This window comes from Lissotriton helveticus, chromosome 4_1 (genome assembly GCF_964261635.1).
Source record: "Lissotriton helveticus chromosome 4_1, aLisHel1.1, whole genome shotgun sequence".
Classification (NCBI taxonomy): domain Eukaryota; kingdom Metazoa; phylum Chordata; class Amphibia; order Caudata; family Salamandridae; genus Lissotriton; species Lissotriton helveticus.
The window spans coordinates 508,472,345-508,760,702 of record NC_136063.1 but is presented as its reverse complement, the minus strand read 5'-3'; the positions used below and the strand labels follow the sequence as shown (position 1 = coordinate 508,760,702).

Below are 288,358 nucleotides of genomic sequence, written 5' to 3'. Positions count from 1 at the left end.
ACGAAACCCTTCTTCAAAACTCTCCAACAGGACCTGCTCTGCTTCCAAACCCTTTTCTTCCCCAGACCCTGATGCCAAAGCTGTTAGTCTGACTGGTGTAGAAGCTTTTGGGCCCATGACCCAGAAATTCCTTACCGCCCCTACCACCCGGGGATTGTGGTGGAGGCCCAGATGTGCAAGCACCTGTCTGGTGCCCCTGCTGGTTTCCTTGCGCCCTGCCTCCCCAACACCTAACCAAGCGGTGTTTCCTTCCGCACTGAGAGAACTCGGGTATGAACTTACCATACTCCCTTGTGCCCATGCCTACATAAAAACTCCCCTCACGCTCCTGATCCTGACTGTGTAGCTATTGTCCTACCCACCCCTCCCCGGGTAGGCCTTCCCTGGAAGGGCCGGCACCTAAAGGTAACCACTTACGGTAAGTATAGGCCTTCCAGTTTACATTTGTCAACGGCACCGTAAGCCGCTCGGCCAGCTCATACCTCTCTTCCTTAGACCCTTCTTTGGACCGTATCTCCTTGTGAAGAAGCTTCAACATTTCAACGTATTCCCCCCCTTCAAACGTGCTCTTTCGTGGCCAACATCAAATGTGCACCTGGGTGCTTTGCTACATCCATGTACAGGAGGTTTTCATTAAACTTTAGCTCATTACTCTGTAAGGCTCTTTACCTGGCCACTCCGTCCAGTATTCATGCCACTCTCCACTTTAGTGCCTGATGCCACCACTTTACCAGTCCCCACACCTCGGACTCTAATATATTTACCCATATGGAGCTTACCACCCGGCTCCTCCCATACATTGTCACCCTTTGTCTCCACCGACATCATTTTTGGTTTGGCCCGTGGAACAACTTTCTCACTCCGCTCGGTCTCTAATATATTTACCCATGTGGAGCTTACCACCCGGCTCCTCCCAAACATCGTCACCCTTTGTCTCCACCGACACCATTTTTGGGTTGGCCCGTGGAACAACCTTCTCACTCTGCTATTTAACCGATTCACCTACGGAGCTTACCACCCAGCTCCTCCCAAAAATATCCATGCCATTTGCTCGACCGGGTCCACCGTCTGAGGAACCCTCACCGAGGGCCGCGCTCTCTTCCGGGTCCCAACGCCACTGCCCTCCTGGGCTGCACCGCCTCCGGTGCCTGTAAAAATCTAGGAGACACATGAGAAGGCACCCCCCTTCCTCATTGTCCCTCCACTCCCCTTCCTCAGGGAAGTCATCATAATACAGTACAAATGATTCCTCTACCTGTATAGGATCCATCATAAAACCCACACTGCGGGCCTCAGCCTACCCAACATTGCCTACACCAGCCCTAGCGGCCTGTGAAAATACTCCTGGCGGGGGAGCCGCTGTACTCGCCGGTACTCCCCCCTGCGGTGACTGCAGCATCTGTTTTACGTTGGGGTCAGCGAGGTCACGCCTGACCTTTGTTTGCTGGCCGTGCCGCCGCCGGTACGGAATGTGCCGCACAAGGCTCCACCCCCCTTCTCCTCATTGCTTTAGGGCCGCACTTCGCCCTGCTGACTGAGTCCTGTTTTTCGTTGGGGCCAGCGAGGTCGCGCCTGACCTTCGTGTGCTGGCCGCGCCGGGCTCCCCCGCCGGTACGGAATGTGCCGCGCAAGGCTCCACCCTCCCTTCTCCTCAGTGCATTGGGGCCGCACTTCGCCCTGCTGACTGAGTCCTGTTTTACGTTGGGGCCCGCCAGGTCGCGCCTGACCTTCGTGTGCTGGCCGCGCCGGGCTCCCCCGCCGGTACGGAATGTGCCGCGCAAGGCTCCACCCTCCCTTCTCCTTGATGCATTGGGGCTGCACTTCACCCTACCGAGTCTGCTGACCTACGGCGCTCCTCAACCTATGAAAAACAAATTTGTACTGGAGTGCTGGGAGCGCCCAAAAACTAACTGGCCTGCAATCTCCCCTGGCCCAAGGACCACCCTCGAAAAAACCGATCAGCACCCTGCCCCCCAGAGCCATAACTCACCGTACTTACCCGGGAGGGTGGCAGAGGGGGAGGGGTCCCCCTCCGCCACATCCCCACTCCACACAAACATCCTGAAAGAACCAGGCGCGGGGGCGCCCCCTCGTGACGAACTCCCCTCTTACCCTAACCAACCCAAAAAGAACCCAACCTTACTTCCTCATCACAATGACTGAAATGCTGAACAGCGCCCCTTAAGGAGGCCTCACTTCGGTGGGGGGTACTAAGGTACCTGTAGCCCCCCAAACCCAGAGCCCCTAAGCCCCTTTCACCCAAGAAGAAAAGAGGATCTATGCTCTCCCAAGTGTGCACCCCTGCCACCGGAACCAATTCCCCCTCTGAAAATCCAAAAGACCTCACCTCACCCCCTTCAGGACCTGCTAAGGAGACACCCCCGAGGCTGAAAATCCCCCCACCCCCCAAACTGGGCCCATTCCCCCTCCCCTACAAAACTGCCACCCAATGACACCACCCCACCCCCCGCTTACCTCGCCCCCGCTGCCTTAGTCACCGGACATGATATGCCAAACTGGGGCCGCTTTTCCAGACTGCAGGCGGTCCTGTCCCAAAACCGGGTTCATTGTTAGGTGTTTACGACGTGCAAGCAGCCACCGCCGCTGCTATGTCGCCAATTAATAAATCCCTGTGACCTGCTCCGTCCAGAAGCCGAAGCGCTTAGAGCCCCTAAAATCTCCTGATGCCATCGAAAGACACTTGAAAACTCTACCATAACAAGCCAAAAATAACTAAACTTCAGCGCAAAAACTTCCCTGACTAAAACAAAAAATTCCCTGACTAAATGCTCCCAGCCACCAGGTCACCAAAGAAAAAATTCTAGAAAGCTGGGGACCAGCTACCGGGAATACTCAAAATTGTGAGAGGAAAACACAAAATGGAGGAATAAATATCCCATGGGCTACAAAATAGCCCAGACAGCCCAAAAAGCCCAACCAGCCCAACCAGCCCAAAAGGGGGCGGAGCAGAGTCCCGTGCCACTCCCATTCCCCAAACATGGGGGGGGGGGGGACAGACCTCCCTACGCTCGGCTGCCCCCCAAGTCCCCCTTGTGGTCAATCTCCATGGTTAGCTTGAGACTTGTTCTGTTGAACTCCTTATTTTGGGTAGGAATGTTATGTTGCACCTGTGATACGCTAAATAGGGTGCCCCGACCTTGAATATGCTGAGCCCCACTAGGTAATTTGGACAATCAGCGCTTAGAGACCCCGGTGGTTATAACGCGCTATACAAATTAAATAAATAAATAAATAAATAAATAAATGTAAGGGAGGGGTACTTGTGGCTTTGCCCATTTGGGACCTGGCCAGATAGTATGGCCCAGCTCACATGATGGCAGTTTAATAAAGGGACTGTCGCGGATGTGACGTCAGTGACACGTGTACGCGGCAGCCAGAAGTAAACGCACCACAGGCTCTGTGTCTCCCCACCGCGCCCCGGGCCTAATTAGCAGAGGTGCCTTTCCTCAAGACACAACACTTGCCTACGCCGATGGCGAGAAACACGTATGGTTTTGATGCACCTGCGATCTCCTGAACAAGTAAAATAAACACTCGAAGGAGTTAGCTACTGGGTAACGTGTGCAAGTTTATTTCTTTTGACTGAGGCACAAAAACAGAGTGTGGAGTGCTAGGAACATGGGCCCTTGTCGGTGTGAGGAGGGGCTTTAAAGTGCCTGGGATAATAATTAGGGCAATTTGGTTACTGCTGAGGGGCTCAAGCCAGAAATATATCTTCATCAAGATAAACACTGCAGATCTATGCAGGACACTAATCAAAACATGCAAACTCGGCGCAAGAAACAATCATCAAAAGCACAATTAAGAGAGCACCGGGATGCATTGGACGAGCTTGGGGAAGAGGGAGTACGCGGGGAAGGAGGGAGTAATACAGAGCACGGGTTGGGTGGCATTTGGGGAGTGAGCAGCACACACAGGAGAGACATGAAAAACCCATGCACTCTATGGTGTTATTAAAAAAGAAAAAACGTGCTCCTTGAATGTGAGCAGTGGAAGGATACGAGTAAGCTAATCAAAAGAAGGCCATGCTCCAAGGGTGGGAGAGCACAGGGAGAGGGCCGCAAGCTATCAAATAAGAGGCAAGTATGAGAGTGACAATAAAGCCAACCAATGGTAAGCTCTTAGTCCCATGTCAGCTCACAATAGGTATTTTGCAGAAAAACAGCTTGAAATGTCAGGTAGGCGAGAGCTGAAAAATTCCCGACCTTCAAGGATGCGAGTCAACAGTACCTCTGAAATAAACTTCTCTCGCAGGTGTATATTTTACAAATATGTGTGGTCATTATCAAGTACTGGTCTTGCCAAACTTTATGATGGTGAAGGGTAAAAAAATAACATCTAGTGATTAAGTTGTGGTAAGGCAACAGTTATAATACTAAACTAACATGAGATGGTAGTCTAAAACTTGCAGTAGGCGGCGTTCGGACAAAAAGTGATTTTAGCAAGGTTCCTGCGCTTAAATATAACATTTTATTCGAAATAAGTGCGGCATCTAGAGATGGGGAAGATCACAGCAACACTGCTGTGTTCTTTGTTTCCTTACAATTTGGTAGATATTCTGTGTTACGCGTCTTGTGTAACAAAATCTGTGTAGTTGTCTCGCTTCTCTCCATTGTACTACATTAACACCTTGACTTTTTGGCCTTCATTAACAAATGTATAAAATATTCTACATGCACAGGTCTCACTTATTCTTAAAATACGCAGAACATCTGCCTTGGCACGTGCATGTGTAGAAGTAGGTGTTCCCAGGGAAGTGGTCAGGAAAATAAAATGCAAAAGATGCGCACCCAAATGCATACACGTAGTCAGTCGCTAACGTTCGCAAAGCTTCCCTCACACTAGCCAGCTCCACGCACTGTAACTCTGACTGCACCGGTTGTAAGTGGGGCAGATAGTGTGGCGTTGTGCACCATCACACTTCTCTTTCACAAGGAAGTCTAGAAAGAGTAGACACATCACAGAGGATGTTGTCACTGATGAAACAAAGAAACAAGAATTTACAATGCAATGGTCTCGGCATTATTAAAGGTAGAGCTATTGGCATTGCTCGTGACATTTCTTTTTAGTTTTTAAATAATAAAAAAATGGCATTGTCATTTATATTATTAAAGGTAGAGCTATTGGCATTGCTCATGACATTTTTTGTTTGTTTTTAAATCATAAATAAATGACATTGTCATTTATAATGCCAATAGCTTAATAGCTCGCAAATGCGAGACCTATTGCATTTGCACCCACACACAGAGTAAGTAGTAGAGTAGTAGAGTGAGTAGTTGATAGTGAGTAGGAGAGAATGATTAGTAAAGAGAGTATTAGAGAGCGAGTAGTAAAAAGAGAAAGAGTGAGTAATAAAGAGTGAAAGAGTGAGTAGTAAAGTATTGGCATTGCTCATGACATTATTTTTATTTATGTTTTTGTTTTTGAAACATAAATAAATGGCATTGTCATTTACAATGCCAATAGCTTAATCGCTCGCAAATGCGAGACCTATTGCATTTGCACCCACACAGAGCCACACATACAAAGCTACCCACACACACATACAGAGCCACCCACACAGAGCCACCCACACAGAGCCACCCCCACACAGCCACCCACACACAGAGCCACCCACACACAGAGCCACCCACACACAGAGCCACCCACACCTACCAAAAAAGCTACACACACAGAGCCACCCACACAGAGCCACCTACCAAAAAAGCTACACACAGAGCGACAGAGCCCAACACACACACACACACAGAGCCACACACAACCACACACACACAGAGCCACACACATGCACAGAGCCAACATACGCACAGAGCCACACACACACACAGAGCCCCCCCACACACAGAGAGCCCCCCACAACCAGGGGTCAGGAGAGCAAGCACAACCAGGGGTCAGGAGAGCAAGCACAACCAGGGGGGGGCCGGAAAGCAAGCACAACCGTGGGTGGGGGGGGGCGGAAAGCAAGCACAATGAGGGAGCAGGAGAGCAAGCACAACGAGGGGGCAGGAGAGCAAGCACAACCAGGGGGCAGGAGAAAGCACAACCAGGGGGCAGGAGAGCAAGCACAACCAGGGGTCAGGAGAGCAAGCACAACCAGGGGGGGGGCGGAAAGCAAGCACAATGAGCAAGCTGACGTCCCTCCAGCCCTGGTGATGGAAGGGTTTCTGCTGGCGAAATGATGCTGCAATACCCAACAGGACCCAGAAAGGGGCTATTTGCTGGAGTTTTTACTTTTCTAGCAGTAAATGCAGTTTACTTGAAAGTGAAAGGCTTTTTATGAACATGTAAATGGAGGTGGGGGAGAAGATAAAATTAACTTAGGAACACTCCCATAATTATTTTGGAGGTCCTTGTTAATGAATAAAAACCTAAGTGTAATATAAAGGTAGGTAACATTCCTTCTTATTCCCTACCACTTGTCAACATGTTTCTTGCCCTTTATTTAGTCAGATGATTGATGGTGAACATGGTGCTGTTCCAATACTACAGGTTTGCTTGCCTATCATCATTCTTTAGCTCACTCCACCACCCCAGTTTAGACATGGCCATATGCAAATCAGTCTGACCATGTGCCTCATGGGAGCAGTCCAGCCCGAACTGCCAAACCATGTCTTCCCTGGACCGGAAACAAGCATCCTGGGACCAGTTTCTGGCTCATCAGCCAGGTTAGCTTGAATCCAGTGGCAAAGTGAGCAAGGGACCCACGTCTGGGCATACCCTGCCAACTTAGGGTGAACAAAGCAAAACCCTAAGTTGCCAGGTCATCTGCTGACTTATACGCGAGCTTTAACCATCCCTGCTCCAGTCCAACCTCAACTTGAAGCGCTCTCACCTACGTTCCTATGCACGTGAAAGTACCTTTGGAGGCACCTCATCTACTACCCACAGTTAGGACAAGGGTTGGTTATATTATATGTTTAAGAGAATGGCCCTTCTCCGACAGACACATGACAGTCTTTGCAGAGACCAGAATCACATGATACGGAGCCAGAGAATTTGAGAGCGCGAGGCTGTTCTGCTTCCAGCATTTATACACATGACTCAGACACGCGCTAACTGCCTAGCACTCCAAACAACCAAAGAAGCCCCTGTGCATTGAATCATCATCCAAATACCGGTCAGTTTCACGTCGATACATTACCCTTCGCAGTGGGTATCACTGTTTCTCCCCTCCACAGAATTATGTCACCACCAAAGTACCACAAAAAGACCTCAGACACGCATCACCACCGTACAGCAACGAACAACGACATCGCGCGCGCTACTACTCACCTCCTTCAGACACAATGATTCGAACCACAGTCCGCAGCAGCTTACAAGACCTTGTTCAAGTCCGGCGCGCAGGAAACTGAGCAACGGTCCCAGCACAACGATGAGGAAGGGAGGCACAGCCAACCGAAAATAGAGCGCACAAAATGTCCAATTAGATTGTCTTACTAAAAAACATGCCAGCCAATTAGAGTGGCGGCTTGTGGTGCAAACCAATCACGATCTCCATCTGAACGTCCCTTAATTGAAGACTTTCATGAAGGAGGCAGACATCATTTCCTGTTCCTGCCTACCTAAACACCGGTATTTCACCTAAATGGTCAGCGTTCTAGTTTATATAAGAAGCCTCTCTAATAATTCATGGTCCCGGACTATCTGTAAAATGGTGGCTTATTTAGTCCTGAGATGGTGGTCCTGACGCCACACCCGAGCTCTTACTCATATAAAAGCATTGGCAAAACAAAACAGTTCGGTTTTATATGATAACAATATTTTAATCGGGGGCTAGGGTCCATTGCTTGACATGGAAACGCGGTGTACGCTATTCCAAACTGTATGTTAGCTACTAAGAATCTCTGGTACCTTCCCATTCCAAAGTATGTTCTCCAGATTTGACTTATTTGTAAAACTCCCCTTGACAGAAGTGCCAAAATACTCACTGCGTATCCCAATGTCCTAACCGAAGTTTAATTGCCTGCAAAGAAGGTCTCCAGGTGCAGGGTGACATGACCCCTCGTTGCCGACGTGCAAACAATGAGTCTGACCCTCACAAAAGAACCAGCATGAAACCTGCCTTGGCCTCTGGATGCAAGGGCAGAAATGGCTGCCGCAAAGCTCCGAAATTTTCGGAATCGGGGGAGTGTTTTTTGCTGAGTGACGGATGACGTCACAGATAGAAAGAACGCAAAAACCACGCCCCGAATCCCAAAAAGACGGGGCTTAAAGGGAGTGACGCCCCTCTCCTCCAATGGCTGGCCAGCATTTACGAGGCCAGCCAATGAGAAGAGGGGCGGATTCCAAGCCCCCTCTAAGAAACATTAAATCTTCGGGCTCTGCCCACACTGCTACGCAGTGCGACGCAGTCCTCGACCTAAAAAAGGGTTCAAAAGTAGTGTGTGGAGTCCGTACAGGTAGGGTTAGGCTAAACAGGTATACACCAGGAGAGTTACACTAATAGTACACTTCCCTTGTATACTCCTAAAGCGTAAAGCTGCACCATGTCAGCAGTTATGATTCCTTTGTGAGGTTTTCAGGGAGCAACCATAGTAGCTAAAATTATTCTTGTAGTCTCGAACCTGATGGGGTCTGTACACTAACCACATTGATGAACAGTTTAATTAATTGTGTGCCACCTGAACTTACTGTTTTTTTTTACCTTTACGTTTTTACGTAAGCCCGTACTTACGTAGGCTGTTTGATCCAGTATACATTTGCTGTTTCAGTTGACATGCTTGTATATGCACTCGCAAGTAATTCCCACACCGTTTGTGACTAACTTTTTTTCCTCGCTCTGTATTTATGTCTCAATTTCGCTAATTTTATTGCTTAGGGTCTTATATAGAAGTTTGTGGTAATAAGATGTCAGTCAAAAAATCACTAAACTCTTGACTGCCCCATACGCATTGTACGCCCGAGGAGGGCAAGGGTAGGTAGCTTCTCTGATGATGGACACAACTGTCTTTCTGCCATCTGATTTAAAATCGGGTTGGCTGCCCCCCTTTAGGCACGCTGGACCACCATCAATATCAGATACCACCTCACCAAAGATGATGGGTCCAATATGTTGAAATAAGGTGTATGGAATGATTAGTTGTTGACTAGTTAAGCAGATTATTCTCTAAAGAGGACGGTGACCTTGACCCACAAACATGATAAGCTTCATCATTGGGTCCCTCATCATTGTGGTTCTCATTAAAATAGCACTGCAGGAGGTTTTGTTAATGTTTTTTAAAGCTGTTGCATAGCAGCACAAGCTGTTGTACAACAAGACTCAAAGTAAATAAGAACAAAGTGTTATTGAGCGGCCAGCGTTGCCTGCATCATAGTGTTTTTTTTTTCTACTTTGTCATATTACACAGCAGCCCAAACTTGTGTGCAACATCTTTAAAAAACATTAACAAAGCCAAATAGCTCTGCACAAGCTATTGTAAAGGGTATGTAATGTTACAGTCAGAACAGCCGCCTGTGGACCTGGGGAACAGGTTCAAGTTTCAGTATAGGCACAACTTAGTGAGATTTTGGACATATTCCTTAATCTCCCCTTGCCCCAACAAAACAAGCATTTGCAATGGAATAGGTCTCACATTTAAGCGAGTTTGAGCTATTGACATTGCAAATGATAATGCCTTTTATTTTTGTTTTATTTTTAAAACAAAAAATAAAAGGCATTGTCATTTACAATGCCAATAGCTTAAACTCATGTAAATGTGAGACCTATTTGATTTGCAAATGCTTATTCTAAATATGTACAAACTGATAAACCCCGGGGAAGTGGAATTGTCAAAAGCCATTAGATAGGCTATGCTACCAGGGCAATGGTGTGGGGCCGCCGAGTAGGATGTCCCCAGGGGACTGACTTCTAGTTAACATAAGTCAGTACATTGTCAGAGTGACGGACTGCCCCATCCCTCTGTGCCCCTCCTCTGTGGCATGTAGTTAGCCACACACCATCTCTGAGTGTAACTGACTCTGCTCCGGCCCATTTCAGTATTCAGAGGCAAGTACAGTCAAATTATACTCCCTCCCACAGGAGGTGACTCTGCTCAGGTCCAACTATCCTTACAGGGTCACCGGCCTCTCTGGAAGTGACCCGCCTCCCACTAGGCCAGTCCACCTTTAAACCTCGCACATAAAGACATGCTGCCCTCAGATGAACATATCTGCACCTCCTTCTGCACCGGGCTGCAGAGATGGCTGCAGCCCCCAGGAGGATAAACCCAGCTGGAGCTGTCCCTTCCCTCTCTGCCCCAGCCTGGTACTCACCCCTCCTGGCGGTCCCTTGGGTGTCGTCCCTCCGGGCTACTCCGTCCCCCTCAGGCAGGGCTGCTTGCCTCCTCTGCGCCCGGCTCCTCTCGCATGTCACTCCAGTCTGCCAGCCCGGCTGAAGCCCTTCCCGTCTACTCTGCGCTCTGCAGCTGTCAGGGCGGCCGGAGATTGGAGCAGAGTGGCCCGGAGGCGAAGAGTTAAAGGCGACCATCCACCCCGGCCTCTGTCTTGCAGCGCGCGCCTCTCTCAAGCAGAGGGTCGATGAAGGGGGAGGTGTATTTTCCCAGATGTTATGTTATGTTATTATGTGACTTTTATAGCGCGCGGCTACTCAAAAGAGTGTCCCGGCGCTTTATTGACATCCTAAAGAACAAACACAACACAGTAAAAAGAAGCAGGGTTCGGGGAACATAAAATCTAAGAGGCAAAGAGCCAAGTTTTCAGGCCCTTCCTAAAAGACAGCAGGTTTGAGTTGCTGCGTAACGTGAGGGGCAAAGAATTCCAAAGCTGAGGGGCCCGGAGCATAAAATCAGCTCAGCTGCCCCCTCCCCCTGTGCTGCTCCTGGACGCTAGATGCAGAAAGTCATCTCTGCTGGGCTTCCCCTGTTTGCGCGCCAGGCAGTGGTGGGATTCAGCCGAGCAGTGCAAGCATCTCAGGCGGTGCAGGCAAGCCTGGGAGAACAAGGAGAGGGGTGGGGGATGCACATAAACTACAGCAAGAACACCAACCCCCGGAACTAATCTCCCAGCCCACAAGCTGAGCACCGTCATCCTGTGAGGCAGCAGGGCTGCGGGGGGCATCTGCTGCCTCTGAGGGGGAGGGAGAGAGGGAGCACGCTGCTTCCTCCAGGGTCTGTCAGTGGGGTCCTCATCTATCACCCTGTCTGGCTGAAATGTGGCATACGGATAACCTGTGTCATTGTAACATATTAAAAGCGAGCAGAGGCAGCTGCTCAAATGGCGCAGCGCTTTAAGTACACCTCCTCAGGAACTAGTAAATTGATAAAACACGGTGTTTATCGCTGTTTTCATTCAAGTGAGAAAAATTTCTTTTGCATTTATTTATGTAGGTTGTTACTAAAGTGACAATTTGAACTGCCTTGAAGCACTTTGCAGAATGGGATTTTGGCGCACACGAGTACAAAAGTGGTGGTACCATTTCTTTGCCCAAAGACATGAGTACACAACAAGCGCTCGCCATTGCAGGAAGGCAGCCGCTTGTTTATATTTGTGAAAACAGATGGCCCCCTAAAGATAAGAAATTGCTTTGCGATGGCCGCAAAGCAGACGATCCTGTCCTGATGGGCCGGAGGAAAAGGGGAAAGTGCGGCAACAATAAAACCTCATTTCCAATGGCAGGCCACCGTTTACATTAAACGGTGACACCAGCCAATGAAAAAGAGGGGAGGGGCTTCAAGTCTCCTTCTGAAATTGTATCCATTACAAGAAGCCCTCGTATAGCGAGCACCGCTTTGCGCTGTGTAATAACGTTGTCCACGCTAGTATGTAGTTCTCAAATGGCTTTATTAGATAGTTGAGTAAAGTCCATAATAAGCCCAGTTGGAGATCATAGGGAGACCCCACCAGGAGCATCCATCTAGGTGCTCAGCCCATCTAACTGTCACTGTCTAGGCAGAACACCAACATTCTGATAGCTGCTCCAAGGAACATTCCATTGGTGGTGGAAAGTCATCACATTGAGAATAGTAGGATACTACATATCCCCCTTTCTTATACAGAAAGACAAAAGCAAGAAACCACAAAAGAGCTAGAGAAATAAAACAAGGAAAGTAAGCAAAGAAAGAAAGAAACAGCAAAAGGGAAATAACTTGTCACAAGTAAAGCAACAAGAAAATTAAAGAAAAGGAAATCCAGAAATAGGAATTGGAAGAATAGAACCAAATATACAAACCATCCTCCCTTCTCACACAACGGCAGAAAAGAAAAGAAAAGAGAAGAAGAAAATAGAAATACAACTCCAACGCACACCTACTGGCCAGAACAGGAATGAATGGAGAATGAAGAATAGAAATTGTAAAGCACAGAAAAACAGAATGAATAAACAGAAAAGAAAATGAGGAACAAATTGGGAGAACCTCATCAAAGCACTATTAACCATAAACAAGGTACAAATCAGTAATGCAATGGAAATAGTGCAAGAAAAGTTAATAATTTTACAATAAAACAGAAAATATTTAGCTAAATATGCTTGATAACAGTTGAATAAACATAAAACTAAAGCTAAATATGATAATAAGACCAAATCTCTAAAGAAAAAAATTTTGTGCACTATTTTAGAAACAGAACTTACTGGCGTTGTAAGAATAAAGACAAAACTGTGTGAGAAAACCACGTTGTGCACTTAATAAAATACTATATAACTAGCAAAATGAGTAAATACTCGAAAAGAGATATGAGACTTTAAACTTTTCACAAATCCCTTCAAATCGGATCGAAAAGACAGAGTATGGGTGGGAACCCATGTCACAAAAAGGGAATTACTCCCTAAACAACTCCTAAACAGGAAGAGAAATCTAAGAATAAGTATGAGTAGGAACTCTATACAATAACGTTAAGGGACGGTATCTCTATCATAACTAAATGCACCTACAAATTTGATGGGGTCCTTGTGAGGACAACTATTGTGGTGCTGTGAGAAACCAAAAAAAAACTTTTACCCTTAGCAAAACACAGAAAAACAAATTTAATAAGAACTGTGTATCGACACTGAGTGTGCACTATTATGAAAACCAGACGTGTACAAATGCAAATACTAGCAAGGTCTGTAAGTATAAATGGAACCTTAAGGGACGAATAGGGACCTATAGCAAAAAACACAACTTGCTATTTCAAAATGACATAAAATAAACTGTAAGTACATGAGAGCGAGTAAAATAATGCATGGCAAGCATGTGAGTTAGGCAAAAAGGTATAGGCAACTAAAACAAGGCACATAAAGGAGGGACCAGTGAAGGAGTGTGCGCACCACCCAACACTGTGAATAGACCAAGAAAAGGAGACCAGCTCCTATACATAACTACCCACATCATAAATGTGCCCATATAACACTAAAACATGACACCTCACCTAACTACCACATACTGAGGTAAATAAAATAGCAGTGAACATAATAGTAATAGACACATCACCAACTAGAAAGTAATAAATCAACGTTAAAAGGATGTTATAATTGTGCACACGAAAACTAAGACATGTCTGTAATGTAACTGTAACACAAAGATGTAAATAAATAACATTGGCTCCGGTGAGCGATATCTCACCCGAGATTCTATGTATACTGTTCCTCGTCGACTCGACATGGACCTTGGTCAACAGAGTATAAAGTAATTGGTACCATGAGTGAAGACATCTTTATTCCATCCTTCCTCGAATAATTTATGTGAAAATCCATAGTTAGTAGTTATGACGAAAATTTTTGAATTAAATATACACTGGTGTGTATATCACCGAATGAAAAGCAAATGTTTTTAGATTCACGCGTAGACTGTAAATGTTATGAGTGTGTTGTTGCTATGACGACTTGAATTTACACAAGATGGCTGCCACGTTGGTCGTAGCAGCATGGGATGCGTGAAAGACGTGTTTCAGAAGAATACGTCACAGACGTCACAGGATACGAAGAGAACCGCGTTTCACCAACTCCTCACAGTGTTCTATGGACGTCATCAGATGGGCGGCAGATAGTGAGGAGAGAAGATCGGAGCCGTCCAACCGTCAACTAACGGATATCCTGGAATGTGAGTAAACAAGCTTCGAGCGGCGGTGGAAATTGAGACCAATTAGAGTGTAAATTTGGCTATAACAGCACAGTGCTTCGCTGAGTGTGTTAGTAGACACCAGAATGCTGAGAGATGAGGCTCCACAGACCAAAATCTTGCCACATTAGCGCAGCGCTTTCTTATCTCCCTTCTTCTTGCGTTATGGGCCACTCCCCCAAGTAGCAGTAGACAGTAACACACCTCACAATGGAAGAGTAGGAACTGCGCCGATCTCTAAATTTATAACTGTGGTGCAAGTAAAGTGCCGATTTCACAAAGTGTTTACCACATATACCAAACAACGAAGAAGTCGTACATCACTATTGTTTGCCGAGTATACCAAACTAACCAGGACAGTAGGCAGAAGTCGAAGTAACGAGTTGCTCGGTATGCAAAACTCAGCTAGCAGACTGTTTGTAAGTAGAAAGTCATGTCGTGTATACATTTAGTAGAAAGATGAAATACAAGCCCTCACGTGACGGTTGATTGAATAACAGCATAGGCTTGTAGAGAATAATTTCTGTCAGAAACTTGACTCACCAGATGCTTGTTCAACTGGCAGGTTACTGTGGGCGACCGGTGTCGGGTCACTGGTGGGGTCACGATGCCAGTTGAGGTGTCTTGAATAAATTTCATGAAATCTTGTTCCAGTAAGTTGCTTGTATTTTGCTTGAAGCGCTTGAAGAGGTGACAGAAGAGGGTTCTTTTAAATCTCGTCGCCAATATAAATGTAATAACGTTGTCCACGCTAGTATGTAGTTCTCAAATGGCTTTATTAGATAGTTGAGTAAAGTCCATAATAAGCCCAGTTGGAGATCATAGGGAGACCCCACCAGGAGCATCCATCTAGGTGCTCAGCCCATCTAACTGTCACTGTCTAGGCAGAACACCAACATTCTGATAGCTGCTCCAAGGAACATTCCATTGGTGGTGGAAAGTCATCACATTGAGAATAGTAGGATACTACACGCTGCAACACCAGGCGAGACCTAAAAAATTAATGTGTCCATGTGTAAAGTCAGTGGTGCTCAAATAAAGCACTCCAGTACTTTTGGGTCAAGTTTGTGCTATATAAACCTTTCAAAAATATATATTTTTTTAAATTAACAAGAGGGAGGAGGGCAAAGGGTGGGAAACAATGGCAGCAGGTTGAGTGGGTTAAAAAGAAAGACTGGGCGACAAAAAGTAAATAAAAAAAGATTACCTCAAGGGGCCTGTGGCCAGTGAAAGGACACTGGCCATAGGAAACAACATGGCCTATGCTCTATACAGGGACAAAGCGATGGAGATCAAAGCTGAAGTCGCCGGCCAATAGGAAGCAATGAAATGAGAGGGATGTTGGACCCAACCAATGGTAAGTAAAAGTAAGTAATGGGCAAGCTCTAAGCCCCTTTTAGTTTTTAGTTTTTTAAAGAACAATAGCTATTGTTGACAGTGCCTGTGCGTTGCAGGCAAAACCTAAAAATGAAGCAACCACACCTGGTCTGCAATGGTATAGCATCTTGTGCTGTGAACAATGCACAGATTAATACTAATACTCTCCTTTGGAGGTAAGAAAGTAAATCACTCACCGATTGTTTATACCTAATGCAATAAAGGCAGCTATTTTTCCAGTTGCTGCTATAAATTCTTAATTGCCTTATGAGGCTTTTTTTCTTTTCAGTGAAGTCACTCATAAACAATCTCCTAGCACTGGGACGCTTCCTCTGGAACTAGGCGTTTGCACTTTATAAATGCTTTTTCACGTCAGTGAAATGAAACTTGTTTTATTGTAAAGTGCTCTAGCACCTTTGGTTAATGTCCACCCTATACAATAAAAATAAATAAACTTATGAACATGGCATAAACAAAATAGGTGCACCACCGCACACACAGTTGCCCACAACAAAGTGACCTTAATTTATCAGGAAAGGAAGTATGCTCTGTCTCACTGGTAGTAAAGTATGTTCTAGCCACCAAGCACATACCGATGTCTTGGAGCATTGCTGCTATTGATAACAAGCATTTACAATGCAATACATTTCGCCTTTGGGAAATTATACGTTTTTAGCTATGCACAGGGCCGGACTGGGAACCAAAACTGGCCCTGGCAAAGTGCCCGGCGCCCCCCCCAAACCCCCCCCCCCCCATTCCGGGAGATTGGGGCGCGGCTGAGTTGTTTGCCAGCGCCGGCTTCAGCCGATTTTGTTACAGGGGCTGATATTGCAGCCAAGCTGCAAAAACAGCCCTGTAACAAAAACAGCTCCTCAGTGGCCCAAAACAGGTCTCCACCCTAAGGGCCCACCGGGGAAATGCCTGGTGCCCGCTATGGCCCGTCCGGCCCTGGCTATGCAGCACATTATTCTGGGTGCTACAACATCTAGCGTTTTTTAACATGGAAGTTTTTTTTTCTTTTTTTGCAGGTTTATATAGGGCGAACTAGACTTGAAGGTTTTGGAGCACTTAAGGTTAGCCCCAGTTACATTACACAAGGAGTTGGGGAATAGTGCTCTGTCTGAGGTCCAATCTCATGAGCAGGGGAGCCTTGCCTTACCAAATTCTCTGCTCTTGAATGTAAGGGGGAGGTTGAATGACAGTAATGCTCCCCTGTCTTTTATATAGGTTTTTCAGAAGCTTTGCAGGTTCATGAAACAGCTGTCTCAGTGGATCTCATTTTTTTTAATTCAGAAGGATAACAGGCTGAAGAAGTCTAACGTGTTGGCAAAACTATTGTGCTATACATGGAGCACTGCAGAAGGGCCTTGAACCCACTAAGCTGCATGGTCAGCTTACCAAGATGTAGCCTACTGCCTGATGCTTCCCTTTTGAAGGGGAAGAGGGAGCAGTTGAAGTGACCCATAGAATGGGCAGGGGTGCAGGCAGTGCACACGATGACAGCACTCTTCTTCTCACTAATGTAAGATCTCAGAAGCAAACTCTCCCTCTGCCTGTCTCCCATCTGCTTGACAGCATCAGAGGCTCCACTGGGGTGATTGGGAATTGTGTGGCCTCTCCAGCAGCGACAGATGGGAGATGAGGTATACAGCCTTTACAACGAAACTTTTACAACGCACTACCATTACAACGCAACTTTTACAACGCAAACCATTACAACGCATAGCGCTGGGGGTCGCTCTAGGATAGGGAATAGGTTTAATGTACTATCCAACACCTTCCCTACTATCCACGGGGACTGGAGTTGGAATAGTAAATTAAACTATTCACTATCCAGCGCCCAAAAGCATTATGCGTTGTAATGGTATGTGTTGTAAAACTTGCGATGTAAAGGTAGGCGTTGTAAAAGTATGCATTGTAATGTCATACATCCGGGAGATGATGCAGTGAATGTGTGTGTCTAAATGAATAAATGTCCTTCACTCACCCTACCAATATTGATCCTCAAACCATTCAAATAAATTTAGCTTAAACATTCTAACTAGACTTATCACCCATCATACATATAATCTTATCTAGCAATTGCAGTCTCTTGGATAACAAACTACACAGGCTGGCATGGACAATCTACCACGCAGTTCAATGAAAAACCGCCATGTCATTTGGCACACACATTCGTCCACGAATCACTTTTCAATTCTTATCTGGATCGACCTAATTTCCTTTTCATGTTAAACATCAGGAGCCAATATGAAATAAGCTTTATGCTAACAAATCTGGTGTTTGACACACACAACATAACAGCAACACAGAACCAGAATGCCTTATGCATAATTGCCCAATTAACCGTAGTCAGGGCGGATATATCTTAAAGCCACTGCATGCAGCAGCCTTTCGATGCCACCAAAATAAACTGAAGAGGATGCCAGGTTGCAACAAAGGTCTCAAAATGACTTGTTTGCACAGCAAAAGGGAGTGCCCATGTAGCAAAATATAATTTAGGCCAGGACACTTAAATCCATCTCTGGAGCTGACTTGGTTGTACTGTGAAACTTGCCCCGTACATGTAGAGATTCCAGAACATAATGCCACTCCTTCAAAGTGACCACCTGGTACCCCTGACTAGAACACTGGTGAAGGTGCACTGCTATTGCCATAGTATAATCTACACCAGCCTCTCCAAGTAACTCATTTATGGAGTGCACAGTGTACCCAATCAAGCAAGCATGTTGTGCCTGAACCTTTGGAAATACAATACTTTTAGGATATATTTGACAGTGAGAGGCTGTGGTGTAACCTCCAGAGCTGCTGATATCAGAGCTGGGGAACTGAGTTTGAGTCTCTGCGACAGTAATTTTGCCGTTAAAAAAAGAAGAAAGAAAGTCGCTAAAACAATGCAATTAAACATAATGAGGATGAGGAATGCCCATTAAAAAATATTAATCAATGCCGGTAAAATTTAAAAAATATGCAGATGCAGCATAGCGATGGCCAACCAGAAGGAACCATGAAAGCTAGCCAATCAGAACAAATAATGAGTGAAATTGCTTGGTTGAAAATTAAGCACCCACAGACAGAGCAAAAAAGAAACATTATCCAATAGAAAGCAGAGCTTTCTAAAGGACAGTGTAAGTAACCAATTGAAAGCTAATAGGAGGGATGAAAGCTCATAGAGTGATTACTCTGTGTCTTGCAGACAGTGCATGCCGGCTGCCTAGGCTTGACCTAAAAAGGAAAACTATTCTGCATGTTCGCAGATCTTGCGATATAATGATAGCAGAGAGGTTCTAAATTTGTGATCGGCCCCCTCACATTTTGGCACAAGTACCCTTTGATGATGGTTCCTTACTCAATATTGTAGGTTTCTCTGCTCTTGTGACATCTGTCCACCAAAGGATAGAGCATTCTTTTCATTGCCCTGTTTAAAGGAGAGCCAGACACCGAATGGAAACTCTTCCATCACAGTGAACAAAAGGAAAATGTACTCAAACGTTTTGTGCTACTTAATTAACTTTACTTTTCATTATACTTACTTTGGACAGTCTCCTTGTTCCTTTAACTGTATTGTATTGCAGCATTCATATAATGCTTACTACCCTCATTTGGGGCACCACAGTGCTTATCTACTACATGGGTTGCAAGTTACGCCATGTGGGCTGTATTATTGGACGTGTGTTGTCTTTATTTTGTGATCCTAAGTGGGAAGTGTTTCCATGTTGTGCGTGATGAGCACCGAGGTGCGGATATCGTGTATGGGATGCAGCTCACAGCAGTGTGGTCGATGATGAGGTGTGAGAGACAGACGCACAGGTTGATTGTTTTCAGTGTGCTGGTAGCTTTGAGCACGTCTGCAGGCCCCTGTATGTTATTTCATGTGATATAATATGTTGTATTGGTTTTTGAATTGTCCATCCTTGCACCACTGCAGCATCTACTTTGAAGTAGTGCCCTGATTTACCGTAATTTAATCAAATGGTGCATTTACCGTTCGCCCCTCTGGCTGTATATCCAACCTAATTCATGTTTGTAATTTAGTGGAAGTCCCACCATCAGCGGCACCTGTTGCTTCACCCAGCTCCAACATTCCCTAAAAGTAGTGGTGCTAACATGAGTCACATGCACTACCTAGAGATAATCCGGGAGCATCATACCATCACGTTATCCGTTTTACAATGTTATCTTTTTATTGTGGATGAAGGTTTACCACTTGAACACCCAGTGGTAGACTGCTTGGATAGGCTTCTCATACACACCTTACAATGCGCCCACTGTGTGTGCACCATTGACTTGCAGAGCATGTCATATTCTCTGTGCCCACCGTCGCCATGTTGGAATGGAAGACTTCTTAGGAAGTACGACATGTAAACCTAATTAAAAAAATTACTGAAAGATATGGGAAACATTTTTATCTCAACCACCTCCTCCAGCATTTGTCTGGCAATGGGCAGAAGAGAACCATCTTGATCTACAGGCTATTTTGGGAAGAATGCATAATAAAACATGCCTGGCATCCTCCAAAAAATGATCTGTGAAGGCTTTCTATAAGCACATGGAGGAGAAATGAAACAATGCTATCACAATTTAGAAATCCAGTGGAAGCCATCTTGTAAGAATAATGTAGTAAAAGGAGGAAAGCTGTTCATTTATGTGAAAATGTATTGTGTTGGCAATGGGCAGACTGTCCAATATACAGCCCTGCCACTCCACAAACACTACCACATGCTTCTATTCTCTCATCACATAAACTCACTCCCCTCTTCATCCCATTCTCATGAACGTAAATCTAATGTCGATCTGTGTTTAGCATGCCTTCATATACAAGTAATCTGAATATGGAACTTGGAAGGTTTCCATGTGGCGATCCAGAGGAAAGCACCCAAAATCTCGAAGGAACCTTAGCCAATATTTTGCAGAAGAAGAGAGATAAAATATCTAGCAGCCCGGGCAGTGTTCAAGGGAGAACCTATGCTCTCACTATTGGTCCATGATGAAGTGATATTCTGCCCAATTTAATGTCTTTACCCTTGATAGGCCCTTTTACCTCCTACTTTCTTTTCTCCGATGAAATTAAACTCAGCTCCCTTTAGACTCTTCCCATAATGCAAGACTTAATTTATTTAAATTTATTACAATGAACACAGACTTTACAAACATTCTTAAGCAATATTACATAAATACAAACACATCAAGACAATTGTACATCTATACAATTTAACAGAAGGTAATGACATTTATATCATCCCTTTACTTGAGTTTGTGTGCATCTTCAGTACTTTTTTCCATTCCCTAATCTCCTTTTCCAGACATGGCATTGGTAGCCAAAATGAATGGTGGTATTCAGACCCTGTTCCCACTAGGGCTTGCACAGTAGGGCAATTATTATACATTCTCTTTATTCGGCTTGCCTTTTAACGCAAGATAGCACATAGCCAGTAGTACGATGAAACTGCGGACTCATTGCCAACGAGCAGTCAGTATCCTTTTTCCAGCTAGCAGTGGCCGGTATGGCCTTCTTACTCGCTACTGTGCCTGTGCATTCATACAACCTCAGCATGTCACTAGTTGTGTCAACATTACACTGCAGGATCATTTACCTTTCACCTCTAGGAAGGGTATCCATAGGATTCTGAACATTTCACACCTTATGTTTTGAGGAATCTGAACAATATGTATGTGCAAAAACTCCAACATGACAATATCAGGCATTGACAATAATAGAGTTCCTAATCTTTAAATGTTACCCTTTTAAGTTAATTTTACAATGTAATATATTGTATTCCTTATTCATGTTCACAGACATTGCTGGTGCATATTCTGTGTGATTTCTTACCATTGTGAAGAACACACTGTACAACAAGGTGAACTTTGTTTGGCAGACAAGTGATTAAATCTTTTTCCAAAACATTTACACCACCAAATAATACTCTGCCACGTATACAGAACATGAAGGGTCTTATACCATTGGCAAAGTCTGCACGGAATGTCTTTGGAAGTTTTCTCAGATAAAGCTTGTTTTTTATGCTTTGGAAATTCCCTACTGTGTCTTCAGTGCACACTGGCAGTCATATAGCAAGTATGATGTTATAGAAATCTACAGCAATGTAAGTTTCCTATGCCCCTGTATTGCACATTCCAATCTAATTTTGAGAGCTACTTTCCCCAATGTTTAATACACAAATTTTTCCAAGAACTCTGTAAACTAAAATGGGACATGAGAACCCCCCAAACTCATCGAAGTGTGTCTGTTTCATTCTTTGGCAGGCTTGCATTCTGGACCAAGGCTATTCTAGGGTTTATATTCAAGTGCACAGTCCAAAAAAGCCTGAACGTTGAATGACCACTCAGTAGGCCTTCAAGTTTAGAAAGTGCTCTCTCTGGGCCGAGCTATGCAGCCGATTCCAGTTTGCTGTATTCACCACCGGGCTGAACAGTTAGTTGAGCAGAGTCTTCCTGATCATCATTTTGAGGTTTTCGAAAACTAGCTTGAAACCTTAATTTACGTTCTGGATCCGGGCAAAACAAGTACTCGTAAACAAAGGCAGCAAGGACACCGCCCATGAAGGGGCCTATCCAATAGATCTGTTGGAGAAAAGAGACAGCGTTGAAAATTAGTTACAAGGATTCCAGATCAGTAGAATGCGTCCCTATAATTGCTACTACAGAATTGTTAATGGAGGCACTCAAAATGTATTTTTTGTTGCAAGCTACCACTAGCCATATTTGAAGTCATGGAACCGTATTCATGGCCTGGAACCGTAGTCATTGTCCACTGGAGGGGGAAAATGCTCCTGGACCATGGGCAAATGGCGAAGCCGTTCATGACATCAAGCTCTTAGAGACGCCTCCTGCCATCTAGACATTGTGTATGATCTTAAAAATCTCTTCAATAAGGTTGACTCGAATAATTTACCAGACCCCATGAAAATACTTGTTGGAAGGCCATCAAAGACTCTTCCTGATGGTAAACTTCTAAGTGTGAGAAATGTGCATAATATGATGAAACACAATTATGCGAAATTACACAAGAATTATGTGAAATTACAAGAAATTCCTAAAACTAGCATTTAACCCTATATTTTATAAATGGATTCTAGGACGCATTTTGGCTAAAACAATAGCACAAAAAAGTGACACTAACAACAGCCGCTCGCATTCTGATTGTTCGTACTGTTCTTGTGCTTCTACGCTTAATTGTTCTGTGATCGCAACATAATTACGCCACGTGGCACAATAGCATATTTTCGGGTATTTGGTGTACCAAGCATAAGAAAAAATGTATGAAATTATGAAATATTACGCAGGCATAATGGAAATTTCGCCCAGGCCTACTTGTAAACTGGACGGAAACTTTATCCTTGATGTAAAATTTCCCAGCCCTTTCTATCAAGTAAGTAAAAAATAAATTAAAGGTATAAAGAGTAATAGTTACCCAGTGGCTGTGCCAGTCATTAAAGACCAGACTTGTACCGAAGGACCTTGCAGGATTCATACTTGCACCTGTGTATGGTATCTGCGGAGGAACAATTGAAATATATTAATAAACAGATAAAAATATTCAAAAAGCAGAAATCATATCTGAGAAATATTTTAACATACATATGTTAAAAAAATATTATAATAACCATACAAGAGCCAGAATTCTCGGGTATGAGCTGGAGTCTATGCCTCTCTTCTCTTTTGAGCTTTCTAACCAGTGGACGTGACAATACTCCTGCCTTTAACTAACGCTTATTAAAGGTGGACAAAAAATAAAAAAAGAAGTTCTGTTTCTTCTGACATGTCTATGCTACGTATATTTAATATGTGCTATGAAAATTAAAATAGCTATCCTTATGTCATGTACTATAGAGCAGATGATCGACCCCTAGATGCATATTGTGTTCCAAACTTTAAAGTACAAGAACCTTGATATCCAAGAAGTGCCTTCTGTTGCACACAGTGGTGGACTAATTAGTCTCATTAGTGATATATTAGTAAGCCTGATTTGGAGGTACAAGAGATTAATTAGTGAGTGGAAACTTCATGAACAAGGTTGCTCTATAAGTGTATTTACACACACCAAACTGTAGCGTGCAAAAAATCTAGTGGCTTCAGAAAAATTGGAGAAATGTAGGAGGTAAACCTGAAGCTTATTCAGCAACAGTGACTACGATAATAGTGCGATGCACCGAATGGCAAATGCAATAGCAAACACCTCCCGCAGATATGTGAGAACTGGAATTACAACAGCATTTAACCCATTCCTACAGTAGGGGCGAACTGTGTTTGACCTGATTTTGGAACTATTGACGAAGTTGTAGGTAGATATTTTTTGCCTGCTCGGTATTTTTGATTCTGGATGTTTGCCAGGTTCTTCTCGTTGCAAGCACATTCCTCTTGCAGAGTTTGACTGAGGTGTTTGTTTGTGCTACTGAAAGGCAACAACCGGTCCAGTTGTCTTCCGTCGTTTAACATCATTCTTTCATCATGGGAGAAATCCGTGTCAGTTTTGGCACCCGAAGAAGCAGTATCTTGCAGAAAATGTGAGTCGCTACAGAGCACTCTTTAGACTTTTCACTGGGTTTACCTCAAAGTGCCTTGGAATTTGAGTCAGTGCTGGCGCTTCTGTAAGGCAAAGTAAAGCAGCAGCCTTGGGGCCCCAACTAGTCATGATGTCAATTTACGACAAAAGGCCCGAAAATAAAGTAATACATGTCATTCTTCGCATCCTGTAGCTAGAGAGAGTTGCAGAAGGCCGACTACCTCGATACTGGCAAGAGGACATTTTGCAAACACCTTTGAGAGCCTCTAACTAGGGGAGCCCTAGTGTAGGTCTCACAACGGGGATCGTCTCTGTATGACCCATTATCAGAAGTGAACGGCCCTTGAATCCCAATGAAATGCTTCTGGAGCTCCCAATTGGGGTCGTTGGACAGCTTGGTGGAATACCTACCTGCTTGACGGCACTCAGAAGATGTGAGACCTACTCTTTACATTTATTTGTTTCACCTGAAACAGGATTTATTACCTACATGAATAGCACTGCTAATTAGGTAGATTAGGGCTCTCTTAGTAGGTCCTGAGGATTTGCCATTGACTCTTTGTGTGCATGCTTAGCCAAGAAACATGTTGACCTCTCTTAGAACCTGGGTTCATTGGTATCCTTCTAGGTTCTAGATCTGCTCTTAATTTTGGCTTGAGTTCTCAGCATCAATGTATTAAAAGGTATTGAAAATCCATAGCCATTTTTAACCACACTTATCCCAAATCTACCATTTTACCCTCTATCCCTCCTCCAAACTAGGTGCAGGACATTACCCAACTGCCATCTCCTGTCAATTTTGGGTAAGGAACATACCTGCGGCAAAGAGTCCCCTAGTTGGGACCCGCTGGGCATTGCAGCACCCACCCAGCGAGGAGCATGGCCCGATGATGAAGCATGCCACTTCGGCAGCTTGTGTATCCGATAAGGGATGCTTCCCCCGTCTGGCCCAACCAATTAAAATACAAAATAAGTATCAACCCCTCTCTGGACCAGCACACCTTTTAGTATGTTTATTTTTCGTCTGATGCCTGAACATGTACACAGCACACGGACACAGTAAAGGGATGCTGCATGTTCATTCCTGCACCATGGTGTTCTTTACAACACCTGGGGCTAGAACATGGCCGCACACCTCAACCTTGATCTCCAGAATCCAAGAAACACTGTGCTTCCACACAAGCTGTACCAATGCATTCTGACAGCTCTTCTGGAATCTAAATCAAAGGCAGCTCTGTGGAACACAGATCTCTGCCAAAGCTCCTCTACCGACCTGTTGCACATAAAACCAGCTGCTACCACAACAGACATGAAGGGGCTAGATCACAGAACATTTTAAACTGGTGCTGTTTCATATGCTTTGCAGTAAGGTAAGGCAGTGCTTGCTGCAAATACCTTTACCACAGTATTATGAAAAGAGATTTTTGGAGGTAATGCTATTTGATAAGAATGTTTGCGCACATTTGCTGTGTGTTGTGGTGGTGATGTGTTATGTTATTGTTGGTGCTGCATTTTTTTAAAAAGATTTTTTATTGATTTTCAATACGGCAAAGCAAGAAACCATTCTTGTATAAAACAATGCAGTATAGCACAACACATTATCACCATGGATATCATTTTGCATTACAAAGTCACCAATTTGCCCATCCTCAATATCTGTAACTAGGCCCTATCCAACAACCCCATAATCATCACAGTTCATCCGAGTCTGAGTCATCATCTTCTCTGTCCGGAGGTGGTTCGCAAATTTCCCCCCTATATTTATTCCATGCCCCCCAGAGTTTATTCCACTTTTTAGGGCACCCTCTACTTCTGAACAAGGTGCTGCATTTTTTTAAAGTGCTTTCGTTATGTTGTACTAATGTTGTTGCAGTTTCTTTTTTAATTACGTTGGTGTGTTATTCCATGTTATATTTTAATTTTGGTGTTAAGTTCCTTTGCGTATGTTATTGTGTTATGTTCTTTTGCTTACTTTTTATGGAGCAACACATACTACTATATATCCGGCCAAAAGCAGCACATGCCTTGAAAGTTCCTGTGACATGCAACCATTTACCACTTTCTAAGGTGGTAAAACAGTGCTGCTCAAGGTCTTTATCTACTAAAGACAACTTTCCAGTGCAAAATACATTTTGTGATGGAAAGTAAATAATAGTTTTTCAGAACTTTGTGTTGCTTGATCACCTTTTATGACTTTGCACCGTGAAAAACTTAGCTACATCTTGTACATTTGCAATATTTCCTGTTTGTATCTTTTATGTAACGCATGTAATCCAAAATCCTTATGTTTTGCAACTGGTTCTTATGTAAAGCGCTCTGACTCCTTCGGGTAAAGTTCGCGCTATAGAAAATCGTAATAAATAAAAAAAAAAAATAATAAGTACCCATTTGTCATTAATTCCTGGTGAATGAGATTAGAGCATTGGTGGCAGGCAGGCGCCTCATGAATGCTCAGTTTGTTTTGAACTTTCTGGTCCAATAGGGTCTCGAGCTGAGGCGGAGTGAAGTGTCTGACTCAAGCTGTAAGTGGCTTGCCACCTCTAGTTTCTGGTTTGAGAGACTTAACTCAGCAACACTTTCCTGAGGGGGCTGAGCTGCGTGAGAGTTGGAAGTGTCCTCTGTGCGAGGTACAAAGTGCCATTCTACACCTGTTAGTGTGAGCAACTGCACCAAAACATGATCTACACCGAGGCAGGGCCTATAGATCTCTGGGGGACACTGTACAGGTGATGTGGAAGGGAGTAGTGGCAGGATTGAAAGTACCAACAAAGATGAAAGCACTTCACGTATATTGTTGGGCACGCTTTGCCCTGTCTGATGTCTGCTCATGGAACTTGTGGACAAACATTCATGTGTGAATGTGACCTGGGTGCTTTTCATGAAAGACTTTAACCTGATCTGTGTTCTGTAGAAAACGGTAGCTATGTCTTCTCGCAGCGATTCCCCTCTAATCTTTTTTTAGATGTTTACCGGACATAGCCCAAGGAGTGTGGACATGGAAATGCGCCATCCAGCGAAGTCCTTCTTCAGGCTACTCGGAGACTATGGGCGCTGCTGGGTACACTGATGTGGTGTAGAGGGCACTATCATTTGCCCAGAGGAAAATCCACCTGGTACCAACTTCCTGTAAATTATCTCACTTATGAGGCCCCTTCTGAAGTCACCAGGACAGGGTAGGAGCCTGGTTGATTATACTATGTGTGTTGATTTTAAGGCTGATGAGAATTATGTATGCTAACGTCAAATACTGTGCCTTGGTTTTGAAAGGGGTCACCTTCTAGTAAAGAAAAGGTCTGACCTTGTTCACTCAGCTGAGAATCACAACGCTTAGCCGAAGTACATCCTCAGATACCTGTTAGCTGAGGAACTTCTCAATTAACACCCGTCCTTGAATTTAAAAGACCATCAGTATAGAAGGGAGTACCAAATAGTTCTCCCTCAGTGCTTACAGAGTAGTTTTTATAATTACTCCGATCATCAGTCCTCTTAATATGAACCTTGGCAGGATGAAAGACAGACTCAGCTCCATAGTCATTCAAACTTGTGACCACGCCTCTCTCCTTGAGTAATGTGCGTTCTTAGATGAGGTGGCCAGCTGTAGACACCGCTTTCTATTTTTAGGAACTCCTAATAGGACCCCGTGCATTAAGTCAGGGCCTTGTGTAAATGTAGACTCACTCTTGACTGGCGGCTTAGCAGTTCCTTCAGAATACATTCTAATTCATGTGCAGAGCTGAGACAATCGTGGTCCGCCAGACTCACCGCCCTTGATCTCTCCTTCGCTAACCTTGACATAACAGTCCAGTTGCTGGCTTTCCTGCCAACGCTATCAGGCATGGCTCGGTTATGTGTTATTGTTAAGGACTTTGTCCAGCTAGCTCAATTGGTCTATTTAATGTCATGAATCAACGTGTGAATCCGCTGTACTATTTTGTACGGTCCCCACTACTAGTGGTGGCACTTGATATCAGGGTCTAGTACTTCTTTTATTTTCACATAAATGGCATTTGGGTTCCCCCAAAGCTGCAAGTTGGCTATGAGTATCAGCCCAATCCAGCAGTCACCTTGTACAAGCAGGCTGGATGGGTGCAGGGACATTTTTTCTGTCTCAGCTACCAAACAGTGAACGTATGAGCGTAGGCGTGGTAGCCTCTATGCCCTATTCTGTACGATATGGCCCGCTTAGATGTACATGTACTGGCCACAGCGTCTGTTGTGATTTTTTTTTACTTCAAGACATTAATTTGCCTCTTGGTCAAATCACACTCAAAATGGATCAAGCTTCATATTTACTTCTTTTGTACAGTTTGGCTTTGCTTTTCACCTAAGAAAATAATCTGCATTATTCAAACTACTTTTATGCAGCGAACAGACTTGGTAACATATCTACAGATCCAACAGAACAATCTATCTACAGATGGGAGATGGTCCGGAATCCATCCATCTGTTTTGTAATCAGCTTGAGTTGCTACAATTCTCATTCGACAGCAGCTCTCGATGACAAGTCTTTACATGCAATGGTATCCCTGGCTCAAAAACTGCCTCACCCGTATCTAAGTCTAGATGCAGAGGCCCAACTGGGAATGAGAAAGCTCCTCTTCATAACGGAAAGCTCCAAACACTTCTTGGTCGACAAATGGCTTTTGGAAATAAACGTAGCCAAAATCGTCGCTGGTTGCAAATGTGAAGTCACTCCAATTCACAATAAAATAGAAGAGTTAAGCCACAATGCACCAACAAGGCACCTTAATGCTACACAGCAACACCCGCCAGACTTACAGCAACATAACAGATTAATTAAAGGAATGTATGGGTCTTCGGAACTTTCCTAAAGAAGCAGGACAAATGATAGATATGAACCTAAGGGAAGATCATTCAGTAGATTTTATTTGAGCAGGGAAAGAACTTTGCCCCTGAAGCTAGCTTTCCTGTTAAGCAGTATCGTAAAATGTAAGTAAGCATTAAGAGGAAGACCACATGAGTAACAGAAATCTCTCCTTGCTTCAGAATCCTGATATCCGGGTACCGGCTATCGCTAGCTAGAGCAGACTAGAGACCTCCACATCCCCAACTCCCCTATGTCTCCTCCGTGGAAGAAACACTCTACTAGTAGGCATCCCCTGCTCCCCCGTTGTGGAGGAAACACTCTACTAGCAGGCATCCCCTGCTCCCCCGTGTCTCCTACATGGAGGAAACACTCTACTAGCAGGCATCCCCTGCTTCCCCATGTCTCCTGCATGGAGGAAACACTCGTCAAGCAGGCATCCCCTACTCCCCCATGTCTCTTGTATGGAGAAACACTCTACTAGCAGGATTCCCTTGCTTCCCCATGTTTCCTGCATGGAGGAAAGACTCGTGTAGCAGCCATCTCCAACTCCCCTATGTATCTTGCATGGAGGAAACACTCTACTAGCAGGCATCCCCTGCTCCCCTCGGTCTCCTCCATGGAGGAAACACTCTACTAGCAGGCATCTGCTGCTCCCCCGTGTCTCCTACATGGAGGAAACACTCTACTAGCAGGCATCCCCTGCTCCCCCGTGTCTCCTACATGGAGGAAACACTCTACTAGCTGGCATCCCCTGCTCCCCCGTGTCTCCTACATGGAGGAAACACTCTACTAGCTGGCATCCCCTGCTCCCCCGTGTCTCCTACATGGAGGAAACCCTCTACTAGCTGGCATCCCCTGCTTACCCATGTCTCCTGCATGGAGGAAACACTCTTCTAGCAGCCATCCCCAACTCCCCAATGTCTCCTACATTGAGGAAACACTCTACTAGCAGACATCCCCTGCTTCCCTGTGTCTCCTGCATGGAGGAAACACTCTTCTAGCAGGAATCCCCTACTCACCCATGTCTCTTGTATGGAGAAACACTCTACTAGCAGGCATCCCGTGCTGCCCCGTGTCTCCTACATGGAGGAAACACTCTACTAGCAGGCATCCCCTGCTTCCCCATGTCTCCTGCATGGAGGAAACATGTGTCTAGCAGCCATCCCCAACTCACCCATGTCTCCTCCAGGGAGGAAACACTCGACTAGGAGGCATCTCCTGCTCCCCGTGTCTTCTACATGGAGGAAGCACTCTATTAGCAAGCATCCCTGCTTCCTGTGTCTTGCAGGCATCCCCTGCTCCCCTCGGTCTCCTCCATGGAGGAAACACTCTTAAAGCAGGTATCCCCTGATCCCCCATGTCTAGCAGGCATCCCCTGCTCCCCCATGTCTTGCGGGCATCCCCTACTCTCCAGTGTCACCTCCATGGAGGAAACACTCTACTAGCAGGCTTACCCCTGTTTCCTTGTGTCTCCTGCATTGAGGAAACTCTCTTCTAGCATGCATCCCTGCTTCCTGTGTCTAGCAGGTATCCCTTTTTCCCCTGTGTCTCCTCCCTGGAGGAAACACTACTCTAGCAGGCATCCCTACTCTCCAGTGTCACCTCAATGGAGGAAACACACTACTATCAGGCATCCCCTGCTTCCCTGTGCCTCCTGCATGGAGGAAACACTCTTCTAGCAGGCATCTCCATGGAGGAAACACTCTACTAGCAGGCATTCCCTCCTCCCCTCGGTCTCCTCCATGGAGTAAACACTCTACTAGCAGGCATCCGCTACTACCCCATGTCTCCTGTATGGAGGAACACTCTACTAGCAGGCATCCCCTGCTCCCCCGTGTCTCCTACATGGAAGAAACACTCTACTAGCTGGCATCCCCTACTTCCCCATGTCTCCTGCATGGAGGAAACACTCTTCTAGCAGCCATCCCCAACTCCCCTATGTCTCCTACATGGAGGAAACACTCTACTAGCAGGCATCCCCTGCTTCCCTGTGTCTCCTGCATGGAGGAAACATTCTTCTAGCAGACATCCCCTACTACCCCATGTCTCCTGTATGGAGAAAAACTCTACTAGCAGGTATCCCCTGCTCCCCGTGTCTCCTACATGGAGGAAACACTCTACTAGCTAGCATCCCCTGCTTCCCCATGTCTCCTGCATTGAGGAAACACTCTTCTAGCAGCCATCCCCAACTCCCCTATGCCTCCTACATGGAGGAAACACTCTAGTAGCAGACATCCCCTGCTTCCCTGTGTCTCCTGCATGGAGGAAACATTCTTCTAGCAGGCATCCCCTACTACCACATGTCTCTTGTATGGAGAAACACTCTACTAGCAGGCATCCCCTGCTCCCCCAAGTCTCCTACATGGAGGAAACACTCTACTAGCAGACATCTCCTGCTTCCCCATATCTCCTGCATGGAGGAAACACTTGTCTAGCAGCCATCCCCAACTCCTCCATGACTCCTCCAGTGAGAAAACACTCTACTAGCAGGCATCTCCTGCTCCCCCGTGTCTTCTACATGGAGGAAGCACTCTACTATCAAGCATCCCTGCTTCCCGTGTCTAGCAGGCATTCCCTGCTCCCCAGTGTCTCCTCCATGGAGGAAACACTCTTAACCCCTTTGCTGCTGCTGTCGGCCGTTGGACGTCGCGCGCACTACCTCCCTGGTGCTTCGCACGTCCAACGGCCGACGCGGCCGCACCCGTTTCTTCGAACGTTCAGCACTGGCGCTGAACGTTCGAAGCAGCAAACGGGTTAAAGCAGGCATCCCCTGATCCCCCATGTCTATGAGGCATCCCCTGCTCCCCCATGTCTTGCGGGCATACCCTACTCTCCAGTGTCACCTCCATGGAGGAAACACTCTACTGGCAGGCATCCCCTGTTTCCCCGTGTCTCCTGCTTTGAGGAAACTCTCTTCTAGCAGGCATCCCTGCTTCCTGTGTCTAGCAGGTATCCCTTTTTCCCCTGTGTCTCCTCCATGGAGGAAACACTAGTCTAGCAGGCATCCCCTACTCTCCAGTGTCACCTCCATGGAGGAAACACACTACTAGCAGGTACCCCCTGCTTCCCTGTGTCTCCTGCATGGAGGAAACACTCTTCTAGCAGGCATCTCCATGGAGGAAACACTCTACTAGCAGGCATCCCCTGCTTCCCTGTTTCTCCTGCATGGAGGAAACACTCTTATAGCAGGCATCCCCTGCTCCCCGTGTCGTCTGCAGGGAGGAAACTCTCTACTAGCAGGCATCTCCAAGAAGGAAACACTCTTCTAGCAGGCATCCCCTACTCTCCCGTGTCTCCTGTATGGAGAAACACTCTACTAGCAGGCATCTCCTGTTCCCTGTGTCTTCTACATGGAGGAAACACTCTACTAGCAGGCATCCCCTGCTTCCCCATGTCTCCTCCATGGATGAAAAACTCTACTAGCAGGCATTCCGTGATCCCCGTATCTAGCAGCCATCCCCTGCTCCCCCATGTCTAGCAGGCATCCCCTACTCTCCGGTGTCACCTGCATGGAGGAAACACTCTACAAGCAGGCTTCCCCTGCTTCCCCGTGTCTCCGCTGAAAAGAGCTCTAGTGCTCGAATGATCAACAGACTTAAGAAATATGAGCGATAACGCCACCCTAGGTGGAAGCATATTTTCTGTAGAGAAGTGTGGCTCAATGGTTAGAGCAGGCAGACCCTGATGCAGTAGTCTGGCCGGGACCAGGGTTCAATTCCCGCCTCGGCGGGTCTCGGGCTCAATTTCCTCGGACCTGATAATTATCGCCTCGGTGCCTATTCTAATCATGAGTCCCACTCTGCACCTCTGGGCAATAGCTTGCTTAATCTCTACAACGGCCCCAACAACGCTGAGGATGCCTGACTTCACCATGGGGGTGCCCAGGAGTGGGCTCCTCACAGGGAAAGGCCAGGAAGGGTTCCTCTGCGGTATTTGTACAAGCGCCGAGATGCCTACGGGTAGTCGTGCGCTATACAAGTGCGTAATCATTTCATTTCATCATTTTCTCTCTCTGCAGGCCAACATCATTCTCAACCCTTTCTGTGTCACCTCCTGGGCGGTAACAGTCACCACAGCACCCTACCTGACAAAAAAATCCATTGCAGCACACAGTGCCATGTCAGCGTCAGACTGTCAACAACATGCCAGAGGACTTAATTTGTGCCGGTGCTTAGCACCGGCAATTAATTATCAGGTCCGGGTCTACACGCAATGCAGCACTTCATTGATTTTGATAGCGCCTTGCACAGAGTGTTACTATTACGGTTGCTTTTGTCATTGACTCATTTAATTTGAAGTAACGTAACACTGACTGGCTACATAAACGTTTGGGATGCGGAAGTGTACGAAATAGGTTGCCGGTGGTGAACCGCTGAGGCGCAAATAACCCTCGACGTGAAGATATCCCCTGCCGCTGAGCCCAGGAAGTCCAGTAATTTAACTTTAGAATGTTGTAGTCCTTGGAAATACCGAGAGCGCCTACACTGGGTAGAACCGTGAGTTTTGCCAATATATACACACACATCCCCAAGGTTAGGGTATGCCTTAGGGTGCGTATACCGCCTGGGGAGGTTTTATCTTGGTCCTGATAAAAGCTTTGCTGAGCTAGCACCTAAAAGCAGAAACATGTCGACCTTTTCACTTCTTTAGGATACATTTGGTTCAAATTTATAACCATTAGTGTCCGATCCACTTAGTTTTAACGATCGTGGGCTGACCCTTTATTAAAGTTATTTTGGGGATCAGTCTGCTATCTTTTAATTCACTATTCACCTTTTTGGCCACCACTTCACACGTCCAATAATAAGTAGCTCCACTGCAATTCGGTCTCCTTGGTGGAACCCTATGATGAAGCATGTCATCAACCATGTTGGTGAGTGAGGGTTCCCTTTTAACGAAGGTTTCTTCCCACTTTTCACACACCCTTGTATTGTGTAGCTTCTTGCTTTAGAGTTGGTATTAGGTTGCACATTTTGGAAACACTATCTTTTTCATTTATTTTGCACCCTTAGTCACTCTTTCGTTGTTTAAGAGTGACTACACAAACTGCCAGGAAGGGTGTGACAGTCCGACTTGGAAACTAGCCCTGCTATCGTCATCATCATGACTCGGGAAAACTTAAAGTCAGTGTGCTGCTGAGCTCCTTGAGTTGAACAGACCGAACGTGAAAGTGAAACAGTCACAGAATGGACTACGGATCGTCGTGTACTGCTGAGGGCGTTTGAGGGGGGCGGGGAGGGGTGGTACTGTGAAGTAGTGTCAGGAAAAGGGTTCTACTGACTGATTCACTGTACATCACTGGCAGAGGCTGTCCTACCTACTGCCTAGGACGGTGCTAGAGCAGTGTTCTTCTGGCGTGCTGCGCGGAAATTTTAAAAACGTCTGTTACAAATAACACAGCAACTGGGTAGTACAAGCAGGGTGAAAATATTTGATTTGTGTGTCACAGCAGTTATATTATTCATTGGTGAAATTGCGTTGGTTGAATTTGTTTCCAATGCTAAATACTGGGATATCTTCTACTCACACACTCACAAGATAAATCACTTACATCCGAGGCCGAGTCAGTGAATGAGTCAGTGTCAGTCCCTACACAAGGCCAGTCGGCTACGGCTGCCGCGGTGTCCAGTGCAGTAAGTGACTGTCTGACTCTCTCCTCCTCTCCTAGTCCCAGCGTGTTGCTGGCAGGGCAGTGGCCCAGCGGCAGCTGTGAGCCTGGCCACATCATGGGCTGGGCTGGGGTTGGCTGAGCCAAGAGGAGAAAATGGAGATTCATGAATCTCAATCTTCTTCTCAATCCCAATAATGAATGAGCGACTCAAATTCGGCAGCCAGCGTCTGTCTCTCGACTCGATAGTCATATGTTGATGGCGGGCGTCGGGTGGGCATGAAGGCCGCGGCACCCTGCCCAGTTTACTAGCACAGTGCCAGTGTTCCCTCCCGGCGGGCGGAATTGGGCTGTATTTTAGTTGTGGGAGGTGGAGCTGTGTGGCAGGAGGCAACGTGCGCAGATTTCAGATTGCATATTTGCCACACCCCAGAATACCCGCACCCGCATGGCCGCCCGCAACCCACAACCACTGTGTCTGAGTCATTGTGGTGGTTCAATCAATGGACCACAGCCTTTCAACTCGGTCCCTGAGTGTGTGCCAGCCATCGCGACCCGACGACGATGTCACGTTGGTGGACTGGAAGGGCCAGCAGAGCAGTAACTGGTACCACAGTACTGAGTACCGCCCCAGCGTCCAAGCACCCAGGTGAGGCAGGCACTGGCAAGATGGCACCTGACTGGCACTAGCCCCCACCGTGGCACCCAATCAGTTGATAAAGCTAGCTACAGCGCAGCAGCAGGCAGCCTAAGGCAGTGGCAGTGCTTTGCACTGACTGACTGACTGTCTGGAGTCAGTGTGTGTGTCTCGGGCCGGCCTGAAGAACTTTGTCTTGACTTTAATAGTTAACTATAGCGGGCGGCATAGTAGTAGAAGCTGCCATGCGCCTGCCGCCAGACCCACCTCACCCCATAATGATCATTATTCAATCATGATGCCAAGAGCAAGGAGAATGGAGATTCACGCTGAATGAATCTCATGCTGGTTCCGATGGTTCTTCTCAATTTGTTATGGCGGTCGCAGCATTTAGTTTAGTGTGTTGATGGGCCGGTGGGTGGGATTGGTGGAGGGGCACTGGTTTGGCATGGGTTTTGGTTCTTTCTAGCCTAGGGTTGCGGCTGTGTGCGCAGTAGGCAGCGTGAGCCAAGTGTGCGCAGTTTCATTTTTTCAGATTGCGCATTTACCACGCCCACCCCCAGCATACCCTCACGGGCCGGTTGGCCGCACCCCACCACACTGAGTCATCGACCCGTTCGCAACAACTTTAACGCCAGTCGCCAGCTGACTAGCCGAGCCAAGCCATAGTACTAGTAGTAGTACTGACACTGCACCAGGTCAAGCAGGCAGGAAGGCTAGCAGTGGCAGGCCTAATGCTGCCCTAAGCTGAGCAGCTGCCTAACTGTCAGTGCAGTGAGTGAGAGCGTGTGCACTATCTGCACTGCAGACAGTCAGTGTGTGTGTCCCGGCCCAGCACGAACGCAAAGTCGCAAACCACTAAGTTTACTTTAATTTAACAACTGGCAGTGGTGTTAAGCAGTGTAAGCAGTGAACTTAGTTAAGTACCTTAACTAGTAGCTAGGTAGCCGCCATGCGCCCACGTCCCACCCACCCACCATCCCATGAATGATCATCATGATTAGGGCTCCCGGTTTTATGGTATTTATTTTTTTGCCATTTCCGTCTGTATTTATCCATATTTATTTTTTTAGCATTTTTTCTGTATTTATCCTCATTTATTTTTGCCACAAGCAAAAGACGACGCTACAGCTAGTATTTTTCCACATTTATTTAAATTGACAATTTTATTCGTTTTCTAGTACAATATAGTCTATATTGTACTAGAAAACAAACATTGACAAATAACAAACATTGGCATAGCCAATAGGTCTTGCCTTTGGGACCTTATAAGTATTTAGTTATGGAGCACAATATCCTCGGTGCAACAACATCAACTGTTGCATGGATAAACCATGGGACCTTATAAGGTCGCAAAGGCGAGACCTATTGGCTATGCCAATGCTTGTTAAGGTTTATGGTTCGATAATGGGGCCACTTTCATGTTGGTGCCAAGATAGGAAGGAAGTGCACGTGAAAGCGGCTGATACATGAATAAATGGGACTGTGCCAGCGCTGGCATCAGGCTATCGTGCTGTGCCAGGCCTCGCTACAACTTACTAGTTGTAACTGCTACAGCCTGTGATGCCCACAATGCTACAGACCTAGAGTACCAGCAGGCTAAGGGGTCCCTGGTCTCAGCAGCAGCGGTCCCTCCATTTAGTTAGTGCCGGCTGTGATGCCAACTTAAAAGGGGCTCCAAATCCAAGACAAAAATAAAATGAAACAAATACAAAGTGGTCGGGGTACCTATTGCATGGACTGCACGTGGCGCCCACTGCTGGAGACAGTGAAGAAGGGGGAGCCGGACTCTAAGCCCCAGGGTGCTTCATGGCAGGAAGCTGCAGCCCCAGTCAGGGCCCAGAGGCGCACATTTACTCTCACAGGGGCTCCCGCAGCATGGGCCAGCAAAGAAGGGGACCATACACTAAACCCCAGTGTGCTTCCTGGCAGGAAGCCGCCACCGCAGTCAGCTCCCAGAGGCAGCTATTTACTCTTGTGGGGGTCCCCCAGGAAGAGCCAGCAAAGGAGGGGGCCCTTCTCTAAACCCCAGTGTTCTTCCTGGAAGGAATCCGCCGATGCAGTCAGGGCCAGGAGGCGCACATTTACTCTCACGGGAGTTTCTTGCTGCGCGAGATAACACAGCTGACAAGCCTCACCCGAGTACTTCACAGGTCTTTAAAAAGACCATTCACATGTTAACGAGGCTTTGTTGTTTCTTTCACCCCTTCTTACCAAACAGCAGATAGTGTCTACCCCCTGTGAGAGCTGCCTTTTACACGGGACACGGGTGGGAGCTACGTGCCCATATATATATTTTTTTAAACGGAAACAGGTGTGGTGCTGTTTGCAAAAGAAAATAAACACAGCCCTGAGATGCCTGGTCTGAAAGGAAACGGGATGGGTGCTGTGAAGCCGGAGGACAGCAATCTAAACAACAACATCGTCAGGGCACCTGACACCTGTAGATAATGTAAATGTGGCAAATGGCTAATGATGAAAGGTGCGTGGGAGTCATTTAGGCTTTAATTGACAGAGTGACCTTAATTTTCACAATGCAGCGAGCGCAGCTAGGAGCGCAAGTATGGGAAGCATACTACCTCCCCGCAAGTGTGGGAAGCCTCTACTACAGCAGGCATCCCAAGTCCATTAGCCACACTTTGCTTCCGTCTGTCAGTGTCCATTTGTTTCTACTCAGTGCCCTGCTCTCCAAAGCCCTTGCCTTATCTTATCTTATCGTGCCTTATCTTCTATTCCAAGTGCCCCGTTGGTAGCAAAATACCCGACGGCAGCGTGGCAAAATTTGCTAGTATTTTGCCGTTTATAAATATAAATACAGAGAAAGGAAATATAGATTTCCGTCTGTATTTATAAGTATAAATCCGTAAAAACGGAAAACCGGGAGCCCTAATCATGATTCATAATGCCAATAACGTGCTGCCCCAGCCCATGCCAAGCCAAACCAACGCTGCTTTTTTTTTGGGGGGGGGGGGGGCGACGGTCGTCAGCAGGGTCACTCCCACGTCACCGTGTGTGGTGGTAGTGCTGTCTGTCTGTCTATCAGTGTAGTGTATCATGCTGCATGAATGATGAGATCATCAGTGCTGGTTGTACACAGGCACACAGGTTTTTTTAACTGTGCTGGCCTCAGTATGGAAGTGGACCCCCAGCTTGCAATTTATGTGCCTGCTGAGACTGCTGATGCTTACTAATGATAGCTCGGGGTCTAAATCCAGGCTGCGCAGATAGATCATCATCTGATGGTCAGTGAGGGTCATAGAGGTTCAGGTTCAGCCTAGGGCAGGTCCATGAGAGGATTGCAAGACCCCCATGTCATCTACAGTAATCCAGACTGCAGTATTCTATAGCACTACGACAGTAGCTGAGGCTATAAAGACGCTATAGACAGCGCATGGTGATGGCATGGAATGGATCATGCAGAAACAAAAACAAGTTGATGGACAGAATGTAGAACAATGTCGTACATTCACCCATGAATGGATCATGGCACCCATGTGGATTGCTGTTGATTCTACGTAAGGGCAGGCTCAGCCAGGCAGATATTACTGTATGCAATGGCATGCCATCATAATTCCCAACGCAGCACTACCATTGATTGGGGCGGCAACTGCAAGAGATTCTCCACTCTGTGCTATGTACACCATGTAGTTCTGATGATGAGAACCTGTGCCACTAACATACAACCACAAGTGTCTCTTTGGGACTTTTTATTGTCCTTTTTTTTTTTTAGATCATGCCCTACCCCAGTATTGTCCTTTCCCCAAATCAGCACATGGAGCACTAAGAGTGACCCTATTTAATGCTTTAGTGATGTTAGCTAATTTATTCCAAAATAGTGCTTCAAGTACACTTATGATCTTTTTCAAAATGTTCACAGGGCAGGGGAACCTCCTGTCAAAACCTTACTATGAGGAAGGCTCCCTTTCGGAAATTCAGATCAGGTATTACATCTGACTTTTAGCAGTGCCTGTTGAAGATGTGGGTGGACTCTAGAGCTAATAGAGTAAGTGGGTGGAGCCAGAGAAAAGTAGGTGTGGCCTGACAAACATTTCAGCACCTACACTTCATATTTTACAAATTAAGCGCTAAAATAAACCTTCTTCTGCTGTGCACCAAGGAGAAACATATAACAAGAAACCAGGCTAACTTACTTTTCCGTCCAGTTCCAAAATGAGCTGAAAAACCATTCTTTGAAGGAAGAAACCATCTGCCATTAAGGAACCTGCCAACTGCTCTTGTTGCCTGAAGCTGCACTTGAATCGAGCCTCCTCCAGCACCGCATTGTTATGTATAGGATTTTGAAGCTCTGTATTTCCCCAGACTTTGTGTATACGTCGCTTGCCTGATAGCTTCGTGAATTCTCAGTTCCAATACACATATATAACCAGCTTTGTATGAAGAATCCCACCATGACCATTACCAGACCACACGAGCCACCTGCTGTTTGTGCTACACTGACATAAGTATACTAAAAATGTAAACAAAATTACGTTTCTCCGTTTCCTCTGTCTGTTTCAAATATACAGCGGTTTAGCTTGGTCGACATCTTATTCATTTTGAATTGCCTCACTTATTTTTTTAGCACCATGTTTTGTGTATCCTTGCGCTGATTATGGATTTTTTACAACACTTGGGACCAGTTTCCTGCAATACTTACTGCAAAAAGATGCCCGATGGTGACCGAAAATCCAATAATCATCGGCACTGGAACTTTAATATCTTTTCTTTTTTTGTCGCAGGAAGCAAAGATTGTGAACACCAGCTGGAAGGTGATGAGAGTTTCAATCAGCAGGGCCTGCCCGTGCGAGATGCTCTTATTCACCTGTGAGACAAGAAATTGAAAAAAAAACAGAAGTGACATCAACTTTTTTTTTTTACTTAAACATCAATCCGATTTTAGAAAGACGATAGATGGATCGTACATCTATGAAAATTTTATATAAAAAAAAATTGCTGCACCCTTCCCTGCCAAAGGGCAAGCCTCGACAGCAAAACACCTCAGGAAACAAAGACAGCTAACATAACTAAGGGAATAAAGACAGCTAACACAAATCAGGAAATAGAGACAGCTGACACAACTCAGGAAATAAAGACAGCTGACACAACTCAGGAAATAAAAACAGCTGACACAACTCAGGGCAAGATTGAAAAATATGATCCCAACGAGCGGGCTCCAAAAAACAAAATGAACTAATGCCCGTCGTGAAACATGATCTTAAGGTATCAAGTGTATATGCCCATTCAGTGATAGTCTAAATTACACTGGAAAAAACGAGTTCACAATGAGCTACGTAGCTGTACCTACCACAGCAGACTCAATCAATGTTCACCAGGATGTGAACAAAAATAATGACAAACTAAGATAAAGACTTTTCAATCAATTTGATTTACACATTCGGGAGAGATATGTGTAATGTAAAAGTCCCTGGAGAGTGAAACCTCCAAAGCGCCATCTATCCCATACTTACTGTGGTAATTCCAACGGGGTGGTTGTCCGTGGGAGTGACGAGAAAGACCACCCCGGTGGCGGCGACGGCCCCGAGGCACTGGATGATGATGTAAAAGAAGCCTTTGGCGAAGGAGATCTTCCTGGTGCACACCATAGCCAGTGCTACCGCGGGGTTCAAGAAGGCTTCACAGATGTGTCCGAAGCAGTGCACCAAGATGGCGATGCTGAGGCCAAAGCAGAAGGCGATGTGGGTATTGCTGGGTCCGGGGGAGGGGGGAAAGGTCACCGTAGACCCCAAACTCACAATAAGGAACAAAAAGACAGCCAAAAATTCTCCTCCCATAGATGTCCAAAACTGCCGGGTCCACACTCCTTTGAAGGCCGTCATCTCAGAATCCCGCGGTTCGCGCGCGCCGGGTGCTGAGGGCCTGCGCTGGTTCTGCACAAGAGTGCTCCTGGCTGAGCGTGACTCGCAGCACAGATATGGGGTGGGGGAGAAGGTATTTATACCGCTCAGCCAAAGAACACGTTTAGCAAGTGGCGACGTGTAGTCGAAACACTGCCTTACCTGGAAACCAGAAACACCCACCCACTGTGGATTCTTTGTCCAGCGCCCCGGGGTGTTTTTCTACATAACAGCTTCCTGTCAGAGAAAAGACTTTTACAGGGTCAAGCAGCTCTATGTGAGCAAGTAATGCAAACCGCAGTGTATTCACCACTGTGCTTATGGGATCTCCATGTGCCTATCAAGCCTGGTTTACCAACACACCAGCCTTAAAGTGGTGCCAGGCATTACAGTGACTTTCTGGATGCAAACACCCACACCTCTTGCCAAAATCAACACTCCGATGTCGTTATCAGACGGGCTACCGTTGCCCGAACATGCTCTGGCGTTACCGCAGGAGGCCACCGAAAGTTCTTTGATGTCACAAGTCAGCGCCCACAAAGCAGAACAGCACACAGAAGCGAGGCTCTTTGTAAAATGTGTCGGTACAGCTGCGGTTTTTACAGGGTAGGTAAACTCAGTGAGAAAAGTTGTTTTCATTTCCGGGGACTGAAAGAGGAAGAATTTCGGAAAACTTCCAGAATGCTTTCGCAATGTGTAGGTAATGTTTTTAAAATATGCTTTAGAGGGGAACGTGTTCTGTTTGTCGTTTTCGTCTATACACAGTCAACCTAATTATTAACAGAGTGATACAGTGATTTACTCAGCGGTTACATTGTGTGTCTGCATGGAGCAGGTGACTGAGGCATGGCCGGACAGGCCATACAGCACACAGGGAAAACCCCGAGTAGGCCAGACAGCAGGATTATGCTCTTGGGGAGGAGGGTGGGCTAAGAGATCCTCATATCATGCACCAGTGAAAGGGGTCCTGAGGGTCATGTAGGCTGCTCCCTGATTGGCTGCTGGAGAAATAATGCTCTTGGATTTGGTAAAAGAGGGCTGGGTATTAGAATATTATATGACAGTCTGTGGCTCATCCTCATCACCATTGTTGAAAAAGGAAGACGCATCAACTGCAGGTAAGATCTTCAGATATAATTTAATTATGGTTCATAGAAAAAGAAGCCACGCCAACTCACAGCCGCCTCTCAGATTCCTTCCTCCAACTACTGCCCATCTAATCTTCTCCTCTGTTGTGACTCCATCCCCAGCATTCTAGGCACGCAATAGGTTAAAGTTACTTATAGAGCTTACTGCAACCCAAAAAGGTATCCTGGCACTCAGGTAAAGAAATATGAAAATATACAAGGGCACTTTCCATGTGAAAAGTCAGGTCTTTAATGCTTTTCAAAATGTTAGTAATCGGAGGACCATTCGCAAGAATGGGGAGTAACAAATTCCAGAGTTGAGCAGCATTAACCAAAAAAGACCATCCTTCCAATCTTGCCTGGTGGAACATAGGCACTGCAACCAACTGGGCAACAGAGGATCGAATCTTGCGACATGGTGAGTGATGGGAAAATTTGCCTTGTAGATAATGACACCCCTTGCCATATAAGGCACGATGGAACAGACAAAGATTTGGGGGCACATTAGTATGGCAGGCGGACAAAGTCCGCCCGCCCTACCAGTGGGAAATGGGACTGCCCGCTAAGGTTGCGGCAGTCCCGTACATCCCATTAGGATGCGCCCGCCACACTGGCGGGCGTCTCCCGCATTTTTAACAATGCGGCAGGCGGTGCTAAAAGCACCGCCTGTCGCAATGCCAAAAAAGCATGTTGTGCTTTTCAATGCACAACGTGACAGGCACCGCACGGTGCCTGCCATGTTGTACATTGAAATGCAGGGGGGTACCATAGGTACCCCATGTGCACCCCCCACTCCCCCGGAGTCTCTGGGGGCCCGCAACGGGCCCCCCAAGCAGACTCCGCATGCCTTTCCTTGGCTGCAATGCCACCACGGAAAGGCATTTCAAAACCAACATTTTAATATGGCTGGCAGTGTCTTTCAGACACCGCCACCATATTGAACCCTTTTTTTCCTGGTCGACCGGGCGGAAAGACCGTCCGCCGCAGACTCCCCAGCCATTGTAATATGGCAGGGGATCATTTCTGCAAGGATGGCGGGCAGATCCCCAGCCGGGCCGGTGTTGACTACCGCCGGCCCGGCGGTGCGATCCGCCCGCCGTCCTAATAGGGCTCTTGGTGTGAAAAATTGGGAGCTATTGCATGGTATTCAAAGCTGCAGATGCAGAAGATAGCTGAGGCCACTCTTAAGGCCTGCACCGCAGTTCTGAAGACACTGAAACAATTTTAAAACCCGGAAGGTGAACCGAGAAATGGGGAGTTACAGTAATCCAAAGGACTAAAAATTGTTGCCTGCACTACTAAAGGCCATACATGGGGTAGTAAAAAAGGAAGCATTTTGTGCAGCAGGCTACGAAAAAAGGAAACAGTTGGTGAGCAGATGGTTGACCTAGCTAGTCAGCAACAACATATAAAATAAAAACCTAAATTTCATACAGTGCAGACGGAGGTGGTGCAGATCACAAGAAGGTTGGTCAAAAGCTATTGGGTAGGTCTGATGGATAAGCATAGCCAGGGTCGAAGAGGACCTCTGTCTTGCCCGCATTACATTTTAAGGAGTTGTCTCCTGAGGAAGCAGAACCAAGAACCCCAATTTTCAGGACACTCCCAAAATATAGATCACCCTAATTCTACCTCTGAAGGCTCTGCTCCAGGTTGATCCTGCATTAATAGGCACCCTCCCCAACATCAATTTCGCAGAGTAATGATCATTAATAACTGGGACCACTCATGAACAGAGTTCTAGATCAGGAGAAATTTTCAAGGGTATTATGACAAAATCTCAAAATCAAGCGATATAGAATTAATGTAATGATGGTTAAAATGCAAAGTCATACAGAGCAGTCATGAATCAAAGACGCAGCAAAATCATAAAGAAATTGGGCAGCATCACTATTAGAAAAGGAATGTCTTCTGGCTCACCCCCAAAACCAAGGGGTTATTATACAAAATTCTTGCATTCCAAACAAAGGAAAACCCAGTCTCATGGTGGCATGATTACACGTGAATTATTCGGCAAAACAGAGTTTTCTATGTCCCTAGTATGTTCATAAGCACTATGGAGAAGTGTGGCACAATGGTTAGAGCGGCAGACCCTGATGCAGAGGTCTAGCCCGGGACTAGGGTTCAATTCCCCGCCTCGGCGGGTCTTGGGCTCAAAATTCCACGGACCGGATAATTTTCGCCTCGGTGCCTATTCCAATCATGGAGTCCCACTCTGCAACTCTGGGCAATAGCTTGCTTAATCTCCACAACGGCCCCCACAACGCTAAGGATGCCTGGCCTCCACCTTGGGGGTGCCCAGGAGTGGACACCTCACAGGGAAAGCCAGGATGGGTTCCACAGCGGTATTCGTACAAGCGCCTTGAGACCCTTGCGGGTGAGTAGTGCGCTATACAAGTATCAATTTACAATTTTAACCGATTCTAAGAGAACACCCAGCATTTTCTGTGTTATTGCTATCTGTTATATCTTTGAGCATTCTAGTAGCTGGGCGTGGGTGGAGTCATGGGGTGGAGGAAGAGGAGGGGCACGAGCAGGAAAGGGTTAGTTAGAGCAGGGACAGGGACGAGGAAGGAGTGTGTTAATAAAGCTCCTTGAACATCAAGTAGTGTCTGTCATTATTGCATGCACGACACTACAGCTGGCGACAAGGGTGGGATGAAGTAACCTGCCATCCCCACATTGAGGAAACGAGTGTCCTGTCCCTGGGCAGCACCGAGAAGTAGTCACCGTCGCGACACGTGTGCCCCCAGAGAAGATCGCCGCCTGAGGACCCAGGCCAGCGACAGCTGTGACGGCTCCACGATCCGTCGATCGTGTGGAGCGCTGCCGAGTGAGTGCTGAAATAAGTTTGCTGCCGAGAAGTCATTTCACGCCAAAACGGGAGCTCACCCCAGATGCGTGCAACTTGGCAAGGCGTCGGAAGTGGCAGCGAGCGAAGCAACAGAATCGCGAGCCTACCGTGACCCCTTCGTGAAGAAGTTCCAGAGAAAGCAAGTGGAGTGCGGCTGCTACAGTGCTGCTGACAAGATCGGCGATCCGATGAGTCTCAGTAACTGGATCGGAGTGCAGAGAAAGAATGAAGTTGAAATCTCGCGAGAGCCGCAATTTCACTAGCGGCGGCCATCTTGAAGTCAGGCAGCCCGCAGGACAATCCCTATGTGCAAATTGGAAGCGGCCATTTTGAAGTCAGGCGGCTCACGGCTCCAGCAAACAAGCATTGGTGAATGCGAAACAAGCACTGGTAAATGCAAAACAAGCACTGGCAAATGCAAACAAGCATTGGTGAATGCGAAACAAGCACTGGTAAATGCGAAACAAGCACTGGCAAATGCAAACACGCATTGGTGATTGCAAAACAAACACTGGTAAATGCAAAGACAAGCACTGGCAAATGCAAAATAAGCTTTGGTAACTACGAAACAAGCACTGGTAAATGCAAAAGCAAGCAGTGGCAAATGAAATAAAACAAGCACTGGTGAAAGAAAACAAGCATTGGCAAATGCAAACAAGCATTGGTAAATGCGAAACAAGCAGTGATACCTTAAAAAGGGTTTCGACAAAATGACTGGCACCAGTAAAATAAAAGGTGACGTAGCCAATCACGCTCAAGGATGTCGAATCCACCGCAAGAGAATGGCCATGTTGCCGTGGCTACCTCGACTGAACTTCGAATATCACACTTGCGTCCCCCTGAACCACTAATGTTGGTGGCTGGCGGAAGCATGGGCCCTCGATGGCAGGAGTGGCTAGAAGATTTCGAGGACCATCTTGAAGGTTCAAAGGTCACTGTAGATAGAGAGAAACTCATTGCACTGCGTAATTTAGTTGGCAAAGAAGTCAGCAAAGTGATTAAAGAGCTGCCAGAAGATGACAAAGGGACTTTTCCAAAGCAAAAGAAGCGCTGAATAAGAAATTCATACACAAGAGAAACGTGGACTATGAGAGATATGTTTTTCATCAAGCTCGTCAAGACAAAGAAGAAATGATGAGCACCTTCACCTCCCGGTTACGACGGCTGTCTCAGTACTGCAATTTTGATGCGTTCTCAACGGAAGATGCTATCCGACTGCGAGTGATCGAGGGCTGTCACTCCGAAACACTCCGGAGGAGGTTGCTAAGAAAAGGCCATAACCTTGATGATATAGAAGAAATGACAAGGGTACATGATCAGGCGGAGGAACACGCCAAGTGCATGGAAACAGGAAGAAGCGAGAGAAAAGAACAAGCCTTCTGGACGCACAGCACCAAGACTCGCAGGAGGTCAGGTGAACAGCAGAGAAGGTCCAGACCGGCCTCTCGTCATCAACACACACTATCCAGGACTATCCAAATGAATTTGCAACATTTCAGCAATTAATCTTTACACCAATAAATAAGATGAACCCAACAACGGAACTACACGGAAGGACCTTGAGAAATGCTACAGTTAGGAACACTACAAAGTTCATTCACAATACATGCACTCTGTAAAATTCCATGACATCAACTTGTTTTCGCTCTGCAGAGCCTGTGGAGAAAAGAAGATGCGCAGGGGGACGAGATGGGACGAGATGGGAGGGGGAAGATCAGAAGTGAATGTCAGAACTGCATTCATATTAACCAACATGGTGTTTTAGAAAAAGATGGAACAAATAAATCACATTAACAAACACACTTCTATACATCATTTTAAATTCATTTCTACTGTAATCATATTAATTCAGCATTTGAGTATTGGATCCACCTAAAAGTCATTATTCATCCTCATTTATGTATTCATGAAATATAAACCCAGAGAAACGCATCCATACTGTTAATGTATCTATTTGAAAAGCTGTGCTATGTTTTGTAAACTGTTCTTTATAGAATCCACTCATCCCCAGATCATCCTAGAGATGGTCAGTCTTGCATGGTGCAACATAGGGCAGGCATTAAACCATTTTCCTGGGAAGCATTTAGCTCCCCCGGGCCTTGTGATTTGAACGGCATTGACGTAACCACTTGACCAAATACACTCCCTCTCCCTATATGTTGGATAATGCTGTAACTGAGCAATCCAATTTCAATATTACTAAGTTTGATAAGGCTTACTGTTGAGGGATCTGGCTCCAGCAGTTCAAATACACATGATATTCATACATTGAGGGGTTCTGGGTCAATTGTCTTCAACTGTTCATCTATCATTCACATTTTGGTTCCACCCACCACTGCCTTCAGCATGGGAAAATGGGTCAGCCTACTTCAGCCACTGGACCTCTTTCCCTCTGGATGATGGCCTGATCACGTGCACATCTATCTAAAATATGCTTTATTACAGGATTTGTGGGCAATACTTTGCATGTGCTTTTAAACATTCATGTTTGGTTTTTATTTTATTAATCATCCTTGCGTGTTCAAAATATGCCTTCACGTTACAGTAATTCAAAGCCAAATACCTTTTGTTTGTATTAATACAAATCATTTTTTCCTGTGATTAAAACTAAAAAGGGTTCCCATACCGGTCCTGTGTACATCTAGTTGTTACTAATCACCCATAATGTTTACTAAAAATGATATGTGAAGGTTATTTGAATTTTTTTATTTTACATTTTCTTTGCAAGCATATGGCTGTCACATTTAGGCAGAAGCATGTTTTATTTTTTCTTGGTTTTACTCTTGTATCACATTCTTGCAATAAAAAAAATTGAAAATTGGCCTTTGCATCAGCTTGCCAATACAAGAACTATTGGCTTTGCTAATGCTTGTTTTTATATTGTTTCAAACGGAACCATACATGTTTTAATGTATTTGCTTGTGTTACATTTTTTAAAAAATTGGCAATAAAACAAAAATAGTTTCAAAACATTTCCTGGTAGAGCAGAACCATGGTTCCATGAAAGATCAAGGGAGATGTTTTGTTGTACAGTGCTTTGCCATGTCTTTATGACTTTCATCATTCTTTGTTCATTGTATTGTAATTTCTAAACAAGCCTTGTGTAACAGGATAGAATCCGGACAAATGAAGGTAGAGTTTCCAGATAAGAAGTATTTATTATTAAATCCAATTCTTCAGCCACAGCGCAGAGCAGTACGTTCCCAAGAACCAGGATCATCCAACTGACACAGCAGAGGGAATCCTCGGGAAAGTACGCTCCAAAAGAATACAGAGCCAGCATTCCTAACATGGAACAAACTAAACAATCCCCAACCAATTCAGACCCACTACAACACCTCCCCCTTTAATATGACAAAAAAAAAAAATTAGTAAGTAACAAAATTCTCATATCTAGCAGGCAATCTAATAGTGCGACCACTCCTAACCGAACTACCCACAGAAACACCCCCTTCCTGTGAAACAGCAACATTAGGAGCGGAAACACCACCAGCCGCGGGAATAACACCAACACATTTATCACCCTGATCTTGCAACCAAAATGACCAATCCAAATCATTAGGACAACCACTCCCCTTCCTTTTCCTAATTAAGTCAGCTTGATCCTCCCTCAATTTAACCACCTGTCTCTTATTCCACCAGCCCCTACCATTAAGAAAAACAGAGCCTTTAGCAACCTTACAAACCTTAACAGGATCATAGAAATGAGACTCACCTTTCCTGACCGCGAAAGGTTTCTTACACAACACCCAGTCACCAATAGAAATATCCATGTCGTCAACAGAACCTTTTTTGTCAAAATTCTTTTTCATGCAAAATTGACTACGCTTCACAGTCTCAGCCAATTGAACAGAATGCAACTTCCCATCAGATTTACTTGCAAGTCAAGAAGGTAGAAGTAAATAATTAACTTTCCTACCCCTAAGTAATTCAAAAGGAGTAACTCCTGTGGAACAATGTGGCGAAACATTATAATTCCAAATTTTCTGCTCAACAAATGATTTAACATCTAAGCCAGCAGCGATGGCAGTCTGGATTCCTTCCTTAAGGATTTTATTGCCGCGCTCAACCAAACCGTTGGAAGCAGGAGAATACTTAGCAACCTTCAGATGCTTTTTATCCAGAGAACCCAAAAACAAACACATTTTCTCAGAAACAAAATGCGTTCCGTTATCTGTGACCAGACATCTGGGAGAACCCTCCACCAAAAACAACCTACTTAGAAACAAAATGGTGTTTTCAGAATTAGGAGCATCAACAAACTTATAATACATCCACTTAGAGTGATAATCAACTGCAAGAATCAAATATCGGAACTCTTCAGAAAGAACTAAATAGGGCCCTGAAAAATCGAGACCCACCTTGATCCAAGCTTCTTCAGGAAATTCAGTGGAATGTAACGAAAGATTAGGTAACTTCCAGTGTTTATCGGAAAGTAAACACTCCTCACAACTATCAATCAAAGTTCTAACCTGTGCTTCCAAGCCCGGCCACCAATAGTGTTGTCTAATATTCATACAAGTTTTAGTTACACCTAAGTGACCCTCATGACCTTTTTTAATAAGAATCTTCCTCAAACTGGATGGGGGAACAAACTTGTCACCTCTAAGAATAATTCCATCCTTCACTGAAATTTCATCTGCAACCAATGCGAAGTTCCTAAGATCACCAGAAGGATTTCTAATCTCAGGCCAACAACCTTTGCAAAAAGACAAAACCCTAGACAGCACCAAATCATCTAAACAAGCCTTCTTCCAGTCTTCCTCAGAGACAAACGAACTACAATTCTCGACTGCATCCAAAACAGCTACACACTCAACCTCATCCTCCTCAAAATTTTCCTCAACATCCTCCTCCATCAACATCCTTGATAAACAATCAGCACGAAAATTCCTACTACCTTGAATGTGCTTGATGTCAAAATTGAACTCCTGCAATTTGGAAACTAACCTCGTTAACCTAGCAGACATTGAATTGCTAGAAGAAACCTTGTTAAAAATGAAAGCAAGTGGCTTATGGTCCGTCAAAATCTGAAACTTCCGCCCCCAAATATACATTTTAAATTTTTGGACCGCCCAAACACAGGTCAGTGTCTTGCGCTCAATAGTGCTATAGTTTTTTTCAAAAGATTTGAGCGACCTGGAAGCAAAAGCTACCGTCTGTTCATGACCATTTACTTGTTGGCTAAGAACTGCACCCAGTCCATTCATACTGGCATCCACAGTGATTATTGAAACACAATCATCGCTAAAAGCATGCAAAGCTTTCGCGGAAATAACCAAGTCCTTGACTTTTTCAAACACACCATTCAATTCCTCCGACCAAATAAACTTTTGACCCTTTTTAAGGAGACAGCGAAGAGGATCAACCATTTGGGCGTAATTACATACAAATCTTGCGTAGTATTCTGCTAAACCCAGAAAAGAGCGCAGGGCATCTTTATCAGTCGGAGGTTTAGCCTCCTTAAGAGCTCTAATGACTGAAAATTTAGGTCTAATACCATTATCAGAAATCGTATGACCTAGGTAATCCAGCTCATTAACACAAAACTTACACTTGTCTGCTCTTACAGTCATACCGCTATTTTCCAAAGTTCCCAATACTTTTTTAAGCAAAACCACATGCTCATAAGAAGTTTTTGAAAAAACCAGGATATCATCAAGGTAGGCCTGAACTCCCACCAACCCCTTGAACAAGGAATCCATTACTCTCTGAAAAATACTGGCAGCCGAGGCCAGCCCAAAAGGGAGTCTCAGGAACTTATACGCACCAAAAGGTGTAACAAACGTAGTAAGTTCCTGAGACTCCTCACTCAGAGGAATCTGGTGGTATGCGGATTTCAGGTCGATAAGGGGAAACCACTTAGCTCCCCCCAAATTTGCCAGAAGTTTGTGAATCTTTGGAAGGGGATGGCATTCCACCATGATATTCCTGTTTAAACCCCTCAAATCCGCACAGAGCCTAATCTCCCCAGTTTTTTTCCTTGCGACAACAATCGGGGCGACCCATTGGGAGGACTCAGTGGGCTGAATCATTTTCTGATCAGTCAAATCCTTCAACATTTTCTTTAACTCTTCTCTAGCACTCAACGGAACAGGTCTGACCTTATGCATGACAGGTTGAGCATTAGGAATCAATCTGATATTATGTACAACATTTTTAATACAGCCCACCCGATCTTTAAAAACCTCCTTAAAGCCTTCAAGTAAGGGTCTGTAGTTGAAGTCAGAAACCCCAACACTCATGACTTCCATACATCTCACCTTAATGGGATTAATGTCCCCCGGTACCAAATACAACCCCATTTTGGCAAGATCTTTCCAGCCCACAATGTTTTTCCCCTTAACAGCCACATAAACTTTAGTCATTATACAACGACCAAGTACTTCCACCTTAGACATAAAGAACCCCAACATGTCAATGTCTTTCTCCCCAAAAGCCTTCGGGTTAATATCTGAAGAAGTTAAAGGAAGATCTTTACTCCAATTTTCATAGAAATAAGAGTCACGCAGGATAGTCACTGGAGAACCTGAATCAGCCATAACCCGGGTATGGATTCCATCAATCAAGGAATCACAAAAAGGACCTTTAATTTCCAACAAATCATCTTTATAATCCAGAGTCAGAAGCAAATTGTCAAACGAATCTGAACATGACTCTAAATCACAACTTACGTTGTTGACTTGGACAGACTTTTTTTGATCCTTACAAAATTTTTGAAAGTGTCCAAACCTCTTGCAGTTTGAGCAGCGCTTATTTAACGCAGGACAATTAGGAAAATTACCAATGTGGAACTTTGAGCCACACCTGTAACAGAACATTTGAAGCTTCTTCTGTACTGAAAATGGTTTTTTAACAGCAATTTTCTCCCCAATAGCCATAACCCCTTCATCAGCTGAATCCTCTTGATTATAGACCACATTGACTTTGGAAGAAGAGCTAGCTTGCAAGGCTTTAGTAGAAATAGCAGATCTTTCAATACCAAGAGCCAAGTCAATCACTTCAGAAAGGGGAGGTTTTTTGCAGCTTAGAATCCTTTCCTGGATTTTGTGAGAAGAACAATTAAAAATAAATTGGTCCCTAATCATGTCATCCACAGTAGACCAGATTCGCAAGTTGTAGCTAATACTCTCAATGCTGAAATGTACTCTTCGACCTTTTCCTCCTCTCCTTGTTTCCGTTTATAACACTTATGTCGTTCCAACATAATATTAGGAGATTCAGAAAATTGTTTCTTGAGCCTTTCAATAGCCTCCAAATAGATATTCCAGCGTCTATCCCCAGATTGACTAGCAGGCGGAGGAATAGGAGGAATACTCTGAAAGATGCGCTGAGCAGCTAAACCCAAACTGCCAAAAAGAAGAGCACATTTTCTTTCCGGGGAATATTCTGTAGCATCTATCGCGACGATATGATTTTCAAAGAGGCCAAACCATTCTGTCCAAATAAGATTGGATTTACTAGGTTTGGCCAAAAATGGAGGAGGTTGGGTAAGTTGGTTAATTTGTTGGTTCACAGACATTGTTAAATGTCAGAATAATAAAATTAAATATTGAGAAAAAAAAATTAAGAGCCAACTCCCACTTGAAAACCAGTATTAAAATATTACCCAAGGAGAATAACAGGTGTGCGCATCACCGTGGTACGCAAATCTTCCAAAGTGAAGTCAAAAACGATATGTGTATAATCGCTATACACAGATCAACAGGTCTGCCGCAGGACGATCCGCTCCGAAGAGTGTTACTAGGCAACAAGGCTTCAATCAAGCAAAAGATGGCCGTTCCGAAACGTGAACGACGTCAGTACCCAGAATACTTTGCGGCAAGACGCTACGTCACAGAGTCTCGTACTGCATTCAAACGTTGGGCTCAGCGCGCGCCATCCGCTCGAGCCGACAACGAATGCCGGATCCCAGGATCCCCTAAAAACAACAGAGGTGGATCCTACCCGACTCTCCTATGAAACGAAAGTCAGGAATTTAAGTGCTGCGCTTGAATATCACCAGCGGAGGAAGCAGGAAGATGACGGGTGGCTTTCTCAGCGAGGTTCCAGCAAGATGTCTTGCAGGTGGCTGAAGACTCCCAGCGTCGCCAAATGTAACAGGATAGAATCCGGACAAAGGAAGGTAGAGTTTCCAGATAAGAAGTATTTATTATTAAATCCAATTCTTCAGCCACAGCGCAGAGCAGTACGTTCCCAAGAACCAGGATCATCCAACTGACACAGCAGAGGGAATCCTCGGGAACGTACGCTCCAAAAGAATACAGAGCCAGCATTCCTAACATGGAACAAACTAAACAATCCCCAACCAATTCAGACCCACTACACCTTGACAAAGCCAATAGTATATATTTTTGTATCACGAAGAGTATTTTAATAAGCTTCACTAAAACACGAAACAGCTACATTACAGGCTGAATCACTTCGAACTTACATAACTCAAATATTGATATTTGGCAGGTAGCATCAGCAGCAGAGCAATGTTCGCTCCAACACACAGAAAAAATATTAGACAAGTATCAGTCATGCCCATGTATGCATATATGCACATGCACGGTACATACAACATATGCATCAGCACTAGAGATACAAGCGTCCCTCAAAAACATAAATACATGTCACAAGCAGTCACACTCGCACATGAAAATGAAATGAAAATGCGTCTTATATAGCGCGAAGTAGCTGCCCGGAGGCGTCCAAGCGCTGGATTGCATAAAAAATTGTGGGTAGTGAGACTCATTAGGCACAGAGAAGGAAAAAACTATTTATTGAATAAAAAAGTTTTCAGATGTTTTCTGAATGAGGTTAGGTCTGAGTTAGACCTTAGTTGGAGTGGTAAGCTGTTCCACAGCTTGGCAGCGTTCACAGTGAAAGAACGACCGCCTGACCTAGCCCGGTTGACTTTGGGCACCGTTGCAAGATAAGCACTGGATGAACGTAGTTGTCTACTGGGAAGGTATGGGGTTATTAAGGAACGGTTAATCAAAGGGCCAGTAGCCCAGAATGACTGGTGGGCAATACAAAGGGATTTGAAAGTAATCCGGTCTCTCACAGGGAGCCAATGTAATTTTGCCAATCCAGGTTTGGCAGAGGACCTACGGGGGATTTGGAGTAGAGTCCGGGCTGCACAGTTCTGGATTATCTGTAACTTCCGCAAAGTGAAGTCAGGAGCTCCCAGATAAAGTGCATTTCCAAAGTCCAACCTGGAGTGGATCAATCCCTGCACTACAGTCTGTCGAGCTTGGAAAGGTAACAGGGGGAGAATCTTCCTCAGCATTCTAATAATGCCAAAGCAAGTGGCAGACAGCTTAACCGCTTGATGGTCCAGCGTTAGGGTTCTGTCCAGCCAAATGCCCAAGCTCTTAATGGCATCCTTTGGTATTGGGGGGGGACCCAGACAGGCCGGCCTGATGGAGTTCAGGGAGCATGGGGCCGAACGTCCTAACATCATAACCTCTGTCTTGTCCCCATTGAGTTTGAGACAAGACAGGGTCATCCAGTTGTTCACTTTGCTCAGACATTCAGCCAGATCGACTATGGCCGTAGGGTCCTCAGCCCGCGTCAATGAGACGAACATACACAGCTTGTACAGCAGCATTTCTTGTGTTGTCCCCATGTCCAGTGCAGTGGCGGGCTCCAGGACATGGTCACATGGAAATGCGGTAACCTCAGGGGTGGTTCCTTGCATAGAGCGCTGGGGCTATGCCCAACCCCTCTCATCCCTTTCTTATCATTAAACAGCGCTGAGGATTGGGCAAGCGTTTTGAGCCTCTGGAGATGTTTAATAGGAAACCGTATAAACAATGAAGAGTTGGCTCCTAATCAGTTAGGCTGAGCACTTATACACAATAGACCAAAAAGACATGCCAGAACTGATATGAAAATTCAACAATAAATTTTACTCATAAGGTAGAAAAACTTATTTCAACCTGAGATGTTTGCTAACAAATAGCGATTTATTCATTCAATTTGGGAGTAATTATTTCAAGACAAATTTTTACATTTTATATACAATACTACACCATTATTTCATACAACACTCATTCAATTGGTCATCCATATCACAATCATGCAAAATCAGACATCCATATGTACACAAAATTAAAGAATTACCACAAGGGAAAAAAGAACGTGATAGTAGAGAGAAGAGGACAAAGGCTGCTCAAACAATAAACATCTGTAATATACCATCTATCTATATACATATATACACTAGGAAATTAATCATAATCAGCTTAAATGATGTAACACACTGTATATACACAGATTAAAGGATTCAAGTTGGCACTTGTTTGGATTTTAAATTCAGTGAGAGCAGCACTTTGCGAAGAGGCCTACGCGTTTCGAGTCCTATACAATGAGGGGACTCTCATCAGGGCCAAAGGAAATATCTGGAAAGAAAAATATATCTCCATGTCAGAATTTTGCTCGAGACCTTTTGAGGAGCTCTAAAGCATAAAAAAACAATTTTCTCACACAGCTTACCCTACTGGTCTGCAAGGCCACTTAACGGGTGTAGGATGTATGGGCGCAGCCGGTAGCGCTCAATTTTGAAATTTGCGTGGTCACACTAGAAGGTAAAGGGCAGACATTAGCCTCCAGTGTTCCCACTAGACAGGAGCACATTAAAAAGTTCTATGGAGGACTGGTTCTTACCTCGCTCAATCTAAGCGGACCCCCAGGGTCAGAGACGGAGTTGTTCTCTACTGTCAGGTTCAACAAGTGGACACGGACGAGGTCTGGGAGGGTGGCCTAAGGGGAAACCAAGGGTTGGTCAGGGACAGTGTGTAAGAGTCTAAAACACACACACAGGTATACTGGCGCCCCCATGAGAAAGAACAGGGTCAGCTAGTATGGCATTCAAAACAATGAGAAAAATCACCTGTGCAAAGTCGGCCTCGGGGTTCAGTTGGAAGACGTCCCAAACATGTTTTGAAGAATTCTCGGATTTGTATACTTGGCTCCTGCAATTGAGTCCAAGGCATTAGTAACCGAGTTATCACAAAAAATATAACGAAAGAGTGGATAAATGAAGCGTTTTGGTGGCAATGTTAAAACACACCTAATAGTAGAAGTATCCTCGTCTCGTTCGGCGTCTCCTAAGCGCTGATCCTTCGCGCATGCGCTGTGGATAACGGGTCCGGTATGGGTAGTCTGCTATAATAGCGGTGTCCGCGGAAGAAGCTAATCTCTAGCGCATGCGCACTAGGGTCTGTCTAAGACTAGTGACACAAGGACTAGAAGCAAGTCACCGGCGCATGCGCCCTGCATTCTATGAACAGTAAACTGGTTGGATACCAGGTACTAGTGTGAGAACCTACTTTCAACAGAGATTAGAGACAGACATATAGGATTACCCCACCATATGCAGGACAGGGTGGTTGGAGCCCAGATCATTCAGAGTTTATAAATCTCTGAGAGTTCATTCAGGCCAGTAGTGGCCGTGTTAAACTTTACAATGAGGAGTGCTTCCCTTTTGGAGAGTCTGGCATCCCAGTCTCCTCCTCTGGGGTCGCGCTCCACCTTGGAAATTATGGTCCATTGGAGGTCCTTAATTTGATGGGACATTCTGTTCCAATGGTTTACCAACGGTGCTGTTTCAACCCGATTTTTGAGTCTGGATTTATGCTGGGAAATTCTTTGTCGGGCCTCCTGATTCGTTTTCCCGATATACAGGAGTCCACACGGGCACAAGATTCCGTACACCACATATTTTGATTTGCAATTGCTGTGGGTGTCGTGTTTCCACGAAATACCTCTGTGTTGAAACAGAGATCCCTCTATTGTAGACTCACAGCAGACACAGGTGCCGCATTTGTGGTGCCCTGTGATCGGATTTAACCCCATCATTTGTCTGATGGTAGGAGGTGCTTGTCTCGGGGTGGCTGCTCTTACTACAAAATTGGCGATGCTCTTATCTTTTTTGAACGCAAAAAGAGGTGGTTCCTTTAGGCATTCTTCAAGGTTCTTCACAAGGTGGCAATTTTGATTTATCACTTTTTTTTAGCTGATTGGCATTGGGACAGAACGTTGTGACGCACACCTGACGTTTTAGCTGTGGTTTATTGCGTCGTTCCAGGAGGGTTTCCCTTGGAGTCCAACGTGCCCTTTTCATACAGTTAGAAACAAGTTTCTTAGGGTATCCACGATCACATAGCTTTGTTACTAGGTTGCTAGCATGATACTTATAATCGTTGTTCATAGCACAATTTCTTCGAATACGAAGAAATTGACCCAGCGGTAAATTCTCTCGCAGACTCCTCGGGTGATTGCTTGAAAACAAAAGGGCTTTGTTCCTGTCCGTTGGCTTAACATAAAGCGATGTTGATAATTTTCCTTCATTTGGGAAGACTTCCACATCCAAAAAGGATATTTTTTCTCTTGAGGATGATATGCTGAATTTGATATCCACTATCCGTGCGTTCAACCAGTTGTAAAAACATTCCAGTTCGTCCTCATTGCCCTTCCACACCATAAAAACATCATCAATGAAGCGTAGCCACGCTCCAATGTGATCTTTAAAGGGGTTATTGTTATGAACAAAAGTGTCCTCGTAAAGAGCCATAAAAAGAACAGCCAATTCTGGGGCGAAGGGACACCCCATCGCTACTCCTTTTATCTGGAAATAGAAATCCCTCCCAAAGCAAAAATAATTCTTTTTTAGGGCAAAGGATGCCAGATCAATCAAAAATTTGGTTGGTACCTGTACTGGTCGTGTTCTTAGCTCCAAAAAATATGTAAGTACTGCTATGGCTTCATCCTGTGGTATCTGGGTGTAAAGGGCATTGACATCCAAGGTGACCAAGATGTCCCTGCCCTTACTGAATTCTATGGTATCCAGTTTATTAATGAAGTCCGTAGTGTCCTGCAGGTACGATTTCACTAGGCTCATGAATTCCTTCAGGAACACGTCGACATATTTAGCAACGGGCTCGAGTAATGAATCACAGCCCGCTACAATCGGTCTCCCGGGGGGTTTGTTGGCGTCTTTGTGTACCTTTGGCAAGATGTAAAATAAAGGTATCTTAGGGTGTTTTTTCTGTAAAAATTCCAGTTCTTTGGGGCCTACAAAACCTTGGTCATAGCCTTCCCTGATAATCGAGAAAAGTTGATTCTGTAATTCAGATGTTGGATCTTTCTGAATTTTCTTATAGCATTCCTGATCGTTTAGTTGCCTTAGGACTTCCTCATTATAGTTAGTAGTGTCCCACACCACTATAGCCCCGCCCTTATCGGCTTGCTTTATGGTGATAGTGGGATCATTCCGTAAATCTATAAGAGCTTTCGTCTGTTCTTTTGAGGTGTTAAATTTGATATATGTTTTCTGCGATTCCATGGCAGAAATTGCAGACAATACAGTTTTTTCAAAAACTAATATCTCCTTTGGTATTTTATGCCCAGGCGGGCAAAAAGCAGATTTATTCCGGAGCCCTGTGACTTCAGGAGTCGCAACAGTGGGATTATCCGCAAAGAAAGTTGCAAGTCTTAATTTGCGGCAGAACTCGATAAACTCAGTTTTCATTCGAGTAAAGTCAGTCCGCTTCGATGGTACAAAAGAGAGTCCCTTAGAAAGGACACTCTCTTCTGCTACAGTGAGTAGTTTAGGTGAGAGGTTAAAAATGGGTGACACTACTGATTTTGATAGTGTTGACGTCGGGTTTTCATTTCCCATCTTACTTTCGCCCTTGGGCGTGTTTGGCCTCTCCCTAAAAAAGAATTCTGAGCATTGGTCTGTTGTTGCTGGTTCTGATTCCATTGTCGGTTCCTGTTCGGTCCACTACTACTGGTGTTCCCACTATTGTCACTTTCACCACCTGAAGAAGAGGTGTCTGAGAAAGTGATAAACTGATTTCGTGATCTGCCGCGGTTCCCTGATAGGAAGCGCCTTGAATCCGGTTTGGTGTAAAAATCAGTTTGTAAAAAGGGGTACACGTTTTCGAGGGAAAAGTTCTTTTTGTCCTTCTCAAACTGATTGGTTTTCTACCTTATGAGTAAAATTTATTGTTGAATTTTCATATCAGTTCTGGCATGTCTTTTTGGTCTATTGTGTAATAGGAAACCGGACATGTTGCCGAGTCAGGTCCATTGCACACCTGTAGGGAAAGCTAGAGCTAATTCTTGTTCAGCCCTCCGGTCCCTAGGGAAATGCATCAGGCCCTGCAGATGACTCAGGCCCAGCAGATGACTCAGGACCTGCTGTTTAAAAGCAAAGAAAGCCTGTCTGGGCGCAGAGCGTAGCATTTCTAGTCACCGGAGGCTTGCCTTTCATGCCATTCTTTCTAAGACGTCATAAGCTGGGGTGAGGCCACCTGTAGTATTTCCACCACCAGCCTTTTACAAGATACAAAAGGGTGGAGTCAGACGAGGAGCATCCTTCTCCCATCTTGTCAACGGCTAAAGGTGGGAGAGTGGATCTGAGCCCACCCCAACCTCGTACATATGCAAAAGGGTGGAGTGAAAGGCACTTTCAGTGTTATTACTGGCCAACTCCTCCTGCTAATGAAAATGACCAATAATGACACTGCATAGGCAGGCTGACTAAAGCATCAACCTGCTTCTTGATTTAGCAGCTACGCTCCTGTCTAACGTGCAAGATTTGTGTGGTGCACAGTCGCACTAAAGACTCAAGAACTACAAGTTGGTATCCTCAAGAACTGGAGCATCTTACAGTGAAGTTACTAACACAGCGGTCGATAAAGGTTTTGACACATCTTTGCACTGAGAAAGGACAATGAAACGTAAACAGGTGAGTTCTTGCAGCATGTTGTGTCTTTTGGTTAAGTTCAAATTTGTAGTTGTGACGTAGGCTCACTGAAATCACAACCGCTCTAGGAGGCATAGCCATTGACCTCATCCTCTGCACCCAAAGAAGGGATATCTGTAAGTCCGCTAACAGAAAAAGAAACAGTTGCCACTAATGAAATGTTGTTTTATTAAAAGGCCTTCTCATAGGATTGCCTCCAAGCCAGCACAGGCTTTTTAGGTCGAGCCTAGTGGCAGCGCGCATGCTCCGATTGCTCTACAAGACTGCTGTAGTAGAGTATGGGAGAGAAGCCGCGCCCACTCTCCAACCATATTCTCCATTGGCTTGTGTCATTGTCTTTCGTAAATGCTGCCTTCAGATTCGATAATAGGCTTGTTAGTCCCTCCTTAGTATGGCCTTGTCTTCATTTGTACCCTCCCATGACGACTGGACCTTTAACTTCAGTTGCTACACAGGACTAAGGGTGGGCGGCCAGCTACGCTCTGTGCACGGAGTGCCGTCTCCTACGCATTTTGCGTAGCGGGCGTAGCCAGGCGGCACTACGCGCGCTCCGCAGACGGAGTGTAGCCGGCCGCCACCCGCCTCCCTCCCGCCCTCCCTAAATACATGAATAAAAGTATGAAAAGCTATTAAAAACACTTACCTTGTCTGCCGCGTCCCCGGGGCTCCCTCTCGCCGTCCTGCGATTCTCGCCGCCATTTCGGGTCCTAATGCGCATGCGCGGGCGGCCGCGCATGCGCATTTCTCATGAGGAATGCGCATGCGCGGCCGCCCGCGCATGCGCATTAGTATCCGGGTCGGTGGCAGCGCAAATCGCGGGACGGCGAGAGGGAGCCCCGGGGACGCGGCAGACAAGGTAAGTGTTTTTAATAGCTTCTTATACTTTTATTGATGTATTTAGGGAGGGGGGGAGGGAGGCGGGCGGCGCGGAGTGGGGCTACGCGGAGTGCGCGGGTGGGCGTAGTTATGTGCCCACTTCGCGTAGCTCCGCGGAGCCCCACTCCGCACACTACGCCCAGGGTGACACAGGACCTGCTATTTAGTCTGTAAGCACTATTTACTTTATTGAGTTTCTCATACTGCATGCTGGACGTGAGCTGCTTCAGCTGAAACCGCTAGCGTTTTTTAAGCAGCGCGGCCGCCCCCGTAACACAGGCACCCACTTTAAATCACTTTAACTCACATTATCTTGTGTCTGTTTTCAACCCTCCATCCCCCCAAGTAAAATGGATTTAGAAATGATTAGAAAATTAAGTCATGTGAATTCCAGGCACAACATAATCCTGTGCTAATGTGCTTGAGTTGAGAACAGTACATCTGTGTTACATGTCATCTGTACTAAAGCCTCCTGACAGGTTGTTTTCAAAAGCCTGTTTTATTAACAACAATACCACCAAGACCACCACCATGCCAATACCACCACCACCACTGCACTACCACTACACTACCGCTAATACCACCAAAACCACTACCACCTCCACCAAAACCACTACTGCTACCACCACCACCAATTCCACTAATACCTCCACCAATACCATCATCCATACCACCACCACCATCAATACCCCCAATACAACCACCACCAATACCACAACCACCAATACCACCATCACCAAAACCACCACCACCAACACCACCAATGCCACCAGCAATAACCCCACTACCAATACCACCACCACTACCAATACCACCACCAATACCACCACCACCATTAACCACCACCAATACCACTTCCACCACCACCACCAATACCACCATCAGTACCACCACCACCAATAACACCACCATCAATACCACCACAACCACCACCAATCCAATACCACCACCACCAATCCAATACCACCACCAATACCACCGCCAATACCAATACCACCACCACCACCAATTCCAATACCAAAATCACCACCACCAATACCACCACTTATACCACCACCAATACCACCACCAATGCTGCCGCCACCACCACCAATAACACCACCACCAATACCACTACCAATACTACCACCAATACCACTACCAATACTACCACCACACCCAATACCACCACCATCAACACCACCAATAACACCACCACCAATACCACCCCCACCAATATCACCACCACCAATACCACCACAACCCCCACCAACACCACTGCCACCAATCCCACCACCAATCCAATACTACCACCAATACCAATACCACCACCACCATCACCACCAATACCTTCACCAATACTACCACTAATACCACCACCAACACCACCAATGCCGCCACCACCACCAAGACCACTACCAATACTACCACCACCACCACGAATACCAATACCACCACAAATACCACCTCCACCAGTGCCAATACCACCATGAATACCAATACCACCACCACCACCAAAGCCATCACCACCAATACCACAACCACTACCAGTACCAACACCACCAATACCACCACCACCAATACCAATTCTACCACCTCAGCGCCTCTCGCTCTCTAGTAATAGCAGGGGCACTGTACGAGGCCGGAGCTGCAGCTGAGACCATCCCTCCCTCCCTTCATGCCTGCCATAAAGCACAGCCTGCCCAGCACCAGGAGGTAAAGCCAGAGCCCTACTACAGCTGGAGTGTTTTTTATTAGGCCAAAGATAGCAATGACATTACACAATGCCACACTCCACACTCCAATCACGAAAAGGGCAGGAAATATCCCCCCGCTCTTCCTCGTGAGCCACAACAGTGTAATCACAGAGCACTCTGTTAGTGTTTATAGCTTGGATCATATGTAACTTTCACTTCACACTTAATGTCTGAGTAATATGTAGCACTTACACATCTTCTTCATTGCACTATTTATCACTACTTTGAAGACATTGCAGGCCGGTCTCTTCCTCTGTTATTTACAATCTAACAAGCGGTTGAGAAGGTCCTTTATTGCAATGCAATAGGTCTTGCATTTGAAAGAGTTCAAGGTATTAGTATTGTAAATGACAATGCCTTTTATTTATGTTTTAAAACCCAAAACTTAAAAAAAGGCATTTTCATTTACAATGCCAATAGCTCAAACTCGAGTGAATGCAAGACCTATTGCATTGCAAATGCTTGTTTACTGAAGGCCCCAAGAAAGTTGAAGAACCCCTCTTATTTCATATGTTTAATATGTGCCTTGTTATTGTAAATAAACAATTCTCAAAGCAATCTCATTTTAAAAGTCAACAGAGATCGCGGAAGCTGTAAGAAAACAGTATTTTGGTATTTGTGTAAAAGGCACCTGCTTCACAAAATCTTTACATGAATAATGAATTCCATACAAGGGTTTTCAGGATAAAACATAGGAACGTAAATGAAAGTCACCTAGCATCATATATACATTTAACCTGGAAAATGTGTCACGGATCCACTTTTGATCCAGCCTCATGTAACTACGTTGGACATCCTTGTTTTACAGAACCAATTGTGCACTTGTTTCTTTGCAGGTAGGTCACAGTCACATTCTCTGCATTTACCTCCATTTCACGCAGGACAATAGTTCCGATTCACAGCATCCTTTCAAGTCTATCAGCAGTCCCTACAAGGATGTCGTGCAAAAAATGTATTTCAACTGGAGACTTGGATGTGGCTCGTGCCACTACACAGCCCGAAGCCTCTACTTTATGAGGGTAAGGATGACAATGAGCAGTTAAATAGCAGATATCCAAAGCATGCCTCAGCGACCACTGTGTTCAATAAATTCACTCATTAATAAACATGTATCCCTCATCATTTTGCCATTATGTATGACATTTGAGTGGAAATGCTTAAAACACAACTGGATCATTGCCACTGCTCTTTCTAAAAGCAATCCATTTGACACTGGCAAACGTTCCACACATTAAACCTGCAGAATTGAGTGAAACACATGGAAAGTGTCTTGTTGAAAACACCTACTGAGACATTTCTACCAACATAGGAAATGTTACTTCAGACTAGCCCTAAAATGTTATTTTGCTGACAAAGGCCTCGGCAATAAATATCTCTTTGCATAAAAGTAATCCACATCTAAATGAATTGCAGGATTACAATTGTGAATTCAGTCATTTGCTTATCAGATATATGCTAAGTCCTTTTTAGGGCTCGGCCTCCGCCCACGAAAGTGGGAGGAGTTTCGAGCTCCTAATGTTAAAGAGAAAAAAAAAGTATCTCCTAGGGCTTTGGCGAGACACATTCCACACATTTCTTAGTGTGTTATGTCATCTGGCCAGTGATTCGTCTTTGCTGTGGTGTCTTTTTAATAGCCTTGAAGTGATAGGCTAAATGTCGTTTTGGTCGGCCATGTTTGGCATTTTTCGTTCGTGTGCGCGCAAAGAAGTACATTAATTATAATTAGGAGCTGTCAGGGTGCCTCCGTAAGTGAATCCAGATGGCCGGGCGCGTTCACCATTCAGCAGCGCTCAGCACGGGCAAGATTACCAAAATGAAACTCTTTGCAGGGCGCGTGGAATTGACATTCCTTTCTGAGAGAAATCAGAGCGCTTTCGTTGGGAGGGGCAGTTCAGCCGTGCAGGGGAGGCTTGCAGCCCCCACGCTGGCGGTAGCCACTGCTAAACAAAACTTCTCTGGTTCTTCACCAGCCTTTTCCCAATAAAGAGCAGTTCTGTCCGATAGCTTTGTTTCGCACTCCAAGTACTAAATGTGTTTCCCCATTACTGTCCCCATTAATGTGTGTTTTGTCGCTCGTTTGTTTAGCACTTAATACCATTAGACCGTTTCGAAGCACTAGATCTGCCAAGAGAGATGGACGAGCGAAACACTCATTTGTGAAAAAGTGATATATGCGCTCTGTTACCCAGTCTGCGAGGCGCTCTGATGCCAGTCAGGGCCTTGTCCGCTCTATTGAAAACACACAAATACATGAGTCATTTGGATGCCTGTGGGCGCGCGTACCCTGCACACATCAACATTGCATCCACACATCGCAGACCAGCGGTCACCTCGCCTGACCCCAGCATGCGTGCTCCCAGGGGCCGGGTGCTAAGGCGCTTTCCCTCGAGACATTCGAAATTGCAGATAGACCAGCGCTGCACAGGGAGACACATTCCAGACACGACAAAGCGCTAAGAGGCCACGGCAGCGGTAGATGTTTTCTCTATACATACCCCACTAACGTATTGTGGCACAGAGTTCTATAGATTGAGTGGAAATACAGCCCCCCCCTTCCCCTCAGTTTTCCGTAACTGCCTGAGTCAGTTGTATTCTTGTTCGACAGAGTTTATAACGTAGCAGTGCAAGGATTTTTTCCGTTATAAACCTTTATACAAAGTTGAAATAACTCCCTTCTGTCCCCAATTATTAAATACAATCACCTGACCTTGAGACTAGACGTTGTATAGTGGTAAAGTACACGTTTTCTTTGGGGCTAGTGAGAAAATTCAAAGATAAAGCAGTAGGCGCAGGCGCGCCGCCTGGGCTACAGGGGACGAGGTTGAATCTGGCAGGGAATAATCAGCATCTCATCTTTACAGAATCGGTAAAATGAGAACCAAAGAGTTAGGTAAGATCAACACTTGTTATTCAGGCGCTGAGAGAAAATGCCTTGCGTGTATTGTGCAATGTGTACGTAGAGCTGTTGAAACGATGCTGCCTATAGTAACTAACATATTTTATAGGAATAGTGTTTTTTATTTTTTGCTGAGAGTGTCAGGTTTCCCAAATACACGTTCGCCGATGTATTCATCCAATCGCATCCATTTTCATTTTCTGCCCAGGGGAACAGATTCTTAAGAAAGTGGTGGATTTGTTCTGGCCCAGTGAAGTTTCTCTTCGGTGGATCTGGAGTGTCTCACTCTCCTCTGGAATGTTTTACCCACACTAGCTGACGTAGTGTTCATACGTGTGCAGTTCTTTGATCAGGCTACCTCGCTGTGCCCAGTAGTATGCACACGTGTGGCGCTGTGCAAACAAACACGTTCCAGCGCACGAGACGCCGTCTTGGTTCAGAAACCTCCCCCCTCAGATCAATAGTTACTAGACTGGGCCTGGATGACCCTCAGCGCCTCGTACAACTCACAAATCAACACTCTAGTGGCACCTTGGGAATGGGGACACACTTGGTACATGTCGGCGGGCTCGGGCCCTCTGAGAACGGAGTTCACTTCCTGCTCCTCTCCAAGGGGCACCTTGCGCCGAGGAGGTCACAGCCCCGGTCTTTCCCCCTCTAAATCTTTTTAATGGGAAACGTTTGGTGGTAATAACAGCCATTCTATACATTAAGGGCATTGATGCAGTTTAACTGTAAAGATCACCTTCACTGTGTGGGCAATCATTTACACCCCCCTTTTTTTATCAATATTTAACGACAGCTTTAAGATTGATTTGTGGAGCATCGGGCCACTTGGGAGAGGTGAAGGGGGGGCGGGGGCAGGGGGCGGGTAGCGGTTACCTTCCCACCCCTAAGCTTCTGAAAAAACATTGGTTAGTGGTCTGTTGACGATTTTATGGACAGTGGTCTGTGTAAAGGAGGCGCGCTATCTCTTTATTAATTGAATGTAACAAGTGTATGTTTTTATCTGCTTTTTTGATCATATATATATATATATTCACTGAAAAAACCATAGGTTATAGACCATATATAGTTAGGAATTAGCATTTACAAAACCTTGAAAATTCACTGAAAAAACCATAGGTTATAGACCATATATAGTTAGGAATTAGGATTTAGAAAACCTTATTTTACTCACACAAAACCATTGAAATTCCATATATAGTTAGTTGCACTAACTATATATCGCGCACCCGCAATCCACTGCTGATGATGTCACATATTACATCATTCATGACATGGTCAGTGACATCACTGATGACATCACTGATGACATCTCAAATGACATCACTGATGACATCATCTAGTGTCTGTGTGTTTTTGTAAAGTTTAAATACGTTTTACATATTGAAGAATGACTGGATGTATGGAAGACTGAGTGTGTGTGTGGCTGGCTGGGAGGTGTGTGACTCTGTGCATATCAATGTGTACTTGTATCAGTGATTGTATAAGAGAGTAAGTATGTGTTAGTATATGTGTGAAAAGTATGGTGTTCTGTGTTTAAGTATAGATGAGGAAATCGAAGTGTGATTGATTCTTCACAGGACTGACTAGGTGTATGAGTGCATATGATAGTGTTCTAATAATAAGTGACTGTATGTATGAGTAATTGTATGGGTGAATGAGTGAATGTGTGTGTAGACGTACGAATCAGTGAGTGTGTATGTAGTAACTGGTATTGGTGTGTCATGATGTCATCAGTGATGTCATTTGAGATGTCATCAGTGATGTCATTTCAGATGTCATTAGTGATGTCATCAGTGATTTCACTGAAGTATGGTGTTCTGTGTTTAACTGTATAGATGAAGAAATGGAAGTGTGATTGATTCTTTACAGGACTGGCTTGGTGTGTGAGTAACTCCATGGATGAGTGGCAGTGTGTGACTGTCTGCATAGGTGTATGAGTGCATATGATAGTGTTGTAATAATAAGTGACTGTATGTATGAGTGATTGTATGGGTGAATGAGTGAATGTGTGTGTAGACGTAGTAATCAGTGAGTGCTTATGTAGTAACTGGTATTGGTGTGTCATGATGTCATCAGTGATGTCATTTGAGATGTCATCAGTGATGTCATCAGTGATGTCATTTGAGATGTCATCAGTGATGTCATCAGTGATGTCACTGACCATGTCATGAATGATGTAATATGTGACATCATCAGCAGTGGATTGCGGGTGCGCGATATATAGTTAGTGCAACTAACTATATATGGAATTTCAATGGTTTTGTGTGAGTAAAATAAGGTTTTCTAAATCCTAATTCCTAACTATATATGGTCTATAACCTATGGTTTTTTCAGTGAATTTTCAAGGTTTTGTAAATGCTAATTCCTAACTATATATGGTCTATAACCTATGGTTTTTTCAGTGAATTTCATTGGTTTTTTAACAGCTAATATCTGTAGCTGTAAAATGTAGTATAAGGGAAGGAAACAGACACTTATGTTAAAAGAAAGACAGCTATAGGGGAGTAAACTAGAGATACTATTACCCGTAATCCACTGCTGATGATGTCACATATTACATCATTCATGACATGCTCAGTGACATCATCAGCAGAGGATTGCGGGTTTTTTGGCAACGTGCCTTATCCACGGTTTAATAACGCTGCCTTTTGCTTTATATAAGTTTTCAAATTGTATGAAATATATACCAATAGGTCGTTATGAACCTTTAGGTAGTGCTTTTCTTCATGAGGTCTGGTCGCTTCCATACACATACAGATGTTTCAAAGATGATCAAGAAGTTTATCTGAATGGAGAGGAATGCACTGAGACGCCAGATCATTCACTAATGTGTAGGCACATACAGTTACACGGTTCATGCAACAAACACCGACCAAATATGGCTTGCGTGTTGCAAGGCACGCCAGTTCCTGCTATCATCCCCACGTTCAAGTTGTTGGAAAATGGTAGTTATTTGATGCTCAATAATGAAGATTGTTCTGAGTTAATTAAAAGTATTCCTTTTATCGTAACAGTAAGTGAACGGGTTATTTGCTGCAGAAATGTTCTATTTCCTCCCACACATGAACATAGGGAGTTTTCAATCTGGCCACAAATACCAACCTTGGGACAGATTTCAACGGCATGGCAAGAATAAGAGCTCTTTTGTCTCAGAGAGAGGTGGCCTTGAGTTCGGCCCGTGAAACTTTTGTGGTTCACATAGCGAACACCCGTACAGAGGTGCACACCCTTTGCAATTCAGATTTGCCTTTCAATTTCAGCAACATGTTTCCGACTATCTTTAACGCATCCTCCACAAAGTCCCTGGCGCACTTTTTTAAAGTTGTTACCAGTGGTCTCGTGACTTCATTTGAGAAAATCTTTGGAGTCATCCCTGCTTCATTTCATTCCATTTTCTCCACTCTGGTTCGTGGATTGGCATTTTTACTTGCATTACCAGCGGACGCTCTTGTGCTTTTTTACATTTTTAAATATGGATATCCCTCCTATGCAACCTCCCACCCTGCAGCTGCTGACACTGTTCCGCAATCGCATGCTAGAATATTATGGCACAATGCCGTTGGCGATATTAAGCACGGCATATGGATTATCTTTTCGATTCTCCTACTTCACCTGTGTCCAGCCTGTATTTCACTGCCTGACCTGTGATTTCGATTGGGCCATTGATTTGTGTCTCTGCGGACCGGTTTCTCCTGACGTCGACTTTAATCAGCTGATGACTCCTATCATTACTCACGAGTTGGTTTGTCCTGGCGAAAGGATTATGGCTGTGGCATTGATGCATGGACTACTTGGTCCCTGGAATTTACTGGCGGCAGCACAGTCTTTCTTGGAACAGAGCTTTCTTGAAAACCCACCGAGCTGTCCTCTGATGGTGATAGAGGATCCGGTGCTGGGAGAGCACGTATGTTCTTTTCCGCTTTTAAATTGGATGGCTGAACTGTTTTCGGATGAAGACGGTGACTTCCTATTGGAGGCTGTTGCAGCTTATTTTGCATACACAGTTATGTCATAGACCTTTTTCATGTTTGATATGCTGAGTACTAGCATTTCATTGACAATTCATTGACTTATTTGTCAAGTTTTTATTATTTACCTTGCCTATTGGCTTAAGACTCGATAAAGTACTTGGCTGTTTTATTTTTCTTTAGCATTAAATTTTCCTAGTTTTTAATGCTTTACCTTGCGGACCGTCCACATATAAACTTGCAATCTGCTCTCATGAGATGGCACTTCTATTATCTTATTCAGTTCGTTTCCGGATCATGGGGAGGTGTCATCTAGGTCCTGGATATCTTTACACCGTGTTAAGTTAGCATGGGCTCATTACCGGTTTAAACGCCATTTTTCCTTTTTTGCAACTTCTGCACAAGACACTTAGTTGTTGCTTTAGCTTTCCACCTAGTAGTTCATCGTGGTTTACATGAGAATAATATGTTATTGGTCTACTATCTGCTTTACTTGTTAAACTATATCTGTACAGCGAGTGCTAAAGTTTCAAGAACAACACGATACAGAATTGTTATGAGGTCTGATCTCCACGACTTCATACTCATAACATAAGTGCAACTTCTGCCAATTCTGGGCATGAGGCGGGTTTTATATTGCTTTGCCGAACACACATACACAACAGTTGATGCGGTTCACATGAAGAGAGAGCTGGTGTATGCTGATGTGATTCCTTCAAATCTAAGACACTAAAGTATGGGCACGCCCTAAACCAACACAAAGAGACCTTCTTAGCAAATAATATAATATGTGTATTAGGGAGGGTGAGATATAAGCAGCCGCGGGCCGTGGAGGGAGTTACGATGGGGCAGGAAGGCGGGGAGGGGGAGAAGCAGGGTGGAGCCCTCTCTACCTTGCCCCTCCCCCTCCCCGCCTCCCTGCCCCACCGTAACTCCCTCCACGGCCCGCGGCTGCTTATAAGTGTTGCTAACTCTTATTCATTTACAGCATGTTAACATACTGTCACCATTCGCTTTTTATGTACTAGTAACTATGCTGGTAATTTTGCTACTGATAATATGTGTACTTGTATTCTCCACCCTGCTTCTCCCCCTCCCCGCCTCCCTGCCTCACCGTAACTCCCTCCACGGCCCGCGGCTGCTTATAAGTGTTGCTAACTCTTATTCATTTACAGCATGTTAACATACTATCACCATTCACTTTTTATGTACTAGTAACTATGCTGGTAATTTTGCTACTGATAATATGTGTACTTTTATTATCTAAGGTACTACGCCTGAGAAGACGGCATTAGTAAATAAACATTTCAAATACACATCTGTTCTTCTTAACTCCATGTTCTGGTTTCTAAGAAATCTATAACGACCGACTGTTCATGAGTTCCACGTATCCTGAGGTACTATAAGTTCATATTCTGGATTGTCTAAACATTGAGAGTTTGTTATATCCAATGTGACACTGTACCTAGCTTGCTAAGGAGTTTTTGATTACTAACGTGAGTTTTGGGACACCCTAATTCGCCGAGGTTCCAATCCTCTGTCCACAGTTCTGTGTGAGAACAGAAACCCTGCGACAGGGGCACCCCCGACCCTTGCTGGAGCTTCATCACACTTGCGATACAACTCCAGCAATGCATTCGCCGAGGTTCCAATCCTCTGCCCACAGTTCTGTGTGAGAACAGAAACCCTGCGACAGGGGCACCCCCGACCCTTGCTGGAGCTTCATCACACTTGCGATACAACTCCAGCAATGCGCCACCTTTACGGCACAGATACATCACGCATCTGTGCTGTTTTTGCCCCATGATGCGCCGCATTGTAAATGCAGCACACCATAGGTGACGGAACAGCGGCACAGAATGACTAACACATCCCTGGTGATGCGCCAGTCATCATAAATGTATCCCTATGCTTCTTATCTTGTTAGAGATGAACCGCCATATGTATCATCAAAGTTTTTTGCATTTCCTAAATAGCGAACTTTAAGGAATAAATAGCGATTCTTTACCATTCCTAGTTTGCGATGAGCTATTTGCTAATTAGCCGAATGTAGCCCAATGAAGCCCAATGTAGCCCAATGTAGCCCAAAGATGGCCGCCAGACACACAAAAAAACAAATGTAGCCCAAATATCAGCCAGATGTAGCCCAACTATAGCCCAGTGACAGAATGACCAATCAGCTTCGCAAACCTCCGTTACGCGAAGCGGAGCGCTGTTACAGATATATATCTTTTTTTGAACGTTAATTTCTCAAAATCCACTGGAGCACATATATTGAGACCTAGCAAAGGCACATCGAGCTACCAGTCCCTAATATTTTGGCAAGTTTCGTGCAAATCCATTCAGCCGTTCGATTATTATTATTATTATTTTTTTTTGCCCCGCGGGGCCCTTTTAAAACCTCCACATCAAACCTAGGGGGTCAGCGAGGATCTACTATGCCCCCTTATAGTTATTTCCCCCTTTGTTTTGACCTCCTCTTGTCTCTCGATCCTACCGAGAGACAAGATGGCGGCCGCTACGGACTGTTTGGAATGTTGACAGACGCCGGAGAACCAATCAGCTTCGCTTCACAAAGCTCCGTTGCGCGAAAAGTACGCGTCCTGGGCCGCTGCCCAGTCCGCTGTTACAGATATATATCTTTTTTTAAACGTTAATTTCTCAAAATCCACTGGAGCACATATATTGAGACCTACAAAAGGCACATCGGGCTACCAGTCCCTACAATTTTGCCAAGTTTCGTGCAAATCCATTCAGCCGTTCGGGCTAAAAGTGAGGCCAACCGCCCTATGGAAATTAACATGGGAAAAACGCGTTTTGGGACCCCCCTTTTTTCTCGGCCCCCCCTTGACGAACCCCCCCAAAATTTTCAGGGGCTGCTCAGAAACAAAATGTGCCATTTTCCTGAAAATTTCAGCCAATTCCGTCCACAAACGCCAAAGTTATTAGACATAGAATTTTCAAAAATCCCATAGAGAAAAAATCCTAACTATATATACCTACTGGCGACCGCCAGTAGGTAATTTATAATACGAGAGTCTGTGTTCTCACTAGTTTGTCTCATATTTTTTTTATGGCAAAACTTTATTCTCTCCCTGTGTTCAACAACAGACACTCCCCGTTTGCATGTATACTGTTTTTATTTGTAAATTGTATTTATATAGCACTTACTACCCCTGACGAGGCCTTAAAGCGCTTTCCAACAAGTACCACGCTACTCCAAAACCCAATGTTAGATGCAAATTGGTAGATTCGTAATATGCGATTCCCTTGCCCCTGTAGGATTGGTTGTGGTAAGTGTTTCGAGTGTGTGCTCCTGGGATCGCGTGGTCAGGAGCACATTGAGAGTTGAGAGTGCAGTTTGAGAGTTGAGAGTGCAGTTTGAGAGTTGAGAGTGCAGTTTGAGAGTTGAGAGTGCAGTTTCAGAGTTGAGAGTGCAGTTTCAGAGTTGAGAGTGCAGTTTCAGAGTGCAGCACGAGAGTTGTGAGTGCAGTTTGAGAGTTGAGAGTGCAGTTTGAGTGCAGTTTGAGAGTGCAATTTGAGAGTGCAGTTTGAGAGTGCAGAGTGCAGTTTGAGAGGAAGAGTGCAGTTTGAGAGTGCAGAGTGCAGTTTGAGAGTTGAGAGTGCAGATTGAGAGTGCAGTTTGAGAGTGCAGATTGAGAGTGCAGATTGAGAGTGCAGTTTGAGAGTGCAGTTTGAGAGTGCAGTTTGAGAGTGCAGTTTGAGAGTGCAGATTGAGAGTGCAGATTGAGAGTGCAGTTTGAGAGTGCAGATTGAGAGGGCAGTTTGAGAGTGCAGTTTGAGAGTGCAGATTGAGAGTGCAGATTGAGAGTGCAGTTTGAGAGTGCAGTTTGAGAGTGCAGTTTGAGAGTGCAGTTTGAGAGTGCAGATTGAGAGTGCAGATTGAGAGTGCAGATTGAGAGTGCAGTTTGAGAGTGCAGTTTGAGAGTGCAGTTTGAGAGTGCAGTTTGAGAGTGCAGATTGAGAGTGCAGTTTGAGAGTGCAGTTTGAGAGTGCAGTTTGAGAGTGCAGTTTGAGAGTTGAGAGTGCAGTATGAGAGTTGAGAGTGCAGTTTGAGAGTGCAGTTTGAGAGTGCAGATTGAGAGTGCAGAGTGCAGATTGCAGTTTGAGAGTGCAGTTTGAGAGTGCAGAGTGCAGTTTGAGAGTGGAGAGTGCAGATTGAGAGTGCAGTTTGAGAGTGCAGTTTGAGAGTGCAGATTGAGAGTGCAGTTTGAGAGTGCAGTTTGAGAGTGCAGTTTGAGAGTGCAGTTTGAGAGTGCAGATTGAGAGTGCAGTTTGAGAGTGCAGTTTGAGAGTGCAGTTTGAGAGTTGAGAGTGCAGTATGAGAGTTGAGAGTGCAGATTGAGAGTGCAGATTGAGAGTGCAGATTGAGAGTGCAGAATGAGAGTGCAGAGTGCAGATTGCAGTTTGAGAGTGCAGAGTGCAGTTTGAGAGTGGAAAGTGCAGTTTGAGAGTGGAGAGTGCAGATTGAGAGTGCAGATTGAGAGTGCAGTTTGAGAGTACAGAGTGACAGTGAGTGCAGACTGAGTGCAGAGTGACAGTGAGTGCAGACTGAGTGCAGAGTGACAGTGAGTGCAGACTGAGTGCAGAGTGACAGTGAGTGCAGACTGAGTGCAGAGTGACAGTGAGTGCAGAGTGACAGTGAGTGCAGACTGAGTGCAGAGTGACAGTGAGTGCAGACTGAGTGCAGAGTGACAGTGAGTGCAGACTGAGTGCAGAGTGACAGTGAGTGCAGAGTGAGTGCAGAGTGACAGTGAGTGCAGAGTGACAGTGAGTGCAGAGTGACAGTGAGTGCAGAGTGACCGTGAGTGCAGAGTGACCGTGAGTGCAGAGTGACAGTGAGTGCAGAGTGACAGTGAGTGCAGAGTGACAGTGAGTGCAGAGTGACAGTGAGTGCAGAGTGACAGTGAGTGCAGAGTGACAGTGAGTGCAGAGTGACAGTAGAGTGAGTGCAGAGTGAGTGCAGAGTGAGTGCAGAGTGAGTGCAGAGTGAGTTCAGAGTGAGTGCAGAGTGGCAGTGCGTGCAGAGTGGCAGTGAGTGCAGAGTGGCAGTGCGTGCAGAGTGGCAGTGCGTGCAGAGTGACTGCAGAGACAGTGTGTCAGGGTGCACATTGTGTGAGTGTGCAGAATGAGTGTGCAGGGTAAACAGTGTGTGACTATGCAGGGTGACATTGGGAGTGTGCGGGTGAGCAGTGTGTGAATGTGTAGGGGCAGTGTGTGAGTGTGCAGAAAACACCACACACACATACACCACACACACATAACGCACACACAAACCACACACCTCAGTCTCTCAACACCACACACTTGTCACCACTCAACACAACACACTCACCACCACACTCACTCCCCAGGCTCACCCCCACAGACTCACCACCACACACTCACCAGCACATAGAAAACAACACACACAACAACACACCCCCAGCCGTCAATGAATGCTTTCACCATGCACAAACACCAACAACCATCATCCATCTGTGCACGCTTTTACCAAGCACACACCCACCAGCCGTCAGTGCACCCTTCCACCAGGCACACACACCTCCAGCCGGCAGTGCACTTTTCCACCAAGCAATCGCAGTATGGTACACTTTACTTTTAAACATATTCAGATAAAGCACAGCATGCCACCATTGGTAAAATTACAATTCAACCAACATACTTCCACTACACACCACATGCACACACTCCATAACACATGGCAAAAAGACATTGGCATTTACAATGCCATTAGCTCAAACTCAAATAAATCCGAGCCCGATTGCATTTCTAATGCTTGTTTTAAATGTTAGTTGTGGCTCTGTAGACCATCTGACTAATTTTTTCAAAACGTATTGCACAAATTGCATTCACTGATGTTAGAGAGGATCTGCAACGAATCGTAGTGCAGCAGCCTGTTCTTGACTACATTCACTGGCTTCATTAAAGGAGCCTGCGGGCTAGGCTGTCAGTCACTGCCTGTCCTTTTTATGTTGAAACCTCAGTCATTGCCTGTCCATTTTTATGTTGAAACCTATCAGGCAGCGCAGCTGCTTGGTTGAAAAGATATATAGTGGACATGCTGAAAGCTTCTCTAGGAACACATTCTGCCCATTTCTTATTGGCTGTGTGTTTTGTAACCCAATTGTTCTTGCTTTCTATTTGCTGGCTTATTGGTTTCAGGCTATCCAACAGTACTCTTCCTCATTTTCATAGCCATGCCAGGGGCCTGAAAGTAGGAGAGTGGAGGATGCTGAAGTATCCCAAAAGTAAACATGCTGCAGTTCATAAGTGGAATGAACAATTAAATGGCCTTTACATTTCGTTTTTATCTTGTCACATTTGCTGATCATTCAAAGACAGAGATTAAATGACAGGCTTTGAATTCTTCTAAAGGGTGCTTGGTGTTTACTGTTCTTTCTCTGACTGAATATTGAGATGATTTATATGACAATCTTACTGGGTGTAAAAAGACTGTAGGGATTTATTTTTTTCCAGCACACAACAAAATTGAAATGCATGTAAACGTACTGTACACATATTTCAGAATATTTAAGAATTAGGAAAGTACAAACGGAGCACTTATTTGTAATTTTGAAGTATGGTGGAAAAAGTTTTTAATGTACTCAAAACAAATCAGCACACTAGGTGGTGCCGAATTCCACAGAATATAGTTTGTGCGCTGTATAGTTTAACCTCTTCCATGCTCATCACGGTTGAGCTGCACTCATGACGAGCTGAGCTCGTCATGACCATTGGAATGTTCACACACGGGGATAATTTCCCCGCTGTGCTGAACGTTCCAAAACGGGTGTAGTTGTGACGAGTGCAGCTGCACTGTGCCTCATGACGAGCCGAGCTCGTTACAAGCACAGCGCTCCGTGCGCGGCCCATTCCCACCCCCGCACAGCGGGGGGGAAACACCCCGCAGCGAAGGGGTTAATAAGTAAGACTGTATGTTTGGGCAAATGTAATGGTAATTGTAATGGAAAATCTGTTGTCTGTAATGGCAGTGCTACACCACACAATGCTTTAGTAATGTATTATGCTGCAATGCGCTCTAATGTGCACCACCAGCTTTTTACTACATCATTGCCACGCTGCAGCTAAATAGATTGGCTACACTTGTTTTTTGAGTGACACATACACTTTTCACAATCCCAGTGTGAGAGAAATTGGGTAGTTGGTTGAGTGGGATGTTAACTCAGCTCAAGCAACAGTCACAATCCCTGAGAAGGTAAACCACTAAACTAAGCTGTGCTTAACCCTCTGGTAGCTCGGCACAATAGTCAAGCTTAACTTAGATAATGTTTCAAGTATTTATGCAGCAGATAAACAGTAATAAAATGAAAACACAACACAAGAAATATCCCACATCAATTTAGAAAAATAGAGTGCATTTTAATAAATTATTTGACACCAAAACAACAAATTTTCAAGTAGTCCCGGAGTCATGGATGTGTACATTTAGGGTACAAACTAGCACCTAAAAGATCAAAGCACCTACCGCAGGCATCTCGTTGCGCAAGATTAGGTCAATGTCAATAAATATGGCCGCCCATAATTGACCGTAAGTGGATGGATTGGACCTGTCAGCGCTTATCTTTGATTTTGAAGAAATTTTGTAGAAAAAATGTTTGAAGAAAGTAAAGTGCAGCAGGGCAAGGTTGCAGGCAGTATCCGAGGAGGGGGGGGGGGGTTAGTGGTGGGGAGGCAAAGGATAAAATTGCGGTGAAGATTTCTTCGTTCGGACCTAGTCATTTTTCCGAAGTCAAAAACCTCCAGCGGCACAAGGCTGGAGGGTGTTGCCAAAGGGAGGTCTTTGAAGCTTAATATCCCTTTGGCAAAGGACCACTGAACAGGATTTTCTGTCGTGTAGAAGAACGTAGCAGGAGCTCCCTCAAAGTCAGGCGGACAGGCGAAGCACCTTGGACGGATTGGCAAGCAGGTTGCTCCCGGTCTCCCCTCGGTTTTTAGAACAGCTTTTTGTCAAGAACGTCTTAAGTCCCAAGTTTTGGATTTTGGCTATCTGGACACCTTTAGCACCACCACAGAGGGTACAAGATTGCAGGTCTACCACTTGGGGGATTAGGACTCACTCAGGCTGGGTCCAGGTTTGGATTCAAGATGGTTGGAGCCTTTTCTGTAACGAGGCTCTGACCAGGAGACCAGACAACAAGCCCTTAAAGTTACTTTAATAGTAGTCATGGGTTCTGCAGTATAAAAGTGCTCAAATGTTAGGGCAGGCCTCTGAAGGTTCAAGGCAGGTTTCAGACAGCAAGGCAGTCCACCAGGTGCAGCAAACCAGTCCTCTGATGAACACAGCAGCAAGCAGATCTGCGAGATTCATTCCGTAGGTCCAGAAAGTGAACTGAAGAGTAAGTCTGAGGGTCCTATTTTTATACCTGGTGCCTTTGTTTAAGAACAAGACGTTTCTAGAGAATTTCCTTTGAAGTTCTTGAAGTTTATTGCTTCCCCTACCCTAGCTTCAAACTGACTGCAGGTACAATGCAATGCAGTGGTGACAACTGCTTTGTGTGAAGGAAAAGCAAAGCCAATTCAGTTGCAAGGGAGGCTGTGCCCATTCCCCCTCCATCCTGCCAGTGATGCCCATTCAGACACATCTAATCCCTCTATTGTGTGACTGTCTGGGAAGAATAAACACCGTCCAACTGTACTCAGTCATGTGACCCAGGAACAGGCTGTAGGCACCAAACGGGGCAGGAAAATGCCAACTTTCTAAAAGTGGCATTTTCAAAATTATAAATAAACATTTGACTTTTCATTAATGATGATTCTTAATTACGATTTCTCAAATATCAAACATTAAATATTTTCCAGTTCCCAATCAAAAGTTAGCACTTATTAAATGTAATAAGGCAGCCCAATGTTATCCTACGGGAGAGGAAGGCTTCACAGTAGTGAAAAACAATGTTTTAGTTTTTCACTACCCGGACAAGTAAAACTTAAAATTACATGTCCAACCTTTAAATTACAATCTGACCTCCCTAGGGGCTACTTTTAGCCTACATTAGGAATGATGCATAAGCAACAAAATTGGAGTTCAAGGCTTGGCAAGGGGGTTATATTGCGGAGTCGAATTTGGCATTTCAAACTGCATACAGGCTGTAATGGCAGACCTGGTACACAATTTAAGGGGCTACTTAAGTGGGTGGCACAATGACTGCTACAGGCCCAGTAGTGGCATTACATTTTTAGGCCCTGTGTATATGGTATACTACTTTACTAGGGACATATAAGTATATGAAATATGACAATCATGACAATCAAGCCAATTTTGCCATGTTTTAGGGAGTGACCAAAAGCACTTTAGTACTGGGTGGCAGTGGTAAAGTGCACAGAATCCTAAGGCCAGCAAAAATACATTCAGCATAAATAGGAGGGGTAAATGCAAACGTTTTGGTCTAGACCAGCAGAGAAGGTCAAGCCCAACATTATGATTTCTGTATTGTAACTTCAATTGTGAAATCTCAATTCAAGCATGAGCCCTTGCTGGTACACATCTTTTCAACTATCCTTTTTCTATGCAGGTCTTGAAAGAAGAAATAGCATTTGGTCAAATATCTTGCGATCACTTCTCAGCTTTTACTTCAGTGCCGGGAGTCAACACACAAGTGCTGTAAAGGACTAGTCTTCATCAATGAAGCATACATCATGTGGTATTTGTAATTCACATCTCAGCAAAACCTTATAACCGATTTGATTAGGATCAGCTGAAAACAGTGCAGGGTCACATTCAGAAGACCCTGCACAAGTATCTTTAACTACAAAGTGATATAATCAAGAGCAACACAGGAAGTCTATGCATGAACATTACATCCGACTATTATAAGAACCGTCCAATATGCTCCTTTTATCAGCGACACTTATAGTTCAAGTTTCGGAAAATCAGGGGGGGTCCTCGTGAAAGAGTTTTAAAAGCAATTGTTACCTTAGCGGAACCAGTGTCTAAGCATTCCTAACTTCTTAATGTTTACAGATGAGAGATCAAAGGAATAAAGAGATTGTAAGGCGTAATAATCTTTTTCCTTCAAATTCAATAACCAAGTTACATCCTTTGCACACTTGACTTGCTAAAGTTAGCAATAGCAAGAAGAAAAGGCTTACCCCAGGGTGTGGTAGAGGGACAGTGACTCAGATACAGCACAGTATTATCAAATCTGTAAATTATGCCCCATGTCACTATTAGAGATAGAGGACGGTATGAAACCCTCAAAATAACTTCATGACTCACAGTCCACATCATGTACATCCTTCATTCCACCTACACTCACCTGCCCCTTCACCCTCACAACATCATTACAGCCCTCTTCTGCACCACAGACCATACTTTTTGGCCCCAAGGAAAATATTTGCTAGTGCCCATGGTGTACAGCATTACTAAAAACCTGTGGCAATGCCAATAGATCCAAAAGACATGGCCATTTGGCTTTGCCAATGCTTGTTAATTTGAGGCAATAGAGTGACTGATTTTAAATGAAGCTGGAACGTTTCTCAGGTTCTTGTTGACTTGTTAGGGCAAGAGTATTACAAATCTTCTCAAAAATAATTTTCTGCCCCACAGCCCTTCTGTGCCTTTGGAAAAAGTATTTGCGGGAGCCTTACAATACCAATACAGATATTTGCTTCACTAAAAAGGATTGACAAGCTTTTGCACCACACCCATCAAATGAACATAAGGGTGCTGCCATGAGGAACTTGCACATGCTTGCCTGCACTGAACAGCATAATAAAAAGTAAACAGCAGACCTGTAGTCTCGTGGTAGCAACAACTGCACCAAGAAACCTTCAGAATCCAGATATTAAAGTTCAGCCCCTGCTCCTACCAAATAGGTCTCAAAATGTTATAAGACCCCTCTGTATAAGGCACAGTAAAATGTGGTGAAAGGAAATCTTCTAATTAAACGGCCCACTTGAGCAAAAATGTTTCTACTCATGCAGGCCGCTGCCTTTTTAAATTTAGAAATTTACTCTCAGGTTCTTGGACCAATCGAGCACACATGCGGCATTTTCTGCAGGCTGAAACCGCATTTGCTTAGAAACACAGTTGGTTCTGTTTCCCTTACAGCTCCCACCCTTTTTGAACGTCTAGCTTCATAGCTTCTTTTACCAGAAAGTGTTTAATCTCTATAAGCAGGCTATTATGGGTCTCTCAGAGTCGCTCAGCTGATGATTCATACTGAAAACACATATGGTGTGCAGCAAGTTTGCCTTGGTCACTTGTTTTGCCTTTAGATCCAATGAACAGTTATGTTATGTTATTAGGATTTGTAAAGCGCAACAAATACGGCGTCTTGCGTTATTTAAAAAAGCAAGTCTGAGATTTTATTTTTTGGTTGCGTCGTCGAGCCGGATTGGCAGCTTTGGTGGCCGTCCGACATGAATCCTCCCGCTCAGTCCTCCCAGGTTGCTAAAAATTTGGGCGTCAAGTTAGACAACCAGTTGGCATTACGAACCCACATTATTGGCCTGGCCGGTACCTGTTTCGGAATCCTAAAGATGCTCCGCAAATTTTTGCCTTTATTATCGGAAGAGCACAGGAGGATTACCGTTCAGGCTCTGATCGGTTCGAGGCTGGACTATGTCAACGCTCTCTTTCTTGGCCTTCCCGATTACCTGGTCCAGCGCCTCCAGGTGGTGCAGAACTCTGCTGCCCGGGCAATCTTCGGTCTTGGTAGGCGAGCCCGTGCCTCGGGGCTGCTGCAGAAGCTTCATTGGCTCCCTATTAGGAAGCGGATTCTGTTTAAGTCCCTGACCCTGATGCATAAAGCTCTGCATGGATCAGGGGCGGGATACCTGCAGCGGAGGTTGAACTTTTATCACCCAGTTCGTTCTCTCCGCTCGGAATCCCTTTTTAAAGCTGTGGTGCCACGGGTAAGGAAGGCTCGTGCTGGAGGGAGATCCTTCAGCTGTCGAGCTCCCCAGGCGTGGAATTTGCTTCCGCTTTCTTTACGTAGCGTTCCCAATCTGCTTCAGTTCAGGAGGAGCCTGAAGACGTGGCTTTTTAACTCTTAGTCTGTTTCTTTATTAAATGGTTCTTTTATTTTTTTGTGTGGTTTACTGTTTTTACTGTGTTGTGTTACCTTTTTATCAGCCGTTGGTGGAAAAAAAAAGCGTCGGGACACTCCAGTTCGAGTAGCCGTACGCTATATAAAAACAACGTAACATAACATAACATAACATAACATAAAGGGGAGGAAACTGGGAGGCTAAGGAGAGTTGACAAGCCAGGTCTTGAGCGGTTTCCAGAAGGCTGGGGGTATTTTTGATATACAGCGGAAGTGCATTACAGCATTTCGTTGAGCCCAACAAGAAGCTCCCGATGCCTCAAACTGCCCGCCTAAACCTAGGGGCAACTAAGAGTTTGGTATTGGTCGAGCATAAGGTCCTGTGAAGCCGCAATGCTGGTGGGTGATGATGGGGAAGTTGAAAAGGCTGCCATTCAAATAATACTTTTGAACTTCTATAAACCCTGTCTTTCTGGCATGGTGAACCAGTGAAACTAGCTCCTATCATACAGAGACCACACATCATCCCTATACTTCACATTGCTGCAAAACAATGAGGCACGCAGCAGCACGTCTTCAAGCAGTGCTTCGCTTGTGCTCAGTACCGGAACAGCAGTCCATGGCATCATGCCCTATCTGCAAGAGAGGGTGAGGAAGAATTAGGTTAAGAATACAGAGAGAAGAAGAGAGCTATGTTAGATACACAGGAAAGGAAGATCACAGGTGACAGTGATTGGAGTGAGAGGAAAATGGAAAGCTGTTAACAGGAGTGAGGTGAAAGCAATGAATGAGAAAGGGAGCGTGGGGGTGAGAGGAATACATATTGAGCAACAGAAACAATCCATCAATTATTGTTTTGAGTACCTTTTTAGGGCTGCCAGTAAAATGTGTCATTTCTGCAAATGCATTAAGAAAAGGTTACTACAGAATATACCATTTGGCCTCGTTCTTTTCAAGACTTTCTTGGGGAGACCCCCCTCCCAGAACACTCTACAGATTAAATTTGCTTTGTTATACTGCGGTACCTCAAAGCTCTGAACTGGCTTCCTCTTGAGGCCAGAATCCAATTCAAACTGGCTTGCATCACCCACAAGGCTCTCTATTCCAAGTCCCCTGCTTTGCTTTTCTGGCACAGAAACTTGTACTATCCGGAGGAATCAGAAACTCCCGTTCCGCCAGAGCCCTTTTGCTCCAACCCGCACGCTTCAAGAAAAAAAGAACATATAATCGGGCTTTCTCTGGAGCCGCCCCAAGAATATGGAACTCACTTCCAACTGCCATTAGAAGAATACCGTCTCTAGTCCACTTAAAAAAGGAGACCAAATCTTTCCAACCTGACTTTACCTGACTTCACTGCACTATTCCTTGGATGCCCTCTCCTGCACTATGAACAATCCTTCAGGGTCATGAGACTGCTTTTCTAGTTTTTTGCATCGTTTTTGCTCCTATCCCTTATAGTAATCGAATATTATGACTGTTTGGTTCACCATATACTGTTTCTATTTTATTTATTTACTTATTTATTTATTTTTTCCCTTATCCCGAACTCTCCTCCCCCCTTTGTTCTGTATCCCACCTGATACTACTGTAAAGCGCTCCGATACCCTCACGGGTCTGGTTTGCGCTCTATAAAACACTAAATAAATCAAATAAAAAAAATAAACCTCACCAGTTTAAAAACTCACCAGCCACCACTGGGTAGCCTGCAAGAAAGAAGTGTGCATCCCTCGGTGCGCCTGATTCATTCTGCCTGCTGGTTCCTAGGCGCTGAGCTAGAGATAAAGAGAGAGCAGGGATTTGGAAGGGGGAGTGAACCAGTCCTCTGTCCAGGATAATACTATGTGACGCCCCCTGCTAAGTCAAAAACACCCTAATACTTTTCGTTCGCCGGAGATCAAACCTAAAAATCAGGCCACCACAGCAAAGCAGTCCCTGCTCTCTTTAGCTCTGCTTGGAAGGAGGGCCAGAAATTGTGAGAGTGCAGTGCACAATGGTTATGAATTAAATTCACATTTCTAACCAAAAACTCTTAATACTAAGTATTTACTGCATTCAATAAATACCTAACCCCAGTATCGGTAATTAGCTGGCTGCAGGACATACATAAACCTATACCATTCCATTAAATGTCCAGAAAACAATATACTAGCAACAGCATCCAGCATAAACCATTCCTAACTGGTCAAAAAGCATTCCCATCAGAATCATAAAAAGATATATATATTTTGAAAAGTTCGGAAAAAAAGCATGGGTGCAAACTACAAAAAAATGATACTGAGGCAATGGTATCGGCAGGCCTGTGATGTTAAATGTAGCATTAAGAGAATGATTTTACCCGCCATTCAAATTTTAAAGTTTGAGGTAGTACAATATTTTGAGTTAAAACATTCTTCCTTCACCAAAGTTGAAAGCAAAACTAAAGCACAAAAACATGGTCTTTGGGTAAAATGAATTGTGTACTTGTACAGTTTGATTAAGCACAGACATTAAAAAAACAAAATGAGGTAAATGTATGAGATTCTTTTATTCAGTCCAGTCTTACGCTTTTCTTTCTGGCGTTGTACACCAGTACAATCAGTAACATCTCACCAGCAGCACTCAAGGCTACAACGAAGGGGGCGACTGACATCATATCCGCTTCTGCTGGCGGGAAAGAGAGCTGTATGACAGCCAGGGCCAGAAAGGCATTTTGCACCCCGCTCTCAATGGCCACCGTTTTGCTGACTGGACCAGGCAGCTTAAAAATTCTGGATGAAAAGCAGTAGCCAAGTAAAAGGCCAAAAACAGGGATCAAAAGGGCAATCAGGAGCAAGTCCAGGCGCACCCCTGTCAAAAAGTGGGATCCCATCTGAACCCCAAGGTAGATGCCAAGAACCACAAGCAGAGAGGTGAGCGGTCTAATGATGCGCTCGAGGTACTGCGCATACTGGGGGGCTCTTTGCTTAATGATTACCCCGACTGATATTGGCGTTGCAATTGATAGGAGAGTCGCCATCATTTTTACCAGGGGGATATGCAATGAAGCTGACAACCCTAAAGCCCTGCTGTACACATAGGAGTTGATGGGCATCGCGAACAGAGACAGCACTGTTAAAGAGCAGGTCATGGAAATGGCCAGGGTGATGTCTCCGTCCAGGAGCAGGGCGTACAGATACCCCCCTCCTCCGCCCGGGCAGGTGCAAGTCAGAATAAAGCCGAAAGCCAAGGCCTGGGGAAGCTGCCAGACCCGGGTCAAGAGAAAGCCCCAGAAGGGCATGAGGATGAACTGGATGGCAGCCCCGAGGACCACCGGCAGGGGCTTCCGCCACAGACCGCGCAGGGTCTCCGGCTCTATCTTGCACCCAAATGCGCATTTGTTCAGCAGAACCACGGGTAAGGCGATGACCAGAGCGAGTGCGGTGAGATCCCGCGCGCGCTGCGACAGGTGCCTGCTCGCGCGCCCTCCGACCACGGTCACGTGCACGGCCTCGGATTCCTCGACGAGCCAGCGCCGCTCGCCCCTCACATCCCACAGCTGGACTCTCAGAGCGGTGTCCCCCGGGCCGTAGGTTTGTACCACCACCAGGAAATGGGTGGCGTTAGGGGTGCTTCGGGTCACGTTCACTACCTGCAGCACCCCCTGGTCTTGCACAGACACCAATATGTAGCTCCTCGACTCGTTCTCCACGTATCTCGACTTCACGGTGAAAGCGCTCTGCGTTTCGGATGGAAGGAGGATTTCCTCGTGGTCACTGATTGAGAGAAAGCTCGGCTGCCTCCCCTGGCCCGGAATCACCACCAACACCGAAAGCAATACAAGCCTTGAGAGCATTTTCAACTAAAGGCGGCATCTGCAGCAGGAGGTGTGGAGTAGACGAGAGCTTCAGGGCCTCCCTGACTAATGCTCGTCAGTTGGCACGCTAATTAGCATTTCCTTATCATTATGGAGAGCAAAGTCCACATACCTGGAGGGGAATGACCTGAATTTCAAACATGCTACTCGAGTCACAAAACAGATCACAAAAATGCAGATAAGCGCCCACCCACACTTCCTGTATCGCCAACAGTATTTAATGTCGAGTAAAAGAGTGGATTCGGTGGATCCTGTAAGATAGGAAATGTTTAACCCATTCCTTCAGCTTTACATAAATATACATTGTCAACTAGAGAGGGCTAATGTCAGCAGAAACGTGAACTTAGCGCTTCAAAAATCCGCACCGTGCAGAAACCTCGAAGAACAGCGTTAAGAGACCTACGACAAGAAAATTTAAACAAACTAAAACTCAGACGAAGAAATGCCCCAGGGACAGACACCTCCACCTCCCCAAAACTACCACTCCCTCATCTCTTCAACAAATACCTTGCTGATTATGCCACTTACTTGGTAAAGGGGCGTGTATTTCATGACTCTCAGACATATTTACTGATAATACTTATATGGCCTAATTTTCAGTATGTTTAACTATATAACTGCTAGGTTAGTTCCAAGGGTAAACTCAGGGTAGCGAGATCTATCCAAATGTTCATTTTTCCATCCTTCTGTTCCAAGAGCATTGTTATTCACATTCTTTTTAATAATCTACTTAGAAGTAGCAATGCTGGAAAAATAAAAAGAAGTGCAAAGTAGTAATAAACTGAGGTGCATTCGAATTTTGAAATATTGATAGGAGCCATTGTTGGAATACAAATTATGTTTTATATTGTTTTACCTAAGTTAGTATTCACTGCGTCATTTTGTGTACAGGCACCATTTTGTATCATGATCAAAGCTAATTCTTCACCATTTCTGAGAGTAGCTTCACAAAACAACAGGCCACGGAGCACACGGTACGAGGTGGTTGAAGATCTTTGTAGGAAGTTGTGCCAGAGGTTGGGGCTACTTGGAGCCCAAAGCAATTGGAGCAGGATAGCCAACAAGCACATGCACTTGCAAAAGTACGCGGTGCACAGGCTTTCGGGTATTGCAGGCCGCACAAGGGATTCTGACCTCAAACTTGGTGTGAGGCCAGCTGCGACTCCTGTGCCTCCGGCCTGTGGGTCCAATTGAGGGTCAACTTTGCTTTTCCTGGGCTCCCCTCGTTGTTGCTGACCTGCCCTGACTGCCCTGTGTGTGGTGAGTCTCCTGGACCTTGATGGTCCGAACCGTAAACTCCCTTGACCTTCTGCGTGGGTTGCTGTTGCCAAGGCTTCTTGGTGCGCCAGTCGGATACTGACCTCTCAGCACTCAACATCCTTTGTGGACAGCTCGCATCCGGCTACTGGTCGTCCTCAACGTCGCTTGGTCCCTACAGCTGCAGGGTCAAGGTCACCGTCACCTATCCTGAAGCACCGACATCCGTGGGCATTTGTCTACAGAGCCCCTGGTCACTCTTAAGTGACCCTGACTCTGTCCCCTCTGCTTTCAGGTACCCTTCAACAAGAATCCATGTTTGGATTCCAAAGGACACTTTTCTTCCTTCCAACAGCGGCTCTTCTTCGAAGTCCTCCATTGGGTTCGAAGGCAGTTTCCAACGCCACTTCAGACGTATGCACCGACTTCCCTGGGATAGGTAACTGGGGTACTTCAGTATCCAAGGGTGGGGTGGCTCTCCAACCTTCTGTCTTCCACAAAATTTCTTCAAGTCCACTGGGAAGGGTCCTCAATCTCTAAAACTCCAACAGCTACTTTCACATAGAGTTGTACGGAACACACAGTCGTGTTCCCACACTGCACCCGTCCTCCGTGGGGTCCCTATCTACTCACCTTGGGTGCTTCCTTGGGGTCCTTGCGATTCTACATCCGCTCAACACTATCTTGATTCGAGTTGTGGTTCTTATACCACTTTCTTAGTATATGGTTTGGTCCCCCCTGTGGCTCACTATGTATTAGTGCTATTTATTGTTATTTCTTTGCTGAAGTATAGTGTGCTTTGTGTTTATCTCCATATAGGAGATACTGTAACGTACTAGCTAAGTGTTATATAATAAATAAATATTTTACTAACTACTGCGTGGTTCTTCTTTCTCACTCCTTCAAGACTTAGCCTGAAGGCTGCTCTCCACAGCTACCACTTGGATAGCTTTCTAAGGTTGTCTCCGACCTCTTAAATCACTCTAAAGGTTGTTTGGATTCATGCAAGGTGCCCATTTTAACTAGTGGACATCATATACCAGGCCAATTTCTCTCACCAGGACACACCCCTTATTTGAGCGTTGTGAGGTAAACACATTTTGTGATTTTTTGCAGCCTTAACATATTTTGAGTGCGCCACTTCAGAATGATGGCAACACATCCAGAGGCCAATTGCATTTTGGCCTATAAGGAAACATGCTGTGAACAACATCATTTAATCATGTTTATTAGAAAAATGTGTCCGGAGGAAAAAAGGAAGCATGTATCCCACTGTTGCACATCAATGAGCAGGTCAGCTTATCTAAACATTGAAGCCAGCTTTGTGGTATCTTAGATAACCCTCTTCACCCTCTCAATTACGCCATTGGCTTGTGGGCTGTGAAACTATCCAAATGAAATGATTGATGCACCCTCCAAAAACGACTTCTGTCTTCTGTTTATCTACTACTATGCAGGTTTGTTAAACAATTTTACTTACATGCTTACTTATTTGTCCAAGTTAATTGCTCCCAGACAGTAATTTGTACACCTTGCACCCTCTCTAATGATATCTTGTCTCAATGTAAAGTGCTCCGCCATCCAACGGGTAGGGCAGCACTATACAGAAAAACTTAAATAAACATCAACTTGTGTTTTTTACTCCATCAATTTTCTGGACATAATACTAAATTCGTTTTTTCTCCACTGGCTTGTGAACTGCTTTTGGTACAAACAATCAACAAAGCCAGGACCTTTGGTCCAGCTGGTCACCAATACACAGTTTGCTGCTTACCTGCATCACTTGCCATTAATAAACATTTCTACCTAGCACCCATCAGTGTCTTTTAGGGGACTGCCTGAGCAACACAGGCCACCAATAGGCAGTTGATACATAACCATAGTATTAGAGGGCTGTGAAAGGACGAGCCACACGACGGATATGAAGCAAAGTATACCGACCAGATACGTGAAAAGTTATGTACATCAGAATGCTTTAAGTTAACAGACCCACCAGTGGAACGCCAAGAAGTAAGTGCAGAAATACAGAAAAGTTACTGTATTTTTTATTCCAAATTGATGCAAGGACCAGAGATGTGCACTACTTACTGCATTGCTGTTGACAGGTGATGAAATACAGAGCAGTCAGTATCAACTGTTTAAAAAAAAACAAACACATTTTTCATAAATGAGTTTCAAAGTATTTTGTTTTGCACACATTTAAATAGGTATTTTTTTTTAATCCTGAGTAGCAGTTAAAATGTTTGAGCTTACAACCTGATTGGCACTAATAACTATAAATATGCATCAACATCTTCCAATAATTCACAGTCATTGTCAAGATATTCTAAAATAACGTTCCCGCCGTTATAAAGAGGATTCTCTGAGTGGGACAGCCAGCTTTCCAAAGTGTGGTCCAATGGCAAAGATTCCCCTGAAGATGGGTGGCATAGTCTTAATTTCTGAAAAGAAAGAACAAATAACATAGGTAACGCCAGAGCTATAGGAAAGCAATGCCAGACGCCACTACTAAACAAACAGAAAGTTCCATGAGTGAAAAGAACATATGTTTAAAATCACTAGTCAGCATTACAAGACCAACATTATTGTTATTAGAACAAGAAGTACAATTAATTTCACACCATATCTTATTTCATAAGGAAATGAAAAATACTTTATTAAGTTCTTTTGCCCATAGTAGTTCCATTTTAGATTTTAGGTCTTTCTGTTTCAGAATCCGACAATTATTACATGAGAAAAAGGCTTTGACTTTGGTGGAAAAACATATTTCTGACACGGCAAGAGCTTCAAGATATATGGAGGAATGATCAATAATATTTTGTCAAATAGATGCTATAAGCAACTCATATTTGTTTCTGAACGAATTAAGGACGGCATATGTTATTTGCAAATCCTTCAAGGACGTAAACTGACTGTCGACGGGTAATTGAGGTATATTTGGAAAGAAGTATGGCATAAAATTAGTGAAATTTGTTCTATTACTGTACATTTTTCTATTTTGCATATCTTTCTTGGTGGTTGCTCTAATGTTTTTCTACAAACATATCTATGGGCAGGTTTACCGATCTTCTCCTTCACCATTGCTATCAAATTACAAGCGATTACCTCGAATTGGAAGAACTTTAATAATATTGATTGAACTGGAGGAATTTAATTTATCCATTTCCTATCCAAAACTAGTATTAATGCTAATACTTTGACTGAAGTTTTAAAACCTCCTTAAATATATTCTAGATATTTAAGGGTTTTTATGACATATATAAAATAAGACACACAGTTTCTAGTTCATGCTATGTAGGATGTCTGTTCTTTTTCTTGTTAAAAACTTAAAACTGAAATTTGTTTTACCTAAAAATATTCTTTTTATATACCATATAGAGATAGATTTGTTATTTCTTTGCTTACAACTGCTGCTGTTTATTTTAAAATTACATCTTTTTATGTATACTACAGTAGACACAGATCTCTATTTGAAGTTAAAACAAGTTCCTTACCTGAGCATTGTGGCTCTCCACTATTGATTCTTTTATAGATTCACATGCTTAAATCTCTCCGTCGTCACTGTGGGAGTCCCAGGGTAACAGTGAAAATAGCATTGCTAAAGCATTAGTTTTAATCTCCATTGAAAAACAATAGTATTTAGTAACCTATTTACAGTGTTTTAAAACATCGAAATCTCAGCCAATCAGAGCAGAGACCCTGAAGTAGCCATCCCCTGCAGAGCCACGACACCTCAGATTTCGAGCGCAAGTGTAAGGAAAAACAACAGAGGTATGAAATGGTGAGCCTGAACGTAAAGGAGGAAGGGTCACATGTGGATCTATAAAAGATATCCATACCGGAGAACCCCAGTGTTCAGGTAAGTAACTTGTATTTCTTGAGTATTGTATCTTTTATAGATTACCATGCTTTAATCAGACTAGTTAGCAGTATCTGAAGACTAATGGCAGTGGGAAGGCAAAACATCCCTAAATGACAATGAAACAAATTACAACAAGCCAAGGATAGGACTTTAAATAGTGCACAAAAAGAAGATGCGTATAAATATCTTTTACTAAACCTAGAAACAGCAGATACAAAAAATTAAAGCATAAACAAGATTGAGCTTATTAGTTGCATACCTTATGCGAAGAGACACCACAGGGTAGCTTGACCGACTGCCACATCTGCCTTTCTCTAGCTATCGAGGCAATAATGCTTTATGAAGGTGTGGGCGTTTACCCACGTCGCTCCCCTGCAGATGTCAGGCAGAGAAATACCTGCAAACTGGGCTGAAGAGGCTGCAATTTATTGAGTTGAGTGAGCCTTCACCTTTGCAGGTACTGGATGTCCAGCCTGTTCGTGACAGAAGAGTATGGCTGAGGCAACCCAGCGAGCAATACTAGCCTATGTTAAGGCTTGACCTTTTCTAGGAGCAGAGAAAGATGAGCAACTGAGTTGATTTGCGGAAAGACTTAGTTCTTTACAAGTAGAATTTCAAACAACGCTTACTGTCTTCGCCGTTGAAGAAGGATTGGGAAAGAATGTAGGCAGAACAACTGGTTCAATGAGGTGATACGATGAAGGTACCTAGGGAATAAATGAAGCATTAGTGCGTAGGACTACTCTATCCTGTAGGAACTGAAGGTAAGGTTCTTTTATGGTGAAAGCCTGGATTTCGCGAATGCATCTTGCAGACGTGATGGCTAAGTGGAAAGCCACTTTCCAAGAAAGGAATTTGAGTCGCACTCGTGAATAAGCTTAAATGGAGGCCTCATGATTTGTGCTACAACAGTGTTCAGCTGCCAAAGCACTGGTGGAGGCTTTGCAGTTGAGTAAGCTCTGAAGAGACCCTTCATAAACTCCTTTGACAAGCATGTTGGATCACAAGGAGGGTGGGCCAGAACGCTGCCTGTATCTGGAAATGGATGCCAAGTGAACCTTTATGGGTGAATGAGAGAGGCCTGATTTGGAAAGATGCAGGAGATATGGTAATATCTGCTCAGGCATAGAAGGAAAAGGGATGATGCGACTGTGAAGTGCACCATGCACAGAATCTCTTCCATTTTGCCATGTAGCCCTTAAGGGTAGAAGAAGCTCGAGCTTTTTGAAGTATGGATTTACATTTGTCAGATATCTTCAAATTTTCGAATTCAGTGTGGCGAGGAGCCAAGCCAATAAATGAAAAGTGTGAATCTGCGGATAAACCACTTGGCTCCGATTCATAGAAAGGAGATCCTCCACCGGTGGAAACTGAATAGGAGAGCGATGCAGCTTGGTGTACCAGTGTTGTCTCGCCCATGGCAGTGCGATGAGAATGAGTCGGCTTGGTTCCTTTTTCATATTTTGCAGTCCTTGGGATGAGGGAATGGAGGAAATGCGTAAGCGAACATCCCTGCCCATGAGAAGTGAAAGGCGTTTCCCTGAGATCCTGGCTGAGAAACCCTGCTGGCGAATAGAGTGCATCTTTTGTTGAGAGGTGTAGCGAACAGATCTAAGGTTGGATAATTTCATCACTAGAAGACTCTTTGCAGTTGATTGTCATTGAGCTCCCACTAGTGACACTGCTTGGTGTCCCGGCCAAGTCGGCCCACTCGTTCCGTACTTACAGTACATGTTCCACCTTCAATGAGCTTCCATTGGTTATCAGCCCCTTCCATATCTGTTGTGTTTGAACTGATATTATTTGAGACCTTGTCCCATCCTGTTTGAGGAGATAAACATGCTGACAAGTACTGAAGAGCCCTGGATCCTTCGGGAGGAAGGCTTGAAGGGCAAGAAATACTGCCTTTAGTTCCAAAAGATTAATGTGGCACAATGCTTCTTGGCTGGAACACTTGCAGTGAACCTGAAGATCCTGGAGGTGGGCTCCCCATCCTTCCATGGAGGCATCTGAAGTCATCACCATTTGTGGTGTAGTTTGTAGGAAGGAGAGACCCTGAGAATTGTTGTTTGTGACCATCCAACAAGACATTGCCGAGGTCTTTCATGAGGTTATGGAAATTATTTAACCAAACAAATCCCGATATGAAGCCCACTGTGTATCGAGCTGCTCCTGCAGTGGTTTCATGCGGAGATGGCAATTGGGGATCAATAGGATGCAGGATCATCCCCTGAATGTATTTGTAAGTCCTTACAAAAACTGACTTTCTTGTAAGTCGTGTTATCCTTTGCAGAGGTTAAATCTGCTCTTTCGTGGGAAAAGCTTTTGATAGCTCTATGTCGAGAATTTCACCTAGGAAAATCAGCGACCTAGAGGAGATGAGAAATGATTTTTTTCTCATTGAGGCAGAGACCTAGCAACTGAAAGAGTTGCCGGCAGTCTTGCATGGATTTCTAGGCTGTCCAGAAAGATTGAGCTTTGATTAACCAATTTTCCAGGGAGGTAAATACCAAATGACCAGAACGTCGGAGAAAAGCTGCCACCGGGGCCATGCACTTGGTGAACACTCTGGGTGCTGACTTCAACCCAAAGGGTAACACTTTGAATTGATAATGGCACCTCGCCATCTGGAACCTGAGTAATCTGCAATGCTTAGGATGTGAAAATAAGCATTGAGAAGATCGAGGGAGGTGAGGTAATCTCCCTCCTCCATAAGGAGCTGGATCTCTTGGAGAGAGAGCATCCTGAATGGATGGTTTTTGATGAACTTGCTTAGTAGCCTGAGGTCCATTACCTGCTTCCATTTTCCTGTCTTCTTCTTGATGAGGAACAAGTGGGAGTAAAATTCCAGATTGTGCTGGTTATGTGGATCCTTCTCGATTGCGTGCTTGGAAAGAAGCAATAGTATTTCTTTTCTGAGAATTGGAAGATTACGATGAGATGTCTTCCATGGCGGGAAATTTGAAGGCTGCTGAATAAATTCCAGGATGTGACCATGCTGGAAAACATTCAACAGCCATTTGTCTTACAAGATGGACTTCCATTGTCTTAAGAATTTTGACGTAGTGGGACGGAATTAAAGTGGCAAAGTAGTGACAGGGGCCTGCTGCTTCTCATTGTCTCCTGTTGGAATCCTGAGACTTCGCAGCTGACGCCGTGATGGTTGACTACTGATGGTTGACTACTGCGCCCTGATGCCTTTGAATATGCTGACGTGGTATTCGAGCTGTAGGTTTGGCTGGAATAAGATAGGTGAAAGGTCTGCTGTGAATAAGGTTGGAACCGCTGCTAAAATTGCAGCCTAGAAAGGCACTGACCTCTGCCTTGAAATGGCTGAAATCTCCACTGCTGTAAACTGCGGAGCGATATAACCGTGTATTTGTCTGATTTGATGGATTGGAGCCCATCGCCAATGTGCTTCCCAAAAAGACATTCCTGATCAAATGGCACGTCTAACACCTTAGCCTGCACTTGCAGGCGAAAGGTAGTGGCTTTAAGCCATCCCGGTTGCGCAACACTGCCACTCTAGCCTTCTGTCTAAAGGTGATGGAGGAGATGTCCATGGCAATGTCAATCAGCTCAGAAGAGGCCGTTTCTCCTTCAGAAAGAATGTCTCTAGCCTCTTGTCTTCTGGGAGATACTTCACCAGAGACGAGATGTCGGACAACATCTGTTGGTCGTATCTCCTGAGGATGGCCATGGCATTGGAAGCTCTCGTGGAAGCGGCCGCCAATGCAAAAAATCTTTTGCCTATATTATCTAGGTGGCGCCCTTCCTTGTCCGGTGGAGATGTGCATGGAGAAAAGGGATTCTTGCTCCTTCGTTGTGCCACCTGCATGATGACAGAATCGGTCCGAGGATGCCCAATGAGACACGTCGGGGAGTTTTCAGGGGCCTTATATTTTTTGTTAGGCTTCAGCATGACAAATGGAATGGAAGCTGGTGTTTTCATCAATTTAAGGCCCTCTTAACACAAGAAATCCACTACAGAATAGCACGAATTGTGCGCTGTGTGCCAGGTTTAAAGTCATCCAGAAAGCACTCTGCGTGTTTGGCTGGTATAGGGAGGTCAAAGCACTTGGAGGCCTGCTCTAAGAGATCATGAAATCACCAATATCTGCAGGTGCCGAATCAGCTACTGGCAGAGTAGGAGATGTTGGCATCGGGGCAATATAGAGGTGCTACTTTTTCCTCTGGGCGTTTTGGAGTACTTTGAGAAGCAGGGCTGATAAAAGGGACCTCCTGCGGAGGACGCAGAGCAGAGTGTGCATCAGGAAAGCATCTGTGATTGGCATTAATCATGAAGTGCAGATCTGTAACCAAGGAGACAGGGACACTGACAGACAGTTCCTGGAGGTGTTGGTGCTCCTCCTATTGCTTTTCATAAGGATAATGTTCCTGTAAGGAGTCTGGCATTGGGCTGAGGGAGGACCCCTATTGGTGAAGGTGTAAACACCCTGAAGGTAGCTGAATGATTTGTTGTCCGTTTAAGACTCCTTATTAGATCCCTGGCATTTCACCTTCAAATGGGAAGGACTGTAGGCGGGCCAAATAAGCCTTCATCTTCAGATTCTTGGAAATCCAAGAGGTGTGTTGGGGCAATGGCGAGATTTTTTAAAAATCCTAGAAGGCTGGCTTCTTTTTTCCCCTCCATCGACGACGACATTGACGAGGACAAAGCTAAGGACAATGTGGATCAGCCTTATATGCGGACGTCGATGGTGACGTGACCGACGATGAAAGTCTCGCCGACGGGGACGGTTTCGTCATCGTTGAAGATGGGGTAGCAGCCGTCTCCTTGCTTAACGATGCTGTTGCCGTTGACTTTGACAGTCAACGTGGTGAACGTCGCAGACGAGGCCGTCGGAGTTGTGAAAACCGCTGTTGTCGCTGAAAATGGCAGAATCCTTGATGATGGAGCTGTTGATGGTCAGTTCAATAGTGAAGAAGGCTCTTTGAAAGGAGTATGAGGAACAGACGGAGGTGTTGAGCCAGACCTCTGACGAGAAGTGGAAGGGCCAGACTGGTCTTGTTTTGGCTTTTTTCTTCTCAGAAACCTCTTTATCATGAGACTTCCATCTTTTAGAGTCCTTGTGAGCAAAAGAGGATTCTACTTCTTTTGTCATCCTGGATGAGGAATGGGCCTTCTCCTCAGAGTCGAAGCCTAAGTCAGAGGTTGACTTTTTTCTCTGGATCCATAGCAGTAGTCTGCCCTCTCTGTCCTTGACGGTTTTGGCAGAAACCTTATGGCAGTACTTACAGTCCTTGGGTTTGTGGTGAGGATAAAGGCATATAGAAACTCCTTATGAGGGTCCTCAGAGAAAAGTCTGCTGTGTCCACAGGCCTTGCAGGGCCTAAACCGACCTTTTTTAGACTCTAGCATTCTGTGTGCAATACAGAACAACACATACTCCAACAGTACTTCAGGTGTTGATAGGTGAAGAAATGATAGCTGGAAGCAGTAGGTCAAAAAGGAAATAAGAAACACGTTGATTGAGCAGAGCTCAGGGAGACTCCCTAACACGACATGCTGTTAAAAAATCGGAATCGGAGGTATGGTGGTGTGACAGGGGATGGACACTTCAGGGTCTCTGTTTTGCTGAAGTTTGGATGCCTAAAAACAATGTAAATAGGTTAATAAATACTATTGTTTTTCAATGGAGATTGAAGCTAATGCTTTAGCAATGCTATTTTCACTCATATCATGGGACTCCCACCATTACAACGGGGAAGATTCAAACGTGTGAATCTATAAAAGATACAATACTGGAAAACATTTAGTTACTAATTGTGAGAATTGTTTCTAAATAAAGCATTTTTAAAATGAAAAAGGGGCATACCTTAGAACATGTCCTGTTGTTATCATTTTTAAGGTTAGACGAGGCTGCAGCAAAGTCCACCAACTTGCCGAGACTCCACTTGCTGCTGAAGAACATAGGTTTACTTTTCTCTTTCAGGACCTGAGGTAAGAAGACTTGGAAGTAAACCCGCTCAGACTGCAAAGAAAAATTAATAGCTTTGTCACATTTGCACCAAATGAATATATTTAAAGACGCTTTTAAGTAACAACGTATGTGTAAATAACATTTATAGCTCATGCTTTGTAATGCTTGTTTTTGTTTTCCCACATCCGAAGATTTGACAATCAAAGTTGGGCTTATACGGTGACTTAACCTGTGATATACGCACACCAACAACAATACTTTATGATAAAGCAATTGAACAAAATTGGTATAAAAGGCAGTTGTATGTGGTTTCATAGAAAAACAATTTCATGGAATACCATTACTGAGAAACCCCTTTAATCTAAACTGGTTTTTGAATGCTTATTTTTTTTAAGTGTAAACGCAATGGTTGCAGGTCATACTTTCAGAAAAATGTTTGTTGGAGATGTTTATTTCGGTGCTTTACTTCAGGAGATATTATTTCATATTTATATGTTTGACATTGTCAAATACTTACTTTGAATACTTTTAATTTGCTGACCTATCTCCACTGGTAAACATCATCCATTGCTGACCCTTCACTCCCTCTAAACACCATCAATTCCTGCCTCCTAAAACCCATCACCACACCTAAACTACACTCATCCCTGAAGACCTTAAAGCCCTTTCTACCCGTAAATTCTACCATCCATGAACCATAAAATCTATCACTACCTGAACTCCATCCATTCCAGAACCACAAACACCCCTTTCTATGCCTAAACCCCACCCATCATATACCCTTTAAAACACCTCAGCATACCCGAACTCCACCCATCCCTGAACCCTAAAAAACCCTTACCGCCCCTAAACACCAGCTGTCCATGACCCATAGGCACTCCTCATTAACCTACACTACTCACCCCTGAAGCCTAAAAACCTTTTCTACATCTAAACTCCACCCATCCCTGAATTCTTATAACTCCTCCCCACCCTAAACTTCACCCCATCCTGAAACTTAAAAACTCTTCAGCATCCCAGCCGCCACCCATAATTGAACATTAAAAAACCCTCACGGCCCAAAACTGCGCCCATCAATGAACTCTAAAACCCCTCAACGCCCTTACACTCCGCCCATCCCTGAAACCTAAAAACACCTCACACACCTATACACCACTTACCTGTTAACCCATACAACCTCTCACCACCCCTGCACTCCACCCACATCTCAACCCTAAAAAACAATTTATATGCCCGAATGTCTAATATTCCTGGCCCCTAAAAATGAATCATCACCATAAACATTACCGAATCCCTGAACCCAAAAATCCCACAGTAGTCCTATTATTTTTCCTTTAAAATGTTTCCTTTAATACTAGTATTAGGCCAGGTCAGCTGTGTTTAGAGTGGTAGCACAGACACTTTGCTACTGGTTAGCAAGTATATTGTACACAGGATTCTAAAGCCAAGCAAAAGTACAGGGTCCAGCAGAAGGCAAAAGATTTGGGGTGACCATGCAGAACCAGTGTATTTCCCATATACAGAATATAAACAACTATGTTTTTTCACTGTTTCACTTGTTAATGCATGTTTCATTGAATCTTCCAAAAGCCTAAATAGCCCAGGTGAGTGAGAAATGCCTGTTGTAACAGACAACGGCAAAGTATTAGTAATGAGTAAACAGGGTAAAGCAGGAGAGCATTTAAGGTTATGAACAAGCATTCTATTTACATCTCAAGCGTGACAGTAATTGCACTAAGGTTTGCTGTTGTTTAAACTAGGTGCATGTTGGCACTCTTTGTACAAATATTAGTACAAAACATTTGCTCTGAAAAGAATTGGTGTAGGAGTTATTTCTTTATTGGTGTAACACATTTTATATGCGATTGGAATTTAGACAAGTCATTGTTATCTTTAAATGTGGCCAACCGGACTCGAAAGGCTGCCACTTGGTCCCCATTTCACGTTTAACACTTTCAGCAATTTCTGAATTTAGAGTCTGCGACTTTAGTTTTATTTTTCCGTAAATATGAGCCCTGAATATCCTGTTGTTTAAAATCAAGAGACTGGCTGAACACATCGCAAGTTACTTGGATGCAGTTGGCAGCTAATGACAGCTTAGCATAGTGCATTAGAACTGGTACAATAGATTTTATAGAATAGATTAGTCGATGGTAGTGGTAGTAGATCTTTCATTGTTCAATTAATTAAAATCATGACAAACATGTCTCTGAAATGTATAAATTATATGCAAAATATGAAACAGCAGGTCGATCTATTAACATTTTAGTAATAATTGTTAAGAGGTTTGCTGTCTGAAAGATCTCTGTGGCATCCTCTGTACCAGCTGACACTTCTGCCATGGGCTTGAAACTGCCTCCATAGTAGTGGGATCTGTTCCTCACTGCACAGGCAGGCACCAAGTAGGCACCAGTGATCATCCCTGCTCCTAGTTGTTAAGCAACCTAGGATGCTTGAGTCATTATCTGGCATATTGAAGCCATCAGCAGCTTTTGAAGGCTTGGTGACAAGCCTTCACAAAATCTTAATTCTGTTGTTCGCTCTGCAAAGCTGTTTTGTATATAAAACTAATGTAAATAATTTCCTTGCGCTCGCACACTCAGTGATACAGAGGGTCGAACACCTCTGATTTTGGGTTCCACTCCAGTCATTTCAAATGGAGCTATCCTTATACGTCTTGTGTCTGTGTACGGTTTACCTGCAACGTTGACATGCCTGTGGACTATACAGTCCGCTGCATGTCAAAGTTGCTGGTCATGAGATTGACACTGAAGCTCTCTGTAGTCTAATGAACTTGAATCAAGACATTGATTTTTCTTTTCAGGGTGGCTCACGTCCAAGGTTTAGCATAGGATGAGTTGAGAGAACCTAGTAGCAAGACACTGGAATAAAACAAAAAACAAAAATTACTGCTGCAGTCTTTTACGTTTATTTAACATTTGAATTGAAGCACCATACATTTAGGGGTTATCATTAAGTGCACTGGTATTAGTTAAATAAGTTGAAATGGATTTAAAGCAAGGAAATTGAGATACGGTGCGATACCTGGGGGGGAGGGGCATGAGCACTGTCTAACAAGAGCAACGCCACTAGAAGGCCAATGGCAAACGTTAGCCGAAATGTAACTCTCAAATGTAACAGCACAATTTTTCTTCATGGAGATAGCATAGAAATAGCGTGTTAAAGTGTAGCAAATCCTGTGGTTTGATTGGCTGTTTTCAAACACGTAAATGTTTGCCTGTTGTATGTGATTCCAACCTAAGTCTACTAAAACTGTTTTATTAGACAATTGTAGGTTCTTTGTTAATAATGTAGTAGATTTCATAAGCTTTCAGATTAAATCGGGCCACCTCTTCAGATGGTGGCAACTAAGAAACTGAATCGGGTGTCACAGAGTTGTCATGGGTGTCCACACTTGCAGTTAAGATCACTATAAACTCCTAGCATTGGCTCAAAAAGCTACTCCCACCTTATGATGCAGTTACTAGGGAGTCCAACAGGTCATTTCTCTAAAGGAAAAATGGATTTGCAATTACAGCTTTGATTAGAACTGTTTTTCCCACTAGCTGTTTTAGCTTGTCATAAAGACATTGCAATATGCACTAGCTGTCCCGCAGCTATCAAAAAGATCACCACCAAGGGAAGAACTAATGGTGCCACAGGTCGTCTGAACAGCTTGCGTTAAGGAATTTTTAAAGCAAATCCACAATTCTGGATGGACGTCATGAGCAGTGTTTTTGACAGTGTTTTGTTAACCAGTGTGGTCCCTACATCATGGCAGGGTGCATATATCGATCCCTTCCATATAAATGGAAGCAGGGAAGGTCCAGTGAGCTATCATTTGATAGCCCTGCTCGATGCGTACACATATTTTTTTGCCTTATTAGTCCTTCAAGATCTCCAAGACTGGGTCTCTCAAGCAAATATAATTCCATGGTTCCCGACTGGGTTCTGTAAAAACACCGGGACCACAGATCACTCTTAGCACTGACTCTCCTCATACACTCAACGTCGGCCAACATGCAACCTGCTCAACATGCTTTATTTGCCTGCTTTATAGACTATAAAAAAGCTTTTTATAGCACTGATAGGTCAAGGCTGTGGAAGAAACTAAGCAGCTGGGGCCTCCCAACAAAAATACTCAACACGATCATCCCTTTTTGTACGAACAACTGGGTGCAAGTTAAACTTAGCTAGGAAGGCACCCTGTCCAACAAAGTTCCCAGTAATAAAGGTTTTGTTTTAGCCCCCATTCTTTCAACATATTTACTGCAGACAGAGCATCCACTCCAGAAATTCAAAATCGTGCACCCCGAAACCTAATAACATACCGTTATCTGTCATGCAGTATGCTAATTACGTAGTTATATTAGACTTTTTGGCCAATGGACTGCAATCCTCTCAACCATTTGGCTGTTTAGTTCAGAAACAACTGGTTAGAAATAAATCTAGGAAAAACGAAATAGTCACTTTTACATGGCTACAAAAGCATCACTCCTGGTCGTGGAAATTTGGAGACCACATCATCGATATATCTGCATATATATAAAAAATACCTTGGCATTGAGATTAGGCCTCGGGTAACTCTAGCCTTCATAAAGAAGCCATGCAAAAATAAGCCGTACGGATAGCTGCCGGTCAATGTAAAGTTACCACAAACCTCACAGGCCCCTGGCTGCCTTTATTGCAAATTATAAAGGCTATGTTTTTTGCTTTTGCTTGTAATGAAATGAAAAACAATTTTTAACGCGCAACTAAGCCCAGATGGGCGTCAAGGCGCCTAACCAAATAATACCAGATAACAGAGACTAATCCTAATTACGGATATGCCCTGACGAAACACCAGGTCTTGAGCGCCTTTTTAAAGGAAGACAGAGAGGGTTGCATCTTAATCTCAAGAGGTAACAAGTTCCATAGTTTGGGAGCAGCGATGGAAAAAGCTCTGTTTCCCCAACGAACCCTTTTGGCATGTGGGACAACCAACAAATTCATCTCTGAAGATCTCTGAAGATCTTAAAGATCTACCAGGCTGGTAGCGGGTCAGCAAGGCACCAAGGGGATCAGAAGAACCCTCTGCCAAAGCTCGATAGACAAGACAAAGGATCTTAAACGAGATCCTGAGATGAATGGGCAGCCAATGAAGGCTCTTTCTGGCCATCGTAGCAGATGAAGCTTTGGGAAGTGCTAAGACAAAACGAGCAGCCGCATTTTGAACCACCTGTAATCGCTGAATGAGCCCCTTGTTGGAGTCTACATAAAGCGCATTACAGTAGTCCAACCGTGAACCTATCAATGCTACTGCCACCTGTTTACGTGCTGAGGGAGAGAGATAGTGAAGAATCCTCCTGAGAATCTTTAATACTCCCCAGCAGGTGGCCACCGTACGGTTGATCTGCAGAGTCATGGATAAAGAGGTGTCAAAGATAACCCCCAGATTTCTTGCCGACTGGGAGGGAGATGGACAGGTTCCCAGTGAGGCCGGCCACCACTCATCCGACCAAATATCCTGGTCCTTGCCAAAGACCAGGATCTCAGTTTTATCGCCATTCAACTTCAGGGAATTCTGAAGCATCCAGTCAGAGACTGACTGCATACAGATCCTGAAGTTGGTGGCAGATGATGAAACTGAGTGGGCCAGTGACACCATAATCTGGGTGTCATCGGCGTATGACACCAATTCCATCCCCTGAGATTTTACTAGCCTTGCAAGGGGGGCGACATAAATGTTAAATAGGGTCGGACTAAGAGCCGACCCTTGTGGCACCCCACATTGCAAGGACATAGCAGGGGAAAGGAACTCACCAAGCTTGACTCTTTGCTCCCTGTGCTGTAAAAAGGAGTGCAGGAGGTTCAGAGCCATGCCGGAGATCCCTGCCTCCCTCAACCGAGATGTAAGCGTTGATGGAGACAGGGTGTAAAACGCCGCTGTGAGGTCCAGTAGCACCAATACAGTAGTTTGGCCAGCATCCACCTTCCTACGGATGTTATTTGCCACCATAGTCAAAGCCGTCTCAGTACTATGCGCCTTTCGGAACCCATGCTGGGAGCTGTCAAGATACCCAGATGAGTCCAGGAAGGCGGTAAGATGGCCGTTGAGGTGTGTCTCGAGAATCTTAGCAGGAGCGGGTAACAGTGAGATGGGTCTGAAATTTTTCAACTGTTCCGGGTCTAGCGTGGGCTTCTTGAGTAGAGGCTTTACTATCGCCTTCTTCCATATTAAGGGGAAGGTACCTTGGGTTATAGCACCATTCATAACTTCCAGGAGTGGCGGGAGCAATATCGCTCTGCATTCCTTCAATATCCTCAAAGGGCAAGGGTCTAGAGGTGATGAGGATTTGACCCTATCGAGTAGAAGCTCAAGTTCTTCTCGAGTAAGTGGTGGAAAGACCGTTAGCCTATCCGAGTGGTCTCTAGTCCAGGCTTCTAATTTGTTCAGGGTTTGGAGTGAGGAGTCGGCTAGGGACTTTCTCTGAGTTTCCAGCGCAAGATAGATGTCCTCAATTTTCTTGTGGAAGAACTCTGATATGTTATTGTAGAGCTCCTGCGAGCCCACAACTGGATCCGGGACCTGTAGGGAGCAGAGGGAGTCTACAATCTTGAAAAGCTCCCTGGAGGAAGTAAGGGAGGTAGTAAGATTCGAGAAGTACTGCTGCTTTTCCCTGATAACACTAGATTTGTAATCGGCAAGCAGTCCCTTATGTAATTCCCTTTCAATAGGATCCCATGCTTTCCTCCATTTTCTTTCCTGTCTTCTACAGCCTTGTCGAAGAAGTCTAAGTGAATCCGTGTACCACGGAGCAGTGGGCTTACGGCGAGCCGAGTATCTAAAAGACGGGGGAGCCAGCTCATCAACCGCTATTGTAATAGAGTCAGAGAGCAATACCGCTGCATCCTCCACATCTCCCAGGGAAGAGAAGGTGAACTTCTTTATGTATGGTTCAAGAATGTCATTGGTGATGTTCTTAAAGCTCCTTTTTGGACCTCTGGTAGTGGAGAACAAATCGGATGTTCCTTCCAAAGGAAGGGCCATCAGGAGAGGGATCGCCGAATGGTCCGACCAGACCAGAGGCACCGGGGTATCAACAGACAGTCTGTCGTCGTTAGTAAAGACTCCATCAAGAGTGTGACCCGCCAGATGAGTAGGGCTGTTGACCAGCTGTATGCATTCACAGGCTGCTAATGCATCCACTAACCTGATGGTATCTGGGTCCCTTGTGTTGTCCAAATGAAAGTTGAAGTCCCCAAGGATGGACAGATGGGAATTGCCAAAGTAGGGTTCCAGGATTCTGAGAAGGTCATCAGTGAACGTAGCTCTGGAGCCAGGGGGTCTATACATAAGGATTCCTGAAAAGGAGACCGAGGGAGCAAACAGGATAGAGAAATGCAGGGCCTCAAAAGGATCCGATACTACAGACAAGGCTTTGATCATGCAGGGCGAAGTGGCCTTGCAGACAACAGCAAGTCCACCCCCTCTGCGTATAGGTCGGTCTTGTTGCAGTAATTTATAACCCTCTGGGATGGCCATCACTAGGTCATGTCCAGAAGACTCCGAAGCCCATGTTTCTGTGACAAACATCCAATCGGGTTGCCTGTCTACCACAAAGTCATGGAATGCAATATTGTTTTTAATAAGGGATCTAGCATTGATTAAAAAGCCCTTTTTTATCAGAGTGTTCCTAGCCACTTTAGAAGATGTGGGCGGTAATATTACAGATTTGCACGTGTGACAGCGGGAGGAATGCAGAATGCCTTGTGGGGAAAATCTATGGGTACATGATGAACATGGGGGCTTTAGGGCTAATAGCTCAGACAAGGAGTACAGATGCATTCCCGAAGATCGTGTAGATGGACGTCCAGTGTCCAGCCCGTCCGTAGCGCGGACGGGCGCAGACGGGCTGGACTCTGGCTCGACTCCGGCGCGAACACGGCGCGCCCGCTCAGCGCGTCCGCTACGCGGAGTCATGGCCTTCTATTTTTATAGATCCTAGCCCTACCCAAAATGGCCGCCGCCGAATTCCGGCCGTGTCCCCGGCAAGCCCGCCCTGAATTGGCCGGTTGCTCTGGGGGGAGGCAGAGGAATTGTCCAAATAGCGCGGAGGTCTTAGGATTTGCTAAGTATTTTAAAAGCACTCAACTGGTAATTGCCTCCACCCTCACTCGGTGGAGACTCGCGCTGCGATAAATCCGCGCGCTGAGACAGGAAGGGGGTCGGACACACAGGGAGTTGTTAACACAAAAGAATTAGAGCAATTTTAAAATCAACTGCCCGGATCAAGCCTCAGGCATCCATTAAAAAAGGTATCTCGCGAGCCCAGTCCTTTCCCTATTTTTATAGATCCTAGCCCTACCCAAAATGGCCGCCGCCGAATTCCGGCCGTGTCCCCGGCAAGCCCGCCCTGAATTGGCCGGTTGCTCTGGGGGGAGGCAGAGGAATTGTCCAAATAGCGCGGAGGTCTTAGGATTTGCTAAGTATTTTAAAAGCACTCAACTGGTAATTGCCTCCACCCTCACTCGGTGGAGACTCGCGCTGCGATAAATCCGCGCGCTGAGACAGGAAGGGGGTCGGACACACAGGGAGTTGTTAACACAAAAGAATTAGAGCAATTTTAAAATCAACTGCCCGGCTCAAGCCTCAGGCATCCATTAAAAAAGGTATCTTTATATGGCTTGGAAGTCTTCCCTGACAAATTTGGGCAGTCGCTAAATCGGCAGCCATCAAAGTTATTTCATCAAATATTTCAGCTGTCTAATTCCTCTAGAGAACCTCAGACTCCAATTTGGCCTCACAGACCAAATACTGGGACAGAGGGCCAACCTACTGAAATTGTGGTTCAAAGTTAAAGAAGCAGATGGTGGTACTCTCAAATTCCATTTTGTATGGTATCCATTTAGGTGAAGAGCTATTCAAACTTTTTTCATCACTCTGGCAATTTCGACAACTCTGATCGACCTACAAATGACCCCGCTTTGCGCTGTGAACATCTCATACGTCTCATTCAAAAGCCTTTTACAAAAGACCATTAATAATCCAGTCAGTAAAAAACAACATCCTTTCACTGAAATCAAATTCTCTCAACAGTTTTATAGTAGAGACCTATGATGAGGTAAATCCGCAACCTTATCTGTGACTCTCTTTGTCAAAGTCCTATAAATAAAGGGTTTTAAGGCTGAGAAAGGGCCTCTTAGATGTGAGCGAATTACCTAAGGATGGAAATTCACATAGGCAGGAGATCCCGGTTGCTTCTGCCCTTACCAGAAAGAATCACTGACCCACGTATTATGCTCCTGCCCCGGATTTGAATGAGAAAGGTAATTTTTGCTTAAGCCATTATTTCGGGAACTGAACACTCGCTTATGTTTCGGATGCAATTGAGCATTGTTTTCAGGACAGGGATTGCCGGCGGACAATGCGTTTTGTGAAGTTTATGGGCACGGTGGCCGCAAGATGTGCCTTATTAGCAAACTGTGTGAACCCTGAAATGCAGCACACCCGGGACGTCTAATACAATGTACTTGGCCCTGCCATTTTAGAACTTTACTCTTTAAGTTTTAAACATTTGATATATACTTGGGTTACATGAATTGTCTGGACCGGAAGCATGAACTCAACGTGTTTTAAAGATTTTAATGGTTTTAGTTAACTGTCAAATAAAGATGTTTATTATTATTTTATTATCACTAACTGTCCTTGTGTGTTCAATTGTTTTTGCTTTGGGTCATGTTGACGTTGTTCGCAAAGTTAAGATATATGCTTTCTTTAAGATGCAATAAAAATATGGTCTCTTAGCCAAAAGTATCGAGTCAGAAGTAATTTGCTGTGAATGCCTTTTTAGCTAACCAATTAACCCCTTCGATGCGGATGACAAAGCCAGCTCGTCATGTGCATGCGGTTAAAACAATCTAGTTCACCATCATAACACTCTTCTTTGAGGTTTGTTCAGCAACATAGTCAAGTTCCCAGCGTTCATACTGCTGTTGCCCAAGATATTTGTGTTCATTATGACATTTCCTTTCCAAGTCAGCTGAGAGTAATGCAAATAAAGTTACCCAACAGTTACCAACCTCCCCTCCCCAAAAAGACAGGACTATTATTAACGTTGTCAATGCTTGGTTAAGGTACACACTTGTTGAACAGTCAGTTTGGAAAGATATTCAATTCTAAGTACATTTATGAAAAATACAAGGATATCTGCCAACCTGTGGCACAGAGGTATTCCCAGTAGCATGCATTTTGAGCTTCATCAGTGCGACCTTTGCTGCTGTTTCATTGGTTTTGGCTCCTTTACGGCCTTTCTTTGCCACAGCTCCCTTTTTCGAATCTAGGAAAAAAAAAATCAGATCATCAACTTACTTTTCTCTGATCATGCAATCGACCTGAAAACAAACTAACACTATGCACTGCATGCAAGTTTATAGAGAGGTCGAGACCAATAAACAAAGGTTATGCATGTGACACAAATGTATTTCCCCATATAAAAGGGTATAATAATCCTCTCCATAGGAAAGGCCTCTGTACTGTTTTGTACATTCATATTAGTGTTCTACATGCAGAAACCAAATGTCTGAAAAATGGGTAGCATCGCAAGCCGTTGTTTAGTCTGTGGAGGCTATCCTCACTGAAGAACCTCTGTTCCAGACAAGTAAACTTAGTTCTCCAGTGAAGAATTGCCCCAAAGTTCTGAGCATAGAAAAGACAACCAAGCAGTCAAACATCCACTGCTTTGAGGCGTTTATCAAGACCTATTTATCAGTGGATCCGCTCAAGCGTCAAAAAATTGAAGCAATGGGGGTTGCAGTGTGAATGGACCAACTGGTATCCTTGCAGATTTCTATTGGAGGTATACTCCATCGAGGAGTTGCTGGGACTTTAAAATTCCTGGAGGAGGTAAAGTGGTCATTTAATACATAACCTTAAACACAGGAGTAGTCACATGGAGATTTCATGCCAGGACATAACATCCCTTTGACCACTTGGACCACAAGAAACTATGGGTCAGATGTATCAAAGGGTTTTACCATTCTGTGTCTATGGGAAAATGTGTTCATACATATGGCGCTAAGACCTTAATTTGTAGGTGGGGACGACTGAAAATCCTTGGATTTCTTGACGAAGTGCTACACCCAGAGGAGAATCTACTGCTGGAATTTCGTCCACACAAGGGCAGCAAGAGTGTGGAAATATGGTTGATAATATATTCTTAAGTAAACCAGAGTTCTATTGAAAGCAGCTCAATCCTTGACTGAAGTGGGAACATAACAAAAGGAGGCACAACTGTGGTGACCATGTATAAATCTATAAATCTTCAAAGGAGTTACGATATATGAATTCCCTCAGTGAATTTTCAGAGTAGTTGCACCAGTTATGGAGGCAACATAGAACCAAACTTGCTGCATGCTTCCCTTGGTTAAGATCTTATGAATGTGATGCTAAGCTTCGGCTATTTGCAAGTCTCTAATTTGTCTAATATTATCACTGGAAGAAAAAAGTAACACATTCTTATGCCCAGTCAAACTACATATAACATGAGAAGTATGGGTACTACCACAAACTAATGAATTTAGATTAGTAAATTACTCAATATCAAAGGTTACTATGTTTTTCATCACAATAGAATTTAAAATTTGGGCCACCTTGATCAGTGTAATATTATCTCATTTTAAAATATTTTTTTAATAAAAATACTCTTTCTCCCTTTGCAATGACTAGTCTTTGTGGGTATGACAAACTAAATATAGTTTCATTGGAGTAATAATCACTAAGATGTTTAATAAACGAGAACGATTCATGGGCTGTACATGCTCAACATCTGGGAATATGTTTTCAAGTATCAGAGTGGTGAAATGAGCTACCCTCAGAATGGTCAGCTTCGACAATAGGATGGTGATTAGAGCAAGAGGAGGCTGCAATACATACATTGCTACCTGCATCACATGACGATAAATTCACACTTAATGCACACACTTAAGAGCAAAATAAAAAAAATAAAAAAAAAAGTAAATAAATAAATAAAATAAAAAAGTGGGTAAGTTCTGCAGTTGTAGCTACTGTGGTGGTGGACAGTGTTTGGAGGACTTCATGATCAACAGTCATTGATGGGAATCTCACTTTATGATTGGCCTGTTTATTTTTATTCAGCTTTATGGCACTCAACGTCACCAAATTATGTTGTATTTTTAATAATAACCTCAGGCATTTCCCTTTTTTCCTTATTCTTCTTAACTGAAATGGCAGAAGAGGAAGGTTTTTGAGAATACATAGTATAACATCAAGGGACATGGTGCAAACATCACCTTTAACCACTAAATCCTGTACTGGATAATTTATGGAGTTCTCTGACGAGTTTCTGAAGAGCTCTGAGCATGGTGAAGGTGCGCAGGACCCTTCACTTGAAGAGAATAACTGTTTGATCAATGAGTTTATCTCAGATTGATCTTCATTTTGTCTGGATTTTGACCTGAGTGCCACTTTGGAGTAATTCAAAGCAGTAAGTATAGATGTTAACATTTCAAGACCATGATCTTCAATAGTAAATGGCTTTGCTAGCAATTTACCCATCGAGGTTAGAATGTTTTGTTTCATGATCATCATGTAATGTAATGTAAGGTGCACTTATATAGGGCGACTGTCACCCCAAGGGTATCCTGGCGCTTAGATTACCGGGCAGCGAGTGTCAAACTGAGAAGGGCACGATCTACTCTCTAGGGAACAGTCTGGTTTTCAATTCCTTCCTAAAGCATGACAAGGTGTTAAGTTGTCTAAGCTCCAGAGGAAGTGCATTCCAAAGTGTAGCTGCTGTGTAGCTGAAAGATCTGCCTCCCATTCGAACTTTCTTGACATAGGGAACACAGAACAGATTCGCGGAGGAGGAACGCAAAGATCTAACCGGAGAGTACCATACAAATTTCCTTTGTAGTACAGAGTGCCTTAAATTGTACTCTTTGTACAACAGGCAGCCAATGTAGGTCCCTAAGGGCCAGAGAGGCCGAGGCTCCGCGTGGCCTGTTTAGTGCCAGCTTAGCCGCCAGAGTCTGTACTCTTTGTAGTTTCTTGGTCAAAGAGACTGGGGCACCTAAAAGAAGTGCATTACAATAGTCTATTCTGCTTAAAACGATGCTCCGAACCACTTGAGGTCAAGTAGCAGTGGGCAAAAACTGAAGTATCTTTCGCAAAGCTCGAAGCAGAGATAGACAGGTGCTCACCATTTTATTCACCTGGGAGTCCAATTGCAAATTGCTGTCCATCAGTACTCATAAATTGCGCAATGTGTTAGTGGGCACTAGGGAATTATTAGCCGTGCTAAGCCAGAAGTCTGGTGGGAGAGGGCGTTGAATTCTACCTGCTGTGCAGCATAAGACTTCAGTTTTTTCCTCAATAAATTGTAGAGAGTTCTCTTTCAGCCAGACTGCCGTTTGATGCAAACAGATGTGGAACTTTTCCAGAGACACTGCATTGTTGCCCTCAACAAGCGCCCACCCTCGTCGCCAAAATGTCGTGGATATTAAATGATGGATAGTCATGTAGTTTCTTGATGTTCCTTTATTCATGTAAGATGGTAACAAGATATAATGAAGAAAACCCCACCAGGAACAGGATGGTCACTGCTCAGCCCACTCTCTTCAACTGTCATTCCACATACACACCAGGCACACTAACATTCTACTCACTCTGTCATCCAGCATTCAACATTCTACACAGACATCACATTCATACTGGCTGAGCAGCTACAAGGAGATAATCCTATGTACAACATAAACATTAATGCCAAATGATTTTATTAGAATAATAAGGGGACGAAGATAAAGATTAAACAGGATTGGGCTGATAGCCGAGCCCTGAGGAACCCCCTGTTTAACATCTCTGTGCTGGGATAAAAATGGCGACAGAGTCACTGCCTGCTGCCTATTAGAGAGATAGGAGTGTAACCAGTCGCGCGCCCTCCCCACAACACCCAGTTCTCCAATCGCCTAATCAGGGTCCGATGGTTAACCGCATCGAACGCGGCCGACATGTCGAGCAGCACTAAAAAGGCTGTCTGACCACTGTTGGCCCGCATTCTCAGGTCAACCAAGACTGCCACCAGGGCAGTCTCGGTCCCATGAGCAGGGCAGAAACCAAATTGAACTTCGTCCAGCAACTCATTATCCTCAACATATTTTGAGAGAGATTTGGTCACTACCCTCTCCAGAATCTTAATTGGATAGGGTAACAGGGAAATGGGTCTGTGGTTTGAAGGACACTGGGGATCCAGTGTGGCCTTTTTTAGCAATTGAGAGACAACTACCTTTTTCCAGCAGTCCAGAACTACTGCTGTGGTTAAAGATTGATCACATGTGTGATATAAGAGCGGAAAGAGCTCACCTCCAAACAATTTCCAAAACTTTTTTTAATTTTAATTTTATTATTTTTATTGCAAAAAAAGACAGACAAACTAAAATATACATAATATTTCTCCAGGAAGTCTGCATGGCATATATGATAAATTATCAACCATAGTCAAGTAAGTCCCACATCAAATTTCTCCATATGCCTAGAATAGAATAAACCCCATCAAAGCAAAGCAACAAATGAAAACTATAAAAGAAATTAAATTAGAACCAAAAGAATCACATGCTTGGCATGATACAATCCTAGGTCACACAGTCGTGTCTGGGCAGTGCAACAATGTTCGCTCACCATATAACCCACCTCGCGATCTCTCTTCTAGACTCAGCATCAACCACTTTTATTTAGCAAAAATATGCGCAGTGGTTCCCAAATGTCTCTCGGCCTCGAAGTTGTGGGCAGTTCCTCCGCATGTCTCCAGGTTGTCCCTACAGTATACCAAATCTTTTATCCACAGGTCGATTTTTGGCCGACATCTGTCCCCCCATACAATCGCCACTCTCCGTGCCGCTAGTAACAAAGCCAGGAACACAAACTTACCACTCACTCCCTTGATGTGTGGTACGCAGCAGAGCAAACATATAAGTGGGGTGCACATAAGTTCCACAGCTACCATATCTTTCCCGCTTCCCAGAACTCAAACACCCTCTGACAACCCCAAGCGAAATGCAGAAAATCCGCATTCTCTTGTCCACAACGCACACAACGGTCAGATACACGCAGTGCATACCTGTGCAATCGTGCAGGAGTGTAATAGACTTGGTGTATATATTTAAAATGTATGATTCGCAAATTTCCATTTATGCTAAGAGTCCCTGTCAATCCACAGATGTATTTCCAGTAAGCCTCCGAAATCGGATCAGGAAAACACTCATTCCATCTTTCCCAGCTCCCGTCTGTATCGCCCACACTTTCATATTTAATCATCTTGTAAAGCTTGGATATCAGCTGTTTATAAGTAGGGGTAGTGAGTGCAAACTGCAGAGACAACAGCATGGGGGGTTCTTGTGGGTAAGTGGTGTAGTGCATTCTGGCCGCCTGACGTAGGCGATGGATTGCAAATCTGAATAGTATTGATTGGTTACTGACGTACTGTAAGTCGGCCTGTATAATAAACGAACCATCTGGATAGATATCAAGCATCCGCCGGAGACCTGTCTCGTGGAGTAAACGCATTGATGGTGCTTCGTGCGTTACGGACATGGCAGCAAGATGCTCCAGAAACATATATGGCGCATACAACGGCAATTTCCGTGCCAGAGGCCCTATCTTCTGCCAGGCAGTAATAGTGGTATCAACTGAATTTTTTTCTGTTCTCGGAGTGCCGCGAGTCCGATGAGTAATCACGCTGTGCAACGGAACCGGGGTAGTGTCCCTTTCCTCCACCGCGACATGAGGAGTATACGCATGTGGTCTGTACCAATAGAACACATATTGGGCCTGTGCGCTCAGATAATATGCATAAAAGTCCGGTGCCCCGAACCCTCTCTTCTCATACCCTCTAGTAAGGACCGACCATTTCACACGAGCACTCTTGCCCCACCCACACCAATCGGAGCAACTGTCTGCGAAGATTCCTGAAGAATCCCATTGTTAGCACCACTGGGATGTTAAGAAAAAGATATAGGAACCGCGGTAGTACCACCATCTTGATAAGCGTAATACGATCTGCCAATGATAACGGCAGCGAAATCCATACATCCACCTGGCTCTCTAATTTCGTATATGCTCTCCCAAAATTCTCCTTAACTACTGTATTCGCATCTCGGTGGATCCAGACTCCAAGGTACTTCACCGGGTCCGTCGACTACACCAGTGGAAACTCCAAATCTGGTTGCGCAGTAGACATCGTCAGTGGGATAATAAGAGATTTATCCCAATTTATGCAAAGGCCAGACAGGCGATTAAATTGAACGTACTCCCAAAGCAGTTGTGCCAGATACCTGGAGGGTTCACGCACAAAAATAACCATGTCATCCGCATAAAGCGAAATGGCGACTGGCTGGTAATTAAAATTAAGCGCGGTCTCCCTGTGCCGCTGACAAATTAAACAAGCTAAGGGTTTCAATACAATTGCGAACAGTAACGGTGAAAGGGGACACCCCTGGCGCGTACCCCTCTCTATGTGAAATGGTTCGGAGGTCAGTCCCCCAACACGTACTCTTGCGGTCGGTTCTGTGTGAAGCACAGCTATCCACTGTAAGAACAAAGGCGGGAAACTCAGGCGACGCAACACATAATACATATACTTCCATTCCACCGAGTCAAACGCCTTGGCAGCGTCTAACAATACTGCCGCCCTGACAAGGTCAGTTCAAGAACATGGAACATGGAGAAAACAGTTCGGAGAATGTACAAGGTGGATCTCTCGGGCATAAAATCCGATTGATCGGGCAGTACCAGACACTGCATCAGAGGCTGCAGTCTGATCGCCAGAATCTTAGCCAGTATTTTGGCGTCAATATTGATCAATGACAGCGGACGGTAAGAATCACATTTGTCCGGGGGCTTGTCTTTTTTAAGCAATGTAATTATCAATGTCTGTCTCAGGGACGGCGGTAATTTCCCTGAGTCATGCGTTTCCGCATACATCTCCAAAAGATGCGGCACAAGAAGATCTGCATATTTCTTATAAAACTCTACCGTGAGGCCATCAGGCCCAGGTGCCTTACCGTTAGATAACGCCGAAATCGCTGTCTTAACATCCTGCTCGTCTATAGGCACACACAAGTACTCCCTAGGCGCGTCTGAAAGCCAGGCACACGCCACGTCCTCCAGATATGCCTCAAGTTCTGCCTCCGAAGCAGCCCCCGCGATGCATATAGATCGGTGTAAAAGCCACAAAACTGCTCCGTAATGGCGACTGGGTGATGATGTACCCCTCCATGTTCGTCCACTATTCTATCTATGTGTGTCTGATCAAGGCGCTCCTTGATTTTTAACACCAGTGTACGTCCTGGTCATCCCCCCTCCCCATATCGCCGGGCCGTGTGTCTGCGCGACAGATATTTTAACTCTGTGTCAGCTAGCTCATCATAGTCCTTAATCAATTCCTGTATACAAGCTAGTTTGCCTGCCTCTGGTGCCTCAGCGTACCAGCGTTCCAGTTCCCGCAGCGACAGTTTCCAAAAACATGTGTGGAAGTGGGTCCATAGGAGAACCCGAGAAAACATCAACAGCAATTGCGTAGAAATCCTCTTGTGAAGACATCTGAAAATGGTCCACAACTGTCATATGTTCCTTGTCAGTTATACCATAATTTAATAAGGTATCATCACCTATATGTTGGTGCCCATCCCCATCCACCGGTGATCATTGAGCCCTGATAAAATTGTACTATTTTTTTCCTCGAAAAAAGTTGACAAATTATCACATAGTTCTTGTGAAGCCGGGATATTAGACTTGGCACAGTCAGGGTTGGACAGGCCTCTTACTAGGCTAACTAGAGTTTGTGATTTGTTAGCAGAAAGAAGAATAGTTTCCTCAAGATATTTAGCCTTAGCTTTGCCTATTAACTCTTTATAGGTATAGAGCAGATTTTTTAGCTCTGCCTTGTCTATCTCTAAGTAGTTCTTTCTCCTCTTCCTTTCCGCTTGTTTACAGCTAGTCTTCATCATTCTCAGCTCTTCATTATACCATGGAGCAGAAGGCTTTTTGCAAATTTTAACTTTCCTCAGCGGTGCTAGTCGATCTAGCGAATTAGAGATCTGATTACATTAACGAGCCGGGGGAGGTCCGCTAGTTTAAGTATTTTAGACCACTCTCTACTAGGCCGTCTTGTTGATGGCGGATGGCTGCTTTCAAAGAGAAGAGGACCAAGAAATGGTCTGTCCAACATTGAGGGAGTATTTGTTGTACAACTGTGTCATTTTCATCTGTGAAAACCAGATCAAGCACATGGCCCTTCTGATGAGTCGGGTGTAATACCCGCTGTTGGAGATTAACATTCTTACAGGCCTGGCAAAGCTCTTTAAGCGCAGTATCTAAACGGGAGGTGTTTTGGGCAGCATGGTTGGCGCTGTGCGCGTCCGGGTGCGGATGGGCACAGACGGGCTTGCCATTGGTGCGCCGTCGGTGCGCCCGCTGCGCGCTTGCACCACCTCCATTAAATAGGGAGAGTGCAACAACTAGAACGCTACCCAAGATGGCCATGCTCCGGTGACTCGCTCTTACAGATGAGTACACCAGCACATCAAGGGAGCATGAGCAGCAGTGACAGCAAAGTGGTACGAAATGCAATAATTTAAAGTATCAACTAAAGAATGATTTTAAAAGCACACAATGCCCCCTAAGACAATTTGCAGCTTTAGTGTCGAATTCACATTATAGCTATCACACTTAAGAACAATTACAATTAGACGCGCTGACAGGGTAATCTTGGACTAACCCCGCGCTTGCACCACCTCCATTAAATAGGGAGAGTGCAACAACTAGAACACTACCCAAGATGGCTCTGCTCCGGTGACTCGCTCTTACAGACGAGTACACCAGCACATCAAGGGAGCGTGAGCAGCAGTGACAGCAAAGTGGTACGTAGTGCAATAATTAAAAGTATCAACTAAAGAATGATTTTAAAAGCACACAATGCCTGTAATGTGTTTACTATGGGAACTGTATCGATACTCCTATTTCTGACCCTTGTACGGTTAATAAATCACTAGTGGCCATAAAATGGCACAGAAACCCGTTTTCTGATTAGGTCATAGCGCATGCTATCACATTAGGCAAGCACTATCCCTCCAGCCCCCCTAGAAAGCATACCGAGTTCTCAAAAGAAATCAAACCTCCAGCAGACCTGGGAAATCCCCCGCAGCTATTGTTTTGATTCAGCCAAGAACTCCAGTAAAGAATGTAAGAACGACAAGTTCTTATGACATCCTTATTGACGTATTTATGTCCATCCTTACGTCAACCTCGGCACCTTTCAGGTATAAATAATACCGACATTGCCCTAAGCAAGCACACGGTGGTGACGAGCTTGGAGCAGCGCGACTTGCCGAGGAGCCCAGCTGATGCAGAAAAGCCCACGGACGCTGCCCCTCCCTTTTGACGCGCTGAGAGAGACGCTGCCTTTTCTCCTGCCGAGAAATCCAGCTCCGGCGTTTCCAGCCGCCCTCGCGGGTAACTGGGATATCAAGTCCTGAGAAAGAGATACCAACCCTCCAGCCTTCTAAATCCCAGGTACTAAACTGACTAACGCCTTACAGAGAATTCTTGAGTCAGATCCTTGGCAAAACAAACTTAACTTAAACTGCTACTTATCTACTCCCGCCCACGTATTAGGCTTAGGTCAGGTACACCGGGGTAGGCGTAGTTAGAAGCACAAGTTGAGTACGATTAGTCAATGTATATATGTATGTATCTATTTTATCCATTTTAAGTATCATATGGCTAAGAAACCATATCAATGCTTTTACAGTATTATTTCATAATTCTGCTTTTACTGTATGCACTGTACTTAACCTTAAGTATTGCAATAATAGCGATTCATTTCTCTTGTATGAGAAAAGAGACTGATCAATAAATAACACCTTTTTATTGAACACGTCCGTCTCTTCTTTTCTCTACAATCTGGTGAAACTAAGAATGCACGTATTGACTGAGTAAAATAGCTGTCTTTTGTTTTCACACGACTCTAGAGATATACTCTTTGAGGAAAATGATATTTTGCCTGACCAAATATGACCAAATATGTCCACTACATATACCCTATGTTACATGTCATGTGCATGTCACCCATGCATATTTCCCGTAGTGGCCTGAATCACTAGGCCCCTGCAATCATGTCCTGCATTAGAAATGCCAGTCATCAAGTCTCCCAAACGTTAAGTTAGCATAAGGCCCAAGTATTTGCATTGTGCACTTTTAAATAAATATTGTAATGACCCCATTTTGTGGCGCAGCCCGAGCCACTTTTCTGAAATAAGGGTTTTTCATGACTCCTGACACACTGGAGCTGCCGTTACGTCCCTCTGACCTCGCATACTTCTAGCTCAGCCGCAAGAAGCCCAGTAAGGGTTGCCAAGACAGTATATTTTGCTTAACAGTTATCTGCCTGCCCGGTGAGGAAAAGTAAACAGAACCCGTCCGAGGGATATAGGCCTAGCCATTCTGTCTCCATTTAAGCAAATCACAGTGCTTGCACCCATAGAAAGCTCATGCAATGAACGAATAAATATGCCCTCTCTGTCTTTTAGTGACGAACAACCTTTGCTTCTTTTGCTTGAAGACTCTAGATATCAGTTGTACTAGATGTGCTGGTCGCCTTGACATAAGAGATCTCTCTGCTAGGTTGAAAGACAGCCTCCTCCCAGTTACACGTCAATTGCACGTCATGCTCAAAGTTGCACAATTAGGGCACAGTTCGAGCTGGTCATGCCAACTCCTCCTCTAAGTACCCACCCACCTATGACACCTACCTATCACACACCTATGACTCATCAAAGTACACACCCTCATGTACACCCACATGTTCTTATCTCATTTTCTGTCTTGCGCCTGCTCCTATGTACAAGGAATAAAAAGTATATAATATAATGTTTTGTTATTAAATGTTAGAAGACTCTTCCTGAACCTCTGTGGTGATGGAACTAATTCTCCCTTTGACTCGAGTTATTGGAATAAAGCCCATTTTAACTCAGATACCACGGACTCTGCTTCTCACTTGATGCATGCTAATTGTTAATGCCTAGAAATTCAGCCAGGGTAATATTTTATTTACCACATAATTTGGCGCCCGAATAGGAACATATCCCTTTCCCCACTCGCCGGAGTTGTGGGTCTAGTCTTTGCCCCCTTCTACAGCCGTGACGGACTTCAAAGCGCACCAGCAGGTCTTCCTGCCACTCCCTCAGGCCCACGGAGGAGGACGGACTGCGACCAGGCATCCATGTGAGGCGGTGAGGAAAGCGGATCGTCTCAACCAGAGGCCCAGCCCGTGAGAGAGCAAGGTCCGAGGTCTCCAGAGGTCCACCTGTTCCAAGGCGCAAGCGTAGTCAAGTCAAGTTTCCGAGGCCTTCAAGTTTCAAGTTTCAAGTTCTGCTTTCCCGGTGAGTACCACTATGGGGATTGCATCAAGTTCAAGACGGACTCATTTTAAATGAGAACGGTCAAGACGGGCCCACGGTAAAAGGTGGGCCCGGTAAAGACGTGTCTCAATTTTTGGGACCGGTATGGTTGTACTGTATTTTCAGTGCACAAAACTGTTTTTCAAGTACATGTTTTATTCCATGTATCAGGTTAGACTGTGTCTGTTTTCGTGTTATAATGTGTCTTGTATGAATGATTGTTGAATGTTTCAGTCTATTCTTGTGTATTGTGTTTCCATTGTGTTGGTTTCAACATACCACTGTATGTCAGATAGGGACCAGAAAAGGTATACTAGAATAGACAGTTAAAATACGGCCTGGAGACACACCTGGTCATGATATGTATTAAAAGTCAGGACCCTCTCAGAAAGACGCCATTGAGTTATGGTGCAAAGAGTGACATAGGAGAACAAAGAATGAATTCAATAAAGCAGAGAGAACTAAACAAGCCAAGAAATGCCGTTGTTAACTGGTATTTATCCCGTTCTGTCAGAAAAAACTAGCTAAAGTGACCACCTCAGAAAGACCAAGTAGGTAGAGAACGCCACCACCTGTACCCTTTAGAGTATGTAGAATTAAAGCCAACAACATCTGAAGCGTTCATTTCCTTGTATCTAGACGAGTCCCTTCTGGACTGCGAAAGTGCCTTGTGAGTAACTAGTTGGTTTACTTGTGAATTGCGCTTTGTGCTTAAGACTTGTGAATAGTTTGTTACATCCATGTGTGTAACGCCTTGTGAATGGCTTGTAGTTCCTTGTAAATAGCGACTTGTGATTAAGACTTGTGAGTAGTTTGTTGAATTTTCTTAAGTATAGCTCCTTGTAAATATGCCTTGTGAATAGCGTGTCATTTTTGTGACTTGTTGAGTTTCTTGTAAATATGGCTTGTGAATAGCGCCATGTAGTTATGGCTTGTGCAGAGCATGTTATCATCAGGTCCCTAGCCATTACGTTAGGTAGGAGAGAGCTGGATCTCTTTCAAGTGCTTAGAGAAAATGTTTTGAAGATGTGCGTATGTGTTATGTGATAACGTGGAGAGATGAGTTCATGACTTTCCCATGTACTGCAGTCATTGGGGAATGATTGTGCTTCGGCTGCCAAAGAGTTAATATCTTTTACTGAGAAGGCAGTATTTGTTTTAACATGCTGTTTCTGTTTAATGAGGTGTTGAGGAATTTTGGTGTTTTTTTTGGGTGTTTGCGGGGGGGGCGTGTTTTTGAGCGGAAATTCGTACCCGTTCCAGTGGAGGGATTTGGTTGCTTTTTGGTGAGGATTTAGGGAATAGCTTGGACTACTGTGATGCAAAATTTGAAAAGGATCCGAGCTGTGGAAGTGGTGGAAAAAGCATGTTTTGTGCGGGGGTGCGATTTGCCATGTTATCCAATGGGCGTATTCAGTTTGCAGATTGAATGGTAAAATGTTGCATGGAGAGTAAAGGAGTGTTTTTGTGAAGGGTTTTGTCTTGGAACACTTGATTTAATGTGTTTGGCTCAGAGGTCGGTAAAGTTGTAAATAGACCAGTCGAATTGAGATAAGGGTTTGCACAAAGAGTGCTTCAATGTTTTCGCGGTTGGAAAGAGAATATGAAACAGACCCATTAGAGAATGTGCTTTTAAATTAGTGTAATAGAACAGTGTGTTTTTTAAATAGGAATGTTTCTACAGAATATTTTTCCCAATGCAAGCTGCCCTTTAGAATAGCGTGTGAATGTTATCCACTTAATTAGAAAAAAGTGGCTATTTGTGAAATTAATGAACATGGCCCTTTTTGATAGCTATAATACACTACCATCTTAATGCATTGCTATGTGTCCCCTACATTAGTTTAATTTGCATTTAGTTTTAAGACTGACCTATGTACTTTGACAGGCTGCTTCAATTGATATGTGCAGAGAACAGTCCCCACTAAAATTAGAAAACATGGCCTTTTGAAAAAGTATGAATCTGGCCCTCTTAATAGGTAGAATAGAAAAGGTTGCACACTTACTTATGAAAATATTGGTTATGCAATTCAGAATTAAGAAGTTCGACATGTTATTTTCAAAAAAGTAAAATATGGTGTGTTTCCATGCCATGATTGTTTTGTTCTGTTTATTTTTTCCCTTGCAGCTAGTAGCAGTACAGAATTATTTTAAAATGCTAGCATGTCACTCAGTTACAGAAAAATATATGTCTTTGTTAATTTACTTTTTAACACTTTTTAAAGTGTGCTTCAGTTAAAGTTAGAAAAGCTCTGGCCTGGGAAGAGATATGTTATGACGTACAAGGAATGTGTTTGACCTTGAGACAGTCCGTCCGAGACCGAGATGGCCTGGTTCCCAGTAAATGTTTATGTAAAGGGAGGGCTACTCCCTCTTGGAGCGAGCAGTGCCTGTCTTGTTGGCCATCCTCCAATTCTTTTCCGCGGACAATTATTGGCTGTTCTCCAGCTGAGTCAGGCTCTTCCTTGCAGCCAGCTTCATTGACTTCAGATAAGTCACGCTTGCAAATGGATAGTTATTCCCCCAGTAGTGTAAACAGAATAATTGGCAGGAGTCTTGCTCTTGCAATGAGTTCAGCATCTGGCAGTCATTCAATTTTAGATCTCAGTGTAGCCCGGCTTGGAGTTGATTCAGAGCTCCGAGCGCGAACATAATTCTAGAGGGAGGGGCTGTTTCTCAAAGGAGGATCGAGGCACTAGGCCTTCTGTTTATGACAAGAATAATGTGGATTTTATTCAGATACATTTAGAGAACATATTGTAGGTAGTATGGTCATACTATTACCAGGATTTAGAGTAGGATTTTTTTTTATATATGAACTGCAGAGGTTTTGGATAGAGGTTCCCCAATATAAAATAGTGCTTTTGAATTGAGAATATTTATTTATTTATTTATTTGTTTTTATGTAATTCATTTTTGCTAGATTGATGACAGAAAGTCCTAGCATTTACAGTCAGGCATTAAAGAGAGTCCTAGACAGTATTGGCATGCCTACCAACACAGCACTGATACAGCAATATCAGAACCAGACTGTGACATAGCATCTCTGACAGTCTTGCACTTTCTGTGTAAAGCAAGTGGTGTACAACACTTGCTTTCCAAGGAGGGTACACCAGGTAGACAGCTAACACAAGAATCATACAGCTCATTACTAACCTTTCACAGCCCAGGACACAAAAGGAGGTACGTGCCTTTACTGGCCTTACTTCTTACTGTAGGCAATGGATTCCCCAGTATGCATATCTAGCCAAACCACTCATACAGTTAACTACACAGGAGGCAGCCATTTTGACTGTTCTCCCTAGGACACAAGAACACACCTTGGCATTTGAGGAATTAAAAAGAGCATTATGTCAAGCGCCAGTTTTAAGCGACTCCATGTTACAGTAAACATTTTATGCTTTTTTATTTTTATTTATTTTTACATTTGACTGTAGCGAGACTGACAGGATATGAACTGACATTATTTCAACCACACATAGAGATCAGACGGTGTAACATTCTGAATCCTGCAACGCTTTTGCCCTCAAGTACAGTACATGCATCACCACATGACTATGTGGAAGTAATGAATAAACCAAGACAAGACATGACAGATATTGCACTTCTAGGCCCAGACCTGACACTCTATGTAGATGGATCACGCATGAGAACAAGTGCAGGAGAATTAGTAGCAGCGTATGCCGTGACCACAGAAGTCATAGAGACACAGAAAATAGACACCCTGTCTGCTCAAGCAGCAGAGCTCATTGCTCTGACACAAGCCTGCATTTCCTTTTTGACCTCCCATGGGACCAAGATTCAGCACAGCCAGCTTATTCAGGCCCTGTTAGAAGCCATACATTTACCTACAGCCATTTCTATCCTGAAATATAAAGCTCATACCAAAGTTACAGACACCATTACCCAGGGTAATGGCTCAGACAGTACAGACACCACCAGACACGACAAGGACAGAGGTACCATTACTGACAACATGTATGACAGTCAGGGATCCCACACAAGATGTACTCGACATACAGACACATGCCACCACAGATGAGATAAAGAAATGGACTTTACAAGGAGGGATCCAGACTAACCAAGGTTGGATGACTAAGAGAAAAGCACATGGTTTCTTTCAGATTCTATGGTACAAGTAATCATAAGCCCAACACATAGTCCCGCACACTTAGGAGAGAAGGCAATGCTAGACTGTTTACAGTATATTTGGTTTAACAAGCACCTATGTGCAGCAGTGAAGCAGAAAGTACGAACATGTACGATCTGTTGTCAGTTCAATCCAGGTAAAGGCATTCCGGTAGAACAAGGCGGATTTCATCCTCCTGACCACCTTTTTGAAGTTCTCCAGATGGATTATATCCAAATGGACAGATGTAGAGGTTACAAGTACGTCTTAGTAGTTGTGCACTGTCTAGATGGACAGAAGCATATCCAGTTCCAGATTATACTGCTGTTACAACAGCCAGACAATTAGTGTGCAGTACTTCCCCAGCTATGAATCACCTCATGTGATCTACCTCATGTGATCTATTCAGATAACGATCAGCCATTCTCCTCTGAATTAATGAAACAAGTGTCACTTCTGTTAGGAAAGAAGTTCCATTGTGTCAGACACCCAGAAGCAGCAGGCCTTGTAGAAAGACAATTAAGACAAAAGTTGCTGAGATCTGTACAGAAAAAGGCGTGGATTGGATGGTGGCCTTGCCGGTTGCCCTCTTTTACATGCGTATGGTAGCTCATTCCAGAACAGGCCTATCGCCTTATGGACTATATATGTGGCGTACGCCTATGCCTAGAAAGGAAAAACTAACTGATGTTGACAGTAACATGCTGACAGATTACCTGGCTTCCTTGATTTCTGCACTAATCTCTTTTCATTCACAGGTTGCTGCCGCCTTCCCTGACAAACACCCAGGTCGAGGAACATGCCATAGCACCAGGAGAATTTGGACTCCTCAGGATCTTTGATCGTTCAAGTCCCCTTGAGCCACGTTGGAAGACGCCGAAGTTGGTGGAAGGACGTAAAAGCCGAACTCACCTTCATCACTATTTGGAACTTGGAACTTTGCTAGAAAATACCCCTCAGCAAGAGTATAGAACTAGCAAGTCAGACGTAGTTTAATTGTTTAAGCCCACCCGGTGGTGAATCGGTTAGACTAAGCTTTCTGACATGTATAAGATCACATATGAGAATAGCAAGAAGAGAGATAAGAAGGAAAAGTACTGCAAGATAATACGCAGTAGATGTATAGTTACTTTAATCGTCCTTTTTATTCTGTGCATTGTTATAATTGGTGTCAGTTTATTGCTACATGTTTTCTTTCCCATTTCCTCACATATACACTCTTCCAGTAACAGCACCATAGAGCATACATTTAGTGACCTGCCTCCCCATGAACTGTCATATCGACTTGCACTACGTAACAATACGTTTATTCGAATGTTACACCATTCTCACCAGACCAGCAATGCGACTAATTGCTGGGTATGTGGCCAACTGCCCCCTTATCAAGAGACGAAGGGAGTATTGCCCTTCTACCCTTTACCGTTCTCACACAATGGTTCGTGTGGAGCATGGTTTACTCTAATGACCTCAATAGATAGAAAGTACATAGCTTATTCAGGTGGCTGGATATATGGAAACCTGAATAAAGTAATGAATGAAGCATGCTTTCCAGACAAAGACGGATTCCCCCAAAGAAAGGGATCCGATTTAGAGAATGAAGAGTACGAACAGGGAAATGCATCTGTTAATTTTATAATGTTAAATGTTCAGCCCAAGCAAAACACAGGCCCACCGTTTATATCAGTCCTGCCAGCAAAAGGTGATTTATGTGTTAGTAAGAAAGGCTCAGTACATATGGGACACAGCAAGTGTAACACTGTAGTAGAGTTTGATGATAACGGACTATCTTCTTTCAAAACATCACGCCATACCTATTTCATTTGCGGTCAGACAGCCTACGTACATCTGCCCTTAGACTGGGGTGGGACTTGTTATATAGCATTCTTATTGCCACCCGTTTTTCTAGCCCCATCAAATTATCATAGAGATTCACAACTAGAACAGGTTAGACAAAAGAGAGAGACAGATTCTGCAGGGATTGATCAGACTGAAACAGCTTGGGAGCAATATACAGATTTCAACAGAGGATTTTTTTTCTTCATAGGTCCCGTCCAAAACAGTAAACTGATACGCAGGTTAACAAGGACTCTTGAAACAGTTGTAAATATAACTGCATCTGCCCTGGCGAACTTAACCCAGGAACAGTCTGCTATTAGACTTGTCGTTCTTCAAAACCGCCTCGTTCTAGACGTCATCTTGGCGGATAGGGGCGGAGCCTGTAGAGTCATCCGATCTAGTTGTTGCGTTTTCATCCCAGATAATGCACCATCTGTGTACGAAGCTATAACAAGACTCCACAAGATTGCTAATGCCATACATCAAGATCCAGGCACATGGACTTGGTCCAGTTGGTTCTGGGGTGTAATATCTGCATGGGGATGGAAAGTTATGTCCTTCCTAGGAATGGCCCTACTTATGGTATTTGGTTGCTGTCTCTGTCTGCAGTGCGGCCCGGCGATTTGCAGCCTGTGTGCTACTGCCTGTATTCCCCATCCACGTAAACAAAGAGTTAAAAATGAACAAATGATTCTGTATGATGAGCTATACGGTCTCATGAATATAGATGTATCCTAAAGGGTTATGTAGGGAACAAGGAGGGAATGAGGAAAATGATATTTTGCCTGACCAAATATGACCAAATATGTCCACTACATATACCCTATGTTACATGTCATGTGCATGTCACCCATGCATATTTCCCGTAGTGGCCTGAATCACTAGGCCCCTGCAATCATGTCCTGCATTAGAAATGCCAGTCATCAAGTCTCCCAAACGTTAAGTTAGCATAAGGCCCAAGTATTTGCATTTTGCATTGTGCACTTTTAAATAAATATTGTAATGACCCCATTTTGTGGCGCAGCCCGAGCCACTTTTCTGAAATAAGGGTTTTTCATGACTCCTGACACACTGGAGCTGCCGTTACGTCCCTCTGACCTCGCATACTTCTAGCTCAGCCGCAAGAAGCCCAGTAAGGGTTGCCAAGACAGTATATTTTGCTTAACAGTTATCTGCCTGCCCGGTGAGGAAAAGTAAACAGAACCCGTCCGAGGGAGATAGGCCTAGCCATTCTGTCTCCATTTAAGCAAATCACAGTGCTTGCACCCATAGAAAGCTCATGCAATGAACGAATAAATATGCCCTCTCTGTCTTTTAGTGACGAACAACCTTTGCTTCTTTTGCTTGAAGACTCTAGATATCAGTTGTACTAGATGTGCTGGTCGCCTTGACATAAGAGATCTCTCTGCTAGGTTGAAAGACAGCCTCCTCCCAGTTACACGTCAATTGCAAGTCATGCTCAAAGTTGCACAATTAGGGCACAGTTCGAGCTGGTCATGCCAACTCCTCCTCTAAGTACCCACCCACCTATGACACCTACCTATCACACACCTATGACTCATCAAAGTACACACCCTCATGTACACCCACATGTTCTTATCTCATTTTCTGTCTTGCGCCTGCTCCTATGTACAAGGAGTAAAAAGTATATAATATAATGTTTTGTTATTAAATGTTAGAAGACTCTTCCTGAACCTCTGTGGTGATGGAACTAATTCTCCCTTTGACTCGAGTTATTGGAATAAAGCCCATTTTAACTCAGATACCACGGACTCTGCTTCTCACTTGATGCATGCTAATTGTTAATGCCTAGAAATTCAGCCAGGGTAATATTTTATTTACCACATCATTAGGGGGAGCAAAGTTGTCATGTTCTATGGTTGTCAGAAACTAAGGGCCCGATGTAGGTCGGTCGGTAACGGCCGAAAATCTGTATTTTCGGCCGTTACCGATCGGTAAATAGGTGATTGGCATGTAGGGGGCTTTATTTTACCGAATCAGTAAAATTACCGATTCGGTAATTTTACCGATTCGGTAAAATAAAAAAATCGGTAAATTTACCGAATCTGAGCCACCCATATGTAGGTGGGACTCTTCAGAGTCCCAGGAGCCTTACCAAATCGGTATTTTACCATCAAATAAATTTGATGGTAAAATACCGATTCCGGTGTGCATGCACATGTGTGCATGCACACCTGTGCCATATGACAGGCAGACCTGCCCTTAGGGCAGGTATGCCTGCCACATGGCACCCGAGCCTCTTTTGGGGGTGCCAGAGGGTGTCAAAGTGACACCCCCTGCACCCTTGTGTCAGTCGGTATTTACCGATTCGGTAAATACAGAATCGGGAATGCCCATTCATTCCTATGGGCTGCAAAGCCCATAGGAATGAATGGGCATTACCGGTCGGTATTTACCGAATCGGTAAATACAGATTTTTACCGATTCGGTAAAAGGAACATCTGGATGTTCCTACATATCCACCCCTTAGATTTACCGATTTTTAATTACCGAATCGGTAAAATTCGGTAATTAAAAATCGGTAAATCTATTTTACCTACATCTGGGCCTAAATCCCTTGTTGTCTATCCAGGGAGGTTAAACTCCTCCTTGCCTATTCGAGAAAGTTTCTAGTGAACTCTGAGCTAGCTGGCACACAACTTTCAGTCTAATATCGTCAGTAGAAGACCTAGTTAACCTCAGTCCTACGTCTATACTATTGAAGATATTATTCCAATGCGCAGAGCCTATTGGGATAATAGGAACTACACTACATGGCGCCCAACGTTTGGTAAGGCGATAAATCTAACGCAAGGCATTAGAGTAACTCAGTCGTGCTTTTTCACACAGACCCTTTTTTCCCATAAAACTCCAAAGACGTCTGGAGTGGGTGAAAGGTTAAATCCGCCAAACTTAGTAGGAGGAGACTCCTATGTATGGTTCTTGGTTTATTCAACGTTGAAGGATACACTGTTCCAAAATATTGTGCATCTAATCTTTGTTTCCGTGGAAACCTGATCTGCAACAAAAACATTTCTATCAGTAAAAATGTCAGAAACTGAAGAAGAGAGGGAGACAGCTAGAGTAGCAGCTCAACTCCTAGCAGATGACAATAGTGTCCTGCAAACCGACCCGGGTGCAATACTCATCCCGGTCAGCATAAGAAAAACTATAACTTTAAAACTTATAGAAAATGGACTAACACCAAGAGGTGGTACAGTCATATTCGTAATTGAGGCACATGAGTATCGGCAGACAGAAGTATTCTATTCATGGATAAACTTTCCAGCAGCAAATGCTGTAACAAAGGAATTCCACTATTACAAAATAGAGGAACCTCCGGATGAGTACACTCCTTTCGAGGAGGTGGAAATACCACTAAAATACCAAGAGCACCTGCTCTGGTTTAAAGGCGCCCTACAACATAATAATCACATCACTAGGCTCGGTCCACTAGGTAGACCAGGAGCAACGTGGCCGGTCCTAGCCGGATACACACCACATCCAGACATTGAAGAAATGTCTGCACCAGATCTTTTAGCACAGGTAACACAACTAATTAAAATACACAGACAATTAGTCCAGTATGTAATGCGGACTTCAACAGTCCAACCAGCTATTAAAATTCCACAGCTGACCCCTCATCAGGGAAACACAAATAAAATTACACCACAGAACATACAGTCCTGTCTAGGTAAAGTACCCGCAAAACGGGAACAAATTCCATTCTGGTTAGCACAAAAAATCACTCAAATAGAGGCGGTATTTCCAGATACCACCCCTGTTGAGAAACACAGAATTCTGACTATCTGTCTTCCAATGGGAATCGCACCACATGTGGAGGACTGTGACACTTGGGGTACAGTCTTTGCTTCCATTTACACGAAAACACATGGTGTTCCATCCATGTCGGTAATACCAGAAGTGCTGAAACAGATTCAAAATGAATACGGTCCAGAACCGGCCCTCACTCTGGGTATGAAATTACTGAAAGACTTCAAGCAGGTCTCGGTAATATTACTAGCCAATATAAAGGGAGAAGCAGCAAATGTGGCGATTCGCCAGAGGTTGAAAGAGACAGATATAGCAGACCAACCATTTGAAATTGCCAGAATCATAGAAAAATCCTATGAAGAACTAGGAAGAGATAGTTTGGGTGGAATACCGGTGAAACCCCAACTAATTGAAAATCCTGAAAAGGTATTTATTAAAAATAATCTAAACACTCAAAAAAAGAGCTGGGATGGAAATAAACAATCCACTCCCAAAGAAAAAAGATTCCAAACCAGAGGACGGTCTCCTCGGCGGAGAGAAAGATCTCCGGACCAAGGACACAAGTCTCCCCAAAGGGAGCCCTCTGGGAAAAGATACAACCTTAGAAATAGGGATAATGTAAAGAAACCTGATAGATATCAAGATATTGATACACGTCCCTCTCGATCTTTTCAGACTTCCTCGCAGAAATCGGAAAGAAGAGGACGATCAGAACACAGGGAAGAGCACGTCAAGTCCAAAGACAAGGAACCTGCTCATCAAAATAAAAAGTTACAATTTCCAAAGAAAAAGGTAGCCAGCATTAAAGTAATCAACAATGCCGAAGATACTGAGGACACAGCTGAAAAACGGTGAATGGGCTCAGACAATGCTAGACAGCGCAGCAGAAGTGAGCATAGCTCGCAAGATCCTGATGCATCATCTGGAGACAGTGGACACGAATGAATACATTCAGGTGGAAACTGCAGATACCAGAGTTAGCAAACCTCATAAAATATATGAAATAACATGGCGTATAGAGGGGGATAAGACTAGGAAAATAAGGGGTTTATTTTGGGATAATCTCTCCAAGGGCTATGACATCCTTCTAGCTGAAAAAGACTGGCCACCAGAGTTTGTCAGGGAGTGCCCTCATGGCGAAGAAATAATTATGCCTGCCTTCTCAAATCATATTCCAATACATAAAAAATATACACTTGCAAGAAAGTGGGCAGTAGCCCAAGCTCCTGCATTATATAAAAACCATGTGGGATGGGATGAGGACTCTCCTCCTCACAAAATCCAGTTAAAATCACAACCAACTGCACAGAGGCAGTACCCAATTAACCCCTTCGACGCTCATGACGAGCCCAGCTCGTCATGGAGTTTCCATTGGTTTCAATGGAAATTACATGGGAATCAACAAATAGGCTTAGCATCCAAGTGGTTAAGCAAGAAGCTAAAAAACAGGTAAAAGAGATCCTAGATCAACTTGAATACCAAGGGGTGATTGAAACTTGCACCTCACAAATGAACAATCCTTTGTTTCCTGTCTCCAAACCAGATGATTCATATCGTCTTGTTTTGGACTACAGACACTTGAACTCATGTTGCAAAACTTTTGCAGTACAAAACTCACACAGTGCAGCACTAATGAATAACATAGTGCGCAAAAAATACAAAACAACATTAGACATCTCTAATGGATTCTTTTGTCAAAATATAGCACCAGAAAGCAGATATTTGACCGCGTTCTCAATAAACGGCTCGCAAAAAAATTTCTGTCGTTTACCACAGGGGTTCAAGAACAGCCCAGGATTATTCTCAGCGAAAGTAACAGAGTTACTACAAATATATGATGATGAGGCATTATCTTATGTCGATGACATCTATCTAACAGATGATGACTTGGATACTCACTTGAAAAGAGTGAACACCATAATACTTGGGTTCGCAGCAGAGGGTTACAAATTCAACTTTAAAAAGTCAAGAATTGCCCATCTAACTGTCCTGTTTTTAGGATATGAACTATCAAGTGAAGGCAAAAGCCTGGCTGACAATTTCCTAGAGAAATGTGCTGTAATCCAAGCACCCAGAACACTAAAAAACTTACAATCAATTCTAGGTTTCCTAAATTTCGGAAGAACTTACATTATAAATTATGCAGAGAGGGTCAAACCCCTCTATGATGTAATAAAACCAGATTTTAAAAGAATCAACTGGACTCAAAAACACACAGAAATTTTGAGATCTTTACAAACAGACATGTTAGTTCAAACAAAGCTACAAACACGCGACAACACACGCAACCTTGTGATTCGAGTCATCCCAGGAAGATGCGGATTCACATACCTAACCTCTAATGAGGGAGAAACTGTACCAATAGCATACAAATCACACTTGTACACAAAAGCTGAAATGAAATTTAGCCCAACGGAAAAAATTCTGACCGCGGTACAAACTGCTGTAGCGAAAGAAAGAGCCCTAGCACAAGGTAAACGAATAATCATCGTGACACCAATACCAGCCCTGGAGGCGGTAACAAAGGCAAGCATTCCGAATGCTAAAGCCCTACATCCGAGATGGATACAGTGGGCCAATTCCCTTGCTGCAACAGACGTGGTATACGAATTTGATCCTAATTTAAAAACACAAGAATTTCTCCAATATGAATTTGAATGTCCTCTGCCGACCGAAATTCTGCCTCTAGAACATTACGGCTGTATAATATATACGGACGGATCAGCACAACCCGCAGTTGGGGGTAAACATGCTTACAGTGCTGCGTGCGCGATTGTTAAAGGTCGCTGGCACAAAGGAAAATTTAGACCACTGGTCACAAAAACACAATCTCTAGGAGATTGTACAGCTCAGCGAGCTGAACTACTGGCATTTAAGATGGCGCTTGAAAATACCGATCGCGAATTCCCCACACTCATAGTGTGCGATTCATATTATTGCGTTCAGTCTTACAATGAATACTTGCAGATCTGGGTTCAGAACGGTTTTAAAGATGCAAAAGGTGGCACAATGAAGCATAAAATGCTTTGGGAACAAATAGTTTTTTTACAAAAGGAACTACAAAAGACTCACGTGATACATACACTGAGTCATCAACGTGATGGCGTTCACGTTGCAGGGAATTAATTGGCTGATGAGGCCACGAAGGTAGCTGTGCAAACGGCTTCCGTAGCTGCCATCACCCGGTCAAAAACAAAAATAGACAGCGAAATATTACAGGCTGTCTGCGCTACGGTAAAAGATGCGATAGAAACACTCCCGAAAGGCTTTCCAGTAAAGTACTCATACATAACTGATGCGAATAACGTTCCATTTGCTCGAATCCCTGGAGTGGGGGATAGGGCAATTCCAAACATGGAACATAGGTTAGGACTCATTATAGCGGCACACGAAGGGCTTGCTTCTGTACATGCTGGCGTTTCAGCCACAGTATCATTATTAAAACAGAGATACTGGTGGCTGAGAATGAGAAGACAAACTAGGAACTATGTTCTAGAATGTGAAATATGTCAAAGAATGAAGGTATCAGCAGTGAAACGACCAGCCCAGACGCCCCTTCTAATCTCAGATAAACCATTAGCCTGTGTTTACCTGGACCACTGCGGTCCCTTACAAAGGGATGGTAACTATAAATATATCATGGTCGCAGTGGATTCATGCACGAGATTCATATGGATGTGGCCCCAGCGATCGGCTGACGCCAGAACTGTTATAAAAGATTTGCGAGTCTTTATCGGCACATACGCAATTGGCATGCTGCATTCTGACCAGGGTCCTGCTTTTAGCTCTCGGGCTTATAAGGAGGCCATGACCAGCATGGGCATTGCATTGCGGTACTCTTGTCCCTTTCATCCTGAGGGAAACGAAATCGTGGAAAGAAAAAAACGTGACATAAAGCAATCTATAACAGCAAAGGTATTAGGTTCGGGAGCTGGGTGGGTCAAACATTTAATAAGTGTCCAACGTAGTCTTAATAATCTGCCAAGAAATTCTCTGAGAGGTCTCAGTCCGTACGAACTATTGTTTGGGACTAGAATGTTAGTCCAGGACCTTGATAGTCAGACTTCAGTGGTTAAAGAAAAATGCTTTGATATCAAAGATCGTTTGGCTATTTTACAGGACTTAAATGAAACAAGAAAAGACCTGAGCAACATAAAGTTGAAACAACAGCCAACAACCACTGAAGTGAAACCACCTGTCCCAGCAAGGCCTGTCTGGATTCCAAAGATCGGGATCTGGTCAGAGAGAAGATCGCGGTAAAGAAGGAATTTGGGCCTTCTTACAGAAAAGCAGTTCCTGTCTTGTCTGTCAACGGGACAAGATCAGTAGTACTACCGCCCCTTGCTGGTAAAAAGCAGAACCGAGTTATATCCATCGACCTGGTTAAACCACAATCATGTGGCCAATAACAAGTAGTAGGCCAAGTGGACTCCCAAGAAGTAGCAGAACACCAAAGTTTGCTACAAATACAGAGGTTCAAACTGAGAGACTAATCACATTTGAAAAATCTACAGTGAATCAACAAGGACTATGCAACAAAGCAATGGAACTTAAACCTCTTAAAACCCAAATCGAAACTTTACATCAAGAAACACCAACCTACAATGAAGTAACAAATGACTATGCTGATGAAACAAAGCAAATTCCTAAAGCAAAAAGGAACACAGAAGCAATTGGAACAATTGACAGAACAGCATCCGGCTACTTCATCAACTTCGATGATTTTTCTGAGGATCCAAGTGAACCAGAAGTACAGCCGACAACAAAAACTTTTAAAGATAAAGCGAAGGAACTCTATCATCAACTAAAAGAAACCTATCTGATTTCTCCATGGATTGAACTTTGGGTGGCACTAGGTGCATTTGTCCTCATACTTTGGCTCATCATGGTACTATGCTTGGGACATTTCATTGAGGGAACATATGTTAAAATGGACACAGCAAGTCAAAAAATCAACTTAGTCCTGAAACCACACAAGTCTTCACACATCGAGAAAAGAGAACTTTCTTCAGTAAACTTCACAGCCAATCCTATACCCGGTGGGGTAGCATGGGACTATACCGATTACGAAATATATGGCCCGGTTGAGCTCCTGAAGTATCCACACCAATTTAAGATTTCATTGAGTGACTTTGTAAAACCAAGCACATCAACGGCACAGAAACCCGTTTTCTGATTAGGTCATAGCGCATGCTATCACATTAGGCAAGCACTATCCCTCCAGCCCCCCTAGAAAGCATACAGAGTTCTCAAAACAAATCAAACCTCCAGCAGACCTGGGAAATCCCCCGCAGCTATTGTTTTGATTCAGCCAAGAACTCCAGTAAAGAATGTAAGAACGACAAGTTCTTATGACATCCTTATTGACGTATTTATGTCCATCCTTACGTCAACCTCGGCACCTTTCAGGTATAAATACTACCGACATTGCCCTAAGCAAGCACACGGTGGTGACGAGCTTGGAGCAGCGCGACTTGCCGAGGAGCCCAGCTGATGCAGAAAAGCCCACGGACGCTGCCCCTCCCTTTTGATGCGCTGAGAGAGACGCTGCCTTTTCTCCTGCCGAGAAATCCAGCTCCGGCGTTTCCAGCCGCCCTCGCGGGTAACTGGGATATCAAGTCCTGAGAAAGAGATACCAACCCTCCAGCCTTCTAAATCCCAGGTACTGAACTGACTAACCCCTTACAGAGAATTCTTGAGTCAGATCCTTGGCAAAACAAACTTAACTTAAACTGCTACTTATCTACTCCCGCCCACGTATTAGGCTTAGGTCAGGTACACCGGGGTAGGCGTAGTTAGAAGCACCAGTTGAGTACGATTAGTCAATGTATATATGTATGTATCTATTTTATCCATTTTAAGTATCATATGGCTAAGAAACCATATCTATGCTTTTACAGTATTATTTCATAATTCTGCTTTTACTGTATGCACTGTACTTAACCTTAAGTATTGCAATAATAGCGATTCATTTCTCTTGTATGAGAAAAGAGACTGATCAATAAATAACACCTTTTTATTGAACACGCCCGTCTCTTCTTTTCTCTACAATCTGGTGAAACTAAGAATGCACGTATTGACTGAGTAAAATAGCTGTCTTTTGTTTTCACACGACTCTAGAGATATACTCTTGATTAGGGGGAGCAAAGTTGTCATGTTCTATGGTTGTCAGAAACTAAATCCCTTCTTGTCTATCCAGGGAGGTTAAACTCCTCCTTGCCTATTCGAGAAAGTTTCTAGTGAACTCTGAGCTAGCTGGCACACATAACTTTAAGTCTAATATCGTCAGTAGAAGACCTAGTTAACCTCAGTCCTACGTCTATACTACTGAAGATATTATTCCAATGCGCAGAGCCTATTGGGATAATAGGAACTACACTACAGCCCCCCAAGAAACAAGAGGATCAACAAACACAAGTTAAGGCATAGGGGAAGTATATTGAAGGGATACATCTTCATTCATCTTTGACAACACAAAATTCATTACAGGTAAGATGTAACTAGAGTTATGGTCAAACGATAACTTTTCGGGCTGTTCACCTACTGGAATATTTTTTGATTAGTAATAAATATCAAGTTCATTGGTAGCAAACTTCACACTCCGTATCGTCCCAATCTTTAGGTTTCTCCTTTTGGAAGGTATTTATAGTATGAATGAAGTACTAGTATAGTATAGTGTGGTATGTTACAGTATTGTATAGCCTTTCATTATATGGTATGGCTTTGTTGGAAAGTGGATTATTTTTAGGAGTAAATGTATATCTGCCGCTGGCAATAAGGCCACTAACACAGTATAGGGCTCAGAATAGGTTGTAGAAAAGTATTCCCATGATCAACCCTTGGTAGCTTGGCTGAGATCAGGCATGCTTAACTTCAAAGACAGGTATGTAAAGCATTTAAAAACACCAATTCAGTAAATAATTAAGACAAAATGCACAATAAAAATACAACACCAAAATTATATAAATTGGAATTATTTTTATCTTTAAAAGGACACTAAAACGACAAAAATCCAATGTAGGGACCAGGAGATATGAATTTAAAAATATTTAGCATTATATAGCACCTAGAAACCTATGGCGCCTTATCGGAACATCGGTCGCGATAGACTGGGTCATAGTCAAAGTTCCAGGCCGGCCGCGATGGAGCCCTGCGCAGCTACCCCTCGTGGTAGATCTCAGTCAAGGTTTTTACCTTCTGACTTAGAAACTTTTCTGGAGCTTTTCCTCCCGGGGTCTCTCGAAGCTCTCAGCCTTTCTGGATTCGGTGAGGGTTCGCCGGATTGCCTTGCGACGAGCTCCCGGTCAAACTTCTGGAAGTTTAACCTCTGGAGCGTTCCAGCGGGACGAACCAAGGATCCAGGCCAGCTGGCGGTTGACGGCAGGCGGCTTGGCTCTCGCGGTTGCTCCCGGTCACCTTTTCTTCGTTCAGAATTAGAAACTTTTACAGAACTTCTTCTTGCGGCGTCTCTCGATTCTCGTCACCAGGCCGGATGTTGTATATATGCATTGTTGAATCATGTGTCAATTTGTGTAAATTTGGTATACATGTCAACTTGTGTATACATTATATATATATATATATATCACAAAAAGCTTGCCTGGAATGGGGAGCGACAAACAGGAAAATGAAATTTTGCCGCTTTTAATGATGATGCAAACAGCGAAAAAACAGCTTGCTGCCTCACAAGTATACTGTCCAGCCCTGACGCGTTTTGTGCTCTCTGCAGCACTTCTTCAAAGGGTTGAGGACTTACTGCGAATGAAACCAGTCCTTCATTCCTGCACACGTGTGTACTTCCTAACCACCGCCTCAGTGGGCGTGGCCATGACCTTGGCCTGATGGTTCTTGTAGTGCAGGGGTTTTCCTCCAGTGAGTTGGCTGTTTCATTCTCGGTGCAAATGAAATAAAAATCCCCAGTGGGTTGTGGGGTCAGTGTCACAGTTCAAACACCCCATAAATTACATCACCGGCTTTTCCCTGCTCCTCACGCTGACTCGTCGATTGGCGCTTCAGCTCGGACTGCAAACTGCAGCTGGGTTCACCTCACGGCTCAGGCAACAAGCCACATTAAATCCATCACAAAAAGCTTGCCTGGAATGAGGGAGCCACAAACAGGAAAATGAAATTTTGCCGCTTTTAATGATGATGCAAACAGCGAAAAAACAGCTTGCTGCCTCACAAGTATACTGTCCAGCCCTGACGCGTTTCGTGCTCTCTGCAGCACTTCTTCAAAGGGTTGAGGACTTACTGCGAATGAAACCAGTCCTTCATTCCTGCACTCGTTGTACTGTTGCCGGCCTTAGGCGGTTGCTTCTCAACCAAAATCCGCTGTCATTTATGGAGGAAGCAGACATAATTTGTATGCAAGAGACTTGACAAGTCCACCCTCTCTCCCTGAGAGGTTATGCTGAGTATGGAAAACCAGCAAAAAAGCTTAACATCTTCGGTAGACCCTCGGGAGGGATATGCGTCTACATTAAACACGCACTAAATTTGGAATTTGCAGAAATCTCTAACCTACCGGATTTCCTCCAGGCAGGCATTCTGAAAGGCTGTCGCCTGGCAAATAGTAACTTCTCAATATTGTTAATCAATCTTTACCACAACCCGCATGGGTCTTCATCTAACCCGGCCATGTTGATACACCATATTGAGTGCTTACTGTTTCAATTTGCGGGCCTTGAATGCATCATTCTTGGCGATTTTAACACTCACAATATAGGGGTTTTGACCAAACGCAGCCACCAGGCTGGGGCAACTGTTGCCCTAAATGATCTACTAAAATCCCATAACCTGGCGACGGCCCACTCAGTCCTCTTAAAGAACAATCCGGGGCAGACGGTCGGCCCCACATTCAATAACCAAACCACGGTCGATTACATATTTATTAAGCAGCAAACTCCAACTCTTGATGTCAAATTTTTCAGTCCATCCGCGTAGCGATAGCGATCATGCTGCCTTAACTATCACCTTGAACCTCATCGTGGACCAACACCACAAGCTTGAATACATCGGAGATGCGGATGGAGAAGAATTAACAAAGCTGCCCAGAAGGATCAAATGGGTACAAACCACCATAACCAGATTTAGTAGCTGGGCAAATCAGTGGACAGGCTCGCCATCGAGTGGACAGAAAAATGGCGCAATAGAAAGTTGGAACGCCACATCAGAGACCCTGGCAGCGATTCTTCGTGGGAATCAGAATAGTGTGTCGCACAGGCGGCCCCCCCCTAAATATGGTTATAACATAGAAATCAAAACAAGGGCCAAAACACTAAACAAGGAACGTAAACGGTTCCATAAAAGCGGGACAAAACAAGAAGCAATTACAAGAAGCTAAAAAAAGTCATGTAAAAAAGGTGTGGGCTGCAAAACGTGCCCACTGTGAAGCACAATGGTTAATTATATTTGATTTGTTGAGCCCGGGAAAATCACAGGAGTTGTGGAACTACATATGCAACATGGGACGAGGCCCTAACCATAGAGAAAATGCCCTAGAAGCCTCTATTTGGGTCGCCCATGTTAAGGCATTATATACTAATGATGGTCCCGCAAATATGCAAAATGTAACACCCATTCCTGGAGACTATCTTGATCCTACCATCGAGATGACGGCCCCACCGGGAAAATCGTTGGTCTCCAAAATTTTAAAAAACATTAGACAAAACGCCGCACCGGGCCCCAATGGGCTTCCCGGGCACTTATTCAAGGCAAACATTGACTTTTGGACTAAAAACCTGACCCACCTGTACTCCGAATGTTGGCTCCTGGGGGAAGTCCCAGATTCGTGGAGACGCTCGCTTCTACAGCCTATTCACAAAAAAGGCCCAAAATCGGAACCCGCTAATTACCGCATGATTGCCTTGTTGCATATTGAGGGTAAAGCTTATGCTAGCGCCATCTTGAGGGACCTCGCAGACTGGTCAAGTGCAGCTGGCATCCTTCCATTCTGCCAAACCGGATTCAGACCTGGGTCAGCCACAGTTGATAACATCATCGCCCTCTCTTTCCTGGCGTATCGCGCACGGACAGGCAAAAGTCTTCCCTTCTTCGCCTGCTTTATTGACTACTCGGCGGCGTTTGATGGGGTCGACCGTGCAATTCTGTGGCACAAGCTGGTCCAATGGAACATCAACCCGGGGCTGCTAAGAGCGATACAGTCCCTGTATCAAAAAACTTGGGTGCGTATCAAACTCTCAAGGGACCATGCTTCTGCTAAGATCTACACAGACAGAGGCCTAAAACAAGGGTGTGTGCTAGCCCCATTACTATTCAACTTATATACAGCGGACATGGAGAGGGCCCTGACTGGCGCCACCCTGGCCACCCCAAAGATCGGCGGACGCAAAATATACTTTATGCAATATGCTGATGACCTGGTCCTTTTTGACCACACGAGAATGGGGCTGCAAAAGGTGTTGACGGCACTCGCCGTATACAACGACAAAATCAGGCTTGTAGCTAATCGAACAAAATCAAAGGTAATTATATTCGGGCATTACCCAAAGAAAAATTCTTTGAATTGGAGGCTAGATAATCTTTTGCTGGAAAGTACACAGCGCTACATCTACTTGGGCATTTGTTTTCAAGAGTCAGGGCTCCCAAGTGCCCATCTTAAGTCAATACAGGCCAAAAGTAAATCCATCACCTATGCCATCTGCAAGCTGCAAGCCTCCCTACACAGTCCGTCTACCATGGCCATCATCAGAGTGCTTAAAGCCAAGCTCATGCCAGCACTCAACTATGCCCTCCAGGCATTCCCGGGCAAACTGAGCCACGAACTAGAAAAAATTCATTGCAGGGCATATAACAGACTTTTCCACCTGCCAAGCTGTACCAGAAACATCCTCGTTCGCCTGGAGTTCTCACTCAACCAGCAAAACCTGGAAGAGCTGGCCGTCTTAAGCAAATATCATTTTCTAACAACGGCGGCACAAGAGAACACACTGAAGGCCGTCCTGAAATGCATTTTCAGAGAGCCAGGGAATCCTTGGTCGGCCAACCTTGAAGTGGCTAAGGCCCATCTTAACCTTGCCATGGACTCCTGGAAGCCTGAATATGTTACATATCCTGCCATCAAAAACGCGATTAAAAAACAAGTGCGTTCGCGGTCACGGGAACTGGATCTGGAGTCCCTGAGGAGAAGAAAAGACCTGCATGAGACCTTGTGTTTCCCGCACACCCTGCACACTCCTAAACAGCATCTTTCGCAGGCAGTGGGAAGGGTAGCCCTCCATAAGATCTTGGCTTACAGATTACACCCACTGCCCCTTAAAGAATTATACCCGTGTGGCAAGGCCAGCCTAGGAGCACAGGAATGCAGGCTCTGCAGCTATAAACGGGAGTCATTGGCACATCATCTCTTCTGTTGCCCTGCCTTGCGGTTGCCCTGCAGTCTTTATCTTAGGCCACTACTTAGAAATTCTGGGTTGCGCTCTGCAAAGGATGGGATTTTTCATCTCTACACCCTGTCCATGGTAATGCACATGGCCGCCTTTGGGAAGTTCATCTTCCAAGCACGGGCAATGCTGATGACTTCTACTGGTCGTTCACAGAGTCTTTCGCCGGCCCATGAACCTTTTCCTTGGCTTCTCTGCATTCTTGGAGTAACTTTTTAATTTGATTTTTGAAATTCCTTGATTTTAACTTTTTGTAATGTGATGAATTTTGTATTTCTGGTTTTATGTAATGGTTTTCAGTAACCAACAATAAAATATTATTCATTCATTCATTATACAGCAGTATGTCCCATTGCGGTGGTCACCTGTATCTGTTGCAGTAGTTTGAAAAAGAGTTTTGAGGACAGCTTGGTCTACAGCAGCTTGCTGCTTGGCTTGCACATCAACACAATAGTGTTTAGTGAAGGTATGTGTTGTAGACCATGTTGCTGCCTTGCATATGTCTTCTAGGGGAATGTTCCCCAAGAAAGCCACAGAGGCTTCTAGTTTGCGTGTGGAGTGCGCTCTAGAAGGAATTGTTAATGTACGTTTCGCTTTTTGATAGCATATTTGTATGCATTTTACAATCCACCTTGCAATCCCAGCTTTAGAGATGGGGTTGCCTTTATGTGGTGGCGAGAAAGCTACAAACAATTGTTTTGTTTTTCGAAAGTATTTGGTCCTGTCAATGTAATAGAGAAGGGTTCTTTTTACATCTAGGGTGTGTAGAGCTCTTTCTGCTACAGAGTCTGGGTTTTGAAAAAACACTGGCAAGTCTACTGTTCGGTTTACATGAAATGGAGTAATGACTTTAGGAAGGAATTCAGGGTATGTTCTTAGGACCACTTGTTACGGTGTAATTGTAAAAATGGTTCTTATATAGTAAAAGCTTGAATCTCACTCACTCTCCTAAGAGAGGTAATAGCAATAAGGAAAGCTGTTTTCCATGTGAGGAATTGCAGTTTACATTTGTGTAAAGGTTCAAAAGGGGGTCCCATGAGCCTGGTAAGAACAATGTTTAGGTTCTACACTGGAGAGGGTGGTAACCTAGGAGGAATGAATCTTTTTCATCCTTCCATAAATGCTTTAATTGCAGGTTCTCTAAATAATGACAGATGTCTATTTTGTAGGTATGCAGCAATGGCTGCAAGATGTAGCCGTACAGATGAATAGTCTAGATTACATCTTTGTAAGTGTAGAAGGTAGCAGATGATATTCTGGATTGAAGCATCCAGGGGATCAATTTGATTATCGGTGCAGTAAATGGCAAATCTTTTCCATTTTGCCGCATAGCAAGCTCTAGTAGCAGGTCTTCTGCCTTCCTTAATAATATTCATACAGTCTGGTGGTAGGTTAAGGTAACCAAACTCTAAGACTTCAGGAGCCAGATCGCCAGACTCAGTTGACTTGGATCTGGATGTCTGATGTCTCCATGGCTCTGTATTAGCATGGATGGTGTCAGACACAGTCTTTGGTGTGGAATTAGAGAGAGTTCTAGCAGCGTTGTGAACCACGGTTGGCGTGCCCATGTGGGAGCTACTAAGATCATTTTGAGAGATTTGTTGTCTTAGCTTGAGCATTACTAGTGTTATTAGTGGGAGTGGCGGAAAAGCGTACGCAAATCTGCCTGGCCAGTTCATCCATATCGCATTGCCCTTGGACAGCGGGTGTGGAAACCTGGCGGCAAAGGTTGGGCATTTTGCATTTTCGTGTGTGGCGAACAGATTTATGTCTGGGTGACCCCACTTGTGAAAGAATGGTAGAAGAACTTGCGGATGTAGTTCCCATTCGTGAATCTGTTGTGTTTGTCGACTTAACAGATCTGCAATCTGATTGTGAACCCCTGGAAGGTGTTCTGCTAGTAGATATATGTTTTGTGGAATGGCCCATCTCCAAATTTTCTGTGCAAGCTGGGACAGTTGCAGAGAATGTGTACCTCCTTGTTTTTGAATGTAGTACATGGCTGTCATGTTGTCCGTTCGGATTAGGACAGCTTGGTTCTGTACATGTACTTGGAAGGACTTGAGTGCTAGGAATATTGCTAGCAGCTCTAGGTGATTGATGTGGAGCACTTTTTGTTGAGTGGTCCATCTTCCCTGAGTTGTATGGTGTAGGAGATGGGCTCCTCATCCTGTCAGGGATGCGTCTGTTGTAAGTACTATCTGTGGAACAGGGTCGAGGAACTGCTGCCCTCTGGACAAGTTTTTGGTGTTCCACCACTGCAGAGAGGGATGTGTATGGCTCTCTACCAACACCATGTCAAGGCCGTCCGAATCCAGTTCCTCAGGATTGTGTGATGCTCAATGGGGGCCCACCTCTGAATAGACCCAAGTCCGGTTTGCAGTAAAGCACAGACTTCTGGGAGCAATTGAGCGGGGGAAAGGAAACGGAGGGAACTGCGGGGAGGGAGACCTGTAAGGGCGACAAGAGCAAACAACAAAGGTCAGACTTTTGACTACTTTCTTTCCCTTATATTACTCACTGTGGTGTGTATACTATGCTCATACCTGTAAAAGAAAATAACTATTATTTTGTCCTACTGGAAGTGAGAAGAGAGAGACTGTACTGCCAAATGAATTGTTCTCTTTTCTCCTTCTAGACCAAGATGAACAAACAAAGAATAAATGCAGCAGTATTCTGATATTGTTTTCTTAATCAGCAGAGCTACCAAAGTTCCAGTGCACTTAGTTCAGAAAACACAGAATCAGGCAAAGTACAGGTTCCAAAACGTATGAAGGACTTGTATACTGTGTAATAACTCCACACATGCAAAACGATTCAATAAAGGATAGTAAATATGTGTTGCTTAATGGCCTCTTAAGCACACGTAGCAATTCTAGACTAATAGTCTTGTGGCAATGAAAAGAAACGGAACGTGTTTCTTAGGGCAATACCTCGCGGGCGCCTCTGCCTCCCTGCACGAGACCTAGCTAGGTCATAGCCAACAGAGAGATTCAGCAGCCCAAGCGCCTCGAGGGGCACACTCCTCCTCTGCACGAGAACGCAGGAAAACGCGTCTCAGCCAACAGAGGAGAATTTGATATTGTGCCCCACGATACCTGTTTGAACGACAGAAGATGCGGAAAAGCCGAGTGTGGTCGCTTTCCCCACCGTCAAGGATCAGGATTCCAGAGTGTCTGCAGCAGCGTAGAAACACCGCCACCGAAGGAATTATCGGCAGCGTTCTCTTCCTTCTGCCGTCTTTTGTGTCCTTTTCCGGTCGCGTCTGAGGGACGTATTACGCGCCGCACCCGAGAATCATGGGAAATGTAGTCTTTCCCATGTTTCTCGTCTGTTTCTCACGCAGCTAGCGTGATCACCGGCGTGGCTCGTGACACACCAGGTCTGTATGTTGTCCTTGAGCCTGGTTCCACTTATGTGCTAGACATTCTTGCAATGGGCGCGTTTGCAGTCTTGCACATGGGACAATAAAAATGCAAGATGCCATCATGCCTATTAGTTGCATGAACACTCTGGCTGGGAAAGAGTGTTGGTCTTGAAACCTTGTGACTAAGGCTTGGATGCTCTGTATCCTGGCTGGACTGGGATAAGCTAGCGCTGTAGACTTGTTTATTGTAGCCCCTAGGTATTGATGTACATGAGAGGGCTGGAGATGAGACTTGGTGTAGTTGATTGTAAACCCCAAGTTGTACAGTGTTTGAATTGACTGAGATGTGTGTTGGACACACTGATTGAATGACTTGGCTTTTATGAGCCAATCGTCTAGGTATGGGAAGACATGCATGTGTTGCCTTCTGAGATGTACTGCTACTACTGCTAGGCACTTTGTAAACACTCTTGGTGCAGTTGTGACCCCGAATGGAAGGACTTTGAACTGATAGTGTTGTCCTTCTAGTACAAACCTTAGATACTTCCTGTGAGAAGGATGTATGGGAATGTAGAAGTAGGCGTCCTTGAGATCTAGCGTAATAAGGAAATCACCTTGTTGCAACAATGGGAGCACTTGTAAAGTGATCATATGAAAATGATCTGAGTGTATATACAGATTGAGGGGCCTGAGGTCAAGAATTGGTCTTAGTGTCCCGTCCTTCTTGGGTATTAGGAAATACAGCGAGAAACTCCTGTCCCTTGATGTTGTAATGGAACTATTTCTATTGCGTCCTTTTTAAGCAATGATAGAACCTCTTGTTTGAGCAGAGTAAGATGTTCTGTAGACATTGGACGCTGTCTGGGTGGTGTATGTGGAAGGGTAGCTGTAAGTTGTAGGCAGTAGCCATACTGGATAATCCGTCTTCCCCACTTGTCTGTTGTGATGGAATTCCAGACAGGTAGGAACTGTGTTAGTCTCCCCCCTACAGGAGTGGAATGCTGTTGGGGGAGCGGAAGAAAGTCACTGTTTTGTGGTGGGAGAGGTTTGATTGTTGTTATTACCTCAACCTCTCCCCTTGCTGTTATTGCCTCTGTAGCCTCCTCTAAAATATCCCCTATTGGAGGATGTTTGCGTATTGGTTTTAAAGGAAGCTGAATTTTCTGCTTCAACTTGTTTGGAGCCTCCTCTATAGAAGTAGCGACGAAAGGAGCCTCTTCTTTGTGGGTACTGCAAAGCTCTCATAGATTTGGCAGTATCCGTGTCCTTTTTCATCTTTTTAAGTGCTGTGTCTACAGCTGGGTCAAAAAGCTGCTGTTGGTTAAATGGCTGATTTAATATGGTAGTTTGCACCTCTTGCTTAAAGCCTGAGATGCGTAGCCATGCATGGCGTCTAAGGAGGACACTAGTGTTTATTGCTCTAGACGCAGTGTCTGCTGCATCAAGTGCACACTTGAAAGAAACATTTGAAATTAGCTTACCCTCTTGGATAAGGTCATTAGCTTGTGCTTTATATTGGTCAGGTAGATGCTGTAAGAGTGTTTCTAGCTGATCATAATGAACCCTGTCGTATCTTGCGAGGAGGGCTTGTGTATTAGCTATGCGCCATGTGTTACTTGCTTGGGCAGCTATTCTCTTGCCTGAAACGTCTATCATCTTTGACTCCTTATCAGGAGGTGGCGCTCTACCTGATGTTTGGGAGTTTGCTAGTTGTCTAGCGTTTGAAACGACTAGGGAATCTAAAGGTAGCTGTCCCTTAATGTAAAACAAAGATAGGGAAACCCAATAGTCCCAAGAAACTGGGTATCATTAATAACAAATCAGTAAGTGTTCCTAAAGGAATAATTTAACACTATTTATAATTTATAATTAGTCACAAAAGTGAGCATGAATTCACAATACTCAGGAGACATTAGTATCAAACAAAATATTTACTTTGTATATTAATTTTTCAAACCATATACTTTTTTTGTATTGTATAGGTATTACTCCGCATATCCATTCATGTAAGGCAACAGAAAATTGTACTGCGTTTCATTCTGCATGTGCAGTACGTCTTTGACACCTTTTAAACGTTATATGGGTAATATTTACAAATCAGCCATATATACATTAATTTACAACTTTGTACAGTGTTAGCATTCAACAAAAGAAGAAACAATATATACAAAGAAGCGTCAATTGCGTCGACGTTTCGGTCTCACATAGTCATTTCCCGAGACCATCATCAGGACAAACGTTGTGCCATGAATCTAAAATAATATAGATAAAATCAATGTTGTATCTACAATCTCCTCAAAGCATAATATGAACCGTCTGCTCACATGTTACCCAGTATCATAACCAGTGCCAACATTTATGTACACATATATAAGCCATCACCACACCAATAGTGTCAATGAACCCAAAACTCTATCTCATATCCAACTGTCATATGAACACAAATGCATAACTTCAGTGGTCATGTCCCATAATGTCATGCACCCACTGGGTAGAACAATCTACCAGATATAAGTATTCCTTACAATACTTACTGTGACGTGTAGTGTCACCAATTCTGTAAAAACAAACCGATGCCAAGAGTTTTCACATCCGTAAATCATTAACTCAATATTTTGTATTCGACTTTGCAAAATTCAAGGATCTTACCTTCTGCCTCAATTAGAGTTCTAAACAAAATGACATGAATACACAGATAAATATAACGCTCCCGTACAAATCACTTCAAATGCAACTGTGTAAAAAACATACGGGTACTTACAAACTCAGCAGTACCAAAAGCTTCACAGTTGCCCTCGCGATGCCTGAAACCCGGAAATATAGCGTCCGTTAGACTGTAACTCTTTTAGCATACTACTCCCCGTTTACAATCGATAAATCTACAGGTCCCTCCACTTACTTGTACACACCAAATGATCCACCTCGTACGCCCTCTTTCGTCAATAGGACATTGAGTTCTGTTCGGCGTCTTCCTCGTATTAAAAGACACACCCACAGGGGTCCGATCACGTGACCTATAGAATCCATGTGTAAACCTGTCTCAAAAGTCGTGGCCATCTTAGAGCGGTGACAGTGGTATCATATCTGTGCCTCTTCAAGTAGTGTGTTACTTAAATGCTTATAACAATGTTAGAGTCAAAAATAAAAATAAATAAAGATGTCCCAGTTAACAATAGATCGTATTATGCCAAATCGAAATGTTACGAGTGTAAGCATATGGCATAAGATAAAATCTAAAATCCAACAACCAACCTCTCAATGGTACCTAATAACCCCTCACTAAATACGATATCTAGAGGTATTGAGGAACGGTATTTATACTGAAATCACTTCAACTCCCGGATGAATACTTTAGAAGACGGTGGCCATATTTGAAAGGGCAAAAAGACTGTCACTAGTACTTAGTCCAACTATCCAATGCCAAACCATAATCATTATTATATACCGCAGCCAGCATAATTAGCAGAAATTAATGTAGATCTGTGCATACCTCAGCGCAAAGTGGCTAACACTTGCCATTCCACAAAGGAATTTAGCCCTTTCTTCACCGTATTCGCAGACCAAATCCACCTGTTTTCCTTTTGTGTAAGGAGACGGTCCATATCAAGCCTCCTTTTTGACTGTTTCACAGTTTCCAACACAAACCATTTCATTTCACTAGGTAAATGTTGTTCCTTTATGTAATGTTCAACCATAGGCGCCGTTTCAACTTTGCATCTTATTCGTGACTGGTGTTGCATAATTCTTTTTTTAACTTCTTGAGTCGTTTTTCCTATATAAAATAGGCCACATGGGCATTCTACACAGTAAATCACATTACGTGTTAAGCAATTGGTATGTTGTTGCATTACCCAATTTTTTTCATTAATGCAACAGGATTTAGTCGCTACAGTTGTGTGACAAGCTACACATGAACCACAAGGGAAATGTCCTACTACTGGTGCCATTCTCCATAAGTTTTGAATTGTACTAGCTACTGGTTCTTTGTATGCCTTCACAAGATGATCTCTCAGGTTACGTGACCTTTTAAAGGCAAACCGGGGTATTGGGAGTTGCGGTTCAAGTTTTGAAATGAGATGCCAGTTCTTAGTTATGATCTTTTTTATTGCATTTGACTCAGAACCGAAGGTGGTAACACAAGTGATTGAATCAGGGTCGGTATCCTCTTTTTGTTTTAGTGTCAATAGAGCCTGTCTGTCATAGTACCAAGCTCTTTTCATACATCGTTTCACCATTCTGTAGGGGTAGCCTCTCATTGACAGTTTAGTTTGCAAAACTTTAGCTTCTCTAAAATAATCTTCCCTCTTGGTGAAGTTACGTCTGAGATGTAAGAACTGTCCAAAAGGGAGATTATCACGTAAGTTACGTGGATGATGACTCGTATACTTCAAAAGAGTATTACGGGCCGTCGGCTTTGTGAACAAACTAATTGAGAGTTTGCCATCATCGTTCCATATTTTGAGATCCAAAAAATTTATACTATCCCTATCAAATTCCATGGTGAACTGTAAGTTGGAATCTTGGGCATTAAGCCATTCATGGAATTCTTGAAGTTGTGCTATGGGACCCTCCCTGATCAAACACACATCATCGATGTAACGAACAAATATGGCCGCCGTCTTCTAAAGTATTCGTCCGGGAGTTGAAGTGATTTCAGTATAAATACTGTTCCTCAATACCTCTAGATATCGTATTTAGTGAGGGGTTATTAGGTACCATTGAGAGGTCCCGACGAACTTTATTGTAGACTGTGCCAAAATTGCTCTAAATGAGAATGACTTCATCTTCAACAACGAATTCCTTGGCCAAAATAAAAGGGGTGGCAATGGCGGCAATTTTTGCGCCTGATATAGCTAATCTTTATGTAGCGGCATTTGAGGAGAAAGTCATCTATGCTAACAATCCTTTTGAGAACTATATTAAGCAATACCTATGTTACATCGATGATGTGTGTTTGATCTGGGAGGGTCCCATAGCACAACTTCAAGAATTCCATGAATGGCTTAATGCCTTTTGGACAGTTCTTACGTCTCAGACGTAACTGCACCAAGAGGGAAGATGCAAAGTTGAAACGGCGCCTATGGTTGAACATTACATCAAAGAACAACATTTACCTAGTGAAATGAAATGGTTTGTGTTGGAAACTGTGAAACAGTCAAAAAGGAGGCTTGATATGGACCATCTGCTTACACAAAAGGAAAACAGGTGGATTTGGTCTGCGAATACGGTGAAGAAAGGGCTAAATTCCTTTGTGGAATGGCAAGTTAGCCACTTGCGCTGAGGTATGCACAGATCTACATTAATTTCTGCTAATTATGCTGGCTGCGGTATATACTAATGATTATGGTTTGGCATTGGATAGTTGGACTAAGTACTAGTGACAGTCTTTTTCCCCTTTCAAATATGGCCACCGTCTTCTAAAGTATTCATCCGGGAGTTGAAGTGATTTCAGTATAAATACCGTTCCTCTATACCTCTAGATATCGTATTTAGTGAGGGGTTATTAGGTACCATTGAGAGGTTGGTTGTTGGATTTTAGATTTTATCTTATGCCATATGCCATATGCTTACACTCGTAACATTTCGATTTGGCATAATACGATCTATTTTTAACTGGAACATCTTTATTTATTTTTATTTTTGACTAACATTGTTATAAGCATTTATAGAGTAACACACTACTTGAAGAGGCACAGATATGATACCACTGCCACCGCTATAAGATGGCCACGACTTTTGAGACAGGTTTACACATGGATTCTATAGGTCACGTGATCGGACCCCTGTGGGTGTGTCTTTTAATACGAGGAAGACGCCGAACAGAACTCGATGTCCTATTGACGAAAGAGGGCGTACGAGGTGGATCATTTGGTGTGTACAAGTGGAGGGACCTGTAGATTTATCGATTGTAAACGGGGAGTAGTATGCTAAAAGAGTTACAGTCTAACGGACGCTATATTTCCGGGTTTCAGGCATCGCGAGGGCAACTGTGAAGCTTTCGGTACTGCTGAGTTTGTAAGTACCCGTATGTTTTTTACACAGTTGCATTTGAAGTGATTTGTACGGGAGCGCTATATTTATCTGTGTATTCATGTCATTTTGTTTAGAACTCTAATTGAGGCAGAAGGTAAGATCCCTGAATTTTGCAAAGTCGAATACAAAATATTGAGTTAATGATTTACGGATTGAAAACTCTTGGCATCGGTTTGTTTTTATAGAATTGGTGACACTACACGTCACAGTAAGTATTGTAAGGAATACTTATATCTGGTAGATTGTTCTGCCCAGTGGGTACATGACATTATGGGACATGACCACTGAAGTTATGCATTTGTGTTCATATGACAGTTGGATATGAGATAGAGTTTTGGGTTAATTGACACTATTGGTGTGGTGATGGCTTATATATGTGTACATAAATTTTGGCACGGTTATGATACTGGGTAACATGTGAGCAGACGGTTCATATTATGCTTTGAGGAGATTGTAGATACAACATTGATTTTATCTATATTATTTTAGATTCATGGCGCAACGTTTGTCCTGATGATGGTCTCGGGAAATGATTATGTGAGACCGAAACGTCGACGCAATTGACGCTTCTTTGTATATATTGTTTGTTCTTTTGTTGAATGCTAACACTGTACAAAGTTGTAAATTAATGTATATATGGCTGATTTGTAAATATTACCCATATAACGTTTAAAAAGTGTCAAAGACGTACTGCACATGCAGAATGAAACGCAGTACAATTTTCTGTTGCCTTACATGAATGGATATGCGGAGTAATACCTATACAATACAAAAAAAGTATATGGTTTGAAAAATTAATATAAAAAGTAAATATTTTGTTTGATACTAATGTCTCCTGAGTATTGTGATTTCATGCTCACTTTTGTGACTAATTATAAATTATAAATAGTGTTAAATTATTCCTTTAGGAACACTTACTGATTTGTTTGTCCCTTAATGTATGCAGGATCCCCAGGAGCAGGCCTATATTTCTTTTCTATTCTGGGGTTTATGATCCTAGCACGTACAGGATCTTTAAACACTTCTGGTGCATGCTTAATGACCCCTTTGATCATAGGTAATATCTGAACTGACTTTTGGGATTGTTCAAAAGTGTCAAGTAGAAAATCTTCTTCTGCCTCATCTGAGTGCATAGTGACCCCATGATGGATGGCAGCTCTATTGAGTAAGTGTCCAAACCTAATATTATCTTCTGGAGGAGATGGTTTGGATGGGTATGTACATGGGTCAGGGATATCTGGTACATCCGGTGGGACATCTGGTGGGATTGGGTACTCCCAGCCAGATGGATCTGTTGGGTAGTTGAAAGGGTCATTTGCGTCGTCACCTCCCCCCATAATATCATCATCATCATTATTATGAGGAGGTGTATGCTGTGGTGAAAAATGAGGAGGAGAATTTTGAGGAGGTGAAGGAAGAGGAGGTGGAATAGAGGGAGATATAGGAGAAAAAGGGCGCATAGGTGATGTGGCAGAGTCCTTCTTTACAGGCACTTGAGTTGGAGGTGCTGTATCTAACATCCTCTTTCTGTCTGACACAGTAGAAACATGTCCTGTGTTTGGGTCAATATAGATCTTTTTCTGTGTAGGATCAGGGTGAAAAAGTTCCTCTTCATCAGGAACCGCTTTTGGTGCCGATTTTTATCAGTTCCGAGTGTGGTTGTCTGTTTTCTTTGTCCTTAGCCTTAGGAGTTGTAGCAGAGTCCTTTGGCGTAGGTTTTGGCTCCAAAGATCTTGCCTTTGTAGCCGAAGCTGGTTTCGTCGGCTTGGAAGCGTCGAAAGCAGGCTTTATTATGTTCGGATCCGGTTTGTCATTCGGAGTCGACGGTTTCGGAATGGGTTTCAGAACCAGGACTTCTTTCGGTTTCGGTGCCGAGGGAGCTGGTGGTATCGGCACGTACGGTTTGCTCGGTCCCGAGCTTCCGGAAGGCTTTTGTGTTTTCTTTGGGGCCGAGCTCGAAGGCAGGGCTTCTGAAGTAGATTTTCGGTCGCGACTGGGCCCTGGAGGCGGAGTGTTGACCTTTACCTTCGATTTGGGTGTTGGGGTTGGGGCAGGGGTAGTAGCACTCACGCGTTGACCCAAAGGTATGGAGTCATCGGAGTCGTCTGCCCCAGATACGATTTCGAGATCTTCGGAATCTTCCTCTGGGACATCTGGACCCTCGTCGAAGATGTCCTCTGATCTCTGCATGATGTGTCGACGGGCCCTCTGATCCCGAATGGTCTTCTTGGATCGAAAGGATGTGCAGGCTAGACAGCTGGACTCATCGTGTTCTGGTGATAAGCACAGGTTACAGACCTTGTGATGGTCACTGTGCGAGAATTTTGCTCCACACTGGGGGCATTTCTTGAACGGCGTCCTTTCCATGAGCTGTAGGCCTCACGGCGTGGATAGGCCCAACGGCCCGCGTCAACGACCTGAATCGAGCTGATGAAATCGAGTCGATGGTTGTTGATGTCGAAAGTTGTTTATAAGAGTTTAAGTAAGTTTTTGACACGTCAAACTACTTAGAAAGTAGATTTCGAACCGGAGCGGAAAAGTTACATCCGAACCCAGTGGCGGCAAAAAAAAATCTAAGGATGGAGTCGATGCCCATGCGCACTATCGTCCAAGGGAGGAGTCACCTATCTCGTGACTACAAAGACTTCTTCCAAGACGACAACAACATGCAATCATCCGAGCCCAACACCAGGTGGCGATCTAATGCTCAGTATGAGATCTGCAGCTCATATGCCTCGAACAAAAAGTTACACAACCGCAATTACCTCCCTTCTTTTCTAGATATTTGACATGGGGAAGGAGTGGACAGAATAGCTGTTCAAGAAACATCCTTGTCGGTGAGCGGAAAATAGGCCCATTTCCAACAACCCCTAAAGGATGATTTAAATAACAAACCACCTCCTCCCACACAAGGTTTGAAATCTAACATGCACTGAAACATTATTGTTATTCTGAATACAAAACACACCATGCATGTTTTAATAAATGAGGCCCAGCTAACCCCCAAAAACTTGTAAGTATCCCAATAATGGAAAATTTAAACCGTAAAGCAAGATCTTGGCTCTGTCTGTTAAAACGAAAGACAAATTCAGGGTCTGTCAACTGTAGATAGTTTCCTGTAATCTAGATCTCTTCTGATCCAAGTAAGGAGCAATCTTGATGAATGAGACTGGGGAGTAAATGGACAGACAACCTGAAAGGAAGGATAAGTCTTGCTGCTGACAAAGAGCGAGGACCTGGGACCAATGAAGCAAACTCTGCAGGCAAACAACACCGCTAAAGCAGCTAAAGAAGCCCAAGTCTGCATGCCAGAAGCATGCCAGGCAACCACAAGACAAGTCTGAAAGACATAGCTGAACCTGGTAAACAGAAAAATACAAAAAAGTTGGTTTCTGGGCATGTGCACAAGAGGCACACAGAATGCAAATCCTACCCAGAACACACCCCAAATACAGTAACTAGTTCAAAATTAAGGAGTAATTAAAAAACAACAGATCCACTACAGAGTCATAGTAATTACAAAAAAATATGCAGTTTTGGCAATACCACACATTTCAGCTCTAATACAGGTTTAGAGTAAGCAGATAATACTATATAGCTTCATGGAATGGCCATGAACCATTACGATCATCAAAAAGCCAAATACTTTAGCAAACACGTGCTAACATGGTACCCCACATTATTTTTTATTTAATTGTGCATAACATTACTCTTGAGAGCCAGCATTGTCATATCTGCCAGGCTTTACCTACAGATTTTGCAAGTGCCTCGAAACGAGGGCTAAAGAAAGGAAGTGCGCTAGAAATCGAGCATCATCAAACGTTTTGCCTCGATCAGGAAAACAGGCAAAGAGGAGCTCTTGGTGAAAGGTCACGAATATACGACCTCAGGAAAGGGAGCTTTTTAATTTTAATGCAGGGTGCAGCCCCGTGCTACCTGTCTGACCTGTGCATTAACTTGGCAAACACTACTTGAATTCCACTTGAATGAGATTTAATAGATGTGAATATGCCAAAACAATTAGACACAAGGTAATAAGCAAATCCTTCAGAAAACCACACTCAAGAACGAACCATATAAGTGTTGTTACTTTGACCTCGAAAACACGGTGCAGAGCGGGATCTAATTCAAGATCATGCCCTGAAAGTTGCTGAAATGTAATCAGCGTTAAGCAAACACAAGGGGAAGATGGATGGAGAGCTGAACACTGCAAACACTCACCCTCAGTCACAGATCTGGGTTCAATCCATCATCATTCTTTAGCTCACTCCGCCACCCCAGTTCCGAAATCGCCATATGCAAATCAGTCTGACCCTGTGCCTCATGGGAACAGTCCAGCCCAAACTGCCAAGCCATGTCTTCCCTGGACCGGAAACAAGCATCCTGGGACCGGTTTCTGGCTAATCAGGCGTCATCTGCCAGGCTAGCTTGAATCCAGTGGCAAAGTGAGCAAGGGACCCACGTCTGGGCATACCCTGCCAACTTAGGGCGAACAAGCAAACACAAGGAGATGATGGACGGAGGGCTGAATACTGCAAACACTCACCCCAGTCACAGATCTGGGTTTAATCCATCATCATTCTTTAGCTCACACCGCCACCCCAGTTCCGACATAGCCAAATGCAAATCAGTCTGACCCTGTGCCTCATGGGAACAGTCCAACCCGAACTGCCAAGCCATGTCTTCCCTGGACCGGAAACAAGAATCCTGGGACCGGTTTCTGGATTTAGGGCCCGGATCTCTGTACTGGGGTGAATGTATGACATTGTTCTGCATCTGTCCATCAACTGTTGTTTTTGCATTTGTCACCCCGAGTGGGACGGGTATGCTCAGGCGTGAGTCCTGTGCTCTCCATGCCACTGGAATCAAGCTATCCTGGCTGAAGAGGGGTGAAACCCTGAAACTGGTCCTAGGATGCTTGTTTCCAGTCCAGGGAAAACCTGGCTTGGCAGATCGGGCTGGACTGTTCCTATGAGGCACAGGATCAAGACTGATTTGCATATGGCTGGGTTCAAACTGGAATGGCATGCTGAGCAACAAAACAATGGATTTAGGCCCAGATCTCTGTACTGGGGTGAATGTATGACATTGTTCTGCATTCTGTCCATCAACTGTTGTTTTTGCATTTGTCACCCCGAGTGGGATGGGTATGCTCAGACGTGAGTCCTTTGCTCTCCATGCCACTAGAATCAAGCTATCCTGGCTGATGAGGGCTGAAAGCCCGAAACCGGTACAAGGATGCTTGTTTCCAGTCCAGGGAGGACATGGCTTGGCAGTTCGGGCTGGACTGTTCCCATGGGGCACAGGGTCAAGACTGATTTGAATATGGCTGGGGTCAAACTGGAATGGCATGGTGAGCAAAACAACGATGGATTTAGACCCAGATCTCTGTACTGGGGTGAATGTATGACATTGTTCTGCATTCTGTCCATCAACTGTTTTTGCATATGTATTCAGCGTTGCCAAGACAATTCTCGCTTTGAAATCCAAGTGGTCAGGAATAGCCATGGGCTGGGCATGTGGCTTGTACACCAAACGAGCCAGGCCAAGGCCTTCCCAAAGAACACATTGCCTCAAACCGCAGAGCATATACTTGCCTATTATGTCTTTGACCAGCTGTTGTGTGGCAGCCATACGAGGCTGAGGCGCGTCCAGCTTCTCACATTCATGGTCTGACTGATGACGATGTCTTTAAAAGAAGAAATATGCAATGGTTAGCTGGATTAAACAACACGGGTTACTGCTTTTGCCCGGCCATGAAACGTTAGAGAGGCTGCAAAAGTAAACGCTTATCTGGAAACTATGCACCGTGTCCATATCTTTTCATTAAAAAAACATTCACATCCTTTCTTTCGGCATTAACAGTTTGTTATAATGTTGAAAAGAACTTTGTTTGTTCATGTCTTAACACCACAACAGGTTCCAGCCGGCTGGAGTGAGCTGTAGAACCTTCAGGTGACAGTTCTAATAGTACAAATGAAATATTTCCAGGGCTCTCAAGTTAAGCACAGATAATTTGACTATTGTGTAAACATTTTATTTATTAAAAATCATTTCTGAATAAAAACCTCAAGTATTGCACAATATTATTTACACATTCATAAAAATTTATAAAGAGTTTTTAATTAACAAAAACATCAATTATTTAAAAAGAAAATACACAAGGGAAAAATTCCCTACAAAGTTAATAACAGTAAACAAAGCATCATTGTGACACGCAAAGTTATGACAGACAGAAAGCTCTATGACATAAAATTCATCAATTGCAGTTTGTACATCCAAATTTTGCTCTGAGATCCTGTTTTTTATACAGACAAAATTAATATTTAAAACAGAAAATATGTCTAAGGATTGTACTATTGAGTGCGTCGACGCGCTTCGATGGTTTCTTCTTGATTATACCATCTTTATCGAGACAATCTTATTCGTTCTGTCTTCATGTACAGTTTACAATTTCCTTCCCTATGGAGATACAGAGTGTTAGATCAAAGTCCTCTATACACTATTCCTAATTGCAGTTCTCTAACAGTTCCCAAACAATATTAATATAATTTGATTATAATCACCTTTGGGGAACAGATACATACATTTGCGAGATATTATACACACAAAATAGATTATGAAATGTCTATGGACACCTTTGAGAAGTTCCATTTTAGATATTGCATTTCTTCTCTATGTTCAAAAGAAACCTTCCCTTATTGAGGTATTGGGGGATAAATACCTCTTGGGTTTATCATTCGGACCTTTCCTTGTCTTTGATACTTTTGACCGAAAAAATTAACTTGATCTCCCGAAGGGGATAGAAAGATTTTTTTACATTCCTTGAGTCCCCAATTCTATGAATATAGGTTGAGGTTCACCATTCTGTATTCTCACCTTAAAATTCTCGATAATCGAATCGAAAATTCTAGTAATACCAATATTTAGAGTAAGTTCTTTATTCATACAGATCACCCAGACCGCTTATAAGAGAAATAGAAGTCTCAACGGACTACCATAGGAGTAATTCCTACACTATTGAATATAACATGATTGCGGGAATTCAACGCAATTTTTAAGGTGAGAATACAGAATGGTGAACCTCAACCTATATTCATAGAATTGGGGACTCAAGGAATGTAAAATAATCTTTCTATCCCCTTAGGGAGATCGAGTTAATTTTTTCGGTCAAAAGTATCAAAGACAAGGAAAGGTCCGAAAGATAAACCCAAGAGGTATTTATCCCCCAACACCTCATTAAAGGAAGGTTTCTTTTGAACATAGAGAAGAAATGCAATATCTAAAATGGAACTTCTCAAAGGTGTCCATAGACATTTCATAATCTATTTTGTGTGTATAGTATCTCGCAAATGTATGTATCTGTTCCCCATAGGTGATTATAATCAAATTATATTAATATTGTTTGGGAACTGTTAGAGAACTGCAATTAGGAATAGTGTATAGAGGACTTTGATCTAACACTCTGTATCTCCATAGGGAAGGAAATTGTAAACTGTACATGAAGACAGAACGAATAAGATTGTCTTGATAAAGATGGTATAATCAGGAAGAAACCATCGAAACGCGTCGACGCACTCAATAGTACAACAAATTTTCTGTTTTAAATATTAATTTTGTTTGTATAAAAAACAGGATCTCAGAGCAAAATTTGGATGTACAAACTGCAATTGATGAATTTTATGTCATAGAGCTTTCTGTCTGTCATAACTTTGCGTGTCACAATGATGCTTTGTTTACTGTTATTAACTTTGTAGGGAATTTTTCCCTTGTGTATTTTCTTTTTAAATAATTGATGTTTTTGTTAATTAAAAACTCTTTATATATTTTTATGAATGTGTAAATAATATTGTGCAATACTTGAGGTTTTTATTCAGAAATGATTTTTAATAAATAAAATGTTTACACAATAGTCAAATTATCTGTGCTTAACTTGAGAGCCCTGGGAATATATCATTTGGACTGGTAATTTACCCTATCTCCCCTGGCCAATAAGGGGTACCTCTCTCTATCTTAAACGACAGTTCTAATAGCACATTCAAAAGGGTTAGGGAAAGGAGGGTGGGCCGGGAATGTACCAACAGTAAATATAACACCGTTCATTTCATATTTAGCTGCATATTGAAAGTCCTACCTTCCTTTCGCTTCTTTTGGTGGGTTCATTACATTATTAGTGATTTTCTCATCTGCCTCCAGGCACTGCAATGGGTAGGATATTGTTCCAACTCAGACGAGGAAGAGGAGGTCTGATAATGAAGTATTGCCAGGTGCCTAGCTATCATTGATTCATAAGTGTCACAGCTCCATGACCCAGGTATATCTGTCTTTTTCTACCAATCTGGAGGGGAGAGGGCAATAACTTTCCTTTAAAAACACATAGTATGCTGATTTTAAAAAGACACTGTGGAAAAGGAGTGCTTGTCTCACTCTTAGCGTACTTTCACTGTCCCAATGAAAAGAAAGTGTGCTCCTGTACCGGTAATGCAAACATGGAGAAACTGCGATCTCTTCTAGTAGGCTGGAAGACGATAGGCGGTCCAAGGGAGTTTATAAAGTGCAGTAATACACCTTCACGTTTACTAGGCTGACCTTGCATTTGCCTCATACCAAAATGACCAACGTGCTTCCTAAAAGGATTCTTCTGGAATTTTCAATGTTGAGTAAATAAATGTAGCTACTTTTTCTAATATATAAAGGAGTAATAAAGCCTCAGTTTCTAATTTTCAGCCTTAATCACAGTCGTTCAAGTTTAGGGTATTTTACATCACCTCTTTACACAGCTGCATATTAATTATATACTGACATTTACAAAAATACATATATATATATATATATATATATATATATATATATATATATATATATATATATATCACTCAACACTAGTGTAATAACATTTTGGAGGAGTACGAAAAGGTTCCTCAACATTGTAGTAACTAGTGTAGTTCTTCTTTACAGTGCTCTATTAACAATGCGTCCAAGTAATGCCCTCTTATGCCCAGCACCAGACAATGTGCAAGCAGCTGCGTGCTGCGAGACCGAGTGGCTGTGTCCCTGTAGTAAGTGTTATGTTACTTGTTGAGGACACGCGGCAGCCCCGCGTACCCTCGAATGCTTATACTCACGCTGCCACGCGTTCCTAAGCAATGGTGGGGTCCCACAGCAGTTCATGTTGTTGTGGATTCCGACCGACTCCTCTGGGTGCGTCGTGGGCTGTCCCTTGAAATAAACTCTTCTCCAGCAAGCTCCTCGCTTCATAGTCCTTCATTACTTCAGTGTCCCTGACAACTGCTATGGCTCCAAGGCGGGATGCATCCTAAGCTTATCAGCCTCAGGCCCTGTGAGCCCAATGCTGCAGCTTTACCCTCGGATCTGATCATGACCTCATTGTAAATGGAGGGAGTCACGGACCACGAGCCTACACTGGACAAAAGGGCAAATAGCATTCCCTTATGCTTTTATCAACCATTCCTTACTACCTTCGTGGAAACCTCTCCCTGGTGAAAGCACCACAGATAAAAGTCCAGGGTGAGAACAAGATGTTCCAGGAAGAAAGAGCAAAGCAGGAAATGGGACATCCCTTCCAATAAGAAAACCATAAGCTAGACGGCAGCCATGACAGAAATGTAACTCCTGGCCTTCAGCCCAACAGAGAGGCCAGAGGCCGGGTAAAAAGACCCTTTAATAATAAGCCTTTACACAAACCTCTCAGACCAGCGCATCACGAAGTACAAGGTAATCATAACTTGCAACCCCGGACACAGTTCAGTTCTGACAAGTCCGGAGGTCGGCAGCAGTGAAAGGGAGGGTACAGCCATAATCCTACCATTGGGATCAAAAATTGTCCCCAAGAGCAACACAGATTCAAAGAGAAGAGAAATCCAATTGTTGACTGAGGAGGACCTCCAACTCCAGTTCCAGACCAACCAGCATAAACTGAACCTGGAGGGTGAGAGAATTACAGACTCGGAAAAAAGTGCAGATTCTAGGGGCTTGGGCAAAGAACAAACACCTGTAGAGAGGCAACTAGAAGCACATAGATATGCATAGCAAAGACAGGCCAAGCAAGCAATGGAGCAGGAGGACAGAAGCTCTACTGGCACCATAGGAAGACAACTAACAGCGCTGCGTGTCTCAAAATGCAAGACGTGGCACCTGAAGGAAGGAGAAAAGACCACAGCTGACCAAAATCTTTACACATAGTTGGTTTTACAATTTGCATAGAGGGTAGACGACACATAGGAAAATATCCCATCCTTTGGTAAATTACGTCCCAAGTAAAGGAGAAATAATCAAGGTACCCAATTCATAAATCAAGTTTGGGTCAAAGTAGTATTTGACTGTGATACCCAGATCATAAAAGGCTTAAAGAAAAGCCTTTGGGGTGTCATTTTTCTCATCGCTACCTCCCCACCCCCCTGCATTAATCACTCTCGACACTTATGGGATAACGTAGCTGCACCACAGAAGGGAGCTCCTATGTAAAAGTGTTAGATATATGCCGCATCAGGTCTGATTGGCTGGAAGCATCTAACTTCAAAGAAGGGATTCTACTGTTCCCTATGTGCTCAATCTCAAAAAGAAACTCAGAGATTGCACGGATGGCACTGTAGCCAGAAGCTTTCGAAGTGCTATAAAGACTAAAAATATTGAGGCATGATGAACAGAGGAACACGTCTTGCAGCCCGTTTGAATACAAGATGCAGGCTCTACTGTGGGGGCCAGAAGAGTTAATAAGTTATTTTAAGTCATTAACTATGTAGTTGGTGGTCGTAGATACACAGTAAGATCTCTTAATTCAGGATGAGAGGTATTTCTTATTCTATTAAGTCTAGCTTCTTACAGCACCGGCAGTTTGGCTGCAGATACAACATGCTATTGCTTCAACAGGGCACAACCTGTTGCCATGAAACAGCGCCAAACCCAACTAAACGTTTCAGCCAACGTTTCCACTATATGGGTCAAGTCTATGTTTGTGATCTCTCTCTTACAGCACTCTGGATGACAAGGGGTCTGGAGAGAACACCAGTGCAAAATCATAGCATCCTCACGTTATTTCTAAAGAGACTGGGCCTAATTCACAAAGCCATTTGTGCATGCTATATATTACACTAGGAGGTGTAGGCAAAAACTATGTAAAAGATTAGTAGCAGAGCGAAAACGCCCATGCAAACAGAAATAAAAAATGAACTAAGCAGTCGTTAAAGATATGCGAGTGCACCTCAATCCGGGCGAAGCACAGAGGAGACAAGAACAGTAGCTGGGTGTGTGTCGAAATGTGCATGCTTCCCTTGCTGTACATATATATAATATTTAGGTTTAGCACACGTTTTAGTACAGAGCCACATGGCAGCCCTATTCTGATAAATTCAGAGTAGAGTAAATCTGACCCGAGAGTACTTCACCTCTATAAAAAAAAGAAAATGGAAAAAGCATTGGCAAATCCAATAGGTCTTGCTTTTTGACGACCAATACATATCTACTGGCTTTGCTAATGCTTTGTGCCCAAAGCTGTGCAGCACTGGCAAAAAAGAAAAAAAAAAGATTCATAATGACAGGTGCATGCATATGCATCATAAAGCAGGTTTCAGCATTCAACATGATGCAGTAGCCAATTTTATTTTATTTACAATTCCAAGATGGTAGAGCCCAATGTTAGACCAGTAAAGAAAAACATATAAATGCAAAAAGGCACATTTTCAAAAGGAGTGCTTGGGTAGCAAACAGCATTTGCTTGGTCTCCAAATAATGAAATGATAGAAAAAAGGACAAAACAGGGAGGGAACGGACGGCGAGGAACAGTGGACCCGTATGGAGGGGGATTAAAAGATGCCAAGAATAATGGGTGTAACAGTAGGGCAAGCAGTAGAAGAGTTGGGAGGCTTACATTTAATAAAGGAATAAGAAAAAAAGACGCAATCAAAAAGCACAGCAGGATGGTGGGTGAGAGGGAAGCATTGGACGAAGGGAAGCAATGGACAAACATTAGCGCGTACAGAGCAAGGAAATGGGAGGCTGAGATGTGGGAAGAAAAGCAGCACATGGGAAGAGAGAAAGAAAGCAAGCACAAGCACTCCCAAGTAAGTATGGGTGGAAAATTCGTTCCGCTCGCGGAATTTGTGGATTTTCTACAATTTCGCGATCCGCGAATCTCGCCAAATTGCAGAAAACTCCACGAAATCGCGAGCGGAACGGATTTTGCAAAACTGAAGTACATGAAGCACTTACAGGGTTACAGTAGGTGCCCAAGTTGAAGCTAATTTCTTTGTAACCATTTACAAAATGGTTACAAAGAAATTAACTTCAACTTGGGCACCTGCTGTAACCCTATAAGTGCTTCCTGAGCGGCGCCTCCAGAGTTCGTTGCCTACTTGCAACTATTCTCTGACCCTCGAAGCAGGGTCAGAGAATAGTTACAAGTATGGCACAATGCTCCTGTCACAAAAATTAAACCGCAACAGGAAGCACTTACAGATAAGGAAGCAGGTGCTGGACTTGAAGCTCAAATTCAGTAACACATTAACCAGCCCCAAATTAATTTGTCTCGGTTGAGGCTGGGCAGGTGTGCTTTCTACCCATAATCTACAGTGGTGAACCAGAGGGTGCTGTGATGAACCCCAGGGTGACAGTGGTGAACCAGAGGATGGCAGTGATGAACCAGAGGGTGGCAGTGGTGAACCAGAGGATGCTGTGATGAACCAGAGGGTGGCAGTGGTGAACCAGAGGGTGGCAGTGGTGAACCAGAGGGTGGCAGTGGTGAACCAGAGGGTGGCAGTGGTGAACCAGAGGGTGACAGTGGTGAACCAGAGGGTGACAGTGGTGAACCAGAGGGTGACAGTGGTGAACCAGAGGGTGACAGTGGTGAACCAGAGGGTGACAGTGGTGAACCAAAGGGTGGCAGTGATGAACCAGAGGGTGGTAGTGGTGAACCAGAGGGTGGTAGTGGTGAACCAGAGGGTGGCAGTGGTGAACCAGACAGTGGCAGTGGTGAACCAGAGGGTGCTGTGATGAACCAGAGGGTGGCAGTGATGAACCAGAGGGTGGCAGTGGTGAACCAGAGGGTGGCAGTGGTGAACCAGAGGGTGGCAGTGGTGAACCAGAGGGTGGCAGTGGTTAAACAGAGAGTGCTTTGATGAACCAGAGGGTGACAGTAGTGAACTAGAGGGTGACAGTAGTGAACCAGAGGGTGACAGTAGTGAACCAGAGGGTGGCAGTGGTGAACCAGAGGGTGCTAGTGATGAACCAGAGGGTGGCAGTGGTGAACCAGAGGGTGGCAGTGGTGAACCAGAGGGTGGCAGTGGTGAACCAGAGGGTGGCAGTGATGAACCAGAGGGTGGCAGTGATGAACCAGAGGGTGGGGCTGCTAAACTGCCCGGGAGCCCTGTGGCTGTGAGCCACCACGCTGCTGAGCTGCCCAGGGGTTGTGAGCCCCCGCGCTACTGAACTGCCCCGGGGCCCAGTGGGTGTGAGCCCCCATGCTGCTGAACTGCCCCGGAGCCCTCTCAGTGTGAAAATCATTTGTGCTAAATTGCCTGGGAGCCCTCTGGGTGTGAGCACACATTGTGCTAAGTGCCCCCCTGCCCCCAGTACATATATACCCGTACCGCACAGCACCATTATGCTCTTGCACCATGAAGTCTGATTCCTGGATGCTCCTGATCCGTGTAGGTGGCACCACCGTCTGGTGCAGTCAAAATGTAAAGTCATAACTTGCTACACAGCACCAATAAACACGTGTCCCCCCTGGCACCGGTATGCGCATGTACCAGGCGCATGCCACTGCACCCTACTGCCCAGCGCCAGCATATGCCTGTACGGGGCAGTTTTGTATGAGATGGGACATTGTCCATCAGCAGCAGCTGCATGCGCCTGAACCCACTGAGCAGGATCAGAATGGCTTTGTACCAAAACGCGCAGCAGAGCTATCTTGGACAATCTGATGGATTCTGGAGTCCTGTGCCAAATGTATTTTTGCATCCATGAGTTTCCTGAGCGCCATCCCCGTGTAGCTCCTGTGACCAGGAGGCTGCTTTCTCCTCATCTGCTGCTCTGCTCGGTCTCTGACCCTTTATAAACAAGATCCATGTGAACTCGCATAGAAGACCCGCCCGTTTGGCCCCGTCCACTACACACTAGCGGTATGAAACGTCTTCCCGCCCGTCCCCACTATAATGGCCAGCTCACTCAAGGGTCCTCGGCGCCTTTTGGCGCACTGGCTAAGTTACAGGCACACGTGGTCACATATTTGTGCAAATGGCAAAAAAATCAGCGTGTTCGCGGGAAAATTCACGAACTCGCGGATTTTTTTGCCATTTTGCACGAATTCGCAAATTTCGCCCATACTTACTCCCAAGGAGTGCAAAAGAAACAACGTAGTTTCCTGAATGTGAACAGTGGAACGATATAAGTCATCCAGTCAAGAGGATGCCAAAGACACTCTGCTCCAGGAAAGGGACAAACTTCAGAAGATGACGAAAAGTCATCAAATAAGAAGCAAGCAAATAAGAGTGATTGAAAGAAAACCAATGGCAAGCAATGGGCTGGCTCAAACCCCACTACAGATACTATTATTTCTAATAACAGAGAGCTAAAAGCTATCTGTAGACGAAACCTAAAAACGCATTAGGAGGCCTGCCCAAGTGCCAAAAATATGGGCTGAATTGAAGTTGGGTTATCTGGCAGTAACAGCGTGTGTCTTGCTCTACACAGTCCAGCTCAATATTGAATCCCCAATAAGGTAAATCTGTATCTTTATCTGTGAACAAACAAGTTTTACTTTTCTTTACTGGCTTTTTTCTAATTCAGGGGGCAACACTTCTCATAGGTGCACAATTAAATACAGTTACAATTTATGATGCTTACCCTAGACAAAAATGTTTCTCACAGCTAGGGCACAGCACTGGCATCAACTCCTTTGTTTTACAGCTCTTAAATGTACATGGATGAGAGATGATTTCTCCAGACTTCACAATTGTGGTGCTTATGCTGACCTGTGGATGAAGAAAAAGGCTATCAGATTAAGTTGACATATGGATTTAAAGGAAAAATCCTCTTCAATTCAGTTATAAAATGTATGTTTCGGAAAACATACTGTTATTGTCTGATTAAGGCTTTTTCAGATTAGAAAAAACTTCGGGTAGCAAGAATTTGCTATTCAGAGATATCAAACAGAAAATTTATGAGAGTGTGATCTTTTACAACTGCATAATATGTTCCATCAATGTCATATAAAAAATACTTGTGATCTAAGATTTAAAAATAATTCTAATGCTATTAATACATTCGTATAAATTAAGATGTCCAAAAACAATCCCCAAAAAACAATAAAAACAATAGACTGATTAATGGCGAAACCATGTAAACAGTAACACTGATGAGTTTCAAACCATATACTACAATTAACTAATGCAGGGCCATAATTTAGCTTTCTAACTCTACATTTACTAGATTTATTAAAACATTTATTAGAACATGAACTGCTCCGAGGGATAGCAGGCTACAGTACCTAAAAAGTTACTTACCTTTAAAAACAGTCACACAACTTAAGCCATATTCTCACACCCTATATGTCATTTGTCTCTTCCTCCAGACCACAGTAAACCTCGCGATAAGACTTTCCCTTGGTCTCACCTACCAGACAGTGAGATGTCACCTACCAGACAATGCAAGCTGTATTGGTGCGAAGGACCTATTGTGAACTTGCTGTGGGCTTATAGCCCGCCAATTGCTTAGCATTGGTTGACTTTATTGGAGCACTTATTTGCTACTTATTCAATGGCTTACCTTCTTCTTGTGTTTGTCCTTCCCCAGAGCACATTGAAACTACCAGGAGCTTAGAGGGTAAAGCTAGTCATAGGTCGCCCTCCACTCAAAAAGCAAACACACCATCAATGACCTAGACTTTGTTGGCACTTATCAACTCTTGTAATTCTTTTTAGGTATACTGTATGTTGCATCAATATTACAGAATTCCTCCCCTTTCATTAATTGTTGGGGTAGTCGGTATATCCTAAAAGTGTGCCTTCTTTAATAGTCGCCCATTCCCTTGTGGTAACCATAAAATTCCAATTGCGAGACATATAACAAACACACACCTTAGTGTTAAAACTGTAACCAAGACATCATACAAAAAAGTGTGTGAGAGCGAGATGGCACCTCACGGGCGCACCACCAACGGGAACCTGGCAGGTACTCACCAGGATTGCCCTGTTCTCATCATTGGCACCATCAAGCTCGGAAAGGAAAATAGTGTCCAGAAAACACAAACAGAAATACGTGTATTGTGTAAGTATGCAGTGAGGGTAGACCACAGGACAACCAATAAAGTGTCAAAAAACAACATATAAAATACACACGGCGACACAGATATGCAATTTTATTCTGTCTCTTGTGTTGGGTGTGTAACCTAAAAAAAGGGAGTGTGGTTGCTAACTATCCAACTAACTCCACTTTACTTGCCGACATGTTTCATTGCCATTGATTGTTTGGCAATTTCTTCAGGGCGTCATGTATATTAAAGCCACTGCATAAGGACAGACAAGTCTTCGCAACTGGAAAACAAAAAACAATGTAGACCACGTTTTTTTAAAAAACCTGTCTGTAAATCATATATAGTCCCGTCCCAAACAAATATAACTCTGCCTTAATTACCCTCACACGGCCATCTGTGTTCGTACCAGCCGGAGAGGTAGTGGTCTTAAGGGACAGCAACCCCAACTGTGGGTTGTTGATCCTTCCCCTTCAATTTTGCTGCAGGGGTTTAGATAAAGGAAACAACATGGTCATATCACACTTGTAATCCTATCTCATATTATAGAAAATATAGCGACATTGCCATGCTATTCCCACAAGTATCAACTCACAAGATTCTTATTAAAGTCGGTGTGCATTCTGCCCATTTAGTGAAAATACAACTAAGGAAAACGAAGGAAAACGATATTGAGAAGCTTAATACTGTCGCCTCAGAACAGATTCATATCTAGTTCGCCTTATGACAGAAAACAGACTCGTAAAACAGGTCACCAACTCATTTGCGGCATGTCTGGTTACTGATATTGAGTAGTAAACGACCCTTATGTCGCGAGGGAGCCCCGCGCCCACACTCATTAAAATTAGAAAAGGAGGTTACCAACTAATTTGCTGCATATCAGGCTGCTAATCTCCAAGAGTAAACAGCCCTGGTATCAAAGGTTTGCCCCCGAGCCCATACTCCTTACCGCGATAAAGGAAGGTGACCGGCATGGACTCAGCCTGTGTATCGTCTCGGCAGCCAGTGTGTTTTATCATTACGTTTCGTGGCGTAGTCTCGCGATGTAACGCGGCCGCCATTTTGGATCGGTGAAAAGTTCATCTTTAACATTACTAGTGTGTGTTGTGGGCCGAAATCTCACGAGATCTCGGCTCGTGCAGAAATTTTTTTTTTTAGAAGCTTTATACATCTTTACAAAGAGAATGAGAACATCGATAACTGTATTTCAATATTATTTTGTGAATCAAGCAGATATGTTTATAAAACGAAAGCAATTTTCCAAAAGACGAAGGGAATATTGTGATCGTTTTTTAAAATTATTTTAAGGGCATCTCATGTTTTTTGGGAAAAACGTTTCCAAAAAAACCCAACGTTTTGAAAAAACATTTTTGGGGGGCAGTAACCCAGTTTTGTATATTTAGTTTTCCATAGCCAACAGTGCACCAGGGGGGCCGAAAGAAAGCCCCATTCTATGTACTGGGAATATCAATAGACAGAGAAGGTTTCCAACCATGAGGGCCAGACTCAAAATAGGCTGCAGGGCATTGGAAACTTCCCCAGAGCACAGCCTGTTCAGAAACCTTTTGATTGGCTGACTTGTATCCATCCACTGCTCACACTTAGGGAACTACTTTTTTATTTTTTATGAAGCACTCCATGAGAGTGCATGGGTTTTCTAGCTCTCTCCACCAAAGTGCTGCTTCCCCTTTCACATATCACCCCTTTCCCAGCATTTTGTTGCTGCCCACACCTCCCCGCTTGTCTAATAAAGCTCGCAACAGGGATATGTTTTTGTTCCATACATTGCATGAAACCACAAGCTTTGGCACTTAATGCTTTTATGGTGCTGGGGAAGAGCCATCTGCTGTGATCACTTAGCTGTTGTGTCAGGCAAATAGTGTACTTAGAATGACACTTCTCCTGGAAGCCCACAAATCAGCTCCATTATTTACTATCGAGGACCAAACTGCTGAAATCTGTGGAATGTAATTTAGGCCTTGGCAAGTGCTTCCCTTGACATTCTGACACTTTTTAATTTCTGCTGAGAGTTTCTTGAGGTAAAAGTATTTGAAAAAAAACATGCCATTTATAAAGATTGATAACATTAAATTCAATGTACAGTTTGTAAATACTATGAGATAGGTTATCCGATTTTCCTCCAACATTTAGAATTTTTTTCTTTTACCTTTTTTTAAGACAATATATTAAAGACATACATTGGCAAAGCCAACAGCTCGGTACTCATATTATTAAGAAGAAATCTACTGGCTTTGCCAATGCTTTTTTTTTGTTGCAAACGTTTTAAGAAAAACTTCTGTGTTTTCCTCAGTTGAGTCTGCTCTGGTTCCTAGTAACACACAGTTATTTGAGCTGAAGTCTTCCTAGACTTAACAAATTTCTGATTTAGATGATGATCAGCAAAAGGAATCCCAGATCATGGTCAAGACAAGCACTGTTGGAGGAGGAGCTTCGCGGGCATCCAAGATGGTCGCGTGAGCACAGAGCTCCCCGGACCCACGCCCCCCTTCACGTATATCCTGATTACATCCTGATTTCGAGGACGGGCTTTTGTTCGTACATCCTCGCTGATCTTCGTACCCTTTGAAAAATCGAATTTGGACGCTGGGGTCCACTTTTGTGTCGTCTCTACTTTTTGCGGCCCACCCCTAGGCAGACCGGGGGCTCGGTTGCCTGGCAGGCTGTGGAGTAGTGGATCAACAACGGCTGAAGGGGTCCCCTCTGGTCGACCCCTCCTGACTTTCGTTTTCGTTTTGGCAGAGGTGTAGCCCTGATCCACCCTCGGCTGGCCTGTTGTTTCTTTGCTGTTTGGTGCTGGCCCGACTGACTGCCCTCAACCCGGCCCTTTTGGTGCCTACAACCGTCTGATCTGGTTTTGTTGACTGTCTGGACTCTCCACGACCGGCCATTTTCACAAGGTCGCAAGGACCCCTTCGGGGTCCCCTTTCCAATATGGCCACCGGACCGCCTCTTGAGAAGCGCAAGACCAAGGCACCTCTCCGTAGTGGCCAAACTCAGACTAACATAATGGATCACTACTCGCAGGTCAAGGGGTCGCCTGGCGCTGCAGGTCGCGCTTCGGATAATCCTAAGAACGTCTTTTCAGCGTCTTCGGAAGTATCCTTACAGGACGTCATGGGTGCCATTGCCAACATGCAGGCCTCTATGGGACAGCAGTACGAGGCCCTGGCCTCTAAGATCGACACGGTGGCCATTGACATTACGCTGATTAGAGCAGATCTTGCGAAGACCGACGAGAGGGTCGAGTCATTGGGCTTGAAGACTTCTAGTCTTACTGCGGATGTCACAGAGGCCCAGACTGAGATCGGTAATCTGCGTTCCTCGCATGACCTGATGGCTCGTCGTCTCGAGGACTACGAAAATAGGGCCCGTTGCAACAACGTGCGCCTTATCGGTGTCCCGGAGAATCCCGAGATCCTGGGGGTGGACCTCTTGGTGGAGGACTTGATTACCAACTATCTTTCTCCCGCTGGACTCAGCAAGTTCTTTGCGGTTGAGCGCGCTCATCGTGTCCCTGGCGGGAAGGCGAAGCCGGGTGCTCCCCCGAGGCCCCCGAGGCCCATTATCGCCAGATTGTTCCACTTTAGAGACCGGGAAGCTGTTCTGCAGGCCTCACGGGACAAGGGCCCAGTTAACTTTGAAAATGCCTCCGTGTCTTTCTATCCTGACTTTTCACCGCTTGTTCAAAAACAAAGACTTGGATTTCAGGGAGTGAAGAAACGATTGCGGGACTTGGGTCTCAAGTACGCCATGTTGTTCCCTACCAGGCTCCGGATTGAATATCGGGAACGTGTATTCTTTTTTGATCGCCCCGAAAACGTCAGTGACTGGCTCGACTCTCTGCCTAAAAGAAATGAACATACTGGGCACCCCGAAGGCGCCGACGGGGGTGTGGCGGAGTGAAGACTGTACCGTGGATCCTGGCGTCTGAACTTTTCTGCTGCTTCAGCTGAGTCTGGACTCGGGTCTTCTGTTAGGCCTAGATCAGCCTGGGGGTGGCGGGGGGTAAATGGGGACTCTTCCTCCTCCTGGGTTCTTTGCGTAGCTTAGTTTAATAATGGGGCGACAGGCACACTGCAAGTTGGGGTGGCTTATTAGTCGTACGCAGGGGTGCAGGGTGGGGGAGTAACATGTTCAAGTTGGGGGGTGGTGGGGGTGTGTGTGTGTGTTTCTGTTTACTCATGAGGCATCGTATTGTTTTTTTCATCTATACTGATCGTGGGGTTCTATGTGGGTCCTGCTCTGTCTACTTTTCGGGGATGGGGGGTGGCGAGTTGAGACTGTTATCCTGGAATGTCAATGGGTTGGGGGACAGAATTAAGCGAAGTATTGTTTTGCGGTTCCTTAGGCGTCATTCTCCCGATATTGTCCTCCTACAGGAGACGCATTTAATAGGCAACGCATGTCAGGCTATGAATAGGCGCGGTTATCGGTTGGTGGCCCATGCGGGGTTTACGTCTGGGTCCAGGGGGGCTGGTATTTTCATTCGGTCCTCTCTCCCTTTTGCAGTAGACGATGTGAAACTTGACGACAGGGGGCGCTAATCAGTGCTCACGGGTAGGTGGGAGGGGAAGACGTTGTCCATACTTTCAGTTTATGTCCCCCCGGGTCTGCAGACTATAACTTACGCTGATCTGTGTAGAGTCCTTTTGGACCTTCTGATTTTGGGTGGGGATTTGAATTTGGTTGTTTCTGGCACCTCTGATCGTCATCCTCCCAGAGATCTACCCAGGGCGCAAATGTGGTTGAGTGATTTGCTTGAGACCTTCGGGCTTGTAGACGCCTGGAGACTACTACACCCTACACAGTTGCAGTACACCTTCCACTCTGGGGTACACAACAGCCTTTCGAGATTGGACTATTTCTTAATGCCAGCGGTCCAATCCTCCTCCATCAGAGAAATCCGTCAGCTCCCTAAAGGTATTTCCGATCACTCCCCCTTGTGGCTCCGGTATGAGGTCGGGGCAGGCGATGAGGGAAGAGTTGCACCTATTAATCCATGGTACTTTCGCAACCCTAAGACCCGTTCGGAACTTGTGAAAACTATTGAGCATTATTTTGATGAAAATGTGGGGTCTGTTTCTTCTGCTGTTTCGCTATGGGAAGCATTTAAAACTGTTATACGTGGTCAGTCCCTATCCTTGATTGTCGCTGCTAAGAAGGCTGCAAATGTGGAGGTTGTACGATTGGAATCTGAGATAGCTGCTCTGGATGACGATCTTCGGTTGGGTGTCTCCAGTATGAAGTTGCACTCCCTTGCTTTGAAACAAGCTGACTACAGGGCTCTGGTAACTGATGCTGCGAGAGTGATGTTTAGGGAGCAGCAGGGACGACTGTATGATGTGTGAGACAAGGCGGGTAAATTGCTTGCTTGGCTGGACAAGAAAGAGAGGGTTAATCGTGTGGTCCCTGTGATTGAGCGGCCTGATGGAGAGTGTGTCACTGACCCAGCTGGGATCGTTCAGTGTTTTGCGGACCACTTTGAGACTGTATACACCTCTGTTTGTGATAGGGATGAGGAGGACTCCCGATTGCTGTTGCAGGACATTTCTTTGCCTTGCCTTTCTGACGCTGACAGAGACGTCATGGATGCTCCACTTACAGTGGATGAAGTAGCGTTGGCTATTCGTTCCCTTCGTTCGGGTAAAGCGATGGGCCCCAATGGTTTGCCCATTGAATTGTACAAGCTACGACCTGACAAAATGGCGCCCTATTTAAGGGACATGTTCCTCGAGGCTCTGGAATCCGGCTCCCTCCCCTTGGACCAACGTCTCGCTACTATAGTAGTCATTCCTAAGGAGGGCAAGCCACGGGATCGTTGCACGTCATACAGACCTATTTCTTTACTTAACGCCGAACCCAAAATTTGGGCTAAACTCTTGGCTAATCACTTAGTAGCTGTGATCGGGGACTTGATCCATCCAGATCAATCCGGTTTTATCCCACACCGCAACACTGCTTTAAATCTGCGCAGGCTCCACGGAGTTCTCGCGAGAGCTGGGACGCTTACTGAACCGGCCATTTCGGCCTCTCTTGACGCTACCATGGCCTTCGACACTATCGAGTGGCCCTACCTTTGGGCGGCCCTCTCGAAATTCGGGTTTGGGCCGGGCTTCATAGCCTGGGTGAAACTCCTTTATGAGATTCCCCTGGCCCAGGTAGTTGTTAATCGAAGAGTGTCTTGCGTTTTTACGCTTGGACGGGGTACCCGGCAGGGCTGTCCGCTGTCTCCTTTGGTTTTTGCTCTCGCTCTGGAACCTTTGGCGGAGTGGCTCCGTTGGGAACCTTCCATTCGGGGCATCAAATGGTCTCCCGACTTCGAGGATCGAGTCTTGCTATACGCGGACGACATCCTCCTATATCTCACTTCCCCTAAAAAGTCCCTGAAAGTACTTTTCGATGTTCTGACCTCTTTCGGAAAGAACTCCGGTCTTGTTATTAATTGGGCTAAATCCTGCGTCTACGTTTTGGCGGGAGATCTCCCTCCACTGCTGCGTAGATTTCCAATCCATGTGACGGAGACCGGTTTCAAGTACTTGGGGATTTACGTTTCCTTGGACCCCTCTAGGCGTTACGAGCTTAATTTACTACCCCCCCTTCAGCGGCTCACGCTCGATGTGGCTCGCTATTAAACAAAACAAGAGCCAATACTGGAGTATCAATTCAACAACCAATACATTTCAATGAAAGCTGCTTTGATTAAAGCAAAAACAACCTGTTTTTCTTTTACACCATACAAGTTTATTCTATTTTAGTAAACGTTCTTTTTTCTTTTTTTGGCACACTATTTGTCGTGCATGGAAAATGCAAAATACAAAATGCAATAAGTTTTATATACAATATATACATACATATGAATAAACAATTTCAAACACACTTGGCCATACATTCACACACAAACCATTCAAAACAGCTGAAAATAAGAAAACAGTGCGTCCAAGCATCGGTAAAAAAAAAAAAAAAAAAAAAAAATCAGTGGAAAATATTTCTTTTCATATTTTTGCGATCTATTGTAGTTGTAATTGTCACAAGATCTCTCATGAACCCAAATAAATGCAACGACTGTTCCAAAGTGATAATAGTAACCAGATGCGGGACAAAAAAACTGGTCGACGCGTTTCAAACCCCTTTAACTTTAGTGGGGTTCTCCTCAGGACCGGATTGGTTCTGAAACAATAGAAATAGCTGGCTTTAGCACGTTTGTTCAGAACATGAACGAATAAATAAAAGAAGGGATCGACTACCTGTGTCCAACTGATGCTCCCTACCTTATTCCAATAGTCAAAAAAACACAATCAGTGGCGGGCAGGTGAGTTTCCAACATGGAATTGTATTTCCCAATAGATGTGATCACAGCAGCTGTGAGAAAAACAATACAAGCGACAACATTCAATATTGTGTCACACCTTCCCAAATCATTCGTTCTAATCGTGTACAATAAGGGGAAGACACGGGGAACGTTTTTACTTACCCGCTGGCGAACAGCTTCACACTAGCTGCTCTGTCATTAGTTTCGTGGGCGACCGCTCCTTTGCTGCAAAATGGAGCGAAATGGTTGTTAGCTGTCTGGCGTTTCAAACGCGAGCGTGGTGGTTCTCAGAAAAGCGGGACAACATACCGATGTGGGAACAAGGCGTCAGTCCTTCTCCTTAGGTGGTGTGCATGGTTCACACAACTGGAGCCCTCGAGTGGAAGTGTTGCCTCGGTACTTCCTGGTTCATAACAGAGGACCGGGGTTTCTGGGACTTGTAGTTCTAAGGCGGTTTGGCAAAGAATTAGAAAAAAGGCTGGAATGGACTATGCAGTCTGTTTATCAGTTAGGCTTAAGCATTAGGCTTATAAATTTCAGATATTTCATTTAATCCCCGCGTGGCGGTATTGAACTTCATTATAAGCATTGCTTCACGTTGTGACAGTTTGGCATCAGCGTCACCGCCCCTGGGGTCTTTTTCAATTTTGGACAAAACTGTCCAGCGCAAGTCTGTGTTTTCATGCTTACACTTGGTCCAATGGTTGACTAATGGGGCATTCTCCACCCCCCTGCGGATGCGCGATTTGTGTTGCGTAATCCTATTTCTGATTTCTTGTGTTGTTTTCCCAATGTAGACTAAAGGGCATGGGCAAATGATTGCATATACGACGTTTTTAGATTTACAATTCGTAAAGGTATCGTGCCTCCAATGAATATTGTCGAATGTAAAAACTGAATCCTCAATGGTCTCAATACAACAAGTGCATGTCCCGCACTTGTGGTGTCCTTTAGGTGGAGGTAATCCAAAAAGGCTTTGTAATGTAGGAGCCCTGGTAATTGGTAATGCCGCCCTAACAACATAATTGGCCACACTTTTGTCCTTTTTGTAAGCAAAAAGTGGTGGTACTGAGAAATCTTCATGCAGGTTCTTTAGTAAATGCCAGTTGGACATGATGAGCTTCCTGTGTAAGTTTGCAGCTGGACAGAAAGTGGTGACACACACCATCCTTTTAACATCTGGTTTAATTCTTTTTTCCAACAACGTCTCTCGGGGGGTCCACCAGGCTCGTTTGAGGGAATTTTTTAATAGTTTTTTTGGGTACCCTCTCTGAATGAGTCGATTTTTCAAATGTTCGGCATGTATGAAGTATTCTTCTTTGCTGGAACAATTTCTGTGGATTCTCAAAAATTGCCCATAAGGCAAATTTTGTTTCAAACTACGAGGGTGGTTGCTGGTAAAATGCAACGCTTTATTCCTGTCGGAGGGTTTCCGGAATAATGTTGTGCTTAAACCTCCCTCAGAAGGTTCCACTTTGACATCCAAGTAGTTGATAGATTCATTTGATGCTGAGACCGAGAACTGGATGTCAATCGTTCTCGAATTCAGCCAACATACGAATTGACCCAGGTCTTCATGTCCTCCTGTCCAGACCATGAATATGTCGTCAATGTACCGCATGTAGTGGGAAATGCTGCTGCCAAAAGGATTAGTTTGGTATATGAATTTCTCCTCAAATAACCCCATGAACATTATGGCTAGCTCTGGGGCAAAGGGGCAACCCATCGCCACCCCCTTGATTTGATAAAAAAATTCAGCATCAAACGTAAAAAAGTTCTTTTGCAGTGCAAACCGTGCAAGGTCAAGGATGAACTTAGTGGGAACTCTTACTGGTCTTTCCCTTTTATCCAAGAACACAGTCAAGGTTTCCAGTGCTTGTTCTTGAGGGATCTGGGTGTATAGAGACACCACATCCAGTGTAACTAGGAGTTGTCTGTTATGATCGAATTTGATGGTGGAAATGCGATTTAGGAAAGCGGTGGTATCTTGGAGATGAGCAGGGATGGTCTGTATGAAGGGTTTCAAAAAATGATCAATATATTTGGCAATAGGTTCAAACAGAGATTCGCACCCTGAAATTATGGGTCGTCCTGGTGGATTTTTATCGTCCTTGTGCAATTTGGGAAGCACATAGAACACAGGCGTCCTGGGATTTTTGTTCTGTAGGAAGGCTAACTCCTTTGGTCCTATAATCCCTTCATCAAAGCCTCTTTGGATGATGTCAAATAATTGATTCTTTAATTCTTTTTTTTTTTTTTTTATTTCAAGTCATTTTTATTGAGGTAAGAAAACAAAAGCAAAAGACATTACATTAAATCTTCCAGCAAAAAAGTGAATTGTTACAGATGTTGTCAGGCCAATACAGAAACTACAAATGATAAAAATAAAGAGAAGAATCACTCTTGCTTGTCACAAGGTTGTTGATTAAGGTGTTAAACACTTGACGTGTGGATGCAATGGGAATAGTTCTAACATACAGACTAGGATCACACCCATATATCTAAGGTATTATTGCAAGGGCGTCTTGCTTCAAGGCGGGTCAAAATGGAGGGATGATGTATCAAGTGATTTCCACAATTTCTTATGGGATGGACACCACGTAGAGGACTGTAATGCTTGATTCGTGGCACCCCTTAGGAAAGACAGCCATTCCTGCCAAATCTTGAAATTTACTTCCTTAGCACATTTCCACTTGCATAAAACAACCTTACATGCCAATGTCAACATTAAGTCCAAAAGTTGGCGGTCATGCTCATTAGCTAATCGCGGTTCCAGCCCCCCTAGAATGACATATACAAATTCCTTCTTTGGCATTATCTTAAATACATGATGGATGCATACAAATATTTTCTCCCAATATTCTTTCAGTAGGGGACAGTTGAATAGCATGTGAGGGAGATCCCCAGTCCCTGATTGGCAATTCCAGCATTCCGGAGAGTCACGCAAATTACATTTAAACAGCCTTTCCGGGGTCCAGAACGACCTATTTATGAGCATATACTTTGTCTGGAATAGGATGGGTGAAACTTTGTGGGTCAGTGCTGACTTATGAATTAATTCCCAATCGAACTCTATACCTGTAGAGTTTGATTCCGCTTCCCATTTCGCTTCAACAGTCCTGTGAGATTTATTGGGCAACGGTAGTAACAGTTTATACACCTTGGAGACGAAGTGACCTGTATGCATAATACGTGGGAGATGTGTTATCAGCCATGGAGTGTAGGGTGAGAAGTTACGGTTAGTTAGCGTCGCCTTAACTTTTAAGAAATTATAGAAGTCTATTGGTGATAGGTCGAACTTTGCCTGCAAGTTTGAGAACGGGATTGGTTCGTTATTGTCATACAAATCTCCTGCCAGATTAATACCTTTTCCGGACCATGACTCCCAGAAGAGCTCCACACCTACATGTTTAAGGTAGGGGTTTCTCCATAGAGACATACATGATGATTTAGAAAATGTCAATTTGGTTTTGTGTGTTTGATCGAGTCTAAGGAGGGCCCTTCTGGTATTTAACATTATATATTTTGAGTGGGGTAAGTGTGACAGGTCCATGGTGATTAAAGACTCAAGAGGAACATTGCCCACTATTGATCTCTCAATGTCAATCCACACCGGAGTGTAAGTTGATGTTTTTATAAACCATTGAGCACCTTGCTTACAAAGAAAGGCTGTCTGGTAGTTCCTGAACGATGGCAGACCCAGGCCGCCTTTATCTTTCGCCAGTTGTAGCTTCTTCAGAGATATCCTGGCCTTCTTGCCCCGCCACAGGAAGTTACCAAACATCTGGTCTATTTTCGAGACAAAAGTATCAGAGAACGTCATAGGGAGCATACTGGCCAGGTAGTTAACTAAGGGGGTCGACATCATTTTGAGTGTTTCAGCCCTGCCCCACCAAGAAAGGAATTTAGGGGACCAACTTTCTAGAAGGGTAGATATTTTTTTCAACGTCGATTCCTCATTTATTTTTAGGGTGGAAATTAAATCCTTATCGAAGTCCAACCCTAAGTACTTGAAGCATTTGGGCTGCCATGTAAGACCAGAGTCCCCCAAGATCCCCTTGTCACCTTTATTGTTCAGCAGTTTGACCTCTGTTTTGTCTTTATTGAGCTTGTAGCCCGATACCTTCGAAAATTCTTCAATGTCCGACATGAGTGCAGATACTGCTTCATCCGCTTTTTCAGATAGGATAAGTACATCATCCGCATACGCTGTCAATTTGACCGTGCAGTCCCCAAACGGTATACCTGCAATTTTAGGGTCTTTCCTTATATGATGTAAGAACGGTTCGATTGCCAATAAAAATAACGAGGGTGATAGAGGGCACCCCTGCCTCGTACCTTGTTTTAAGCAAAAGGAAGATGAAAATGCTCCACCTGCCCTGACTCGTGCCGAGGGGCAGCAATAAAGTGACATAACTAGCCGTGTAAATGTTTCCCCCAGGCTAAATTTATTGAGGACTGCTTCCAGAAAGGCCCAGTCAACCTTATCGAAGGCTTTTTCTGCATCTAACGTTATTGCCACTGTAGGGGTTTCTAGAAGTTTAGCTTTTTCCAACACATGGGCTAAAATCCGTGTGTTATCACTGGACAACCTATGCTTTAGAAAGCCCGCTTGAGATGGATGGACTAGTTGTGGGAGCACTTTTTGGAGACGTGCTGAAAGTATCATAGCTAGAATCTTACAGTCAATGTTAATTAGCGAAATCGGCCTGTAGTTTTTTGGGAGCGAAGGGTCTTTCCCTTCCTTAGGGAGTACTGCAATTGTTGCCTCCGCCAGAGTGCCTTTTACTTCCCCAGAACTATTTATTTCATGGAACAGGTTAAGCAAGGGCCCAGATAATATTGTGGGGAATGTTTTATAGAATCTTGCTGTAAAGCCATCCGGTCCTGGAGCCTTCCCTGTTTTTAATTTTTTAATCGCACCTTCCACTTCCTCAGCACTTATCGGGCCATTTAGACCAACCTGATCCTCAGCAGACAATCTTGGAAGATCACACTCATCCAAGTAGCTCTTAATTTTATCTTCCTCCACCGTCGTATTTTTTGCATATAGATCCTCATAGAATACCCTAAATACCTCAGCTATCTTGTCTGGCTCAGAGTGTGAGTTCCCTGAGGCGTCCTTAAGGATGTTAATACAGTTCTTTTGTACTTTGAATTTCAAATATGAAGCGAGACTCTTCCCCGCTTTATTGGATTCACAAATCTTAAATCTCCTACCTTTGTCTAGCCAAACTCCCGCCCTTTCACTAATTAATTTATTGTGTTCATATTTTTTATTTGCCAGGGCATAGAGGGTCATATCGTCTCTTAGCCTCAGATGCTTACTTTCAAGATCTCCAATTTCACTTTCAAGGGATTCTAATTTCGCGTTATAATTTTTATTCATGGCAGCCCTAATCTTGATACAAACTCCCCGTATTGTACTTTTCATGGCATCCCATCTAATAAGATCAGATGTGTCCCCTTCTCTATTGATTTGCAGATAAGATTCAATGGCAGCTTGTATTGTGGATCTGTGTTGAGCATCGCTTAAAATCTCGTCATTCAGGCGCCAAGACGTCTGACGAGGAGATGATTTGGCATTTGCAATGGACAGGGATATACAAGAATGATCCGACATCACACGAGGTTCTATGGTGGTAGATTCTATTCTGGGTACCCCGTTCTGTGTTATAAGGATGTAGTCAATCCTGGAGTATGAGTCGTGTGGTGTAGAATAAAAAGTATAATCTCTCCCTGTAGGGTTCTGGAGCCTCCAAGCATCCACTAAATGAAAGCGTTCACACAGATTATTGAAGGCTCTGTGAGATTTGTTTGGTTTGAAAGGGCAGTGGGAGTCCCTATCTAGAGTTGCGTCCTTGGGAAGATTAAAGTCACCACCTACTATGTGAACAGCACTATCTGGGATATTTTCCATATGTTTATTTAACTCCTCCCAAAACTTGAGGTCACTGATGTTAGGAGCATATATGTTCGTAACATAAAACTCCGTATTATCCTTACTTAGTTTGGCCGTAACCCACCTCCCATCTAAACTAGCCTCAGAAGATAAAACCTCCACCTTTGATTTCTTCGCAACAAGGATCAACACCCCATTCTTCTTGTGTACAGATTCTGCACCCACAACCTCGCTGTAAAACTTATTCCGCATGTGAAAAAACAGCTTAGCTTCCAGCTTTGTCTCTTGTAGCAATACAATATCACCTTTTAACCTACGCACATAGTCTAAGATTTTTTGTCTTTTGATAGGATGGTTCAAACCTTTAACATTGAGTGACAATATCTTCATTTTGTCCATATTACATACCCCCATCGGAGTATTCACAGTATTATTTGTGAACAGGTAAACAGTGTTTCATCCAGAGAGAGACAGTCACCTCACTTGACCAACTACAAAATGTTAATCTTTCATCTCTCCGAGACTTAGAAACGACATATGAGTGAGCATAGAGTCTATAACCCACACCACCATCAAGTGTCATCGCAATAGTGAAAATGCAAGCAAGAAGAAGAAGAATCAAACATAAAAGACATGTAACACATACCCAACCCCCCAATCCCCTCAACCCTCCACCCTCCCCACCCCACCTGTATTCAGTAGGCATGGCGATTGGAGAGAGAGTACGGTGCAGCCTCCCCGCGCCAAAAAACATATCCATATTAATTTTAATCTGGAGCATACAAGACTTAACATTTACTGCAAAAACTCGTGAGTCGTTGTTAACTATCACAGCTATAATAAGCCATGTATCTAGCGACCTTGCCTGTATTAAAGAATTCAAAAACTGCAGGATAAAAGACAAGCAAAACAAGGTATTACCTTCGTTGAATGAGTAACAGAACCCCCAACATTACCAGCTGATAAAGGTATAAAGTCATGTAAACAGGCATGCGAAAAATGCATTAAACGTATTAAACAGCTCAAGGTAGAAGAATGTCAATGTGCAGACATGAATACCATAGTTTCACACTGAAGTGCTATAGTTAACGCTTTAAACGCTTTAAACGCTTTAAACCTGGGCCTTAACCTAGGCCCTCAAAGTATACTGAGAAATGTGAACTATATGGAGACATATATGGAAACATGAACTCTGACTCATAGGCCTTAATCCGGACTATCAAAAGTACCATATTCTTGTTACATAACAGACTGAACAAATTCTCTGTTCCGTTTAATAACCAGGAATGGAAAACCATTGGAGTGCGTTTAGTAGGGTGCCCTTCATTTATAGTCTGAAGCTGAAGCCTGATCAGCGGAGCTTCCAGGATTGTTCGTCTCCATGTCCAAGTCATCTGGGCCATCCAACATACGTTTCAATTTCAATGGATCCGAAAAAATGTGTGGAGTGCCTTGAATAATCACTCGATACCTTGCCGGACCAACGAATCCATATTGGAAACCCCTTTTCTTCAACTGCGGTCTAAGCGCCAAGAATGCCTTCCTGACGTCCACCGTTTCCTTACTATAGTCTTGAGATATATAGACCTTAGCAGATTTCCACAGGATGTGATTGTTTTTCCGCATGAAGGCAAGAATCTGTTCTACATGCTGGTACCGGAGCGGTTTACAAACAATAGCTCTGGGACCCTTTTGATCCTTGGAGATCCTGGCCGGGACTCTATGGGCTCTGTCAAATTCTAGTGGGTGTAGAAACGTCATGTTTGTAGCTTGGGTAAACCAGGATTCAAGAAAAGCTACGCAGTTCCCCAGTTGATCCTCTGAACCTTCCGGAATGCCAAAAATGCGTAGATTCCCCCTTCGATTCCGGTCCTCCAATTCAGCCAGTTTCCGTGTTGTTTGATCTGCTGCTATGCACAAGCGTTTAACTGCGTTGCAGGTCTTAACTTCCATATCCTCAAGTTTGCTAATCCTCGTTTCCGCCTCTAAAAGTTTCGCATTGGTGTCGCGGTTATCTTGTCTGATTGCTGCCACCTCTTCCTTTGTTGCTTTCGCCAGATCTCTGACTTCATCAAGTCTGCTAAGTATTAAATCTATCGGATCCGGGTTATCCTTCTTCCCCTTGCCAGGTGACGCCAGATCAGACTTAAGCCTCTTCAGGCCTTTTGCAATCTCTTTGTCAGACATGTTCATTCGTGGTATAGACCGACTGATCGTGAACAGTGGATAGTGGTTCCCCTGATTCGTGCCTGATCGCTGTGGCGCACTTCCTTTCCAGTCTCCGGTAATTGTCCCTATTTATCTTATTTGTACTTCCAGATGACCACTCAAAAAGTCGAGACACCCAGGAGCCGGCAATCACTTAACTGATCTATTATATGATTAGCTCAGTCGCTGTGCTGAGGGCGCAATTCCTCATCTCAGGGTGAAAGCTTGCGTCGCCATTTTGGGATCAACCACACACGTTAAATAGGTAATATGCGATGAATGGGACTCGCACTTATTCGCATTGCAGTGGGTGCAATCTCCAAGCATATATTCAGACACTACCTTTTTTACAGACTTTTGCCAGTTATTATCACTCCGTGGTAGCTCCTAACTTTTGCCCATTGCAAGACATCAGTTAATCACTTCGTCACGTTGAGCCAGCACTCAGCCACTACAGCATATAAAAATGTGGCAGCCCAGATGTCTTAGCAGTATCCAAGGCAGATCAAAAGCAGTATCAAAAGCAATTACTTTGATTTGGGATCATGGTCATGGGTTCATGGTCAGTCTTTACACACAGGATCACACACTATAGATCCTCAGGGGTCAAAAACATCACCAAAGGTACCTTTCCGCTTATTCTGAGTTACTGGTTTAAATATTCAGTTGTTTTTAATCTCATTCATTTTGCATGTTTTTCCCATCATAAACGCTGCAAGCAAATGGGCAGAGTCTGTTTGTGGACCTGCAGTTCCTTAAAAATGCGTTATGCCGCCATTTTATGAGGGTGTGAGCGGTGGCTGTGCTCGAGCTGTTTGCTGTTTACTGTGCCCCCAAGCGTCCAATCTACTCACGGTTCTTCTTCTCCGGTTACTCTTTTGCACTCTTCATAGTCCGGTGTGCCGCCGGAATTTTAATAACCTGCTCCCATATCGAGCAGGAGCCTCGGTTCCCGTCTGCTGGCGTCCTCGGTGGGCTGCTGGGCTGGTCACGCAGCCTTCCTCCCGCCTTCCTTCACCAGAGCCCGGCAGCACCCGGAGCGGAGCTTCGAGTCCGACAAAATCGGACTTTTCCTTCACGCAGCTCGTCAGCTGAGCGCTCTGTGTGCTCCGCTTACATTCCGCTGCCCGATTTTTCTGTAGTTGTCAGCGCTGGAATAAATTTGCGCTCCAGATCCAGTCAAGTCCTTCGGCACGGGCGGAGAGACTTAGAGAGCCGCCATCTCCCTCGGCGTCCAAACCACGCCCCCCATTGATTCTTTAATTCTGATGTAGGATCCTTCCCGATGCGTCTATAGCAGTTCTGATCGTTGAGCTGACGGTGTACTTCTAGTTTGTATTTGTTAATGTCCCATATAACCACAGCTCCGCCCTTATCGGCCTGTTTCACTACAATGGTATTATCATTCTTCACCGCTACTAGTGCATCCTTTTCAGCTTTAGAAAGATTGAACTTCACAAATGACTTCTTTTTTTCTATTGACGAAATCCCTGATAACACAGTGGTTTCAAACGTTAAAACTTCCTTTGGGATTTTAGGTCCTTTTGGACAGAACGTCGACTTTCTCTTAAGGCCTGTAGTTTCCTCCTGTGTATTTTCAATGGCATCTTGAAAAAATGTTTTTAGACGGATTTTTCGGCAGAACTCCAATGTCTCAAGTTTCATTCTAGTGAAATCCGTGGGTCTTGATGGGACATAATTAAGTCCTTTGGTTAGGATGGATGTTTCTGCTACTGAGAGCGTCCTATTTGATAAATTGTAAATAGGTGAAATTTCTAATTGTTGTAGGATTTCTGGCGCGTCCTCATTTGCCATGGTTGTGTGAAACGGACTCGGCCTCTGGATTTCTGTTGGCCCCGTCCTAAAAAAGGCTGTTGGGTTTGGGTTTGTTGTTGGTACTGATTGGGTCGATTTCCTGCCCTGTTTTGATTTGGTCGATTACTATTATCTGGTTCGCTCCCAGAGGAAGATGTAGTGTCTGAGAAAGTTAGAAATTTTCGGCGTGATCGTCCTTGATTATCCTGCAAGAAGCGTCGTGAATCGGAATGCGTATAGAAATCCTTGTTGAGATATGGATAAATTGATTCTAATGAGAAGTTTTTTTTGTCCAATTCAAATTTATTGTTTTTTGGAGTCACTGTGAAGTCCTTAAATTCTAGTATTTCTTTATCAATTTTCTCCAAGAGAGTTTTGGAATCTGTGATTAGTTGGTTGGTCTCAATTTCCCTTTTTAGAGTTTCTATCTCCTCTAGTTCCTTAAGCGATGTCCTGTGTGCAGTCTCGATGGTAAGGACCATGAGATCCCTGCTGCACTTTGTTTCGATGCCACTGAAACCTTTTTTGTACACTGGATCGTCCGTAAATACGACTGGTATATTACGGATCACAAGGCCCGCTGGAATGGTGCCAGACCGGAGGTGTTGAAGTAAAAAATGACCATGCAGGTCTGTCCGGATTTGTTTTTTACGTAACCGAGTAAGTTTGTCAGACTCGTTCTGAGTATTAGCTGTGAGGCTGAGAGCCGCAGAAGCGAACACTGGAGGATCCCTAATTAAATTTTGTATATGTTCTTCACTAAAAGCTAGTGTGTCCCTTTCAGCCATATCATACAAGTGAAACAATTAGACAAAACACACATAGACAATGTGAGTGACGTGAGTAGAAAGAAAGGTATAGAAATGAAAGATTATCCGTGGGGGAAGGTGATTCCCCAGCTATGTCACCAAGCACGATTGCCCTCGAGCTGGGCAAACCACAATTGTCAACAATCAACTGCTACCCTGTGGTAGAAATTCCTACCTATCAGGACCTCGCGAGCAACCGCCCGCTCAAAAGTTAAAGAATCAAAAAGGGCCTTGACTCCTTACTCAGAATGGCTGAGTCCAACCAATACTATTAAACAAAACAAGAGCCAATACTGGAGTATCAATTCAACAACCAATAAATTTCAATGAAAGCTGCTTTGATTAAAGCAAAAACAACCTGTTTTTCTTTTACACCATACAAGTTTATTCTATTTTAGTAAACGTTCTTTTTTCTTTTTTTGGCACACTATTTGTCGTGCATGGAAAATGCAAAATACAAAATGCAATAAGTTTTATATACAATATATACATACATATGAATAAACAATTTCAAACACACTTGGCCATACATTCACACACAAACCATTCAAAACAGCTGAAAATAAGAAAACAGTGCGTCCAAGCATCGGTAAAAAAAAAAATTTAAAAAAAATCAGTGGAAAATATTTCTTTTCATATTTTTGCGATCTATTGTAGTTGTAATTGTCACAAGATCTCTCATGAACCCAAATAAATGCAACGACTGTTCCAAAGTGATAATAGTAACCAGATGCGGGACAAAAAAACTGGTCGACGCGTTTCAAACCCCTTTAACTTTAGTGGGGTTCTCCTCAGGACCGGATTGGTTCTGAAACAATAGAAATAGCTGGCTTTAGCACGTTTGTTCAGAACATGAACGAATAAATAAAAGAAGGGATCGACTACCTGTGTCCAACTGATGCTCCCTACCTTATTCCAATAGTCAAAAAAACACAATCAGTGGCGGGCAGGTGAGTTTCCAACATGGAATTGTATTTCCCAATAGATGTGATCACAGCAGCTGTGAGAAAAACAATACAAGCGACAACATTCAATATTGTGTCACACCTTCCCAAATCATTCGTTCTAATCGTGTACAATAAGGGGAAGACACGGGGAACGTTTTTACTTACCCGCTGGCGAACAGCTTCACACTAGCTGCTCTGTCATTAGTTTCGTGGGCGACCGCTCCTTTGCTGCAAAATGGAGCGAAATGGTTGTTAGCTGTCTGGCGTTTCAAACGCGAGCGTGGTGGTTCTCAGAAAAGCGGGACAACATACCGATGTGGGAACAAGGCGTCAGTCCTTCTCCTTAGGTGGTGTGCATGGTTCACACAACTGGAGCCCTCGAGTGGAAGTGTTGCCTCGGTACTTCCTGGTTCATAACAGAGGACCGGGGTTTCTGGGACTTGTAGTTCTAAGGCGGTTTGGCAAAGAATTAGAAAAAAGGCTGGAATGGACTATGCAGTCTGTTTATCAGTTAGGCTTAAGCATTAGGCTCATAAATTTCAGATATTTCATTTAATCCCCGCGTGGCGGTATTGAACTTCATTATAAGCATTGCTTCACGTTGTGACAGTTTGGCATCAGCGTCACCGCCCCTGGGGTCTTTTTCAATTTTGGACAAAACTGTCCAGCGCAAGTCTGTGTTTTCATGCTTACACTTGGTCCAATGGTTGACTAATGGGGCATTCTCCACCCCCCTGCGGATGCGCGATTTGTGTTGCGTAATCCTATTTCTGATTTCTTGTGTTGTTTTCTCAATGTAGACTAAAGGGCATGGGCAAATGATTGCATATACGACGTTTTTAGATTTACAATTCGTAAAGGTATCGTGCCTCCAATGAATATTGTCGAATGTAAAAACTGAATCCTCAATGGTCTCAATACAACAAGTGCATGTCCCGCACTTGTGGTGTCCTTTAGGTGGAGGTAATCCAAAAAGGCTTTGTAATGTAGGAGCCCTGGTAATTGGTAATGCCGCCCTAACAACATAATTGGCCACACTTTTGTCCTTTTTGTAAGCAAAAAGTGGTGGTACTGAGAAATCTTCATGCAGGTTCTTTAGTAAATGCCAGTTGGACATGATGAGCTTCCTGTGTAAGTTTGCAGCTGGACAGAAAGTGGTGACACACACCATCCTTTTAACATCTGGTTTAATTCTTTTTTCCAACAACGTCTCTCGGGGGGTCCACCAGGCTCGTTTGAGGGAATTTTGTAATAGTTTTTTTGGGTACCCTCTCTGAATGAGTCGATTTTTCAAATGTTCAGCATGTATGAAGTATTCTTCTTTGCTGGAACAATTTCTGTGGATTCTCAAAAATTGCCCATAAGGCAAATTTTGTTTCAAACTACGAGGGTGGTTGCTGGTAAAATGCAACGCTTTATTCCCGTCGGAGGGTTTCCGGAATAATGTTGTGCTTAAACCTCCCTCAGAAGGTTCCACTTTGACATCCAAGTAGTTGATAGATTCATTTGATGCTGGCTCGCTGGCGTAGGTTGCCGCTGTCGCCCCTTGGTAGAGCGGCGCTTTTCAAAATGATGTCTCTGCCTCGATTTTTGTACGCACTTCAGAATTCTTTTGACCCGATTGCCTCTGGCTATTTTCGGGAAGTGGAGAGCCTACAGAGACAACTGGTCTGGGATGGGTGTGCCCGTATTGCTCTTTCTAAACTCACGCTCCCGTGATACGATGGTGGTATTGCCCTCCCGGACATCAGACGCTATTACTGGGCGTCCCAGTTAAGTGCGATTAATCATGCGACCTAAGCACCAGGCCCTGCCCCGGCGTTCTCCATGGATAAATTTATTCTGCCAGGGGGGACCTTCAGCAGAGCGTTGTACTCTGGAGGACTCCGCGGAACACTGACTGGTCCCACTAAAATTGATGTGAGAGTGTGGCGTGATGCGAATGCGGCCTTGGGTTGGTGTGGCAGGTTCTCTCGGGCCACCCCTTTGTATGATTCGGAATGTTTGGGCCATCTGTGGAAAACGAAAGGCTTTGATAAATGGGATATGATTGGTATCAGCAGAGTGGGTGATCTGTGGTCGAAGAGTACTGTCAAGACCTTTGATGTGCTGCAAGTGGAGTATGAGCTTGGTGATAATGAATTCTTTAGGTACGCCCAGATCCGTCATGCTCTGCTGTCTGTGTTTGCCGTGGGTGATGATATTCCTGAGTCTTCCCCTCTGGAGGACCGCATTTTGGATGGTCATGTGCCCGACAGCACGATCTCGTTGATTTATAAAAAACTCATCAATAACAGAGCTGACTTGCTGGTCCGCCTCAGGGCCGCGTGGTGTGCTGACGGACTGGAATTGGACGATGAGGACTGGCAGTCTGCTTTGTCCTCGCCCAAGGAAGTCGCCATTCCTGCTCGTTTGAGATTCGTCCAGCTTAAGATACTTCACCGAGTTTATGTCACTGGGCCGTGTCTGGTTCGAATGGGTTTTTCCTTGGATGGGTCATGTAAGCGTGGTTGTGGGATGTCTGGTACCTTTCTCCACATATTGTGGGAATGCCCGGAGATGGTTGAGTTCTGGTCCCGGGTACATGATGTTATGGAAGATGTCACGGGTGTGTCCCTGCTGCCCGAGGCCAGGCGTTGTTTGTTGAATGTCTGGGAGCCCAATGACTACAGTTCAGCACAGATTGTATGGGCGACCCTTGGAAACATGGTCGCGAAAAGGGACATTGCCCAGCTCTGGGGTTCACATAGACTGCCCACCTTATCCAAGTGGAAAGAAAACATGGACTGGTGCATGTTCCGGGAGAAGACGGTGTACCTTTCCCGGGGACGGCCCAAGAAATGGGGTAGAATCTGGTCCCAATGGAACGCCTATCGTGGTAATATATGTACTCCCCCACAGGATGTAATCATTGATGTGTCTTCGTCCCCCTAATTGACAGCCACTCTTTATTTATTGTCAATGATTCCACTTGTTTCCTTGTCCGCCCCTATCCCCGTACTAGCTGATTGCGATGCATCCATCTACCCCTTGAGCTCTGCCCGCACGGACTCATGATAATGTACTACTATGTTTTTGCCTTGTACGGTTTGATTTGTTTAAATGTATGTTTGTTTCATTCCAATAAAAACTTTAAAAAAAAAAAAAATAAATACAAGCACTGTTTCCAAACACTATTTTGACTTTATTAAAGATACAAAACCTACAATCTTTCACAAAACCAGTGCTTAGTTTTAGCAGGTGGTTGCCTGTGGGGTCCATAAGCACTCATTTTTGGGGCACGGCACTTGTTTTTCCACCTCAGACATTTCCTGCGAGCAAGATAGGGAAAGCATACAAAGAAGAAAGAAGGAGGAAGAGAAAGATGGAAAAAGCATCACAAAGGGAGAAAGCCGGATCCTGCACGAGTGAGATAAATGGGCAGGGAGTGTCCAGTGGTCTATTAGAGAAGCATGAGGTGGTTTGAAAACTGCACAGCCGTGGTAATCTGTGTGCTGACATGTAATGGGCACCGGCACAACCTCTTTTTCAAGTCAAGCAATGCACAAAACTAGACAGTCAGTACATAAACTGACCCAGAAAGTGACAGAGAAACATTTCGGTGCAACAGGGATGTTCTTGGCCTTGAAGCATATTACTCATGCAAGCCCTATCGAACAGAAATAATCCTCACCATTAGAAACTCAGATGCAAAAAACTAAAATACAGGGTTCATCACCTTGCAGAATCATCAGCTGAGTCAATCCAAAAAAAAGTTATCGTTCATTAACCCAAAAAGAATGAGGAAAATATATGCTGCTGGCGAACCAAACTGCTGCAGAAAATATATCTAAATCTTTTGGATCCGAAAAATATGAGGCTCCAAAAATAAGTGCACGTGAATTTGGAAACGATTAACACAGCAAAACTCTTCATTAAAATACGGTGTGGAAATCTGGAGAATAAAGGCAACGCCTAGCAAGACTAAAGAGAAACGAAAATGAACACCAACACAAAACAAGGAAAACATACGGAAAAGAACGCAAACCAACAAAAATAACATGAGTGAGATAGAAAAGAGGAAGCCAGCTTAAAAATATTTGATTTAAATACTGTCAGACGAATATTCCACAACAAGCATTCTTCGTGTTTGTCTCATCCTACCGTTCTTTCATCTGAAGAAATTGTTCATAACTTGGTATAAGTTGGTGCAAAAATACATATGCGGAGATGTGATCATAAAGGGAAAGTAGATCTACTTTGTGGACGATTTTGCAGCTGATGCATAAAACTCTTCAATGTTATGCTTGTGTCCGTCCTGATAAAGGGAGCATCTGCTGCATCTGTGTCCTTGATTGCATACGAGGTGAAGAACTAAATGCGATCCTACATTATACGTTCCATGATGTAGAGTGGTCTTAACTTTGTTCCATAATTATCTTCAGAACGTCTCTTCATACACATTTTTTTGTTTACTCAGCACACCATTCATATTTCTCTCTGTACACTTACTGTATATTCTCCCTGCTCATCAATTACTTCCAAAACTGATACTAGTCAGTCTACTCCAAAAAGTGTGCTATCAACCATTCCCATTCCTACAATCTGTCATCATGGCTTCTTTCTTCCCAAATACTCTTATACAACTCTGACAACACCAACAACTTATTCATATCAACTTCGTCCGTAAAGAAGCTACCATCACACCAAGTTGCTAGGGGCTAGATGTAGGTAATTCCCATTTACAGACTCTTAAATACCGAATTTTACCGATTCGGTATTTAAGAGTCTGTAAATGGGAAGGGGGCAGATGTAGGAAATTCCGAAATCAGGCATACCGAATCTGTAAGATTCGGTATTTACCGATTCGATAAATAACGAACCGGTATTGCCCATTGATTCCTACGAGCCTTGAAGGCCATAGGAATCAATGGGCAATACCGATTCGGTATTTACCGAATCGGTAAATACCGAATCCTGCAAGGGTGCAGGGGTGTCACTTTGACACCCTCTAGCACCCCAAGTACAGGCTTGTGTGACATGTGGCACACATACATGCCCTAAGGGCATGTCTGTGTGTCACATTGCACAGGTGTGCATGCACAGATGTGCATGCACACCTGAATTCGGTATTTTACCACCCAATAGGATTGTGTGGTAAAATACCGACTCTTAAGGGCCTGTGGCACTGTAAACTGTGCCACCTACATTTGGAATTACAGAATCGGTATATTTACCGATTCAGTAATTTTACCGAATCGGTAAATATACAGATTCTGTAATTTTTCAGCTCCCTACATCTGAAAACCCTAATACCGGTCAGAAACGGCCGAACTCGGCCGTTTCCGACCGGTATTAGGGCTCCTACATCTGGCCCTAGGTCTACTAAGGCATCCCATTCTGAAACTGCTATCTATATTTTCCCAATCCATTTCTGACTTGCTGGAAACTCAAGGCTACACGATTATAGGGGCAAATAGATCAAATAAATTAGGGTGTGGAATTGTCTTTCAAACAGACTGTAAACTGCAGATTACACTGCACCAGAGTATTTGCTACTTTCGAACCGTTTAAAATCGCCATCACCCATGTCCTCCTCCAACATCAATGAAGTACATACTATCCATTAGCAAACACAATAAGATAATGGATGGAGCGCTGAACCTTTTCAGACACTCACCCCCAGTTACTATTAGAACTGGGTTAAATCCATCATCGTTATTTAGCTCACTTTGCCACCAGTTCAGACTCAGCCATATGTAAATCAGCCTTAACCCTGCTCCTGTGGAACTCACTGGGTTTTTCCTCAGAAGCAAGGTGGAAGAACCGATGCTGGATCGCAACAGATCAGCCCAACAAAGTCAAAACCAAAGAAGTGAATGTGGGGAAGAGTGGAAAACAACACAGACAGGGAGAAGGAGTGGATCACGATGGCACGTCCGGCACCCTGTTCTTAGGAGGTTGATTGTATACTCTTCCTGTGTGAAATAGCATACAATGAGTATTCTTCCCATATTGATATGAGGGTAGTATTTAACAATAACTAGACACATGTTTAGGAATAGTATTCCTGATGAACATCTCTTTTCTGATTCAAGTGAAGGTATAAATATGCAGAAACCAACTGAGAACGGTTGAGTCTAATGAAATAGAAAATACTATGCATTAAGGTAAAGGCTTCGGAACCAGATATGAAATTACAAAGAGAGTGTATAATACAACCATAACAAATGCCACCGTAATTTCCAATAGACCCAAAAATCATATATAAATCCTGTTATACTAGAAAAAAAAAACATAGTTCCCTAGACAGGATAAATTTAAGAGAAAAAAAACGCGACACAAAAAGGTGCTGAGTCAGATTAGAAAATAGGCTAATCCATAGGACTCTGGGAACTAACCTATAACTATATTGTCTTTTTCGAGCTCAAGATAATGCAGAAACAACCAATGAAGAAACTATAACCACACTGTGTGGAATACAAGTAATCAGATAACAACAGAATTATGTCACGATCCTACCGTGAGTTCAGAAGGCTAGGATTCTCTAAAATGTCTTCTTTTCCACTTTCTATTTGCAGTTTGAATGGGAAAAAAGGACTACAACTGCTCAAGACTCGTGCAGCTGTAAAGGGAGCCACCGGTGAGGGAACGCCAAGAGAGACGACAACCTGGAAGAAGAGTCCACGATCCAGGAAGAGAAGACTCCTCCCATCGTAGTCAGAACGTGTCGGAAACGTCTCACCAAATCCAACGGCTTCAGCAAAAACAGGTAAGGAGCAATTAGGAGTGCTGGGAAGGCAAGGCGTTAACTGTGACAGATTGCGAGACAGGGTATTTTCACAGACTGCCCTTTTTATGTGTTACTGGCTCTGTCCCGCCCGACTGCAGTCGGCGAGCGAGGGGCGCCTGACAGCTCCTCATGGGAACAGTCCAGATTGAACTAGCAAGCCAGGTCATCCCTGGACCGGAAACAAGCATCCTGGGATCAGTTTCGGGGCAACACCCTTCATCATTGAGGCTAGCTTGAATCCAGTGGCAAAGTGAGCAAGGGGCCCATGTCTGGGCATACCCTGCCAACTTAGAGCCCACAAAGTAAACACAATAGGATAATGGACGGAGTGCTGAAACTTTTCAGACACTCACCCCCAGTCACTATTAGATCTGGGTTAAATCCATCATCGTTATTTAGCTCACTTTGCTACCCCAGTTCAGACCCAGCCATACGCAAATCTTTTGCAGGCGGGCTCCACACAACAAAAGGCCACTACAGCAGAGCCTCCTGCTGTATTCTAGTCGGTACATGCAGCACAGTGCTGGAAAAGCGTCCAGCACTGCAATTCTTTAAACACAGGGCACACAACACGTGTTGATCAGGGAGCAAAGCCAAAAGCGCTTCTCCTAGGTTTGCTTTAGAAAACAAAAAGGTGAAGAACACTCCAGTTCTTCACCTCCAGTTCTTCACTCCCCTGTCCCAGGCAAGAACAACAACTATAGGCCGTTCTTCCCCACAACAATTTGGGGTAGTGCTCCTCACATAGCTTCTCCAGCTGTCCTATAAGCAGGTCCTTTTCCAGCATAGCAAGTAGCCTTCTTGAGTCCTTTGTATCCCTGAGACATCCAACAGGAGGCCAGTACAGACAAGCCCTTGGAGATTCTTCCCAAGCGGATTCCACAGCAGGGCAAAAAGAGTCAGTCCTTTTCCTCTAACACAGACAGAAGCAGCAACTGCAGGCCAACCCACCCCTCACTCAGAAAAAGGCAGCGCTCCTCACAAAGTCCTTCTACTCTTCCTCTTGGCAGGGTCCTCTTGCTCCTTGAAGCAATCTAAAGTCCTGGGGTTTTAGTTGTAATATTTATACCCAAAAATGTCTTTGTTCTCTTTGTGGCAAGAGTCTCTGAATCCAGTCCAAACCAGCCCTCTCCTCCCTGGTACAGCATGACCACAGGAGGCAGAGACAGCATTGTGCAAAAGGAGACACAGCCTATTCAGGTGTAAGCAAAACTCGTCCCACCACTCTAAATGCAGACCAGGTCTATTCAGCCAGCCCTGAAATTAGTCACCAAGGCAGGGCACACCTCAACCCTACCAGTGACTGTCTAGACTGAATGTACATCTCAGCTCCTGTCACTCACATACCAGATGCTGAATACACAAACAGCTAGAGGCACAGAGAGTGGTAAAGTAAGAAAATGCCCACTTTCTAAAAGTTCTCTGACACTAAGGAGTTAGGTCCTTAACCATGAAGTCAGCTGGACCATCAATTAAATGTGTGCAAAAAAATTGCCAACTTCACCTTACTTGACACCTCCCACTTGAGGAAAACAAACCAGTATTACTATATGGTCTGTTTGGTATATTTACTTAATACCTTTTTGCTTTTTATTTCATTATATTCAAAAAAGTTTAGGTACAAAAAAGACACTTTAATACATTCAACAATTCCAACATAAATTTTCAAAGCAAATTACATTCCACATTGCATATATAAACACCACATAAATTACATTACATATATAAACGCCATATTCAATTGGATCAACAATTAGACTCACATAAATGATATCTAACTAAACAAAGGACAAAGTGAACATTTAGATACTATTATTAAACAAGTAGCAAATTAATGCATATTAAATTTGTCAAAGTCATTAAATGTGCTGCAAATTAATGCATTCCTGATTCAAAAGCCGACGCGTTTCGAACCCATTCCTGTAGATAAATAAAAGAGACAGAGCCCTGATGAGAACCCATAAAGTGACAGGAATGGGTTCGAAACGTTAGTTAGATATCATTTAAGTAAATATACCAAACAGACCATATAGTAATACTGGTTTGTTTTCCTCAATTGGGAGGTGTCAAGTAAGGTGAAGTTGGCAATTTTTTTGTACACACTTTCTAAAAGTGGCATTTTCAAACAGAGGATTTAAAAACCACTTTTACCAAAAGGTGTGTTAATAAATTCTGAGTTCAGCGAGTCTAAACGTAGTTCTCCTATCTTGTCCCTCTTGAACATTACACATGTAAAATGGCATAGTGCGACCCCAATGATAAGCCTATGACACAGATAGCCTTTCAGCAGTGAAAAATGAACTACACTGTATTTCACTATCAGGACATGTCACACACACCAGTACATGTCCTACCTTTCACATACGATGCACCCTGCCCATGGGGGTACATTGCGCCTACCTTAGGGGTGCCTTACATGTAAGGAAAGGGAAGATTTGAGCACGGTAAGTGGGTGCACTGGCCAGGACAACGTGGCAGTTTACAACTGCACGTGCAGACACTGCAATGGTAGGCCTGAGACAGATTTACAGGGCTACTCTTGTGAGTGGCACAACCAGTGCTGCCAGCCCACTAGTAGCATTTCATTTACAGACCCTGGCACACATCGTGCACTTTACTAGGGACGTACCAGTAAATCAAATATGCCAATCATGGATAACCTATCATTGTCACAATTTATACAAAGGTTATGCACTTTAGCACTGATTAGCAGTGGTAAAGTGCCCAGAATCCTATAGCCAACGAAAACAGGGTCAGAACAATAGGAGGCAAAAGGGGAAAAGTTTGGGGATAAACCTGTCAAAGGGGTCAGGTCTAACAACTGCATACTAAACTAAAAGCACTGAGAAAAGAATAGAAATATACCATCCTACATAAAAATATCCAATTCTATTCATGGGTAAAGTGACATCATCCAACCATGCTAGATTAATTTTCCAGCACTCTCTTTTACCTCCAAAGCTCTTGCTTTCTGATCGTGGTCACCCTTACGACCCTACCGCCTCTCTTATTATCACCCTTAACCTCCGGTTCTATTTCGGACCGGTGTACCCACTTTATCTTTCTCCACTTATCACGCGAGCAGCGTTATTTAAATAACAACACGCCCCACAACCGGAGCGCATAAACGTCACCTTTCTGCTTGACTTCGCCTTACGGAGCCTCCGTGATCGGCTCCCGGCTCCACAAACTTCCCCGACCCCCTCGGCGCCTACAATAACGTCATAGGAGGGCCAAGCTAGAGGTACTAGAGGTACCGCCTTGGCAACGACCGACGCACGCTCACAACGTGCGCGTCGGCCATTTTGAGCAATTGGGAAGCCCCCATTGACTCAACATTGCACAGCCATTTTGCGCGACTGGGATCACACTGATTCCTCGAGCGAGATGACAGTTGGCTCATCTCTGCTCGGGAATAGCGCGAACCGGTGGCATTTTATAGCGACTCCCCATTTCGCTTACTCCTTGATACCCTAAAGCGTTCGTTTTGCCATTTATAAAAAAAAAAAAAAAAAAGTAAGATCGAGATTAGTGCCTGCTGTGACACTATCAGGTGTTACAATTGAGTGCTTCCCAAGACTACCTTCCTATAATTAACTGACAAACCTTAAAATGTCTGAACCCCAATCTGACATTGAGGGACACCTGGAAGAGTTAGTTAACAAGGCCTTCCAGAAAGTACTAGGATCCATTGATGACACTATCACCAAAAGATTTGAATCACTAGTATCCCCGCGCCCTTCTACAAGCGATTTTCAAGCAGGAGCGACCAAGGCTCCGAAGAAACGGGCACATGGAGGTAAGGAACGACAGGATTCTAAAAAGACCAAACCTTCCTCCGCCCTCTCACGCCCTGGTGGCGGTGACAAAAATGGTGCCTCGGGCACCCCAAGTGGGCAAGAAAAAGGCCCAGAGCCCCCTATTGACATCACTAGTGATATTAGCTCGGACCCAGAAATTGACCTGTCATACTCCTCTGACTTCAATACCGATGAAGAGGCGCAAGAAAGGGGAACGGGGAGCTCAGGAGGGGCATCCAAGGCCCCAGATAAGGAAATCGGTCTATTGGACCCATTTGGAAACCCCATGTTTGACCCTAATATGATTAAACACCCCTTATCCCCAGAATGGACACCCTCCCAACATGTTGGGGACTATCTCTCCTGGCTACGTAGGGAAATCCCCCAAGAAGTCAGGGCTAGACTTCGCTCTGAGTGTCCAAGACCCTCACTCCCTAACAAGATAGCGACAACACCTGAACTTGATCCCAAGGTAGTGGCCTTTATATCTAAGACTGCACGTGATCCAAGAAAGGGGATTGACAAGGGCTTGAGGTCCTGTCAAGACCGCCTCCTCGACGCGGTTGGCCCTATAACCAAGATCTTTGAAATGGCCGAATCAGCCTATCTGGAGGATCGTCAGGTCGACCCAAAGAAACTGAGGGAATGGATCCAAAGGGCTATATGCCTTATTGGAAATGCAAATACAGCCTTGTCCATAGAGAGACGAAAAGGGGTACTTTTTAAAATCGATCCCAAACTGATCGAACTGGCAAAAAATGACGGTGGTCAGAGCACTCAAGGCTTCCTATTTGGTGAGGAATTTATAAAAGATATGGCCAGGTATGTCGGAGCGTTTAGCTCAATACAGAAATCCCAAAAAGACATTAAGAGGGTGTTTCAAGATCGTGTTTTTACACGGGCCGGGAGAATGCGGGGTCGTTTCCCCGGCCGTGGAAACTCCAATTCCAGACCCTTCTTATCCCGCGGAGGCGGGAGATTCAACAGCAACTCGAGTGGCTTCAATCAATTTTACCCCCAGAGGCAAAGATCCCGTGGTCGTCCCTTCCGAGGCGAACGGAGACAACGCTCCTTCTCTGCAGGTAAGGACCTCTCTAGACCTTTCAGATATCCCTCCAAAGGTGGGGGGGGAGACTACTACAATTCGCTGGGAACTGGAAGCTTATAACCAAAGACCCCTGGGTTCTCAGCACAGTGAAGGGCTACCACATAGACTTTATCGATACCCCTTTCCAATCGATACCCCCTCGAGAGATCACCTTTTCCGCCAAAGACAGGGCACTGGTGTCTGTGGAGGTTCAAGAGCTTCTAAACAAAGGTGCCATTATAGAGACTACTCACGTAGGCTTCTTAAGCAATATTTTCCTTGTAGAAAAGAAAAACAAGGAACAAAGACCAGTCATAAATTTAAAAGGACTAAACCAATGGGTGGTCTACCACCATTTCAAAATGGAAGGGATACACCTCTTAAGGGACATCTTGAGGAAAGGGGACTGGCTGACGAGACTAGATTTAAAGGACGCTTATCTAACCATACCAATCTGGGAACCCCATCAGAGATTCCTTCAATTCTCTTGGGAAAACCATCTATACCAATTTTGCAGCCTTCCCTTTGGCCTGTCTTCCGCCCCCTGGTGTTTCACCAAGGTACTCCGACCCATTGTCGCATGGCTAAGAGAAAGGGGAGTGAGACTGATCATTTACCTCGACGATATACTCCTAATGGCTCAGTCGAGGGAAACCGTCCTACTTCATACGGATCTCACGATTCGCCTCTTACAACACTTGGGTTTCATTGTCAATATGAAAAAATCATGCATAGTTCCATCCCAACAAACACAGTTTTTGGGCTTCCTGGTAGATACCGTACAAACGGAACTACGTCTCCCCTCCGACAAAGTGAGGAAAGTGAGGAAGGAACTCAGGAAACTATTGACTCTCAAAGCTTTCCCCTTGAGATCACTGGCCAAAATTTTGGGCCTCCTTTCATCTACGATTCAAGCAATCTTTCCAGGCCCGTTACACTATCGGGCACTCCAAAGACTAAAAGCAAGATCTTTGAGATCCAACCTCTCCTACTCCCACTCGATTTCTCTGGACCAAGAGTCGAGAGTCGAAGTTCTTTGGTGGCTGAAGAACGTAGAGGCATGGAATGGGAGAGCTATTTTTGGGGAGGAACCAGATCTGATAATAGAATCGGATGCGAGTTTGGAAGGATGGGGAGCGAGATGTGGAGACTCCTCAACGGGAGGACGTTGGACTCCTCAGGAGAAAGAACTGCATATCAACTGCTTAGAATTACTAGCAGGTTCATTTGCAATTCGTTGTTTCACTCAAGATTCAATGAAATGCTGTGTGACTCTACGGATGGACAACGTCTCTGCAGTTCGCTACGTCAGCAAACTGGGTGGTCCACACTCCAAAGATCTAACAGATCTAGCGAAGGGCCTGTGGGACTACTGCTTGAGCAAAGGTATTTCAGTTGTTGCAGAACACATTCCTGGGTTGAAGAACGAGGTAGCCGACTGGTACTCGAGGAATTTCAGAGACTCCAGCAACTGGAGACTGAACAGACATGTATTCCTGGCCATCCAGTCCAGATGGGGACCCTTCAAAACAGACCTATTTGCGGACCGTCTGAATACTCACCTGAGGAATTTCTTCAGTTGGAGACCAGATCCTCAAGCTCTGAAAGTGGATGCCTTTCTTCAAGATTGGAGGGACCTAGCACCTTATGCGTTCCCTCCTTTTGCAATGCTACCTCGCCTTCTTCTCCATGCTCGACGATACAAGCAGTGCATGGTTGTCATAACGCCACTGTGGAGGTCCCAAGCTTGGTTCCCAACCATCTTGGAAATGAGCGTGGATTTCCCAATTTTAATCCCCTCTTTCGAGGAAATTCTTCTAGATCCAGAGGGTCACATACACCCTCTTGTAGAGCAGGGCCTTCTAACTCTGACGGCATGGAAGATTTCAGGAGACAATGGAAAATCCCTGGGCTTTCGTCAAATGCTTTCAGACTCATTTCTGAGTCATGGGCATCTGGCACAAGAAAAGCTTATAGACTGGCATGGAAAAAATGGGTTCGCTGGTGCATTCAACGATGTTATGATCCCATTTCAACTGATCTAGTCAATGTCATTAATTACCTTTCAGATCTTTTTACCTCAGGTTTGTCTTACAGAACTGTTAACGTTTACAGGTCTGCGATATCTGCTGGTCATTCATTAATTAATGGGATCTCAGTCGGACAGAGTCTTCTAACTAAAAAGATTATGAGAAGCATGAGGGTTTTAAATCCCCCTTGTCCCAGATACACCTCCTTGTGGGATGTTACTCTCGTTCTTCGGACTTTATCATCTTGGGGAGATAATTCTTCTCTTTCTCTTAAACGAATTTCTTTCAAACTTACTATGTTATTATGTCTAATATCCTTTAGGAGAACTTCAGACGTCAAAGCCTTGGATATTTCAAGTAGAGCCTTTCAACCCGAAGGGGTTTGCTTTTATCTTAAAAAAAGAACCAAGACACTATCTTCTTCTATCTTCTATCCCTTCTTTCTTGGAAATGAAAGACTTTGTGTAGTTAAATGTTTAAAAGAATATGAAAAAAGAACCAGGTATTTAAGATCGAATGAATCCCAACTTCTAATCTCAATTAGATCCCCTCACAAAGGAGTCTCTGCTCCAACTTTAGCTAGATGGGTAAAGAATGTTATGCACGAAAGTGGTGTGGATGTATCTATTTTTGGTGCTCATTCTGTCAGAGGTGCTGCGGCATCAAAAGCATTCTGCATGGGGGGTGGATTACAAGATATCCTTAAAGCTGCAGATTGGTCTAATGATAGTATGTTTAAGTCTTGTTATTTCAGACCAATCCCTAATGTAATTGATAATGTTCTTAATGCACTTTAAACTTGCATAATATGGCCTCCGTGTCGTGCCATAAAATTTAGATTTTTCACAGCCTGCTGGGCAGAAAATCTGGATTTTATTAAGGACACGGAGGCTAATATTATCCCACCTCTTTGTTATACCCTCCCATTTATGATGTTTACTTTTTCTTTCAGAATAACATGGTTCTGGATTTTAACTGTGGATTTTGGATCTTCAAGTTTTTTGGATCCTCAAGTTTATCTCACGTTGACCTTTCTTCGCAGTTCCTAAACAAAGAAGGATGAGAGATGGTTTCTAAGGGACTTTATTCTTACTAAGAATGTTCATTGATGTTCTACATTCTATTGTTGCTACTGAGCGGTGGTAATAAAGGAGATTTGCATAATATTAGCCTCCGTGTCCTTAATAAAATCCAGATTTTCTGCCCAGCAGGCTGTGAAAAATCTAAATTTTCCAGCACATTCAGTCCAACACAGTTCCACATTTGGAACCTATACACTCTTCCTCACTCTCTGATTGCAAGGAATTCATCACCTATTTTACTGACAAGATCAGATCCATGAAGTGTTAAGATCACTTAATGGATCTGATCCGATCACACCTTCGATGATTATACTCCTTACAAATGCAAAATCACTTGTTACTGCTTCATTACCAACAGCTCTGATGATCGATACTCCATCATCAAGCACCTCAAACCAAACAAATGATTAACAGAGCACTTGCCAGCTAACATCTTTAAAGATGGCTCTCACATCTTTGAATGTGCCTGGCATGCTTAGACGAATGCATCGCTTACTAAACTAACTATGGGTTCTCGAGAAGCTGGCCAACTTTCTCCTTGTCTCAAACAGACTATTAGTTTATTTCCTGTCCAGGAATCAGTAAGGAAGCAGTCACATTGAAGATCCCAGGATGACATGCAGAACCTTGTTTACTCATATTTCTCAGTCTTTTGGCGCCCTTTGGCACAGTTACTCATTGCCCCCAACTTTGAAACCTGCAATGCCGCATGGACTTCCCTGGCCTGCATCTGTGCTGGCTCTCTTCACTTCTCACCTATCGGCATCCCGTGGCTAAAACTGGAAAAAATGTCTCAAAGTCTTGTGGTGTTTCCAATCCTTAATCCTAGCACCTACTCTGTTCAACCTGCACATAGTGATGCCCAATGAGAATAAATGATCCTCCATCCAATAGGCGAACACTACACAAATCTAACAAAAACCATTAACCAATGAGGTCTTTGAAACACTCTACGCTTGGGTGCTCACAAATGTCCTAATGTTCAATCCACAAAATGCAGAATTCCTTCTCATTTCATCCAGCTACAGAACAAAATTTGATCCCATATCATTGGATGTACTGAAAACTGAAGGCTTCTTTGTCTTCTTTCAACCACAGTAAAATCCCTTGGCATTACTACAGATTCAAAGCTCATTATCATCTGTCACATTAATCTGGTGGCTAAATCTGCTAACTTCTTTCCACATTCCTTAAAAAAATAAAGACCTAATTTAAGCGACCCATCCAGAGAAAAAAATACAGGCCCTTTCTGTCTCCAGGCTTTACTTCATGAATATTACTTAAGCCAGTACTCCATAGTCCGCACGCTTAACCTAATGCAGTATTATATTCCGGGCCCAGACTTACCACTCACATAAAAACATTTGATCACATCAATAATTACAAGACTGACACAGAAGTAATGTTGCCTCGCTTATAAGCACTTACCCCACAATAATACCACATACCTCTCAAAGCTACTCACTATTTCAGGCAATCAAAGAGGTCTGGAAAACCACAGCTACCTACAGTTTGAAATAACCAGTTCAAAATTATGTGTGCCCAGAAACACTGCACTGGTGCTGCTGTTAGCATATGGATCGCCCTCCATTCTCATCATTAGAAAACTCTTAAAACCCACATTTTCGGTCTCTTCTTGAATTAAAATGGACTGCCTCCAAAAGGCATGTAGAATTGGCCTCCCAATCCGCTATGTTGTTGGAAACGCGGATATTCTACGCGATTTTGACTTTTCAGCACAGTTCCTAGTTATACATACAAAGCCCCTACATGCACCTTGCACAATTTGCCGTTTGCAGCTCCTCATAGGCTGGTCACAATTCAGCATTTGCAGCCTCAACATCAACAGATACAGCCCCGCACAGGTTGATTACACTTTTGGCAGTTTCAGCCCTGCACTGCACAAGTCGATCACAACTTTGCCATTTGCAGCCCTGCACATGCTGATCACAACTTTGGCAGTTACAGCCGTGTATTGGGTTTGTATGGTAAATGGCAACCCGCAATCACAGCCTTGAAGTGGGCTTGGCAATCACATCATTGTGGAGTCACAGTACAAGCCTAGAACAGTCTGGAGAGACTGGCTGGGCACTGATACTTGGGCTCTACCGGATTCATCTCCAGGAGTCTGCTCTTCTGGGTGCCCCACAGCCACCTGAGTTGTGCGGTACCTCACTCTATGCTGAACAGTCTCTTTTCCTACCGGGTAGGCAGACCCCTTCCCTCTCTCAGCGTGCAAGCAGGATTCTCTGCATTTCAGGACAGATACATAGCATTTGCAGGAAAAGATTTGGACCCAATTTTTTCTTTTTATAATTTATTTTATTAATATATATGCAGTACAATGGATCAAAAATCTGGATAATTCATTACGTTGCCCCCCACACCCCATCACAAATCCCAGCGACAAATACAGTACATTTTATAAGCAGTGGAAATTCAAACAACAGACTTATACTACATTTGTATTCTCCCGCGTGAGTGTCTATCCATCTAAGCAATCATTAGCTTTTGGTGACATTAAATAGTAAGCGGGAAAAATAGGGACAATCAAAAACTCAACATAAGAAATACATTAGGCGAGCCCTAAGAATTGATTTGTCTAAGCCAACTGGTTAAAGGCTCCCATATCTCTAAGCCTTTTTTTTTTGCCCGCATGCCCTTTTTGGCATAGATTGCCCTCTCCAGTTTACAAGTTGCTATCATTCGAGCCAGCCATTGCAAAAACATTGGTGGATTTGGATCTATCCAGTGGGAAGCTATACAGATCCTAAGAATGGTCATGACTATAAATATTAAAGAGATTTGGACTTCAGGTGAAGTCCCCTCATTTCTGGGAGACCAGCTGTCAGAAAAACACCAGTCCTGGTTGCACAGATGCTCTCCAAGTTCTCTGAGGAGCAGCCTCTACCATCGCCATGGACGACTTAGAACTGAAACAAAAAGTATTATGGTGGAACCCACTTCTAGACACGACTGGTAGACAAGAGATGTGGATTCAGTGTGTGAAAATGTAGAACTGGTTTAGGATCATTCTTCTTTTAAGTGCCCTTCCCTGACTGTTCTCCAGATTCACCCTTTGTGTAGACTGATGCACCACACAGCAGGGTCATCTGCCTCCTTGAGCACCCACAACAGAGGCACAAAGAGGTGTAAGATTCCTGCACCTGGCTGTTGTGAGCCCAGCTGGAGGAGTAATCAGGGGAAGACAAATGGAAACGCCTCAGCTAAAGGTTTCCTCACATTTCACAAAAGAGTCTGTAATCTCACCCATCACCTCTTCTACCCACCACAGGCACACAGAAAGACTAATCAGCAGCTCCTTGTAAAAGGCCTTGTAGAATACCTTAAATAAACCGGTCTTCTTTCACCTCACTTCAGTGCCCATGTCTCCTTGCTCCAGCTCCAGCAACGTGAGCAATAAACTTCCACTGTTCGGGAGCACAGTCCTCACCTCCATTGTGTGCAAGGTCATGGCAGGGCATCCACAAGCCTCCATTTGTCTAGCTCACACACACACACCATGTTTGTACCACAAAGGAAAGGCTACACGCTTAAGACATACTTGGCTTGTTAACACAAAGGTCTGGGCAAGTGCATTGAAGTGGAGCTTTACATGAGTGGGCCGGTAAGCCTCCACTCAAGTGTCTCCGATAAAAAGGTCTGGTCACACTAATGATTCCTAAAACAGGGTTTGCACCCACCCACCACTGCTCCACAGGCTAAACCCATAACAGGGACATTAGTCCACAGTCAACAAATACAGGATCACTTGGTGCACCTGTCCATTCCAGGTCATAGGACAATGTGAGAAGTTGGCCTGGTATATGATGTTCACTATTCTAGTGAGCACCTTGCACCAGTCCAAACAACCCTTACGGTGATGGTTGTAAAGTCAACCTCATAGACCAGCTATCCTAGAGGTAGCATGGACAAAGCAGTCTTAGGCTAAAACTTCCGGGAGCATGTGAAGCAAGCTGTTTTACCATATGTAACCCCTTGAATACCAAATGAAAGGACACCACACAGGTTATATATAAAATATATATGTATGTATTACTAACACAACCCCTCTGAACTCTTTATGAGGTCAGAGGCACACGCACATAACAAGATACTTAATTATCATACAATAAGTTGCACAATATACAGTAGAGCCCTAGGGGCACGTAAAACCATATACTAAAATAGTGGTATTAGAACCATGTCACAGACAAGGAGTAGGCCTAGGGAATCGCTGGAGCTACGCTGTACTACAGGAAGCAGGAGGCCCACGGGAAGCATGTGCAGTGTCTACACACACACACGAGTTACCATAGGGATACAATGGGAAGGAAAGAATTGGAAACTAGTTCTTTTAGGACACTTCCGGATGGACTAGGAGAAAGCTACTGAAAACTAGGACACTAGGATAGTCAATACCCACAGGAGCACTGAAGTACTCGCGTTACCTCACCCACAGGAGCCGGGTACATAGGTGTCAAAGTGTGTCGGGTTTCGTCGCTGAATCCTATGGAGACCTGTGAAAAGATGCTGCAGGCGACCAGGAGAGAAGTGTCCGGTTGGATCCAAGGGCGGATCGAGGATGAAGAGTACCTGAAAGCAGAGGGGACAGAGTCTGGGTCACTAGCCAGTGACCAGGAAGGAACCAGGAAGGAACCAGGCGATGTCGTGAAGCAATCAGGTGATGTCGTGAAGCGGGTCTCTGCAGCCACGTGGACCAGGAGGTGTCGACGCCGATCAGGAGCTGGGCACGGACTGTCACACGAAGGATCTCGCTGTCGGCGGTGTTGGCTTCCGGATTGGAGTTAACAAGCCTTGGCAAAGGCAACCCACGCAGGAATCGAAGATGGCTTCTGTTGCAGACCAGCAAGGTCTGAGGGGCTTCTCCTTTTCAGGGAAGCAGGGGCCAGCCTGGAGCAACCAGACCAGCGGTGTAGATTCAAAGGTTCGTCGTCACAGAGGCCACTAGCCATCGGGCAAGTAACCAGACGCAGGCAGTCGCACGGGTCGGTTTGACCCGACCCGTGCGACTGCCTGCGTCTGCCCGAGATCGAATTTTGAATTATAACGAACTTTCCCGGTTTTTCTTGAACCATTTACCTGACCCGGTTTCTCCTGACTCAACGCCATAGAGAAACAAGTCTATGATTCACTAAGGGTGTGACTCTATATATTGAACTGCACCATTGAAGGCCCGCAGTGCTATTTGTTTTTTATAAAAGGGTCATCCATACTGTACCAAATTCTCTGTCCTGATGATGGTCTTGGGATAAATCTATATAAGACCGAAACGTCGACTCAGCAGTCCATGTCTACATTCAACATCTGACTTACTGGTTATTCCAACAAGAAGTCATTTTTCATCTAATACAAAGACTGGATTATTTATCTTATGTATTTATGGAATGATTTTTCTGTTTCCTTATACCTAAGATTCACGTACAATTCATTTGATTGTGTACCCTCGTAAGATATTGAATTGATTTGAAGATTTAATAATAATTTTTCTTGAAAATCCATTTCTGTGTTGCTATTCATTTTTCTTTGAATTTCATCTGGTGAACAGATCAGTCATTTTCTTGAACTGCTCATTACCTCAGGACTAGTGTGGTAGTCACCTGAGTGTTTTTCAACTACTATATCTAACTGTGATGATAACTATAACAGTGACTGATTATTTCAGGTTAAGAGTTCTAGTAATATAGACCTTATCATACTGTAAGTCTTGAACTTTGAAATATAACCCTTGCTGGTACCTTTTCTGAATACATACTGTTTGCCCAAGCCCGCAAGGGTATATTGGGTTACCCACCCCTCTGAACCAATACACTATGGCCTGTCTGGGGTGGTGCTAGCACCTCCCAAGACAGGAAACCTATTGTCCAAGCCTCCCTCCCTGGAAGGACTCCCGGCAGCAGGAGGTCAGATTTGTGTCTGTGGCAGCAGCATCCATTTTGTGATGCTGAGGCTCTGGTTAACTTTAACCGGGATTAACAGGAACAACATGTCTTCTCCCTCTAGAAGGGTGGAATGCTACCCCTGTCGCCAGAACTGGCGAGGGGGTAGTATTTCAAAGCGTATGACACCTTACACGACTTGTTTTGATAAAGCCAAACCAGAGTTAGCATTTAACTGCGAGGATTATAATGCCCTTAAGAGTATATGGTATGGCTTTATCATAGAACAGCTATAAGGACATGGTTCCAAAAGCTGTAGACAGGTTCAGCTCATGCTAGAGCACCATCTCACATAAAACCAAGCACTCTGCCTCCAGGATTGTTAAGGCCTGCCATAGGAGTTACTTATAGGTGCATATGTGTCTATATATAAGGTTAGATATAGGAATACCATATCCAAGCAAGGGGTGATTACACAACCTTGCCCCCAGCTGAGTGATCAGACAGTTGTGTCAGTTTGGATGGCCAGCCAGGGGTGGCATAATTAATGCTGCAGCCCCTGGTAGGCCTTGGATGCACCTATGTCCTGGGTACCTATGGTACACTATACAGGGGCTCACAAGGTGACCCAACATCCAATTGGAGATGTACCTAAAGTACATGGAGTCCATTTTACAGTGAGAGCAGATAGCCTGGGGCCCTGATTAGCAGGATCCCAGGCCAACTAAGTCGAAAACCAGCTAAACACTAGGCAAAAAATCTGGGGTAACCATAGTCAAGTATCCACCTTCCTACAGACAGGTCCAGGTGGAGGCCTAGATCTTTGTGCACATTGTAAATTAGCGCAATGCTATGGTTAAAAATGTAGGATTACAGATTTATGCAACTGTGCCCTCAGGGCGAGGGAACAAGTCCATTTACCATGGAGGAGACATTTTCGGGTCAACACGGACATTGGACAAATACTGTGCTTTCTTCTTCACTTACCTTGCTGCAGTCGTGAGAATTTCTGCTGCGGTGCTCTAGGCTAAGAAAAAAAACCATCCATTAAAAACTTAAAAAAGTAAACTTTTCACGTCTTTTATTTTTTCACGTCTCTAATATTAAACTGCGCGTTCTAAGAAGTCTGGTTCCACGTTCTGAAGGATCATCGTTTTTTTGAGTCAACACCCCTTCACTGCTCTAGAGCTCAATGTAAGGGGTATAGCTCATTGAGGCTACCCGGAAGGTGGATTGATTTTGGTGCTTGCTAGAGGCATTTGTGTGTCACCTGAGGTCACAAGTTGGAATCTTTGAATCGTGCAAGAGTAAAGAGCCTCTAATCCCTCCAAGTCAATACATTTACATTACGTGTCTTTAAGCGAGCCAGAGTAATAAACATCACCGTTAATTATATATGCATTGCACTGGCAGGGCACGACTCCGCAATAGACGACAGGACAGGCATTCAGATACTTATAGAAGAGTAGAGCATCCTCATTAACTCGCTTACATTTTTTGGAGAGTTCGTGCATTTAAATTTGTATTGTTCTTCCCCCTTATTTTTACACTGTCCTACACACCTTTAAAGTTTAAAAGTTTTTTATTGTGAAAAAAAGTAGAAGTTACAAGTACAACACTAAGCTATCATGATTGGGTAAAGGTCAACCACACTGTTAATACTTGATGATTGCATTTTCACCAGCGATTGCAGTTCGGAGTCTGTTGGAATAGGTTACTACCAATTTTGTAGACCTAAGACGTCCTTCCAAGGTGAAGGGAAATTCCATGAGAAACAACTTAAAATACGAATGTATTTCAACTTTCCCGAACTACCAATGCCCACAGGGCTGGTAATTTCAGTGTAAAATTACTGCATTTGAACTGCCGAAGCTCATGAGATCAAATCCAAATTGAGTTTGATTCAAATTCCATGAGGCCTCGTCTGTTCCCCACATAGCATTTGAGAACAGCTCCACCACTTTAACAGTTTGGTCTATCATGCAGTCTATTCATCAGCAGTTTTTATTAAAGCAAACCCATTCCATCACTGTACACTTTTCCAGAAAGACTACAACCATTCCTGCTACCCATATACTTTCTTCTCATTTCAATCGTTTTATTGAGTTTCATGCAATACCAACTAAAATTCAGTAGCCCAGGGTCTTAAAAGATTAATACCACAGGCCACAGTAGACTTCTCAAAATTAAGGTATTGGAGGTTTTCAGCATTACAGTGTTTGGTGCATTACAGATCACTATCTACCAACTTAGGAGCCATTTAACAATACAATTAGCATACATGTTTTTGTCATCTACGTTTATATCCATGCAAAATAATCATCAATCAAATCAGTTTTTCGAGATAAGATGGTTGAATTCATGTTATTGGGGGAGGGGGAAGTGTATCCCATACATGCCGTTCAGTTTGTGTTTCTCCGTCGAGCTGTTTCCTGAGCTTTACTTATCACCACAATCCATTTAATCATAAATCTTGCACACTGATCAAGTGTCAGGCTGCATAAATTTACCCAGTAATTGCAATATTCTTAGCCAGTGCCCGCCCAAATGTATTAATTGAATTGTTTCTGCACCTTTCTTCATTACAGGTGTATCTCCTAGTAAATATGCTTTAGGGGATGCTATCAAGTTCCAGCCTGAGAAGTTCCTCAGTTCCCCAACTTCGTAAAATAGCTTCTCAGTTCTGTACAATACCACCACATGTTGATATAGGTCCCTTATATAGTTTCACATTGAAGGTATCATTCACTATTAAGAATAATTGTACTCATTACTAATGGACTTAAATACATTCTCTGCATACATTTATAATGTATACATTTGATCCCTGCATTTCTTGTGATCGGTCTGGATTGAGCACACTGTTGCTTCCACCTGTTGCTCCTAATGGCTGCTGAATGCTTTAGTTCTTTTACCAAGCATGATTGTTAGATATCTGATTATGTTACCACCCTCCCCAAGTTCTAGGAGTTTTTGCCTTACTGGATGTATTTCAGGATCCTTGGGGAATGCCAGCCGTATCCACCTTAAGTTTGCTGTCACTCTGGCGTACACTGGAAAGCTTGTACTTTGCATTTCCCATGTTGTTTAGAATTCTGATCATCCAAGTATTCTGCCACTGTTACATGAATGTCCTAATGCAACCACACCTGGTGGTGAAGTTGCCTGCTTTACACATTGAGATATAGACCTGATTACGATGCCAGTCAGACGAGCGTCTGACCGGCATGGTGTTGGAATGGAAACCGACCAACTAGAAGTCAGCGGTTCCATACGACGGATTCGGATGCGACCACCAATGAGACAGTCAGAAACATCCATTTTTCCATTGGGGCATGTGCAGCGGAAGGAAAAGGGCCTCAACAGTAGCCACATTTGAAACGTGGATGTATGGAAACATCCATGACCTGTGTGCCAGGCACCATGTGGCATGGATGTTTAAGGGGCACCTCAAGTGCACCCAAGGCCTCATAGCAGAGGCCGCGGAAGGAAGGGGACCTTGCTAGGGGCCCCCAAACTCAGTTTCCGACAGCCTTTCAATGGCAGTCAGACCACAATTGAAAGCCTGCCTGAAAGGGAAAACGTAATCCCAATGGCGGTGCATGAGCAGGCAACGCCCGTTGTAAGGGATTACTTTCTGACCAACAGTTGGTCGTCGGTACAAAAGGGGGTGGTGATGGACGGAGCATCCAAACTAATCAAACACTCACACCCAGTCAAAAGATCTGGGTTTAATCCATCACCGTTCTCAGTTGGTCGGGCTCCTTGAGCTCATCAGAATCGTCGGTCGGTCCCCCCGATCGCCATGCATTTTAATGCGTCGGTCGGACCGAAGCACTAAATGTCGGTTGCAGTCCGACCAACATCCTAATGAGGGCCTTAGTCGGGGTCAACACAGTGATCTAGATACTCAACTAAGAAATGGACATGCTTTTTATAACCTTGTATTTGTAGCCTTATTTCATTGGTGCCTAATGTCTGTACGGGTTGCAGCAGTTTTTCAACTGTGCTCTGGATAGTAATCATGTTCAATGCAGAAATTACGTTCTGGATCAGCCTGGTAAACAAGTCACTCTCTGAAACTGCCAGCCAAAGTACTACATTATCAAAGTTATTTTGCCTCATATCATGCATAATACCTCCAGAAGTCCGGTACCTCCTGTTTCCCCAAGGTAATCTTAAGGTTAATAGTACCACCCTCGCACATTTATCCCACATAATTATTTTTGTAAAGAGACTTCGGTTTTTTTAAACCTCTCTCCGGGATTATTAGACTATCAGTACTTGTTACTACATTATAATCATTGGCAGAGCTGAATGGCGACATAGGATATGTAAGCCATTGTGCAATGAATCCCTCTAGTTCACGCAGCATGTGTACTTTATTCTTTTCATACACTTCTTTTGTATTCTGACTCATGTTAATTTCCAGTATTTGAAGGGTTCAGTAATTCAGCAAATGAGGGGGTCTATATAAATGTCTAGTTTGGAACATCTGAGCAGATCTAAGATTGATTTTCAGGGGGACTTATCATATGGATTAGAATTACCCTTAAAATTGAAGCAACCGAGCTGTATATACAGTCTCAGGATCTAGTTGGTGTAAAAATTAAACCTCAGGATAAAAAAATAATTTATTTAATTAACATCTACAACAGGCCAAGTCCAGCCACAAAAGAATCCATGATAATAGAACAACTTGACTCATTTCTTAATTTGACTGAGCCTGGTGCAAAGGTAATTGTAGGGGGCAATTTTAACTGTAAATTTGAGCCAGTGGTGGACTTTGATAATCTTTTTGAAGAGGAAGACACAGCAAATAATATCCCTGCTCTAGACAGCAGTCCGACAGTGCCCTGCACCACGGCAGTGGCACAAATTAAGAAACTAATAACAAGCCATGACCTTAGAGCTTGTAATGGCTGTTTACCTTCGGATAGACCAAACGCTTCTACTTTTTGTAGCGGCAATCACAAGAGCAGTATAGACTATATAATGGTATCCATCGAGTTTTGGCCACATGTTTCTGACTTGACAATAGAACTGATAGCGACCACCGTCCCCTGCAAATTTATTGATAACATTTAGTCAGCCTTACACATTATTACTCTACATCAACCTAGATTGTACTTGTGATCCAGTGCCGTGGTTACCAACTTACTATCAAAGAAGCCACCCACAGGATGACCTACACCACTTGACCGTATTGTGTAATCTCTGGACAATCATTTAACTCCGTGTGTTTCAGCTCGGTTGTTTGCCAAACTTATGAGTGGATACCAAGTGCTATTTCAATGGATGGGCAATAACATTTTACAGCTAGTTGAACCCTGCAAGGTCTAGTCATATTCAAAATATGAGGCACCCAATTCTTTTCAGGAATAAGTTAAATACTCATGCAAAAGGTTGCACTTGTGAAATGAGTTACTCACTCAGAGACTTCAAAGTGAGTAAATTTACTGCAGGAAGTCCGTATTCCAGGGCTGGACTGCTATTTGAGTTTGTTTACACCCAAAACTTAAATCTTTACAAGTATGCAAAAACACCATTCTTGACAAGGCAGATGTAAAACCCATTTCAGGGTAAGAAGTTATCACTGAAAAGTCTGCAGGTGCAGCACACGGAGAGATTTCCCTTTGCACTTGCTCAGTAGATTTTCATATCAGCAGATATGCACATCTATGCTGAAGCAAAACTGGAATGCACAAAGATTTGCAAGATAATGCCTGGAAAAATATGACCGTTGCTGGTTTCCAAGGGGACTGCTGGACAGTTTCCAAGCCTTGTTGCTGGAGGCTTTACAGTGCTCATCAGTGGCGGCTCCTCCGCTAAGGCGGAGGAGCGTCTCCCCATTCCTTTTTAGCAGTGAAATAAAGGAAAAATAAAATGATAATAACTTGCGGTTATTTTCTTTGTTCCTGCTGCAGCATCTCTGTGGGGCTGGGCTGTTCTGCTCTCAGAGCAGAGGGAGGAGTGGTAGACACAATCTGTAAGTGCACATTAATGTTTGGCCGTCAGTCTCGGACCGCCCAAACATTCATGCGCACTTTTCATGTTCTCCTCCTAGGCTGTATTACAGCCTCGGTGGAGAACATGCCCAAACTCCAATTGCCCGTCTGAGTGCCGAACCATGGCACTCAGACCAATCACAATGCTGCATTGCAGTGTTGCGATTGGCTACGGGGAGCCTGGGTGTGCTTCCTGTTCCGGCTGGAGCAGGAACTATGGAGGAGAGATGCGTCGAGGAAGCAGCGAGAAGGTAAGTTCTTTCTTTTTCTTTAGATCAGCTGTGGCAGTATATTAATACCAATGCCAGTGATTCCAAATATCTCAAAGGACACGCAAAAGACAGAGTTGGGAATTAATTGTGTAATGGCCTGTCCTTAACATGATATGCAGTCTGGGCATATAAATGATACCTAAATACACAAACTATCACACCAAAGAAAGAGCCAGGGACTAAGTTGCTATGTTTTAGTAGAGACTGATCATTGCACTAATAACTTGTTATGGTTCAGTTAACATGCATTACCACAGCACACACATTGCATTCTGTGAAACTCAGGAAGTCCACAATACACAAACTTGTGACAGAAACGTAATACAGCTGTGAAAACAAAATAACTCAAAGTTGTATTTTCAGAGTTCAGCAACATTAACACAAAGGGGCCTTGGAGTTCTCACACAACTTGTGAAATATGAACTCCTCATAGTGGAACAATTCCATCGACTGCAAATACACAACTGGAGAGCAAGAAAAGAATAAAGGCAGTCAGGATACATTGGCACCATCCACAGAAAGTACAGCATGGGGAAGTTAAAGTTAGAAGCTGCCTCAAGGCGGAATGCCCGATACCAACTCTAGAGGGAAAGGTCGCCTTCACCCCTGAGGTGGACCTGAGGGGTGAAGGCGACCTTCTTGGCAAAATTTATTAGGGATCCCAAAAAAGGCATTGATCATTCCTGGAGAGCGTACCAGGATAAACTCCTGGACACAGGAGGTCCATTAGCTAAAATATTGGACATGGCGGAAGATGACAAAGCCTCGGGCACGCTCATCTCTCCCGACACAGTTTCTAGTTGGGCCCCAAAGGGCAGTAATTTTCCTGGGAAACACTAATGCGGCCATTTCCACGGAATGCCGCAGATCCCTGTTAATCAAAATTAACCCTCAGCTGGGGGAATTGGCCACCTCGGAAGCTGGGCCGGTAGCGTAGGTCCTTTAAAGAGAATTTGGTAAATTTGTTAACATGTTCAATTCCCTGGACAAGGCCCAGTCCTCTATCATACGTATCTTCACCCCGAGAGTTTTTGGGAGAGCCCGTCGTGGCAGGGGGAGATCAACCGGCTGTCCTTACAATCAAGCCTCCTTCAAGTCGACCAAACCCCGCCGTGGTCAATGGCAAGACCCCAACAAGTTTGGGAACTTCTACCCTACCAGGCCACAGCAATGCCGTAGAGCAGGTAGAGGAAGTGGAAAAGGCGGCTACAATAAACAACAAGGTGAGCGTTCGGAGTTCAGTGGATGTAGTGATAGGGGGAAGACTACAGTTTTTCTACCACAATTGGGCTTCTTTAACATCAGACGCATGGGTGTTAGACAGTGCAAGGTTTTCAGATAGAATACATCCAACAACAACATTGCAACCTTTCCAACTTGCTGCCCCAAAACCCATCTTTTTTTCAAGAGAGCAGAGAGATCAGATACACAAGGAGATCTACGATCTCTTGAGGAAGGGGGCAGTGACCATTACGACCCCTCACCCCGTGGTTTCCTCAGCAATATATCTTTAGTGGAAAATCTGAATGGGGGCTATCGACCTGTAATAAATCTCAAGTTCAACGGGTGGCTAATCTACCGCCACTTCAAGATGAAGGGTATCCATCTCCTCAGGGATCTCCTCCAGGCCAGGGATTGGATGGTCCGCCTGGACCTGAGAGATGTGTACCTGAGGGTCCCGATTTTTCCCCATCACAGGCGTTTTCTTCAAATCCAATGGAACTCGCAGACGTTCAAATTTATGTCCCTACCTTTTGGTCTGTCCTCCGCTCCGTGGTGCTTCACTAAAGTAATGAAACCGGTGGTGGAGCGCCTCAGATTAGAGGGGATAAGGATGATTATTTATTTTGACGAAATCCTCATAATGAATCAGTGCCCCCAATGCCTGCTAGCCCATCTACAACTGACGGTGACTCTCTTAGAGTCCCTGGGGTTTGTGATCAACGTTTCCAAATCAGACCTCGTCCCTTCTCAGAAGATGCAATTCTTAGGTTTCCTGGTGGACTCAATGTTGCGTCCTTCTCAAGATGGACAATCTAGCAGCGATACGCTACATCAACCATTTAGGGCGATAGGATCCAGGGCATTATCGGATCTGGCAGGGGACCTCTGGATGTACTGTCTATCCAATCGGATTTCCCTTCCGGAGGAGCACCTTCCTGGGACATCCAAACAGGTTGCGGAAAGATGCTCCCGCCATTGAAAGGGTACCAGCCTGTGGCATCTACATCGGGGAGTATTTTGCGAACTCCAATGCCTCTGGGGCCCCTTCTCGATAGACCTCATTGCCTCTCTGCTGGACACCCATTTGCAGAAGTATTACAGCTGGTGCCCCGATCCGGAAGCCTTATCGATGGCTATGTTCCTACACAATTAGAGTATGGAGCAGGGCTACGCATTTCCGCATTATGGATTGATCATGAGGGTGTCATCTCAGATGAGCAGACAACTAGCGGATCTGGTTTTGATCACCCCAATATGGAGCTCACAAGCTTGGTTTCCGGTTCCGATGGAACTTTCTTGGGATTTTCCAATCCATCTACCCCAGTTTCGGGATCTCCTCACAGATCCACAGGGGAATCCCCACTATCTCCTACTGTCGGGGGCCTTCAACTGATGGCCTTATGGGTTACAGACAACGTTGGAAGGTGCCAGGCCTCTCGGAGGACGCTGCCTTGTTACTCACGAAATCCTGGGCAGAGAGCATTAGCAAGAGGTACCGCTCAGCTTGGTGCAGATGGGGGAGTTGGTGTCTTTGACAACAAGTTGATCTAATGGGGGCTGACGTTGTCTTTGTCCGAAATCTTCAGGCTTCCTTGGCCAAAGAGGGCATGGCCTACAGATCAGTTAATACATTCCATTCTGCTATTTCAGCGGGTCATATGCCGGTGGACAATCACCCTATTGGGGAGCACCCGCTAGTGTGCAAACATTTGAGAGATATCAGGCTGTCTAAGACACCAGAACCTCGTTACTCTATCCTTTGGGATGTCAATAAAGTGTTCAACGTGTTCAAGTCTTGGCCATCAAATAAGTATCTTTCTAGGAAACAGATGTCAGCGAAACTGGCGACCCTTTTATGTCTAAAATCTTACCGCAGGGTTTCTGATGTACGAGTCTTGGACCTTACGGGTAGAATATTCACTACGGAGGGAGTTACCTTTCACATTTCCAGAAGGACAAAATGTTACTCAAGATCAGTGTCTTATTCCGCTTTCCCGGAGGTCCCAAAGTTATGTGTGGTCAGAGCATTGAAAGCCTATGAAGTGGCAACAGTCGACATTCACCCACAGGGCGTCAAACAGTTGTTTATAGCCCTTACTAAACCACACGGGCTGTCTCGTCCCCTATAATTGCCAGATCCACGGAGTTATACAGGAGGCAGGGATAGACACTTCTCACTCTGGGGCTCATTCGGTCCGAGGTGCGATGGCATCAAAGGCTTTTTCTTTGGGAGCGCGGTTGCAGGATATCCTTAATGCCGCGGACTGGTCATCAGATTCCACCTTCAAAAGGTTTTGCTTCAAACCAGTGCCCTCACTGGCGTCTCTGGTGGTTGATAAGCTTTAAACTAGCCTAATCCAAAGTGGTGAGTAACTCGTGTTTCGATTCTCCCTAAAGATTGCTAGAGCATTAATGATTTCTTATTCTATGTTTGTAGTGGAATCATCGTAATTAAAATATGTTCAAGTTGTTCCATATTACAGAATTTCAACTCTATTTCCTTGTTTGACCTAGGTGTGGACGCCAATAAAAAGGAATAACTCGAACACTGGCAAGCTGCGATTGCACGAAGAAAGTGAAGGGTAGAGCGTCCTCAGGTCAAAATCCATCCTGGTCTAGGATTGGACAATATGTTGGACTTTTTTCTATTTCCATTCTCCATGAGCTCATGGGAAATGTAGTTTTGATATGTTTGTTAATGGCTGCTGGAGTGGAATAAAGTGAGAAAGAACAGCCTAATCCTCGTCTCTGCGTCCTGAATAGAATTGAAACTTTCTGTTACGATAGCTAGGAAATTTTCATTCTGCTCCAATTAATCACCTGGTCTGAGCAGATGTGTATTGGGGACCTGTGCAGATTGGGGGAAAGAGACCGGGGAGGCTCAACACTAGGGCAGGACAGACTGTGTTTCTGCAAGGAGCTGGTTGTCTGCTCCCTCATTCCTTAGGAGGGAGGCAGGGTGCTGGAGTTGGACTCTACTTATAGCCTGATCCCACATGATTTTACAGGTCAGAATTTCCAGCCAATAAAATTATGGCCAGTGTTCTTGCACACAGACAACCCACGTGTGCGAATACCAGACCTCTTGTAATCAAGAGGAACGCCATCCCACCAGGGATGCCATTCAGCCTAATGTTGTAATAAGGAAAAGGTTCTTTCCGCAGTGCAATTCAATTCTTTCAGTGCTTGAATATATGTCAGGTACAGATAATGCTATACCACCCATTCAATAGTTGAAATATTAAATAAAAAGAAAACTATTTAATTGAGACTTGATAAACCAAACTAAATCAATAGAAATTGTCACTAGCTAAAGAGCAAAGATAAATAACCCTTTGCTGAAAGGTTTAGCACCAGTCCCCTGAGGCCATCCGACTCGGAGTCCTATCAGTGCCAGAGGGAACCTGACAACCAGCTCAGAGCAGGGGAGTCAGGCAGCCCAGCAGGAATTGTCATCGATCCATGCTGTCAGTAGGGACACACGCCCAGAAGGCTGGTAGGTCCTGCCGCATATGCTATGCTCTATCCAGGGGGTGATCTGTGCCAATGTACGTCCCTAAATATCAATACAGGAGCAGGCATCTTTCTCTTCTCGTCGGCCGTGCCGGGTAGGGTTTTGCTTAGATCTTTCAATTGATAGATGTATTTTTTCTTACTGCTGTTACATGGGAGTTCCAGCCGAGTATGATCATATCAAAGAAAGTAGGGAATGGCTGAGCAGAGAGTAAGCTTCTTTCTAAGGAAGTGCGCTTGACCTAGAACAATCACTTCATTTTGGACCTGAATGGGGCTAGGGCGCTCTTAGACGCTCTTGGAATAGACTGTTTTCCTACAACATGTTGGTGAATAGCTTTATTAATGCCTGCATTTCACCTACAAATGGAGGATGACGTTCTGACAGTAGAGTAGGTCACCATGTACTTAAAGTAAATCTTAAGGAAGAATGAAAGAGGAGAGCGCTGCGGGGTTCTGTAGGAGACTGGCCTTGAGTATTGGGTAAGGAAGAGAAGCCTCCCGGTCCTGTGCTCAGCCGGTGGGTCAACTGGAAGGGCAGAACCCACTTGAGTGTATGGCTTGATACTGTGCTGGGAAATAATGAAGGATGTTGGACAACACCATTAAAGAAGCTTCTTAATATGAGCAAGTTAACGGAGTCAGGTTCCGTTATCCTGCAGCAGGTTACTGCTCACCATGATTGGTGCCATTGTTTATTTATTTATTTTTAGTGTTTTCTATAGCGCGAACATGACCCTGCACAGGGTGTCAGAGCGCTTTACAGAAGCATTTAAACAACCATCCTAACATTACATATTACTAGACATATGTGACTGCAGTAAATGCAATTCCAAAGGGCTAGTAGTAACAAAAAAAACAAAAAAACAAAAAAAAAGAAAAACAATGAGATAACAACGGGTATAAAAGACCAAACATCGTACAGTGAAACTGGCAGTGCGAAAATTATGTCCGACAGGCAGAATGAGCTGGGTAAAAAACAGATTAAGGAACTATGGGAGAAATTTCCTCATATAGAACGATTTTGCTTATTTTTTGAATTTTGTGATGGTTGTAATTCTTCTCAAGTCGGTGGGGAGGGTATTCCAAATTCTCGGTGTGGCCCCTGAGAATGCTCTGTCATATGTCCTTTTCTTATGAAAGCGTGCAGGTTTCAGTAGTAGATCAGCCTTACTCCTGGAGGAACGTGACCCTCCCTCCATTTCCCAGCACGGGTGGATTCCATATTATTATGGAGATTATTAGGGGATCCTGATACTTGCCCTTTTGGCCTAAAGTTGAGCTGATCTCATATTGAGGTGTGGAATTGCCTGGAAATGGGATACTTATGTTGGAAACAGGTCATTTTAGGAGTATCTTTGCTGTTCTGGAGGAGCTTACAAGACTCAATGCCTGGCCTATGGAGAACGGCGAACAGTAAATTATACAGTATATAAGTTGGGAGTCGAGTGAATTTGTTGGTCACCGCGGTCTAGGATTATTTTGGATATAGGAAATTTTTAAGGAGAAGGTTTTCTTTGCAACTTAATGTGGTGAGTGGGTAAAAGGAGAGACGATAGAGAAGGAGGAGGATTTTGTGAGCAGACCAGATGGCTAGGATTGAGGTGCTTTCAGAAACAAATGCCTTGAAGTAAAACACTAGCTTATACATGCAAAGGTGTTTGTGATGGACTTCTATGATGAGACCCTCATAGGAGTCAGGACTGGTTAGCAGTGGTAAAGTGCACAGAGCCCTAAAGTCAACAAAAACAAATTCAGCAAAATAGGAGGGCTAAAAGCAAAGGGTTTGGGGGAATATAAACGATCAGAGTCAGGTCTAACATTTCCTCTCACTAATTGCTCATTGTTTACCAGAATGGAAAAAACATTAAAGTAAAAAACAAAACCTTTCATTTCGACATACATTACTTACTTGTAATCTTCATTATCCTTAGTTAGTAACTTCCTTATCACAGTCATTAATATTGAAGTGAATCCCACCTCATGATAGGGCAAAAGAAATCAGGAAGAAGGAGTGGTTCTCTAATTACCCGTGCACTCTTGTGGGAATCTATAATTAATACTAGGGCTCGCAGTTTTATGGTATTTATTTTTTTGACGTTTCCGTCTGTATTTATCCATATTTATTTTTTGCTATATTTATCTGTATTTATCCACATTTATTTTGGGTTGTGTGGAAAAATGAAGCTGAAATTAGTATATTTCCACATTTATTTAATTGATAGATATGCACTCATGCTTGAATGCCTGCCAAGTTTCAATGCAGTGAACACCCGCAGAAGATAAATCAATGCACTTATATGAAAATATGCAAATTTCTCTAATCAACCTTGTGTATTTCTACTGCTGTTGAAGCTTTTTTTACCAACATTCCTTTCTTTTATAACCCCCTTACCCATCAATTCACATAGCTATTGACCTGAAGTCATGACAGACAGTATTTCGAATTGCTCAAAAAGCAACCCAGGTTCTGTTTTTATCCACATTTAGAAATCTATACAGACATGAAAATAAGTGTTTTCTGTCCGTAATTATATGTAAAAATCAGTTAAAACGGAAAACAGGGAGCCTTAATTTTGACGACTGCCAACAATTCATCCTAATCTTGTCAAATCCACCAAAAGCCAGTTCAGAAAGGGTGGGTGGGTTCCACTAACTATGACGAGGACGTTAAGGACAAAGGATAATGAAGATTACCGGTAAGTAAGTAGGACATTATCCCCAAGTCCTTACCTGCTCGTCCCCAGTCATTAGTAGTAAAGCATATCAAAACCTTTGCTAGCCGTCCAAATAAGAAATACAATTTCACCATAAAAGGCAAGCAGAGGATAATTTTGAAAAAAGCAATATTAATGAAGCAAATAAAGGACATCATTCAGTCTTTCAAACAAGCAGATTTCAACACATGTAAACCCAAAATTATCACTATCCAGGCCCAACCCCTTTATCTTGTAGTTATTGATGAAAGTATGAGGAGATGACAAAGTGCCAGCTCACAGATACCAGTTAGGGATAAACCTTTAAGTTCATTCCAAAAGATTGATACACCTCTGGTTGACGCCCAAGTATCTTTTCAGGTGGAGAGTACTAGCTAAAGTATAGCGTAGGAAGTGGTCTTCCTTATCCATTTACCGAAAGTGATGTTAGTATCTTTATTCCTTTGATCTAAATTCCCAAACATTAAAAAACATTTGTCTGGTCTCCAAAATGCATTTGTTCATTCAAGAAAGATTAAGAGGGTTCTCTTGACATCTAGTGAGTGCAGAGATGTTTCTTCTGAGGACTTTGGTATAGGAAAAAAAGTGGGAAGAAAAATATCTTGTTCTCTATGTAGCAGGATAGCCATCTTAGGTAGAAATTAGGTAGAAATTAGGGTTCGTGTTTAAGTACAATTCCATCTTCTAGGATTCTTAGATAAGGAGGTGTGCACAGGAGAGCTCCTAGTTCACCAGCGTGCCTGGCTGAGATAATTGCAACTAGGAAAACCACTCATATGGGTAAGAATGTTAGTTCTATAGTTTTCAAAGGCTTACAGGTTAAATGCTGAAGAGCGTTAGTAACAAAAGGTAAGTCCCAAGGGGAATAAAAAGCATGTGTCAAAGGAAAAGAGTTGATTTGCCCACAGACATCGGTCGTACCGCCTATATGATAATACGACAGTCAGCCCGATGCCTCAGATGTCAGGCGGAACGCCACCGACGAGCTGTTGGACGGCCTTCGGCCCGACATAGTAATAAGGCCCAAACTGTATGATGCAAAGATCCTGGAATCTTGGAATTATGCAGCTCAGAGAATCTGCCTGCATATTCTCCTTCCCTCTGATATTCTCTGTTTTGAGTGATAACAGATTTTGTTCTGTCCAAGTTGTTACCTTCATTGCTATCATATTCAGCAAAGACTAATTTGATTCCCCTTGCTTGCCTACATATGCCATTGCGATTTGGCTATCTGTCATAATCAAAACGTTTTGTTAAAGAATTTTAGTTTTGAAACAGAACTGTCTCTTCCAGATGGCTGTTAATTACGTCTAGTTCGATGACTGAAGTTGGTCCATCCTGGAGCATTTCCCCAGTGCCAATAGATCTGAAAGATTTGCTTCTCAACCTATTAGACTCTCCTGAGTAGTTATTACAAATGGGTTTCTCTAAAGATGACTTAAGTTCATCCCAGTCAGAAATATAGCGGTTTGAAATCAAGAAGCAAAACACAGATGTACCTGTCACTGTGTTTCTAAAGCAGAGGAAAGAGCAGTAAAGAGGAATGGGGGAGGGGGGGGGCAAGCCAATATACTTGCCTCAGTCATGATAAGGTGGAAAAAAACAGGGTGACTTGTGGGAAGTTGTCATACTTATAGACACCCACAAAGGTGGGGGGTTAATAGACCACTTCTTTCTGATTTCCTTTTTCCTGTCATGAGGTGGATTCACCTCAATATTAAAGTCTGGGGTGAGGACGTATGGATAACAATAGATGGCATTAGTTCACCTAACAAATGTTGGTATAAAATTGTAAATATAATTCTTTACGGACAGAATAGAATAACTGTACTGGTACAAAGGCATATATTGGGATTGAAATGCATCACTGCAATATATAGTTCAGAATATTATTCTTACCAAAACACTCTAGAACAGCCATCACAAACAAAGGGCAGGAAATCTGAAACAAAAGAAATGCAGGCTTACTTTTGAACGTACACTAAAAGTTCAATTGTTTTTATACAGCATTATACCAAATGTATGCAATTTTAGAGAGCTGTAAATAGAAAATACCATTATTAACGACTTATTGCTTGTAACGTTGACGGGATAAACAGCAGAGCTAGCCGTAGAAGGATTCAACTTTGTGAACTACACATCAAATCATATTTTATTTCTTTATATATTGACATAGTTTAATAACTAATGAAAGTGTTAAATGTGGGTGTCACAGAGATTTGAGTTTCCTAGTGCCAGAAGGTGATAGGTCTCAAAAGGTAAAATAATAGAATTGTAGAATCTTAAAAGAGAGTACTTACATATTCACATTACTGCTGATGTCGTATGATATGCATTTTCTATGTGTTTGGATTTGTTGTATGCGGTAAAGTCTTTTCTGCAGGTTACCATATGCCTTGTTGTGTGAATATGAAAAGAAGAGGCCTACTAGATCAGGGTCTCTATAGTGATTTTACAAAGAGGTGGAATATTGCAGTGTGGGTAAGGTTCTCTTCCCACTTCACATAAATTGAATACTGCTATTGAAAAAGACGGCTGAGGATGGGGCAGGAATTGAAATACTGTTTGTGAATAGTACACAGCTTTTCACTAGTGGGTCTGCCATATCTGACACAGCTCCAATGTCTGGAAAGGAAAGAATACTGCTACTAGAAGACTCAGTTTTGCCTGGAAAAATGACTGAGGATTGTATGTTCCTTCTCAAGAATCTCCAAATCTAGAGATATACTCTGAAAACAATCAAAGCTGATCTCTTGGTGGCACTATAACGAGAAAGGAATTAAAGGACCCATGCAGAAGTACTACTTCTGGGGGCTAGTTTTTCCTAAAGAATTACAGCAGTAGAGTAAGCTGCATTGTTCTGAAGAAAACAATCAGGAATAGTGGGATTGGGGGAAAGCCACCTTGACCCATGGTCTTTTGTCCAACTATCAGTCAATGAAAATTTGGGGGCATTTGGAGCATCAGAAAAGTAAATATTTAACTTTTTTTCTAAAGCGGGATTTACATGTTCAAGTTTGTCCCACACAACTTGAGATTCTGCATACGAATCAGAGAGTAGGAGTCACAGTAGAGCTGCAAGAACCACTGTTGGCCTGGCGAGGGGGGGGGAGTACATCTGCTGTCAGGGGAAAGGGCAGTGCGGCTACTGACTAGAGATGCCTGCATTTCACTTAATTCCCGACATACTGCCCTCCTTCACTCCCCCCACCCACTACCTAGGGACCTGCAGAGGTGAGAGTGGGAGCAGTCCATGGTGGACGCATGAATCTGAATTGGATAGGACTGGATTTTATCATGAGGGAGGTGCCTCTGAAGTGAGATACCCCTTACAAGTTGCTGCTTATTTTGCTGCTTATTTTGCTCCTTATTTTATCATGGAGTTTGGTGTTTACATTTCTTTCTCTGAGTGCAAAGGATTTTGTAAAGTGAGTTACCAAGTGAATTACCTGACAATCGTGCTGGGCATAATAATCAAATAGCCTGTAAATGAACTGTATCAGTATTTCAAAATATATATAAACGATTAAGAAAACACTTAAATTCTGAAGTGAGATGGAAACAAAGATTTTAATAGGATCAGTTATGCTGGGCATATGGCAATCGAATAGCCTGTAAATGAACTGTACCAATATTTCAAAATATATATCAGTGATTAGGAAATACTGAAATTCTGAGGTTAGATGGAAACAAAGGTTTAAATAGGATCAAAACAAATTAGAATGCTGTACTTTAGGATGTGCAAATCATAATATTCGCTGAAACCTGATTTCCACTTGTTATTGTTTACACGTGTAGTGGGGCTGCTGGATTCACAGCAGACATTGCTAAGTTAGCATAGGTTAGCACAAGCTTGGCTGCCATGTTGCTGCTGTTGCGCAAGTTACCAAAAAAAACGTGGTTTTCGCAAAACCTCTGCTTGTGCGTGTTCACATGAGAACCGCCTGCTTTTCCCATTCCTTGCAGTTCTCTGTCGTTTTCACCTGCATAAGATGTTCAAGGTCGAAAAACAATGTCCCTTGTTACTCTGCTTTGGTCAGTCCCCCGCACTTAGACATAACACGAAAGCACAGCTCCACTGCTGAAAATCGAGTGCTTTTAATATTGCAGGCATGCATGTTAGACACTCTTGAAGAAAACCTTTCCAGAGAGAAGAGATGTGCTTGTCTAGAGATGTAAACCTTTGCATCTAGACTTGGAGGTATGGGATCCCTCTGACAAAGTCCAGAGGTCTTCTTTTTTTATAATAAACTAGTTCTTAGCACGGGAAGGGTGGCAATGTACAGTAGGTCGTTTTCCACTAGCTCAATAAAATGATATCCCTGTTTATTTTCTATAGAATTGTAACAATGCTGATAGTACTGGCACGTGTACTGCATTTTAGAGCACGTTAGTTGAAATAAACATATTAAACTATGCTGTGTGTCCGATTACTCATGTTGTGGACAAGTATGTGTGAGTGAGCGAAAGAGTTATAATAAACTAGTTCTTAGCATGGGGAGGGTGGCAAGGCACAGTATGCCGTTTTCCACTAGCTCAATAAAATGATATCCCTGTTAATTTTCTTTGGAAAATGTAACAATGCTGACTATATTGTGTTTGTGCATTATGCTGATGGTACTGGCACGTGTACTGCATTTTAGAGCACGTTAGTTAAAATAAACATTTTAAACTATACTGTGTCTCTGAATTCTCATGTTGTGGACAAGTATGAGTGAGTGAGGGAAAGAGTGTTCTTGCTCCTGCGATTCCTGAGAGTCTGAGTTACATGTTCTGGGTTGTCTAATCATTGGTAGCTTTGCTGTAGTACGAAGAACAAATGAGACACTATAGCTAGTCGGATTGGGGTTCTGGGCACTAAGGTGGGTAGTTGGTACACCACTATACACCGAGGTCCTTGTTTCCTGTGCATAATTCTGTATATGTGCAGAATCCCTGCAACATGGCTCCACCAAAGGTTTTGGTCTGGTTCTTATCTGTGAGGCGCTTGAGTAGTGCTTGTGCTTGGCCACAATACCCTCACTTCTGTTTCCGGAAACAGCTGTAACGGTGTAACCTCCTATGTTGATGTTTTTATAGGTGTTTTCAAGCTTGATATTATTAAAAGGTGTTTACTCTTAATTGTTAACCCTTCATTGCACTGCCCCGCATTAGGTTGTTATATGTCCTTTGTCTTCATGGCTGATATAGATATTGCAGCACATAGCCGTGGAGCACTCTGTCGTCATTTAACCGCATATGGAGTGCCAGACGCGGGTGTTGTTCTTATCTTTGTAGTGGAAGCTGATCCAGCTCAACACTTTGAAGTATTTTACTCTTGGGTCACTTTACTGGCAGTGAATGGAGACGATGATTTGTTGCATTCTTACACTGCCTTGGCCCTTCCTCATGTTTACCAACCTTATAGAACTCTTGAAGTTCCGCTAACGGCATGGCAACAACTGATTTGGTTTAATGGCGCCCTCCCCCACGAAGTGACTCTGATCCATTTAGGCCCTTCATCAATTGATAGGGCCACTTGGCCCGTTTTGGCTGGGTACACCCCACACCCACGTTATCTGGCAGTTCCAGTGGATGAGCTCCACGTGATGCACACCTCTTTGATACGGGTGCATAGAGCTTTTGTACGATACGTCTTACGCAACGTCCAGGTGGGACCACCTGGAGTTGCTGCGCAACCAGCTGGACCTGGCAGTGTGACTATCAGTCCCGTCATGGTTAATTCGGTAATCGGCAAGCGTCCTCAGAATAAGGATAATTTACCTTATTGGCTTGCTGAGAAATTTGACCAGCTGGAGGCGGTATTTCCGAATACTTCTCCTGTGGAGAAACACAGTATTTTGACAATTAGTTTTGCAGAAAGACTTGATCCCCGAGTTAACCACTTGTAACAATTGGGGTAAGTTGTTCGCAGCAGTATGTGCAAAATGTTTTGGCACTCCCTCAATGACCTCACTCCCCTCCGTGATTAAGCGTGTTCAAGATGAGCACGGCCCTGAAGCGGCAGTTAGATTGGGGATGAGGTTGGTGGGGGTCTTTGACATAGTTGCTGATCTCATCCTTGCAAACGTGAAGGGAGATGCAGTGAACTTTCAAGTAGATAATGCTTTGCCTCTCGTCCAAGAGGGTGAGAAGCCAAGCAAATTGCCAAAAATGATTGCCCAGGCTTATAAGACCATTGGCCGCAATAGTTTGGGTGTTAACCCTTTTGCTAAACTAACACTGCAAACGCAAACACAAAAGAAGTCACAGACTGATAAAGACGAGAGTCCACTCTTTTCTAAGAAAAATTGGAGAACTAAAAAACAGGGAAAGCAACAACAGAAACAGGGGTCACGTGCTGCGTCACCAACACCTGTGTCTTCTGAGCGCACTCATGATTTGCGCGACCGCACGAGAATTAGGTCTCTTGACAGGTTTCAGGTTCCTGATCAGCGTTCTCCTCGTTCTTTGCAGGAAACATCAGGTTCACAAGCCGGTGGAGGGGAACGCCAGGAGCGCGGCAGAATTCGGGGTGCACCACAAGGAAGTAAGCAGCCTCGGCAGACTGAAGGAAAGGGAAAACAAGACAATTTTCCTTGTCCGCGCCCTCAGTTTCAAGAAAAAGAAAGGTGTAGCTTTAACAGCCAGATATGCCACAGATGGCGGGAACCCGGCTCCTGAATTTAACATGGGCTGTGACTCTGCTCGACAGCGCAGCGGAAGTTACCATAGTGCGGCAGGCACTACGTCCATTTCTGGAGGTGACAGCGACTGAAACTTTTGTTACAGTTGAAACATTCGACACTCAAGTGGCTCCCCAACCAGACTATATGATATAGTTCTTCTAATTGAAGGTGACATTCAATGTTTTATTAAAGGGATTTTTGGGGAGAATCTATCATCTTCTTATGACATTTTGTTGGCGTAGGCAGATTGGCCCCCACCTTTTGTTTTGCACGCTCCGAAAGGGGAGGAGGTGAGTTTTTCACATAACGTCTCCAAGGAGCTTGGAGAGGCTTCTGCAGAAGAATGGGCTTTGGTGCTTGCACCGGCTCTGTACCATACTCATGTGAGCTGGGATAAGGATTCTCCGCCCCATGAGATACCATTGTGGTCTATGCCACACCTCAACCCCAATATCCCCTCCGGCGGGAAGCGAAAGATCCTGTTTCTGAGATTCTAATGCAGTTAGAGTATCAAGGAGTGATTGAGACATGTGTGTTACCGATTAATAACCCTTTTTTTACTATTACCTAACCCGATGGGCCGGGCCGCATAGTTTTGGATTACTGGCATTTGAACTCTCATTGTCGCACATTTGCGGTACAGAATAACCATAGTTCTGCTCTTGTAGACAGTCTTGTTCGTAAAAAATACAAAACAACACTTGAAATTTCCAACAGCTTCTTCAGTCACAATCTGTCCCCTGCATGCACTCAATGGACAGCATTCATAGCCGGCGGAAAACTAAAACAATTTAGGCGATTAGCACTGGGCTTCAAAACAGCCACAGGGTTTTCGCCGCTCGTGTTGTCTCTTTACTAGACAGCATAGACCCAGATGCGAACTCGTATGTTGATGATATTTTTCTCACGGGCGACGAATTATGGCTGCATCTTTGCCGAGTCGACCGCATCATTATTTTGTTTGCGGACTACATTTACAAATTGAACTTTTCTAAATCACTCATTGCAGAGAATACAGTGTTGTTTTTGGGCTATAAGTTCAACTATGCAGGAAGAGGCTTGGCGCCTCACTTCCTGGAGATATACGCACATTTGCGACATCCAACAACCCTGAGAAAACTTCAATCATTGCTGGGATTTTTAAACTTTGGGCGTTCTTACATTCCGGAATATGCCCAGCATATCAATCCGCTTTATGCCGTGATACAACCTACATTTTCAAAAGCCTGCTGGTTTCCGGAACATTCAGCTATCCTGCAATCTTTGCAGTCTGATCTTCTTGAATCGAAATACTTATTAACACATGATAACCACACAAACCTGGTGATACGAATCACGGCAGGCGCAGTGGGTTTCACTTACTTAACGTGAGACAGTACCTATTGCTTACAAATCACATTTATACACTTCTGCCGAGTTATGATTTTCCACTGTTGAAAAACTCTTGACAACTGGACAGATGGCGATCCTGAAGGAACGTGCAGTGGCACAGGAGAAACGCATTTGGTGGTAACACCATACCCTGGACTTGAGGCAGTGACAAAGGCAAGTGTACCAAACTCTAAGTCTTTGCATCCCCATTGGATACAATGGGGGACTTCTTTGAAGTCTCCGAATGTCACGTTTAACTTTGACTCCTCTCTTCAGACTAAGGAGTTCTTGCAGTAGGATTTAGTTCATCCTCCTCCTCTGTCAATGCGCCTGGTTGGGGAGTACAATTGTATCATTAACACCGATGGTTCGGCGCAACCAGCCACCAGGTCTAAGCATGAATATTCGGCGGCTTGAGCTATTGTGGCAGGTACCATAGTGAGCAGTGAGTTCAAGTCCAGTGTTGTTCATACGCAGGCGCTAGGTGACTGTACTTGGCAAAGCTGCGTGCTTTGGTGCTTGCTCTCGAGTTTGCAGATCCTAATGTGACTACACTCATTGTAAGTGATTCTTATTACTGTGGTCAGTCTTTCAATGACAGCTTGTTATTTTGGTCTAAGAATGATTATCATGATTTCCAAAGGCATCGCAATTAAGCATAAAATGCCTTGGATTCGAGTGGTGGATCTTAAAGAACGTCTACCTCTCACACATGTGATTCACACTCTTGGCCACCAGCGTGTGGGAGCACACTCTGTCGGTAATAGTTTGGCTGATGAAGCAGCCAAATAAGCAGTAGCCACGTGTTTAGTTGCAGTCGTTACAAGATCCATGACTTGATAATGAAATTTTGGCAGCTATTGCTGCTACTGAGAAGGGTGGTAATTACCCTCAAAGGTTCCCTTCAAAGTACTCTTATCACTTAAGTCCCAACCAAATTCCCTATGTAAGAATAAATAACGTTGGTGACAGGTTCATTCCCATCGCGGACAGCAGACTTTCTTTCATAACAGCCGCACATAAAGGCTTAGCTTCGACCCATGCTGGCATGTCTGCAACAGTTTCTATCTTGCAGCAACATTACTGGTGGTGTGGTTTATATAAACAGACTCGTAATTATGTACTATCTTGTGACATTTGTCAGCAGATTAAACCTTCTACAGTTACACGTCCACCACAAACACAGCTACACATTTCTAATAAGCCTTATGGCTGTGTATATCTTGACCACTGCGGGCCATTTTTTTTAGATACTGCTTATATATACACATTTTAGTTACAGTTGATTCGTGCACACGTTTCATTTGGGTTTGGCAACAACGCAGTGCTGACGCTTGAAATGTCAACAGGGATTTGCGTGTTTTTGTGGGAATTTTTGCCTGTGATACCTTCCATTCTGCCCAAAGCCCAGCGATCACCTCTAAGGCGTACAAGTATGCGATGAAGTCTTTGGGGGTGCTGGTGCAGTTTTCGTCTCCATACAGGCCTGAGGGCAACTCAACTGTGGAGCGAATGAACCGTGACTTAAAGCAATCCTTGATAGCTAGAGTCTTAGGTACTGGCAGGAACTGGCTAGCCCACTTGTATAGCACGCAACCTGCACTTAATAATCTCACTAGAAGATCTCTGGGTGGGCGGACCCCATACAAAATGCACTTTGGCATAAAAATGTTTGTGCCAGACCTTGATGGTCTAGACATGGCGGCGACAGCTGCAACCTTTGACGTAGATAATCATTCTACTATTTTACAGGACTTACAAGAGACCCGTGACAGCCTTGCTACTGAACATTTGCCCTCTGTCACTGATGCAGCACTGCGGATTCAGGTGGCGAGCTGGCTACCCAAAGTTGGAGATCTGGTCTGAGAGAAGGTGGAGAACAAAAAAAGAGTTTGGCCCCTCTTATCGGGCACTGGTTCCAGTGCTTGGCGTGAAGGGTACTCGCACAGTCATTTTATCACCACTTTCTGGTCGCAAAGACAACAGATACATCTCAGTGGACAATGTCAAGTTACAACATCTGGCCGATTCTGAATAGTATACCACCTGCTGTATACTGTCCAGCACTTTCAAGGAATACTGTGATTGGCACATCTGACACCGCTCAACACAGCACTGCCACTGAGATGGACTCTGTTACTAATCCCTTGCTAATCTCGCCAGCTTCACCCTGTAATGAGGAAACTGAATATGTTTAACCCACAAGCGTGTCTTTGCCTGGTTTGCAAACAACTACACTCAACCAGCCGCGCTTTTCTTTTGACTCGGCATCCACCTCATCATTTGGCCCTACAAAATTCTATATTTTCGTCTCTTGGTTTAAACAGCTTTATTTGGTCCCTCCTTGGACATACATCTGGTTGGTGCTGATCCGGGTTTGTGACAGTTTTTTCTTACTCATCAATGGTCACTACTTGCCAGAACGCGCAGCTGTTCAGTTGGTTACCGGAACTCTGGCTCCGCACTCGTCTACCCACATCATGAAACAAGACCAGACTGTTGTTAACATTTCCGCCTTTCCAGTCGCTGATGGCATAGTCTGGGATGCAGTGGATTCCCAAATTCATGGCCCAACAGAGATAACCAATGTACCAAATGTCCTTTGTGTTTCAATGGGAGATGTTGTGAAACAGAACATACGTTCAGATGACTGGCATGTGCAGGCAATACAATCTTTGTTTTCTGATTTGAAGAATTATGCTGCCGTTGATGCTGAAGATTTTTATTTCAATACTGCTAATTATGCCGATTTATATTGTTACCAGCATTATGGACATCATTACCTGCATAAAGCAAATACATTTAGAAATGTTTTTAATTACACACAGTGGGAACATTACCCAACTCCACTAGAAGGCAGTTCAGGAGCTCTGTTAAAGACGTTTACATATTTTACAAATTTTGATATGTCCAACCCGGAGTCCTATTATTTTAAATTAAACATTTCATCTACTCCCAAGGTAATGTTAACCCACACGAAACTATTATATTCCAAGTTGTTTATTCATAAATTGTCAGCTGGTGGCTATGAACATTGGAAGGCCACCGTTAATTTAAAATCTGTTAGGGGTTCTAGATCCTGGCAGGTTTGTGGCACTGAATCTTTACATTGCGCGTGCCTCATCCCAACACAAATTCTATTTTAAATGATTCGATTTAACAAACTATATGTTTTGGTTTGGCGACTGCACAACAGATGAATGCCCTTACCATTCCTACTCTGGCTCCATATCATAACTGGAGCTTGCATACCAATTATTCCATTGAGGAACTGCAAGTTTTGTTTCAAAATATAACATTTAATGTCTCTGGTTTAGATCCAGTTGGATGGTTGGTTTGGCAGACGACTTCTGATGCCTGCCAATTACGCTTCCATAACGCAGTCTCTGCCTACAAACAGGATAGACCTAATCCACATTTTGCAAATACACATTTGGTTACCACATATTCTGTGAGTAAATGATGGCAAAATTGGTTACAGCACTCATCTCTATCATCCTTGAAACAACATTTGTCGTTGTTATCCAATAACATTGATTTGGACGACCTTATCAAGGAACCTCTTGGTCCTAGAACAAAAAGATTTATTTACGCAGCTTACAATAAAATACGAAACTATCTCAAATTGAAGCTGCATCATGTTTAAGGGAAATAGATCAGGCAAATCTAGAAAAGGTCCTTGCTGTTTTTTTTTTTTTGAAAGACCTTTATTGTAAATAATACATATACACAGCAGTGCGCCTACAACCCATTGATTGGGCCGGCCGCAAGCAGGATAACAGCCAATGTTACAGAACCCGTAAGCAATAACCTCCAGACAAATCATATAACATGGAGAAATGCACAAAGTCAGTAAGAGTCAGCGTTCCAGGTTCATCACCAATACTGCAGCTGTAACACATATATGGAATCCCGGTCTTATTTTGTATTTTAGTTATAAATTCAAACCACATCAACACCCAACTCCCACCCGGGTTTTCCTGGTTCCTGGTCACAGTAAGAACACAATGTCTGAAGGCAGAATGGTGAAATTATACTCAACCCTTGAAAATGTAAGAAAGAGAGCGATCAGGCCACGCAGTTCCCGCCCGCTATACTCATCATTCATCAATAATCATTGGCTTGACAAAGGGAACGCCTACTGTGAAAAGTAGTCAAGGTTTGAAAGCCCTCCCATGTTCAGACATAAGGGCAGCACACGCCAGATATCGTCACATGATAGTTACTCTTCTTTAAGCAATTATTTAGACCCTCCCCCTTCCTCCAACGGTCCTCCACTCTCATTACCACTGCTGTCGTCGTCAGCCTGGGAAAGCATATACGCTGTATATGGGGCCCAAATGTCCCGTGGTCTCGACTGCTCCGGCATTCCCTCATAGTAACAATTCAGTTGATCTCTGCAGTATGCCATGTCAGTCAGCCACAGTCGGACATCAGGTGCTCTCCTCCCCCCCCACACCATGGCGACTCTTCACTTAGCTAGTTGTAATGCCAACACAATTAAACGCCGCTGTGTTGCAGGTATTCCAGAGGCTATTCCCAGGAGGCACAAGCGTATATCCAATACCACCTCAGTCGATGTCATAATAGTTAGGACCTCAGACACAGCCCTCCAGAAGGCATATACTCGTGAACACCCCCAGGGCAGATGTACAAAGTCAGCATCGTCCTCGCCACACCGGACACATTGTGCAGTCACACGAAGACCATACCTGGCCAGCTGGACTGGCGTGTAGTACCACTGATGCACAAATTTATAATGAAGAAGACGAAAATTGCCGTTGGCCACGTACCCTCCAGTCATGGAGCAGCACTCAATCCACTCATCATCACTCAGTGGCTTTGGGAGACACCTGTCCCATCTGGCCCTAGCCAGTACCGCACCTCCCCCCTCATCCTCTTGCGCAGCTCGGTACAGTTTAGAAAGTAGCTTAGCCCTGTCTGTAGCAGTATATAGTAATTGCAAGGCACCGAGTGCCAACGGCTCTTCCGGATACGTAGGGTATAAGGCATGAATGGCAGCTCTAAGTCGGGCATATATAAATGTAGACATAACTTTGTTTGCAGAGCGGTCCGTCACATCCTGTAAGGAGAGGAACGAGGCCCCAGGGTACAGATCCCCCATAGTATGTAGTCCCGCCCCTTGTAGGACCTGCAATCCCCCAATTTCGCCCGACACCGAGATTTCGGAGTGATATAGAAGCGGCATAGCAGGCGCATACAATGGCAATCTGGCCGCTCGCCTGCCCAGTTCCCGCCAGGCGCTAGCTGTGGATTGCACCGTGTCCACATCCCCTCTGTCAAACACTGAATGGTCATTCACTATCATGGCTCTCAGCGGGTTCGGCAGAACAGCACTGGCCTCAAGCGCCACATGTGGGGTGTACGGAGGAGCAGACAGCCAGTAGGCCGCAAAATGTGCCTGTGCACATAAATAATATAGTTTCATATCCGGTACAGCAAACCCCCCCAACTCGTACGGCTTAGTCAGCACATCCCATGTCACCCTCGGCTTCTTACCAGCCCAGGTTAAAGTAATCAATAGGGACCGTAGCCTGGCAAAAAAGTGTGACTTTAGCGGAAGAGGAATGTTGACAAAAAGATATAGAAATGTCGGCAGTACTACCATTTTAATGAGAGACACGCGATCTGCCAGAGTGAGAGGGAGTCGAGTCCAACGCGCCACCTGATCCTCCAACTTGGAGATAGCTACTCCATAGTTAGCCCTAATAATTTCTTGGCTGTCACGATGCAACCAGATTCCAAGATAACGCACTGAATCCGTTGCCCACTCTAGCGGAAATTCTAAGGGAAAGTGAAGAGTCGCATCCGTGAGAGGTAGCATAACAGATTTTTCCCAGTTAATGGTCAGACCGGAGTGACGACCAAATCTGATAAACTCTCGGAGTATAGCCTCAAGATATAAAGCAGGCTCACGTACATAGAGGACCATGTCATCAGCATACATGGACACCGCCAACGACCGAAGAGGGAACTTCAGCGCCGCCCCTGCATACTTCTGCCTCAGGATACATGCCAGTGGTTCCATCATAATAGCAAATAGCAAAGGCGATAGAGGACAGCCCTGCCTCGTTCCCCTCTGCACCGGGAACGGGCTTGAAACATGGCCGTTGACCCTTACTCGCGCTATGGGGTTGGTATACAGGAGAGTAATCAGGGACGTAATGAAGAAAGGCACCCCCATCCTGTGCAGTATCGCTATCATGTACCGCCACGCAACCGAGTCAAAGGCCTTAGCAGCGTCAAGCATGACAGCCACTGCAGCCAACTCCGGTTTAAGCAGATGTAACACCGCAAATAGAGCCCGCAGATTGTGGGCGGTAGACCGGAGAGGTATGAATCCTGATTGGTCCGGCAACACCATAACCGGTAGGAGTAACTGCAGCCTAGTAGCCAGAACCTTAGCTATTATTTTGACATCCGTGTTCATGAGGGAAAGAGGGCGGTATGATTCACATTTATTAGGAGGCTTGCCTGGCTTAGGCAATGCCACCAGGAGTGCCTCCCTCATCGTAGTCGGTAACTGGCCCCAGTCCACCGCTTCCTCCAGCACAAGTGTGGAAGCAACAGATCAATGTATTCCTTATAAAATTCGGAGGGTAAACCGTCTGTGCCAGCCGCTTTTCCATTCGGAAGAGCAGCTATCGCCTCCCTAAACTCCCCCTCCGTGATATGATGCATAAGGAAGTCCTGCTGCCCCCTCGATAGCCATACCAAGGCTATGTCCTCAAAGTACCTAGCTATTTCCTCCTCTTCCGCTGTCTCTCTGTGCTCATACATCTGTGAATAGTATTTCGTAAAACAATCTAGAATGCCAGCCGTGCTAGTCACGATAACCTCCCCGACCTCTATTTCCTGCACAGTGCAGTGTCTCGCCCAGGGATCCCTTACACGATCCGCCAGTCCTTTCCCTGGTCTTCCCCCTTCGCCATAATATCTTGCCCTAGTGTGTTTGGATAGGAACTTCACCTCCTGGTCAGCCAGCCCGTTATATTCTGTAACTTTTGATCTAATTTCTGCCAATAACGTCTCCTCCGAACATTCTTCCAACTGTCGCTCCAGTACTAACAGTTCCCTCTCCAATCTGGACATGGAATCTCTCAGTGACGTAAGGACTCCCGACTGGTGGCCAAAACATGCCCCGCGTACAGTCACCTTAAATGCCTCCCATACTGTACTCATACTGTCCACAGACCCCACATTCTTTTCAAAGAACTCCTCAATGATTACTCGAAGTCGTTCATGCAGCACCTGATCAGACAGTATTCCCGGCGAGTCTCGCCAAGTGAAAGGAGCCGGCGTATACGTCGGCAACTGCATCACCAAGCGCACCGGCGCATGATCAGAGATCGTGCGAGGTAGATGATCCACATCCATTACCCATCCACTCACATCACGAGTCACCAGCCAATAGTCCAGTCTGGACCATGTGTCATGCGCCGACGTGTAGCATGTACCCTCCCGCCTGCCAGGATGTCTCAATCGCCACGCATCCACCAATCCTAGACCATTCATACTTTCACTAACAGCATCAGCAGCTCTCTTATGCACACAGGGCCTATCCTGTTTTTTGTCCAACTCCCCATCCAGCATAACATTCAAATCTCCACCACAGAGTACAGCCGATGGGGGTAGCATGTAAATTTTGTTCCAAAGTTTAACATAGAAGTCAGGGTCATCCACATTCGGCCCGTAGACATTAAGGAGGGTGACCAGTGTCCCATATAATTTACCATGCACTATAATATACCGTCCATCCTGGTCGATCTCGTCATGTAGCACCTCGAAAGGTAATTTTTTTTAAATTAAAATCATAACACCACGGGCATAAGAGGAATAAGCCGTCGCCAGTTTGACACTCGCCCACTGCTTACCCACAATTTCCGCCGCCCTCCCCCTAAGATGCGTCTCCTGAAGGAAAACCACTTGTGCCCCATGCCTATTCAGGAACGCCAGCATCTGTCTAGTCTTCTGCGGCCGATTCAGACCCCTAACATTCCAAGTAATACAGGAAAGTTTACCCCCCCTATCCATACGTGCAGGTGAGCAATATATCCCAAAGACAGCAGGAACAGCCCAAACGCCCACCAGTGACATGACACTCATCATACATCCGCAATCGAGTGACTACAAAACGTGCCTTACAAATCAAGCAGTATATCAACCAGTAATGTTTCAAATGCCCTCCATACCACCCAAACCTCCCACCGCAGACCAGGAAACACAGTAACCCTACTCCAAAATTCCAGAAACCCCTAAGCCCCCCACCACCCACTTCAGCAACCCCAACCTGCCAAAGCCGTCTCCTTCCCCCCCCCTCCCCAAAACTCAACAATGCATACAAATGTGTGCGGGGATCTCCCATACGTAGGGGCGCAGTGGCACACAACTCCCGTCAGTAAACTAACGAGAGTGCAGACCGTACTCACCATTGAGCAATTCCCTCCCGCCCACCCCGACTCCATAGCAAGGGAAAGACAGCCAGCAATCCATAATCGGCATGCTGCAATAGTGGCACCAACCCTCCCAACTGCGCTGCAGCAAAGCTTCCAGTATGTTGAGAACATGTCACAGCCAGGTAATGCAGCATCGGAGCACAACCCTCAACCCCCGCAATACTCATGTAAGCCCACATTAGCGCCTGCAGCTCATAAGACCCATTCAATAGTTCTCGCTACTGTCAAACTTCGCAGTTGTGGGCCACAGTATACAGTAAATATCAACATTTTCAGGCAGGTCTATTCATTATCTAGCGATCGTTCCATCAGAAGTAAGGGCATTATAACCAGCATCAAATTAAGCAACGTGTGTGAAAGCAGCAAACCAACTCTATACCGCAGGAACAGTAGCTTCACCACTACACTCTAGGCCACCTCTTCCTGCAGTTCTTCCTCCCCATCGTGCTGCACATTCGAGTCCCTTTTGCGTTTTTTCTGCTTTTTTGCATAGTCCATGGCAGCCTTAGGGGAGGTGAAGATTTTGTTTTCCGACGGGGAACCTATCCTAAAACGTGCCGGATACAACATGGCGTAAGGGATGCCTTCGGCTCGCAACAGCTGCTTCACTGTGGCAAATTCCTTAGGCGCCGTTTGCACCGCCACGGTGAAATCGGGATAAAATTCCAGTTTGTTACCCTGGTATTCAACAGTGCCCTTGTGGTAAATAAATAATTAATTACCGGTACTATTTTTTAATATAATCAATAAAACTGATAGCTCAATAAATAAGAGTCAGGATTCGAGGTATCTTGAGTCTTCAGGCTTTAATCAGGCATAAGGGAAAAGGACAGAACAGCCTGGAAGCACGGGACGGCAGCTGCACGGGAAAATGGAAATCGGGAATCTGGGGGGTAACTTTCAGTAACAGTGCACAATATATATATATTAAAACAGTTACATTACATTCAATACAGTAGGCGTAGCAGTAGGCGTTACTCGTAACAGTCGCGAAAGATAAGGGCAAAATGATGTAACAAGAAGGCGTGTATAGGGCGTATACATAGACATGTGATGTAAACGTAACAGAAGTGTCATAAATGGGGCGGAAGCATGGAGGGGGCACCCGGAGCAGCTGGGACCTTTAACCTAGTGGTGCGCGCAAACGGGCAATGACGTGTTACCAGGGAGAACTGGGGGCTATGACTTCTGCGCTAGAAGAGGAGACTAAAGTCTGGAGTGTCAGAGCGACATGTACCTAAAGCATATCTAGTATCTGGTGTTTAGAGTACATATTGATAGAATCCAGAAGTTATCAGGGCAAAGGCTACTGGACATTAAGACTGGTGCGTGCATAATTCTACATGTGTTGCGTGTGCTAGGAATATTCTATGAATATTAATACAGTATTTCTCTTACATGGAGACAGAAAGGCTAGACCATGACGGAAACTATTGATGCGATTCAGTAGCTTAGGAATGCAGAGAAGGAGGGCTGGACTGATAACTGGAAGCATAACATACTCTTGGCAGACTGGCAGGCAGAGCCAGGCCGGGCCGGGCACTGTGAGGCAGGAAGTAAGCGAAGGGTCAGGGATGCAGGTGGGGGCTGTATCGCTCCTCGGAGAGGATTCGGGAGACAGGAGCTGAATCTGAGTCCGGGCCCTTTTGAGGCCTAGAAACGGGGACAATTCAATGAATTAACGTGCACACTGTAAAATGTGGCAACATAGGTTTACATAGGCCTAATATTCGTTGTTTTCATGAAGACTGGAAACTGGCATACTAGAGATGGACACAACTATAATTGCGTCTTTAATCGATCAGAGGGGAATACATGCATATCGATCATGCACATATAGCATAAGATGGGGAACACGTAGGCACATATAGCATGGCAAAATTTACTTTTCCACATTCCCTCCTTGTGCCCTACGTTTCCATCAGGAAACATCAATATTCATGATACCATCTATCATTTCATATAGCATCATTTGCTCGTCTCGAATTGTCTTGGAACGGGATTTAGGACTAGGAATACAAGAGGTAGCACACATGCCGCAAATCGCAGGGCCACATTGTATACAGAGGCAGCAACTGAATATGATCATTACTGCAATACCTAGGAATGACAATACTTTCCATCCCCAGGCAGATATGATACTCCTGAGCCAACCGGACCATGTCCAGGTGCCTGGATTCTGGTGTAACTGATGGGCAATTTTATGAAGTCTGGTTATAGCTGAATAAACAGACGGCGCGTTATTAGGAATGAAAATGCAGCAACTAGATCCGATGACTCTACATGCTCCTCCTCTATCGGCCAGTATGACGTCAAGAACGAGACGATTTTGGAGCACGACAAATCTCATAGCAGATTGCTCTTCAGTTAAGTTACCTAGAGCAGAAGTAGTCTCATTCACTACTGCTTCAAGGGTTCTGGTTAACCTACGTATTAACTTACTATTCTGGACAGGTCCTATAAAGAAGAAGAATCCTTTATTAAAGTCTTGATACTGTTCTAGAGCAGTTTCAGTTTGATCGACAATTGGGGACTCGATCTCCCTTCTATGTCTGACGTGTACTAGATGTGTGTTTCTGTGATAATCAGATGGGGCTAGAAAAACTGGTGGCAGTAGGAAGGCAATATAACAGGTTCCATCCCAATCGAGGGGCAGACGAACATATGCGGTCTGACCACAAACAAAATAAGAATGACGTGAGGCTTTGAAAATAGATTTCCCACTGTCACTATACTCGACAATAATAGTACAATCACTATGTCCTACATGTGCGGAACCATTCTTTCTGACACATAATTCGCCTTTGACTGGTAGTACTGAAATAGCAGGCAAATCTGGAGTAGTATCGGACTGAACATTCAAGACCATGAAATTCGAAGAATAATTACCTAAATCATATACTTCATTTTCTAGATCTAACCCTGTTCTATGGGAAAGACCTTGCTTGTCTGGGAAACATGTTCTATTCAGAAGGGACATATCATTGGACGATGCCGTTAACGTGGACCATGCTCCACACGAACCATTATGTGAGAACGGATAAGGAAAGAGTGGCAGAACTCCCTTCGGTGTCTGGAAAGGGGGGAGTCGACCACACACCCAACAATTAGTGGCATTACTAGTCTGGTGTGAATAGAGTAACATTCGGATGAATGTATTGTTTCGCATGGCAAGACGATAGGATAACTCGTGAGGAGGCAGATCACTAAATGTGTGCTCTACTGTAGCATTAGAAAACATATATACATGTGAAATTGGAAAACAAATGTAAAGCATAACTTGTGCAGGTAACCATAAGACTAAAAAATAATAGAAAACATAGAACAATAATACATCTTTTAGAGTTTTGACTAACTCTCTCACTGTGGGGGTCTGTCTCAGACATGTCAGGAACCTGTCTAACCGTTTCACCCGAGAGGGACTTAGACAATTAAACTGGCTGACTTATTTTACTAGACCTTAACTTGGCTTTATACTCCTGTTGCGGAGTTTTCTCTAACAGTGGAAGCTTGAGTTCAGAGTCTGTTTTTAGGCAGTCTTTAGGAATAAGGCAGTCCTTAACAAATGTCTTTTCTCGTAATCCATGGAACTTCTTTATATGGCTCAGGTGGACCCACCCCTTCCTGCCTTCAAGTTTGACGGCGGTCCTTGTGGTTAGCAAGATCATGCGAGGCTCCTTCCAGCGGGGCTCCAGCGGACTTGAACGATCAAAATTTCGGACAAATACGAGTTCACCGGGAACGAATTCATGCGGTTTCACCTCGGTGTTGTCTGGAAATGCGGCGGCAACCTGTGAACGACAAGAGTGTAGGGCAGACATCAAGGAAGCTAGGTAATCGGTCAGCATATTACTGGAAACGTCTGTAATACTGCGGGGTCTAGGTGTACCCCACATGTTTGGGGGGCGGCCGAATACGACCTCATACGGGGACAGACCTGATCTGGAATGTGCAACCATCCTCATATAGAGTAGAGCAACTGGCAGAGCTACTAGCCAGTCTACACCTTTTTCTTTACAAACTTTTGCAATGCGGATTTTCAGAGTCTGATTATGTCTCTCTACGAGACCGGCTGCTTCAGGATGGCGCACGCAATGGAACTTCCACTGGTACCCTAACAGAAGGGAAACATGTTTCATGAGCTCGGATGAGAATGGCTGGCCGTTATCTGAATACACGACCCTAGGGAGTCCATAGCGGGGAAAGAATTCACAAACCAACTGCCTGGCAGTGGTCGCGGCTGTGTAATCTGGAACGGGATATGCTTCTGTCCACCTGGACAAAGCACATACAACTACGAGGACATACTTGAAACCTCGACATTGCTCCATCTGAATATAATCCATCTGGAGGACCTCAAAAGGGTGGTCAGGAGGTTGGAATCCACCTTGTTCCACCGGGACACTTTTACCTGGATTGAACTGACAACATATCATACAGGTACGGACTTTCTGTTTGGCTGCAGCTCGTAAATGCTTGTTGAACCAAAGGTTCTGAATACTGTCTAACATAGCTTTTTCTCCTAGATGTGCTGGACTATGTGCGGTATTAATAATGACTTGAACCATAGAGTCGGGGAGAAACCATGTGGCTTTTCCCTTCGTCAACCATCCTTGATCTGTCTGGACCCTCCTTGTTCGGACCATTTCTTGATTTCTTCAGGAGTAGCATGTAACTGTATGTCTATGACATCTTGTGTAGGGTCCTTAACAGTCATACAAGTAGTCTGATCTGGAGTGAGTGTCTGTGTCGTGTTAACTGGAATGTCTGGAGTCTGAGCTGTGAGCTTGGCTGTTCGATCTGCTAGATCGTTACCTTGGGAAATGATGTCAGTAACTTTCGTATGTGCCTTGCACTTCATGATAGCGATAGCTGTCGGTAAATGTATTGCATCTAACAGAGCCTGAATGAGAAGACCATGCTGGATCTTGGTTCCATGAGAAGTCATAAAACCTCGTTCTTGCCAGAGCACTCCAAAGTCGTGTACGACTCCGAATGCGTAACGTGAATCTGTGTATATATTCACTTTCTGGTTCTTGGCACGTATGCAGGCTTGGGTCAGAGCGACTAGCTCTGCTGCTTGAGCAGACAGGGTGTCAATACGATGTGTTTCTATAACTTCGGTTTCAGTAGTCACTGTATACGCGGCTACTAGTTCTCCTGTACTTGTTCTCATACATGAACCGTCCACATAAAGTGTCAGGTCGGGATTAGGTAATGCAATATCTGTCAGGTCTTGTCTTGGCTTAGTCATAGTGTTAACAACTTCCACACAGTCATGTGTGGCGGGATTGGAAGTAACTGAGGGTAACAGTGTAGCAGGATTCAGAATGTTGCAGCGTCTGATTTCTATGTGTGGCTGGAACAGTGTCAGTTCATAACCTGTTAAACGTGCAATTGTCAAGTGCTGAGTCTGTGTTCTGTTTAAAAGAACTTCTACGGAGTGTGGAACTTGTACTGTCAGGGAATGTCCTAACACTATGGAATCACTTTGTCTGATCACTAGAGCTGTGGCTGCAACTGACTTGAGGCACGCAGGCAGAGCCTGGGCTACTGGATCTAATGTGCTCGAAAAATAAGCACAGGGCTTGTATTGTCCTGCTTGATCTTGTGTGAGAACAGATAATGCAGTACCATCACGTTCTGTGACAAAAAGTGTAAAAGGCTTACTGTAGTTCGGTGTTGCTAGAACAGGTGCTTGACATAAGGCTTTCTTTAACTCATTAAAGACAAGTGTATGTTCCTGGGTCCAAGGGAGGACAGTCGATACGGCTGCCTCCTGTGTCGTTAACTGTATCAGTGGCTTGGCTAGAAATGCAGACTGAGGAATCCATTGTCTGCAATAAGAAGTGAGGCCAATAAAAGCTCGTACCTCCTTCTGTGTCTTGGGCTATGGAAGACTCGCTATTAACTGGATACGGTCAGGTGTCAACTGCCTACCCCACTTGGACAGTAAGTGTCCTAAGTATACCACTTGCTGGACACAGAATTGTAATTTGGAAGGGGACACCTTGTGCCCCTGGTCGGCCAGAAAATACAGAACCGTAAGTGACGCTCGCTCGCAGTCACGTTCAGAACGGGCTGTGATCAGTAGATCATCGACATACTGGAGCAGGGCAGTGTCAGTTGGCATGTGAATATTGTCTAGTTGTCTCTTAAGTGCTTGACTGTAAATACTAGGGCTTTCTGTAAAACCTTGAGGAGCTCGTGTGAATTTATAGCTTCTTCCATTTAAACAAAAACCGAAAAGGTACTGGCTGTCTGGATGTATGGGGACACTGAAAAATGCGTTCTTGAGATCAATAACTGTGAAAAATGTAGCTTCAGAATCAATCGTTGTCAAAAGGGATGAAATATCTGGGACTACTGGGTACTGAGGTATGATACATTTATTAAGCTCTCGAAGGTCAATCACTAATCGATATACTGGAGGTGCGTTTGGATCAGTACGTTTCAGGACTGGAATGATAGGAGAATTACATACATTGGAGTCAGTTTCTACAACCACTCCTTGAGCAATAAGTTCGTCAATAATCTTGGATAAGGCTGCTACAGCCTCAGGTGGCAATCTGTACTGTCTGATTCGTGGCAAAACTATACCTTGCTTTAGAGTCACACGATGGGGTGTGATATGCATACAACCTACATCAGTTGGACCTTGCGCCCATAAATGCTGTGGTACATTCAGTAATCTTGGATCAAAATCTCGTAATACATAATGACCTTTAAAGTCTCTCAGAAACAATCGGACCCCTTCTGGGGAGCAGCAAATTACTGCACCTAATTCTTTTAGTGTCTTGATGCCTAACAAATTTTCTGGACATGATTTTGTGAGTAACAAATCAGTAGTTCGGGACAATGGACCAACTTCTAGCGTAACTGGTTTCGAAATTTCATTAACAATTGGCTTTCCTGAAAATCCAAGGGAAACATTTTTAGAGCCTGAGAGCGGAGCCCCTGGAACCTCGTCATGACTGATAGTAGTCCTACTTGCCCCTGTATCAATCAGAAACTTTCTGTCTTTCCCTAATACTTGACTGTGTACATAGGGACCCTCTTGATCTACAGGTATCTCGATGAGAGGCAAGCCTACCTCCCTCTCTAGGCTGTTTCATGAATACTGTTGATACTCTGGATACTCTGTCTGAGCATACTGGTACATCTGCTGTGTAACATGCTGTGTTGCAGCGATAGGCTGCGGTGCTGGAACTGTCTGTTGTGCATTCTGTGGTGACTGAGAAGTCTGTGAAACTTGTTCTTGTCTAGGCGGACGTGGTCTTTCTTTAGTCTTACCAGTAGCTATGTTATGTTTCAGAACTGCACACTCGTTTATAAAATGACCTGGCTGTTTACAATAATTGCAGGTCCCTTTAACGGGAGCTGCAGGATGACTGGCTTGATTCGGACCCCTCTTCTGACTGTCTTGTGGAACAGATTGTGCAACTAATACTTTCATTTTCGTGTCTTTCATACGTCTCCTTTCGTGTTCTTGCTCTTCCCTGATTCTGTTCTGGTGATACTGGAGCATTTGTAACATTTGTGACGGAGTATTAGCTTGCCAAGTACTTTCGACTTTCAATACTCGATTTTTAACTTGTGGACTTGAATTCTCGACTAGTTTGGTAACAAAAAGATGAGGGTACGATTCACTACCTGTTTTCAGACCACTGTTAATAATAAAACATTTTTCAAATCTAGAATAAAAATCACTAGTGTCTTCATCCTGTTTCTGTTTACAAGCTGAGATTGCATCCCAGTCTTCCTTTTTCGTGGCTAGTAACCTTGGCAAAACCTGTATCAATAACTCGGGCAATTCTTTAACTTTACCCCCAAGACCGGTACCTGGTACTCGGGAAGTATCTTCAGCTTCTAGAGCTGTCCAATCAATCTTTTTCTCTCCCACCTCCCATTCCTTTTCCTTGAGTTTTTCATATACCCCTGCGGGCAACAGAACCTTTAACATTTTAATGATATCAGGATACGTGTATTCTCCCATACGGAGCATGTCTTTTAATTCTCGATGGAACCCTGCTGGATCTTTGTCGTGACAAGGAATTAACTTCTTCATCTCTAAGAGTTCCATCTTTGTGATAGGGGTGTAAACAAATACTCGTTCTAGATCACCACCCGTTGTCCTAACTGGGTGTACTTCTCGTAACGGATTCTGTCTATCTATGTAAAATGATTTACTTTCTGGGGGTGAGACGTGAACAAAATGCGGATTCAAAAACGTTCGATATTTGTGGCGCTGTTCTAGAATGATACTAATTAAATCAGTACCTAGACCTCTCCATCTGTACTGGAGTAACTCGTTCAAAACATCATGTAACGGACCTGGATCAGCATGCTGTCCCTCATACAGTGTAATGAGGTGCTGGATCATATACATACCCACCAATCGCTGCTCGGCTGGGGGCAGTTTCAGAAACATTTGTGCCACTATTTCGTCTGGAAAAGTGGTAGAATCAGTAGTCCATCGGACTGCTGATCGGGCTAGTTCTTGTTCATGCATTGTACTAAGTTCACTATAACCGATTCGTGATTTCAGAATGTGATCGGTAGCTTGAAATACTTGCTCAAGAGAACCTTGTTCTGGTACTGGAGGAGGGAAAACTTTCTTGTGTTCTAGGCGTGAATGTCGGTCGGGAAGTCTAGTTCTACCTACATACGCTATTCTGGAGGGATTCTCGTCGTCTACCTCTTCGGTATCGGAGTTGTCTTCTTTCTCGGTAACTTGTGCTGCTTCTCGTTTCTCGTGTAACTTTATTATTTCCCTACGGAGTTTCTTGTACATACTCTCTATACAGTTCTGTGTCTTGTGTCTTCCCTCGGCTATATGGTCACTCCACCTGGTCAGGACTTTCATTTCTTCTGGATCTTTATCTGGATAATCTTGTTCCCTTATTAAACAATTAATTAGAAACTTCAAAAGCATGAGCTGAATCTCGACTTTTCTTTGAACCATGGCGTCGCCAATACTTTCTGGATCTACTCCTGTACGGATAAAACGATATATTCTGTCTAGATAACCTTTCATATTGGGCAGGGTGTCCAAATATTCGGTCACCCGTCTTACACGCAATGAATATATGACCATATTATCATCACCTGAAACTGGATCATAACGGCATTCGGTAAGAGCTCGCTTGATATCTGCAACTGACTGAAGTTTGGGCGAACGCTGTAACGCTCGTTCATGTAACTCAAGTAACGTTAGACGTCTGTGTTGAGGCGGGGTTCCAGGAGGACTTCCCCCCATGGCCCCTAGACTAGGATCGTTAACGGGTATTGTACGTGCTGGCAGAGTGACTGATGTAGCGGGTACATGTACTGTAGGCTGGACCGGGGGTGCCGTAACAGGTGCTGCAACGGGTGCCCCGGTGGCTGGAGGAACAGGAATTACATTATCTACAGGAGCTGGCGGGACAGGATTTGCATATTCTGGGACTGTGTCGTCCAAATAGGACGAGAGAAAAATATCAGCTGCGGTCGGTTTGTGACGTAGCTTGATCGGAACTAATGGCGGCGGAAAATTACATGGTGCTTCCGGGGTTGCTTTTGGCAAGCCCTCGGCAAGAAGAGGATACATACCCTTAATAAGGGCAGTTCTCTGTCTGTCTGACTGTTCTGCTTTAACTCGTTCACCTACTTCGATTAATTCCCTTTCTTGGGCTTTTTCTGAGGATTCCCTACTTAATTCTGTTTTTCTGATTTCTTTTTCGGTTCTTTTATGGGATTCTTTGCGCCATAACTCGATGGCATCTTTCTGGGACTGTCTGGATTTCTTTTTCCATAATGCTTCCTCTACTCGCATGATGCACTCGGCATCCCATGTACCTGACATGGGCCATCTATATTTCTCCCCTAATTCCTTGGTGTAATCCACCCATAAGTCTAGATATAATATGGCACCTAAGCCATGCTTATGATACATAAAATGACCAGGACTGTCCCTAGGCGGGACAGGAACGGCTTCCTCGAGCAATCCTTTTCTGGTTTTTAACTGACGCAACTTCGAGAATAGAGGCATTGTCTAGGCTGGAATCTGGACACAATACAATACACGATAAACACAATAATGACTGGAAAAACAAATCACTCATACCACGACATTGAAAACACATTAAACAACATCTAGAATAACAGTTCGGACAGAATATTACCTGGTATACTGGGAATAGAACACATGGATTTCTCGAGAACAGAACTTACTAGAATTACTAGATGCACTGCTAAACAGTACGAAACTTACCGGTCTCATAAAGAGACACGTCGGACCCGCATCCACCTAGGTGGACACTTCGTGTTGGATCTGTGTACCCAAACCCACGGACCAGAGACAAATTAATTGACCCTGTCTAGATACTACCCCAGCAACGGTACTCACCGGGCAGCAAGAACGGAAGGCCTCGGACTGGACTGGACTGCTACGACGACGGACTACGAACTTCGGACTTCAGTTACAGGTGGGCCTCTGGATACCTCGGACCTTGGACTCTCGGCTTGGGCTCTGGTCGGGACTCGCCGCGTTCCTCACCGCCTCGTCTGGATGCTGGACCGCAACCTCCGTCTCTTCCGTGGGCCTGAGGGATACTTGAAGCAGAAATATCTGCACGTGCACGGTATGGTTCCGTCACGGCTGCAGAGGATCAGGGGGCCTGCGTGGCTTCGCCGGCGCGTGGGGAAAGGGCAAGTCCCTATTCGGGCGCCATTATGTGGTAAATAAATAATTAATTACCGGTACTATTTTTTAATATAATCAATAAAACAGATAGCTCAATAAATAAGAGTCAGGATTCGAGGTATCTTGAGTCTTCAGGCTTTAATCAGGCATAAGGGAAAAGGACAGAACAGCCTGGAAGCACGGGACGGCAGCTGCACGGGAAAATGGAAATCGGGAATCTGGGGGGTAACTTTCAGTAACAGTGCACAATATATATATATTAAAACAGTTGCATTACATTCAATACAGTAGGCGTAGCAGTAGGCGTTACTCGTAACAGTCGCGAAAGATAAGGGCAAAATGATGTAACAAGAAGGCGTGTATAGGGCGTATACATAGACATGTGATGTAAACGTAACAGAAGTGTCATAAATGGGGCGGAAGCATGGAGGGGGCACCCGGAGCAGCTGGGACCTTTAACCTAGTGGTGCGCGCAAACGGGCAATGACGTGTTACCAGGGAGAACTGGGGGCTATGACTTCTGCGCTAGAAGAGGAGACTAAAGTCTGGAGTGTCAGAGCGACATGTACCTAAAGCATATCTAGTATCTGGTGTTTAGAGTACATATTGATAGAATCCAGAAGTTATCAGGGCAAAGGCTACTGGACATTAAGACTGGTGCGTGCATAATTCTACATGTGTTGCGTGTGCTAGGAATATTCTATGAATATTAATACAGTATTTCTCTTACATGGAGACAGAAAGGCTAGACCATGACGGAAACTATTGATGCGATTCAGTAGCTTAGGAATGCAGAGAAGGAGGGCTGCACTGATAACTGGAAGCATAACATACTCTTGGCAGACTGGCAGGCAGAGCCAGGCCGGGCCGGGCACTGTGAGGCAGGAAGTAAGCGAAGGGTCAGGGATGCAGGTGGGGGCTGTATCGCTCCTCGGAGAGGATTCGGGAGACAGGAGCTGAATCTGAGTCCGGGCCCTTTTGAGGCCTAGAAACGGGGACAATTCAATGAATTAACGTGCACACTGTAAAATGTGGCAACATAGGTTTACATAGGCCTAATATTCGTTGTTTTCATGAAGACTGGAAACTGGCATACTAGAGATGGACACAACTATAATTGCGTCTTTAATCGATCAGAGGGGAATACATGCATATCGATCATGCACATATAGCATAAGATGGGGAACACGTAGGCACATATAGCATGGCAAAATTTACTTTTCCACACCCTTCTCCCTTGCAAGGCGTAGTATGACATCCCGGTCTCTGTAGTTAAGGATGCGAGCGATAATAGGACGCGGCTGCGCCCCAGGCACCGGGCGCTTCGCCAGAGAGCGGTGGGCGCGCTCCACGATGAAGACACTAGACAACTGATCAGAGCCAAAAACATCCACCAGCATGCGCTCCATGAAGTCCTCCATCCGGCCAACATTTGTGGATTCTGGCAGGCCCGTGACTCGTATATTATTCCTTCTGGACCTCCCTTCCAATTCCTCATTCTTCGCCTGTATTACCGCCAGCACCCTTTCCATATTGAACACCTTGGTCGTGACCGTGGCTAGCCCATCCTCCGTGGCAGAGACTCTCTGTTCCACTTCGCCCATTCGCTCATTTTGCCGGTCAAATTGGGTCGCCATGTGATCGAGGCGATGATTAACCGCTTCCATGGTGCCTTCTATGGACTGCAGTGTTTTTTGCATCGCCACCAAGGTGGCCTCTAGGGTCGGATTGCCCCCAACTGCTCCCCCAGTCTCTGTTTCATGTTGCGTCTGTGAAGATGATAGCGCCGTTTTTTTGGCTTCAAATGTTATCTTTGGTTGGTTTCTCTCGGGCCTGCCCATGGCGCCTATCTGAGCTATGCTTTCGCCTAATCGCAATAGTTATGCAGGAGTAGCACTTACAAAATTGCCCCCAGCTCGCGGTCACCAGTAAGTCGCAAGGCACGGTTAAATGGCGATGCTCCAGGGCGCCTCCCGGTATCTCCACAGTCAATTCCAGCAAGGGGCAAAGTCACCTATATCGTAGGCCAGAGATAGCGCGCCAAAATAGTACTGCACGTAATATCCAAGTGCTCCTTACAGCCTTGCTCCCCCTGATCCCGGGGGCGTCAGCGCCACCCCAGCTTCTCCATGCCACCGTGATTTAGGGCCCCCCCCGCGCCCCCGCCGGGCGCGGCCCGACGCCGCCTCCGCAGCCTCGGGCTCACCTAGATCCCCGCCCCACTCACCGCCACCAGCAGGGCCGGTCCAGGCCGCTCGAAGAGCAAGTGCTGCGCCGCTCGCCACAGTCGATCGTCGTCGCCCCCAGCGCGGGACTCTTCTCTCCTTGGTTGCTCCCCTCCGACAGGGGAAGAGGCCGCCCGGAGCTAAAGCTCCCGATAGTCACAGGGCGCAGGGTCAGTCCCTCCAGGCGCGGTCACTGCGCAGCACGGCGCGTCGCTGGAAGCAGCTTTCCCGGCCGCTCCGGGAAGCAAAAAGGTCCACACTCGGTGCCCAGACGCCTCGGATTTCGTCCGCTATGAAGCCGAGGGTAAGGCAAAGCGGGAAATGCAGGATATGCTTGCAAATGTTAGACGGTCCCGGCAGAGCCTCACATATGTGCGGCCATCTTGCTCGGCGCCCTCTAGCGCCCCAGAAAAGGTCCTTGCTGTTGTTGACAATAGTATGAACACACTGTCTTCCCGCATTTACACCTTAGATAATATTGTTTCATCTGTTGTTGATATTGTTCAAGATGATGTGTCTGTGTTATATCATGGTCAAAATCAATTGCGTTCAGTAATGCAGTTTGCATAGACTTTGCAAACTCTAAAAATGGGTAAAGTGCCATGGGATTATTTAAACGCATTTTCTTTGTTTTTGCCTTGTAATTTGACAGACAAACAGCAGTTTATGTCCATGAAAGATGCAACGTACACTCTTTTACATATTGAAAAGATAGACCCTTTACTCTTTTCCGTGGCTGAAACTGACTCTGCTGTCTTGCTCATACACGAGGTTATCTCTTTACCATTCTCTTTGTTTAAATTTAGCTTCTGCATGAAGCATTACCAGCTAGGCCGCTATGAACCCTTAGGTAGTGCTTTAATGCATGAAGTGTGGTCCTTGCCTTTCACATACAGATGCCTGCGAGATGACAAGGAGGTATACCTTACAGGGGAATCCTGTGATTCTACAATGGGTTGTTCCCTTGTTTGCAAAAACATACAGTTACACGCAGCCTGCAGTGTTACCGCCCGAACCGTGCATGTGTTTTAAAAGGTATTCCGGTCCCAGCTATAACACCCACTTTCACACTGCTTGCTAACGGTAGCAATCTACTTTTAAAGAACGAAGAATGTTGCAGTTTGCTGGCTGGCATACAGTACATTGTGACAGTTTCTCAGCGTGTAGTTTGTTGTAAAAACTTGCTTTTTCTGCATCCGCATGTGAAGCTCCATAACTCGATTTGGCCTTCCATACCAACTTTGAAAGCAGACTTCAATAGGTTGAGCAGAATAAGAGCGCTATTATTCCAGCAGGAAGTCCCCCCTACTTCTGCGTGCGAGACATTCGTGCTGCAGGTGGCTAGTACCCATACTGAGATTCAAGCCCTTCTAAATACTAACTTCCCACTACATTTCGGTGAATTGATTAATTGCATTTTCAATGCGTCTGTTACACTTGGCCTGGCACATTTTTTTAAGGCTGTTGGCTCTGGCCTTGTGACCTCATTTCAGGCTATATTTGGTGTAATACCGGCCTTTATTCATTCTTTTTTTCCAGCGTCTTTGGTGGCTTGCCTCTAATACTCGCCATAGCTGCTGGAATACTTCTATTGATCTGCCGGCTACACAATGGCTGCACCTTTTGTGGTCATACACAGCCCAGACCGTCTGCAAATACTCCATAACCGTATGCTTGAATGCTTTGGCACACTGCCCTTGGCTACACTCAGCGTTGCTTATGGATTGTCTTTCTGCTTTGCGTACTACACTTGTGTGCAATCCGTCTTCTCATGTTTACGATACTCCTTCTCATGGGCGTTGGATATCTGCCTCTCCAATACGTCATCGGACCCGGATTACGACTTGTTAATGGATCCCTTAACGGGCCCATGAGCAAGAATGTTCCAGAGTTGCCAAAGTGGCGCATGCGGCTGCACTTGGAGTGTTGGCACAATGGGATGTCTGTGTGGCTGCACAGAATCCCCTACAACACAGCTTCATTGAATATCAGGCAAGTTGTCCTACGATGCTCTTGGACACACCCTATTGTGAGGAACAAGAATGCTCATTCAGCGTGCTGAATTGGATGGCATCACTTTTTGCTACTGATGACAATGATTTTATTTTGGAGGCAGTTGCCGTTTATTGCGCATACACTCTGATAGATTAAGATGGCTGGCTCACCGTACACTTCTGTGCCGGGTTTTTATTGCATTTTTTAGCAAAATATTTTTTTTGCCTTGCCACTATTTACAATTTTCTTTCCTTTTTTTTTCTAAATTCAACAAATTCTAGACGGTCTTGAACTCTGCTCTCACTTGTTGAACTCTGCTTTCGTCCTATGTCTACATTCCATGGACTTACCAGGAGAGGGTGTAGTGAGGCTGCTGGATTCACTGCGGACATTGCTAAGTTAGCAAAGGTTAGCACAAGCTTGGCTGCCATGTTCCTGCTGTTGAGCACGTTACCAAAAGACTTTGTTTTCGCCAAACCTCTGCTTGTGGGTGTTCACGTGAGAACCGTCTGCTTTTCGCGTTCCTTGCAGTTCTCTGTGATTTTCGTCTGCACATGATGTTCAAGGTCGAAAAACAATGTCCATTGTTACTCTGCTTTGGTCAGTCTCCCGCACTTAGACATAACATGAAAGCACAGCTGCACTGCCGAAAATTAAGTGTTTTTAGTATTGCGGACCCGTTTGCAGAGCAAAAAGCACCTTTACTGACCACGAGGCATTTACAGAGACTGAGGGAATCGTCTAATACAGCCTGGACCCGCCCGCCAGTCTCCAGCCGCCGACCGCCTGTGAAACAACGAAGAGCGGGGCCGCCTGGAGGAGACCGGCGAGGGGCCTCGAACCACATCACCCAGCAGCCCTCACTGGGGTCCAGCGTCACCACTGAGCGCCAAGCGGCGCTTTAAAATCCCATCAACCCGGTCGAGTGGGCGACCCGTTTGCAGAGCAAAAAGCACCTTTACTGACCACGAGGCATTTACAGAGACTGAGGGAATCGTCTAATACAGCCTGGACCCGCCCGCCAGTCTCCAGCCGCCGACCGCCTGTGAAACAACGAAGAGCGGGGCCGCCTGGAGGAGACCGGCGAGGGGCCTCGAACCACATCACCCAGCAGCCCTCACTGGGGTCCAGCGTCACCACTGAGCGCCAAGCGGCACTTTAAAATCCCATCAACCCGGTCGAGTGGGCGACCCGTTTGCAGAGCAAAAAGCACCTTTACTGACCACGAGGCATTTACAGAGACTGGGGGAATCGTCTAATACAGCCTGGACCCGCCCGCCAGTCTCCAGCCGCCGACCGCCTGTGAAACAACGAAGAGCGGGGCCGCCTGGAGGAGACCGGCGAGGGGCCTCGAACCACATCACCCAGCAGCCCTCACTGGGGTCCAGCGTCACCACTAAGCGCCAAGCGGCGCTTTAAAATCCCATCAACCCGGTCGAGTGGGCGACCCGTTTGCAGAGCAAAAAGCACCTTTACTGACCACGAGGCATTTACAGAGACTGAGGGAATCGTCTAATACTGCCTGGACCCGCCCGCCAGTCTCCAGCCGCCGACCGCCTGTGAAACAACGAAGAGCGGGGCCGCCTGGAGGAGACCGGCGAGGGGCCTCGAACCACATCACCCAGCAGCCCTCACTGGGGTCCAGCGTCACCACTGAGCGCCAAGCGGCGCTTTAAAATCCCATCAACCCCGTCTCGCGGGACGCCCGGGGCGAAGCCCGGGCAAAGGGCGGGCCCTCTGTGGCCCTCAGGGGACCGAGGACGACGGGACGGGGCCACCCCCCTGAAATCCCGCCTAGCTGACATCAACTAAGGTAATACTAAGTGCTTTTCCCATCCATTTGCACTTGCAAGCTGTTAACTTTCCATCAGCAATATTGCCTACAGCTTGTAATAAGTCGGCCAAGATGCATAAATGTAGAAATACCCCCGTGGCCACACGATCTGCAACCAGACTGAAAGACGTCACTAACACCCCTCTTCCCACAATAACCGCCATAGACTTAATGCTACAAAAAACGATCAATGTAGTGGCGGACGCTATTCAGGACTCTGAAAGACGCCTTTCACTTACCCCAGACCTATGTTTTCCGGACCTCTCTCTACACACCACCGGAAACATTAACATACTGGACAATACTATAAATTCCCAGGAGTCCATTTTAACGTTGTCATTTACAGGGCTCCCTAGTCCTCAAACAAGAGACAACACACAAACAGCCTTGCCTATACCCTCCATAGGCAATAGCAGGAACAACAGTCTTGTGCTACTTGGTGAAAACGGCATTAATACTCATCTGTCACCTATAGCCCACTCACATTCAGTGGCCCCTTCCCCGGGTGGCTTAACATCTACAACGACGAAACCTGCCACCAAAGTAAGTCGTATGATAAAGAGCAAAACTAGGCCTATTGGTACACGAGGCAAAATCAAGTCATCTATAGCTAAAAAACAAAAATCTCACCTCAAGGTTAAACATCTTATCTCAGCTAAAGACATCTGGTCTACCTTTAGACTGGCCAAATCTGTCCCCGACACAGCGTCCCCATGTCCTTTCATAAGTAGTCAAGACCCAGACCTGATCTTGAGTAAAGAGCCGACAGTACCCACAAATATGCCTACACACACCACAGTTAGGGCTGATCACACAACGATAAACACAAAATCACTTTTGAGTGACCTTGAAAGCTTAATCAAGTCCCTCCTGTTACCCATCAGCGAGAGAGTCCTTAATATTGAGAACGCTTTAGGGAAGTTTGAAAGGGCCCAAAATGATGCAACATCTACCTTGCTCAAAACATTGAAGGTACCACAATCGATTTCTACCTTTACACCAGCCAGTAACTCCCTCGCTTCGACTAGCAATAAAAATCTCAGGGCAAAGAAAGCCATAGCTACCTCTACTTCTGCTAATAAGCGAAATTTGCCAATATGTCAGGAAAAGACTCTTCCTACTATCCTAGTGACAACTCAAGATAGAGGTATTAACCTACCCCATTCAGTGGCTGCCATTACAAGTAGCCCTCAAACTCCACCTGACGCTGAGATAGAAGATTGTGAATGGGCTGCTGAAAGCTCCCCGATTAAAATAGTAACTACCCAGGTAGAACAAACGAGACAAATCAAAAATCTCAAACAGGGTATACCTATAAAACAAACGGGTGCTACCCTGATAAAACCGGTGGTAGCTAAAAGACCACTTCACGTTAATCTCCCGCCTGAATACAGCCCGTACACCATTGTAATGATTGGAGTACCTAAATTAGTGGGGGATAGGGTAGAATCTCACGGGGACCTAAAAAACAAGGTGAGCCATTGGCTTACAACCCATAGACCGATCCCTAAACATATTAATGGCCATATTGCACACGTGAGAAGAGTAGATTGGGTGGGAAACAGATTTAAATCGACTGAGGGTGACTGCATTGTGGTAACCTTTGGGGATAGTCGTGCTGCCAGTTTTATAAGTAGCTGGAAAAGTGGTGTGACAAATAGCTTGATTCGTACTATGGCCTTAAGCTACTTTTACTCAAATAACCTTGGTCATCACCCAACACAAGTACAGTCAACCTATGGACAGGAGGGGTTGCTTGAGCCAATAGCTGATAACCAACCCAGGGCTTATACACGGCCTATTGGTCCACATACCCGAACAAACTTTATTGACTATAGGCAGGAACTCCCATGGCTGAATAGGCCAAATAGCCATCATAGTAGACACCAAGAGAGAAGTGAGTTTTTTACTCGCCCTCAACAGCAGCTCTATTCATATTCCTATTTTCCAGACACACAATACGGGGTCCCCATCTCAAATAGATTTGATGCTCTTTATGATACTGATTACTTAGATGAGATTGATTGACAAACCGTATACCCAGCCTCCCATTCTATTTCTACTGAGCCCTCAACTAAGGAAGCTCCCCCTTATAGAGTATCAAGCACTAGATTGGAGTGCACACTTGTATCCACTCGAGAGGCTAGTGAAGCATCCAGGGTAGCTCCCATAGTACAATCCCATGAAAACACATTGATTGTGAATGGGTGTAGTCATTCATGTCCCTCAAATCAAACCCAATGTATAGTGCCCAGTGGAGTAAAAAAAATTGTAACCACTAGTAATGAAACGCAAGCACACTTAACAATGGATCATGGGGTTCAAGTAATTTCCTCATTCACAAACAAGGCTCAGATAGCAGGCTCGGGCCTCATTGAACAACGTTCCTTACATCTCTTATCTTGGAATATAGCCGGTCTGGCCGTTAAGGTTAACGATCCAGCCTGGTTAGCCTATGTAAAAAATTATACAATCTTATGCTTTCAAGAAACCTGGTTAGTAGATGAAAATGTACACATCGAGGGCTTTCAAAGTTTCTTCTTACCAGCTGCCCCGTCAAATAGCGGAAGATCTAAAGGGGGCCTGGCAACTTATATTAGCCTTGCACTTAGCTGCCAGGTCTCAAACAGAGCATTGGACAACAGACACATTCAAACCTTAGTGCTCAGGAGTGGTAAAAAGGCATTGACCCTTATCAATTTCTACAATGCCGCGTTATCAAATAAGGAGTGCAACATTCTTAACTTACAAAAATTTTTACAAGCAAAAGCGGATAGTCTACCTCGAAGTATCATCATCGCTGGAGATTTTAATGCTCACCCCTGCGGCAATCCTGAAATGACACCTATTGGCCTTTTAGGCTGCAACAATAGGTCTGGTTTTCATTTTGACCACTCGCTTCGTGGCACCTGCATCAACAACCTAATTGATGATAGGAATCTAACTGTCGCAATGACTACGTTGGAGGACTCACACATATTTAATGTCCCTACGTATAAAGGCCATGGTAAAGGCTCCTACATAGACCACATCTTTCTTTCAAGTGACCTTGTTGATTTAGCCACTGACTTTGAAATTCAAACAAGTATCTTCAGTGACCATAATCCTCTGTCGATCAGGATTGGAGGCGGCCTTTTCGATCTTAGAAAGCCTCGTCCTGATCATGGCGTTCTAAAATCTACCAATGGAAACCGTCGTCTGAAGTGGTCAAAGGTTAACAGTGACTCCTTGTACAGCTCAATCAACACCAGTTGTGGTAACAATTTAGACCTTTGTGTCTCTCCTTCCACCTTGCCTGAAGCGACCTTGATTGCCTTTGCTGCTGTTGTTGATAAAATTGGCCAATTGCTAACTGTACCAACAAAGGGTCATCATGAACACCAACCAGGGTGGTTTGATCAAGCTTGTTCAAAGGCCGGACGAGATCTTAAAAAAGCACTCAAGGCTACCCCAAGAGACCCTGTCCTTATAAAGTCTTTGAGATTTAATTACAAGACAGTCCTGGCAGCCCGGAAAAAAGAAGTAAAAGCTGGTATTTGGGAAACTCTATGTGACCCTGCAATTTTGGGCAATAGCTCCAAGTTTTGGAGTATCATAAACAAACCTATGTTTGATGACCCCATTAACCCTATGGCTGGGACTAACATACCCGAGGAAGAGTGGATATCACACTATAGCACAATTTTCAAAAGTGATAAACCACAAGCAGACTTTGTTTTTAAATCTATCGATGAAAATTTGTTGTGTTTTACAGTGGGGGAGGTAGTAAAGGGGATCCAAGGACTATCTTGTAATAAAGCACCTGGCCCTGATGGTATACCACCCGATCTATTTAAATCAAATACCCTTTTATGGGCACCAGTTATCACTGCAGTTGTAAATGCCGGAATCCTGGCTGGTTGCCCCAAAGCTTGGGGGTCCTCGACTATCGTCCCTGTTTTCAAGAAGGGCAACCGTGGCAGTGTTACATGCTACAGACCCATATCACTGATTAATTCAGTTGCAAAGGTGGTGGGGGGCATCATCCTAAATAGATTAACAGCTTGGGCCAATGAAAATAATATACTGTCATCAATACAATACGGGTTCAGACCAGGCCACTCTACGATAACCCAATGTCTGAATCTTTATTTAATAAACAGTAAATACACCCTAGCAAGAAAAGGGACGATCCATATGGCCTTTATGGACTTATCGTCCGCCTTTGACTGTGTAGACAGAGGCAGGCTTTGGGAGGTCCTGCTAAAAATGGGAGTGGAACAAAACTTGGTCAACTTCCTTGTTGACCTCCACTCGGACACAAGAGCAAATGTCCGCTACACCCATGACATGAAGGTAACAAGGGATTTTAGTATAAATCGAGGCGTCAGACAAGGGTGCATCCTCGCCCCCTTTCTTTTTAATCTTTATATCAATGAGTTGGAGGAGCACTTATTAAAAACCGGTACAGACTATCCTTATATTGGTAAGAAGGGCATACCTGTACTATTATATGCGGACGACGCCGTTTTAATATCTAGAACGGCGCTCGGTCTTCAAATCTTGTTAGACTCTTTTAATAATTTTATGAACTCCCGTGGCCTGAGCATCAATAACTCGAAATCTTTTACAATGATGACAGGTGTAACTCCCAAAAAAATATACCCTCACTTTGTAAATGGGGACAAAATACCGACCACCAAGACCTTTTCGTATCTTGGTGTCCTTTTTGACCATAAATTAACTTGGGCACCAGCAATACAAAAGAAAAAGGGTGAGGTAGTGCGGGCCAATGCAGCAATACTGGACTTCTAAAAAAAAATGGGCAACAGTCCGGTGGCGGCTGTTTTGAAGTTATATCAAGCCAAAAGCACTGCAATCGCATGTTATGGAAGTGAAATATGGGGATCAGAATCACTAGGTGCCCTTGAAGTTACTGAGAATAACTTTCTAAAACAGGTTTTACGGCTACCTAGGGGCACAGCCAACTTTCCAGTACATGAGGAACTTGGTATCTCATATCTAAGTGATAAGTTGGCTATGAATCCTCTGTTATGCTGGCTAAATAGCTGGCTAAACACAGCCATACCCCTTACCAGAAATATCCTTCAAGAGGCACTAGAGTGGGACGGCAGACTCAAGATCCCATGGTTAAAATATGTAAGAAGATGGCTCTTTGAACTAGGCCGACCAGATCTATTTCTATCCCCTGAGACAATAACTAAAACTGATGTAACTTTCTTTAGGAACACTTTCATGTTGTCCAGGTGCATGGCGCGGGAGGGAAATGAGTACAAGAAAAGTAGTGTGAGACAGTATGTTCTAACCAAAACTTGTTTACACATGGAATCTTACCTGGCTTGGCCTCTGTCCGGTTATGACCGTTTTTTACTAACAAGGTTCCGTTTTAACATGTTCCATCTTTTATTAGCTGTACCAAGTGGAGCACATAGAGGACAAGTGTTGCCAGCTTGCGGCTGCGACAATAAGTCTCCGCAAGACTTGGCACACTTTTTATTTTTCTGTCAGTTTTATACACTCCCCCGTAATCTGTTTTTAAAACCGTTACTCAAACAATTGAACTTTGTACAATTCAGACCTGCACTCTGCCACCTCCAAATGCTAAACAGTGAATGTACTATGTTTGTATGTAGTTTTTTAAAACTCGCAGTTGAACATAGAAAAAGCATGGAAGGGTAACCAATTTTGCTGCTGAATGTACTTTCACTCCCACTGTATTTTTATCCTTTTTAACCATATTACCGTTTTTTTATGCTTGTGACTGTCTGCTGTAATATCACTCTTCCTATTTTTATCTTTATTGTATGGACAAATGTTTATGAAATGTACTTTTATGATTGTTATATGCAAACAATCGAATAAAGATATTATCTATCTATCTATCTAGTATTGCAGGCGTGTATGTTAGACACACTTGAAGAAAACCTTTCCAGAGAGAAGAGCTGTGCTTGTCCAGAGATGTAAACCTTTGCATCTAGAGTTGGAGGTATAGGGTCCCCCTGACAAAGCCCAGAGGTCTTCTTTTTATAATAAACTAGTTCTTAGCACAGGGAGGGTGGCAAGGCACAGTAGGCCGTTTTCATCTAGCTTGTAGTGTAGTTCCTATCATCCCAATAGGCTCTGCGCATTGGAATAATACCTACAGCAGTAAAGGCCTAGACCAGACGTTAACTAGGTCTACTACTGTCGATATTAGACTTAAAGTTTTGGGTTTGCCAGCTTAGCTCAGAGTTCACTAGAAACTTTCTCGAATGTTCAGGAAAGAATTAACTCCCCTGATTAGACAAGAAGGGATTTAGTTTCTGACAACCATAGAACATGACAACTTTGCTCTCCCCTAATCAAGAGTATATCTCGAGAGTCGTGTGAACAAAAGGCAAATTATTTTACTCAGTCAGTACGTGCATTCTTAGTCTCATCAGATTGTAGAGAAAAGGAAGAGACGGGCGTGTTCAATAAAAAGGTGTTATTTATTGATCAGTCTCTTTTCTCATACAAGAGAAATGGATCGATATTATTGCAATACTTATAGTTAAGTAAAGTGCATACATTAAAAGCAATAGTATAAAATAATACTGTAAAAACATTGATATGGTTTCTAAGCCATAAGATGTTTTAAAATGAATAAAATATATTACATACACATATACATTTGACTAAACGTACTCAACTGGTGTTTCTAAATACGCCTACCCCGTGTACCTGACCTAAGCCTAATACGTGGGCGGGAATAGAAAGTTACAGTTTAAGTTAAGTTTGTTTTTGCCAAGTGAATAACTAAATAATTCTCTGTGAGGGGTTATTCAGTTCTGTACCTGGAAGTTAGGATGAATGAGGGATGGTATCTCTCTCTCTGCTCTCGATATTCCAGGCTGCCTGCAAGGGCTACCCAGAAGCGCCGGTGCTGGATTTCTCGGCAGGAGAAAGCAGCGCGTCTCGTTCTCAGCGCGTCAGGAAGGCGGGGCTGCGCCAGCGGGGTCTGCTCTGCTCTGGGCTTCGGCAAGTATGGCTGCTCCGTCTCGTCACCACCGCGTGTGTTTGCATAGGGCAATATCGGTAATATTTATACCTTTAAGGTGCCGAGATTGACGTAAGGATGGACATAGATACGTCAATAAGGATGTCATACGACTTGCTCGTTAGCACATTCTTTTGCTGAAGTTCTCGGTGAAATCAAAACAATGGCCGCAGGGTTTTGCCCAGGTTGTCATAGGTTTGATTTGTTATGAGAACTCCGTATGCCTTATCAGGGGCTGGAGGAATATCGCTTGTCTAATTAGATCGCAAGCGTTATGACCTAATCAGATAACACGTTCCTGTGCCGTAGTGTGACTGCGTCAGATAACGGTATCTGCATCATGGGGGTTTTCTGCCTCATGGGCTGACTGCTAGTTAACTTGTTGGTTTGTTAACCAGAATAGGGTCAGGAATAGGGGGATCGATTCAGAACCTATAGGAATACATCACACCCACTCCACGCTAACTATGGACATATTTACTAATCTATGCATAGTAAAACATAGTACAACATACTATAGAGTATTGTGTATACCTTACCACCCCAAAATACATAAATGCATTTTGAAATTTTTCAAATATACGGAAAAATTGCAGTCATATGTATTGTATGCACTCAAGCTGTAGAATAATGCCAAAGTAATTACGCATTTTCATACATTATTGCTATTTGGTATATGAGAATTTACACATGAAATGGCTCTTAATACAGAAAAAAAAAGTCGAGACCATTCCATCACAGAATAAAATATTTATGAACATACCAGCGGGCAGCTAATGTCTATAAGCTATCTAAAATTAGGAATCTTAGTTCTTTAAGAATAGTTTCTTACTTTAAGCAGAAGATAGTGTCCCGAAAAATATGCAAAAATATTTTGGGGCTGTTGAAACAAATTGCTGTCCGTGAACTGGAGGGAAAAATTGTTCATGTGACTTTATTTTTAAAGTTGAAGGCCGAATTCAGGGAACGCCGTGTGCGAGCTTGCTCAAAAGTCTCTATTTCTGCTCTGGTGAGAACATCATATCATTTAGGCTTTCGAAAAAGTTGTCAACAGCTTCCTGGGAGAGTTCCACTAACTCGGAAATAGGTGTAACCATGCATTCGTGCGCATGATTGTCTCCATTGACATTCTGATTTGCATTACTGACAGAGGGTCGTACCTGTTCGATGCTGCTTTCATCTTGAACTTCACTACCCCTCAATCGTAGTGGTGAAGCTTCCACGAATGCCGTCATCAGGATTGGTAGCCTTTGAGGGCAGTACAAAGCGTGAACCTTGATTGGGCTCAACAATGTTTCTGCATCCATTGGCGCATCCGATTGTAGCGTCAGACAGGTGTCTAACACGCATTCTTCTCCGCATAGCAGACACCTTAGTACAGGTAAAACACATCGTTGCCACATTGGTCGAAATGGTAGAAACCAAGTCATGTTCAGGTCTCTAAGCCGGGAGAGTCCCAGGATTTTTGATATCCGGTCCCGGTATCCAATGGCTAGGATTGTTTCTTCCCTTGTCGCAAGAGTTTTGTCTGTGACATGGGTTGCCATAACGAAAAATAAGGACTAAGAATAGTATTCCTGCAATTAGTCCCAAGATCAGGGGAAGTCCGCCAAAAATCGAATGGACGAAATCTGGAAAAATACCCAGTATGGCTTTGAATGGTGTTAATGCCATCGAAAATACTGTCTTAAATACCTTTGAGACCCCATTGGTATCAGAAATATTTAAGATTTCATTAAGGATTTCCGCGAAATGTATGGGGGAATTAGTTGATAACAAAGAATGTATCTCTGCAGTCGTCCTTGCGACTTGGAGATCATATGTTTCTTTTGATGACGAGAGCCTGGTAGGCGTCTGAAGAAGCACTGTTTTCATTCTGCTTAAAGTATCTATTCGAATAGAAGTAATTTTCAAATTGGGCCATGCCCTTGACTCCCTGTCTGGAAAGGAGCTGGGGAACAATGAGCGTCCACAGCACTTGACCTTCGCAGTCGTAGTTACGAGATAAGGAGTCCCGGGCATAAGACTACAACATCTGCGGTCTACAATTAGAATGTAACTCCCATTATAGAGTCTTTGAAAGAATGGTTCTATCTCAGTTGCAGGTGCGCCTTGCTGGTGACATGAAAGGTTGTATGAATTCCCTTCACAGGCTCCATGCAAACTAATTCCGTTACACAGAAGTGTGCCGCTTAGTGACATCGCACAATTATTGCCACTAAGAAACACTTTCTGTCCTTTATTACTGACACATGCATGTGAATAGGGCAGGTTCCATGTTGTTTTAATGTACCCCTTTCCCAATTTCTCGTACATGCCAGCCTGTATATATTTTTGGCAGTATTGAAACCTGAAGGTTGAGATTGGAATATTTATTATCCCATGTATTATCCATTCACTGACATTGTCACTGGTAATCTTTCGAGTTTTTCAATGCTCAAGATTGTATAATCAGCACCCTTTTGTGCCATACTGATTTGTCTATCAGTAAGGTTAAAGATTTGGAATAATGACGTTGTGTTGATTAAACGCCAAGGCACATAGCCTGAACGCAGCCTGAACGCAGATTTTGTAACGTCCAGCCAAGCTGTACAATAGAACGCAATTGAGACTGACCGTGTTGTAGCAACAGTAAGTCCTGCGATAATATGTCGATTGCTGAAGACACAATGCTGTCCAAAGAAAAAATTCTGGAGGACAGAGTCATTAACCCATTGTCCACTACAGAAAGTGATTTTTCCAAATTAATACGGTCAATTTCCCGTATTCTTTCTGCTGTTTCAATTTGAGTAACCTTCCAGGCCTCATTGTATGCTGCATATACAGAGGCTGCTATGAAACGCTTTTGACGCTGTTTGCGTGGTCCCATTATGAAATCACGCAAGTCAGCACCATCAGTAAGTAAAGTTAGGTGTTGCTTAATTTCTGGCAGTGTGGAAGTTTGTAGCCATTGAAGGCATAATTTGCCCACACTGTAGGTGGTTATTATCCCTGGGTGATGTCTTTGGGGATATCTAGGGTCTGGCCTGGTCATTTTGAACCCCTGTGTTTTGTTCAGGAATCTGTCTTGACAGTTATTAGTATCTGTGGGCCAGATCAACCACTGTTTCCAATCAGGATGTGTTCTGTTTTGGTTTAATACATAGTTTACGTCTATCTCTTCATCTGTAGAGCTATTGCTGAACATTGTTGGCTTCGGAATAGACGGTTTATTTAAATCTTTGATTTTGGCTAGGCCAAGACAGATAGTTTGTTGAACAGTGTCATTTAAAAATATAATTTGTTCTGGGATCATGCAGGCTCTAAACAAAGATTCTATACCCTGTACTTGCCATTCTTTTGTGCCCCAAACACTTTTCAATTCAACATTTTTGTCCCAATAATCAAAACCAAAAGTATTCATTTTTTCAAAGAATGAGTCTGAATAAATCAATTTTGTGTTGGTTATCATGGTCTTGGTCCCTGTTTTGTTTGACAATTTGAAATAAAATGTTTCAGCATTACTTATGTTAAAACCTGAAAAGTATGAATATTTGTCATAGAAGGTTCTTGAGCTTCCTTTTGGAGGAGTTGCACAATGTTCCCATTGATTATAATTTAAAACATTTCTTGGTTGTGCAGATTTATGTAGAAAATGGTTACCATAGTGGTTATAGCAATACATACTATCATAATTTGTAGAACAACCCTGCAAATAATCATGTTTGGTAAATTTAGCAGACATTACTAAGTCAGACATCATATTATTAATGCTTTCGAAGTCCCAATCATCAGCAAATGAGCTTGGTTTTGCAAAGTCACTCAATGAGATCTTAATTTGGTGTGGATATTTCAGGATTTCAACCGGACCATAAATTTCGTAGTCAGTGTTGTCCCATGCTACCCCACCCGGTATAGGATGGGCTGTGAAGTTGACTGAAGAAAGTTCTCTTTTCTCGACGTGTGAAGATGTGTGTGGTTTAAGGATCAAGTTGATTTTCTGACTTGCTGTGTCCATTTTAGCATATTTTCCCTCAATGAAGCGTCCCAAAGTTAGTACCATGATGAGCCAAAGTATGAGGATAAATGCACCAAAACCCACCCAAAATTCAATCCATGGAGAAATCAGATATGTTTCTTTTAGATGTTTCAAAAGTTCTTTAGCTTTATCTGACCCCATTTAAACATCGCGCCATTTTGTTGTTGTTGTTGTTGTGCATCGGAGCCTTCCCCTACGACCTGATCCCGCCTCCCAGCTGATCCTCCCTCCCACTGATCATACAGCCTGGCCCCCACCTCCAGTCGCGCTGTGACCTGCCTGACGCGCTCAGAGAAGGTCGCTCCCCAAGCTGCCTGCTGCTTTTGGTATCGTAACTGCTTCTCTGTTCTCTGTGCCTCTCGCTACTGCTGCCTGACATAACGTTAGAGCGGATTTAATTAATTAATTACCGCGCTTGTGTACTCCTCTACCTGCCGCTTGACACAACTCTAGAGCGTGTTTAAGTAATTAACCATTGCGCTGTGTACTCCACTAGCTGCCACTTGACTTAATGCTAGAGCGGATTTAATTTAATTAATTACCGCGCTTGTAGTCCTCTAGCGGCCGCTTGTCTCCACGCATCACCACTCCTTTGCCCCATCGAGTGCTCAGAAGTAATAGTGCCTGCCTGCCAGCTGCCGCGTGTTATAGCGCTTTACCATTTAAAATCTTTACAGAGTGTTTGAAGCCACTGCTGACGATTTCCCTACTCTCACCTTATTTAGCATTCACTATTTACAGTGTTGTGCGCAGGGCAGGTAGAATACGCGCTGTTGTGACTCTGACCCCATTTAAACATCGCGCCATTTTGTTGTTGTTGTTGTTGTGCATCGGAGCCTTCCCCTACGACCTGATCCCGCCTCCCAGCTGATCCTCCCTCGCCCCTCCCCTCCCACCATCCATATATGACAGAAGCCTATGCGCGCAGCGTTCACGCGCAGCGATCGCGCCCCAGGCGCGCCGAAGGTGCGCCAAAGGTAAGCCCGTCTACGCCCGTCCGCGCCAAGCCCGCGCCCAGCGCCAGACCCCCTGCCCTATGCCGCTCCCAACCCCCCAGAGTAACTTATGATGCCGCTACTCTCCTCGCCTTCAACACCGGACGCACCCCACTATGCTGCGAAGCTACCCCAGGAAGTACCCACGGCCCATTCTCCTGCCTCTCCTGTAAGTTCAACTGCTTCAGGACCCTCACCAAACACACTTCCTCCACACTCAGCTCCGAACCCAACGACTTGAAATGCATCCTACTGAACACCCGCTCGGTTCACAGACACGCAACCGAACTCTGGGACCTAATCGACACTGTGTCACCTGACATCGCCTTCCTCACTGAAACTTGGATGAATGCATCTTCTGCCCCCGACATCGCCATAGCCATACCGGACACTTACAAGATCATTCGAAAAGACCGCACCAATAAAAAAACTGGAGGAGGCATCGCCATCGTCCATAGAAACACCATCAAAATTACAACCAGCTCTGACGACAATCTTGCAACCGCCGAACACCTCCACTTTCAGATCCACACCGACCCAAGGACCACACTTAGAGGAACCCTCATTTACAGGCCCCCAGGCACCCGATCTCAATTCAACGACGACATCACTGACTTCGTCAGCCCGCACGCCCTCGCCTCCGAGAACTACATTCTTCTAGGAGACCTCAACTACCACCTTGACAACATTCTCGACAACAACACCACCACCCTTCTGGACAACCTGTCCAATCTCGGACTCAAACAACTTGTTGACACCCCCACTCACACAGCCGGACACACGCTCGACCCTATCTTCACCTCCAGCAAGCACATCTCCTTCGATCACACTACAGCTCTCCACTGGACGGATCACAGCTGTGTTCACTTCAGCTACAAAACAACCCTGACCCACAACCGTCCACAACCCATTCCCCGAAGAAAATGGAACAAAATCACCACCGACCAACTCCTCGCATCCCTCAGCCAAAACACTCCCACCCTAACAACGGACCCAGACCAAGCGGCCACAAACCTCAGGCAATGGATTAAACACAGTGCGGACGAACTAGCACCCTTGAAAAAACACCAGTTGAAATCATTCAGCAAAAAGGCTCCCTGGTTCAATGAGGACCTTAAAAAATCCAAGAAGACATGCCGCACCCTGGAGAAGAATTGGAGAAAAGAACCAACCCCAGACAACATGGCCTCCCTCAAGACAGCCACCCGCAAACACCACCAACTGATTCGATCCGCCAAGAAATCAGCATTTAAGGACCGTCTCGACAACAATTCTCATAACAGCAAGGAACTCTTCAATATCGTCAAAGAATTCACCAACCCTCCCGCAGCATCCAACGACATCACTAACTCCCAAGACCTCTGCAATGCGCTATCCTCCTTCTTCTACAACAAAATTGCCGACATCCACAACAGCTTCAAGAATACTCCCAATGACCAACTCACCCCACCCCCTTCTGATCCCACCCCTCCAACTAACTACCTCAACTCCTGGAACCCAATCACCATTGAAGATACCATTCGCCTCATGAACTCAATCCACTCTGGATCACCTTCCGACCCCTGTCCCCACTACATCTTCAACAAAGCTGACTCCATCATCGCTCCCCAACTCCGCGATGTCATCAACTGCTCCTTCAACTCCGCCACCTTTCCAGAAATATGGAAACACGCAGAACTCAGCGCCCTTCTGAAAAAACCGACAGCAGACCCCTCAGAACTGAAAAACTACCGACCCATTTCCCTCCTCCCTTTCCCGGCCAAAGTCATCGAGAAAGCCGTCAACAGCCAACTCGCAGCCTTCCTTGAATCCAACAACTCCCTGGATCCCTCACATAACGGCTTTCGAGCTAAACACAGCACCGAGACCGCCCTCATTGCGGCGACTGACGACATCCGAGCACTCCTGGACAACGGTGAAACAGTGGCCCTCATTCTACTCGACCTCTCCGCCGCCTTCGACACTGTCTGTCACAACACCCTCATACAACGCCTCAACAACATCGGCATACAAGGAAAAGCCTTGGACTGGATCATCTCGTTCCTAGCCGGGAGAACACAGAGAGTCCGACTCCTCCCTTTCTACTCAGAGCCCACTGAAGTCATCTGCGGCGTACCTCAAGGCTCCTCACTCAGTCCCACCCTCTTCAACGTCTACATGAGTCCCCTCGCCTCCATCGCACGCCAACACAACCTCAACATCATCTCCTACGCCGACGACACCCAGCTAATCCTTTCCCTCACCAAAGACCCCAACACCGCCAAAAACAACCTTCACGAAGGTATGAAAGAAGTAGGCGAATGGATGAAGCAGAGCCGCTTAAAACTCAACTCAGACAAAACGGAGGTGCTCATCCTTGGGTCCTCCCCCTCAGCTTGGGACGACTCCTGGTGGCCTTCCGCTTTGGGATCAGCGCCCACACCCACGGACCATGCACGTAACCTTGGCTTCATTCTAGACTCCTCTCTCTCAATGTCCAGACAAGTCAACGCCGTATCGTCCTCCTGCTTCAACGTCCTTCGCATTCTCAAAAAGATCTTCCACTGGATCCCCCTCGAAACAAGAAAGACTGGACTAGATCCCCGACTTTTGGAATCCAGACAGGTCTTGCTGGGACAGGTGGTGGTTCTTCAGTGGTTGTTGGCTGTTGTTTCAACTTTATGTTGCTCAGGTCTTTTCTTGTTTTGTTTAAGTCCTGCAAAATAGCCAAACGGTCTTTGATATCAAAGCTTTTTTCTTTCACCACTGAAGTCTGACTATCAATGTCAGAGATTAACATCCTAGTTCCAAATAATAATTCGTACGCACTGAATCCCTTCAGAGAATTTCTTGGCAAGTTATTTAGACTACGTTGGACACTTATTAGATGTTTGACCCACCCAGCTCCCGAACCTAATATCCTTTCCGTTATAGATTGCTTTATGCCTTGGTTTTTTCTTTACACCATCCCGTATCCCTCAGGAAGGAAGTGAGAAGATTCCCGCTGTGCAATGCTCATTTGGCCATGTTTCCCCTCAGGCTGGAGGGCTAGAGTGATAACAATGGTCAAACGTAGCATGCTCTTAGCGTATATGCCATTTAGACTCGCAAATCTTTGTATAACAGTCCAGACGTCAGCCGAGTGCTGGTGATCTACATTATAAGTGGAAACTAGCCTGTATATGTTAATCGCAAGCCTTGCTTTTTACTCTTTATTTTTTCTGGAGTGAAACGACGAGGTATTAAACTGTTTCTCTCACCACTGCGATTTCTGTTGCAGTTCGGGCAGTTTTTTACAAACATGGTGTGATGCAGGCTCATGCCTGGCCACCAGTACCTTGATTGTAATTCTTCCAGAGAATCTTTTAGTTTGAGGTGTCTGAGACCCTCGCCCATATGTGCGTCTGCGATTAACAAGTTTCTCCTGTCCATGTTTGGAATCACTCTATCCCCCACTCCAGGGATTCGAGCAAAAGGGACGGAGTTTGCATCGATTATGTATGTGTAATTGAGTGGATAGTTGATCGGTAACGCTGAGCAGTCGCCTTTTGATGACGTTTTCACCGCCAGCACTGTTTCACCGTCAATGTATTTTAATGTACGCTTTTTTCGAACTACGGGAGCCGATTTAGTGGCTGCCGCTGTGGCTGTTTCAGCCAATGAATTCCCTGCAACGTGAACGCCATCACGTTGATGACTCAGTGAGTGTGTCACGTGAGTCTTTGGTAGTTCTTTTTGTAAAAGAGCCATTTGTTCCCAGAGCAGTTTCTGCTTTATTGGTGCATCTGTGTCATCTTTGTAACCGTTTTGAATCCATGTCTGCAAATCCTTGTTATATGATTTGACGCAGTAATATGAATCTGACACTATAACTGTCGGGAATTCGCGATCCGCATTATCTAGCGCCATTTTCAATGCTAATATTTCAGTCTGTTGTTCTGAATTAGTTTCTACTGAGTGTGTTTTTGTTAATAGAGGTTTTAGTTTACCTCCGCGCCACACTTCTTTTGTAATCCCACATGTGGGGTTGTATGCCTGTTCTCCCCAAACGGGGGGTTGAGCATGTCCGTCTGTATAAATTACACAGGCGTAATGTCGTAAAGGCAGAATGTCGATTGGCAGAGGGAATGTTCTTTCATATTCTAAATTTTCCATTTCTTCTAGTTCTGGATCAAAGTAATAGTATACTTTGTCCGTTGTGATTGAATTCACCCATTGTATCCATTCCGGATTCAATGTTGTTGTTGGTAAATTACACGGTGTTGTTAGTGCCTCAAAGGCTGATTCTGCTGTTCTGACTGTGATATGTCTACCGTCCGCTTGATCTTTTTCTCTAGCTATTGCGGTTTGAACTGCATGACCAATTTTTTCTTTGTTGCTGAATTTCTGTTCAGCTTCTGTGTACAAGTGTGATTTGAATGCAATTGGTACCTTTTCTCCCTCATTAGAGGTCAGGTATGTGAATCCGCATCTTCCTGGGATGACTCGAATCACAGGATTGCGTGTGTTATCACGTGTTTCTAATTTTGTTTTAATTAGCATGTCTGTTTGTAAGGATCTCAAAATTTCTGTGTGTATTTGAGTCCAATTGGATTTTTTTAAATCTGGTTTTATCAGATCATAAAGGGGTTTGACCCTTTCTGCGTAATTTGCAATGTATGTTCTTCCGAAATTTAGGAAGCCTAGAATCGACTGTAGGTTTTTTAGTGTTCTAGGTGCTTGGATTACGGCACATTTCTCTAGGAAATTGTCTGCCAGGCTTTTGCCTTCACTTGATAATTCATATCCTAAGAACAGGACTGTCAGATGGGCAATTCTGGATTTTTTAAAGTTGAATTTGTAACCCTCTGATGCGAACCCAAGTATTATGGTGTTCACTCTCTTCAAGTGAGTATCCAAGTCATCATCTGTTAAGTAAATGTCATCGACATAAGATAACGCTTCATCATCATATATTTGTAGTAATTCTGTCACTCTCGCTGAGAATACTCCCGGGCTGTTCTTGTACCCCTGGGCTAACCGACAGAATTGTTTTTGAGTGCCATTTATTGAGAATGCAGTTAAATATCTGCTCTCTGGTGCTATGTTTTGACAAAAGAATCCATTAGAGATGTCTAATGTTGTTTTGTATTTTTTGCGCACTATGTTATTCATTAGTGCAGCACTATGTGAGTTTTGCACTGCAAAAGTTTTGCAACATGTGTTAAGGTGTCGGTAATCCAAAACTAGACGATATGAATTGTCTGGTTTGGAGACCGGAAACAAAGGGTTGTTCATTTGTGAGGTGCAAGTTTCAATCACCCCCTGGTATTCTAGCTGATCTAGTATTTCTTTCACCTGTTTTTTAGCTTCTTGCTTAATTGGGTACTGCCTTTGTGCAGTAGGTTGTGATTTTAACTGGATTTTGTGAGGAGGTGAGTCCTCATCCCATCCTACGTGATTTTTATATAAAGCAGGAGCTAGAGCCACTGCCCACTTTCTAGCAAGTGTATATTTTTTATGAATTGGGATATGATTTGAGAAGGCAGGCATAATTACTTCTTCGCCATGAGGGCACTCCCTGATAAACTCTGGTGGCCAGTCTTTTTCAGCTAGAAGGATATCATAGCCCTTGGAGAGATTGTCCCAAAATAGTCCCCTTATTTTTCTAGTCTTATCCCCCTCTATACGCAATGTTATTTCGTATATTTTGTGAGGTTTGCTAACTCTGGTGTCCGCAGTTTCCACTTGAAGATATTCATTCGTGTCCACTGTCTCCAGATGATTCATAAGGACTTTGCGAGCTATGCTCACTTCTGCTGCGCTGTCTAGCATTGTCTGAGCCCATTCTCCGTTTTTCAGTTGTGTCCTCAGAATTCTCGGCATTGTTAACTATTTTAATGCTGGCTACCTTCTTCTTTGGAAATTGTAATTTCTTTTTTAGCTGAGCAGGTTCCTTGTCTTTGGACTTGGCGTGCTCTTCTCTTTGTTCTGATCGTCCTCTTCTTTCCGATTTCTGCGAGGAAGTCTGAAAAGATTGAGAGGGACGTGTATCAATGTCTTGATATCTATCAGGCTTTTTTATATTATCCCTATTTCTAAGGTTATATCTTTTCCCAGAGGGGTCACTCTGAGGTGACCTGTGTCTTTGGTTCGGAGATTTCTCTCTCCGCCGAGGAGACCTTCCTCTGGACTGGAATTTCTTTTCTTTAGGATTGGATTGTTTGTTTCCATCCCAGTTCTTTTTTGGTGATGTAGAATTATTATTAAAAAATATTTTTTCAGGACTTTCAATCAGTTGTGGTTTTACTGGTATTCCACCTAAACTATCTCTACCTAGTTCCTCATAGGATTTTTCTATGATTCTGGCAATTTCAGCTGGTTGGTCTGCTATATCTGTCTCTTTTAACCTCTGGCGGATCGCCACGTTTGCTGCTTCTCCCTTTATGTTGGCTAATAATATAGCCGAGACCTGCTTGAAGTCTTTTAGTAATTTCATACCAAGAGTTAAAGCGGGTTCTGGACCATATTCGTCTTGAATTTGTTTTAGCACATCTGGTATTACCGAAATGGATGGAACACCGTGCGTTTTTGTGTAGATGGAAGCAAAGACTGTACCCCAAGTGTCACAGTCCTCAATGTGTGGTGCGATTCCCATTGGAAGACAGATAGTCAGAATCCTGTGCTTTTCTAGCGGGGTGGTGTCTGGAAACACCGCCTCTATTTGGGTGATTTTCTGTGCCAACCAGAATGGTATTTGTTCCTGTTTAGCCGGTACTTTACCTAGGCAGGACTGGATGTTCTGTGGTGTAATTTTATTTGTGTTCCCCTGGTGAGGGGTCAGCTGTGGAATTTTAATCGCTGGCTGAATTGTTGAAGTCCGCATCACATACTGGACTAATTGTCTATGAATTTTTATTAATTGTTTTAGCTGTGTTAAAAGCTCTGCTGCAGACATCCCGTCGATGTCTGGATGTGGTGTGTATCCGGCTAGGACCGGCCACGTTGCTCCTGGTCTACCTAAAGGACCGAGCCTGGTGATGTGATTATTATGTTTTAGGGCGCCATTAAATAAGAGCAAATGCTCTTGAAATTTAAGTGGTACTTCCACCTCCTCGAAAGGAGTGTACATTTCAGGAGGTTCCTCTATTTTGTAATAGTTGAAGTATTTTGTTACAGGATTTGCTGCTGGAAAATTTATCCATGAATAGTATACCTCTGTCTGCCGATATTCGTGTGCCTCAATTACGAATATGACTGTGCCACCTCTAGGTGTCAGTCCATTTTCTATAAGTTTTAAGGTTATAGATTTTCTTTTGATGACCGGGATGAGTATTATATCCGGGTCTGCGTCTTGCATAGTAGCATCAGCTGCTGCGAGGTCAGTTGCTATTCTAACTGCCTCTCTTTCATCTTCACTGTCCATTTTACCGTCAGGAAGGTTATTTCTTTTGTTTGCAGATCAGGTTTCTTATGGAAACAAAGATTAGATGCACAATATTTTGGAACAGTGTATCCTTCAACGTTGACTATACCAAGAACCATACATAGGAGTTCCCTCCTGCGAGGTTTTGGAGGATATTACCTTTCACCCCTCCAGACGTCTTTGGAGTATTGTGGGGAAAAAGGGGTCTGAGTGAGAAAGCACGACTGAGTTACTCTAAATGTCTTACGTTAGTTTTATCGCCCTTTCCAAACACGTTGGGCGCCATGTAGTGTAGTTCCTATCATCCCAATAGGCTCTGCGCATTGGAATAATACCTACAGCAGTAAAGGCCTAGACCAGACGTTAACTAGGTCTACTACTGTCGATATTAGACTTAAAGTTTTGGGTTTGCCAGCTTAGCTCAGAGTTCACTAGAAACTTTCTCGAATGTTCAGGAAAGAATTAACTCCCCTGATTAGACAAGAAGGGATTTAGTTTCTGACAACCATAGAACATGACAACTTTGCTCTCCCCTAATCAAGAGTATATCTCGAGAGTCGTGTGAACAAAAGGCAAATTATTTTACTCAGTCAGTACGTGCATTCTTAGTCTCATCAGATTGTAGAGAAAAGGAAGAGACGGGCGTGTTCAATAAAAAGGTGTTATTTATTGATCAGTCTCTTTTCTCATACAAGAGAAATGGATCGATATTATTGCAATACTTATAGTTAAGTAAAGTGCATACATTAAAAGCAATAGTATAAAATAATACTGTAAAAACATTGATATGGTTTCTAAGCCATAAGATGTTTTAAAATGAATAAAATATATTACATACACATACATTTGACTAAACGTACTCAACTGGTGTTTCTAAATACGCCTACCCCGTGTACCTGACCTAAGCCTAATACGTGGGCGGGAATAGAAAGTTACAGTTTAAGTTAAGTTTGTTTTTGCCAAGTGAATAACTAAATAATTCTCTGTGAGGGGTTATTCAGTTCTGTACCTGGAAGTTAGGATGAATGAGGGATGGTATCTCTCTCTCTGCACTCGATATTCCAGGCTGCCTGCAAGGGCTACCCAGAAGCGCCGGTGCTGGATTTCTCGGCAGGAGAAAGCAGCGCGTCTCGTTCTCAGCGCGTCAGGAAGGCGGGGCTGCGCCAGCGGGGTCTGCTCTGCTCTGGGCTTCGGCAAGTATGGCTGCTCCGTCTCGTCACCACCGCGTGTGTTTGCATAGGGCCATATCGGTAATATTTATACCTTTAAGGTGCCGAGATTGACGTAAGGATGGACATAGATACGTCAATAAGGATGTCATACGACTTGCTCGTTAGCACATTCTTTTGCTGAAGTTCTCGTTGAAATCAAAACAATGGCCGCAGGGTTTTGCCCAGGTTGTCATAGGTTTGATTTATTATGAGAACTCTGTATGCCTTATCAGGGGCTGGAGGAATATCGCTTGTCTAATTAGATCGCAAGCGTTATGACCTAATCAGATAACACGTTCCTGTGCCGTAGTGTGACTGCGTCAGATAACGGTATCTGCATCATGGGGGTTTTCTGCCTCATGGGCTGACTGCTAGTTAACTTGTTGGTTTGTTAACCAGAATAGGGTCAGGAATAGGGGGATCGATTCAGAACCTATAGGAATACATCACAAGCTCAATAATATGATATCTGCACTTATTTTCAATGGAATTGTAACACTGCTGACTATATTGTGTTTATGCATTATGCAGATAGTACTGGCACGTGTACTGCATTTTAGAGCACGTTAGTTAAAATAAACATTTTAAACTATACCGTGTCTCTGATTACTCATGTTGTGGACAAGTATAAGTGAGTGAGCAAAAGAGTGTTCTTGCTCCCGCGATTCCTGAGAGAGTCAGAGTTACATGTTCAGATTGAGGTTCTGGGCACCAAGGTGTGTAGTTGGTACATCACTATAGGTCAAGAATATTACAGTTAGATCATGTAGATTATTCAAGTCACTAGACCTGCAGGTCAGATAACATTTTTCTGATTTTTTGAGGCCTGCTTTTGGCACTACATTTTAGTTTGCCTACCAACACTTAGAATGAAGATGGGCTGAAGGCCTTAAGTGGGTCTTGCTAAAATGAGGGATACGTAGATGTAAATACCAGTACAAGCACCTGCTTAAGTATAAGAGTTCATGCCAAAGAGGGCAGGAACAATATTGATCACTCTTAAAGAGTGTCATTCTCCAATGTCCTCAGCAATCATAGAAGTGAATGCCATTTAGAAGTGAGTACTATTTAACAACATTATGGACCATGTGAGAATGGATCGAGGATATGAATGAAATCAACTGTTTTGAAACCTTCAATCACAGTTCAAACACCTAAGAATGGCAGAATCAGCCCCGAGTGACATCAGAAAGGATCCGCACATTACTCTTAAAGAATTCCACCAAGCTGCCCTAATTCTTCCTAATCTCCCAGCAGTTTACAACACCTTCAACGAACACATTAATGCATCCAGAATGGATAATTGGTTCAAAAGATCCAGATATACATTAAGCTCCATTATATGTATTAATCTGTCTACATGCTCAACAATTATGCATGGGTTCACAGATTCCTCCCCCTAGGATTCACTATGTGTCTATTCCCAAGGTTTAGCCAACTGACGGCTGCTACATGTTATGTCTCAGCTTCTACAACAACTTATCCAATTCCAAACATATTATGAAGACACATAAATCTGCATCTGTCTGGAAAAAGACTCGTCGCCATCGCTGAGTGAGAGAAAGCCTTCTATGCCTAAACAGGTAAAAAAAAACTAAAACTCTAGTCCTAGGAGTGCAAGCCACAGATCTTTTTCTATTTAATTTGCCTTCGACTGCAGGGCCAGATCTTTCCAGCAATCAAAGCCTACACATCATCTTCAGTCCACGCCCCTTACTCATTACTGTTCTTAAAGGTGTCAATATGAACAGTTCCATGCTCTGGCAAACTCTCACTCGCCTGCAAACCTCTCTGCTTACTAAACTAACACAAGATGTTTTATCACAGGATGTCTTGTCACAGGGCACCTGGAATATTCTAATGTGATTTGCTCAGCTCTTCTGTAGAATCTGAAAGACAGATTTAAATCAGGCTGCTGAGATATAGCTGATCTTCAGAAAGTTGATCATGCTAAACCGACCCTCAAAGCACTCCACAGGCAACCACTACATTTCAGGATTAGGTATGAATGTATTAATTATGAGGTCTACTGGAAACATTACCAAGCACATATCTGCAAAAGCAAACCCTGTGCACATGTTTTGAAGGCACCATCAATTAGAGATTCTCTATCCAACCCACCAACGCCCTTTTAACTACAAGCAATATGACAGATAGAGTGATGGCATGTAAACTGTGTAACTCAGAGTCAGCACTGAGACAAAATACCTCTGATTCCGGAAATTTCTCAAAACATAACTTTTCAAATAATGTTTGCCTGAAGTCACCTATGTTGTCCTTTGATCAAATAATGCATTTATTTGGGTTAACCTAAACTTGCAGGACTAACAGTCTGTTGCTTACCCTGCCTACGCTTTTTTCATTACTTCTTTCCTTTGTGCATTCCTCAGTGCTCTCAAGTTACTGTACAAAGATGTCTAATGGGCTACAAAACAAATAAATACCAATCATCCAGTAGCAGTCGCAATTCGCTATTGCATGTCATTGGATATGGATTTGTACTTCATTATGGTTTCAGTACAGTAGACAAAAGATGGGAATGCCCCACCCTGTGCTTTCTCAGCGATTAGGTGGAAGCAGTGGGATTGTAAAAGGAACTCCCCTTTTTATTACACAAAAGTCACCCCTGAGGTAGGCCCTAGGTATTATTAAGGGCAGAGTGCTGTGTAAGTAAAAGGTAGGACCAGGGCCGGACTGGCCGCAGCTGGCACTGGGCGTTTTCCTGGTGGCCACCAAGATGGTTTTGGACCCCTGGGGGCCGTTTTTGTTACCTCCCCCATCACCCTCATTCTCCCCCACAGCCAGTCCGAATCAATTGCCAGGGCAGGTTTGCGTTCCGCCCATGGCAGGACATTTACCTCTAATTCCTGGTAGTGACAAACAGCTTAATGTGTTTTTCACTACTGTGAGGCCTACTCCTCTCATGGACTAGCATTAGGAATTCTATAAAACACTGTTAACCTATAATTCCTGATTAGAAAGAAGTAGCTAAATCATGTTTCATATTTTTGGAATTGTAATAATAAATCCTCTTTAGTGGCAAGATTTATTTTACATTACTATTTTAGAAATGCCACTTTTAGAAAGTGGATATTCTTCTGCTCTTAACTTTGATATGTGTGCCTTGCAGCCTGTCTCCAATACATGTTTGGACTGTGTGACAGCTACACTTAGTGCATTTTCTCTAGACAGCCACAAACACAGGAAGGGTGGGTGTGACAGCAGACTCGTGTATTCTGATAACCTTCCTGGGTATAAAGGTGGGGGGGGAGCTCACACTTACATCTGAATAGGTTGTGTCCTGTCCTCACACAAAGGACTGATTACTACCACACCCCCCTCCCCCATAGATACACAAATAGCATGTCTGACATAGCTGGGATGTAAAGGGACCTGTGCACTTCAGGGAGCTGCTCAGAAGTCACCCCCCACTTCAAAGGGTTTAAGTACTGGTGCTCTGACCCTACCAAATCAGTACACTACTGGGCCTGGGAAGAACTCTGCTGGAGTAAAGAATGCTGTGCGGATTGCCACTTTTCCTGGACAGACTGTTCTGAGGAACTGCTTCTCAGCTTTGCTGAGCTGTCCTGATGCATGCTGATCTCTGCCCTGCTGAGGACAAGGACTGGACCCATCTCACTTGAACCCAGAGTGACTCCAAGGGCTTGCTGACTTACCCCGTTTTCCGAAGTCTCAGGGACACAAAAGACTTCCTGCAACTCTGCTGGTACTGCTTGACTCTGCCATCTGTGAGCCCCACCCTTGCCCGAGGTGCCCCTCCAGTCCTGGAGATCAGAAGTGGATTCTGCAGCTGTTTTGCTTCAAAACCGACGCAGTGCCACCTTTGCGCCGATCGGAACCTAAGCATTGCCCTTCAACACAGAGGCTGTTCGACGACAGCTGTTCTACAGCCTGCGAGGCCCTATGATGCATTGCCTGCACCTCAACGGAGCTTGACGGCGACACAGCGACCCGACTGACTGAAAAAGATTGATGCATCCTAACCCTCAATGAAAGGTACTTTTTCAGCGGGACCTGCATGAATCTCGTAGCCAGCTTGCCATCCATCGCCGTCTGCTTGAACTTTAAGTTTACCCCGGTCACACATGACCTCAAGTAACCTTTTAGCCCTATTGACTTCTAAGCACTGTTTTTGGTTTATTCTTGAAAAATTCATAACTGCGGTTCTACTAACTTGATGTTTGTTGTTTTCATCTTGTTTTACTCAGATAAATATTATTTATTTTTCTAACCCTGTTTTCATGGTGTTACTGTGCGATGCACCAATACTTTACACATTGCTACTTAAGTTAAGCCTTCCTGCTCTGTTCCAAGCAACCAGAGGGTGAGCACATGTTAATTCAGTGTGTATTTAGCTTACCCTGGCTAAGATCGTGGTCCCTACTTGGAGATGGTGCAAACATCTGCCAACTAGAGACCCAATGCAAATAAGAGTACCATTATTCTTTTTAGTGTTATTGGAGTTAGAAGGGTGAAAGTTGGAGCTGAGGTCAGCTAAATTGGAGGGATGAGCATGGGCATTGAGCAGAGTGCAGAATGCTCATGTGCAAGTTTCTGCTGTCGCTTTGGGAATCCAGCAAGGTGGCCGCTTATCAAGGCATCAGGAGCGTTACTTTAAGTAGGAATAGTCGCTGCCGTAAAGTATTGAGTGCATTGAAAAAGAGATTATTTTTGCAATTCTATATACATATAGTGCGAATCAGACCCAAAAGTATTGCTGCGCTCTACCCCAGCACCAGTCACAATTGTTTTGAAGGCACGGGGAGATTAAAGGAATTCAAAATCACAGATGTTAAGCCAACGCTAAGTTTCGAACCTGGTTCCGCAGGTCTAAAGTGGGCAGCTCTGGCTGTTACGCCACCCTCTTTCTCACTGTCATCTTAGTGCTAAAAAAAATGGTTGCATGTTGGGTCTTCTATATGCGTTATATGTATGCATTAAAGAGCTTGTTAACATTGCACTAATTCAATGTTATTGTCAGCGCTCGAGATGCACAGGCCATACAGCCCTTTCGGTTTACCCAGGCTCCCCACTAACTGCTCACATTCTTGGTATGCTTTACCTAGCTGGCTGCAGCGATCAGCTTCGCAGTGCTGCCCAATGTCCAGCTCCGCCATCCCCTAAGGCCACAGAGATCGGAGTAACGAATACTCTTCTTCAGGTCGGCTACTGCAGAGTTCGCATCTGTAGTTCTATTGACTATTTTAGAGAATGTGCATAGTGAGGAAATATCAAGTCAGACAGAAGTGGCGGCCATCTTTGAATGGTCATTACGGTTACACTATAGAGTGAGACATTAAGGTGTGATCGAATAAAGCGGCAGATTGCTTTCCGTAAAAGAAATTATAAGCCGTATGTCAGATTTTAATTAATTTGTGTTTGATAACCCCAAATAGGGAAAAGAATCGGGTTGAGTGATCGAATAACACTCCAGTTCCACACTACTTTGAGTAAGGAGCGGTTTTCATTCTTCGTTTAAATCGTATTTTTTCTTAAAACGCTCGGTTACGTTAACGATCTAGCGACGGGTGATACATGCTACACATGTACCATAAAAACATACATAATTACGTTCAGCTGCTAAAACCATGCTTCCGTCCGTGCTTTACCTTCTTTAAAATAATACGCCACGCCCTCTGCTGGGCATCCGTGTGTATTGCCGGCACAACGCCGACACCTGTCAAAACAGGTCAAGGCAACTTCTTAAAACACTCATCGGCCGGGCCAATGCGAAGTATTTATGCTGCGTAGCGCTGCTATTACAGTGAGACCCAAAATTGTCTAGTATCACTACCATTCCTATGTGACTCTTAGAGTATATCCATTCATATCCCTTCCCTATGTATATACAGATAACTCTAATCACTAGTATATGCAGTAGACCTTTGTATTCTATATCAGGACGGAGGCTCCGATTATGCTGTCTCATTTCTTTACTACCAAAAATACAGCAGCCAATCACAATAGTAAAGAAAAAGCAATAAACTACATATCCCATGAACCCCTAGGATACCATAGAGTAGGTGTAGTATAAAAGGTATCCTAGAGGACAGTCCTTCCTCTTTCTTTGCTGCTCCCGCAGCCAGTTAAGTGCATTTTGTCTTTGTTCCTTGCGCTTTGTGTTTTTCTCTTGGCGCTTTGGTTAATATTGACTATAGTTACTGTGTGTTTGCTCCGCTTACCTTATTCTAATGTTTTAACCGATTGCTATTGTTGCATTTGTTGTAGCGCTTGCCTTCTCGCTGGTTTTACCTTGGGGGCGTGTGGTCACCCCCCGCATGCGGGCTTGCTCTTCTGCGCTCGTTTTTTGAACTTGTGGAGTGGGAGTGGAGCTGAGAGACGCGCCTTCTCGCGCGTCTCTCATTTTCAGCCGGCGTTTTGTCCTTCTGTGTCGCGCATGCGCAGTGCCTTCGTCTCGCGCTTCAGGCGACCGTCGGTACTGCGCATTTCTTGCATTCCTGGCTTCTGTGGAAGGGAATAGCAGCGCGTCTTCCAATATCTGTCAGAAGACACTGAATTCGGCTTTCTAAGCCTCTGCCCACCTGCCGGCTGTTAGGCTCCAGATGCCCTTTTGTCAGTGAGGACTGGGGGTTGTAAAATTTAAAGTAGGCTTTGCCTAGAGTGCTACTGATGAAGCAAAGCTTCGCATATTTTGCGGACTTGCTGAAGTCATGAACCTCGTTTATGTGTAACAAGGTAATAAGTGTATGTTTTACTAACGTTTATTTTTGTTTGGGCAAAGTTTATGAAGCTTGCCTATGTGTATTTCTAATGCATTTAATCCGTGTCCTTTAATATGGCCGCCGCTTGTATTTAGTTACTGCGCATGCGTCAGCCATACTCACGTGTCCTGACGCGTCTGCAGAATTGGAGGGAAATTCCTGCGCATGCGTAATACATAGCTTATACTGCTCGTGCAGTTCGCTCGTGTCATTGTTTCCATGTAGCTAACATTTAGTCTGCATAAGTATAATTCTTGATGATAAGTTTAAAGTACCAACCATGTGATGTGTTTTCATGATGACATTATTATGTATTAATTTGTTTTCGCTTACTTTTCATGTACCGCGGGGAATGGGGGTCTGAGAGAGAGGAGAGCCATATTGGAGGTCCCTTCTGCGCCTGCGCAAACTCTGAGGCACAGTGGACCTTGACTGATGGAACACAGCCAGTTGGCAGTGATGGGCAAGATGTTCCTGAGAAAGTCACCTCTGCCCTGCGAGAACAGCGAATGTGGCTCCTTATATGTTACAATGTAATATTGTGCTACTGTTTGCCGTGTAGCTTCTCATGGGAACCCCAATCCTACTAGGCGGTACCCAAGCATGCAAATACAGGCTTGAAATATTGTATTGTGATTGGTGTGTTACCCAAATCCTACTTTAGGACCAATCCAAATTGAGGGATTCTGACACTTTGCAACATTGGGGGGTGGTACACTGCCCCAAACAGTATATCTACCCTGGGTTCACCTAGGGAATTGTCCGACTTGTCTGGTTTAGCTGACCTGTCACTGACCCATCGTACTCAATAGGTGACTGAAGACACAGAGAGCTGTGGAGCACTCTGTCCGAATTTGACCATAGACTGAGGTTCTACTGAACCTTAAAGTGCTGGCGAAGCACTTTGCTGGGAGTTCGCTGACCCAATCGGGGTCTTGATCGATAACTGCAGAGAGGGTGGAGCGCAGGCGTTGCTTCCAAACTGCGGGTGCGGTCCTGTCCTGAGCGGTCCTGTCCTGAGGGTTTGCTGTCCTGTCCTGAGGGTCCTGTCCTGATTCCTATTCCGAGGGTATCCTGACCTGTCTTGGGTGTCCATTCTGCACCTGCTGTTCTTTGAGGGGTATCCTTCCTTGAGGGTTTCCTGTCCTTAACTGACCCGTGGCCAGGGTTTGGTTTCCACACCAGTCTAGGTAAATACTGCTCTAAGTTCTTTAAACTTGCACCTTTCTATCTTTCTGACTTTTGCTTTAATAAAGGTACACCTTTGCATATGGTGATTTTCCATGCTTTTGCCACAAACTATTGAAACGTAAAGTCATTTGCATATTTTCTTGATATGTTCTCATGTTACCCTACCTTTTAGAAATCATATTTTGCATTGCATTTTGTCATTTTCTGATTTGGTCTAGAACGGCCTTACTTAAGTTTTCTAGAGATTTCTTGCCTTGAATGCATAGCATATTTCTCTTTGCACCTCATTATTGCATTTAATGATTACCCTGACTTTATTTCTCTATAGTTATGTACTTTTCATTATCTTGGTTATTGATTGCCTTATTCTTGTAAGTCTAATGCTTGATGATAATGAACTTTAGATAAACATTTTAAACTTCCAGTTGTCCGTGGTCATTTCAACAATATTTGAATGTTATTGGTTGGGTTTGTATTTGGTTGCCTTTCCTTTTACAGCTAGCTCCCTGATTCATTGTGGTCATTAGGTACCCGCATCGGTGGATGGTAAGTCGGGTGCACTGAGAAACAATAGTAGGGAACACACACAAATTGGTAGAGCTCGTGAAGTCACCTGGTCAATGTATATGGTGATTTGAAAGTATATGGGCCCTGAAGCCGGAAACGGCGAAAATTATTGGTCGGGTGGCCTCGCGCGCTCTATCAGTTTTTCTGGTAGCAGAGGTATGGTTAGGGACTAGCTAAAGGTTAGGCAGGATTAGTTAGACTAGTTGAGTCGGAAGCTGCTAGTATATTGATGCTGCTAGAAGAGCGGCTTTTCTAAGAGACCTGATCATTCTCTTGTGAATACGCTGTTTTGGAATTCATGAATTGCTGTATTGTTATTATTCTTGTTCTTATATTCTTATATGTATTAATCCATGCGTTTGTCAACCGTTTAGTTTTGTGTTGTCCGAACTCCCCGGGGAATTGAAAGGGCAAGTGGTGAATAGAATCCATTGTCCTGAGGTCACAGGCTTGAGGAAAGTTAGGTGCAGGTTAAGATAACCGGGAAGCACTAACTAGGGTTTTTCTGAATACATGTGTGAATAAGTGTCAGTAACGGGGTTCATTGGCAAAATTCCCATAGTGGCGTAACCTAGTAAGGGTCCCATCGGAAGAGTAGCAGGGTCCTCGGAGCTTGGGTGAAAGCAAAGGGGTCCGCTGAGAAACCTTAGACTCAGATATATCCCGGAGAAGTGGATGAGTTTAGGGGAATAACAGGTTCACCGATGCTAGAGTGAAGGGTAGGCGGAAGAGATCTACCCGCAGCGCGTGAAAAGTAAATGGAAGTAGTTTACTTGCAGTAAATTAATTCTTTCTCTGTCTAGACACTTGAGCACTGTGGCGAATGTGTATTTGTTGTAAAATAACCAAGCACTGAGCACTTTAAAAGAAAGAAAGTTTCCGTTACCTTGTGAAGGGAGGGAGTCAGTCGCGAAGCGCCTCTGACGTCACTCTGTGCCGCGCTGGGATTGGTAGAAGCAGCGGGTGGGTAGCGGAGCTGAAATTGTAAAGGAGGGGTGAGCGCCAGAGCGTGAGAACTGTCTCACGAAGGGGCCGCGCACCCATTGGCGGAAATTATTTAGAGTCGCGCACCCATTGGTTGCACGGATTTCTGGAGCGCGTTCTGATTGGAGGTAGTTTGTAAACAACGTTAAGCGTAGAAGTCGTATGTGGCACTCGCAGACTACAGGAACTAGACCTGATCCAAGGCACCTAGGGTTCGAAAGGGATCAGTGGAAGACTAATAGATACGATATTATGTACGGAACTAAGCGAAAATTGTCCCTTGTAAGTAAGGTGAAAAATTATTTTAAAACGGACAAACAAATTAAATCTAGAGAAGGTGTTCTCGTCCCACCACCCAATACTCCCGCCTCATTCATGATGTTTGACCGAGGGTACAACACCTGTGTGTGGTTGGAGAATTGGGTGAAGTACACAAAAAATGACGGAGTATTGGCTTTTCCGTTAGAAGGTACTTTCAATGGTAGGATCTTATTTAATTTAAGAACCCGAATGAATGAACTACACCCCAGACCGAGACTAACGCAGTATGAGGCATTAGAGGAATGGGAGATTGAGGCTTTTGAAAGAGAAAGACCCCGAATGGACAAGGGTTTGACCAAGTGGTACCCCAGGCTGAAACAGGAGTCCAGGGATAAAAGGATGAAACAGTGGAGGCAGAGTATGATTGTTGAGGGTCTGTTTCCCATGATGCCGGCATGTCATAATCCTGCAGCGGGTGAGAAAAGTACCGAAAAGTGTAAGCATTGGGGGGCCCTTGGGGAGTCAGATGATGAATTGATAGATGACATCTGTACCCGCAGTCCGCCACCTTATAATGAGGGGGTCCGTCCTTCCAGTGTAGGAGATGCTCCCCGTCGCCACTTTCTAAAGGAAGAAGACAGATCATTAGGACTGGGAGGGGGTGGTCAAGTATTGCCCTATTTTGAGAAACCCGAACCGGCGGAAACAAGGGATATATATCCCAAAGTGCCCGCAAGCCAGGAAGAAAAATATTCACGTACAAAAGTGTTCCTTCCCAGACCTATGTATGAAAACGAAGAGAAACCATCGAGTTCAGGACTGCCTTTTGTTCAACCTCCATATGAGGAAGAGCGCAGGTCCTTTAACACCGGAACCTTGTTCCCAAAACCGAATTATGGTGGGGGACCAAGTGAAACGCACCCTACTGCCCCGAGTTTTACTCCTCCATTGACCCCACAAATTTTACATGACACGACTTTAAGAAGGATACTAGTGGAAAAGGAGCAAGAGGCTCTAGCTAGACAAAGGACAGAAATAATTCAGAAAATATCCCAGTTAAATACCAGTCCTGAGGCGTTGACTATTCCAGTAACTATTGGACCAGTGGTTCCGTTATACGGAAATGGTCAGGGAAATCCGATTACTCCAGTTATGACCCCAGTCATGGCACCCCCGAGACAGGAACCGATAATCATAGATGATCAGTCCAGTGAGTGTGAGTCTGAAGTTGCGTTCTTGGACTTGCCAAACAAACAGACCGGAAAGGGAATGCAGCAGAGGCATAACCCTTTTAATGCGAAAGAGATTAAAATGGAATCGACTACAGGTACTAGGAGTGTCTCTTTGGTAACGCCAGAAGAAATTGAGAATTGGAGTCGTGAATTAGAGAAACAGACTCCGCAAACGAAACCTTTAGACCTCTATAAGCTGAGGGTAGAAATAGAAGAATTAATGGCAGGAAATGTGGGGTTGGATCGATTGAATACCTACTCTGAAGAAGAATTGTCGTTTATATGTAAAAGCTTTACAAGGAACACCAGAGTGCTCCACGAAAAACTGACAGACACCGCAGCCAGTATGGGGGTAGATATTTCGAAATCCAAGCCCTTGCAGAAACCGTACAGAGCAGACTTCTCAGACAAAGATATAGAGCACCTGAATGTGGCAGGGAAAAAGTTGCAGATTAAAGAATTATTGGGGGTACTGCAAAAATGGGGAGATGTGGAAAGATGGAGAAGTAGGTGGGCGAGAAAGAAAGAAGAGGCTCGCTCCAGACAAGCGACTCCTGAGTTTGCTTTAAGGGAGGTAGAAAAACCTGAGCAGTTATGCCCCATGCGCGAAGTACCCGGAGGGAAGTATGTGCATGTCCCTTGGTCCAGACAGGATATTGTGTCCTTTACAAACGATTTTCCAAAATTACGAGAGAAACCAGTAGACTGGTACAGGCAGGTGGAAAGGTTCGTGAAGGTACAGAAATGTCTGTGGAAAGACCTGGATGGGTTTTTCGACATTGTGGTTCCTGTAGATCTATGGACCGAGTGTAAAATAGCTATAGCCTGGCCTAGTGAAGAGTACCCAAGGAATAAAGAAACAGGGGAGCCATCAAAGGATGTCATGCGAAAATATGAGCAGGTAATTCAGCATTTGAAACTAAAAGTGCCAGCTAAGGAAACTGATTGGACCAAAATAGATAGGACAACACAGGAAAGGGATGAGACAGTGCACTCCTTCTATGAGAGGTTATTGCAGGTATTCAAAACATACAGTGGTATTGATAACATCGAGATGAAAGACATGACGCATTTTATTTACAGGTTTGTAAATGGTTTAAGACCCGAAATTTGTCAGTGGATAAAAGATAATAAAATCTGTTGGCATACAAAAAAGATGGATGAGGTCCTGCGGTACGCAAAGTACTGCGAGGACGAGATGGCAGAAAAGAAAAAGGCCCTTAAGGAGAAAGTGATGTGGGCTCAAGTGAAGCTCGCAGAACAGCAGGAAAAACAGTTGAGTAACATGGTTAAAAATGCTGAGAACAAAGGTCCTGGGGGTGGGGGTGGAGGAAAGCCCCGGCCCAAATTTAGCAGGGAAGAGGCTATGAAGAAATTTCCCTGCCATCAGTGCGGCGAAATTGGACACTGGCGTAACGAGTGTCCCTATCTAATAGATGATAACGCCAAAACACCTGATTTAACTCCACAGACGCAGAAAGAAAGACCAAGAAAGACTCAACCTCAGGTAAAAACAGTTCAGGTGCCTCGAGCACCAAAGCAGGTGTACAGGGGAAAACAGGGAGAGGGTGAGGAGATAGAAGTTTGGGAAAGCGGTGAGAACAGAAATACAGCAACTTCGCAGTATCTGCTGAATGATACCTTCCTTTGTAATGATCAGTACTGACGGGGCCTGAGAGGGGAGGACGAGGAGTGCGTACTTGGCGCTTCCTTGCCGGTAGACCAGTCTGGACCATACATTGAAGGAAAGGTTGACGGAAATGATGTCACCTTTCTGTTGGACACTGGCGCTACCCGTTCTACTGTGAGAACAGTGGACGCCCCAAACCTACCCCTCTCGGGAGAAAATATCCAAGTAGTGGGTGTATCTAATCAATTGATTAGTACTCCTGTTACCGAACCAATGGAGATTTCAATTGGAAATTTTAAACAAATGCATAGATTTGTCGTCTGTGACACCAGTCCAGTGAATCTACTGGGCCGTGATTTGCTGTGCAAAATGAACTGTACCATCTTTTGCACACCAAAAGGGGTTGAAATTCAGACCCCGGATGAAGATGGCATTTATAAATTATTGTTGCTCAGACCTGACTCGGAAATTAAACGATTGACCCTGCAAGACTTGCCCCAAGAACTCCAAGAAGCAGTAAAGCCAGAGGTGTGGGACTTCACTGGAAAAGATGTGGGATTAATGAAGGATGTAGACCCCATACAGATAGCCATCAAGGACAATGCAGTATACCCTAACACCAAGCCCTACCGAATGAATGCTGAAGTGAAAGCAGGTGTCACACTGGAAATAAAAAAGTTACTAGAAGGAAACATCATACAGGAAGTGATGAGTAGCCCATGCAACTCACCGATTATGGGTATCAAGAAGCCTAGTGGCAAGTACAGGGTAGTGCAAGACCTGAGAAAGGTAAACAAAATTGTAGTTCCCTGTTGCCCTATTGTCCCGAACCCAGCAGTGATATTGTACCAGATTCCTTGGGATGCTGAGTGGTTCACTGTGATTGATTTGTGTCATGCGTTCTTTTCGATACCCTTGCACCCCGACAGCAAATTTCTTTTCTCATTTGCCTTCGAAGGTCACGTGTATTGCTGGAACCGGGTCCCTCAAGGGTATACAGAGAGCCCCTCTATCTTTAATCAGATTTTGAAAAAATGTCTAGAGACTTTGATCTTACCTGGGAACTCTGTCCTAGTGCAGTACATAGACGACCTCCTATTGGCGTCTAAAAGTCATAGGGACTGTGTAGTTGACACCATTGCCCTACTAAATCATCTGTGTGAGAAAGGGCATAAAGTGGCCCCTGACAAACTACAGTTCTGTGCAAAATCAGTGAAATATCTAGGACACCAGATAGAAAAGGGTGTCAGAAAAGTCACATCCGAAAGAGTGAGAATAATTCAAAAGATGCAGTTGCCCCGTACTCAAAAAGAAATCAGAATGTTCCTGGGTGTACTAGGGTACTGCAGGCAGTGGATTCTGGGATTTGCAGTCTTAGCCAGGCCTTTGATAAAAATGACCACGAGAGGAATGCCAGATATTGTAGAATGGGACGATGAAAGCCTAATGGCCTTCACAAGACTGAAAAATTGTCTGTGTACAGCCCCTGCATTGGGAATGCCAGATTATTCCAAAGAATTTGCCCTATTCTGTGACACTCGCGATAATTGCGCATTGTCAGTGCTGACTCAAGAACATGGCACGACCAGAAGGCCTGTGGCCTATTTCTCTGCCACCTTGGACCCAGTAGCTGCTGGGTTACCAGGCTGTCTGAAAGCAGTAGCTGCTACCTGCGCAAGTTTGGAACAGAGTGAGTCCATTGTCATGGGACATCCTGTGACTGTGTATGTTTCACATGGAGTGGTAATTTTATTGACTAGAACTAAAACGCAGTATCTCACCCCTAGTCGGCTGACTAAATACGAGAGGATTCTTGTGGGTGCAGCAAATGTAAGCATTGTTAGGTGCGGTATTCTGAACCCTGCCACTTTACTCCCCGACCCCCTGGAAATGGAAGGTGGGGATGATGATGAACATGACTGCATCGATCTGACAGAGTTCAGTACCAAGCCACGCCCAGACATTAAAGAAACTCCATTGCCTGTGCATGACATGGAATTATTTGTGGATGGTTCCTGTCTAAGACATGAACTAGGAGGCCTGAGTGCTGCCTATGCTGTAGTCTCCTTAACCAAAATTGAAGAAGCAGGTTATCTATATAACATAAAGTCTGCACAAGTAGCCGAATTGATTGCTATGATAAAAGCTTGCCAAATTGGGAAGAACCTACGCATAACAGTGTATACTGACAGTCAGTACTGTTATGGAGTTGTGCATGACTTTGGCCAATTGTGGCTACAGAGGGAATTCCTGACTTCCTCAGGTACTCCCATTCGAAATGGAAAAGTTGTTCATGACCTTTTAGAGGCCATCCAGTTACCCAAAGAACTGGCAGTGGTAAAATGCGTTGCTCATAAGAAGAGCATGGACAAAGTATCACTGGGAAACGATTATGCTGATCGAGTGGCTCAATGGTACGCCAGAGATCACTATATCGTTAATCCTAAACAAGGGGGGATCGGAGCCAGCTGCCAACTTCAAGTGTTTGAAGAAGTGCCTACTTGGGATGAAGTGAGAGAGTGGCAGGAGTCGGCCCCTTGGCAAGAAAGAGAGAAATGGAAGGAAGATGGGTGTAGACCGAGACGTGTGGATGGTGTCATTTTGGGCCCAACTGGTATGCCTGTGTTACCCCGACACTTGCTTGGCACAATGGCAAGATTAATACACGAGGGATCACACATTGGTAGGGATGCCATGATTCTGGTATTTCAACAGACTTGGTACAGTAAGAAGTTCAGGAAAGTAGCAGAGTCCCTCTGCCAGAGGTGCCTGTCATGTCAACAGATGAACCCAGGCAAAAGGACAATGGTTGAACTGAGCAAAATTGGGAGATCAGGGGGTCCTTTCGTAAGGATACAGATTGATTTCATCACCATGCCCCGTTGTGAAGGGAAGCGATATGTCCTTGTCATTGTTTGCGTATTTTCAAAGTGGGTAGAAGCTTACCCTACTCCCCAAAGTGACGCACTGACAGTAGCGAAGTGTTTACTAAAAGAACTGATACCTAGATTCGGGGTGCCATTCATTATTGAATCAGATAAGGGTGGACATTTTCAGAATGAAATACTGGCTGAACTGTGTAAGGCCTTTGGAATAAGGCAGAAACTTCATTGTGCATACCACCCAGAGGCTTCTGGAATAGTGGAGCAAGTAATGGAACTATCAAAAACAGACTAGCAAAACTGACTGATGCAACTGGCATGACCTGGGTGAAGGCCCTGCCCCTGGTCCTGATGGGACTGAGAAGTGTTCCTGACCGCAAGACAGGCCTAAGTCCCCATGAAATCATTATGGGAAGAGTGATGAGACAAGCATGGGTGCCAGGAAGCAAACTGTTGAGTATTACTGATGATTTGGTGCTTGAATACTGCAGAAGATTGGGTGACCAAGTGCGTTCTATCTCTCGCCAGATTGGAGACGACGGCATCCTCAATCCAACGACTCCTCTCCACAACTTGGTTCCAGGAGACTGGGTCAAAATAAAGAAGCACACTCGGTCAAGCTGTCTGGCACCCAGGTGGGGAAAGAAACGCCAAGTAATCCTGGTAACAACCACTGCAGTGAAGTGCGCAGGTGTTCCCCAGTGGATCCACGCTGGCCACACCCAGACGGTATTACCAGACAAGGAACTTGAAGAAGAAGGGCATCCAGCAGAGGACTCTGCAGGAGCCAGACCAGAAGCAGCTGACAACGAACAGCCCAGCACCAGTCAAGCTGCAGGAACAGCAGACGTTGGCCCAGGAGTAGTTGACTACGAACTGCCAAGAATCCAGCCTGCTGAAGAGGTCCAGGAAACTGAGCCAGGAGTAGCTGATGACGAGCTGCCAAGCATATGGCCAGAAGAGTGGATACCATTGATTGATCTGACCGAAGATCCCATCCGAACAAGAGAGCGACTTTGTGAAGGTAGAGAGTGGACTAGTCAGGAAAAGCAAGGCACAGGCGAAGAACCTCAGCCGCTTGAGATTCACATCAAAACTGAGGAAGGAGAAGGTCAGACAGGGACAGAACAGGTGTTCGATACGCCTCCACTAACTCCTGATGTGGATAAGGGACAGCTTAGACATAGAATAATAGTTCGAGCAGAAGAAAATCAAGAGATCGAAGTGCTTGAACAGGATCAGATAGGGTTAGAAGAACGGGTTCAGGAAACAGAAACAG

The 288,358-nt window shown here is 44.3% G+C and overlaps 3 protein-coding genes across 3 annotated transcripts; all 3 read right to left on the bottom strand.

Annotated features, from left to right (window-relative positions):
- Positions 1-20,536: 20,536 nt before the first annotated feature.
- LOC144828705 (aquaporin-4-like) lies at positions 20,537-41,033 on the bottom strand. Its single transcript, XM_078687104.1, has 4 exons — positions 40,491-41,033; positions 39,680-39,844; positions 22,858-22,938; positions 20,537-22,007 (listed from the first exon to the last, which is right to left on the bottom strand). The coding sequence occupies exons 1-4, from the start codon at positions 40,857-40,859 to the stop codon at positions 21,813-21,815; spliced, it is 810 nt and encodes a 269-aa protein (XP_078543230.1). The 5' UTR covers positions 40,860-41,033; the 3' UTR covers positions 20,537-21,812.
- A 42,612-nt stretch (positions 41,034-83,645) lies between these two features.
- On the bottom strand, positions 83,646-84,967 carry SLC10A5 (solute carrier family 10 member 5). The gene has a single exon (XM_078685605.1). It carries the CDS (start codon positions 84,948-84,950, stop codon positions 83,667-83,669), a length of 1,284 nt encoding a protein of 427 aa, XP_078541731.1. The 5' UTR covers positions 84,951-84,967; the 3' UTR covers positions 83,646-83,666.
- Positions 84,968-88,257: 3,290 nt separating this feature from the next.
- On the bottom strand, positions 88,258-276,828 carry ZFAND1 (zinc finger AN1-type containing 1). Its single transcript, XM_078685606.1, has 8 exons — positions 276,673-276,828; positions 219,609-219,651; positions 204,963-205,002; positions 162,889-163,016; positions 153,624-153,715; positions 106,233-106,354; positions 95,931-96,086; positions 88,258-88,669 (listed from the first exon to the last, which is right to left on the bottom strand). The coding sequence occupies exons 1-8, from the start codon at positions 276,725-276,727 to the stop codon at positions 88,502-88,504; spliced, it is 804 nt and encodes a 267-aa protein (XP_078541732.1). The 5' UTR covers positions 276,728-276,828; the 3' UTR covers positions 88,258-88,501.
- Between the last annotated feature and the right edge of the window lie 11,530 nt (positions 276,829-288,358).

Excerpts from the sequence above, each read along its gene's own strand:
- ZFAND1 (XM_078685606.1), bottom strand. The coding sequence starts at position 276,727 with ATGGCGGAGCTGGACATTGGGCAGCACTGCGAAGCTGATCGCTGCAGC. Across the intron at positions 163,017-204,962 it reads ATTCTCACGACTGCAGCAAG|GTCAGCATAAGCACCACAAT; the intron begins GTAAGTGAAGAA and ends CTTCATCCACAG. Across the intron at positions 153,716-162,888 it reads GAGAAACATTTTTGTCTAGG|ACATCGTCATCAGTCAGACC; the intron begins GTAAGCATCATA and ends CTTCTTTTAAAG.
- LOC144828705 (XM_078687104.1), bottom strand. The coding sequence starts at position 40,859 with ATGACGGCCTTCAAAGGAGTGTGGACCCGGCAGTTTTGGACATCTATG. Across the intron at positions 39,845-40,490 it reads ACCCCGTTGGAATTACCACA|GTGAATAAGAGCATCTCGCA; the intron begins GTAAGTATGGGA and ends CTTGTCTCACAG. Across the intron at positions 22,008-22,857 it reads ATGACTGGCACAGCCACTGG|ATCTATTGGATAGGCCCCTT; the intron begins GTAACTATTACT and ends TTTCTCCAACAG.
- SLC10A5 (XM_078685605.1), bottom strand. The coding sequence starts at position 84,950 with ATGCTCTCAAGGCTTGTATTGCTTTCGGTGTTGGTGGTGATTCCGGGC.